This window comes from Syngnathus leptorhynchus, chromosome 9 (genome assembly GCF_054491065.1).
Source record: "Syngnathus leptorhynchus isolate UIUO chromosome 9, UIUO_Slep, whole genome shotgun sequence".
Lineage (NCBI taxonomy): Eukaryota > Metazoa > Chordata > Actinopteri > Syngnathiformes > Syngnathidae > Syngnathus > Syngnathus leptorhynchus.
The window spans coordinates 7,848,118-8,134,753 of record NC_141203.1 but is presented as its reverse complement, the minus strand read 5'-3'; the positions used below and the strand labels follow the sequence as shown (position 1 = coordinate 8,134,753).

Below are 286,636 nucleotides of genomic sequence, written 5' to 3'. Positions count from 1 at the left end.
AGTGTATACAAATTTAATAAAATACACAAGTACAGTACAGTAGCCCACATTCACGTGTAAGCCCAGCTTATTTTCACACAAACAGCAGAGAGGACGACGATCAAATTACAAATACATTCTTAAAAAATTGTTTCTTCGGAACCTCGAATGGTTTCATGAAAAGGGGCGTCCCCTGTTGCACCACCGTCACAGTTCATAAGACACTTCACTTTTGTAACGCCACTGATATGTATGCGGTCGGCCTTTAAGTTTTCAAAGTGACGTTCCTTCAAACACTTAATGGAGACAGAGAGCTTCACCGTACAAAAGCAGACAGGACTCAATAGCTTAACAGTAGCAAGTTTGTTCCAACAGCCACACAAAATTGGCGCTTGAAATGTGTAAAATACAGACATCTAATTGACAAGTACATTACACCATGGAAACACTTGAAGTCAGGTGAGCACTGATTGGCCCGCAAACCTTCACAGCAAAAAGTCAAGGACACGATTTTCACCGAAACACAACGAGTCACTTGGGATGGGCCGGTAATCAATTCATCGATTAATTGATCGTCGCGGTCTATTGAGTGCAATCGATCGATTGAAGCAGTTGCAGCAAAACTGTTTGGCGTAAACTTCCGCAAGCAGCTGTTGACTCTGGCTTGATTTCAGGTGCATCTCAATAAATTGGAATATTGTGGAAAAGTAGTTTAGGTTCATTCTAAATATGCAAATCATGTGATGTATAGACTCACTATACACAGCTTGAGATATTAGATTTCATGATAGTTTTTTTTATTATAATTTGGAGGATTATAGCTTAGAGTTAAAAATGCGACATTCAGTAAATCAAGAAATTTTCATGAAGAATAATCAGCGACAAACAGGCCCTTACTCAAAACGTGACTTGCTTCGGACTGGAGCTCATTTGGGCAGATCCTGTAACGGGTGTTTGTCCTGGAAGTTGACCAAAACTGCTTGGTCAGACCAAAGTTAGTCACTTCTTGTTCAATTTTGTGCACGAGTTCTTGAAAGCGTCCCGTTGTGAGATATAGCCACCCAATTTTGTGTCAAAACAGGTCTACCTTTTGGGTATTCATGATCAGGACCCCTAAATTATATTTATTTTCAGCAGACCTCACACAATAATACTGTATTTTAATTTCTTGAGATGTTGAGTTTTGGATTTACTTTAGCTTTCTGCTATTGCCATCCTGTGTCATTATATGAACTACAATAATGAACTTTTCAACAATATTCTGATTCCTTGAGCTGCACCTGTTAAATGCCTCAAGAAGTACCATGTAACGTTGGCTACGTCCTTGAATCGCCCAAATTCTCTCCTAGAATACTGGAATGGCAACAGTAGTCCAGAACATTCAGAAAGAGATTCTATTAAAAAAAACTATTAATCGATTAATTGATCATTATTTTTCTCCATCATCAATCAAGGGAAAGCACTCAGTTGCCCATCCCTACAAGTCATCGAGTAAAAAAAACAAAACAAAGAAAGACACAAAGCAGATGATTTTTGGTTATACAATGTTTGGACCCCAAAGAAACAAACAAGAAAAAGAACCCCAAATGGGCCCCAATCACACACTTGCGGGCGTTGGCCGGCCGCGTTAGTTCCCCGAGTCCCGCTGCTCGTACTCGGACACGCCGCACTCCTGGCTGATGACTGCGCTGTGAATGAGGCTGCTGGACAGCGCCTTGGGGCGGAGCTCGCGGGTCAGGTAGGAGGGCTCCTCCAGCGCGGTGTGCAGCGGGGAGCACTGGCCGTCTGGCGGGCCGTAGGCACTGCTGTCTGAGCCCCCCTCCCGCTCCTCCTTCACCTCTCGCTCGGTCGAGTCCAGGGCCGGCCCGCTCTTGGTGGGGCTTCCGGGCGCCGGCGGACTCTCCTGCAGGGGCAGGCAAGGCGCGCGCTGCGACTTTAAGTAGGGCTTGACGTTGGCCACGAGGACGGTGCCGTCCCGCTGCTCCTTCCCGAAGGTACTGAGGGTTTTGCGACTGCCGCGGCTGATGGTGCCATAAATCTCTGTCTCTACCATGGCATCCATTCCCACGGGGATGAAAAGGTTGGTGCGATTATCGCCGCTGTCTGCTTGGCTTCCGATCCGTAACTTTGGCATCCAGCATCTGTCAGAGTGTCCCAGTGCACGACACTCATCGGTGCAGTGGACTGATTTGTCTTGTTCTGCAAAAACAGTTTAACATTTGTTACTTGGTCCCGCCGGGTTCCATACAGGCTACCAGCACTTGGCGAGGGATGACTATCAATACTAAAAGCGTTCAGGGGGAAAAAAATCAGGACATAACAAAGTATACAGAAGAATATCTACTATATATTACTCAAAATGAGCTAAATAAAAATGTGTAGAGTGAATAAATTATGAATCTTGGTGAAATGTTTCGTCATTAAGCTACTTAAAACCTTTATATTTTTCTCCTTGTGGGTCAATGACCCCCACCCATCACAGCCTCACCCTTTCATGATGCCACATTAAAACAAAAGGGGACAAAATATAAATTCTTATATCTTTTAGTTTCACTGATTCAAAATACAACATGCAAATGGATATGGCACATTACTGGAAATGTACAAAATTAAATAGCTTTTTATGGTACAGGGACCGTATTGGAGCTTGGAAATTTTGCATTTCACAGTCTCCTGCATGATACCACATCAAAATGATGATATGCAATAAAACACATGAGCATCGTATTTATTATTTATACCCCCCCCCCCCCCCCCCCCACTGCGGGTCAATGCAACAGTTGAGTGATTCATAGTATTCATGAAGGTCTTTTTTCCCCCTCCCCATCACAACCTGCGTAGGTGTTTCCTGGAAAATGTGCTTGTGGTGCAGGGGAAGCATTTTTTTTTCTGATGCAGAAGCAGCAAAAACAAGTACGGTAACTGTGTGAGTTGCATCAGCAAAGACTCACACGCATAACCTCCTCTCAAAAATGTGTCAACATCAATTTCAGTTAATTCATTAAAACAGATTCAAGGACAGCTTGGAATTACCATTTGTGGTACAATCGTTAACCTAACCTTAGAGGTTATTGCATCATTTTTCATCTCAACCCTCTTAATCAAGCAGAGAATAAGTAATGTGTGCCTATTGATTGAACCACCGTTAATATGTAGATGGAAAACGAATAAAATATTGAGGAGAAAAATGCAACTCACATCAAAGATGTGCCTGACATGTCAGATTTTGACATAACTATCACGCAGGTGTAAAGAGAGGTTCCACCCATCAAATTTTTATGGGGTGGATGGATGGATGGATGGATGGATGGATGGATGGATGGATGGATGGATGGATGGATGGATGGATGGATGGATGGATGGATGGATGGATGGATGGATGGATGGATGGATCGATGGATGGCTCGATGGATGGATCGATGGATGGTGGATAGATGAGGGCTGGATGGATTACAGATGGCTGACATATGGATGATGGATGGATGGATGGATGGATGGATGGATGGATGGATGGATGGATGGATGGATGGATGGATGGATGGATGGATGGATGGATGCCGGATGAATGGATGGATAGATTGATCCCATTATACCATTCTCATGAGGAGCATTAAAGAAATTTGTGTCAAGTCATTTGAAATTCCTTCAAAATGAAAGTCAAGGACAAATTGGAGTTTGGCATTACCATTGGTGGCACAACCATTAGCATAACCTTTTTTTCCCCTAAAGAGTTTATTGCATCATAATCAGCTCCTTATTTGCATTTCCTGGCCATTTTTCATTTCACTCCTTATTAGACGTGTCGTAGATAATGACCCGTCCTTGCCACTAAATGACCTCATTTGCATGCATGGAAACATGAAATGCTGGGAAAAAAACAATTATTTAATTCAGTAGCCGAATAGTTACTGGTGGAAATTAGCACTAAGTGAAAAACAATTACCTTCAAAACATATCAACTTGCGGCATGAATTTCATATTTAATGGTGGATATTGCTTTTTTCCCCCCCACGTGTTGCCTCCAACAGCCTTTGAGTGTTTGCATGTATCTCTTTCCCATGGCCCGAAAAAAAACAACATGTCAGGTTAATTGCCGATTGCAGTTTGCCTGAAGGCTGAAGTGTGACTCGTTGTCTGTCCCGATATGTCAGCCTTGCGATTGACCGAAGACTCCCACAAAGATTCCGGTTGAAAAGTATCAACGCCAAGCTATAGATAATGAATGAATAATGAATGAATGCTTATGTGTCTGCAAGCAAAAAGCCCACTGATCTAATCTAACGTTGAAAATTGATGTCGTTCTTCCTTCGTATTCCTCACACGTGACTCTGCTAGTGCGGGATTGCAAACCAACTAAGCGCACGGGAATGAGCCACTTGTTATTGCAGCAATTATGCCGCAATCAACATTTATTTGACGCCGCTGCAATAAGTATTAGTGGTTTGAGGCAACGTGTTACAAATGTTTGCACAAATGTCTTGCCAAAACAAGCATTCCATAACAGTTGTGTTTGTTTGGGGTCCATAACGTAAAAATGAAGTGACTCATTCCGACTGGAAAGCACAAAGTTATTCTTCCTGCTGCTCGCCTGCCTGCTTTAATATGGCCGTAATGATCAATTAATTGCTGGAAATTATGTCGTTTACTCACAAAGGCTCTCCTCCAACTATGAATGGAGACACTTGAAGTATAATGAATGAAAACGAGACCCTGATGTGGAAGCCTCCACTTGAGTTTTTCTTATCAAAAGGAAAGTTCTAACATCCAGTTTGCCGGGATGGGAAGCGCCCACAAAACAAAAAGGATCCACACGCGTGACAGCGAGATGTGAAGTATCGAGCTCACTTTCAGGAATGCAAGCAGTTGTCGGTCCAGGGACAGCGAAACACGCGAAATTCTCAAGCCTCAGGGGCTGCTTACAAGACAGCGTCTTGACTAAAAAGTGCACTTCGAGGTTGCTTTGGATGACAACAAGTGTTGCAAACCTTTGAAATTAGGTTTCAAATTGTTAAAAAAAAAAACACGGCTATCCTCTTCCTGTTTTAATTTAGACAGTTTTAAATCCCTGCTCTTAATTGAAGGCTGATTTCAAATCTGATTGGATGTGCAGCCTACGGAGCAATACTCGGAATTATTTTGGCCCATTCTCAGAATTTGAGAAGCCCAGCTTTGGTTGTTCGCGTTGTTTTTGGCATCCCTTTTTGGTTCCTAATTGGTTTTGACTATTTTTTTAACATTTCAAATCGCAGTGTGCACACCGTGTTCCAAGTTATAATACAAATGATGTTTTGTATAGTCTACTTAGAAACTTCAAAAATGAACAAATGATTATTTTCAATATTTAAGTCAATTCTGCCCAACACAGATGTGACACAGACATAGCTTTTGTAACTAAATAAGTAATTCGGTGCAAAATATTCAAGCATTGTTTTGTTTACCCAGCAAATATTTGAGTTTGTAAACAATAACGCAAGTATTATTTTGGAACAGCTCAATAGTCTCCTTTCTTCCCTCTTTGTAAAAAAAAAAAAAAAAAAAAAAAAAACCACAATTGGTCATTTTAACTTGATGTTTTTATGCAGTGGAGAATGTGCAATGTTCCTAATGCATGTGTGTGTTGGGAAATAAAAGCTTGACTCACTCTCTAAGTATTGAGCATTTATGACCTTTATAGTCCACTTCAGTTTTTTGTCGAAACGAGGCAAACATGTCCGTGTGAATGTTGAGTCCTACATCACTTTGATTTAAATGCGGTAATCAAAAAACATCAGCCTCGAGCTTGCAATGACCAACAGATGGCGCGAACAATTGCTATAATTATCCCCTCTGTTATTTTTGTCTTCTTTTGGAAATTTTAAGCCACAAAGTGCTTCTCTATTCTTGCGTGTTCACGTGTCAAGTAGGTAATTATTGCCCTGCACAATAAAGTTGTTACTCCCGTCCTGCACTCACATCAAAAGCTGCCATGAATAAAAAAAAGTGTTATCGACAAGCCCAATATTTGTTCCTTCATGAAAGCTATGTTTTCTTTTAATTTAGTCTTAACACTTGTAATTGTTCATTTGGAACTTTTTCTTCACCACAAACAGAAATAATTTCGTGGCATGGCGTCACCCATTTTTTTTTTTTTTTTTTGCCAGACTGCCATAAATACTTAGATTTAGGAATTAGCTGCACACTAAAACCTGATAACCTATTTTTACCATGATTAACTTTGCTTCCCAGGCCACATTGTGTTCACCTGTAATTTAAACTCTTTGGTTACTAATCTCAGTTTTGAGCGACTGCTACAAATTGTAAGAGACAATTTGTAAGAGACACTTATTTTCCCCCTGTTCTGTTACAAGACTAACCCGCATCTCCATCGACACTAAAATGACCAGCCTTTGATTCCCCCTCCCCCTATCTGCCACATTACATATTATGTGACTGAGATCAAGAGAAAATACATATGTGAGTTCAAAATGCATTTTACATCAAAAGGACAGACTAAAACATGGCTTTGATTTGGCAAAGCCATACTTGTAGATATTTTGAGTGCTCGGCTTTGAAGCATCCACACTGCCTGATTATGCTTCTGTGCTATTTGTTTCTCCATTCCTCTTCCACAGAGATGGAATGATTATCTTATTTCTTTTTTTGTGTAGATACATGAGGGCAGAATGATAAGCGAGACAGGAAGATGCCGCGCTTATTTCCATAGCAGCCATCAGCACTGAAAAGAAACTCGCAGATGATACTGATGAAGAGATGTGCCTGTTTTGGAAGCTCCAGGAAATCACACGGAGGTATCGCCATTGTTCTCTTCGAATTGGACTCGTGTAACTCATTGTGTCACATAATTTTTTTATTTTTTTTTGGAACAACAAAAGCGGGGACATGTTTATTTTTTTATCCCTCCTAAATTAATTATGTTATTTTTTTATGGGCACGCAGTACATTAATAAATAATCAACTGCATTTGGACACATAAATCACAGCTCAGATTTATAACGCCTTTGATTAAAAGTAGAGGAAGGTCACGATGAAGCCAGGACGCTTTCATCTATCTTTTCTGCCATTAGCTTCTTTACTCATTCTTTAACTCATCTCTGAATAAAATACGAAAAAATTTGAACATCGAGTGGCAAAATTCACTTTCATGCTCACATAAAGTAAGCATTTCAATCTTTTAGATTTGATTGGCTAATAGCGGACAGAACGCTGTCAAACAACGAACGTGGACACCCATTAGAAAGAGACTGAGAAAACGCCTAGCAACACCCACACTGCATCTGGCATCTGCGAGAAGGAATAAATATTCTGGGCGCATGATAGCGGAAGCTTCACAGGTGCATATATTACCTGTATCAAAGCAGCCAGGAGACTGGAGGGATGGCAAAGGTAAAGATATAAAAGCAATACTACTTAACACCGCAAGCTTTTTGTGCCCGAGCAAAAAAATTAAAAGATTCCTGTCTCTGTTTTTTGGGGAATTGATTTTCCAAATCAATCCCAGTGCAAAAAAAATGACACACTTTATAAATTTCATTCACTGCCAGCCATCCCAGTTAACATGCATCTTTGACATAAAATATATAACGGTCAATGGGGGTGAATGACATCCTCAGGTGTCAACCAATCAACACATTGCAATGCGAATTTAGCAGGAAGTCGTATACGACAGTTATAATGAAGCTTTTTGTTTTGGTAACTTATTCATTTAAAAGAATATATGACAGCACGCACGATACAACGATGCATTTAGGAATTTCGATTCTGTTATCTGTATTACATATCGATTCGATTGCTAATCAATTTCACCCGATAGCATCTATTTGTAAAATACTTTTTAACACCTTTGCCGAACAGTTGTGTCAGCCAAATCTTGAATTTCCGATGGATGCAGTTGGACCTAAGAATGCGTTCTAATTTTAATTATAGGAATTCAAAACTAAGACTAATCAAGTTGTTTTGCTTTAGTTTGACCTGAAAACTACGGTAAATGCTTACACTTAGGCATCTGATAATCTGATCAATGTTCACCTTTTGAACCTGCAAAAAGGAAAAGCGGGATCAAGGGCCTCCATTAATAAACGCAACACGACGCGCCACCTCTTTGCGTCGCCCTTATCTTTCATATACAGCCGTATATATGAAATTCCTCGAGCGGTGCCGTAGTGCATGTCAATATTCCGTCGGCGCCAACGTGCGAGACATCTCTTTCAATATCTCTGTGTGTGATTGGCCTTAGAACTCGGCACTGAATCGCGTTTAAGAAATGTGCTGCAAAATTGTGATTGAATTTACACCTCCTACGGAGACAAGTGTGGTCTGCCATAATTCCCCACAGTGCGCGCACAAGGGAGGGAGGGGGACGGTGGGGGGGTTTCACAATCTCGCTGGTTCTTTTTTCTCTCCCTCTGGCAACCACCAGAGTGTTTCTGTCCGTGCCCTCCCGAGCCTGCCGGCGTACAGGCGGTTCATAGCAATGTAAATGGTGTGGAAAGTAGCACATAGGGAGCAGATGACCAGAGCCGTTCTCCTCCAAGGCTCATAGCAGCAAATGAAAGCCATCGCCTCCTCGCTCCAGCCCGCCGTTAGCCTTTATCTCACCTGCGAGGCTGGCTCTCATATTTGCTGTTTGTCTCCACTCCCGCTAAATATATCAATCCCGAGCAGGTCGGGTGGGTCGCAGCAGCTTGGCAATCATCTGCGATTGCACTCTTGGCAGTCATTTCAGTCATAATTAAACTTTAATATTCCTATTTTTAGTCGTAAAGCCCACCAATAATAACTTAGAAGCACTTTTGAGGGGCGAAAGGTGGAAGCACAGCTGCCACAAATACCTGTGAGCGTCTGTCACGCTGTCATGTTAAGTCAAGGCATGCGTGAAGCGTGTTCAAATGGAGGCCTGATCAAAAGAGACGCAGGCAGACGAACACTTTGCCATGCATATGAGTTTGTTTGATGCCAAAATCAGACGCGGGATGTTTGAACATTCCACCTTCACACATTGGACCCTTTTATCCTTTCAAAGTATCCCCTTTAAAGCTCGCTTTTACCTGGCACTCTGCGACACCAGCTCAAGGCGCCTGCCATGTAAACCCAGCATCAGCCGCAATCTCAACCCCACCCTCCCAAAAAAAAAAAAAAAAAAAAAAACATTGTAGATTTACCACCTGCATGTTAAACGTTTGTGTCTACCTCGGTGGTGCCCAACGGCAGGCGGAGCGGCGCTTAAACGAGTCTCTGTGCATAAAATATAAACAACGGTGCGCCGCAGGAGAGCGCCCAGGCATCTTGACGACGTCGAGTCCACTCACCCTGCTCGAAAGGCTGCCCATTAACTGATGTGGCTTTCATCTTGAGGGCCTCCCTGCCAGACGTGTCACACTGGGAGCCTCGATTAGTATCCTGGTCACTATCAGCCTGGTCACTATCACCATGGCCACTGTCTCGGAGGCTTGCCTGTTCTGCATCCTTAAATGTAGAACTGCGGCAGGAAAAGGACAGAGGAGGGAGGGGGGGGCATATAACTTTCCATTCTTACTGTGTGAGGACTACTGTTTGATTGCCAGGCGAGCTTGATACAGGGATGAAGGAGCGCAAAAGACGCGGTCAGGAAGTGTCTGCATGTGAGCTCTTACCTTTGAACAAACGGCTGCCTGCTGCCAGCATAATTGGGCTCGGAGGGGAAGTTTTCTGTCTGGAAATGACAATGAAAATTGTGTTTTTATTCCCCCCCAAAAAAAAAAACCAAAAGAGCTTCACACTGTTCACTGATGACATTAGACACAGGCGTGGATTGAAATGATCTGTGGAGGCTCTTTGACACAGCCTGTTCAAACTGCAATTAAGCTGCCTTTTTTTGCGGGTCGCCGTTCTGTGAAAATGCCACTAAATGGCTTTCGAGGTAGTTTCAGTCCTGCCGCTCGCTTTTGCCTCCCTGTCTGGTGTGTTTGTACATTCAAAATACACATGCACAAGTTTTGAATTGTTTCCCCAAACATCGTTTTAAAACCTCACAGACACTTTTTTTATTTTTGCTGTTATATATTTCTTGTGTAAACTCGCCCATAAACGCCACACCAGACTCTCTGGTGCTAACCTTGTTTCTCATTCCACAACGTCGTTCGTGGTAGGGACGAAATATGGATATTGTAATACTTACTTTCTCTGTGTAACAGAATTCAATATTGATTTTTGAGTTTCTTTTATTCTTGTAACCATCTTAGGTGGTCTTTGGTTCATGAATAAGTTTCGGCTTTGACAAATCCGTATATAAATTGTAATTTACCGTAGTCGACTTGTAATCTATTCGATGTAATCAACGCAATAGTAAAATCATGCTTACAGTGCACAAAAGACACTTCTTCTAGGCTTTGAATATAAAACAATCAAATAAAATCAGTAAGTAAGGCAGTAACTGAGCGTATCTTGGGCTGTCACCTTGAAACTTTCTATGTCGCGACAGGAATAAACTGATGCCCGCGTAAAACGGGCTTTCATCTGACATTTATATGAGTGATTCAAGTAATTAATTTCTTTCATTTTTGTAAGTTTTGCCTACGTCAACTACTACTGACATTTATAAGCTTCAGTTCTGGGCAACTCAATTATTCCATGTCTTTCATTCCATTCGCTAGGTAACGTCTTTGTCAATTACTGATAAATCGTAACACATTGGACATTTTCTTCCAAGATACAAATGATTGAAAAAATTCTGTGTCATGAGTTACTCACTGAAAGTTAGTTTTATTCCCATGTCAGTCACTGAAGGTTAGAACACTTTCTTTCAATAGTTGTACTAAGTTCATTCTGTTTCCTTTTTTCAATCACTTTTTGGTTCTTTTATCACAAACAGGGTATTTTTGGTTATATTACCTGACATGTTTCGGCATGAACTTCCGCCTTCATCAGAGTGAAGGCGGAAGTTCATGCCGAAACATGTCAGGTAATATAACCAAAAATACCCTGTTTGTGATAAAAGAACCAAAAAGTGACTTTCTTTCAATGTTGAAATGTGCAATATTTTTTTTTTCTCCAGAAGCATTATTCTATACAGATCAACCTTCAGCTTTACAGATGCCGTTTCTACTCTGCAAACTCTATGTTGTGGTAAAGACATCTCTAGTGACACATAGTGATATCAGTTATAAGCCAGTTATATGAAAGCCTACAACCAGAGCCATAACAGAAAATTTGACATTAAGCTGCTTTTGCTTTTTACACAGAACCCAGTGAAGCGGGATATTACAGCACTTTCACACACCGATACGGCATCCTGCCATCAAACGGTCCAATGACTGAAGTCAGCCCCGGCTTCTTCTACGAGAGCACTTGTTGGACATACACATTGTTTTCAAAAACAACATGACGGGAAGTGTGAGTGTCAGCTGTCAAACTTTACAGTTCCTGTCCTCTTGCCTTTGTTATGGGTTGGGTACTGGATACTTGCAGGATGTGATTATTTTGCATGATCTTGTTATCAAATTGGTTTTCTTTTTTATTGCATCACCTGGCAGTGACGAGGACACCATTAGAACAGGGCGCCATTGTGACCATATGTGCGTCTTTGGCAAGACATAGAAAGGAAAGCACAAGTGCTTTCATTAGTGCCCTTTTCCCATCATCTTGAGAATAATGTGTTTGTGTTGATCACACCCACATAGCACAGCGACTGGTGACAGCGCCAGGCCCTGTCATCTGTGCTACCGTCTCCAAATGTGAGACTGACCCAGATATTTACATCGTGTACGGGCACACAATTCAACAAGACCGTGCTGGCCAATTAGCATGTTAGCTGGCGAGGCTCGGAAAAAGCCTGTCATATAGGGCCGTTTCGTGCCAACTCCGGATGAGGCTTGGCGGATCTGACCCATATTTGGGATGGAAAAATGTGATTGTTGGGGTTACGCTGTGTGCATCTCACTGTCTGGCGCACACCGGTTGGGTAATGCGATCGGACAAGCTGCTCAAACACCTGTCTGCTCCAGCATCTCAGGCTGGGTTTTGTTTTCTCTCCACAGCCCAGGATCTGCTGGGGGTCACAGTGGCCTTGTTCAAGACTCCCACTGTTTGCCTATTCCCGCACGAAAAGAGCGCGTGCGCGAGAGAGCATTTCCTCATTATGTGGCCTGCAGGCGAGCACTTTGCCAGAGAAAAAAATGTGGATAAAACATTAACCTTATTAGTAAAATGCCAACTAAAACAAAGTTGTTATATCATGCTTCATTTCCAAAGTGTTTGCCTTAAGCAAGCAAGCTGAAGTGATAATGGTTTTGCAGCTAAGCAGAGAGCACAGATCAGCAGCGTCTTACCTGTATCACTGACATCCTGTTTGCCGGCGTGTCTGTGCTTAGCCCGGCAAAGCTGGAGTGGCAACCTGCTCTCGGTACCGTCAGGCTGTTCGGTGTTGTCTTCAGATACATGACCTCGGATCTGGGCAGCGTGAGCGGCAGGGGGCTCTGGTAGTCGAAGCATATAGGCGAAGTTATGAGCGAGGGGCTGCTCACCACATTCATGCGGCTTGCCGAATCTCTCTCCTCCATCTCGCTTTGCACCAGCATGATGTCACTCTTGTTGATCCGCTTCTTCTTACCCTTCCCCACCGGAGGATTGGAGTACTCGGGCATGCGGCAGTTATAATTCCCGCTCTCTTTATCTTGATGTTTGGACTTGACGGCAATGGCCGTCATGACGGCTAAGAGCATGACAGAGATAATGCAGAGGGTAACGATGAGGGGCAGGGATACATCCCAGTGCTGCTGCTCGCCGCTCACTCCAGAGCCGCCGCCGCCACCTGATGCCGCTTCCGTATTGGCCTTGATGACCAGCTTAGCCACGGCGGATAAGGGCGGCTTGCCGTGGTCGGTTACCTTAACCACCAGCTCAACCGTGGGAGAGACCTCTTCCCATAGGGCGTGGGTGGTCCTGACTTCGCCTCTTATAGGATCCATGTCAAACAGGTGGTCGTCATTCCCCTCTGTGATCTCGTACGTCAAGTGTCCACTGTCTCCGTGATCGTGGTCCACCGCTTTCACCGTAGCCACGATGTAGCCGATACCCACGTTCCGAGGCACTGGGATTTCCGCCGTGTCATTTTGAAGGAGTGGTAAAATGATCACTGGGAGATTGTCGTTGACGTCAAGGATGTTGACCCTGACGGTGGCGGTGCTCTCCATGTGAGGGGAGCCTCCGTCTTTAGCCTGAACTTTGAACTCAAATGATTTCGTTTGCTCATAGTTAAAAGAGCGTGATGCGTATATGGCTCCATTTGTGGGGTTAACGGAAACGTACGTATAAACGGACACCTCGCCGATATGGGAGGGCATGATGGAGTAGGTTACAGTGCCGTTGCGGCCTACGTCCGGGTCATGGGCCAGCACAGAGCCCAGATACTCGCCCGGAATGTTGTTCTCGGGCACCTGTAGCACATAAACGACTTTTGTGAAGCGAGGCGCATTGTCGTTCTCGTCCAAGATTTTCACAGTGAATGACTTGGTGTAGTTCAAAGAGGGGATTCCGTTGTCTCTGGCCATGATCGTGACGTTATATTCGTCCTTGCTCTCTCGGTCCAAAGGTCTGTCTGTGAGCAGTGTGTAAAAATTGTCATTGTTCTCCTGTAGTCGGAAAGGAACGTTCCCCAGCACGCGGCACTGGAGCTGACCATTTCGGCCGGAATCTTTATCTGTCACTCTGACAAGCGCGATGACAGATTCAGAGGGTGCCGCCTCACTGATGGCACCCTGCCTCACGGAAACAAAACTGATTATTGGTGAGTTGTCATTTTTGTCAAGCACTTTGACAGTAATTTTCGCATGGCCCGGTATGGGGTTTGGCCCAAGATCCTTGGCTTGCACATCAAATTCTATGATGGGATTCTCCTCAAAATCAATTTCCCCCTGGACTTTTATCACTCCGCTATTGGGATCTATCGAGAACAAATCTTGTATTCGCTCAGATGCATATCCTGTGAAGGAGTAAACCACCTGTCCGTTGCTTCCCTCATCATGGTCGGTGGCGTTCAAATCTATAAGTACTTTACCAGGCGGGGAATTCTCCGGCAGTTCCAACACATAGGAGGATTTCTCAAAAATGGGGCTATTGTCATTCGAATCAGTCACCCTGACATTGATTTGCATGGAGCCTGATCTCGGATACTCCCCCCCATCGATGGCGGTGAGGAGGAGGGTGTGATGGCTCTGGTCTTCCCGATCCAGAGGTCGCTGAACCACCAGCTCTGGATAAATAGTCCCGTCCCCTCTTACTTTTAAATCCAGCGAGAATGTATTGTAATCATCTCTGGTGACCTGATAAGTCTTGATCCCGTTCTCCCCGGTATCCAAGTCATGTGCAATAGTCAGAGGGAAGCGTGTTCCCGCCGCTGCGTTCTCCGAGATGTCGATGTTAATGTGATCTGAGGGGAAACTGGGCAAGTTGTCATTGATGTCCTGTATGTCGATCTTGATCATGCATATTTCCTTATCATTGGCGAACACCTCCATGGAGAGCTGGCACTTTGGGTTCCGCCTGCATAACGTCTCCCTGTCAATCCTTTGTTTGGTGAAAATAAGTCCACTCTCCGGGTCGACGTCCACCAGGTGTGGTGCGGAATTTTCCAGCACTCTGAAGTTGGATTTCTTCCCTCTCTCCAGGGTCCCATATCCGCCGTCTTTCGCGATATTACCTATGACAGTGCCGGGTCCTTGCTCCTCTGGGACGGAATAACTAAGGTTTTTCAATGTCAGGGCTTTAACCCACAGCAGAAGGAAGATGGGAACAGAGAGACGCATCCCTTCTGTTGGATATGCGGTACTGGCACACAGGAGGAAGAAAAAAAAAAAAACCTTGACTTTCAACCTGTTGATTATTCCACCAAACCTTTAGTGGACTATATCCAAAGCTGGCATGTTGCTGCCGGGCTAATTGGATATCAAATCGATTTGTGAACCCCTTTTAATGGGCATTAGCTCTCTCACATGCCGCTCCACGATGATGAACTCTTTCTGTAAACAAAGATGACCGACCGACGACACCCGGTGCATGAATTAAAGATCAAATTCAACATTGGAATGCTTTGTTTCCCCTCTCAGCGGGGGGCTCCCACAATGAATAATCGATGAGAATAAAGTATTAATATTCCCCTCTGCGTCCAAGGTTAAAGCATGGTGAAGGTTAGAGCTTCTCTTTCAATAGGAAGAAGAAAAAAGGAGAAGAAGAAGAAAAAAAGACAAAAAGGCGCATTGCCCTCATGCGACATCTGCTCTCTGCAAAGCTCCAAAATGCACCATCGCTCCGCGTTACCACCGCCGGTGCATTGTGACTTTAGTCTCCGGTGCGGCACACTGTTGCATAGGGGGGCTGCCTGCCTGACTGTGTGTGCCTCCTCCAGTAAAGTGCACGGAGCAAAAGAGCGGGGCTGCAGCCGCTCGCTTCGCCCTCCCCTTCCTCCGGCGCAACCTTTTGTGTGCTCCTTTTGCAAAAGGAACACTATCAACGGCCACTTTTTCTTTCCCCCCTTTCCCCCCCCTTTTTTTTGTGGTCCACTAATCAGTCCGCTAATCCCGTAATCCAGTCTGATTCGAAGACGCTCCTGTTTGCATCCATCAACCGCCACGCTTATCTGTTGCACGGCGGAGGAAGACGAGTGAGAGTCAGAAAGCGAGAGAGAGGAAAATAAGGTGCGATATGATTGAAGATAATCAGAATGAGTCGCGTCTCCTCCTCAACTGTTGAAAGCTGCTCCCCTCCTCCTCTTGCGTCTTTCTTTCTGCCTCCCTCCTCCTTGCCGCACACTCACGCGCCTTCCGTGCGCGCACTTTAGTGCTCCCTTCGCAGCTCCGGTGAGTGAGCGGTGACAGATCTCGCCGTCTAAGGTGGAGCACATGGATGGCTTGAAGAAAAGGCTGTACTAGTGCTACGTGATTCATTTACTGATGTGCGCGCAGTATCGGTGGGGATGGAATACCAAAAAAAAAAAAAAAGGGGGGGGGGTGCCCGTGATCGTGAATGTTACTCCAAACACACACAGATGTGAACTAGGGGAGGATTAAGAGTGGATCAATGAACGCTACATGCGGTCACTTCAGTGAAGAGCCAGGATAAAATGTGAAATTAAAATGGATCACGTTAAATACACCCACCCTTTTCAATGCACATGTCTGGATGACAGGATGCAATGCAGTCAACTAAATCTACAAGTAGACTGATTGACAGAGTTTGGTCTGGATTTCTGATATGTGATCAATAGGTGTACCGATTATTCTGGGCATGAAGTTTCACCTGTTGGTATTGACTTGATGTTGGCCAAGGGTGATAAAAGTACTCACATCCGGTCCTGAAGTAGAATTTCAATAACATCCTCGTAAAAGTAGTTTGACCGATCGATAGTTTTATGATAGCAATTAGGTTTTGGCGAGATGGCTCTTAGTTTACTGGCTTATGTTGAGCTGCACTTGAGCAAGGCATCATCCCCTCTACCCCAGCTCAGATGATGCACATCTTTGCACACTTCTTTCATTTTGTATCTCTCCTGAGTGATCTGGTTTGGCTTTATGAATGAAATATACACCAGAGAGAAAAAAAAAATCTAAAGTAAACTAACCTTATTTCACCATTTATGCTCTCAAAGGTTCTGAATGTTTATTTGTCGGATGTACATTAAAAACACAAGCGCTGCACTTAGCAATTATAACTTTACTGTTGAATCTGTCAAACAATGTTGTGAACTGACTGACATAAAACGACTGAAAAATAAACCATCTATATTTTCTCAGACGAGATGGAGAATTTCTGAAAGCCAGCAGCTGGTTGTTGTTAGGCTGATGCAAGAGACAACGCATCCGCCTCAAATCATTCTTATAGCTGACTCCATCAAACACTTCTCTTAAATAAGGCCACTGGATGGGGAACACCTTGCCTCTCCAAATGTGTTGCAATGCGTCATGGTCATTAACATGTCGCTGCTGCCCCTAAGTCCCCAAGCTCTCAATCAATCAAACACAGTCTCACCTCTATCTATTTACATCTTTTTTTTCTTTTTTTTTACTGTGTCATCATGCGTGGACACTGAAAAAGACCATTTCCACCTATTTTCGAGCAAACTCGGCAAAGGCCAGTTTTTCAGATGATAAAACAAACAAAATAAAATGATTTCCCAACCCAAGGACACAATTTGCATTACAATCTCAAGGCACACAACCAAACAAAAATGTCACAAAATATAAACAGTAGAGTCCAATCATGATGATCTTGTCTCTAGTTTCTTACAGATTTACCTTCTGTGTGGGACACCTATAATTGAACACAAAGCTATTATTGTGTTGCTTGAATGGCAACAGGTGGATACACAGATTCATTGTAACTACTTCTGCCATCTAATAAAAGAACAATAATTATTCTGCCTCTCAATATGTCTCGACGGCATAGATACATCGACACTCTGATGAAGGCGGAAGTACAAGCCGAAACATGGCGGGTAATGCAACCTAAAATATCTTGTTTGAGATAAAAGAACCAGTGAAGTGATGTATAAATAACGATCTGTCGTAAATAATAATTATAATGATTTAATTTTTTGTGCCATACCTGATGTGGCAATGCACATTGGTTGAGGGGTGCAAACATTTATGTGATTATCATGTGGTGTGGAGAGTGATGTTTTCCAAACTGATCTGCTCAGAAAATGCTTTTCGACGACAGTTGTAAATGTTGACCTTGCTCAATATTTTAATTATTCAATCTGTGTGTGGTCAACCATGATGGTGTGGTGACTTAAAAGGGAAATTAGAAAATGACCTGAAATTTGCATTTTCCGGACACAGAGAAGAAACCTGTTAGGTGTTTTTATATGTCTGAAGTCATTCTTTCTTCTTTGATTGTTCCCCAAGATGTCCTCTGGCCCTGTGCTCCCTCTCACAGACTGGTGTTGGTACTACAATTAAAATTGGGGAGATAACTCACAATTGGTTGAGCGGATCATTGTGATCATCATTGCTGTACACCACACACTACAAGACTGGTAAGTGCACGCACTTGTGCCTTTTGCTTTTCATTCAGGACATGTTTTGCCCCTCACCTTTTAGATATCAGTTACAGTATGATGTTAAACATTATTATGTGTTTAAATTGCTCAAGACACAACTACAATCTAGATTTTCTTTTCAATATAAATACACATGTGATCCAATATAAGCGCTGCATTAAAATATTCAGACGTATACACATACAGCTTGTGATCATGTCAAATTGGATTTTCCGCAGTATATTGAAGTCGCTGCCAGAATGTGCAACGTGGATGGCAGCCAGATGACTCTTGGTTGACCTTACGTGTACACATACTGCTACGGCGGAGTATTGGACCACATAAAAAAGGACAAATAGTATACTGTCGGAATATTACAAGAATAAAAGTGTTACATGTAAAAATTGTAGTAATTGCATGAAAAAGGTCAGTAGTTTAAGTCAAAATACATGGAGTAAAAAATGGGTTTTAATAAGTCATGTAAAATTTTAAAAAGATACATGGCTCTAAACTAACTAAACAATAATATAATATACTAATATTATAATAAACAATATAATGATCATAACTAAACAACTAAAATAATCTTAAAAGAAAATTACTCATTTTGTGAGAAGAAGGTAAAATATTACCACAAATGAGAATGAATTCAGAAAATCAAGGAAGAAGTTGCAGTTATGCCATAATCAAGTTGCATTTTTTTTTAAAAATGCTGTTAAAAAGTTATTTTTAGAAGTGACCTTCTCCAATTTCCTCTCGGGAATTATGTCAGACTATCATTTGAAAATTGTTTTAATTTTACGAGTATAAAGCCACTCAGAAAGCTTTCAAAGAATAAAGTAAATGCCAGTTTGCCATAGTTATCCACACATTCTTTGCAGTGACAGTAAAGTGCAGAAAAATAAAGTAATCACAACGGCTGTGGACAGCAACACATTTGAAAAAAAAATGAGGGCTGAATTTTCAAGAACTGAAAAAAGCTCTAAAAAGCCCCTCTAAAACAAATATTCACACGTCAGCTAGAGTTACTGCCCAAAATGTGAAATGGATGACATCAGAACAATCTGTCGGGACCTTTGCTTTTAGTAAAACTGATGACACTACTGTTTTCCACTCATGATGTCACCTTTAAATCTTTGCGATATTTTGTGAGTGTTAGCAGTGAAGAGCGCAATAGCTCATTTGAGACACATTTTTTTCCCCCAATCCTCAAGTGATAGTGCTGCTTTGCTCACAAAAACAAAAACAAAAATCTGAGGCAGAATAACTAATGTGCTTGACTCATCATTTTTGTAAAGACAAGACTTTCTCTTATATTTGATTTGATCAAGCGGGTGTTCCTAATGGAGTGTCCGGACAGTGTATTCATTATGCGCGTGTCCTTTTAAACGCTACAGTAAAAGGTTTGCAAGGAAGGATGCTCTCAGCTGGAGGACATTTCCAAATGCTTCATTCTCTGCTCAAATATCATACATGTTAGCATAACCTGCCTTTTGCCTCTATCAAACATCAATACTACCGCCCTCTCACATGCACATATCAAGATCATATCCAACATTGAAAATATGGACTGACATTTAGCTCTCAGCGTTTCAACAATATGACATTTGCATTTCTTTTTTTTTCATCCTCCTCCCTTCCACCCGTCCATCGGATGTGGCGCTAGGCGCTCCCCGCGAGTATCATTGCGAGCCGAGCCCGAGGTCCGCCGTCTGCGGGGCCAAAGAGCGAGCCCCGTCTGGCCCGGATCTTCATTTAATTCTGTGTTGGCCGCCATCTAAATCAACCCACTGCTTTGTCTCCGAGTTCATTTCCATTGTCTGCAACATGGCTACGGCGCTCCTCTTGGGAGCATCAACTTTGCCTGGCTGGGTTGCAGACTGCATAAAATGTCCATTTCTGCAGGTAAGAGATAAGGGCAGAAAGAGAAGCTAATTATCATTGGGTGTATGTTAAAATCCCAGCAAAGGGCGGCTATCAACAGTGGTGTCTGCTCTGACACAGGCTAACTATTTAATAGGATCTGAACTCTAAACTCAGCTTCATATTCATAATAAATAGCCCATGTCTCAATGCCAGGCTTTGGCTGTTGTGCTCGTCTTAAAGCGAACTCTCTAATGAGGCCGCCGCCCTCAAATGAATTGCAGGCTGTTGCCGGTAAAACACTGGGACGCTCCGCTTGTTTCACAACAAATTGAATTTCACAGAAAAAGACATTATTCCCGCTGTGTGTAACGTCATACTTGTTGTAATGGACTCCGTTGTAGTGGAGTTGACTAACATCTCGGCTCATCTTTCCCTTGATTCACTTTGCGCTCGGCCGGGGCCTGATTGCAGGTGAGATTAACTTGTTTGTCATTCGGGATTTGCTCCCACCACTGGTCGCGCAGTCAACAGTGGAATACTGATGGCTGTCGACAGGAAGGAGGAGCGACGACGCAGCCCAGTAAACCTATGTATCAAGTAACGAGTGTTGTTCTCAACAGATTTAATAATAACAAAAACAATAACAACAATAATAATAATAATAATAATAATAGCAGCAATAATAATAATAATAATACATGGCATTTGACATCAGTCAAAGACTATTGGATCTCACCAACAGGATTAAAACATTCAGACCAATACAGTCAAGCTCTGATCATGTCAAATGGGATTTTCTGTTAAATTGAGATCAACTGCCAGAATGAGCAAGCAGGATTAGCTCCAGTTGACAATATAGCGCCACACTGAAGACAAATACCACAATATCAGGTCAGACAAACAAAACTGAACGATTCCAAGAACAACATAATTGTGAGTGAGATGAAATGTGAAAAAATGTAATGTGAGGATTTGTGAGGCTGAAGACTTTGCAACTTATTCTCATTATAGGGAGATGACTTTGGGTGAGAGTTGGGGGTGTACATTCTGAATTGGCGGCCAGTCAATTGCAAGCCACGTATTTGCACTCGACCTTCACTCCTCCGGACCATTTAGAGTCCTAAATTAACCTACCATGCATGTTTTTGGAATGTGAGAGGAAGCCAGAGAAAATCCCTCCAAGCACGCGGAAAACATGCAAACGCCACACAGGAAAGCATTACCTGACGTTTGAACACAGAACCTCTTGGTGATGAATCAAACAATTTCAGAAGCTTGGATTTTTTTCTGCACAATGGAGCCATGGCATTGCCTGAAAGCGTATACAAAATGTCCACTGAAATTGCTCTGATGCTCCATCGCAGCCTCTCATGGGCATTTTTGCATGGTGACTGGCCGATTTCTGTCAAGTATTACGCCAGTAGTCTTTTTGTATTTTAAACTCTTCCAAATTTAAACCTAATGGAACGCAAAGCAAGACAAAACAGATTTAAAAACTAACAATAGGAAAGGCAAGGCAAGTGTGTTTATGTCGCACATTTCAGAGATGAGGCAACTTGAATGTGTTTCACACAATACCTAAAAGCATTCGCAAACACAACAGCTGAATACAGCCTCGATCTGTTTGCGTTTTTCGTCTATGGAAAATGTCGGCCCACATCACTGTACAGTGTCGCATCTATCTTGTCTGTTTGATTCATTGGCAATTTGAACTCCGTAGTGCTGCTGCAACATCACACTATTTCCATGTCTTGTCCACATCCTGCAGCCAGAACCACAGTGAAAAGTAGAAACATGTCTTAGGATATGCAAGGTATGATGTATGAGATTGTTCCCGAATCATTTCTCCTTCTCATCCGGGTGACAGCATTCCTCTCTCTGAGGCAATTGCATGCATTGAGATTCGGAACAGGAGTTTCAATGTTGCGATTTGACTGGCAAAAGGAGAAAGTGAACGATTGTACTCCCTCTCCCAGCCCAGTTGTAGCTATCTATCCTTGAGAGGTCAGATGGGTCGAGCAGAAAGAGGCTATGTAATCTTGCAGATCCATCTTGGCCAACTTCAAACTGTACACAACCGGTCAGAGTTCTTTAAAGAGATTAAAGTGATCGAAAGCCTACTTGAAATGGGCCCAAAAGCAGAATTGATTGCTTGCAAACAACGGGAGCCCTCCCGAAAGAGCGTCGCGGGACGATGTTTGCCACAACGGCAGTTTTGACAGAATTTCACTCGTCCATCCATCCATTTTCCATAGCGCTTGTCCTCATTAGCGTAGCCGAGGAGCTAGAGCCTGTCGCGGCTGAATTTGGCTCCCTCCCACTCTCGAATAAACACGCAGGAAAGATTCATGAAGATTCTAAATAGTAAAGTGAACGTGAGTTTGGATATTGTTTATTTATATTATTCATTTATTATCTTATATGATTGATTTACTATTATCATTATATATTTTTGTCATGCATTTGGCTGGCTTCTGTAGTTTTGTTTGTTTTACTTCCCATCTGGAAACTATTTAATGGATAGATCGATAAGAGCCGAGCATTTTAAAATTAATATCCCGCAACCTTGAACAACCTTGAAATCATCCACCTCCAATTTTTTGTTATGAGGATTCTATTCATAGACTTTAAAGACTAATGAGCCGGATTGCCTTTTTTTTGGTCTATTTAAATATTTCGCTGCTTGTCGGAAGAAGGATATTGCATATTGGACCAAGATGTACTTTCTCCTGACATTTCTCGTGACACCCTCCGGACCAGATTTTGGCGTTTCACCAGCAGCCGTTGCTCGGTGCATTCTCGGAGGTGAACACTTGTCATGTCGCTCGAGCACATCCACAGACAGAGCTGCGGGCCCGACGGTGCATCTAACAAAAGAGGCCTCATGCATCTCATAAGCCTTGTTATCAGGAGACGTGTAGAATAAATTATTTTTGTTAGCGACCAGCTGTGGATTTGCATGCAAATTCCAATCCTCAAGGGTCAAAACGCCATTTTTCAAACGTTTCAATTCCGAGTCCAAATTTCACACTCGCAACAATACAAGCGGAAGAGATTTGATTTTTCTCTGTATGATTGTTTTAAGAGGAACATCTCAGTGTTGTTGTTGTTTTTGGAGAAAATTGAACAATGCGCATCTGCCTAATTTACATTTTTGAGTACATAACTAGTGTCACTCTCTGTTAAGGAGGTGCCCTATAAATGAGTTATGCAAATTCACACCAAGGTACATGCTCAACAGTCTGCTTGCATCATCTCTACTGTTCACATGCTATTCACATCACATCACATCAAACACTGCTGGTGAGAGGCAATCTTGGGAATGTTGCATGCAATCTGATGTTCAAGGTTAGCAAAAGAAATTTTTGAATTTGCTATGTTTAACTGAAGAATGGAACAAAAGTATCGTGGCGTATTGTGTGTCGCCAAGGCGCCGAGGAAAATATGCTGAAAATTGCAGGGGGGGGGGTTGTACTTGAAAACACAAAGAAAAAAAGAAAAGCAATGCGATTCTTGGCCTGCCATCAAATGATAATAGCACAATGTTTTAGGAAGATTGGTTGGAAAACTGTGGCGGGTGGTTGAGCACTGACGAGAACACGGGTGGTCATGTGACATTTAAAACCAATAGGGTGCACTAAGACATGAGTTTTCTAAGGAGAATCTATCCTGATAATCCCATCACCAAAACCGGCTTGACTTTCAATCTCATCTACTTCAGACATCTTGTGTCTGATACCAATCAAAATCAAAAGGCTTGTTCTTTTTTAATACTGAGCTATATGATCAGTTAAGAAAATCTATGTAAATTGTAACATCTAAAAAGGGACACCGAACAGAATTTTGAAGGTCAATCTTATCAAACATACCGAGATTTGAATGTAGCCTCAATTCACTATAATCCCTCCACCACTGACTCTCTGACAAAGCCACGCCCCTCACTAGCATGAATATCAAACGTGGCCATTCCTGATGGCAGATTATGAAAGTGTATAGTCAGTTGAGAATGCAGACCCAATGCAGCAATTTAAATTTAGAAGACGTGATACCTGTCAATCAAACATTTGGATAATCCAACATTGTTTCTGAATCATCTCAACTGCCTGAGCTGCCTTAGTTCTACCTCTGCTTGCAAGACTTATGCCCAATTAGTGGTGTCCCGATTCAATATTGATATCGGATATATATGCCCAATTGAGGGCAGATGAGGGATGAGCATTTTTGTTATTTTTAGCAACCATACCAAACCACTCTTAGGTCATACATGTCGTTTGAACAGAAACGACAAAGTGATTTTGGGAGGGAAAAACTGAATCTCCCACTTCTAACACAATTTGTCAAACAATTTTCGAGAATTAACTCCAACAACACAGATTTGAACATGTTTGAAGGTTTGAATAAGGTCAGTGTCAAACTGGCGCTAATAGATACTGAAAAGGGCAACTGCAGATATCTTGGGTAAAAGTCTATTAGGTTATTTTTATATATATATATATATATATATATATATATATATATATATATATATATATATATATATATAGGACTGCCAGCTCGCTCTGAGGGCGAGTGCCCTCAACCCATTTTTGTGCTGTTAAATCGAAATATGTGTACAGTGGCCTCATTGGTTTAAAGAAAAAAAAACCTGACAAGACAGATGCCCCATTCCGACGATCATAGCACGTCACCCATCTTGGGTTTCTACCACCCAGCTATCACCTGTCCCAAGGGTCCTACCCCACCCCAGATGGCATCCCATCACACCATCCCATTCCTGCCGCTAATTGATCACAAAATTCCGAGAAAGGCATTGCACAACCTGCATTTGAGCCACGATCTGTTGTCTTCAAAACTGCACACCGAGCATGACCAAGCTTCTTTTGCATCCTAGCTGGATTGCATACACAGCCGAGGTGACAACACACTCCGTCCTACCAACGAGCCAAACTCTCAATCACGCTAGTCTTATTGCGTATACAGTCATAGAGTCGCTACACTCTAAACGACAAAACATTTCTGTTTGGGCTTGATTGGTCTAATGAAATGAAAGAGGCAATCTTTACACTGACCTCAACACATTACTGCACTTTGGTTGTTAACAGAAACGAGACAGATTGACACACATTACAAGCAAGCGAACTCAACTATCGGTGTTTTTTTTTTGTCAGAGAAGTTACAAATGAGAGTTGTTGTCGGAGGAACCAGGCCCGCACAGCTATAGATCCATACTATTTACCAACAGAGTGGGTTTTATTAAAGAAGCTGGGGCCTCTATTGCAAATTAGTCATATAATTGTAAATGGCCTGAGCTGGAAACACCGCGTTTCTGCAGCCGTAAGGAAGACTCACCCTCCGAGAGTTTCATTGATTATTCATCTCGGTAATGACCTCATGTCTCGGCCTGTTAGACTCTAGTGCTCATCAGCCTGTCACCTAGCTTGGCCAACAGACTGCCGCTAACATTCCACACCCACTTTTTGCAACACATGTTTATAAATAATGACAATCTCATTCAGATGAGCTTTTGATTCATATTTCCCACAGAGGCTTGTCACTTTCAGAGGTGGGCATGTGCATCAGCTGTGTGTGAGGAGCTGCGAGGATGTGTGTGTCGTGGGAGGGGGGGGGGGGGTGCATTGATGAGATGGCAGGGACACAAAACAGGAGACAAAAGCAATCATGGCATCGACTTGGAAGTTGTCAAAGTCATTGACCCGAAGTCGGTGAACGGCTGGAGGAGAAAAGGAAAAAAAAAAGTGAAGGATGCAATTTAGTGGGCAACTCCCATGGACAAAGTCAAGCTGCACACAAAGTTGCATTCTTCTGCTTCACAACGACAAGCGGCAAATGTCCATCTCATAAGGATGACCCACTCTGAGAACTTCTATTGGGGAAGTAAGATTGTTTCACAGCCATGAGTTCTCCCGGCTATATGAGGAAAAAGCTGATGCTCCGCTTTAGTGCCTGTGTGGGCGTTTAATACATCTTGACAGCCTTATGTCTGCTCTCAAGAGGATTTTGGAGCATTTGATACAAAAAGGAGCAGTATAATTAGTTCCCAAATCTAAAATTGTTCTGAAACTGTTTTTTTAATAGCTTTGATATAGGGCAGGATAGTGAACTGGTGGTTAGCATGTCTGCCTCAAAGTCGAGATGATTTTTATTTTATTTTTCTGGATCCTACCACATTTTAAAAACATGCATGTCAGGTTCACTGAAGATTAAATAAGTGTGATTGTTATCGTAAATGGTGGTGAGCTACAAATTTGAATAGAAGTGGTTTTTCTTGTAAAATTGCTGCGGTGTGGTTTGAACCCTCAGGTCATTTTAAACTTTTCATATCATTCCAAACTGCCGAAATACATTGTGTCATTCTGTGAGTATAATTCATGTGTACTAATGAAATTTATTGGACATTATATCATAATTTGTTTTTACATTTTATCATCAGAAAACACACAATGGTCACCGACACAAAATAAGCCATCTAACTGTAAATTGACTCTGCATCACATTGAAAGCAACATCTCCTGCTAAATAACCAGAATATTAGGGATGGCAATAATAAATAATATTATTATTATAAAAGAAAAACATCTCTGACAATATCAATCAAAACAGTGTAATGATAAGGCAAATTATTTTGCTTGTGATCTCATTAGATTGTGTAGGTGTACTTAGAGTTGTAGGAGGCTAATGGTTTTCCACATCCAAACCAAAAAGGTAATTCTCCAATTTCTTGAATAAGTACATGCATACAAAGGAACAATAGCAAGCTCACAAATTTAGCTTCAAACTCCACATAGCTACATAAACGTTTAAAGCCTTTCATATAAACTGTTTATCGAGGAGAAAATAAAGAAATATATATATAATGTAAATATTATGTGGGCCATTTTGTTTCACGCAGGGGTGCTTTTCTTGTCCCACATAGAGTTGGAGAGTCACACGACTGATAGTGAAGAGATGGAGGGGAAAAAAAATAAAATAAAAGCTCCTCCCAGGAGAAATGAATGCAGGCGGGGGAGAGCAAAGTGAATGCAATTTCAAAGGTGGAAATAATGGAGGTCATGTTGTCTGATGCTCCTGTGCTAGCCACCAAAACACCCGGGAATCAATCACATTTGCGCATGTTACTTTCTGAATGTTAATGACGACACGCTTAAGTCCGTTTTTTAATAACGGTGCTCATATCACGACGGGGCCATCCATTATTCCCCAGACTCAATGAAGTGCAGTGCAGTTATCGGCGAGGTGTTATCAGCTGACTGGAGCAATAATATTTGAAATGCATTTTTTTCTTCTCTCTTACCCTCTGTTTTGTTCAAGCTCTTCCCCCCGCCCTGTTTTTGTTGTGACGCAAGGTCAAAATGGAGTTTATCCTCCGATATCAGCTGCCAGTCTAGACGAGAGCAGCGCTCACTCAAGGTGACATCGCTCCGCCGTCTGCTCTCAGCACGCCGCCACACCTTTCATTTCCTGCAAGCTCAAATTTACAACTTCATCCCCTGACAGAAGGAGTCAACATGTCTAATGTGACCCCCAGCCTCTGATCCTCTGCCAGTCAACAAAGCTTTTGTGGCCCCTGACCACACCAAGAAAACAACAAACGAAGCACTTTGGGAGTGTGGGTGGGGTGGGGGGGGACTGCTCAGTACAGTCATAGCATTGTGAGAGACTGTTAGGGTTGCTGCGGTAAAATCATTCAATTTCACCTCATTTGATTTTGAATTCGATTTCACTTACTTTATTTCTCTATTCCAACGAGGCCAACAAGCAGAGCCGTGAAATACTTTTTCATGAGACGGCCGAAGGTACAATAAACCTGTTGCCATTCATACATTACAATTAGTTATGAATCCTGTGAGCACATCATCTTTGTGTTCAATTAAAGAGGCCCACATTTCACAATATACGTACTTTATACATTTGTGAGTGGATTGATAAAAGAATATCTTTATTTCAACATTCATACTTTTTGTGACTGAAATTTGAAAACAGGTATCATCCATCGTAATGATGGAAAGTCCACCCTAAACTTTTGATTCAAACTAAAAGTTTTAATTTGGAATTAAAATGCCCAATTATTATAAGGAAAATGTATAAAGAGTTTTAAAATTGAGATTTTAATAACAAGAACATCAGAAAATTTTGTATATTTAGATCTTTCTAGTCAGTTTCACACAAAAAACTTACTACAAAATACAATATAAGATCAAATGACAATAAAATAATACTGTTATTTTACAAGAAATGTGCTTTTTAAAAATGACACAATTTTACTAGACAAAAAATATCATGAAATCATACAAACGTTTTATTTTAAAAGACAAAAGCGTAAATGATTTCTTTAGCTTGCCTTGATACACCCCTGTTGTCCATTCATGTGTGTTGGATTACTCAAAGGTTAGATACTGAGATGGCAGAAGTGACATTAAAGCTCAGAACATTTTTCACTTCTTTCCTTATCCTTTCTTATCTCTGCCTGAAAACGTGATTCAGTAGGCAACGCTCCAATCATCCGTCTGAAAATTCATTTAAATGAACTTCTCCGCGAGATATTTATCCAGCAAAGTGGCAAACAGACGACGGACTATCAGAAAATTAAAGAGCACGTAACAGTTTTTAGGGAGGCGTGTGAAATTAAAATGGGACAAAACGGTGTGAGGCGTTGCGGAAAAGCAAACACTCCAAGATGTTCCCCGAACAGATTGGGCTTTTATTTTTATTTCATTTATTTTTTTATTCAGCTTTTCTGTTCATTAAATCAATGAATAGACAGCCTTCTTTCTACAGGGAGCTTTTGTCACTGAAACTCTTTTGAATCCTGCATGCACTGTGATGACTGCAACATAAGGGACTTTTCATATAGCATTGCATGCCTTAATTGTTAAAAGTTAATTTCAGTGAATGCCGCGGGCCGCAAAAAATGAGCGTTGGGGCGTAAATGTCCCTCAAGCCATAGTTTGGACACCCCTTTTTGACCTTATCGGTGACCTCTGAGGCAGTAATAGTTAAACCCCAATAATTCTGCGTAGTAACGATTCCCCCACCCCCAACACACACACACATCAAAAATATGAGCTACTTTGCTCCCTTTTTATTCATTATTTGAATTTCACAATACAAAGCGGTGCAAACGATTGACAGAATAAAAACATTAAAAATGTCACCAAAATCTCGTTTTCTGTTAAGTAAGACGAAGTGTGGTTTAATCATGGAAAATTGCCCTAATTTTGACTTGCAAGGCTTTGAGAGCGACTCCTGTGCGTATCTATGAATAGAAGTGTGTCAGAGTGAAAGCTGGACTAAATAAAACCAAACGAATGCAAATGCACAGCATGTGTAATTGCACATGATTCATGAACTCCAAAACGCCAGTCGCGGCTGCGATACCCGCGATAATGCCATTTCCATCAAGGGCGTCATTCGTGCACCCTCCCTCCCCGCGTTACCACGGCAACAGCGTGTTATTAGCTTTGACAATCCTCAGTCATGTTAATGCCAGGGAGGAAGGAAGCAAGGACGACGGGATGCCACCTAGTGGGATGTGACTAACCCACATATCTCAGCAGCAATTAGCATTAGGCTGTACAGTAAAGTGACAGGAACTAATTCCTAAATACTGTAGCGACATGAAAGAGGAGGGAAGTCACCCACAGAAGAGGAATGGCGTGTCAGTGGCAAACGGATCGGCGCGGGCCCACATCGGCGCAGGCCTCTCCAATTACTTCAAGGTTAACTGTGATCCACTAATAACTTCGGGGAACTGGAGAAACAAAACATTGTTAGCTAATTACATAAGCAAGCCATTTAGACTGATTGATGCAACTTATTATCCCGCGCTCGCCTTCTCGCTGGCCTCGCCGTCTCGCCCTCCCTTTCTAATTTGCTCTTTCCATATATAGGATAAGGACGCGGCTTCATTTGGCAGACGCCTTCGCCAAGGAGATCGGTAGACAACGGGATTCTTCCCTCCGCCCCGATTGATCATCATCTGGAGCCAAACGCTCCCGCGTGAAGTCACAGACGAGGTAGGGGTCAAACGATGCAGACCACCCTGATGAACTTAATTCATTAGTAAAGCATCCATTGCTTCACACAGCCCGCAAATAACAAAGAACTCTTAAAGCAGAGGACGGGCCGGGGTCATTTATATTTATCATGGTTTTTTATTCCATGTCTCCCTTGCCCCTGCTGATGTAATGCTCAAAAGCGACACGCCCGCTCGCCCATGCAGACGTCCTGCGTTGTTGTTGATGTCGTAATAACAGATCATCTTGAATTATCTCTTTTTTTTTTCTTTTTTTTTTTTTCTTTTGCTGGCCACCATTGTAAATAAGCTCAATAGAATGTGTATTAGGCGGCGGCAGTGTCTCACGCCTCATGAATATGATTAATTGCAACAGCAACAGAGAAAAAATGGGAAGAGAAAATATTAATTTGCTTCGGCCATGAGCTTGGGTTAGCTTGTCGGTGATAACGAAGGAATGCAAGGGTACATGCGGCCAATTATTGTACGTTAATGTCGATTAATAAATCACGTAAGAAAAGGGGGTTAAGATAAATAACGCATTTAATCTCACTTTTCTATTTGTGCACTGCAAGCGACAAAGAACTTCTCCGAGTGCCCATCATTTGTGGTACAAAGCTTTTGCTTATCGCCGGAGCACTTCAAGCCTACGATATCACCTTCAGGCATAACAAGCGAGAAGACCATTGCTAGCTTGAGTGCAACGGTTCAACAGTTCAAGTGGACTTAGCCTCACTTTTAGCATCAATATTTCTATTTCACAAATGAAGAATATTGTTGTCTTTTTCATTTGTTTTGAATATCAGCAACAGTTTGAAAGCACCTGCATGATTTCACTTAAACAACAAAGTCAACTTCAGTTCATCGATGTCATTCTGTCTTTGAATTAAGACAAGAATTTTTTTTGACTAAATAAGTATAGTAATCGGCGATAAGTGCCTGCAAGTATTATAGTACTTATCTACATTTCCAAACTGAACAGAACTAAAAAGAAATTCACAAAATTATACACCCATACTCTAGATTAGACTCATTTTTATTGTCTTTGCACAAAGTACAAATACTGAGACGACGAAACCTTAGTGTCCATTAACACTCAATGGGTTCCACATTTGGCACTCAGCATGCTATACTGCTACTTCTCTTCAGCAATGGGTCAAATGTGAAAAAAAAATGTCTGTGATTATTGTCCGTGTGACAAATTGAAGTTTTAGTTTGGCAGCTGCTCCACTCAGCTCCCCTCTTCGTGCCACTACTGGTTTAGGAGTCCCTTTTGGTCACGGCCAGCAATGAGGCCTTTGCAATTTGGGCTGGGGTAATATTTCTTCCTTCTCAGACATTTTTTCATTAAAAAAAAGAAGAAAAAAAAGATCCACTGCAGAAGTCTGCGTAATTTGTTGATGTTGCACCCCAAAAGGCGTCATCTGTCGTCAAACAACAACAACATATTATGGGAAAGGTCATGCGGTGGACAACAAATGGAAGAGTGTGGATGTTTTCTGACATCAAAACATTATTTCTGTGTGCTATACTTCCTAGAAAGAAAAACAACTAGCAATCATGTGGTTTCAGCCATTGTGCCACTAAGCTGAACGAGAGTTTTCACTGGGCACTTGAGTACACTTGAGAGACAAGCAAACGTAGAGTCTGACAGCAAAATATTTGATTTGTGGGCTCCCAAGTTTGACAATCGTAGAAAAAATGAACACAAAAGTGATGCACAATACCGTAAAGAAATGCCGATTATCAACATTGCTGTTACATTGCGCAAGGACAAAAAAAGACAAATAAGAAAAACAATCACACAACACTAACAAACCATCTGTTGTGTACACAAAATGTCTCACCAAGAAAATTGAAAAGAAAGGAGCCATGCGCTCTTAGCGTTCACATGCGGCAGGCGTGAACCCAGATTTTGACAATCACTTGTGTAAATATGGACCAAAGCCACCCCGTTCTGGTCCCTACTGGGAGTTGGCCCAACTTTGATGCTTAACCGCGGAAGCAGCATGTGCCTAATTTTTTTTGTGGGTAGTGTAAAGATTTATGCTCCATTTTGTAAACCCAACTACACAAATGACGGTGGCCCAGAAGGTGAGTTTCCCCAGAATAAAAAAAAATTGCAAACCCTAAAAGTTTTAATTGTGTACCGTTAATTATTTTGCCAGTCATTCTAGGTTACCGGCATGGATAATCAAATAAGGATATTAATTGTAAGTCAACAAACTATTTTTCGACTAATTAAGTAAAATTGGATTTGCCTGACAATCTCTCATGGCACACTAGTATCCCCTTAAGGCAATCAATTTTGTAACGCGCCTCTCACCCATATTCATCTGGGATAGGCTCCACTTCAACCGCAACCCTAATGAGGACAAGCACTATAGAACAAGGATGGACAGATGAATGCAAGGCATCCAAGGAGTGCCACAGATCCCAAACGCTTTCCGAAATCGAAACCTAGTTTCTACGATCCAGCCGCTTTTAGCACTTAGGATGTGGCTGGTCATGTGGAGAACTTGCAGCACAATAGCAAGCCTCGTTTGAAATAGCAAGCACGTAGCAACGCGGGGGGGGCGTTTAATAGAACTCCATTAAAAAAAAAGTGACCCTGCGTAATAGCAAGAGCTCATGAAATGACTCTTCTCTACAGGAGAGAGAGAAATGTCCTCTTTCTAATGAACTATAATGAAATGCTCTATAAATTGCTATTTAGTTTCTTTGATCACATTCTTCAAATTGCATTCAGAAGTGTGAGTTGAGGTGCTTTCTGTGTGTGTGTGTGGGGGGGGGGAGGTGAAAGAGGAAGGGGAGTCACAACAAAACGTTGCCCCCTAGCGGTAAAATAGCTGATGCTTTCTCACCGGTGATAAAAGTCTTTGTTCCGTATACAGCATTTCTATTCTGCAGCCAAGTCTAAACAGTTCATGAATGTAGATTGATTTTTCAAAGGGCATATTTGCACAATTTGTATTTTATTTATTTATTTTGCGTACAGCTTCCCTTTAAATCACCTGGAGAATTCATAATTAATGAATGCTGACATTTTCACTTCTGTGGCCCAGTTTGAGTCATTTATAAAATCCACTAATGCTCCTAGTAATTATTTAAAAATAGCTGTGTGTGATGGCTGCAAACGTGCGTTGTGTAAGCTTTAATTAAGACAGTTTCATGATCCAAAGTAATTTGTTTTTTTATTCTTTCTACTTGAAATGTTAGCAAGCTATCTGGATCAATAGCTAATGGTAAATGGATGGATGGACGGATACTGAACAGGATTTTAGTAGAAGCATATAAAATATTATTTTCTCAAGTGACATTTGAGAAATCCCAATATTTGCTCTGTCACTGCAAATTTAGCTCAGACTTATTTTTCTCAGTGAAAATGAACTACGCAATACAAGCAGACAATCAAGTCACTGTGACACAAGTCACCGCTTGGCAAATTTGTTATCAAAAGTGAGGAGCACAAATGTCACCGTGTGCCGTTAAGAGAGGTGATGCCACACGAGTGTCTCTTGACCAGTGGTATCTGTGTGCCGGTTGCCCGGCAACGCCGCCGTGGAGAGCCCAGATTCCCTCTCACTTGGCAGTCTGTGTACGAGGCTTAGCAAAGCTGCTGAGCCACACAACACTAAATAATGACTTGCTGTTTCATTTAGGACGTTTGCTCTGCCTTGGAAGGATGATTGCCTCAGGTCAGGTGATCGAGAGTGTGCGTGTTTAAGCACTGCGGAGGTTGTGCACGCTCCTTAACTCCTACCAAGCGTGCATACAGTACTGTGGAAAAGTTTGAACTTTTTTGTTTTAATGACTTTTTTTTCCACTGCAGTCTTTGATGTAAAACAGTAAACAGTGGGATGTATACAGTTAGCGGCTGATTAGTACTAAACAGTTTCTGAGAAACTTTGTCGAGAGGTGGTGCATGGGTCGAGGAAAGTCATTACATACAATGAGCCTCATTTACTAATACATGCGTAGGAACGTTTGTACTTTGCGCACAAATTGAGCAGATTCGCAAAATCACCATTAGACTTAGGACAGCTGCGTTACCCTAACCCATTTTGTTCACACAACTGTGCCATATGTTGATCTGATTTTTTTCTAAATGACAACATTTCTACAAATGTGTTTTGTCGAGTAGAAAAAAATGAGTAAATCAGACAAAGAATCATTTTTATATTCACTTACACTAAAGAAGTCGCATTGGAACAAATGGTGTCTTTTTTAATTTTCAACAGCTCTCAATCTGGGCATAAAAACCTTGGCGTTCCATACAAAGATAAAGACTCCAAGTTTTTAAGTGGCTACATCTGTTGTGACAAGAAAATGGCGACAATTAGTTATAAATGGAGTCTTATCGACGTGAAACGGCAACTCATACCCAAACTGTCTCATGCGAGGTGCACTTGGTTACACACACAAAAAAAACACACACATTTTATCGCAAAAGTGTTGATGAACGCAGCCCCGTGGCTCAATTTGACAGGTCAGTGCGCTACTATTTGACCTACAAGGAGTGTATAATGAAAGCTAGCGCATTGTATTGATTGATAAATGCATTTTTCCCTCTGTGTTAAATCGGCTATCTGTCAGATGACCGCACGTCACCGAGGGCACAAATTTGACCTCCTTTCTTATTGCCTGCCATTTTTTTTTTCATATATATGTGCCCTGAATACACCTTCAAAGCCTGGATGAGTTAATAACTGAGCAACTTTACATGCTGGAAGTGCAGAAGGAGATGTAAAATATATACGCTGAAGATATATTTCCATAAAGCATATTGCCTTGATGCGTGGGAGCTTTGTTTAGAGCCTCATGCACACACAAAAAAAGGCAACTAATCCTCTCCATCCGAGCTTTTATCACTGCTATCAAAAGATAGAAGAGCAGCTTCTTCTTGCTTATTTATGGTTATACCAATGAAAGGCAACTCACTGCCCATTTCAGTCCCTACCCACTCCTTGCCACCTTCCCCCACCTACTCATACTAAAGAAGCAAAATGGTTGAATGTGTCGTCAGTTTTAGGTCCTTGGCAGCACTTTTGGGGATGATTATCTCCTCTGGAGTGGCCCTCAGATAGCTATCATGTCATTTGTGACGATGGTTGTCTGATGCTCGTTATCCTTGCAGGCGGCTTTTGGAAGTGACCTTTAAAGATAATGAGGACAGTACACGCTCACACACTCTGTGGGTTTTCAAAGCCATCTTTAAATCGCCTATACGTGAGCTCACCAGACGTAACATTAGGTACACCTGAGCAGTCTAATGACATCCGACAGATGAGTACAAAAAGTGATTCCTACATGAGTAACAGTTGTAGTTATACAAGAAAAAAAAATTCTGCGGATTATTGCACAAAAAAATTATTTTTTTTTTCAATGGCAGATTTGAAGACTGTCTTAAACTGACACAAAAATGTTTGTTCGAGAAGTCCCACTTTTGATAGGAGTTGACCTTAAATGAACCATGTTGTGATTTAATTTACAAAAAAAATGAGAAAAATGTGAAAACATTAACGTGTCAATGTCGTATAGTTCGGATTATTGTTAAAGTCAAAATAAAATCTATAAAATAAATAAAGTGGGAAATTAAGATTGAGGATTCCTTACGATTAAAGTCTGCCACTTTTTACACGCGTTATATGTTGTTATTCTTGGCTGCTCACTTGCGTAAATGAAAGAGCCACGTCAACACACCCACAGCTCTGCGTTACACTTTTGCCCTCTGTGGCGGCGTCAGCCTCCTAGTTGTATACACAAATGTAAATGACATAAAAGATGGCAAGCAAGAGTGACAGCAGCCTGCAGCTTTTTTCTTTTTCTTTTTTTTTTCTTTTTACCTCTGCCATATAATGGCTCCTTCTTGCGCTTCCCCGCCCTCGTTTGCATGCAAGACACTCAGCCGAGTAACCTGGGAGTCTTCAAAGGCCGTCTCCCGGGTAATGGAGCAGCATGAGATTTTCCATCTGATCATCACTGACTGCCGTCTTGATCGTGTCGATTCCAACTGGGACAAGAGTTCTGCATGTTAGCAAACTCCAGCAGGAGTTTCATCTGAAAAAAGGAATTTGCTCGGGTTTGACAAATGAAACGTAATTGACGTTCCTTGATTCAATTCCACTCTTTTCTTAATGATTCGGTGAACGGAGCAGGACATTGTGCAGGCGGGACAGACAAACATAAACCATCATTATCTCTGATGAAGCAAGGAACCATATTTGGTACCTTAAGTCGGAATTTAAATTGGACCCTAAGTACCTACTTTATTATGAGGCAGAAGAAGCACATTTTGTAGCCAATCAGGAAAGAAAAATTATGAAAAATTCCAGAGATGCAAATGCGTTGACCCCCAATTGCCCCAAATTATAAATTTCACAAGTTAGTTTTGGTTTGGAGCAAAAGCTGCCACAAAACAGATATTGTGAACCTTTTAACAATTTAACACAAATGGTGCAGCAACACAAGTGTTTTTTTTGTTGTTGAGGCAAATGGACTATATAATTTTTTTTAAAGCCAAAATGAAATGACTTGCTTCCAGTCCGTGCTAAATGAGAATGCAAATTCATCCCTCTATTATATTGATATTATATATATTGTTATATTTATATATTAGATGTATGTGTTTACGGTAAAATGAGCAGTTACCAGACTATTGGTTCTGTGGAGTGATCTCAGCCCACTTGATTTTTATCTTTTGGAACCTTTGAAGGTGATAGTGGATCAGGATAGGAACTCCAGCTGTGCTGCTGGGGAGGACACGCATTGAAATGTGTTGTCCAAACATTGGTGGTCATGTCAATAATAAATGTTTTTTGTAGAGCATATAATAGAATTTAAAATGATTTGGAAATTCATGAAACACCCTGTATCCATGTTCAGAAGCTATTTTTTCAATATAGTATTTATTTTTGGCTTGCAGTTTTAGGAGGCAAGATTCAGAGGAACATGTCTCAGCATATTAAACAAGGACAGCTACTGGATCTATGTGACATATAGTAAAAGCACATCATTAAACATATATTGATTCTGATGTAACTCTTAATGAGAATTTACAAGTACATGAATGAAGTTCCAAGAGTTTTTTTTACAATCACACATTTATTGGGAAAGCCGCACTAAAAAATATATACAAATACACATCAGCAAATGCTAATAAACACTGAGCAAATTTTTACAAGTATTCACAGTTCACATGAGGTTAAAACTCAAAACATAGTCGCGACCTCTGATTCCGTTGCCACGGTTACAATATTTGGCTTGTGGAGCTTAGGGTCATTCTGCACCTGAGACAGGTAAGGAGGAAGGGTTCCTGTTCTACCCGTGTAGTTCTGCATGTCGCCACTGTGAGGTTTCTTGGGATTGGTCGCATAGCCAGACTCCTTCCAGGAGTGGGTGTAGCCGTTCAGATCATTGAAGAGGATTTCAGGGGAGAAGCCGACGGCGTACGCCAAGTCTCTGGGGTTCCTGAAGCACTGCGGCGGTATCGCACAGTAGGTGCCTTGGCAATCTCCCGCTAAGCTGTTAGTGGTGCTGGACGAACCTAAAAACGAGTGAGATAAATAAGGATTCGATTGGCTCTTACATGCGTGTGTTTCACAATAACCCAACGGTTCATTGGGGACACTTACTCGAATGAGATCCAATAATCTTTTGAAGAGATAATAATGATTACTTTTAAGGACTATTAATTGTACTGTATTTCCCAGTAAGTGTCTATATTTGGCCCATATTAATTACACCAGTATAAAATTGCAAGGATGAATTCATTTTACAATTGCACTTTGTAGTATTGTAATGACTTGCGTCTCTGTTATTGCTGTTAAAGAGTGATTAGATAGTTGTCTCACTTGGCTTTAAAATGTTAGATACGTAAGAGGGTTGAAATTTTAGAAACAGTTCTCACTGTGATGCAGTAATGTTCTACTCTGATGCAGACTACAAAACTCGCTCATACAATTTTGACTTACTTCTTAGATATTTGTACATTATAATAACTTGATTGAGTGGTTCGTGAGGCTAGAATTTTTTTTCTTGTCGTATATATAAATACGTAGCTTTCCTGTCAACTATTACTTAGTGGTAAAAAAAAAAAGACTTACTTTTAAGTCTTGGGTGAAAGGTGCTGAAGCTCCTCTTGCCAGCGTCTCCGCTGACGTCCGAGTCCGAGTCATTGAAGTCGCTGTCCCCTTTGCCGCTGTCCTTCACGCTCAGCTGGTCAGTGTTGGTCGTGCCACTGCAAATCAGTACAGGGCCACCAGTGCAACACATTAGCTTGATTATTGATGCCTCCCTAATATAACCTCTGATAACCCAATTGCACACATGGAGAAGGAGTTTTGGGTTAGTGCGTCTGAGCCAAAAGAAAATCCTTCTAGCAGGATGGTTTGTTTGAGAGATCCATGTACCAAGAACAAAGTGGTTCCTGCAACTGTGGGTGACACTTACCTCACTTGTAAACAATACTTGTCAGCTTGCCATATAGATGATGGCTGGAAGTGCTTTGAGGGAATGAATACCTAAAAAAACCCAAATAAAGTTGAGTTATACTTTTAGATACAAGAAAAGTACAGATTGTGTTAAAGAAGTGAAAAAGACACCTTTGATTCTGAGTCGTTGCTTCTTTCCTCATACGAGCAGGAGTCATCCAAACTCGAGGAGGTCCTTTCCAGGAAGAAACCTCTCGAGCCAGTGTATATGTTACCATGGGTGGACCCGGGGGGCGGCCTGCTGTCAAACAAATTGAGCCGGCCTTCCCTTTTAGGTGGCCCTGCGCGGCCACGGCCTACTTTACACGTGACCACCACGGCCACGATGGCCACCAGCAGCAGAGCGCACCCGCCGCTTAGCAGGATGATGACTACCAGCGAGCCATCCAAGCCCGCTACGATGCCTTCTTCATCGCTTGAACGCAAGACCACCACGGCTCGGTCCTCGTCGGGGTCCGTGTCAGTGACCACGAAGCGCACGGTGGCGCTGCTGGAGAGTGGTGAGCGGCCGCGGTCGCTTACAACAACGACCAGTTCCAGGATGTCCCCGATTTGGGCCTTCAGCCATTGTTTGAGGGTGATCTCCCCGGTGTCCTTGTCCACACTGAATAATTTGCGGTCGCCTTGTAACATGTGGTAGGACAACTCTGCGTTCACGCCGTCATCTGTGTCTTCGGCAGAGAGGCGCAGAGCCAGATAGGAAGCGGGGGCATTCAAGGGCAGCGGGATATCGGCGGAGTCGTTAAACAACATGGGGAAGGTGAAATACGGGTAGTTGTCATTCTGGTCCACCACTCGGATTTTAATTGTCGACGTGCTTGACAGTGAGGGGGACCCTTTGTCTTCCGCTTGGATGACCAGCTCGACTTCATGGATGCTCTCATAGTCGAAGGACCTGGCTGTGTACAAAGAGCCCGTTTGGGAATCCACAGACACGAAGGTGGAAACCAACGACCCTTGCACGTCAGACTCCAGAAGCTTGTAGGAGACTTTTGCATTCTTGCCCAGGTCAAGATCGCGGGCCACTACGGTGGTGACGTAAGAACCTGGAATGTTGTTTTCTATGATTGAGACTTCATACGCCGACTTACTGAACAGAGGTTCATTGTCGTTCTCATCGGTGACCCGGATGGTGTACTGACGCACTGTTTTAAAAGGTGGGCTGCCCAAATCTTCAGCAACGATAGTCAGGTTATACTCAGGGATCCTCTCCCGGTCTAGAGCGGCGGTGGTGACTATCATGAAGGTCTCCCCGTAGGCTTGCTGCAAGGTAAAGTCTTCGTGGCCGAGAAGGCTGACTCGCACGTAGCCGTTGGAGCCAGAGTCCAGGTCTGAGGTGCTGATGAGGGCCACAAAACTCTCTGCGGCCGCAGCCTCTGTGATGTACGCCACATCGTCTGCACTGGCGGTCATGGGCTTGATGTTGATCTCAGGCGCGTTGTCGTTCACGTCCACTACGTCAACTGACACCTTGCAACTGGAGGACGCAGGCTCTGCGCCCAGGTCGGAGGCCTTGACATGCAGCTCGTAGGATCGACGCCTCTCAAAGTCCACACGGGCCCTCAGTGTCACGTCGCCGGTGTGCGGGTCGATGTGGAAGACGCGGGCGCCTTCTGCCGAGATACCGTCAAAGGCGTACATCACCTCGCCGTTGACGCCCTCGTCAAGGTCGAAGGCGCGCACCCGTACCACCCGATGGCCCACCGGAGCGTCCTCGTTAAGCTCCACCTTCAGCGAGCCATGCTCAAAAATAGGCCCGTTGTCGTTGAAGTCCAGAACCTTGATGCGAACCGTCGTGGAACCTGACCTGCTGGGCACGCCTCCATCAGTTGCAGTTACCTCCACCAGGTAGGAGTCCTCCATCTCCCGGTCCAGCTCCCTCACCAGAACCAGCTCGGCAAACTTGACACCATCCTCCCGCTCATGCGCCTCCACGGCAAAGTGGCTGCTAGGGGAGATGTTGTAGCTCTGGATGTAGTTTTCACCCACATCCGGGTCCACAGCAATAGGCAACGGGAAACGAGAGTCCAGGGGCAAATTCTCCAAGATTTCCAGAGTGCTCTCATTGCGAGCAAATGCAGGGGCATGGTCGTTTATGTCCCGCACTTCAATCTCAACGTGGATCAGCTGAAACTTTTCATTGGAGAGAGCCACCACGTCAAAGGTGACAAAGCACCGCGGGGTCCGAGGACACAGCAGCTCGCGGTCGATGAGCTCAGCCACGCACAAGAGCCCGTCGGCCTCCCGCATGTACACCACCGAGAAGTTGTTTTCCTGCATGAAGCGAAAGGACGTGTCAGGGCCTTCGGCGGGGTCGATTTTCAAGTCTCGGGATAAGTTGCCTATTTCTGTCCCAGGTGCATCCTCCTCATAGGTGAAGTATCTTGTTGTCGTGGACTGGACCTTGTAAATAATTAAAGTCAACACAAAACAGCAGCGAGCAAGTGTTGCCATATTGTTAAAAAAAAAAGTTTTACTCATGTAAATCACAAATGACCTGAGCAGACCTCAGCTTGTGAATAAGTGCATGCTTCACACTTGCAGGCAGGCTATAAACTGGGCCGTATGTAAATGAGCTGACCCATCCACCAATGGCCTGACACCACACGCCGCCAAAAGGGGGCACTTTTGGCTTATGACGAACTGCTGCTTACCATTTGAGAGGCAAATGTTTGACTTTTGGCGCCTTATCATTCCAAAAGTTGTCATGTAATTGTTTACTATTTTTCATGATTACCATTCCTACTCAGTTTTGTTCTACTGATATAAAAAGTATTAATTTAAAAAGAAGTATCAGTATTAGTGCAGCAACCTGTAGCCATAAGTCATACTTCCTAATAATCTGACCTTCTCATCTACCTTATTAAGGGAAGTGAAATATAAACATCTCTGTGTAATGCAGTGCAATTCCACATCACAACACAATAATACACATGTTGTCAAATGAGTCGCTTTCATGAATGCAAAATTATTGATTACTGCTTTCCATTATATCTGCAGGTGTCCAGCAAATGTAGAGATTCCAGATACACTGAAATTCTATTATGCTGTTGAACATGAACAGAAAACATGCTCTCACCGTTATTGTTTTGTGTTTGCACGTGTGTGTGTGCGTGCGTGCGTGCGTGCGTGCGTGCGTGCGTGCGTGCGTGTGTGTGTGTGTGTGTGTGTGTGTGTGTGTGTGTGTATAAATGTGTGTGTTTTCATAGGCTGCCATGCAAATGTGCACTGACCCATCCATTGATGGCCTGGCAGCGGTCCACCCAAAGGGAGCGGAGGCTGCCAAAGAAGCTTTCAGGTCAAATCAACAATTATCTGATGTAAAAGTACAACTGCATGACAGCTTTTTGACTGCTATAAACCTTTGTTGAGCCAGATAGCATATTGGGTGGGTGGTCAAATGGACCCAGCATCTCTGTATGAAGCATTATAACCACAATCTGACACAAGAAATTGAGTAGAACCTTCAAAGTTAACCACAAGTTGTATGTATATGGATGGCTGTTAGCACATCTATCCATCTTTTCCCTTGTCTATTAAAAGCTCTTTATAAAGTACATCCAATAAGTATAGTTCTTGCAATTCTCATCATATCTCATGCAAATATTAATTAGTCATTGAATTATTGATTGAATCTTCTGTAATCATTTAGCAGAAGATGATTTGGCTTCATGTTTACTACTAAGCTGACAGACAGTATTTGGCACTGTTCTGCTGTGTTCCATTATTTAAAACTAATAATTCACCACCTCTCCTGCATATCATCAAGCAATGCAGTGCGTGCTCACCACTAAAAACCAGCGACGGCCTCAGCAGTAATCAATAGACTTCAATAATCCAACGCGTACTCATGAATCAAAAGCAAAGTGGCTTTAAAAAGCTTAGTTAGGCGATTAACTAAAGAGGAAAGTTAAGGTTTCCACATTAAAATGCAGCTTTGTATCATCGCCGAGGCTCACGAGAAGAAATCCACTTCTTGACATTCATAGAGTTCAGCCTCTCTGCGACTCATATCATTCTGTGCAAACAGAGTGTGAGGGTAATATAAAGGATGAGCAAGAATGTGCCTTTGTCTTTCTCTTTCAAATAGCAGGGGAGGAATATTAATGCAGCTCTTCAGACCTCAAAAGTGTCGTTTGCGCCGTGTTGTTGCGGGGATACGCATCACGCTAATTGGCCTGTAATTAATCTACTATTTAATAAATCAAATTTAATTCAAACAATAGTTCTAAAAAACAAGTTGGGGTGGATTTTTTTTTTTTTTTTTTGAAGGGTGATAAGAGAATAAAAAGCCAACACACACACACACGTCAATGTGCAAAAAAAACATGAGTCAAGCAGACTTTTGTCAAGCATATGGGTGATTAGCCCACGCTGATTAAAAAGCATCCTCGGCCCTTCAAAGGGCCCTTGACGCCTTTGCAAATGTTTGCGTTAAATCTGTCTGAGCCGCCCCCGATGGGGTAGCAAGGTGTTAAAAAGCACACAATAAAGAGAGGGGGAGAAACAGACGGCACAGGAATGGTTGTGATAGTGAGGTGAGAGGTGCTAAGAGAGGGTGAAGATGCAGGTGATGGGTACTATGCAAGCTGATTGTGAAAATCTAATTTACTTCCTTCAGATAATGTGCAAAAAGGACACACTTCTTGCTCGTTTTTTTAAAAACGATGCTGATCTGATGTGGATGTATTGACTATAAACTGCTTTTATTGTTATTTCGATGTCATTTCAACAGAAAACAGCTGTTGAATGGTAGAATGAAAGGTACTAAATACAACAATCAATGGTGGATGGAAGTCAGCATGCTTCAAGTAAATCATTTTTACTATGATAAGGCATGAATTCACTGCAACAAATTAGATTTTTTTTTGCTCCATAACAAAATCCACCAATGAACAAAAGAACATTTAGAAGCTTTTTGTTTAGCTCCAACAATATTACACCATGAATGATGTGTATTGCTAACAACTAAAACTGCAAAGAATTTTTATGTATTTATTTATTGATGTAATTTATTTATTTATTTCTCAAAACAAACAAAAATGTTCAGCCCAGTGTTATCGTACGTTAGGAAAATTAGCACCACGTCATACAAGATGTCTAAAAAAAAGTGATTATACTGAAATAATAATGATTAAGTGTGGTGGTGTACTTTGAAATTGTTTTGCCTGCCACTATACGTCGTGTCATCAATACTGGATATAGATACTTATGGAACATTTCAGTGAAATTGGATGATTGGTTTATCATTCATTAGCACTAAAACACCACCTCTACATTAGCACTGAGGCCTCCACATGAATGAGGTTTGTATTCATCATAACATAATGTATTGAATAAAAAAATAATCATAACAATTGGTGTTTGATGACAAGGCAAAGAGAGCAACACAAAACGTGTCCGGGCTGATCCACTGATATTTTACACTCAAATTAGGTTGTGCCATTCTCCTTATTACAAAGCAGCATAAAGCAGAAGGTCATATTACTGCACATTGTTGTTTTAAATCAAGCAAAGTTGCATGATTATGTTGGTGACTCGACATGGTAATGGCATTATTAAGCGCCCCACTCAAGACTTTGCGCGTACACATCACAGGAAATGACATGATCCCTAATGCCTACTCATTTTCTTCCATCTCAGTTATTTTTACATTAGCCTCCCTTTTTCTCTAAATGAGGTCTGAATGAATGTATGAACCCGGAGCCACAGCTGTAAAAACGCATGTAAGTTACTCCTGTGCCTCTCTACCAGACACGTGGAGCTTTTCTGCGCAACACCTCCACGTTGACTGATTCTTGGAAATCCAGGATTTGATGGCTATGATGAGTCTGTGGTTAATACAGAATTATTAGCCAAATTAGTTGTTTGCCAGTAAGAGGATTCACATTTTAATCTGATCATACGTCTCACGTGCAAATCAATGTGGCAAAGGTGCCAAAACAACAGCAGCTGTACAGTAGATTAAAAACAATCAGAAGACCCCCCCTGAATTGTAATTCTTTATTTTTGTTAATCCTATAAACGGAAGTTTGTGTAGTGTCTTCAGTGCTAAGACATTTGAAGATAACATTGGCATGTGGGTCTATTTTTTTTGGCATTTTGAATTTCATTAAATAGGATACTGGGGGCGGCATGAAAATGGACCACAACATCCCTTTGGAGCCTGGGTGAAAATACTGAACAAAATCAAAACAGCATGGGAAGTCAACATTAGCATTTGTGTTTTGGTTTATTGTTTCAGATTTTATTCAAGGAGGGTAAGTCAATGTTTACCTTTTTTTGTGTGTGTGTCTCACCTCTGTTGTGCTTCAAAACTGAGCCCAGCAAGGAAAACAGGCCATTGCAGCAAAATGGAGACTGTGGAGTTCAATTCAGTACTGCAGTGTCCAGAGGTGATTCATATTTTAAAAACGTGGAGGAAGCCAGAAAATACTGGACCTTCTGTGGAGGAAAGCATTGCATCATCCAAAGCTGAGACACAACCGGGTAAGTTACCATTTTTGTGTCTTTTGTCATTTTTTGCAGTGTGCCATGGCAATGTTGAATCTAGTCAACAAAAAAAAAAGAGACAAGTAGTGGTTTACCTGTAGTACATATTTTGGACAAAGATATCGTGCAGTATAAAAGGTTAATTTGTGCAATGTGCAATTACATGTTATGTGTTAAATTAACAGTTTCATTTGGGCAACGGTATCCCGATTAAAACCAGCAGCTTACATCGAGAGTGTTTATTCCTCAAGCAGTGCATCACAACAAGGTCAACAGAGGTCTGACGGCAAACAAAGCCAGGCTAACAAAGGAGTGATACCTGTTTGCCACTTTAAGTCATGTGATTAATGCAGATCACGGCTCCATTAAGATGCATGTGTGGTGACAGTAAGAACATTATGGCGGATGAAGAGCTTGGCCCATCTGTTCTTTTGCAGGGATGATTTTAATTAATGAAAAAAAAAATGCTGCTTTGACAGTCATAATAATTGGGATGGGTGGGTTATGATTTAGCCTGTCAGTTTATTCTTTTTTTTGAAGGCCAATAGTGCGACCTTCACATCCGGCTCAGCCACCCACTCACTCACCAAGCAAGCAGACAACGAGGGAGGGAAAGCATTTGTTGACAGTGGAAGCAGTAATCCTGGCATATGCCACAGGGAGCAAATGTCTCAAAAGCCCACCTTTTGGAGTGTGTCCCACATGTCGCACCTACTGCTGACATATTGTCACCCTAGTTTTGTTTTCCTGCCCAGATTCCGGGATAATTTTAGATAAAATATGTGTAATTTTCCATGATGGTGGCTTCTCCTCACATTTAAACTGTTCCAGTATTCAGCATGCAAGCTGGGAACGTTTGACATATTTGGGTTTATGGTTGCATTGAAAAACTCATTAAATATACGAAATAGGATTTAAAAAAAAGTCAATGTTCCCTGAGAAAACTTGGACTCTCTTCTCCTTTATGAAGCAATGTGAAATGTAATAATCTGTGTTTTATTTACTTTTATTAGGCTTGAATACATTTGTCATATGCACAACAGAAACACTTTGTTCTACAATTAATTAACAGAACAAGTTTTGTGTGAAGTAGCAGTTTCACTTCCCCAACTGTGATCAAGTACTTTAATTAAGTTTTAAATGAAGGCTTATTACGAAGGTGTTTTTACATCTGACTTTTCACATGTTTAATTGGTTCACAAAGGTTCAAAGTTAAGCACTCTCAATAATAATAATTATATAAAGAATAAAATCAACAGAATAATCTATCTTCATTTTGATAAGTGACAATATTTTTAATTAAATCTGTGTTTTGCTCGCTTGGTATCTGATTGATAGCAAACTTGTTGCCTTTATTTTTCATATTAATACTTTGTGTATTTTTCCAATTTTGGTACACAGCTTTCTACTAAATTCAAGCACTGACTCACTCAACTTAAATGCAAAAACAATATAAGAAAAAGCATAAAGTATTATCGCTGATCTTGAAGACAATATCAAAGTGCTGTGTAGCATCATTTACATACGCATAAAGAGAGTGAACACGCTGCTCTTACGGATGTAGATGAAGCCATTTCCACCCATAAGATGTTTTTACATTTACTCACAAAGGCATCATCGCTGCATGATGTCACAAGCTGTTGATTCAACTTCCTACTGATGCTGCAGTATTCAAATATTTGCGCATGAACATTCCATCTTGATTGTGAGCTCGTAGGACCACCTCACCTTTTTAATCAAATATTCTGGCATTGAAACATTCAGCCTGCAGCTGAATATCTAACAACGGCATCGCAGCAACCTTGAAGACAGCTCGGTGTGCACACGCACACACTGCCCAGCGTTTATTCAATTTAGATTTTGTTCTCTGCAGAGGCAGCAAACTTGCAGCGGTCCTTTCGGGTCACCCCCTTATCAATTTCAGCGTCTCACTTTGACCCGGAATGCTCGACTAAACTGGGGGTGTACATGTCACTGCCGGGGTCATGCGGAGCGTTTAATCTCAGCGGTTTGGGGTGTCTGAAAGGCAGATAAAACGAGATTATCCCGCGCTTGCTGCCGGTCCTGGGTGAGGTGAGACGAGAGGTTGGAAGAAGCAAGGGAGGGGGCAGCAGCTGCCGAGGTGCAAAACGCTCAGACGAGCTAGTGGTCCCTGTTGCGTTTGGCACCTCCTGCGGTGCTACAGGACCAGATAAGACCCCCGACACCTCCACCCCCACCCAGCCCCGAGCTCATCCACGCAGCCAAATGTTTAACATACTGGTCCTAATCACACTTAACATTGTGTCACAATATGCTCTTAAATGGCTTTTAGGGGCAAATAAATCACATTGCAGTCTTGATGTTATTAGGCCTAATTGTTTTGGCTTCCTGTTGAATTACAACACCCCCCCCCACACACACACACACACCTCAACCACACCCCACCTCTTCAAATACTTCCTCTCTTTACCTCAACCCTTGAAGTGATGCTTTTGAACATTTATTGAACGCACGCGGGACAATTTAGGGTCCATTTCCAAATGAAAAGTAACAACCATGAGTACATCCCCCCAAACGTGTTGATAATTCTTCAAAAGTAAAAAAAACGAGACAACTGATTAGTACATGAAAGTCATTTTATTTTGCCTCTTAGTTTGAACAATTAATTTTCAGCTATTGTATTGATGTCGCCTTGAATAAAATATTTAAAAAAATACTCAACATTTACTACAAACATTGAGCTCTTTTTTAATAAGTCCCTTTTGAACGAGTATTCAAACTTGAAATATTAACTTTCTTTGCATCAGTCATCTGAAATTTAATGAGACATTTGAGTTGACACACAACTGTTGTAATTTTGCCGCAACTGCGCCACACGTTATTGTCTCCCTGGTGAAAGAAGTTGTAATGTGCGTTTAGCATTTTACTGACAAGACACAATATTTACTCATCATTTTGAAAATGTATCAAATGTTTTGCCTAGTTGGAAAACACTCAAAATACAGGGCTGCTTGCACAGGTCTAGTGCAAAGAATAATTGAATTTTTAAACAATAATGGCTGGCGTCCTCGTATTTCCAAAACCATCACTTTTCAGGTGAAGGCCAAAAAAAGTTACAGTTGTTCAACCATCATCAGGGAAAGGAAGCTATTTCCAACACCTTAGATTGGTCAGTATTTGGAAAAAGAACAGCCATGAGTGTGGATTCATCAATAGTAAAAAATATTGAAAATGGACCAAACACAAGGTTTCGGCCAGAAGGCAGCATTATGTCATCTGGGTTTGAGATTGTGTACTATCCATGCTCGAAGCAAGACGTTGATGCTTCATGATCCTCCCTTTTTAAAATATTTTGCTGCCATATTGTGGCATTCATATGCAATTCATTTGATGGAGTGAGTTAATTATTGAAGTATTTTTGCTGTCCTCACAAATATTGGGGATTCACTGTATTGTTTCCTTACAAAGTGACATCACCAACTACTGGCCTGGCATGCGCATTACAGCTTTTTTCTTTCGAAAAGCGCACAAAAAAACCTTAACCATTTTCGCTCACTTATTGCCGTGTACACCTTTATAAGGTATATTTGTGTAGCATTGATCAGCTATGCAAATAATTGCGTGACATACGTATGAATAACCATAATGTTTTTTGAATGATAAATTAATTAGTCTATTAGGACTAAGCATGAATAATACAGGCTTCCCGTGTAATTAGATCTCCGTGGACCCCATGCACATGTTTTAACAAATCCAGAACATTAATATGGATGGCGTGTAAACATGTTTCTTAGCCTTCCTAATATGATTCCGGCACAGGCGCTGGTCTATTAAGACATTTAGGAAGACCTATTTTGTTGTTTGACTCTCACAAAGGCTGAGGCGGATGAAAAACGGCATTAGTATTCACAGACAAATCACGTTTGGCTCAGGTTCCTCTCCTCACTTTCCACTCTCAGCAACAATCCCCACTGTGCAAATAACGCTGGGAGCCCGGGAACAACGCTTGCTTGCCGCACTCACTCATGTTTACACATTCCTGAACAAGCTTTGACCGCAAATGAAGAATACGTTCACCCGAGCTAAATGTACGCTTCAGAGGGGTAAACGACAAAATTATTCCGACAGGTTTAGTAAGTGAGAGCGTGTTTATTCTAAATGTGGAGTTACCGCCTGGAGGTTGGGGGATCAAAAGCAGGGATGAGAGTGCCATCTTCAGGTTGAAGCTTTGTCATGTCAATTGATGCACACACACACAGCATCTTTTTATATTCCCTTCCAAAATACATTTCACAATTGCACAGCGTTCCCGCTTTACGTTACGCCCAAGCAGATGTAAACAAGCAAATTTAGAGCCCAAATTGGAAAGACTGTGCACTTAAATGATTGCATCCGTCTCCCCTGCTTTGTACTTCCTGCCGCTCCAGCTTGCCTTTCAATACAATTAGGATGACTACTTCCCATTTCATGCCTCATATTGAATTTCCCTGCCTCCGGCGTGCATGAGTGAGGGCCCCAAAAGATCAGCTGGCCCCGTGCATTAACCTCTCCACTGAGATTCGGCCTGTGTGATGATTGCATGCACATATTTGACTTGACAGATCCCTAACCAACTTTCACTTTGATTTCCGTTCTCCAAGTCAACGCTGAACTGTGGGTGCCTGCGAATATCAAAGATGCCCTGGGTGGCTGCAGCTCGGGTGTGAGTGCCTACACCATGCACACTTTAGTGCACCGTGCCGGCAGTTATTATATCAGGTGAGGCTTTGCCCTCTACTCCGGAATGGCAATAATTGCATTCTCACTCGGACAGTTATATTATTCAAAGCAGGGAAGATGCAGTATGGACTCTTTTGCGCATGAATCTGTGTGTGTGTGTGTGTGTGTGTGTGTGTGTGCGCTCATAAAAATGTCCTCGTGGATATGTGTGTGTACGTGTCACCGTTAATTTGTGCCTTTTCAAGCACCAGGCTGCTCTCCTACTCTATTTTGAATATATTTCACATCTTCATATTGCCATTCCAGAATGTCACTGTCGTTGAAGCAATTTCCCCTCAGCCGTTATCTGATGGCTGAGCACGCTTCCCCATTGGCATGGCCCAAAAAAGGCGCCGACTACAAAATGAAATAAATAAAAAGGAGAGGACTGGCTCCCCTCTCTGGGAGACATTCTGCCCGGTCAAAGCGATCCAAAGCGGGCTGGCTGCCGAAAGAGGATGCCGGGGCCAAGCGAGGAGTGCAATTGCTGCTCATTTGGCTTGAAGCTGTGCATGGAAGGCCTGTGCGAGCATGTTGTCTAATCCTGTTAGGCCAGGAGATGGCAACATTGAGGTGGGGGAGAGAGAGAGCCCGAGACACTCTTCCTCATTTGGCTCAGAGCACAGACAGCAAGTGAGGATCTGTTTGAGTCATGACAATTTGTAGGACAGCAAAATGATTTTACATTCCAAGTTGATGGTCCTTCAGACTACAAAAGATGTTTCACCTAGGCGACCAATGCAAACCAATTGGCCTAAATTGTGTAAAGTAAGTGTCAGTAAAGTTGACAAGTTTAAAGCATGATGTCCAAATAGGATGGCTTTGGAGATAGGATGACAGATTTAATAAAAATGTGAGCAACACCCAATCTGCTACACGGTTGACGTCCCCCCCCCCCCCCTTAACTGTTCCTTGTTTGTGGAGCAAAATATAACAAGGTATAAAGAGAATCAATAAAGTATATTAAATAAATAAAAGCTACCTTATCGTCGTTGTCCGGTAATAACCGCCACCTTTCAGTTTTTCTCCCCAAGGAGCTATATACCTATAAAATGCTTTACAGCAAAGTATTTCATAAAAATCACACCACAAAGGACTTTTACTAGACAGGTTTAGCACCTGTAACGTAAATCTATCAATTCACAGCCATTCCTGAATGTCGGCCATTTAATGTTTTCAAATGTTTTTAAGCTGAACAAGGACATATGCGCACATATAATGCTATTTAATCCGGACACTCACAATCTTAAAATTCTACCCTTAATGTTCCTCAAAGCCAAGAATAAATTATGTTTAAGAGCTCACAATGTCATCAAAAAGCGTCTCTTTGACATTGAAATCAGCACATCTCTCACTGTAGCTCAATGGCTCATTTTGTTACCCATCAATCTGACATGGTTGAGTGAAATACTTTCATCTGCTCAATGCATCACGCTTATTATCCAAGGCTGGCGACGTGTTTTAATAAAACAAAGTTTTTGCATTTGGGTTTGGATGATGGATGGATGGATGGATGGATGGATGGATGGATGGATGGATGGATGGATGGATGGATGGATGGATGGATGGATGGATGGATGGATGGATGGATGGTGAACTGTTGCACACGATAGTGGTAACATCCATTCTGATTCATCGTTGTTACTTTCACAGATTCCCATTTTCAGCATTCAAATGTTAATAGACGGCCATTTACATTGCACTGTTTTTGAGAGTAAACAGATAAAAACAGTAAACAGACAAAAACAGCGTTGTTTGAACGCCCCCCCTAATGAGCACACATTCATAGATAATTCCAATTCCGTTTTAAGGAGATGCTGTCTTATTGTGGTAACTTAACGCACAAGCATATCCAATTAGGAGTAAAAAGTTGCAAAACGACACGCCGAAGAGGGCGCCCGGGGTGCGTGCGCTAGTTCATGATGGAGCTTGGAGATAGATTCATGCCGGGTGGGTGGGGGATGTTCGCTGGGAGGCTGCTTTGTTTTCTTCAGTGTGTCGAGTGTAGGGGGAGATGGGGTGGGGGGGGTGGAGAAGGGGCTCGGGGTGGCGCTCGGGTTAAGGGATTCAAATCTGGTCGTCGAGTCCTGCGGTGCGCAAAATGTTTTTGGAGTGTGCTTTGTGATAGTGGACTCCATTAGACGGCGAGTCTCAGGGTAGGCCGCCATTGTAGCAGCATGCGATGAGGTTAATCAGATGCCAGCTCCATTATGAACGCTGCTAAAAGGGTCTCTATGAATAGAATAGTTTCATTTTAATGAAAGGAAAATCAGCTCTATGCTGTTACAGAACAGGGCCAGAGTAAAAGAACAACGTTGACGTGAATTTGAAAAGATTTCCTTTGCAACATAAAAAAAAAAAAAATAATAATGTTTTACGCCGCCCTAGTTATTAATTATCCGTGATTAAGAAATTCTCTTTTCTGGCACTGCGGCAATGCTTTCCCGTGTCTGCTTTGTTTGTTTTAAATGGCAGATTAGCTTAATTGATTTTTTAAAATCCATATTCATGTGGTGAGCCAATGACATCTGTTTGCTGAGATGCTATCAGTTGCTTCCCATTACAGCACAACAATCAAACTAACATACTCAGGGCTACTCAGTTAATGTTGCTTTTAATTAGTTTGTGTAAAGATTTCTGCCAGTATCAGAGCAGGTGCAGCGGATTTGAACGTAAAAAAAACGATTAGGATTATTGATACAGGTAACTGGAAAAAAAAAGCACACTTCAAAATGAGCTGGTTAAAGAAGTCTACACTCAACATGACCCAATTAATTTACTGTAAGGGAAATTCATCCTAACAGGTTACCAACATGCAATCGGATAAACATTTCTTTGTCTTTAGCTGTGGAGAAACAGCATGTGACTCATAAGCTAATGCTATTCTCATGCACGTTCCATCTGTAAAAATTATCTCATCAGCATTTGTACCAGTGAGACAGGAATGAAAGTGTTTGTCGGAAAACCTTGCCTACTCCCAGCTTGTCTCAACAACCTCTTCAGAAAAGAGCTAAAGAGAGCTCTTTATTACATCTTTCAGTATAGAACAGTTCTCCACAACAGTACTATTTCACAAATGGATGATAATCATACAACAAAGACTTCAACACAGAAAGCAGACTCACTAGGAGCTGCTGTTACTCAAATCTCATGCCCAGAGACTCACACACAGGGCGAATCTCATTTATCTTTTAATTGCTACCTTAGTAACTCCTTGATGCTTCGACCGTGACCCGAAAGTAAATACGCACACATCGGTGGGGCTCGGCGTCTGCCTCCTCGCGCCTCAATCAAATCCATCAAATTCACATTTGACCACCTTCGCCAAAATGTAGACCTGCTTTTAGATAGTCTAAAATGGGCTCTGTCTTTTTTTCAGGTGAAACTATTTGTTTGCTGATGTATGCTTTGGGGAATAACTTTACTGGGTTTTGAAAGCATTTTTTGACAGATTAATGGCACTCATTTTTTTCCAGTAATTTTTACTTACACTGTAAATAATGTGATGTGTTGCATGCCACACTGCAAGTCTGTTGATGTTTGGCGTGTTAAACTCAACAAAATATTAGTAAAGGAATGCACAAGCTTACCAATACAACCTGCTGTAAATCTTTTAGATGAGGGGACTGGCAAAGGCTGCAAGTTGATTTAAAGGCAGCGTACTTGCATGTAAACCATTTGAGGAATCCAATCAGTCACTATCCCGAATGGAAGATTGCCTCGGGCCCATTTCTATTAGCCTATGTTTTATTTCTACGTTCTAACTTTTATGGCTCACTTTTGAGATTTTTTTTCCTTTTTTTTTTTTTTCCTCTGCCATCCTCCGCCATTGAGGCACTTTAAATTACAATTTGAAAAGGGGAATGATAAATACAAGGGCATTACTATGAAGGCTGCAAAACATAATGCGCTAGCATGTGTGAGTGAATGGCGCGGATGATAAGATGTGACTGCGAGGATTAAAAAGGATATGCGGCCGTCAAAACAACAAACACTAACTTTGATTTAGGGAGCAATAAACACAGGCCTAATAGGACAGTACACATTTCACACAATCTGCAGAAAATCTAATTTCTGGATGAAGGCGGACGAGCTTAAATTCGACCAAGCTGTGTCGAACAACAAAGCCCCTCTACGGGAGGAAATGTGTTAACACACTAGACAGTCCAATTCGCTGCAAAGAGGTTTTTAAGTACTGAAGATGAAGTGAGATGGAAAATCTCATTTCCATAAGAGAACACAGGAAACAGTCTGGCAGAAGGTGGTTTTTCTTTTTTTTTTTTTTCCCGTTGAATTATCAGAGCAATCATAGCTGAGATGCAGCCAGGGGGGCAGACTAAAGGGGAGTATGAAGGTTTGGGTGTGTGTGAGGGGGGGAGGGGGCGTCAACACCCATTTACCTCAAACACATACAAATGAACTCGAACGCACGTACACACAGATAAACACATAGATGCACAAACAGGGTTCAGTCTCCGAGGAGCGGACCGCGAGCACATTATGCAAACAGAGGCTTCTCGCATATGCCGCCGAACGTGCCTGCGTGCTGGCGAGAGAAATTAGGCTGATTAAAACTCAGGAAGGGAAAAGGAGGGCAGAGGGGGGGGGGGACACAACAAACTCTTAGTCGAATCTCCTAGGGGCTAATTAGTATGTTGAATCTGGAGCCAAAAACACTGTGTTTAACAAATCTACAAATGGCGTCATGTTTTGTTTTGGGTTTCTTGTTAAAAAAGAAGCGGCGGACACCGGCAAGGCTTGATATGCAAAACGACAAGTGCAAATAGACAAGCGAAAGAGGCGGAAATGTGTTATGCATGTCGCCGCCATGACATTTTGTTCCCTGCACGCAATCAAGTTTATTTGCCGTACTCTGTCTGAATGTGTAATGTGACACAGTTACAAGAGTGACAACAATACGTAGCAAAGCCAAAGTCACTTAAGGAATGACAACATTCATAATGAAAAACAAGCACACCGTCGGGAAAGAGGTTACAATAAAATGCGGGAGTGCAGTACACTAATTCTTACATTCTCCCTCAAAGCAGTACTTTTCATTTTTTGACACCAAGTCTCCAAATACCACCGTAATGACCAAAATTAAATTACAGGTGTGTAGTAGGCCCAAGCGTTTATGTACAATATGACCCTAAATGTATAATCTGGTACGAGAGAATCACTGTGAAAGTTTGCCTTTCTATCCAACAACAAAAAAGTTCCGCGATTAACTTTTCTGCACAACTTTGTCATGAGTACAATTGAAGCGAGCCTCTTCACATCTTATGATAAAATTTTAATTCAAACGTGCATATGGGGGGGGAAACAAAAACACCATGGAAAGCATTGCTGTTGTCCATGAGCCAAACCCCGAAGGTATGACTTCAATAAGCTACTCACGGTTCTTTCATGGTGCCATTTTATGACTCGCAACAATTTTTCTGGAAAAAATAAAGAACTGGACTGACTGATTAAAGGAGGCCAGCCCTGCCCTTGTATAAAAGCTGGACTCCTTACAGGAAGCGAGGGAGAGAAGAATTGACGTCTCGCAAAGCACTCAACAGTGACAAAGTCATCCACCCCATGTCGGATGGAAAGGTACTGCAGGTACTTTTTCCCCCCCTTCTACTCTATGCCACTATTTATAAATTATTCACTCATCTCCAGTTGCCATCCGAGTGCTGCTATTCAATATGCTGGGTTCATCCCAATTACATATGGATTACATTGATTTTTCTTCATGGAAAGAAATTAGCATTAATTGTGACCATGTTGCGACATGACTACAAGCAATCATGTTGATTTATTCCCGTACATTATGTTTTGTCAGGATCATGTAGACATCACATTCAATGCTGCTACTTTCAATTAGCTGCTCCAAAACCTGAATGTTCTCAACATGAGACCAATAAAGGCCAATTCCATCCCATAGAGGAGGCAAATTCAGAACAGCCTGCTGCTTGAGAATATATCATTTATACACTTTTGATTTTTTCATGCACCTGCTATCAGAGCAGTCAAGACAGCTCCAATGAATATATTCAACAACACGGCAAGACGGAGAACAGTGGGAAATCGGTTTTAAGTTTTCAGCAACAGAAACCGAGGTTTGGTTTATTATTTAAATCACCTTTCTACTCCTCAGAGTAATCTATCAATCATGACTAATCAATAGAACAGCCGAAGGACATGGAGATGAGAAAGGGGCGAGCGGAACATCCACGCGTAACAATTTACAACGCATGGTTTGATCTCACTGCGACATACACGCTGCGGTATGATGATTGTGGCGATGCCTCTAGATTTAAGGGACAACTGTGAGCTAGCGTACAATTTCTTCCTTTTTTTTCCTGTGTCCTACTCTAGTGCTGCACTGCAAGACTTTGTTTTGTATTTCTTCTTAACATCTGATGTTTGTTTTGAATGATTTCATTGGCTACCCTTGTGTTTTCCGCGAGCTGAAACCCAGCCAAAGCATCGTCGCTGGCAGGACACAAGCCGAGTTTCAGAAGATGCTCCAAGCCATCCGAGCAGGTCATTGAAGTACACCTGTGGGAGGGAGTGGGTGTGAAGAGATGCTCGGGGACTAAGCGCACATGTCTACTATTGTTAAATATTACATTTGCAGTCGCCATAAGGTTGTGGTGGGAAATAACAAAGTACACATACTTTATTAATGTACTTAAGTAGAGTTTTCCAGCTATATATACTTGACTTGTTTATTTTTTCTAATGACTTTTACGCCATACTAAGCTTGTTAGTTTTTGTAACAGTCTGCAGATGACCACACAACTGAAAGAAGGATGGAAATAGTAAAGGGATAAATTCAACCGTGTCTGAGAGTGACTTGCAAGGTGGGGGGAAAAAACAGAGGTAGAAGCAACATGGGTGAATGTTAACCGAGGAACGTTAAGGATGATAATACAAGAGCAAAATATTCCCCAATCCACAAGTGAAATCATTTAAGATGAAATGCATGATGTTGGCAGTGCCAAGAATGTTTTGTGGCAAATACAGTATGTGTTGTTTTGTGCCAGCCTAAAAAACACATTCCGCTCTGGTGTGATTTTCATCTATTATTCTGTAATTTTGTGTTTTTTGTTGTCGTTGTTGTTACGTTGTCAGTTCAGAACATAAGCAAAGCAGAGGGAGCACGTTTTGATTGCGTGCCTAGTGATTTATTTTCTTCACAGTACGAGCACTATGAAACTCAATAAAAGAGCAAAACTATTTTGTGAGCAGACAACTTTTTTTTCTGTTTTGCCAACTTATTAAAAATAGATATTGTCTATAATTGACAGTGACGATTTATTTTTACTTTTGTACAAAAAGAAGCTGATTTTGATTTTTTTTTAAACTAGTTTGTGAGCAGACAACTTGTTTTTTTCTGTTTTGCCATCTTATTAAAAATAGATATTGTCTATAATTAACAGTGACAATTCATTTTTACTTTTGTACAGAAAGGAGCTGATTTACATTTTTCTAAAACTATTTTGTGAGCAGACAACTTTTTTTGCCAGCTTATTATTGTGACAACCTATTATTGACAGTGACAATTCATTTTTACTTTTGTATAAAAAGGCGCTGATTTAGATTTTTTTTCAACTATTTTGTAAGCAGTCAACTTGTTTTTTTTCTGTTTTGCCAACTTGTTAAAAATAAATATTGTCTAAAATTGACAGTGACAAATCATTTTTACTTTTATACAAAAAGGGAGCTGATTTACATTTTTTAAAATCATTTTTGTGAGTTCTGTCAGTGACGTGGCCAAAGTAGCCATATGATACTAACAATCCGAGAAAAAAAAAAAAAATCAGCTGTCGCTGACTCCATTTTGCCCATCAAATTTGATAAACAAACTTTATGCCTAAGGAAAAACAAGTGTGACTTCCAAGGTGCCATGGACAGCAGCAATATGTACTTGCGCTTGTATGCATTGTATAATGTCATCTGACCTTAAAGGAACTTCTCTCCATCCTTCCCAACAGGGAAGAAGATTTTGTCAAAGGCCAGAGACTAAAAAAAGAGACAGAGGTCAAACAATTGGTGCAGATAACCAGCTCACGCACGTACGCGCAAACACACACATACCTCTCAAGTCAATATCGTGTGCTAGCCCTAAATGGAAAGTGTCCCCAGTGAACTTGCAGTATGCCACCAGGAAACCCCACAGAGGAGCGAGCTTTAAAATATTAAAAAGCCCGGCACCGTACTTAAAAACTATTTAGAAGATTATAATATGCGGCGGAGTGGAATTAAGAGACAGTGACAGTTAGACAGGAGTACAGCATGAAAGTAAATTATTTCACATGCCCCCTGGCTTGTACATACTGTCACTTTCACAGATTTTCATCCAGGCCAGGCAGCCACAGGTCTGCGTGGCCTTGAGGCGCTACTGCAGTCTGAAAAATCAACGCAAAATCTTACAGACTGATAATTTGAAACGCACATTTGAGCAGGATATGGATTCATAGTGAGCTTTTAGTGCACTCTGAAATTTCTTTTGTTTCAATCTAGCACTGTTGTTGTTTCCTCAAATAGTGGCTGTCTCCACAATCCAAACCACTTAAGACAAATCACACCTATGGACAATTTACAGTCTTCAATAAAGCGAGCATGCATAGTTTCAAAACCTTGAAACAGACTCGGTAACCACTATCCACCTCGCCTCTTCCTTTTTTCCCTCCTCAAAAATACATTCCTATCTGTATCGATCTTATTTCTTCACACATACACATGGAGTTGACTTCTGAATTTATTGGAACTTAGTTGCTAAGCTAAACGGTAGCGCAAAAACACATGAGATTTGCGGTATGTCATGAATAATTTCCCCTTAAATGAGAAAGATCTTATGTGGAAATGGGATCGCCAGTATAAAAGGTGATTCTTGACTTCAATGGTATGTTTGTTAGACTTTGATGTCTTGCGGATATGCTCTTTCATCCAGGTCATTTCATTCTCAGGGAATTAAATCGATCTTAACTGGACTGTTCTGTTTGCCTTAAAAGACGTTTCACCTCTCATCTGAGTGGGCTTCATCTGTCAATAATGTTGCTGCTTGGCCAGCAGCCAGCTCATCTTCATGCTCTTGTATGAGCTTTATGTAACATTAACCGGCTAAATCTGCATCTTAAATCTTTGTATGCAGAGGTAATAATCTTAGAAGGCAATCGGCGCTTCCTTTCTTGAACGCTGCAGGCATGGTTTTGTCCGCCATGAGACGAGCCTTCCCTTCTCTGCTTACTGCTCACGCCACTTGATTGGCGTCTGGCAGACCGCTGGCGTCTTACGGCTTAATTTTGGGGCTCGGAGAGAGTATCGAGTCTACCGAGGCTAAAGTGCAAGTGAAGTCATCAGTCGATAGTGTTCAAGTCCGTTTGCAAAGCTTTAATGAAGTTGTCACGACTGAAGTTAATTCGTGACTCGGTGTACAGTCAGCCTTTAATAATGATTTCACAGGCAAAGCACTAAAGTGAGGTCGTATAATTCAAAATTGAAGAGGAATCTCGTCTGGTCGCCATGCGTGATGGCACGCGAGATGTTATCGAATCTTGAGACATTTGTCCTCTGCTCCCCTTCAGGGCAGCTGAAGAAAAATAAATACAATTTCAAATCAAAAAGCCCTTATGTTAATAGAAAAATCCGTTTTTTTTGGTTAGGTTCTGATGTTTTGTTATTTGCTTTCTAAAGTTACGAGTTCAACCAAGCGATAAGTTCAAACTAAACTGATTATCAGACAGATCAACATGAATTAGCTGATATTGTGCAGTCAAACCAGGAAGGCTCGCCTCAATTTCTATTTTTTGCCCCCTCTGCCATCCCCCCTACAGCTTTCTTTTTTTTTTTTTTGAAGGGACATGCAAATCTTTCAACACCACAGGACATCTCAATAAATTCTTCAGTGGCCTGTCAAAGTGACTTTCCACTCCCCTCACCACCAGCAAGACTCTACCGTGATCTACTATGAAATGGCCTCATTGTGCAGGGCATCAAGGATTTCGACATCTCCATCTCCGGCTGAGCTCTCAAGCGTGACTTTCCGATTCCGACAGCTAGGGGCCCAAGGCCATGAGCCGCTGGCGCTGCTGCAGCACTCTGTTGCTTCACACGTCTCAAAGTGGCTGACTTGTTTAAGGCGGCCGCACCTTTGCTCAATCTCTACGCGATTGCTCTCCGAGGACGAGGTAAAGCCGAGCGACTCAAGACCTACATGTGTCAGAGCGATGAAGCACCCCTTCTCCAAATTTAGACTGCGTTTCTACAACTGCCACGTACACGCATTTTGATGAGAATTACAGTCTGTATACACAGGGGTCGGTCTGACACATCAGCATGTAACGTGATAATCTCAAAGAGGATGTTTGACAGATCATTTGGGCTCAGCAACTCATAGTGGTGTAATCCTTTAATATCTTCCCAATAACTATTAAGGATTTAGTGTCAATCCGGCTCTGTCGGCATCCGTCTCCGTTTACTTGAACCCAAGCTACCGCAGAGACTAACTGAGCCATTAAAAATCCTTAAACTCTCCAATCATGGGTCTTTAAGTTAACACATGAGGAGTTAGTGTGACCAGAGGTTGTACAGAACAGGATTTAAGGATGTTGTTTTTTTTTTTTCCCAAGACAGAGATTTCCAAACACAGGGCTACGGGCACAGTTGTGTGCCATGAGGGATCATTGTGCTGTGGAAAACCAGTAATTTTCATTTAATTGGCCAATTTTATATTTATAACCTATTCATGCCAGCTAAATCAATTTTTGTCAAAATCAAAATGCAACACTGCGTCAGCACAGCAACTCAATTTGACCTGTCCTGTTGCCTTAAGTCAAGTCAATTCTATTGATTTAGGGCCAGTTTACAGCAGAAGTGTTCTCAAGGCAATTTCCACAAGAAATAATAAGAAAAAGATCTCAAGGGCTTTCCTAGCAATAAGAGGCTATGCTAGTGTTTGGTATTTGCAATGTGGCTCGCCAGTTGTGGCCAATCATGGCCAAGAGGATTGTAATCATACGATGAATGGAGAAGGTTTGTTTTGACCCCCACTGAACTCTTAAAACTGACTCACTGAAATCCCGTGGGGCTTTGGGTTAGCTTAATAACCACTGAGCCAAATATTAAAAGTAAACAAATAACTGTGGATTCTGTAAGGTCCACTGTTGGCCTGGCGAGTAAAAATAGAGATAAAAAATATGATATTGACCTCATGATAAACTACATCATTATGATACAGTATTGATAAATATTGGTCAGATTACTTTTTTACTTTTGCAGAAGTGGGCGGTGTAGTGGCATTGAATCTGTTGTTGATCTCTTGATTCATATTGGCTCCCTACTTTGCTACAGTTGCTATTGAAAGAGGACTTTGCTGTCCAAACTGTTTGTCAAGAAGCCTAAACTCAAGTGAATCATGGCGTAAACAAAAACTGGCTCATGCCAACTAAGACAATACAACGCAGTTCTGCAAGATCTCCCGCCCGTTCATTTCTTATGGCTTTACCTTTTTAGAGAAGTGTCAGTTTGATTTATCGTCAGGCTGATGGTTATTGGTTTTGGTTGTTTACCTCTTATCACTTCAAAAAAAATAAAAAATAGAGAGGCCCTGGATACACGTAGAGAGACATCAAAAATTAAGATCTTGACACCCTAGAAACACCATAAAAGCTTTCTATTATACCGCCCGGGGTATAATTGGCTATGCTGTCTGTATGTGAAGAGGGCAAAGGTACGGCGGACATTTTATAATTCATGGCTATTTTCTCCTATTCAGTATCAGGATTCACTCACCCAGTTTGTGTTTGATGGATGGAAGTGCACTACACATTTTGTTTTTGCCTGTGATTATTGAAGGCCAAGGTTCATTTAAAAATCATCACGAAGGCCAACCAACAATTGTGGGTAATAGTTTCCACTCACCAATTCAGGCGGGTAGAAATTCCTTGGAGTCAACACATTTTTAAAATTTTACGATTGAATAGTACAAAAATGTCTTCCCAACCGACTCAGTGATGATGATCGAGTGATTCAGACTATTAAAATAACTTGTGTATATAGGCAGCATGGATTTAATTTTCCTCAGTGACAGAAAACCATTCAGACTCATACAGTCGCAATGCGGCCTGTGATGAGAGGTGGGTAGAGTAGCCAAATATTGCACTCAGGTAAAAGTCCTCCCAATAATTAAAGTATCCAGTGAGAAAACTACTCTGCTACTGTAACTGGTCATTTTAGATTTATGTTTGCTTGACGCGGCTCGGTGGCGCACTGGGTATCACGTCCCACTCACAGTAGGGAGGGTGTGGGTTTGATTCCACCTCCGGTCCTCCCTGTGTGGAGTTTGCATGTTCTCCCCGTGTCCACGTGGGTTTTCTCCGGGCACTCCGGTTTCCTCCCGCATCCCAAAAACATGCTTGTTTAGGCCGATTGAAGACTCTAAATTGTCCCTAGGTATGAGTGAGAGTGCGGATGGTTGTTTGTCTCTGTGTGCCCTACGATTGGCTGGCAATTGGTTCAGGGTGTCTCCCGCCTACTGCCCGATGACGGCTGGGATAGGCTCCAGCACGCCCGCAACCCCGTGGGGACAAAGCGGTTCAGAAAATGGATGGATGGATAATTGTTTGAACGTCAACCACACAAAAAACATAAAACAGGAATGTGCGGATTAAGATTTTGGAATAATAATTTATTATTAATAATAATTCCAACTGCAATAAAATATTTTTTTGCATCAATCTTGGTTTAACCTTCTTTGTTTACAATTGCAAAGGGAATGTACACAATAATACAGGAGTGTCCGCCATTGTGGTTTTGTGAGACTTACTCCCAGATACCTAAACTGAACACTTTTCTTTTTTCAGTTTGAGTTTAGCGGCTGGGAACAGTAACAGCGGAGATTGTTTTATAACCTGAGACTTGTGGGAGCCAGAACATTTTGACCATGAGTAAAAGACACCCACAGATGAATAAATTGACTTTTTTTATGGAAGCTCAGCTTTGCTTTGGATCTCGTTGACCCTCACGTAGCAAGTCAAAACCTGCCTAACGCTGTCACTTTCCAGCAGAGACAAGTTGTAAAGGTGTTTATCCCAAAACAATATCATTAAATATATGTCAAAACAACTATTCTTAGTCTTGTAGAAAATGTCCTTAAATGTTGCAGTTGTTGTTGCTGTCAATAACAATTCCTGTGTCATCTGATGAAATGAAACAAATTTACACATTTGTCCTGTGTTCTTTTTTTTTTTTTTTTTTTTTTTTTTTACTCTCACGGATATGGATGATTTTAAAGAAAATCATGACAGTTAAGGCAACAGTGGTGCTATTTTGAACATCCATCCGTCCATCATCCCTTCCTTTTATAGTGCACCCTTAAAAGTTTGACTGTGTCAAATTGGACTTTTGGCACAATAAACACATGCGCTGCAGCGATGGACGCACGCTCGCTGGCACTTTTGATAAAGCAAATCTTTAAAATGGAGGCTTACTGTGAAGAAAATGTCTCCAGTGGTTCCAAGGATTTGAAGTGGAAGACGTGGGGATTGATATTTGTGCGCCGAGGCCCGACGTTAAAGTTGCCCAAGGTCTAATCAGAGACTGACAACATACCTCGCCTGAGCCAGCCCCCCCCCCCCTCGACCCCCCCTACGCACACACACAGACAGAGGATTTTCTCACTATTCAAGGGGCTGATAGATGAGCCCCTCTTTGTATTTCAGCCGCAGACTTACTTAAATCTTAAAAGCCAATTCATCTTGGGCAAACATAAGGAGGTGGGGGGAAAGAAAACTTCTAAACTCATTTTTTTTATTGCTTGCCAGCGCCCGAGTGTCATTCACCGACCCCGCAAGCACTCATCTCTCCTTCATTAATTGTGTCTCACGACTGAAATTCAACCCCAGCTGGGGAAAACGGAACTCAAAGCCACCCCCACCCCCCCCATCCTCTCGGCTCAGTTTGTTCACTGCATGTTTAAGTTGACAATAGCATGGGAATGTTCTGCTCCGCCTGGCTGAGTGGGGGAAAAGATAGCTCACAGAATAGGCCAAATTGTGTTTCTGTTGTTTCCTGATGGACTCGATTAATCTTTACTTTGCAGGTACGGCGCTTTTCATGCGTTGGGCCGGAGTACTTTATCTACTTGGGCTGTCAGAGGGAATTCGAGCATTTAGAGAGGCAGACAAATAACCGGCGTAATAAATCATTCTTCTTTGTTCAGCGGTGCATCGGCGAGGCGGCCGTGCAGACAAGTTGTTTGAAGTTGAGGCACTTTCATTACACACGTGTCAACAATATGTGCAAAGCATTACGCTCTTGTTGTCAAGCGTTCTCGGGGCAAAGTGAAATCCTCCATTTCCCCAAAAGATTATCTTCCAGTGGGAATGTGATATTTGCCGCAGTGCATCCTGCAACATCTCAGTGAGATGTTCTTGTGGAGAGAGAAAATGTGTCAGCTTTAATTAGCAAATTGTCAACTGTCTACACAGACACCTTGTTGACGCGTCCATTCCACGTGAGCTACTTTCGCAATTCTTTGAATCCAATTTGTGTAATTATATCTCATCCCGTTTTGTGAAGCATGCGCTTTTAACAGCGTGATGTGCAGCGAGGCCTATTAACATTAGTGACCGCTCACAATGCTCAAGTTTTTTCCTCTATGGTATGACTACAATGAGTTCTGCTGACTGAGCAACTCCGACAAAATCTGTCTACTTTCAATCTAAATGGAAAAAAAAGCTGATGTAAAGGCACTTTCTCTATATCGCACATAACATCCCAACAATCAGTGATTTGGTCTGAGGAACGCTGATAATAGAGCGGCGATCAACCCTCAATCTGAGCGTGACGCCCACCACCCTATTCTCCATAACGTTGTCGCTGTTGTATACATCACACCGGACAATTTAGCAGAAACTGTATGAAAGGGGAACAACCACCTGGAGAGAAAAAAAGGAACATCCTTGCTTTAACTGACTGTGTAATGGGACTTTTTATTTCTTTTTTTTTTCTTGGCCCATTCCCCATGCCTCCGGGGCCTCACTGTTATCTTCTTGGTGGAGGTAGTCATTGTGGATTATAATAATCGTGGGTCTGGACAGATAATAATGTGGACTTGCATTACTGAGTCAAGTCATGTTAAATATTGGAAAATGCTTTGCAAATGTGAAACTCTAGATGTACAGAGCAAACTTGGATGTGGGACACTGTTGTAAATTCTGAATTAAAGTAAGTACACTCCAAAATTTCCCAACTTAAAATATACTAAAACTCTTGCAGGTTAACCTAATGTGATCTTCTTTTAACTTGTGAATGGACGTCTCACTGTCTAATGTCTAATTTTTCCATTTTTATTTTTTTTGTACAACTGCTGAACAGCAAAATTTAAAGACAAGTTCTACAAAGCTACAAATAAAATTCCTGATTTAAAAAAATAATAAATAAAAGTCCTGTTCATCATGCTGTGCGTTTTTTGACATCATATGACTAGCGCTGACATTATCGAATATTTTTAGAATCGATTATTCTATTGATTATTCCATCAATTAATTGGATAATCTGTTACAGGTTTTTTTGCATTAAAGTGTATTAAAAACATTTTCCCTGATTACAGTTTATTGACCAATTATTTTCTGCTTATTTGGTATTATTTAGTGATTAAAAAAACAAGCACTTGAAAGTTCCACATTTGAAGGATTGATGGTCATTGTTTTCGAAAGTGAAAGCAGATGTTTGCAAATGCCTTATTTTGATTCAACACAAAGGATCAATCAGTCCGCTTTCTTGAAGGACGAGAGAATTCTGAGAATTATTACTTTTGAGAGCCTGAAATTAGAAGATTTGGATAAGCTTTTCTTAAAACATAATTGCCTCTAAACAATTACTCGATTAAAACACGAGGCTATTAATTCGATTATTTGTTTGTTGTTGATTAATTGACTAATTTTAACACTTCCACATATGACCAATACAACAATTGATAAGCAGTACCGCACCACTGCGAGGTACCTCACCACTGCAACAGAACCTAAGAGGGTGGTGGCCACTGGGTTTAGAGTGCTACAGAGTGTCATCGGCAGGTTTACTGACTGGAAGAGTCTCAGAAAGGCATAGAAGGCGACGTCCTTGGAATGTGAAATGGCTCAAAGACCTGTTGTGAATATTGCTATTCAGCTCCATGTTAGAGAAGAGCAAGTTGGGCAAAAAAAAAAAACACTGAGCAATTCAATGGATGACTATGTGCGTTCAAAGGTTTAGTGGAGGTCAAATAAGATTCAAGCCAAATATCCAACATTTTGTCGTGTATGTGATCATAAGTATTAAAAATTAAATATAAAACAATCAAATGATTCTGGGTGCCTTGATGTGCTTGTCTTTACACTTCGCTCTGCTCGTATCATCGAACCGTATGTCAGATCAGTCAAATTGTAAAACCCACGTAATGTGCTGTTTGACTTATCCATCATCCCAGTCTCTTGGGTCGACTTTCACGCTGTGTCACTATATAGCCGCAAGATTCATGAGTTTTTCTTAGGTAATTGCTACAACCGTTACAGAGCATCTGTTGTTCACAGCTAGCAAAGGGCCCCGCTAGCTGTAATACAAGCTAGTCTTGTTGTGTTCCTTCCACTAAGATTGTTTATGGCAGCTACGGGACACGTCTGGAGAGACACCTTGAACACCTCAACACGGCTCTCCGTGCTAACATAGAAAAACTATCCTCCATCTTTATTGTTTCCAAACTCCTGGAGAGGAATCAATAAAACATAACGCTGGCTCCTTTCTGAGTTTAAGACTTCCGATGGGGTTTGAATTCCCCGTGTGACGTTGGAGGCTTTACTCCAAAAAGAAAAAAAACCTGCACAGTTTTGTTTTGATGTGTGAATTAATCAGCCGAGAGTATCTTCAGAACAAAAAGATCTGATGTTGCCTCTGGGATGCGAAGCCATCTGAGATTTCACGGTCCATATTTAAACGCATGTTTTGAAGAGAGTACTTCAACAGCTCATAATAAGCTACGGCAGTCTGGCGGCGTATCGTGTTTGCTTTAACTCGGCAAAACCTTCTTTCGCCCCCGCCCTTATACAGACCGTTGAGTGTTAATGTCCCAATCCATGCCCTTGGTATGTAAGAGGTACACTGAATGTTCATGAAAAAAACAAAACGTGTTGACTTAAGTAAAGACACAAAAAAGGTTTTTAACCTTTAAAGAGCTGTCAAAGAATGCTACAATTATTTTAATAGTCTCAGCATAGTTTTTTGTTAGGGATCGATCACCAAGTTTGACATTCGTCCCTACTATATTTAAGTCGTGTTAATTAGTCTTCTTTTGGGATTCTGATGCAATCGACCACAGATTTAAAAAAGCTGTTAATTAGGAGTGTTTGGGTGTGGGGGGTGGGGGAGATGACAACACCTGTGCTGTAAGATCCGCCATGTCTTGATTTAAATTCAGAACTCCCGCTGGGAAAACTCAAGTAAAAATTATTTGTTGTCTTTCCAGATGCTGTGGTTAAGTTCCACATATTCTTTTGTTTGTTTGTTGAAATGGAGGCTTATCAGGAGCAGTCGTGGTCACCATTATGATGTTTTGCAAAACCAAATGACTAACAACAATGGCTCCTGTGTTTTTAAACACACCAAATGTGTTGAGGCTTGGAAATGGAATAAACACTTTAAAGGTCAACCTGTTAACATTATGAAACTAATTTGCAGGTGTTAAGTGCAATTTTACATTCCAAACCATTGTTAGTATAAAGCTACAAAACACTCAAGTTAGCTACAATGAAGGAATCAATTGTTGTAAAGAAAAACAAATGTCTCCACTCACTCCATTAAGCACCAGTTTTATGTGGTTTTTTTTTTTTAGATTTGGTCTATTAAACTCTTTGGCAAAGATACGTATCGTTGATGTTTGAAGACTGAGAAAGAGGGCAAGGCAGAGGACCCAGAATTGGAACCAGTTGGGAAAAAAAATACCAAAATTAATAAATAATTTAAATGAACCTTGACAACTCATGTATGGACTTATTTGGCAGAGACAAAAATGAAGGACATTTTTGCTGTAATTATAGTTAGTTTCAGTGAAAATATTAGTTATTTCTTTAAAACCGCTGTTATTTTGTTTCATTATAGAAAATACCTTTTTTTGCTTGAGTTATTTTGTTAGTTTTTGTTGGATGAAGCTGTGCATGGCAACTCGCCACAATGTTGGGAGTAGAAGCTATCTCTTTGCATTGATTCCATTTCAACCTTAAAAAGTATCAACACAAAACGACCTATTTACACAACCTCAGGCTATCACACAATTAACAACCGAGGTTATTTTTCAGTCAGGTAACGTAGACAGTGTTCTGTAACATATTGACAACGGAGCAATCTGACCTTTCCACCGGAAATTCTTAACACATTGCCAAGGATAAGGTCCATCGCAGGCAAAGATTGAAAAACAAGACCGTCTTTTTTTTTGCGGTGGGGGGGGGGCGGCAATCGATTTAGAAGAACTAATATCAGTCCATCTGATCAACAGAGTTCTCAAGTCAAACAGCATCATGAAACAGACTGGTCAATTTTGGACGTCCCACTGTACTAGAGTAGAAAGCTTTTGATATTTAAAACGGTAGCTCTGAGATGTTCAAACTGTAGAAAAACAGAATTTGCACGTAAACAAACCAGCTGCTTATGAATTCAGTTATTCTGTATGTTATTTGCTGCCAGGGCGGCATGGCCTCAAGTCCCGGCTCCTTTAGAGACCATGTTGCCGTTTCCTCAAGCAAAAAAAAATAAAATAAAAAAGAATCCCTCTAATTGCTCTCAAATGAGCACAGCGACATATATGAAGTGCAACGCATCGCATATAGGTGCAATATTCTTTCGTGATGTGTACTGTACATCCATATTCAGGTACATTTTTATTGGAACTGTATTATATAAAGAAATAAAAGAACTGCTTTCAACATCTACCAAACAATAAACTTTCCAAAGCTAACCCTGAACACTCGAGAATTATAAAAGCTATAGAAAAGAAACAGTATTGAAGGCCAATGCAGAGGCACATAAGTAGGAGACGTGCAAAAAAGGAAGAATTATAGTGCCTTATAGAGCCCGAATATTGAGTCCTTTAAAGCGAGCGCGCTCCCAGTGGAGCGATATTCAATTGAGCTCCTGCACTGTAATATGCTGCCGAGTTCTAATCGCAGTGAGGGAGCGTGAGGCGGAGTGCCCTCCACAAGCGCAGACTATCATGGCATTTCTGCAGGCATATTACGGACCGCTGTGATTAGACAACTTGAAATGCAAAGGCGAGCTCTTGAAACGGAATGCATTTACAATCCCATTAAACGTGGAATTGTGTCTGTGGGCCAACTGTAAATTTGAGAGAATTTTTTTTTTTTAATTCGCCTATATTTTCCATTTAACCGCTTAGCTTCCTACTTAGCTCGGCGATGCGTTGTAATATGACAAAGTTTCAAAGAAAGAGCCACGAATAGTGCAATTAAATAAAAACAATCATTGCAAGTCCTGGCAGATTTTTTTTTCTTCATTTGTGTGACGTTTTAATTTGATGATGGATCGCTCTACCGGGAACCATTTCAACATTTAGATAAATGCTTCAATGGTCATAATGAAGTACAATGTAGAACGCGGCATACAGAAAGTAAGAAAAAAGTCATTCACTTGATGAATGATTTATGTAAAGTGTTTGCTCCCCACACTGTAATGATCGCTTCTGTCAGACTGAGTCACAATTCATCTTGAACATCACGCAGAAAATACTCTACATCTGCATTTGAGATGGCAAGACAAGAGAGCCCAAAACTAAAATATGCAAATGAGGCTCAGGCCAAAGACAGCATTTTTTTTACCCCACCATCTGCTAAATAGCTTCTTCCCATTCTACAACAATGATGCAGTTAGCATACACTCACAACTACAGAAAATAATGCTCTATTGTTGTGTGATAATCCATCGAGAGGCGGTGCCGTTTGACCCGGTTCCATGTAATCCAAAGAAAAAGATCGCCTACGCCAAAACTATAATCACCTCTGTTCTCATTAAAGTAAAAATCAGCCTACGTAACGTACGCATATAAATGCTGGTGAAACAAGCAGTGAGTGTTTATCGGCCTGTTTAATGAAGCAGCCACGATGCACTCTGCTCTTTTATTTACTTCATTAAAAGTACATTACATTGAAAGCTTGCTAGCACAGGTTGCTTACACAGGAATTGTTTTTAATGTATGGAATAACAGGTGGCGGCACCGCGGGATAGTGGTTAGCTCGGCTGCCTTGGATTTCTGGTTCAGGGTTTGAAACTTTGTGCTTGTCTTTCTATATGTTGTTCTTATGTTGCTTCGCATTCTAACAAATTTGCATGTTCGCTTAAAGGGGATGGAGGGACACCCAGATGGACGGACAGATGGATGGACGGATGGATGGAATGCTAGGTAGGGATCGAGATTTTTTTTGGTAAGGGAGTAGCTCAATTGTTAACAATTTGAAAGTAGTAATATTCATACAGAGAGCCAAATTCAGATTTCAGATTAAATGGTTTGCTCGCCTAGCTTCTTCAAATTTGTTTTCTACGATACTACTTTAATTTTTTTTGGGTGTGTTTTGCAACAGTCTGGATGCTCTCTGGCATTGGCAGAAATTTGGCTTGCAACCCCCCCCCCACACACACAACTAACAAAAGAAATTAACACAGGCTAACACAAGACTGAAAGAAATACTTCTACCCCGCAGTATGTGCTTTAAATGTATTATTTCTTGAAAAATAAATGTATTGTATTTCTTTTACCTTACAGCAGTTGAGCCTGTGGGCTGCAGTCTTTATTGTATGTTCCAAGAGAATGAAGCAAGGACAGTCCACCTTCCGGAAGAAGGACATCTGAGATGGTCAAACAACAAAACAAAACAAAATGAGTTGATTTAATAGCCACTTATCAAAACATGACAATGATGTCAAAGGATGTGTTGTCGGGTTTTAACAGATTCACTCACCCTCTGGACCTGTCTTGTTCAATCAGACAAAGAGTAATTCATTTGAGGATCAACTGCTGTGGAAGAAATGTGTTTGAGGGTGAGAATTTGAAGCTTGTGCAACACAGTTCCTCAATTAGTGCGACCGAGGAAATACGCTCAGTATGAAACATGACAGCATCTCTTCACGTTCGCCCAATGATAAACTTCATGTGAAACCTTTGACCAATTTGGAATTCAACCCATGCCACATGATTAAATCCTGTTTTTATCTTGAGTAGGAGCATGTTGTCTATGGCTGAAATTTATTCTTGTATTCCAATTGTAAATAGCTGTTTGTTATAGGCGAGTCTGCTTTTCAGGTGTTGTACAAGTCAGGAGACCTTGTGCACCTGACCTCTGTGCAAGCTCTCCTTTTTCTTGCAAGAGAAGAACAAAAAACATGACTTGGTTTTTCTATTGTGTTACAGAAAGTTTTTCCCACGCAACATATTTTTCTTGCTTTGTTACAGCTACGGTTGTTGCAAAAGCGATTTACAAATAAAGATGTATTGTATTGTAAGCGTAGTCTTATTCAAAGCAGCGAAAATAAATGTACAAATCATAATTTTACATTTGTGTGACAGTTGAGACTGTTTTAATGCGTATTGGTATTAATTTTGACTTAATTTTACACTTGTATGACGGTTATAAAAGTTACTTAACACACTGCCTGTACTGTTAATAAAGGTTTTCTGATGGCGACATTTTCATATTATCTGAGCACAGGGGGTAACACGTTCTGGGAAATTTCTAATTGAGTCAAGTAAAACCTTTGGCTTTTATTGGCACAAAAAAGCGAGCAATTAATTTAGGGAAATTAAAAGCCAAATGTACAAAGTGTTAAAATGTGACTAGTGGTTATATGTGTAATTCGTTGATAGTTCAGAACTGTTTGTCTGCAGTTGATTGTTAATTAACGGTGCAAATGAGCCAAAATAGAGCACATTACTGAGATGCAGCCAGCAGAGGCACTGTTGATTTGTTTGCTGTCCAAGAATAACAGTTTTAAGAAAAAATAATCTTAACATCACAAGCCTCTGTAGCTCAGGCTGCTGTGAAATTTCTGGGTAGTACTGTGCTACTGTGAATTGCCATTTCAAAACATTTTATTCCCAGTGTGATATTTTCTTTGAGGAACATGAAGATTGCGAGGGTAACGCGGCTCCAACACCGCTGTCAGCTGCATCCTCTTCCACTTCACTGTGCCTCTGTGGGCTTTTCCCGACGTTTCACTTCATTATTGTCAAAGTCTTTGTCTTACGTGGTGAGTGTGCACACGCCGTGACTGATGGCAGATCACTCGCAGCCAAATGGACACAATCTGTCATCTTCAACATCTTTTCATTAAGATGTATAGCAGACAAAGATTTTTGACATGGGGAAAATAAAGATGCTTGAATAGAAATGGGCGGCAAATAGGCAAAGGGAAAAAATGATTAAGCTTTGCATTTGTCACTTTTTTCAACTCATCTCTCTGTCAAAAAGTAAAGAATAAAGCAAAAAAAACAAAATACGGAGGAGGTAGAGTGAAAAAATATTCCCCAATTATGATGGTGTATACTGGCAAACATGAGCTTGTGTGTCCAATTTATGACCACTTCTTATGTAAGTAAAAGGCTAAACTATTTGTTCCTATTTGCATTGCCCTATGGACAAGGTAACCTTAACTAATTACACAATGTGTATTAAGACGCACCACACATATTTAAGACAGCCTGTTTAGCTTAATGCTAATGAACAATACAAAATGCCATCGACGGGCAAACTAAGAGCACTGGTGTCACAGTGTCCTAATTACACTATAATTCTTAAGCAAAAGAGATTTCAACACAAACGATGGAGCAACACTTGTCGACAGACAAAATCAGTATTACGGGCATATATTCTTTGTGCTTTGTGAAAAATTACTAATATTGGTCCACCTTGTTGAAACTCTTTTTCACGTGTGTGTATGTCTCTGGTGGGCAAGATGTATGCACCAGAAGGTACACCACATGTCCATTAAATTGAAGTTTTTAAATCTTACTTATTATGGTTGGTGTCATTAAACCAGATACTAGAAAGAGTACCTGGGTGGATGTTTTTTTGTGCTACATTATTATTTGGGTGTCCGACAAAAATGACAGAAATGCAAACACCATTCCGCTGTGGCTTTGCATAAGGTCTCAATGCTCCGGTATTATAGTCCACAGTCTCCACTTGGCTGCAGCACTCAGTTTTCCTGCTGCCCACTCCTTTGGAAAAATCTGAAAAGAAAAAGAAACATACAATGATTTTTAGATCGCTCATCAGTCACATATTTACATCACAAATGTCCAACCTTGCCCACTATGCTGTTTCCATGACAACCAAGTGACAGTGAACTCCACTGCTCGATGTAGCATATAAAGTTAGAGTTCGAGGTCAGGCAAACTCACTGAGCAAACTACTCACTAAAACAGAACTATAAGAAAATAGAAGTGAAGTTTAGCATACAAATCGTGTTGACTTTGCAATCAACCCACAACAAGCGTTTTCAATTTCAATTTTCTCCGCTGAAATAAATTGACATGCCATTAATTCTTCCCAGCCACACCACAATTTCTTTGTTGCATATTTTTTTAATAAAGAAAAATAGCACTCTATTGTAAAATCTAAAAACATAATGAAAGAGAATGTTAATAAATTGCTTTTATGAAGTCAAAAGTCTTTCATACATTAAATTGTTCCTTCAATAAATGGCCGAATGTGCATTTGCGAATGTATTTCTCCTTTTTCCCATTTCCCCCTCCTTTTTTTAAATCTGGGATGGTTGATGATACGCTGCAATGTATTGACCAGCACAATAGCTCTCCATTGATTTCTTCTCCTTTGTCATTTTAGTCAAATCTGCAGATAACGTTTTAATTTGAGAGAGCCGTGCAATTGTTGTGTGTTTTTAAAGAAAAAAGGCAACACCAGCTAAATTAATGATTTTTGCGCGCACCCCCACATACACGCGCTTACACTGACGGGTGAAAAATACAATAAGTGCACATCAAAAGAGAGAAGAAATGTGCTTTTCCTCCAGTAAATAAAAGCTGCAACTAGGCGATAAACAGCGCTCGAAACTATCACAAAGCGGTGCATTATTATTATGCACGTCTTCAAATTGCCTTCATGCGCCCCAACAACAGGCTCGCATGTGTGCGTTTCTTCAATATAAATATATAATTCTAAAGACGCGGATTGGCCACACTTGGTCTTATTAGCGCGACAAGCGCTCGAAACCCCGCCAGTGCAGAATCTGGAGGTGTCAGGGACGCGTCGACACGCGTGTCCGTGACTGGCTGCTGCGTGTGCGTAAAGGCGCAAAGTAACTTTCTCCCTGCAGCCCGCTCGCAGCTCTCAGTGTCGGTGCGCGGCGAGTTCGCTCCAGAACTGAACGGATTTCTCACTCTGCTGTCCCGGTGGATACTATCAACATGCAATTTATTAGGTCTATTCATTACCACTGGTGGATATTTGTGCTCTCCTTTCATCAGTTTTTCTGCGCCTCTCTGGCTCGGACCGAGGGGAATACGATCCGCTACCAGTGCAATGAGGAGGAGGCGGCGGGCACCGTGATCGGAAACCTGGCCAAGGACATGTCCTTGAACCCGCCCCACTCCTCCAGGACCAATTTTCGAATGATGAGGCAGTTTAATGACTCGTTCATCCGGGTGAGGGAGAGTGACGGGCAACTGAGCGTCGGCGAACGGATGGACCGCGAAAGAATGTGCCGACACACTCCACAGTGTCTCGTTACTTTTGATGTGGTGAATTTTTCCAAAGAGCGCTACAGATTGATCCACGTCGAGGTGGAGGTAAAAGACATCAATGACAACTCTCCGGAGTTTCCCAGCGCCGAGTCTGTGGTGGAGATTTCTGAAAACGCAGCCGTGGGCTCTCATATTCCTTTGGACCCGGCCGTGGATGCGGACGTGGGCTCCAACTACATCCAAAGCTATCAGATTTCTGTCAACAGTCACTTCACCATCGATGTGCTCCTGAGAGCAGATGGGGTTAAATATGCAGAATTGGTATTAATGAAGGAGCTTGACAGGGAGACACAGGCATCGCTCCCTTTGGATCTGACCGCCACAGACGGCGGGAACCCATCCAGGTCCGGTTCGACCAAGATAACCGTCCGAGTGACGGACTTTAACGACAACAGTCCGGTTTTTGATCAAAATAGTTTCTCGGTGAGTTTGCCAGAGGACGCACCGGTCGGCAGCGTGATTCTGGACCTGAACGCGGTGGACGCTGACGAAGGTCCGAACGGCGAGGTTGTCTACGGTTTCGGAAAACAGGTTTCTCACGAGATCCGGGATCTTTTCCACGTGGATAGCAAATCGGGCCGCCTGACCCTCAGGAGCCCGGTGGACTTTGAGGACAAGCGTACGTACGAGCTGGACGTGCAAGCCACCGACCTGGGGCCCAACCCGATACCCTCGGTTTGCAAAATCGTCATTCACGTGAGCGACGTCAATGATAACCCACCAGGCATCAGCATCACCCCCATGACCTCCATCACCACGGGCACAGCACACATAAGTGAGGCAGCGGAAAAGGACAGCCTGGTGGCCTTGGTCACAACCTCGGACCGAGACTCTGGGGTCAACAGCCAGGTTCACTGCACCCTCTACGGTCACGACCATTTCAAACTACGGCAAGCCTATGAGGACAGCTACATGATAGTGACAGCGGCCCCCTTAGACCGCGAAAGGATCAGCGAGTACAACCTCACAGTCATGGCCGAGGATTTCGGGTCACCCCCTCTCAGAAAGATCACCCAGTACACCATCAGAATCAGCGACGAGAACGACAATGCGCCCCACTTCACCAAGCCCGTGTACGAGGTGTCGGTGGCGGAAAACAACGCCCCCGGAGCCTACCTCGCCACCGTGGAGGCCACAGATGCCGATTTGGCTTACAACGGCAAAATTACCTACAGGCTCGTGGACAGTCTGATTATGGGGTCCCCCGTGAACACATTTGTCTCGCTCAATTCCGTGTCAGGGTCCATCTACGCCCTGCGAAGTTTCAACTACGAGGTCATGAGGCAGTTGGACGTGCACGTCCAAGCCAGCGACGGCGGCTCCCCGCAGCTGCAGAGCACGGCCGTCATCCGTTTGAAAATAGTCGATCAGAACGACAACGAGCCTTCTATTATCGAACCGCCTCTTTACAAAGGCTCTGCGGATGTTTTTCTGCCTAAAGACGCCCCTGCGGGTTACATGGTTACGCAGATAAAGGCCACGGACGCAGACGAGGGCCTGAACGCGCAGCTGTCCTACAAAATCACAGAAGGGGGTCTGCTTGGTTTCTCAGTGGACAAAGACACAGGGAAGGTGCACGTGAGCCGACAGCTGACGTACGACCTCACAGACAATGTCAAAGTGGTGGTGTCAGTCAGCGACAACGGCTCTCCTTCTCTGACCTCCAGTGCGATCATACACTTCAATTTCATCGAGGGTACCGTCCCCAGCGTGCCCTCGTCCGCTCAGGACGGCGACGAGTATCTATTTGAGTGGGACACGTCGGTGGCCGTCATTATCATCCTGGCGGGGAGCTGCTCCCTCCTCCTGCTGGCTATCATTCTCATCACAACCATTTGCAGCCGCCGCAGGAAAGAGACGAGGGAGGGCTACGATGACAGGGAGGAGGCGCCCAAAAAGGCCGAGAGTGTGGAGAGCGGACGCGTGGACAAGCTGATCGCCGGTCACATGGGCACAGCCTTTGAGCCGCACACCTTCCCCGAGCAGCCGCCCGTGGCCGCCAGCAATGTGGCCGAGATGACCTGCGAGGACGGGCACCAGGCGGCGGGCGTCTTTGAGCCCAACAACAGGGTCATGGAGGGCAAATTGAAGGTAAGTCAGTCATAGGCTGCGAATAGTGTGTTGGCATATTTGGATAACTTTAGTGCAGGGAGGGAGCGTTACCACTCTAACGGTTTGAATGCGTGTCGGCTGCGATACAAGCCCTGTGACTGACTGGCGACCAGTCAAGGGTGGAGGCCGCTTTTCGCCTGGGGTGAAGTGTTGTGCCTACTCTGCTCGACCCTGAACGCGAAAGGCTGTGTAGAAAATGCATTCATGGATCACTGATAATTTGAGTGTCTGCCTCCATGTGTGATTGTGATTGGCTGGGGACCAGTCAAAGGCGCACCCAGCCGAGATAGACCACCTCAACAGCGTAGAGGTCAACACTGGTTGAATCATTGAATTGTGGACATAATGAAAGTGTGTCTTGCCTTTTACCTCGGCTCATTTCCTCTCTTCTGTGACTTTCAGGGCTATTCCACTCTGCCCGGCTACGGCAAGGAAGCCGTCAGACCAATAACAATATGGAAGGGTAATTCGTTCACAACAATCTCAGCGAGGGACCCTCACATCAGCGGCAAGGACAGCGGCAAAGGGGACAGCGACTTTAACGACAGCGATTCCGACATAAGCGGGGACGTGCACAAAAAAGACTCGCCCCCTACAAACGGTGAGCATCACGGCGTCGTGGCAATTATCTCGCATCGAGGTCAAACGATGAATGTCGTTCTCCTCCGCAGCTCTGTGGGCATGCACGAGCGAGTGCAAAGTGCTGGGCCACTCGGACAGATGCTGGAGCCCGTCGGCCACCAGACCCAATACCAGCGTGGCCTCCGGGTCCAACCTGACGACTTTCTCCAAGACGGCTTCGCTTCCTCGGGACAGCAGGAGGGAACACTACTACCCATCGCACGTGCCCAAAGGCAACGGCCTGCAAAGCGTGTACGAAAAAGTCCAACACCAGGAGTTTGATTATATTCTCGTCGGCCCGCCCACACCTGCCAGAATACAGGAAACCGACGAGATCTCCATTCCAGAGTACACAAACTCTTAAAAAACATTCCCTTGTACACTGCATTGTAACTGACTCAACTGTGTGTTGTGATTGGTTGTATGTCATTTGTCTGTTGGCCTATCTTAACGTGTAAGATCATGTGGAATATGCAAAATTTTGTACATTAATAATATATTTTTCATAAGGCTTCAGTGTAAATGATAAGGACTTTTATTATGACTTTTCAAGAGCATGTGTTATTTAAAAGGGGACATGGGGCATCAAGGGGCTCTTCTGCTGTGAAAAACAATCAATATGAACATTGTTAGTGGTGTTTTTTTTTCTTGGTCACGTTGTTGCACAAATAAAAAAAAAGAAAAATGAATGTTTTTGTTACTAGTCAATACAGTCATCTTTTCTGAAATTGCACGATCCAATCAATACTTAAAAAATCATATATATAGTTGATAATTTAATTTGGTCCAAAATGGCCGCCCCACTTCAGTAAAAGTAATCACATTTAAATTGAAAATATGTATTTCTTCTGTTATTATTGCCATAGATTCTCACACATATATATATATATATATAAATCCTACTAACTGCTCATCTGAAAAGATGGGCATTATTTATATTGCCATGGATGTAAACATTTTTATACCCATGTGAAACTATTCACTGACAAAAAAACAACCCCTTTAAAATCCAATCACTGCACTTTCTATACAAAAGGCAACCAAATGATCTTGAAAATGGATGCCTCTGAATAATCTCATCAATATTCAGACCTCCTGTGCCCAAAATGTCGACTGAAATGACTAAAAACTTTTGCAAACTGCTAAAAGATGTGAGTGTTTATACATTCATTCATTTCATTTTGACATTGTGTAACAACAGAAACCCAAACACTTAGAATATGCTAATTTCACAATCAATACAGCTCCCCAAAATATGATTCACTGCAAAACTGCTATAATTCGCCCAAACTTTAATGCAGATTAAAAACAGAAGAAAATTAAATAGTTCTACTGAACATATATTTCTTGCCCAAGTCCAACTAAATTCTCAAGTGATGAATAATGACAAATGCCATAATGTGTTATTCTTGTCATTATTCATTCATTTATTTATTTTCAATATGCCCATTTCCCAACCATTACAATTCATTACTTTTTGCATGGAAGCCCATAAAATGAATGTGAGAATGGGCTAAATAACCTCATCTGCCTCCTAAATGTGGTCTTGTGCTAAACTGATAACGTGCATAAGACAGTGTCGTAGTCATTTCGTGTGCTGCCTTCAATTTGCATGCAAATACTGCGTTGTTGATCAAATGCGCTTCACAATTGCATATTTTTTTTTCAAAGGTCAAATAACTCCATCACCTTTCTGATTGCCTTCCAGCATACCAATTATCCAGAAAATGAGGTTCAATCTGTTTCCAAGCAACAGCAGCACTGCATATTTGACTCTCTTACCCTGTTTGTCCCCCCCCCCCCCACCCTCGTTCCTTTCCATTTGTAGCGTGAGTGAGATCATGTGACTGGCCCCGACCGCCGAGCTGGCTTTCCAAGCGCAACCTTAATGAATTAAGCCCTGCGCTCGTGTTTGATTGTGCGTGCTGACGCTACGACGCAGTGCTGCGGATCACAGAGCTCATTAAACTATTAAGAGGATAAAGGCGGCATTAATCACACTGGAGCACACAAACTGAAACAAGCTTTCCGCCTCTGCAGTTGATGACACTTATCACTCAGTTCAGACTTTTGAAAAAAAGGAATAAATAAAAGTGGTTTTAGTTTGGCACTACTGCACGACACGCCTACAGGTAACATCAAGAGGGAAAAAATTCCTCTGCACGTCATTCACACTGACCTGTGAAAATGAACCTCGGGCACAATAGGAGTCTCAGTGGGAGAGTTTTCAGGGAAGACGAGAGGCAGGGCGACAATGGAAGGACACCCAAAAACTCAACAAAGTTGTGCTTTTGAGCCTTTGGCGCATCGGGTAAGACAAAGTGTAGCCTTTCAATTTATATGACACCGCAGATGTAAGGCTCTGACTGATGCGTCTTACTTGGGTATTTTGAAATCCGCAAAGGTCAAAACTCCCTCTGGGACCGCTGGGCTGCTGAGATATGGCGCTGTGGCTCTCTCCGTCGGAGCCGTGTTGATGCTCTGCGCCTCCATGGCCGCTCTCCTTCTGAGGAAGGAAAACGAAAGGAATGTAAGTGTCCGCTATGTGATTTTAATCATGACAAATCTCAGCAAAGACCCAAAACTCAACGACTCACCATGGAAGGTGCTTTGAAGGCATTGCTAATTTCCAGTTTCACTAAATCGGTTCACCAATTACTTATTCATAAATACTCTTTGCTCTATCTTTGCCAACCATGTACAGTGACAGGCAAAGCAATTAAATAGAAAACAAGAAAGCAATTAATCTGTGTAACCGCATTTTGAACAATTCAAATGTACTGTGAGAGATGGATGCCTTGGTTCAATCAAAACAAAGCTTTAAAGTATGCCGAAAGCAGAAAACGTCCAAGCATAGTCTATGCGTAGCTACAAATTGTATTCAAGTAGTAAGTAATCATTTGAGTAAAAATAAGTAGGCATGTGGTGATAAAAACTACTCACGTATTTCGTGAGTGCTGAGTAACCTGATTTTTTAAATCAAAGCATGATTGTCAACTAGGCCAAAATATAAAATGAGGACATGCAAATTCAGATATTGCTCAAGGTCATTTTAACGGAAGATATTAGGAATTAAATATTTATTTGACAAAATAAAATTAAACTAAATTCCACCACTATTTTTTGAATTAAACTCTATTTACTTAGGAGAAATAAGAAATATTTATCTTAAAAAACATTTGCCCTCGCTTAGAGTATTTGGTCAAGAGTCATGGCAGAATCCAACGCCGCATATTTTTCCATCTGAGATGCCATTGGCGTTATGTAAGTATATGAATGGACAAAGCAGTGCACAGGCCAAATAGGTTTTGACTCACTTCAACTATGCTAAAAACAAGATGAAGTACAGTGTCACAAAAATCTGGGTCCTTTTGTTAGGGGGGCCAAGTTCTTGATTTGCCTCAAGTGGTGGCAACCCACTCTTTGCCACTACATTGATGCAAGTTGTAAGGTATGATGACAGGATGAGTTTGTAAGGCTTTTTAGGGATCCAAACATTTAGATTGCTTGTGTTTAAAACGAAATCACACATAGATCAAAATCAAAACTAGATCAAACATAGATCATTTCAAGTAGTCCGAAAATGAACGAGAGGTCTGCCATTTTGGTTTAAAGCAGCCATTTTAGCCAAGTTCCAAAACTCAAACTTTGCCCAAATTCCACATTCCAAATTAATTGGGTAATTCACAGATAGATGAATTTCCATAGTGACAGGCGGTGCTAGAAAGATGCTACAACACGTTTGTAGGCATCTGAAGCTATTTTAGTAGTGAAGTGCGTGTCCCAGGATAACAATGTAAAACAATTGAATTTTTCTCAATGCAACGTTGTTTTATATAGAAAAAAAATAATGAGTACCATCTGTCAATCATCTTAATGCAAATGTAAACCGTGCATTTTGAAATATGTTTGTCAAAGCACATCAAATGCTTGTGAGCCCACCACATGTTTCTATGTTCACTCACATCGTAATGAGCTCACCTGTAAAGCAAAGATCAGCAGAGGGCTACCCATCGCCCTTCTTGCCACCCCCCCTCACAGCACCCCCTGGCTCGGCTCCTGCTGAGCACAAAACACACAGGACTTCTCAAATGCGAGCCAACGCGGCGAAAGCAAAACCAGCATCACACTTTTTTCCCCGAGCCCCGTTGCACTTGCAGCGCTTACCACTCCACTCATGACTCGTTTAATGTCCCGCGTTGAACGCTTGCAGGTGTACAGCGCTCATTACAGCATGAACATCAACGGGGAGGTGAGGGAGGGCTCCGTGGAAATCGATTCCGACGACAACGTGGAAATGTTCAAAACGGGCAGCGGAGACGAGGAAGCCGTGGAGATCCGGGACTTTCAAAGCGTGAGTGACTTTGCCCCCGTCGCAAAAAAGGTCAAGCCGACGTTCAGTCTGTGTGTTTTCGCAGAGCTGTGAGTGTAAACATGGCATGTCTGTGATTTGGCGCAGGGAATAACTGCAATCCGATTCTTCGGGGGAGACAAGTGTTATATAAAATCCCAAATCAAAGGCAACCTGCCTCGCCTGGGAGCTTACAACAAAGACTCACTGATGTCTGACCCGGTATATGCACACTGGCCTCTCTTGAATGTCACAATTTCCACTTTTTCTGAGTTCTTCTGCTTGTCCTGCCAGACTGATGAAGACATGCCTGTGAGGTTTGATGACGAGTTCCTCATCTGGGTTTCTTCCGAGCAGCCGCTCAAGGACATCGCTTTCTTGAGCCCCAAGATTCTGGCTCTGTGTGGAGAGCTACCTATTTACTGGCTCCAACCACTTATCCCCAAAGGTTTGCTTTTCATAAAGTGACTCACAGCATTCCAAAGTCTGGGGAAGAACTGAGTTGATATTGGCCAGCTTTGGTCTATTTCAAAAGTCTTTCATAGTTCATCCCAGTGGAAGCCCGTGTGAAGGAAGTGCCCCACTAGATCGTCATTTTATTTGGCATTGAAGTTAGACCACACTCCAGTTTGCGATATTTGTTGGATCGTGCAAGAAGCTAACACAGAAATCTATATAGTCACTCAATACTTGACAAAAAACAATTGATGCAGAAGAACAATTACACAAGATTCAATTTAAATTCCTTTCATCAAGTTGTTTAGGATCCGCTGAGTCAAGCCAATCAACAAAACATAATAGGTAAACCCAGATAATAAAATCAAGAATGGAGCTCACCGGGCAAACAGACTGGCAAAGTCTTTACTGTTGAGAAATCAAGTCTACAAAAAAATAACTTTTCATCTTTTTCACCAAAATAGGACAAATTTCAGCGGAACATCTAGGGGCCAATGTAATTAAATTTGGCTCTTCATTCCTTTCTATAATCCTTACAGAATGTTTTTAGTAGTCATTTGCACTCCCTATTCCTGATCACCTCTAGTTAATGTCAACCAGGAATAATTATAATGTATTTGAATTTATGTTGTCTGAACTGTCGTTTTGCCTGACCTGAGTAGTTGACGGTTTGCTATTGAAAACTGCCTACGGTTTGCCGACACACTTGTGCCAGTTAGAGAAGTGAGTGAAACACATGTGAAGACACACCGACAAAGGTGGATGTATTGTGTAGGAAAAAAAAAGGATTCTCATAAAATATGCAAGGCCACTTCATATCACTGCTGCTAATTGAATAATTCACCACGTCTGAGGAGGTTGGGGCCCATGTAGGATTGCACTTGGGAGGACACGGTGGGCATCTCGCAAACGCTGACCCAATACTCTCGCCTCTTGTGGCTGCCCTGACAGATGGGGTAAGGGGGAAGAGGAGGAGGAGGGACTCACAACGGGCCAAGCGGCAGTCCCGTGTGGAGGTGTTGGAGGTGACGGCAAAGGAGGACTCCTCCAGGTTGGGAAAAGATGGAGGGGAGGAGGAGCTTCAGTCAGATGTGGGCTCGGGATTCAACCCAGAGAATCCCTATCATGTGAGTAGAGCGTGTCGTACTCGAAACAAGGCTTCAAAGCTGCTGAATTTTACATGAGCCATCAAGAGGCGTTTACGGAGCTCTGCAGAAACCCTTGAAAGCATCAACAACCAGTGAAACTTTGCTGTTTTGTCAACAATTTTACACACGACTGCTTTGCATGCGTCTGGCCCTGTTACAATGAATGTTGGACTAGAAACAGTGTACATATAAAATTGGAGATGAAATTGGATGGATGGATGGATGGATGGATGGATGGATGGATGGATGGATGGATGGATGGATGGATGGATGGATGGATGGATGGATGGATGGATGGATGGATAGGACACAATGATGGTCAAACAGATACTATCGATCACAAGTGTCAAGCTCCGGACCTCAAGGGCCACAATCCTGCATGTTTGAGATGTTTCCCTTCTCTAAAATGACAAAGCAAATAAGTGTTTCGTATGTCACACTGAGTGGGTAGCGGCCCAAACTCCAGGTCACCCGGGCAACAGCTGCCACCACAAGTTGTTGAACTTATAAAAGTGATGCGAAAACTCCCCTTGCTTATAAAAATTCATATTGCCTAAGAGAACCCCAGTCACATGTTTGGCCGGATGAGAGCTTTGGACTTTTTTTTCCTATTTTCAGACCATCTAAATTGCAAATGAGCATGAATTTTAAAAAAGATCGCTCATCAAAAGTAACACTGCTTAAAAAACTTGCAGCGCAGCGGAGGCACAGGGACCGTCGCTGGCGCCGACGAGGGAGGCACCATGACCTTTGACTCCATGCTGGACCACCAGGGGATCTGCTGCGCCGAATGCCAGCGCAGCTACACGCACTGTCAGAGAATATGCGAGCCTCTGCGCGGCCACTGGCCCTGGCCGTACAACTACAGAGGATGCCAAGTAGCTTGCAGAGTCATTATGCCGTGTCGCTGGTGGGTGGCACGCATCTTGGGCATAGTGTAGGCAATGCACCCAAGACCCTAAAAGTCTCTCAACTTTCTGCTTGTGCACCGCTACACTTTCTTTTTAAGTTAGACTAGCAGAGAACTACTCGCAAGCGGGACTTTTCAAGAATGACAGCACATTAACTCGGAAGCATAACATGACAATAATTGTGGGAATGCTGAGAAAGAATCTTGTATAAAAGTACATAAAGACATTTTTACAAGCATGTCTTTTTCAATCACTAGCGCTGATATGGGCCAATAAATATCTCGGCTAAACCTATGAAACAACTGACTCACGGATTCCTTTTTGTTCAGCTCAGTAAAATTTTCAGCAAATAATGGAAACAAAAAAAGCACAGATGTTAAAGCATCACCAGATCATTGCATTGACCAAATGTCTACATTACAGTGATGTCATCTCCTGGTGTAACCAATCATAACATAAGACTTCTCAAATAAATTTTAAAAGTGATTTCTGCCTACATGTAGTAACTTTTATTTAGCTTGGCTGTGATATGCCATGATATACAAACTAGCCTCATTTATTTATTCTTTAGCATTTTAGCTTAACGGGTGTGTCTCTCAGCATTCATGAGCACCGTCAGAGTTAAACACAAGTATTGGTCGTTTCAGTTTTAAAAGCAGTAGTTCTTTTTTCTTTCACTCAAACAAACACAGTGTCCACAATTAGCAAGCCTATGTAAGTATTGTGGCGCCTTAATGTGTTTTGCAGCACGCTAAAAGGTATCCCCCTGACATCGTGTTGCTTTTGTGAGTGCAGCATTTGCAATAAATTGTCGTTTAAGTATTGGCTGGCCTTCATGTGTTTTTATTTGTCACATGTTGTTTCCATGGTTCCACTCCGTATTTCTCTGATAAAACTGAAGTGACAGCGAGGTCTGCCGCATCTTCCATTCACAGCTCCCAATGTGTTTGAAGGCAATGCAATTTGCCCATGCTGACATCTGTATTGATGTGAACTAATGTGAGATGAGTGTCGTGGCGATGATGGAAAATGTTTCTATAAAAGTGACATTTTGATTAAACCTTTTTCTTTGCTTCACCCTGGTGAAAGGAGAAAGAGGGTGCGGAAGCTGAGCGGCCCGATAATGTGATCACAGCCTTTTATTTCACCGCTGTTATTTGAGGTTTTGGTCTACTCTGAATAGCTGTGACCAAAAAAAAGGAACAAGGATAAAAAAAATCAAAAGAAATCTGATTACTATCTCCAAAGCCATATGCCACCTCTCTAAATAATTGAGAGGAGCCGTGTTGCGATCAGGATGATTTCACACAGTGTGATCCAGGCACATCAAACTACAACAGATGTGAAATTGCATCATATCTGCCAACACGTACAACCGCATTGAAACTCAGCAGTGTGAGGAAACGACACAAAGAGATGCTTGTCTCTTCTGCGGGAGATTTGTGCGGGTTTTCATGGGGGTAGAGGTGCTTATCACATCTGCTCCGCTGATAAGGCGTCCTGTGTGCTTCCGTAGGCTATATAATATTAATCCTTCTCCCACGTCTGCACATGCACTTAAAGGAAGGTGACAAGCGTGACATATCCAGGACCTCCTGACGGCTCGCGCTCTGCATGGCAGCCGCCAAAAGAGCCCCCCGAAGTAGCCTCCAGTGATGTAAATTTGCAGGGGGAGTCCAATTTCCATCACGGCACTGTCAGCGCCATGGTCATTAAACTAAATCATCCCGCTGTGTGTCACATCTCTCCCTTCAATCATTGACTTATGTGTGGACTGCAGATTGCCGTCGCCCACAACAACAGTGCCGTTCGGACTTGAGTGATGTGAGGGTATCATTCTCAAGGTGTTCAAGGAGCTGAAAATATGCCATGACCAAACGGATTTTAGGGGCGCTCCATTGTAGTGTCCAACAAGACGGTGGTACCGTAATCCAAGAGATACAAAACATTTTGATCAGCGAGCGACTTGGGCAAGAAGCTAAGATAGCCGTCGACATCCTTACGGCTCATTCTTGTCAAACAGCGCAAACGGATGAAACATTTCAGGGTGACTGGGGGATCCAGAAATTCTTTTTCTATACTGCTGTGCTCATTAATTTTCCATCCCAGTTGATTTTGGGTGAGAATGCACCTTGGACAATTTAAAGTATTCTATGAAACCAGCAAGATAGTTCTGAGTGTGACTGGCTGGATTTATACAAAAAAGAAAAATAAATTATACAAAATTTTGGTAAAAAGTTGACAGGTGGTGGCAACCTAGCTACTAGCATCAGAAGCCAATCTCAGCGATGTAAAATTTGCATGTTCTCCTGATGCACCCAAGTCAGTTCAATTCAACTGAGCTTTGGTGCGTTTTGCTGTCAGCTATTTCTTCATTTAAGCACTATCTCCCACCTTCTCGGAATATGTTGATACAGCTGCACGAGACAAAAGCGTGTGTCTGCGCAAGACAAAGAAGATGAAAAGCACAAAGAAAGACAGAACAAAACCAACAACAACACACAAAAAGCCCACCATTTCACCACAAGCAAGCGCTGAAAGATGGCATTCCAACAAAAGAGGGAGCAACAACAGTGGAATATGTTATCCCGAGGCCCTGTTTGCAGAAAGTCTTGTTTTCCCTTCTTCGTCTCATAAGAGGAGACGTATAAACCCCTATTGAGGAGAGGAGATGAATGCGTCAGAGAGCGTGCTCAGCGTGTGAGACGGTGCATCCCACTGGAGCCGAGCTTACCCAGGCAGCCCTGCAGGCCCACGAAACAAACAGAGCTTTGTGAGCACTGACCCACTGTGCCCAGCGGCCACACTGCAAACCTCCACTAGTGTGCGAAGAGAGGAAAAAAAAAAAAAAAAAGTCTGTGGCGGTGGCAGGCGGAATTCGCTCAACCCTCCACCTGTGTTTTCATCACTGCGAAACAAGAAAACGCAGGCGGGGGACGCCGCCGCTGTGACAACTGAATTAAAAAGCCACTCGGAATGCCTCTTGTCCGGGATTTATTTTGTGGCACGCTCTAATCAAGGCCCCCCTACGCTCCCTCGAGGTCCGTATAAAAACGTCAATAGCTGCCCATAAATATGCCTGCTGTTGACCAGGAGGCATTAGAAGTGTGAAGTGAAGCACTCTGCTAGTCGCGCCGGCCTACATTTGATTGCATGTTTTCCATTACATCCAAACATGAATGAAATAAACAGTAGTGACAGACCATTTTGCACCTTAACCACAACACAGAAACCCTTTTAGGCTTTGCTCATTATGCTTCCTTTTTTTTTTGCAAGAAAGCACTGTGGTATATTCACAGATGCTGGCAAACACAAACACACACACATGCACACACACACACGCACGCACGCGCACATATACACACACACACACACACACACACACGCGCACACACACACACGCACACACACACACACACACACACACACACACACACACAAGCAATAAACACCCAAACACCAGTGATTGTTCCATTTCCTTCCCTGCTGAATGGTCCGAAATAAAAAAAAAGGAGATGGGGGTGATACAAGGCTTAAATGCTTTTAATCCCATGGTTGGGTGACCACTTGCAGCCCAGCCAATGAGTCTGACATTTGCAGCTCTTTGTATTTCTTGAACATCTGCAGGAGAGCCCACTTGAGACTCCTATTAGCCTCTCCCTCCCTCCCACCTTCAATTTTCTCTCATGCTCTACATTTAGAATGCAAGCTTTTTGGCATGATGGAACTAAGTGTCAATGTCATCTTCAAGCAATAAAGGCAATATAGCTCAGCCATGAAATACAAGTGTTGCCTTGAGGTACTTTATATATCTGTACTTCGTAAATGGCATATACATTGGTACAAGATATATATTAGGGGTTGAAATGATGAATTGGCATGTCAACTTCGTTTCACAGCTCGAAGTCAAAGAATTGCCAACAGCGTGGAGGCCTCACAGAAATCAACAGGTGTTAACTTTGCACGGACAACTAACTGCAGTGCCTGTGTGGGAATATTTACCTAAAATGAAACCAGTAGTAAAATATTCAAGTCTATCCTCTGATACAACAAACGGTATCCACGAACGCTAACTGACCAGCAGCCTTAAATCCCTGTGTCAGCCGCCAGCAAATTCACCAAACACCCTTATGTGACAGCAAAAAGACAGGCACTAAACTGCAACGATCGATCAATAACCACTTAATGGTAAAAATGAACGGGTAATGTCAATAAAGAAAACTTCCATGCAGCATTTGTCTCATCTATCAGCTTTTTACCTGCAGACACCTGCAGACAATCCTCTTACTTCTTCTGCTTGCCATCCACCCATCCAATCACAAATCAAAGACACCTTCGGGCTCTCACAAATAGTGGGATTTTATAAAAGTCATGCAATCTTTCACGTAACATGACTGTGGGTTTTCTGCCATGATAACCGCAAAGTATTTTAAAATACAATGTTTTTAGTTTTACCCTTGCGAGAAAGTCGCATGGAGCGCATCATACAAAGTCTTCTAACTAACATGACAGCAACTGTCACAATTCGTGCTAAACACTGAGCCGCCTCGTGATAACAAACATACAATTGCTGACAGTTACTTAGAACAGGGTGTTCAAAAATAAAAGGCAATCAGGAGCCATCTGCTGATTCTTTGTGAATGCCATGAATAATTTCTAAAATTTTACCAAATATTACAAAAAATATTCTGAATATGACTTTGTTCTACTATCTGTACCAGCAACATATACAGACAGACAGACAGACAGACAAATGGAATTTTCCTCCATTAGATGGCAAAATTTACAGTAAACAAGTGTTCACATTTTTCTGTCTAGTATCTCGACGTTTGATATTGTTTTTCTTATAAAAACATGAAAACAAAATTGCTTATTCTTAGCACACTGCATTTGTCTACTGTTTTGACTTAGATCAAAATCAGATCACATTTTCTGAAGCAATTCCTTTGCATGCCACAAAATACAAATACTGCATAGATGGGAATGTATCCAGCATGACTGAAATCAAATCGTAATTTAAAATGCAGATTTGGATTGATAGTTATTTGCATGTATTACATTTCATCTTGTATTTTACAGCCGTGTAAATGTCAGCTAAACTGCTGGTGTAGTATATTTGTTTGAGGGCAAAGACGAAGAGAAAGAAAGGTTGCCTTCCAAAAATAACGGCCTGAGAGGTCGCGCGGTACGAGTATGCGCGCCAACAATCATCAAGCACGTTGGCAGCGTGCAAAGCAACACAAAGCACTCTCCAATTATACTGTGGCATTAGCGGTAGCCGAAGTAGCAGTAGTGGGATTACACTGCCTGTGTAATGAAACATTATAGCAATTCTGTGTGCAGCAGCCACAGCAGGATTGTTTTGCTCCATGTGCCGCAATCGGCAGCACACAAATAGAAAATGTGGAGAGAGCTGTTGATCTAAATTGAACACACAAAGGGATTTTTGAATTGTTTTATTTTATTAATCACGAGCTGTTCATGATGGCGGTTTTGGGCGAACAGCCGCAGATGTCAACGTATGAGCTTTCACTTCATTTTTCCAAAGCACTTGTTTTCATTAGGATAGCGGGTGAGTTTATGTCTATCCCAGTTGTCTTGAGCAAGCGGCAGACAAATAAACAAACAATCAGTCATACTCACATTCTCACCTACGGATAATTTAGAATCTTCAGTGAGCCTATGGCCCATCGCGCACTGACGAATGTGGCCCAACTCGACTGAAATGGACCATTGCAGAATGTATTACAGTGAGCAACTCTTCACTGGATGCCAAGCAATTGAGTCCCTGAGAACTTGGAACAGGTTTTGAGGCTCCACATACAAAATACTCTATTGTAGTATTACTCCGTTTTTTTTTTTTTTTTTATTACTGAACCACAAAAACACAACGTGATCGTCAACAAAAAGCATGCAAATTTTACAGAGGGAGGCCAGTTTCAAGATTCAAATTCAATCACTTATTTCTTGCAATACAATTCTTTTTTCATTTTTGTCTTTTGTAACTGACTCAAAATGTGACCAGGGTATGATTCATTTAGGATTTTAGTTCAACGATAATTTTTTTTGTAGACTATTAACAGAGCACCAAAGGATCATCGGTATGAAATGATAAAAGAGAGTGACAAACCTCCCTCTGTGCATTCCCATTAATTTCTGTTCCAAAGACCTTGGCGCCGCTACAGGAAATGCAACCCAGGTTCGCCATCAAATTCGTTGTCAGAACCCAACATCATATGATCCTCCGGTGGGGTGCATGGAAGAGGCTATAAATAGCTCAAAGTCAAGCCGCCTTGAGACGACACAACTGCAAAAGTTAGGGGAGAAAAAAAGAGCAGTTAAGAGGTTTTGTCGCTTGAAAGCAAAAGTGATAAACTTTATGAAGGCAATGCATTTTTTTTTTTTTTCTTTTTAGGAGTGAGCAAGCTCGGGCGCTCAGATGGGTCGCCCCAGGGGCCTGGCTCCATACTTAAGGCTTACAACAGCCTCATTATCTCACGTCACATCCCTGCAACAGTTTTGTCACAGCAAGACGGCCTCCTCTAACGCCACGAGGCATCGTACCAATCTCCCTGCACAAAACTATACTGTACACCGTTGCCATATGGACACCATTTTGAACCGGAGTGAAGACAAAAAAGCCCGCGGGCTGATTCCCTTGATAACAAAATGAATATTTTATCTCATCTCCATCTCATTTGCACCACATTATTAAATACAACTCCCCGTTTTTTAATTAATTGATAGAACAGATCAAACACAGGTTTACACTTTGATTTTTATAGAGAACCATTTTTCCCCCAACAACCATTTTAATCTTACTATAGGAAAACTATAATACGACGCGTGGCGCAAATTAATAACTGTCAGAACACGTTTCAGTGAAGAGTTCTTTTACCTGACACCCCACTGATTAATTAATTTCACACTGTTTAATTAAATCCACAGTCTGGGCAGCACCGTGGGGGACCCTCCAGATTACCAAAGGGGGTCTGAGACGGCTGCACCCTCCCTGCGGCGGTGTGCTGAAGTCATCATGCGCCATCATAGTGTCACTGTCACTTGGACCTCATCTGTCTGCATTTACATTAGCAGATGCAATGTTTGACACCACTTGACATTGTTTAGCATATGACACAAGGGCTGCTGTTGTGGTGTATCAATAATCTTGATGTTAGCTCCAAGCGCAACCTGCTGACATTATCCGCTACGGTATGTGTGAGATTGATGCATATGACTGGCTAGTTTATCATTACCGTATTTTCATATGTCACACTGGAGTATAAGTCGCATTTTTGGGTGAAATTTATTCGATAAAATTCAACACAAAGAACAGACGTCATCTTGAAAGGCAATTTAAGATGAAAATACAATAGGCATCAACAGGCTGAAGGTACAATATGTTAACGTTACATAAACACAGTAAACAGGCCTAGTGTGAAAATAACATGTGAAATGATATGATGTGTTAATAATGTCACACATAAGTCGCTCCTGAGTATAAGTCGGACTCCCGGCCAAACAATGAAAAAAACTGCGACTTATAGTTAGGAAAATCTGGTGTTTTTAATGCCAATGATACAGTTAGCGGCTCACAATTGCCAAAGGTAAATAGTGGGCTTTGTTAATATCAGACGTTATCTGTTCCTATGTATTTCGTTATTAAAAACTCATCAGTTATTAGGAATGTTCATATTCATCTTAGTAAACAACCATCAGTTGAGATTGTGTGACCCCATGGCCTGGGCCTGAATTCAACAGTCAATAACCCTTTCGAAACCTGAACATTGTCAGTATTTGGCTGTTACAAAGTTATGTAAATGAGCAAAAACCACAAAAAGACCCCTGGGTTAACCCCTTTCCAAAACGAATATGCGGTCATACAAAAGTGTATCGGAATACTTATTAGCTGATGTTTTACTCTCGGAAAACAAAAATCTCTGTTGTTTGATATGTGTTTTGCTATCTGTTTCCCAATCCGTGATTGACAGATAAGCTTGTAAAACAATCCATCATTGTTCGGGGGAGCAGACTGACATCAGAGTAAACGAAGCAATAGAAGTTGCTATTGTGCCCGCCATTGTTGTTGAGTCAAAAGCTCAAAGTCCCACTGATGTCGCATGTTTTGTAGAAAGCAACCAAGGTTGCGCCTTTTTGCGGCACAGCGGGAAAATCGTGTGTGGGGGTTTCAATGCGCGACGTACTCTCTGTTCTCTTGAAACATATTTTTGGAACATATTTTTGGATCTCTAATCATAAACAATAACAGAAGATGCTTTCATTTGGCACCGACGGGGGACGGTTTGGAAGGCTCAATTACACATTTATATGGTGCGCAACCATTCTCGTTTCTTGATTCATCATATTAATGAGAATCAAACGTGATTCATGCAGCAAAGATAATCAAGTTTTATTAATTGTTAATGATTGGTTAAACACGGGTAGCATGGTGCACACCTGGTTACCTTGTCTGCCTCACAGTTTGAGAAACAAATTGGTCCATTTGCTATAAAGTTAGACAGTAAAAGTGAATTGGCATATTGATGTTTGAAACCCAATCAGTCTGGGAGTACATTTAAATACCAATTTGGTCACGGATCAAATTCAAATCTCAAGTCACTATTCCGCCGTATATAGAAGTGATAAACGTGAAATGGTAAAAGCAGCTTCCTGCCTCTTGTAGTTATTAGCGATCACACATTAGTCCTGCTAGCAACGCAACCTTGAAACACTCCCAGCCCCCATGCACAATAACAATGTCAAATGGCCATTTTTTTATTTATTTTTTGTGCAAGGCAACATGTGCTTTGGCGTGAGTACCCTGGAGTCTGTTTTCACACCACTTGCCCTGGGCAAGGCCCGTGACTCACTCCCAGCCATTATATCGGATCGGCGCAAGTGTCAATCGCGTATCATACGCCGCCCGCTCTCTAATCACTCCTTTGGCCGTCACGTTAACATGGCAGCCATCATCGTGAATCTCATCACACCTTCCTGACACGTGAATATTGTAAGGGGCCTTCGGGGACATCATTCAGGGTTACCTCTCTCACACACACACAACAAAATTACGGCAACACAGTGCAGGTTTTTTTTTCTCCCACTCATACGAACCTAAAACACTCATACAATCCCTCCACAAAGACACACACTAGAGTTTTTTGCGCTTATATTCACTACTGAAACATTCACACACACACTACAGAGATTGTTTTTTTTCCGATTGAGAGCATTTCAGTAGTGTGTGAGGAAAGGTAATCCTGAATTAAGTCCCCGACGGCCCCTAATACGTTGTTGTGCTGCATGAGTCGTCGGCGTCTCCGCCCGCCTCGTGATGACTGATTGATGGCGTCTTATTTTTAATGCATTGTTAAATGTGTAATGCTGGGAGACATTTTATGAAAGACCTGCGAGTGGAAAGGGGAAGGAAGAGCGCAGATGACAGAATGAGGTCAGGAGTAGAGATGGATGTGTGCAGGGGGGGGGGGGGGGGGGGGGGTGAGGACGGGGCGGTGGGAGGCTAGACGCCAGCACCTGATAGGTCTCGCTGTCACAGGACGAGGTGAGCGCAAATAAGAGCGTTAATGCTGTGTCAGTCAGTCACCACACCAATTAAAAGTTGAGCCGGTTGAAAAAGATTCTCGCATTCCGCCGGCGTGCTCGCCAGGCGTCCACAAAGGGGAAGGAGAATTAAATTGCTGATTCTAATCGCGCTGTGTTTTCTGTTATTGTTTGGCCTTTATTGTATCAACACTGCAAAATGCTCTCATTTATCCTCCCTGGCGCAGCTGACACTTTTCCTGAATGCTCGGTCTTTGCATTTAGAGCGGTATTGGCAAACTCTCAGGGAGGAAAGCAAGTAAATGATTGACTTTGGATGGTGTCTGAAAAGAGGAAAACCTAAGAACCTGAGGACAAATGATGAGTTCGCATATTTTTTTTTTTTCTGCAAAAAGAAAAAACTAGTTTCTTGTGATATTCTAACATCATTTTTTTCTTGAATGATGACTCTGCAGAATACAATGATTGTGCTGTAAAATAAGACGAGAAAAAAACGCCGACTAGAACTCTTGAACTTTATCTGTAGTTAATTAGAGGCGCTTTAAATGCCGACAGGTGAGTGGTGACTTGAGTGTGTAATTGGATATTTCTGAATGCAGCCACATCATTATTTCTACGAGGGTGTTCACACTTGTGCAACCACATTATTTCTGTCATTTTATTTTTCTCCCCTCATTAAAAGATTTCTTTTTTTTTTTTTTTTTCAAATGAGTTGTACAGTATGGTTTACATTCATGGTGAGGAAAAACTTGAAATGAGTTACCTCGGTCTTATGTTTTTAATCACAAAAACAAAATTATATATAGTAAAATTAAAAAATTAGAACCATTCTTTCTTCATAACAATTTGATTCTTGTCAAATCACAATTTATTTATCTTACATTATTATTATTATGACCGATACCATTATTACAATCATTGTTTCTATTTTTCTCTAAATGTAATACATTTTTCACATATTATGACATTTCTAATTTAGCAGTTGCAAACATTTACAAATGTTTTTACATAGTTCACTTCTATTCTTACAATAAATGTTGACTTTATTGTCCAACTTGGACCTTCACAATTTTTAATGGTCTCTGATGGTATCAAGATGGCCCAGACAGTGACCGATAACGTTGCAACCACACAGTAAAGAATTATTTAATTACTATTTGTTTTCTTGAAGGAGTATGAGAGTAAATACAGTGTTTACTTGGAGTGTCTTATGTGAGTTGTTGGCCTAGGTAGTTGTCCTCTCAGCCAGGCAAGCAGCCTCTCTGCTTCCAGGTTTGATCTGACAGTCTATTGCGCCGGTCGTCACAAGGAACTTTGTCCAGAGGCGGACGCTGACTGCAAAGGCGCACCTGGAGGACCACACACAAATCAACAATGAGGGCTTTAAAACTGCACAAACGCTACTATGGAGGAACATTTAGATCCCGAGGCGTTCCCAGGGCAACTGGGAGACATGATCTCTCCAGCGTTGTCACCAGGGCCTCCTTTAGGGGGGACAAGCCTTAATAACCTCACCAGGGAGGAAGCATCCTAACCAAATGCCCGAGCCACCCCAATTGGCTCTTCTCACTCGGATGACCAATCACCCTAGGAGACAGCATGGACACATCAATTATTCCACACAAGCTAATAAACGTGTCCACTTTTTTAATTGGAAACGCCTTGTTGAGATACGACTTCATCTCCCCCCCAAAAAATCAAGTACTATAGAAAATGACATCCACACTCAGACACACATTTTGAATAGCAAACATCCAATGTAAAAAGTAGCTCCCGCATAAGTGGTCTGCTCTTTTGATAGAATCTTCTCGCATGTCTTATCCTTCCCTGACAGGCTTCCGCATCAATTGCCAGACAACCTGTATTCAGTGCATCCAGCAGGGACATCTCCCAGTAAGCCGGTGATCAAACACCTTCCATGTCAACAGCGCTGTCATAATGGGACCACGCTGCTAACCATTCATTTACAAGGTAGAAGAAGAAGAAATTGTTCCAAATGATGACATAACAAGTCATGCCAGGCCCCAACACCCTCATCATTGCAGGTGGAAATTGGCCTATGCTGCAGTGAATGGAGCAAGGTTGATGAGGTGTTCCGTATTGAAGGGACCAATGTTAGGGATGCAGCAAAGGACTCCATTGTTGGAGATGGCAGCACACGTGGTGATATTTGGCAGCCTCCCCCTCCCCCCCAATGTTAACATATGGTTGATTACACAGCCAACAATTGTGGTGCAAATGTCATCGGAAATCTGTGGTCTGGGATGTCTGCCTACGCCTTTTGATTCACCTCACGTTCACCATGCTCTTCCTCTCAAAAGTTGTCTTTTTGGTATCGATGTGTGCAATCTACCTTCGTTTCATGTGTTCAGTGTGAAAACAGTGACACTGAATGTGTGTCATTTCAATTGTACAGTTTATGGAAATGGACAAAATGTTGCATATATTGGATATAAGCGTTAAATTAGAAGATGTGCAATGCAAATCTAGCTTGTAATTTGCAATTTGCACTTCTCGCTGAGATGTATTTCTGATGTACACCTAATGTTGAGTGTATATCAAATTTAGTAAGACCCTATATGGAAATTGTAGGCTGTTAATGGTCACAAGTAGGAAGAGAAAATCTTTAGCCGCCAAAGTGTATCACAACGTGTGAATTTGTTCTTTTTCCTTTTTTTCTTTAAACTATATAAAATAAAAGCTTTTAAAATACGTCCCTTGAAAATTGCTGTGAGGCTATCTGCTGATGTGTTTTTTTTTCTCATCTTTCCTCTCACAATGCTTTTCCGGACCATTTTCACTTATTGCACCCTTGGGTGCTTGCTCACTGCAGTCTGCAGTCCATTTTATGGACATGACTCGATGTGTACAAACTGAGAGGAGGAATGTACACTCACCGGCCACTACTTCAGGCACGTCTCTAACGAGAGTCAGTACAACACCAAGGATGTATGAAGCTCATGCACAAGTGTAGGGCTGCACCACAAATGTGTTTGTGTTATTCCTCCCCCCACACACACACACCTTATTCGGGGCAAAATTTTAGATCTGGCTCTCGGGTGTGATGCAGTGCAGTCCAACACCGCTGCAAAACCGCAATCGTAAACATCCATAAATCAAATATCAAATAAAGGCAAAAGGCAACGAGAGTTCACACTGGATTTATGATCCAAAGTGTTGCCTTTACATTTTCAATGCACATTTAATGCTTGCCGGACTTCTTTGTGCAAAAAGGAGGATAAATCAAAAGCAGCGTTATATCACGGCGCAGTAAAAAAGACCTTATAAATCCGATCTAACCAAAGATTCAAACAATAAAGCACACAGTTTAACAAAAACAGGGCTGACACTGAATGACAGCAAAAAAAAAAAAAAAGAGAATTTATGTTCCCTAGCAACAAATGTTTTTCTTTCAAGTTGCTGACGAACACTGAATGTTTCTTTCAAATGCTCAGATAAGTCTTGGCTCCATTAAAAAAAATGTTTAATTAGTGCCAAAATGGTTGCAAGTTGCAAGGATAGTACATTTTCCAAAATAATGTGTGTAAAGTTGTTATACAAGCGGGATAAATCTGTCATTTGTTAATGATCAAAATCATAATATTCTATAATCGAGAAAAATAAAGTTGCAGTTAAAAATATTAACTCTATGAAAATTATGTTACTGATAAAAACATTGCTTTAGAAGCCTCATAATATGAAAATAAAGTTGTAATTTCAATCTAAAAAGGGTACGACACAAATACCTTTATGAGCATAGATTTGTTATATTACAGAAATAATATAATTATATGATCAATGATGATTTACATCAGTTCACAAGAATGACGTCCCATTAAAAAAAAGTATTGGTACTATGAACATAAAATACAGATAAAAGGGAGAAGATCATATTTTTACAAAGATGAAACACACAAGGATGACCTTGTAGTAGGCGGTGTGATCATAATACCGTATTATTTAGATGAATCCATACTCGGAAAATAAGGCTGCAAGAAAAGAGCAGCAAGTTACTGAAATGAATTTAAGCATATGTGCTACACCACATTTTCTACTATTTTTCTCTACTGTAGAAAAAGTGAGTTGAGTTCTCCTACAAAGAAAGAATTCCATTGAGTCACATCATTTGGAGGAATCAGAAAATATCTCACCTTGAAACAGGTTTTAAATATTTCGCTTCCTACGTACAAGGCCACGGGGTTGATGCATGAGTTGAGGGACGCCAGATTGATGCCAACGTAATCCAGCACAAGAAAGACACTAGACGAGTGGAAATTCGGAGTCGAGTACTGCCAAACATTTCTACAGAAGATGTTGCCTCACATAATCTAATTTACCTTAGGAGCCGGCACCTGTTTGGATCGTTTACATCATACACGGTTGCCATCAAGATTTTGCTGAGGTAGAGCGGACACCAACAGACAGCAAACACAAGCACCAAGCAGAATAGACTCCTTGATTCTCCTTGCTTCTGAAAATACAACACTGTTATCAATAATGGTCAGGTTGAAAATCAGAAAAGAAGAGTAGGCCTGCTTGGTGTCGCCATGTATTACCGTGTTGTCTTTGTTCTTCAGCACGGTTAGCACATAGAAGATGACAGTCCAACCCAGGGGCATGCAGAAGTAGAAGCTGAAGAGCCACCAGTGCTTAACAACTTTATACGACTGCTCAGCAAAGAAGACACAAGCAGGAAATTAACGTGTATTGTCACAGGGACCATAAATCATATATATTTGTTGTATATGTAATGCATTTATAATATTGCTAACATACCGTAATGGCCTGAATATAAGACAACCCTGATTATAAGACGACCCCCTCTTTTTCAAGACTCAAGTTTGAAAAAAGACTTTTATAACAAATTTAATTTTTAGACAGAAAATAATTACAGCACATCTGAAACAAATGCTAACAATATATTCGAGAGAAGCATGTTATTTTGCCTCACTCAAATCACATCTTAATATCTGAACATTTAAATATTTAAACTAAAGTGCAATCACATTTGTAAATGAATGGCTTCTGGTTTTCCATTTTCTGTTATCCCTTCTCTTATTTTCTTCTCTTTTCTTTCTTACCACTAATTTTTGTTTTTCTTCTTCGTGCTACCACTATTTTTATTTTTCTTCTTTGTGACAGGGGTTCGCTTTGGCCTGGGGAGTTAAGTTCAGCATTCGCTTTAAAGATATCTGGCACCTTCTAGCATTATGAATGGGTATAATGTCTAGACCCCGAATGTAAGACGACCCCCACTTTTTCTGTCTTTATTGTCTTATTTCAATGCAAAAAACACTGTCTTATATTCGGACCAATACGGTAATACAAGCTAAGACACATAGAATAGAATTTGTGCTAATGTTGCTGCTCAGATTCGAATGTGTTGTTTGATGGAGTAAATGTATTTATGAAAAAACATCTAAAACTAATAAACTAATACAAAACTGATACACCCGCTCCAATTAAATCAAACTGAATGTAAATAACACATGCGGACTACTAATACTATTTACAATATACCTGCTGTGAAAGCAGTCATTAAAACAACAAAGTAGGTTGTTTTGCACCTTACTGTATGACATCAATGGCTTAGGAAGTCACATCAAAGGCAAGTTGTTACTGGCGGATTGCATCAGGTCACCTGCATAAATGCTGTGGTCTGCACCGGATGGAGCAGACAAATCCTCAGATCTCGCTCTTTGTAGTCGGCATTTATCACGCTGAAGCCAACAAGTTCAGGTATGGCCAGCGTAATGGAGACGAGCCATATGAGAGAAGTCCAAACGCACATTTGGGTTCCTTTGAGGCGTTGCCGAGATACAATGGCGAGGTACCTACAACACGCCGTTTTTTTTTTTTTAAGAGTTTTCGAAGGGCAAACATGATAACACATTTGGTGACACCTCGAAAATTGTTCAAATCCCCAAAAATTGCACAATTTGGAGTTCAACCAACATTCTTATAAAGAATATGCACCTTAGTAGACCTTGTTACATTCTTGCTGGTCATTGTTAAGCTTGCATGTAAATTTTGTGTGAGAGGTGGAGTACATCACATTGGGAAAATTTCTTTTGAAAACCAGCGTCACTAAATGAATGAGCATAATTTAATTCGTTTAAAATGCAATGCAATTCCAATTCAATCTCAAGACACAATAGTACATGAATACTAAAAAGAATATGACTATTAATGGCCGGCAGCACTCACAAATGTCAATTTTTTTTCTCTCTGTTATTTGCTGAAAGATTCACTTTTTTTTTTTTTCTCAGGCTAATATAAAAATATTGCTTTGGCCCAATTTGGTGGCGTCTTGAGGCCAAGAAACTTACCTTGAACTGAGGGGAAGGAGCTTCATTTCTCTCTAAGAAAAAAAGAGTGCTTTGTTGCTATGTTGTGGCAGCTACAATACAGGCAATTAGGAAACCTTTGTAAGTGGGCATCAATTATTCACAGATATTTTACTATTTACAGCGGGCTTGCTCCCTATCCCCCACTAATAATAAAATGGAGTTTACTGTGTTGAAACAGGAAGTAAAATTGAATATGTGAACAAAAAAGAACTAAATTATTTGATTTGAGAATCATACCAAACCACGTATTGGGGGGTTTTTCGCAAATGATACCTCCTCCTTTGCTATAAAACAATCCAACTAATTATTTTCCATCCCTTTTTTCCTAAGCTGCAAGAAATTATTTTTCTGTGCTTCTTAAAACCAGTTTGGCGAGTCGTTTTTTTGACATTGAAGGCCTGAGATATGTTTTATTAGTTTCGGTGTTGAAAATGACCTTTCACAACTTGCCACTGAAAAGAAATTAAATGCGGTTTATCCGTCTGCAACAGTGCTTGCTGTCGACTCACCTCATATGTTCTATGCACCCCACTTGTCGAAACAGGGCATTCTGATTAAAATTGTGTTGTGTGGAATATGAATTAAGTAGTTGTTTTCATCCATCTCAGGAGGTGGCCATCACCATCACAGTGCCCCACGCCAAATTTGGATGACCCTCCACTCATGCAGTCCACTGCTTGTATTACTATACTTACTTGTACATATGAATTGGAACAACCGAATAAGAAGTCTATTTTAAAATATGCTTTAATGAAAATAAACTTAATATTTTTTTCTAAATTAAGTGACAAAATAAACTTTAAATAAAACTTTTTTTAAATCCAAATTTCTATCAACCCTGACAATTGTCATCTATTTACCTGTCAAATGAAATTGGATTTAAATTGGTTTTTTTTTTAATTAAGCGACAAACTTAAAATGAAAATTTGTTTTGTTTTTAAATCAGAATTTGTCTGATTACAATTGTCATCTCCTTACCTGTCAACACTCAGAGAACACAGACTCAACACGATAACGCCAACGGAAGTTTTCTGCATGAAGGGTACGAGCTTGCACAGCACAGAACCAAAGGGCCAATCATTCGCCGTGAGCTACATGTGAGAGAAAGAAAACAACACAAAATGCGTTCGCTGTAATAACAATCAATTTAAGATAAGCCTGAAATGAACAGAACGTGTGTGTGAAGAGGGCCGATAAGGCCTCGCATTACGTTGGCCTTGTAATTACATGTCGTGAGGCAAATAACTCACCCTGTAGGTGTTGACTGGGACATCTACCACAATGTGTAGGAGGTCCCCTAAAGCCAGACTTGCAATCAGGACGCCAGCCCCGCTCCTCATGCATTTGTTGCTATGAATGATCCTCAGGAGTATGGAATTTCCCACAAGTCCCAGCACAAAAAACACTACTGCAATTGCTGTCAAGAGATACTTGAAGCTATCTGGGATTTCTGCCGAGCGGGCGCACATAGGCAGGGGCCTCGCAGAAATGTTGGATCTGTACTTGTCCATCTCAGAGAGTTGTGCACCAGCGGCTGGCTGGGAATCCTGATCGTCGGCCTCGCTGCTAATGAGAACATTTCCAAGACAAAGAAGCAGAGCGACGGCCCACTTTGTCTGCGGTCTCTTCAAATACGGCCCTCGGATGCGTTTGCCAGCACTGAGTTAGGAACGAGAGTAATTAGCATCAGAGCTGCCTCAGAGTTTGGCAGTAAAGTCACTCGATACAGTGATCAAAAGGCAAATTGTAAAATGAATCGTTACAGCTTACCTTTTGATCAGAAATGCCGCGCAGTTCGACTACTAGCAAAGTCGCCTTGTGTGCGCCTGCAGTAAATACCCCAGCTCGGCCATCGGAAGGTTTTATAGACGAAGAAGCCGTCGTGGCCGTTATTCATCGGTGCTGTCAGCGGTGACTGTAATTACCACCTATGATGCATCACCTTCAATAAAAAGACGCCGTTGAAGTGTCTGTTGTTAAGAGTGAGATCATGTTATGGCTTTCTGCAGGTGTGCTGTGCTATAGCGGTAAAATGACTCAATCTTAAAATAAAATAAAAAAGAGCAGCATCTCTCATGGCAACAACATCATGGCATCTTACGAAAACACAGTCATCTGCCAAACACATCTCCCGCAAGGATTCGGAAATACAAAATCTGTGAACAAAGGGTGTGTTCACACTTCGTGGGCTCATTTTCTTTGTTTTCTTCCAAGTGTAATTTAGACTTTCTTTCATCGCGTAGCATTCTATAAGGGGTTCTTGGTTACCCAACATATATTATGCAATCTCAAGGTCACATATAGTACATAATGAAATAGTCACGTGTAAGAATACGTGGTTGAGCCGCACAGGAGCTGTTGTTTTTATCGGATTGTTCAATATTTGTAGTGTAAACGTGTATTTAGTACAAATAAACTCAAGGTAAGTCCAAATCAGCTGAGACATCATAAAAACCTTGTAAAATGTCTGTCTTTGAGGTGAATGAAACCAATTTAACACAGAAGGCCTAGATAAGATTAACTAGAACTTCTTTGATTGGAGGCGGTAATTAAAATGTCAATTAAGATTGTTTTGAGTTCAACACAAAGATCCATGTTAGACACAATGTTGATGTGTTGAAGACTTAAATGCATCATTTTATTCACTGCTTAAGCAACTTGAAATTAGCGTCACTTAATTCAGTGGAAATGCTCCAACTATGCAAGCCATATGAAAAGTAAAAATCCTATACACCAGGGTTATAAAGCTATTCTGTACATTTTGTGGCAGTATTTGCCAAGGTATTATTTCATTAGTTTGTGATGATTTAACTAATAATTCAGCCAGTCTGCTACACTGCGAACCTCTATTGTGATGTGTATCCTATTTTTTTAAAGACAGTTGCTACAGCTTTTGTAATGGATGCCATTGGATGCTGCAGATGTCGCTAATGTTTTGGCTGATCCTTCTACAGTAGCTATAAAATGTTGGTGACAAAATCATCGGTCTGTGGAGTGATGTTAAAATGTACATTACCAACACACCCAGCCCGCCCCGGTCGACTACCGCTTACTGGTTGAATTGTTGTAGCGGAGTATATTTTGGGTTGGCAAATGCCGCGGTCATATATCAGCACCCGCAAACCCTCATGATGTTTTGTTTAGTTTTTTTTTTTTTTACACAACTTTTGTATGGGCTGTCATTGGATTGCAGCTATGTCGCTAATGTTGTGGTGGGCAAGTGCACAGAAGGTTGCTGCCTGTGCCATGGCAGACCAGCTACAGCGCCCGGAGGTACAATAGACACGCAGTGAACAGAAACATTCCATTGTTAATTGCATCCCGTCTCCCTTTTGCAAACTCCTACTTGTACTCGACTGGCGAAAAATGACCTTGGCAAGGAAGGTATTGGCGCAGTTCCACAAAAACAAGCGATTAAGGCAGAAGAATTGCTTGAGATGAGTGCGCGAGCATATGACGAGTGTTCTCGGTTAAGCGGCTGACATACAATGTTATTGCGAGTGTTTCTCTATATAGGTCATTGGAGAGTGCCAAGACACTTCACGGCCTATAAAAAAAAAGTGAAAAGAAACAAAGCTGCGAGGAACATTTTCCTGTCCGTAAGAGTAATAAAGAAGAATAAAGCAATCCCCCGTGATTCCACATTAAGCCTTTAAAGTGTTTTTATCATTGACCTGAATAGTTCCGTTTAAATGTCTTGTTTGTGTTTTAAGCACATTTATGATGTGGGCTGGCCCTAAAGAGCTTGTTTGCCATTTAAAATGAGTAGAAGGGAACATGTCCATGCACTTGTCGTTTGACTCTCATTAATGTCGCCAGTTCAAGTTGTCACGCTCAGTCGACTACAAAAACGTCCGCCGTTTACTGGGTCAGCGGTTCGGTTGATTGACGACATGATTTGTTTGCGTTGTTTAACATGTTCAAACGAGAAACAAACACGCTGGCTGTCCCCGCCCATACATAACAGCATCGAGGGAAGGAGAAAGAAGACGCACTTATCAGATGCATTAAGCGTGACTGATTGAGTTAGAAAATTACACAATTTTTTGGGGGTTTTTTTTTTTCATCGACGCAAAATTGGGTGGACATGTCAATCATAACACGGCGCATGGAAATAGTATCAAGGACTCTTGCCTGAAATTGAAGAGGAAAATGGATATTTTTGTTTGAAGCAGCAATCTTGAGCCAATTTCAGCGCTCGAAGTTTGATCCAAATGTGCCACATTTGGAGATGTGTATCTGAGACAGATGTGTCATTGTAAAGATTTTTTTTGGCCTTCCTAATCTAACATGGATGGAGCATGGGGGTCAACATTTAATCAGCATTTGTCTGTATCTACATAAAACATGAGTCCCTTCCTTCATAGTTTTTTTTTCTTCCAAGAATAAAGCAAGAACATAGCCAAAGGATAAAACAAAAAATAAAACACATGCAGTTGATCTTTTGATGCTGTCTGAAATGAGGTCTACAGAGTGGCACTGAAAACTTGTGTTGTGATGTCAAACTCCAAAAGGGGGTAACTTTTGGAATCCTCATCCCTTCTGTCAGTTCCAGTTCCACGACCTTAATACATGTTTAACTATCACAACGCCCCCCTGAAGAATATATCACATTCAGTCGCATAAATTAATGCCCCCACCCCACAATGTTTACCGCACATGCAAACACTGACAAGCAACAGAAGCAGCTGGCAGTCATTCATTTTCAATGAAAGCCTCAGCAAGCGTCCCGCAGCAACCACAGCAGAAGATGTGGGAAGAGATCGTCGTCGCATACATCAGTGTTACTTTCTGTGTTGACAGTGCAAAGCAACGTGATCACGGCACTCCTCGCTTTCTCCCTGATCTCTACAACTTATACCCTGTTTGTCAAGAGACATAAACCAAAATATCTCTGGAATAGTGTCAAAGGCAGAAAGGATGCCTGGAAAGTGATTGGACTGACACCTGAGCTGCTATCCCATTCAATACAATACGCAAATGAAAAAAAATACAATCCCCTTCAAAAGTATTGGAAAGTCAAGGTCATTTTTTTTGTGTATGGAACAGATGTGAAAAGTCATCAAAAGATGGGAAACCATCTGTCCAGGATACACAACTTTCAAGATAGTCCCACTTGTAATGAAAAATTTTTAGATCAGCAAAAGCATTGAAACAGATTTATGGTTTTTAATCTTCGAAACAGACTTAAAATAGATGAAAGTGAATACGACTTCATATTTTGTTGCAAATCCTTTGCTTGCAATAACTGCACCAAGGCTGTGTGAATCGGCCAACTTTTGCATTCCTCTTTTGTCATGTCTTTACAGGCCTTTCATTATTTTGTTATCGCATTCCTGTCTCTCTTCGGCCATGAAAGTACATGCTCTATCGGGTTTAATTCTGCACATTAGCTTGTGTTGTCTAAACATATCGGCGTGTTTTTTCTGCTGAACTGCTTTATTGTTTTGTCTCTGTGGAATAGGTACTATAGGCTCTGTAAGTCTAAACTGTTTCACGTCTTCCCGGGGTACGGTCGATAAAATGAATGCTCCATTGGGTTTAAATCTGGGGATTGACGGCAATTCTTACTTAGGCTTTAATTTGAATTATGGGTCATTATCTTATGGTGTCATTTGCAAATCACTTTTGCTGCATCTTCCGTTTCACCTCGAGTAGCCTTTCAGAGTACATTTTGCTGCTTCTGTCATGTGTTACATCACTGAAGATTAGGGAGGAAGTCTGAGAAGAAGGCGTGCAAGCCCACATTATCCCCACTAAGGTCCACAGATGAGCTTGTAAATTTGGGATAATGCACAGAGTCTTTTGCCAGACTTGAAACTTTTCATCACTTTGCTAAAGGTTAGCCTCAAAAGACCATAAAACCTTCTTTTAAAAAAATTTGGGGCAAATTCCACCCTGTCTGTCCTATTCTTCTTCCAAATATGTGATCTGCTTCACAGCATTTTTGTGCATGAACATAAACTTTCACATTCTGGAAGTTTTTACTGATGTCACTAATGATTTCTTTTAGGGTCTTTCTTTACAGCTCTCCAATAAATGTCTGTTGTCAACGGCTGTTATTTTGCTTCTACAAATGTCTTTGAGCTATGTTGTTCACGTCCACACGTTTGCCACGTATGATTGAACTTTTCATTTAAACACACATTAAAAAATAAACAGCAATTGGTAACTTTTTCCTACAGTGTAAATCCAGCCACTAATTCCAAATGTTGAAGTGCATTTATTTAGCTGCAGGAGGTGGCTGCAATGGTTTGATAGGTAAGAGCAATGCAGAGGAAGTCCACTGTGGGCTTTTGCACCTGTCAGATAAAGACCTGCGGCTATTTTGACACGAGACTCAAATCATGTATCGACTTTAAATTTGTCAACACTCTCAATAAAATCTCATCGCTACGTTCCTCTTCTCCACGAGGCATCGATACGTGAACGTGGAGCTAGCAAAGCGGGGAGGGGAATATTGCTGCTCATGTTTGATTGTGGTCTCGGCAGATTTAATGGACATGCTGGATGGGAGATGTATTACCCCTCTGATTTGTCCGAACCGAACAGATTGGGAGTAGGTGGCGTAGCAGACCCCCCTATCTCAGCTGTCGCACTTTGCCGTGTCATCACATTTCAGTGTGTGGGGGGCAACACTTGCCTGCCCCCCTTTTGCCTCTCAGGACAAGCACATCTGCCACCTGCTTAATTATTTCTCTCTGTGGCCCAAAAAAAAGGCAAGGCAGATCAAAAGGGGAAACGACGCACGCGGCCAGCGTTCCCTGATTGCGTCTACAATGTCACGTCTCATTTCTACAGCCCAATATGCCCGCGTCGTCTGGAAATGGCAGCAAAGGCCTTTCTCATCTCACTGACTGTAAAAGCCCAAGTGTGTGCATGTCTGCGTGGGCTGCGGCGGTGATCGGGGACTCTCATTTCACAGAGTTGCAACCCAAATAAGAATCTCGCCTGCAGCTTTCTGTCAGCCGCCTCAAAGACAGCAATCTATCAGGAAATAACAGCCAACTCAAATGTAAAAATCAATTCATGAGAAAATGAGGAGGCCTGTGGTTGAGGGAAAGTTCATGGGCACGTGTGATCATGTTTCCCTGCATTCAGCCGCTCTGGCGGTGAATGAGCCAGACAAATGATAGGGGTTACTCTGGCAGGAGAAGAGAGACGGAGCTTGATAGAAAAGCTGATGTGAAGCCTCGCGCATCGACAACATGCACCAGAGACGCAAGCTGCCTGCTGCACTTGAGATGACAGAAATGTAGATTCCATTTATGAGGAGAAAAGATATTTATTGATTGTGCTATCTTGCAGGGAAGTTTACACTTGTCCTATACGCAGGCAACCACATGAACCCCTCGCATTTTTGAAATTCACTCTTCAGTCAGTTATTTTGGGTTTTGTTTCTCTTTTTTGGAACCTGTCCTCTATCACTTGCTATAAAACTCACACAGTGTGCCGTAAAACGGTGCCAAAGCCCTGTCTTCGAAATGATATCGAATTGTTCGGAATCACAATAGGAAAGGCAAAAGGCGACATCAACAGACAGAGTGCAGCTAAGTACGTGTTTCCAAATCATGCTACTGTCTTGCTTTAAGCAAACGTTATAGTAGACTAGAACAGGGTGTAAAAGAAAAAAAAATAAAAGAAAAACATTCCCATGTGGCAGCCATGTTGGCTGGGGTAATTGTCCCGTCAAAGGTAATACAAATCTCGACTCTAACAAACAACCCCTTCTGCAATTAGTTAAATTTTGGTTCAATGTACTTTGCGATGGGACTTAAACATGTCAATTTCAATTCATTAATTGTAGGAAAAAAGCCTTAGCATTGAATTTCTAATTCTGCAGTCCTGAGCTTTTCTCACTGTGATAATTAATGCACACCGCTAAATAACAGATATATTGAGTGAGCATGAAGACGAGCACAGTGCAACACTTGGCATATCACCAAAGCTCTATACACTCACATTTTAAAGGTGTGAACTATGGAAAAATGGCTTTCTAATAGCTTTTACATAAATAGTACATGTCTGTAGTGTCTGCCTATTCATAAACACCCAAGTAAATCTCTCATTAGATTCCTATTTGGGAAAACATAGTTGGCTTGTGATGTCACAAATCAGCTAATTTAAACTATATCTGCCCCCCTAAACCAAGATTATCCATTTTCCATGTTCTTCAACTTCTACTCAGCGAATAAACAATAGATAATAGCAAATTAGTGCGGTGAATTATTAATGAATGCAGTACCAATATGCAAGACAACGAGCTGTGCCTTCTGTTGGGGTGTTTTTACACAAGAAACTACATTGGGCCCAATTGGTCTCGAAGCATCTGTAACCAATGCATGTTTAGCAAAATGAAGCGCAAATGATATGTAAATGCCACAACTGTAGAAGGAGGGCAGGAAAGGGGGGGGGGAACAAACAAACAAACAAAGCCTCAGTTACGCTATGTTGTTTTTTTCTTAAGGTCGTGCAGCCTCTCCTAGACAAACCATCAATAAGAGGACACTTTCATCTGTCTGTGTGGGTCAAATTGTGATCAAAATGAAAATCCTCCCTCGAGCTGTGGTGACGGGACTCGCTGGTCTCAGATCAATATCAAAAGTATGACTGGAATGTTTCATGAAGAGTCCGACTGGGAAGCTGAGGAGCTTCAGGCTGGTGATTTATGGTTGTATTTACCAGATATTTGAGGAAAACATTCCTCCCCTCTGCGTTGAAAAGTTCAAGATGAAGGGCGGCCATGTTTCCCGCCCCAAATTGTGTGTGCGGAGGGTTTCTTTTTAAAGCCCGCTATCAAGGACAAGGTCGGGCTGTTTAATGGGGGTAAACGTTTGTTCCCCTTTCAAAGGTTTGTACAATGTTAATGATCTTAATAGATGATGTTATCCCTCCGGTGAAAGTGGCCATCATATTATCCTCAGCAAAGGCGTCCTGCAGGACAAGGACGGAGTGCTTAGCACCAAAGGCATTGCCACAAATCACAGCCACTTCACATGTGACACTGGGATGGGCTCACTAATAAGTGGTCGCACATCAAACCGGCTTGTTCGTTAATTCAATGTACATTACATGGCAAACAAAGATTTCCCGAATGACCTTTTCAGTTCTCGCGTCTGCGGGGGAGTCAATGAGCTCGCATGGACTTTTTACCTTTAAGATAGGTAAGCGAGGGTGAGGTCATGGACGACATGAGTGTACACACTTCGGGGTCAGGAGATAGGCACAAGGACAAGTGTGCTGCAAGTCGTGTGTATGCACACACTAGCACAAGCTGAGAGGATCCAATACACCAGTGGTAATAAAAAGGATGACTACAAGTTAATGAGAAAAGCATCAACTACACTACAGAAGTTTACCAGGGTTATTCAGATTGTTTTCCAAAATGTAATTCAAATGCAAATGCACTCTATTCACGTCATTGCCAGTGAATGAAGGTTCTTGTTGAATTATTATACCAACTGTCAAATATAACAAAACAAAAAAAATTTGAAAATATGCTCTATCTTTGAGCAAAATCTAGATGAAATCTTCTGTGTGCACGTTTACAATTACTTGACAACTAATATGATGATGATGTTGATGATTATTATTAATATATATATTTATTATATATTACTACTGCAATGTAAAGCAATGACTTGCATGGAACAAGACACACATTTATGTGGTTAGTAAGAGATTGGTATCACATATAACTGCATTTTTGCATTTGGGTCATGGGAGCTATCTGATTCTACTGGTTCAGAAGTAAGGCAACTAACTGAATTCCCCTGATGCATGTGAATTGTGTGTGAAGTCCATTGACTGGTCAGAACACACGGAAAAGACAAGCGGGATCTGTCATGTCTCGTCAACGTGAGGCTCTATCGACTATTTCCACAGAACGGGAGAGCAGACGTCAAGGCTCAGAAACACAGTACATGTGTTCAAAATGACAAATTAAAAAGCAATTTAAGCATGCATTGTGGTAAAGACGGGTTTAATGATTTCACAACACAAAAAAAATTTTTTTATTAAAAGCAAAAGTTTGTTGAGTTTGTTTTTCTCAGAGCATTTACAGATGTACGAGTATATAGTATAGTATAGTCTTCTATAATGAGGTGCTGGATTCTCAGCGTCTCTCAAGAAGAAACGTATAATAAAAAAGGTAGTGTTGAAACAGCTCTTGTTCAAAGTTTTCATGTCAAACCTAAAGAGAGAAAAATAATGTTCACCTTTGATTGACACCCTCAGAGAGGTTTTCATTTCACTAGTCATTATTCTGCTTGTAGTTTGTATTGGCGTACAAATGAGAACAACTTCAAATATGATTAGAATGAAGCTGAAAATGAATTAAAATCAAGTAATGTTCACATTTCGCAAGAATGTCATATTATCAGAAATGAAAAACTCAATGGGGAGGGCTAATTAGTTTGTAATTCCTTGACTTCTACCATTAGGAGAGAAAAAACATTCTCTAAAAATATCCCTTTATTCTCCGTTTAAATTTTTTTCTTTTCAACGTAGCCCTCATACCTCCTCGTCATGTACTCATCTACCGGAATGGATGTACTAGTCGTCTAATTGAACAATAAGAATCGATTGCTGATGAAGAAATGGCGGAAAAGGAAAATGCCCAAGATCAACATGAGCGCATATACATCCACAGTCCTCGACTATGGACTACATAATTAGAACGCTGGCATCGAAACAGAAGATCAGAGCATTCATCGAGATTTCCCTGATTAATTAATTCAAAATTAATTGGCCAGTTATTTTCCCACCGTCGTACAAGGACGTTTAGTCAGAAGCACATCCTTAGAAGCTACATCCGACTTGCACTGGGAGTCACAAACTCAGCTATTGTGTGCGTATAAGTGTGCACGTCTTATCTCAGGGCCATGCCTTAATTAGCTATGATAAGGAGCTAATCAAGCGTGAGAAAGATGTATATCTTGAGCCACAAATGAATGAATTTTTTTTTCAATATGATGGGGTGAAGGCTACAGTTTAAAAATATAATAAAGAACCTAATAGTAGGCTGGCTACGTTATCTTACTATAAAAAGAATTTTGTGGAGATTGTCATCGATAAAAATGACTATTAAAGGGCTTTAGTAGTGCTTTTAAAATAAATGTGCTAATGAGACAACTGTCACTTGATGATTGTTTACATTTGAAGCATAGAGCTTGTCATCTTGGATTAGCTGTGTTATGGATGATTTTACTCTTATGACTAACACTGTGCTTCTTATTTTTAGACCCCAATTAAGCAGGCATAAAAGGGTTATAGCGACAAGCGTGCGGTCTTTGTTACTTTGTAATTTTATTGGAAACCAAAATAGTGCAGTGTAGGCGCATTATCTTGTCTTGGCTGTAATTTACCACTCATCCTGGTCAATAAGGATGCTACAAACAACAAATTGTTTGTCGTAGCTGTTTTAATGGGCCGTTTTGAAGGATGATTGCCGACTGGTAACATCATGCCGTTCGACTTCTATCTTGAATTAATTTAATGAACGCTCGTTTGGCTACTGCATGCTTGCTAATTGGTGAGACATTGTCCTCTTTTATTAGTATTCCCAAAGTGATTCTTTGCTTGAGAATTAAAAGAATGATTAGAGAGTTTTCCTTCCCGACATCTCGATTCTCTTTTACTTGGTCGTGCTATTCATCAGTTCATCATAATTTAAAACGTGAGATTAATTGAAGGCTTGGCAGCTTTGAAGCTATTCTGAGAATAGCAAATTGACAATTTCCACCTGACAAGACAAAACATGTTTTCTTAATTAGTGGGCTGCATTTCTTCTGGCCATCTTGTACTATGAGTGTTATTATGAAGGAGCAAAGAGGCCCTGTGCTAACAAATGAGTTTCAAATAAAAGACAAATATGTCCATCTCCCAGGCAACAATGGCAGTGTTCAAAAATTGGAAACCCTACATTAATTCACGGCCAACATCCTATCCGAGAATCTTCTCATTTGAGGGTGATTGACAGAACACGCAAGCGGCGCTTTAATAGCGATTGCAAATTCCCCCAGAAATTGAATGCATGCCGAGAATGAACTAAAATAAAAATAAAAACGTCTTAATACATCAAAGCACATCAAAGCAATACCTCGATATGATGTAAATGTGCCCCAGAGGAGTTGTTATGCAGAATAAGGGATGACATGAGAGCAACGTGGTTGGAAGCTTCAGAAGATCATCTTATCACGTTTCCAATCATTACCAATTGTCCATATTCTTTTGATTGGACTGACTATGTGGAAAAGTCAATCATTTTTTCTAAAATTAGTTTAATGAGATGGGAAACATCTGCAGCATGGTGAACTAGTGGTGGGTAACATGTCTGCCTCACAACTCTTGCGCTCATGCCATGTCAAAATATCACTGAATGTTTAAAAATCCATAACATGATTATTTCCATTTCTTGAATATGTTGAAACAAGATAGGAAGCAAATATGGTGCCTTGTGCAAGTGTCCAGTGTCAGGGACATCAGATCAAGCAAAGTGGATTTTAAGACAATGCTATGAGCCTTGTCGTGCCATTACAATGAACCTGAATGACAAAACGGAATGAAAACGTTCTATATAAACGCCTCAATCGTGTCATGCAGCTCGAAAAGGACTGTTCTGATGCGTAAAGGCTCTTTAGTCAGAAGGATTTGAAATGGAAAGACAACAAAAAAAGTCTCCACGAAAAGCCAGTTATTGAGAAATAATCACTTTTCGGTAGCTGCTCTCATCTTTGAAGTGAGACGTTCAAGGAGGCTAGCACATTTGTTTGGCATTTGATCAAGTCTGAATGAATGAATAATACATTTAGCATTTTCTTGTCGTGAGATGGAATGCGTGCGAGGTCAGTGGAGAGATTTGAAATGTGAACATTACCGCTATAGGCAGACTAGTTCACCACGCTGCTTGTCAATGTTACGTTGAGTACTAATTGAGCCTAATGTATACATTACACCATCAATATTATTTGTAAAGAAGAAACAAGAATGAATACCTGAGCTTTACACTTCTTAGCTACTGCTGTAGGTTTTCAATGGATGCAAATAATTGCCACGTTATATCATTGATATGTCAGCAAAATCAAAAGTGTCACCCAGCAAAAAAAATGACAGACTTCAGTTGGGGGTCTGGGAAACAGACCGTGCAAAGATCAACATACCGCTCTGGACCATTCAGTCCCTTCGCACGGATTCCAGACTGTCAGTCCACAGAAGGTCAGGTCACAGGTGCAAAGACGGTAACAGTGTGTTTGACAAGTAAACTCCCTAAAGGGCAGAGTCTCATTAGCCACATGATGGTAACAGAATTACATTCAAGTCACATAAGTCAAAACAAATCAATAGTTTTAATCAGAAGGTCCATAAATAGTACAAGTGTGCACATCATTGTAACGCCATACATTATATTCCCCCCCCCCCCCCCCCATCAACTAGTTTTAGTTTGAAATTAGGTATAAAAGAAAATCAGGTAAAAAAAAAACATAGCATCTGTCCTTTTTACATCCTTGCAACAGATCTGTATGTACTGTGAGTCTTATCACAAACCTGAGCAGTTGGTAGCGCAGGCAGAAAAGTTTCTTTTATACATTAGAAGCACCGTGCTAAAATATGCAAATAAAAGGTTTTGCGGCATTTTTCTTGTTATCCTTCCAATGGCCATCGAGGGAATCGGAAGGCGAGCTGCCTTACTGGCCGCTAGCTAAATGACTGATCAACAGCCCTCCAGCTCCCCTATTCACACACCCAAAGAGTCCTCGGCTGAACACTCCAATATATTCATCTTGCTGGCCATGAACCATCACTGTGTGCAAGTACGCTTTTATCCTTTACCATTTGCTGTTAAGTGAGATGCGGCTCAGTTCTTTTACACCTCTGTTTAAAACAAAACAGAAAAAAAGCGGAGATCTTGACTTGTGGCGCATGGCTCAGCACATCTTTGGCTCTATTGGGCTGGATCAGCTCTGAGCGCGGCTCTTGTCGCCCCCTCACAGTCCCGCGGCTCAAAGTGCGACATCACAAGCAGAAGACTTCTGATCATTACTTATTCACAGACAGCAGCAGGTTAATCTGGGAAAAGAGAGAAGACTTGTTTGTGTAGCCTATTTAAGGCGGCTGTGAGTCAATCTGCTCTCAGCACAAATGAGACTCGCAGCTGCATTATTTAAAACATGTCGGGTTTGGGTTCTCTTTGCTTCATGGTTGTGCGTACCTGCTCCATTGACGGACATGCAATGATTTGGAGGTCCTCCCCGCTGTATTCCTCCTGTAGCAAAGTGTGCAACCTTTGGAATACCTGCTGAATATTATTCTGTACAGAAAAAAAAAAACAACATCACATCACAAGAGCTGAAATATTTATACAGACAAAGGATGCATGGCTACAATGCCAATGACCTGATTTAACCTCAGCCACTTTGACAACCTGGTCACTGATATACACAAATTAAAAAAAGTATGTATGATGGGGACAGACTGCGACCCTTAAAGCGCTTCAGACAATGGATGCATGGCTGCCACTGTATGGATTGAAAAAATGTCTATAACCCAGGTTCAAAAGCAAATGAAGAAACACGTTCATATCACACTGACCTTTAAACGTAGTTACCTAGGCTACATCGGGTCATGTCTAATTATAAAACAATATCCCCCATTAATCATATTATGACTCCGCCTGTGAACTATAGACCTGAAGAGCAGTGCTCCATCTTTGCCAAACTCATTAGCAGCCCCTTTCACTACAGTATTTACAGCAGTGCGACTAATGTGATTAACTGAAATATGCTAATGTTCCGCTACGGATGAGTTCAGGCTGACTCTATCGCTGAATATAGCATTCTTTTAAACGGCTGATGATTAAAGTTGGGGGGGAAAAAAAAAGAAGCTCCTGCTGTTTTGAGGAACGCACCCGCACAGGCTTGAAAAGGATGAACTCGGTGTCCCTGTTGGCCAAGTACAAGGACATGCTCTGCAGCGTGCTCGGCAGCTTGTTCTTCATCACCCGGTAGGTTGCCATCACGAGATCGTTGATCTTTGCTGAAAGGAGAGGGAAAATAAATTCAGGAGGAAAATACAGACATAGCCTGGAGGGTGCTCGGTACACATTGAGACGAACCGCGGCGAGATGCCAGTGGCCTTTCCCCGAGCCCCCAAAACCTACCGGGCTGAGCCCACGGCTGTTTAGATAGCGTGTATGCGGGGCCGCCTTGGATGGCCATGTTTTTCAGCTCTGCAACCTGTGTCCATAAAAAAAAACAGAGTTAGTGATGACCTTGGAAATTAGCAACATAACTCAACCGTCTTCAAAAATTCAATTAACTCCAAAACAGAGACTATTTTGTAAGCTCGCCAACAACTGGTGTTGCTTGAAAAAATAGGACAATGGAAATGAGTTGGGTGGGTGGGAAAGGAGAGGGAAATAAAAGGTGGACCGCAAATGATCTGAAGGGTATTGTGTTGAAAGAAAACAATAGGGGAACATCATAAGCGCACATCCCAGCTGAAGGGAAGAAATTTGTCTGCAGGTGTCAGTCCAAATGGATTGCAATAAAGTTAAAAGCTGAGAGCTGAAGGTCAGGACGCGCCGTTTCCGCCTGAGGCCACGTCTGGTGGTTGGTTACCTTGGTGAGGAACTCCTCAAGGTTCGCCGTGAAGATCTGAGTCTGCTGCTGAATGAACTGCTCACAGCTGAACTTCAGGTGTCGGTCCACATCCTTCTTGGAGTCAATGTAGTGCTCCTTTATCTCGGGGGTTCCCTGCAGAGCAGAGAAAATGATGCTTTCATGTGCCGGCTCCCTTGGCACACAGTGAATGGCATGTTGAATTAAAGGAAGGACAAAAGGGGGGGGAAATAAATAAAAACCTCCAACAGGAATTCGAGAATGGCGTTGTGACTGTTAAGCCGGAAGAATTTGGGAACAGCCTTCGGGTTCAGGATTTTGAAGGCAGCATCTTGACAAAAAGCACATAGATGACAAAATCAGGGTGCAGCATCGGAGTGCCCTCTAGTGGCGCAAATTAAACATGACCTTGAATGAAGGTGGTGGGAGGGGCAAATGTGCCCCAGAGAGGCAGCAGTTAGCGTAGATTAAGGTGTTGGATGACACTGTAATTTTCAAATTAATTGTTGCCACCGGTGCATGTGATAGGCACAAGTTGCTTAACGAGCATGGGAATGTAATGACGGGCTTTATGGAGCTGAACACCAACGTTTAATTATCTTACCTCGCGTTTTCTTCAGGTCCAGCGAGATCTCCTTGATGGCAAAATCGGTGTGAAATGGAGCAATCTGTTCACGCATGATCAGCAGGTGCTTGATCAGGAAAAGCTGCCCGTCTATTTGTGTCTGCAAACGATGAGAGACAGAAAGAGTGCAGCGCCGCTCAAAATCCACAAACAGCTTCAAAAAGCTCCGTCTGTCTTTCCAGGCAGTCGAGAACGTGGAGAGCGCAAGCAGGCTCGGAGATGATAAGGAAATTCGGCTAATTAATAACTTCTGCACAGCCAGAGCTGGAAAGCAAAAAGATTCTGTGTGGGAGGGGTAAGCCCCTCACCCCCCACCCCCTTCCCAAGCCATTTATTGCTCTAGCTCGTTATTAAAGATTGTCGGATGAAAAAAGAGGCACGGGGAGGACACTCGTCATCCGAAATTGATGTTGCCGCATTAATTCCAAATGGTAGGTTGAAACGGGCCAGTCAGCGTAGATATTAACAGCAAATTTGAAGGTGAGAGCGGCCCATAAATAAGAGGACGCTTGGCTGAACAGTCTGCGGAGCATAATAAGGCCGCCATTACAATAAACTTTAAATGACATCCCAGCTGCTTTAGTTAAGTACCCTATTGCCGCAGGAAGTTCCAACGAAACTGAATTAGGGAGAGTACAGCGTCCAAAAGACAGGCGCCGTTTCCAGCTGTTTTTATAATAATGCAAAAAAATAGGGGGGGGGGGGGGGGGGGGGTTAACAAAACTTCTCTTGAGCGAGTGAATGTGCCAAACCTTGTTCTTAAGGATGCTATCAGAGGCACTCAGCAGGGACTGGATGCAGGCAGATAAGGCTTCTTGAGATAAACCCTGGAAGACGGCTCTCTGGAAAAAGCAATATAATAGGGATGGGAATTAGGAAGACGAAAAAAAAGATATGGGGATATCCTAGCCACAGATGCCCAAACCTCAGCATTTCCCAGACAGACCCTGGAGGCAGAAAGGAGTACAACTAACATTATAAATGTCTCCTAGATCCTTCTGATTGGAAAAAAAAAGAGGCCTTGATTCATTTGTGTGTTATGGTTCTCTCAATCCACTGCGGGTGCATTCTAATGTAAATTGTGAATCAACGGGTGCACACGGCACCTCGCATTCCGCAAACAGGTGTCGGAGCACTCATGACCACTCACTTTTGGACATGGGCAGACTACAGAGTACAGCATTCACACCTATGGAAAATATAGTCCAATGAATTGCACATGCATGTTTTTAAAATGTGGGATGAAGTTCTTGCATAAAGCCAACTGAAGGATGGGGAGATAAAAAAAGACATTTGATAATGAAGGCAGTGTTATTTTAGAAGTGCAAGGATCTATTGAGACATCTGCCAGGCCTTCCAGAAAATCCAGATCAACTCTTCTATTGTGTCCACGGGGTACTCACATCTATACATCTGTACAGCTTGGAGAGGCAAACCAGCGTCCGTCTGACCGTAGGGTACCACATGCCGTGCAAATCGGCGGGGGAAACGGAAAGCTGCTGACGGGACGCCTCTGGTTTCTCCGCAAGTCCTTATGTAAACATAGACGAAGGTCAATACGACGCCCTCCGTGTTTAGTAATGCATCAAAACGCACCGGCGCTACTGTTTCTTCTCCCGTCGGAATCCTCGAGGTGAACGTCGGAAAAGACCGCTTGGGACGTTTGCTTCATCTGCTCTTCCTTCAAACTCTGAGCGATTCTCTGGCGAGAAGGACACGCAGGATTGACAAGATGCTAAATACTTTAGAGGCATGGAGTGTTAGGAGAAGAATTTACAAGCAGAGAATGATGGCTTCCTGTCTGGCCTCACCTCCATCATCTCCAGTTTTTCTGGATAGGCCAGATCCCCGAGGGCAGGCTTGTAGCCCGTGATGTCGGTCTGGATGTAAATGTGCGTCCTGTAGACGAGTCTCTCCTGCACGTCCTCCAGCATCTGCTTGACCACTGCATCAAAGGCTCCCAGCTGGCCAGCTATTTCAAACCACACAAGCAGGTGCTTCTAAAATTAGAATACTGTACAAATCCTCATTTATTTGAGTGATTAAATTGAAAAAAACCAAACAAATCCTGTGCGAGATCACCACAGACAAAGTGGAATGCTTTGATTTAATTTGTGATCACTTTGATTATGAAAGTTCGAGAAAGGTCTGAAATTCAATTTGAGACGTTGAAATATTTCTTAATATTACAACAACAACAACAAAAAAGAAACTGCCTTTCCAAATAATAACATTCCTCGGTTTGACCGATATTGTTTTTATTATAATACGCTCTGAGGGGAACAGAAGCTTTAACCCACCATTGTGGTGAACGTGGTCTTCCAGCATCTCGGTCTTGAGAATGCCACAGAGCTCCGACAGAGTTTCCAGGTGGATGACGTGGATGATCAGAGGGCGCAGAACGTCGTACAGGGACAGACACAGCTTCTCCAGTAACTCGCTGTCAAACAGTAAAACAAGTCTGAATTTCCATTCTGTGAACTAATAATCGCTTCTCTCTAATTCCAGTGCATTTCAAAACACAGCAAAAATATGTAGTGGCATTACTCACTCCAGTTTGGGTGTGGGCTTGGAGAAGAACTCATTGTAAAGCTGATGCTCATCCTGGCACACATGAACCATGAAGGCACAGCCACTGCGGACCTGCACAAAAAACAGAAAAGTCCTTTTGAACCACCCAACAACATTTGCGACGGCCCAAATGTCAGCAAGTTGAAGCCATTCATCATGTGCACCGATTCCTCGAGACGCCGGGAAATACGCTTGGGTCTAAGCCTGGGTGCTTTCTCGTTCGATGTGAAAAGTCATGCGAGAGCTTTTAAGAAGGGCAGCTGTGCTTTGAGCTTGATCGTGCCTCACCAGGGCGCAGTGGTCTTTGCTGTTCTGCTGGGTCAGATCTGTGATGGTGGAAGTAATGCTGGGTGTGAGGAGCTGCTCTCTCTGGTCCAGGTAACACTGATGGATTTCGTCCAACAGGTGATGGTATCTACAGGAAGACGCAGAGATTTGATGCAGATGCCATCGTGTGGAAATGTACTTTTAAAAATGGAGAGCACTCACTCTGGAATCTTAGTCGCCCGCTGTTCGATCTGTTCTATCAACGACTAGAAGAAAATAAAGGACACTTCTGCACAGTTCTAATATTTATTTGAAAAAATAATAAAATAAAAACTTACTCGAACTTTGGGTGCAGCTGCTCTAAATCGAACATAGTAGAGAGTAAAGGCATTGTCGGAGTTGGCCAAATTCATTGGATCCTGGAAAACAAGCAGAAAATTGTTCCATTACAAAACAAACTGACTTTAATTATATCAACAAGATACAACTATGGCTGTGTCTTACCCTTTTTGTTAAAGAGCTTGAGAGGTTCTGCATGGTGTTTACAATGTGGACTTTCATGAAGTGCATGGCTTTGGACAGACACTGTTTAAACTTGCCCATGTAAGCAGGATAGTCTTTGAAATTAGGCTTTAAAAAAAAAAACAGACACACCCACAAGTCATTAGCAAGTCGGTCAATTTCAGTACAGACGCATACACTAATAGGGAAGATGCCTTCTTTTTTTTCCAGCTTTTAATAATGATGTGAAAAGTACAAAAGACACAAAGTACTTACATGTGAAGAAACATACTCAATGCAGTCATCCAGTTTAGAGAGCATTGGTATAAAGCCTTCATTATTTACGGACAAGGTGGATGAGTTCAACTTCTGAAAACGCAGACAAAGAAAAACTTGTTTGTGGCTTCACTGATACAAACGACACATAATCTACATTGACTAAAATCAGGTTTCTTGAAAGAAAAAGAAACAAAAGCCAACCGTGTTTATGTGCTCGAGCTCATTAAAGTACGAGAGTTTCTGTTGTATGTTCTCAGCAAGGTCAACAAGCTCTGCCTGCAAAGGTGAAATAATGGAAAAAATATTTGAATATCATTCCTAAACATTTATTTTAAATAACTCCTTATTGCTTACTTGTTCTTTCAAAAGTTGCTCACAAGCCTCATGTAAAGTGCCGGTCTTGTTAGACACAAACAAGTATTGTTTTTGCAAGGAATCCAGTTGCTCCAAAGCAGCACTGACATCTTTCAGGATGGCATCACATTGCTCCTGGTAGCAGTTCAGATCATCTCGCGTTCGCCTGCAATTCAAAAAGAAATGTAGAATATATTGCTTGCTTTCGATGAGGTGCTAGTGCATTTTAGCTTGCAGGCAAAAATCTATGTAATTTGTCATCGGTGATAAAATCCTGACAGATTGGACAGACGTTTGGAATAAACAATTATCTGAGGAGAACCACTATGTCTGTGAAAAAACAACAGCATAGGGGAAAAAAAACACAAAACTAACTAATAATTTGATTCTTGCTGAACTGAGTTCTCCAACCAGAACAGGAAACGTCTGTACTGTTTGAATACAACTCCAAACTTTATTACCAAAGGATCGTAGCAGTGGACATGCCCAATAGTTTAACCAAGCAGTGTGCATAGTATAAAAGCATTAAATATTGACACACCTGTACTTTGCACTCTCATCCTGATCCATGTTGGCTTGTAACTTGGCAAACCAGGCAAAAAACTGCAACACACAACATGTTGTGATGCTGACAGCACATAGTACGTGTCTAGTGACATGTAGAACGTTTAAAATGGGTATTAAGCAACCTGTTGTGCAGTTTCTATCTGATCATTGTCCATTTGGAGCATCTGGAAGCCTTTGAGGAGGATGTCCTCTGTTGATTGGGGCACAGTGGCGGTGAAAGTAGATTGAAGAGAGCGAGATGACAGGTTGCCCAGATCCTCAATTGGTAACTACACAGCAACACAGTCTCAGTAAATCCTCAATTGAGTATCATTTTTAAAGGTTGTAAAATGGTGAAAAACGGAACGATCATATTACCCTTGATATATTATTATATGAGTGAGTTTAGTGTACCTGACAGTCATGAGAAAGTCAGTTAGCATCAATGCTAGCGAGCAAGCTCCGGAGCTCACCTCGGAGGGGATAGCGATCGTTTCGGCGGCGGTTCGGATGTCCAGCACGGAGTCCGTCTGCTTGCCCGTGAGGGGAGCCATGGCATCCGGGCGCCCGTCCCACAGCGATAGCTTCTCCCGGGTCTCCTTATCTGTCAAGTCGAGTAAGGACTGCTGCTCAGTGGTCGCCATCGTCACTCGTCGGTAGGGAGGAGCTACGGAGGCAGCTTAAACGTCAGCAGGACACGAATCCTACTTCCTGTTCCGGGATACTAGTAGGCGGGGCTTAGCGAATGAATGAGGGTGAGCCAATCACGTAGCGGTTTACGTTTCGTCACGGTAATGGTCATAAATGATTTTTTTTAGATTAGATTTGTATGAATATAGAAAAATAATTATATTTGAAAGTGACAAACATATATTATTTAAAACTAGGATTATTATTATTATTATTATTATTATTATTATTATTATTATTATTATTATTATTTTAAAGTGCCCAATTTATAAATACACTCACACAACAGCCTTAGCATGTGTTGGGAATAATTTGTGCATTCCCTACTCAATAGTACATTTTAATATGCTCATTCCATACACCAGACTCACATTAAAGACATACTCATATTCACAGGGACTGAGACAGTCATATTTACTACAATTTAGAATGTGTGGATGATGACCCCTAAGTGGACAAAAATAATACTTGCAACTCATATGCATATACTATATTTGTTGGAAATGTATGCATAATGCTTGAAAATATATGCAGATGTTATGGTTACTTTAATTTGCTGGATTTTAACAACCTCGGAATAAACGAGGGATTACTGGATTAAATACTTGATTTCTTATATGGGGTAGCGCGTAGCCAAGTGGTTAGTATGTTTGCTTCACAATTCTGAGGTTCAAATCTCAGCTCAGGCTTTTCTGTGTTGAGTTTGTAGGGTCTCCCCATATTTGCATGGGGTTTTCACTGAGTACATTGGCTTCCTGCCCACATCCCAAATACATGTTAGACAGGTTCATTGGTGACTCTAAACTCCATAGTAGTGAATGGTTGCTTATGTGTCATGTGGCTGGCATCCCATATGATGAGCAGTATAGAAGATGAATAGAGGTCAGATTGAGGTCAGTGTTGCATGTTTTGCTTGCGATATTTGGGTGGAACTTGGATGAACTATTCGGAAATCTGAAAATTCTTTGGAGGAAGTCCAAATATTTTTGTAATTGGGTGGGGTCGCACTGTACAAATAGTGTAGAGGATATGACATGAATGAAATATGAAAAGGCACATGCAAAACCTCTAACTTTTTTTTGCTGTACATAACATTTAACCATGTGAGTTTACAAACTCAAAATTGATTTACATGAAAGTCTGCCATTGTGTTGTCTTTCTTTTCAAATTCCATTTCACTTGTTCCAAACCCATTTCTATTCCGTCTATGTATATTTTATCTCTACAACAACAAAACCGGGGACCAAAAATGCATTGGAAAAACTCTTACATAAATACAAATGAATAAGTGGAGCCTGGAGGCATATTTTTAAGGACTATTTTCTGTTTTTCTGTGTGTGTGAATGTGCAGTTTTCATTTCGAGGCGCAGTTTAGCAATATCACACATTCCGTACAAGATGAGATGAGAAAGAAAACAATATTAGTAGAAACATTGTCTTATTTTAAATTGCAAAAACCTTTTGATGCTGTGTAATAATGGGTAATTTGGTTTCATTTATATGTGTATGCTTTTATACTAATTGACTCATTTGGGGCAGAAATTATGAGGGCGGTGAACATACGCGTACGTATTTTTTCATAATTGTTCGATAATGGCCTGCAGCATTTGTTGAAGGGTCTCAAAGCATGCGGGTGGCAACCTTGTAAAAGCCGGCCGGGGGTCTCGTGGGGAGGTCATGTGGAGTTCAGTGTGCTTATCCGCTTTGCTGGAAAGGAGCCACTGCAGAGTTCAAGCTGTGTTACACCAGCACAAAGATACACGTCAGAGCACATCACGTCAAATTACACGTGCACACACGCACGCGCGCACACATTGCTGTTTTTATTCCCTACCCACTTTTTGACTGCAATTTGATGAATGCTTGTCCAAGCTTTAATCAGAGATTGCTGGGGTAGACTCCAATGGGCCCGCCTCCCTCATGAGGATAAAGCGGTTCAGAAAATGGATGGATGGATGGATGGATGGATGGATGGATGGATGGATGGATGGATGGATGGATGGATGGATGGATGGATGGATGGATGGATGGATGGATGGATGGATGGATGGATGGATGGATGATCATGTTAAGTAGCCTATCTCACTAGTGCTCAGCTAAACAAATACCAGCAAATTCACATGATTGACAACAATAAACATGATTAAAATTGCTCTTACCATAAGGTGCCAGCCACTGGCAGAGTCGTTGCTGTACACGTCATACCAAGTTATCTTGCATCTGAACACCAAAAGTTGCTCGGCTGGTTTTCATCCATTCAGGAGACATGCCTACAGAATTTGACACCCATACTTTACAATTTTGTTAATTATTTAAATATAATTGAAACTAGAAAATAAAAATGAAAACATTTTGACTTTGAAAGTGACTTAAAAATACATTTTATTGTGACAGTCATTTTTTTCTCCTCAAAGTGCTGAAAAATAGAGATTTATCACACAGCCCTCAACTTTCAAGCTATGATGATTCCTCACAAAACATTTTATCATCACATGGATACAAATGGGCAAATTAAGATTAAGTAAAAAAAAAAAAATTTGCAGCCTATTAAAAATATTTTAGTCATTTAAAACAGTAGGTATCCCCCTTTAAAACGCTCCAGCAGAATAATGTACATACATGTGCAAAGTAAAATGCCTGACAATAATTTCCGAAACGCAAATTGTTAAACTTATTAAAAAGATTGCATGAGAAACAAACTGTTTATTGTGCCTATCAAAAAGTCCACAAAAAACATCCAGCGAGTCAGTTGCTCGACTCGCTTCCCTCTAGATGGTCTGGGATGGGCAGTCCAGTGAGGATAGTGAGACATCGGTTCCACACGTTGAACACGGGGCAGACGGGCTGTGCAAAGGGGATGTCAAACGTGTGCAAGTGCTGAGAGCCCACGGCGTCGTAGAACGACAAGAATCCCGAGTCGTAGTCGAGCAGGATGCCGAGTCGGCGAAGGTGGGGCGAGGGCTCCAAGGGGCTCTCCTTGTTGTTGTGACGGGCCACCCACGAGTTGTTACAGCGGGACAGTACCCAGGAGGCCGAGTTCTTGCCCACCCACTCGTGTTTTGGTGCCGACTTGTAGGCGATACCCACTGCGAACCTCCATGACGGAAAAGAAGAAAAGAAAAAAATGACTATAATAGCAGTTTTGTTTTCCACTGCACATTGTATAGCATATACTACATCCAGAGCGTAGTGTTTGGCATGTGCCTATTTTTTGCTTGTCCTCCAAACAAAAACATTGTCATGAAAAATATTCCATTTTAATTAGTTGCTATCTTAAAGGTTGAATTAAAAATGACAGATTTTGATTTTAAAACGGGCTGCGAGCATTCACCATGTGCTTCCTCCTATGAGAGCCTCCCAGTAATGGCGGCCACTGTCAATGTAAACGTTGCCGGTGACGCCGTAGCTGCTGTTGCTGCTGAAGCGATCCTGGCTGTGACTCTTTTTGGACGACGTCTCATCTCTCTCCACAGTCAGGTTGTCGTGGGACACCCGCAATTTTCGGTGAGCGGACTTTGGATCCAGTTTGAACGGTTGACCTTGGACAAATCGAGACAAAGGGCTTTGACGGCGGGGAATTTTGGCCGGAAAAATATTTGAAAAGTGACCTACTGTTGGTCTTGAGCTTGCCCGGTTCGCTGCTGCGGTTTCCGGCCTGGTTGATGGCTTTGACGATGAAGATGTACTTGGTGCCACATTGGAGCCCGTGCACTGTGTAGTGATTTTGCTTAATGTTTGGGACAATCATCCAGCTGTCAGCGGAATTGCACAAACCTGCAGAACATAAGAAAGGCAGAAGGCAATCTAGTAACAATCTAATTCCCATTCACATTCTCCTCACATTTTCCCGCTGCTAAACTCAGAAGGGAGGCATTGAATGACTAGAACACAATTTGTCATCAAACTTTTAGAAGTGATCAAGAGAACACTGACAGCAACAACACAAAATGAGGACAAACACAATCAACAAGCAAAAAAAAGAAATAAAAATTGACTTACTGACAACATTGGTGTGGCTGGTGAAGATGGCGTACTGCAGTTCGTAGGACACCACAGTGAATTCGTCATCTGACGTCCAGTGAACCGTGATGGTGTCGTACGAAGCCGTGCATAATTCTTCACGGATTACTGGCGGATTTGGCGCTGCAACAAGGAAGAAAACAAAAAAAGAACAACAACGACAAATGTTGTTTGGAGATTATCATCAAAGGCTTCGCTCTACGCGGGGTAAAAATAGCAAACAAAAAGCAATTTGTCGCAGGGATTAGACAGCACTTATTAGCATCAGGTCTTTGTGATTTGTTTAATGCCTAACAAGTGTAATTCAGATGAAGTCACTATCCCAGCAGCGAAATTCACAGACACAAACATTTGTTGTTTTGAGCATATGCCCTTTTTGTGTTGTTTTTAGTAGCCGGCAAAGTTTGATTACGGAGTTTGAGATGAGGTTTTGTTTCACAAAATTATTGTCAGTTTATTATTTTTTTTATTTGGTAAAACTGTAATTCAGCAACCTCTCCACTAGATTGCGCAATTATATTTTTGGAATGAGGTAAGAAGATGAACAATTTAAGGAAAACCCAACTACCGGGAAAACCGGCAACCTCGATTGTTTTTAATCAAACTAAGCAAAACGAACGCGGCTCCACATAAAAGCACGCTAAAGTAAAAACACTCACCTGTGAGATAATCCAAACTCTCTAACATTTTTTTCTCTCTTGTGAAGTCAAGAGCAAAAGTATCAAATGTGTCGTTCAGGTTTATTTCCGGGAGCAAGATCTGGGAGGATGCTGTTGCCATGGAGACTCTAGAGCATGTCAAAGAAGGAAAATCAGGCTCTGCAATTTTCATCAACTTTTTTACTCTCATTGTCCGCTGACCTCTCGCAGACACTTTTGGCTGACTGAAGGAAGCGAGAGGGGTCCGTCTCTTTCAAGGTGTGGTCGGCCTGAGCGATGAGCGAAGCGGACCTCTCGACGCATTGCTTGCAGCTGCTGATTTGCTGGGCCAGCTTCCTCAGGCGCACCGTCTGGAAATCGATTGGTGAAAAATGCACCAAAATGAGGCTTACTCAGGAACAATGAATAGAAAATAGCATTGGAAAAAAACTGCCATGTATGGCAGATCAATTTTCTACCTTTGAGCTTCCATCACACCAAATGTGTTCAACCTTGGTGCTTCTTTTCGTATTTATTTGGCCATTTGTAGCCATTAGTTTTTCATCTTTTACAACAGCAGTGTTTCGACAGCGTTCCAACAACAATGGCCGCCAATGTTGAATTCCAGCATCTCAGCGGCTAGGGTTATCGAGGTTATCGCGATATAAAATGTGACAAAACGTACCTTTCCCTCTTTTATCTTGGTACCGATGATTTGCCTTCTCTGCTGTATGATATTGATCAGGAGGTCGCACTCCTCCAGCAGCTTGTTTTCTTGCCTGGATGCATTTATCTGGACACGGGAGACAAGTCCAGATAATCACCAGTCAGTAATGGAGTGTCGTCAAGTAAAGTGTACTTTAAGCCTATACAAATCCCACACAAGAGAGTTGACTCACTTAAACTACAAATAAGCAATTTGATTTCACGGTGCAGCGAAACAAAGCTCAGGTGAACACAAGGGAGATGAATATAAACAAAACTGCTTGTTTACGCACTCGTGTGGAATTTATTGTAAATTAATACTGTCTTCAGGTATCTGGGGCAAACTGGAGTGCGCTACTTTTCAACCAGCAGAGGCATTGTTTCAACTGGTTTGCTTTCTGAAGAAGCACAAGTTGAGCTACAGCAGGGGCGTCAAACTCATTTTTTATAGCAGGCCAAATTGTAGTCATAGTTTGGGGACCATTATGACTGTCAACGCCTACAGTATATGCTACACAACAAATTGATGAATAACTAGTTTTGAAATCAGGCACTAGTGAAAACTGTTAAAATATTTTAAAAATATTAATGGTGATAAAAATTGCCAGCAATATCTTTTTTTTATGAGAGGACAATTTGTATTTTTAGTATTGACACAAGTTGATGCACAATTTGTCTTTGTGGGCCACATGAAATGATGTGGCGGGCCGTATCTGACCCCCGAGTTTTAAGTTTGATACCTATGAGCTACAGTATAGTGCAAGCAAGTTGAGCTCCACTTTGGCCCAAGTGGGCAGCAATATTCTTCTCAATAGAACGATGACATGGAAAGTCTATTAAAAAATCTTACTTGTTGTTTTTCTCCTCTAATTTTTTTTTTTTTTGACCAATTCAAACTTTTAATTGTTCCCAATCAATGCCAATAACTAGGTAAATTTTTCCGAAGTATGCACAAAAAAAATCAAAAACTATGATCTCTTTTGTTTTTCTTCTCTAATGTCTCTTCTTATGACTGATTAAAACCATTTGACTGACTCACTGACTGACAGACTAATTATCTGTAACTGAAAAAAAAACGCTCACCTCAAGCATCGAGCCCTTGTAGGCGATAATTATAGATTTACAGGCTAATGAGCGTTTGATGATGATGTAAAGCCACCATTTCCTGACCGCTAATAGCCTCACCTCCACATGTTGGCACGTCTGGATGAGTTTGCCCATCAGAGTTTCCAACTCACTGGTCCTCTTGATGAGATTGCTAAGGTTGGTGTCCAAGGCATGCTGGGGGGAAAAAAACCACAGAAACCAACAGCATTAAAAAGAATATTTAATTACACTCTGGCCCCACGCTACGCTTTGAATGCAATAAATGCTGGAGCAGAGTTAAGCGAGAGAGAGAACAGGAATGGCCGCTGATTGGTACGACGGCCTCCAACCGTCACGACGTGCCAAAGAACCCATCACGCCGCCTGCTGAGGCCGTGAAGCTTATCCGAGCATCTGTCTAACTAAACCCCGGCCCTTTTAATCACCGCCTGCGATCAAAGGCTTATGTCTCCAACTTCATATCTTGGCTTTAATTGGCTGCCATAACGACTCTCCCATTATGATACATTATCGCCGCTGAATTAAAGATTGATGATGTGTCATTACATAAAATTAAATGGAGCGATATATTGTACAGTAAGATTCAAATCGTAATAAGGTGTGACTTGCAGACGGCGTGATAAGTGTTTAAATAGACACCTGAGGATTAAGATGAAACTAGACTGAGAAGCATTGCGTAAGAATTGGATGGAAGATCGTGGTGACGTAAAACTAAGAGGGGTTGCATTCATCCGTCCTTACTGCTCAGTATCAACGAGAAATGAATGCACACCTCAAAATCATGTTAATTTTTTAGAAGCGACTCACCTCTCAGGCATAGACAGTAATCTCAATGTTTGTCATCCGTGACATAGTTTTATTCTAGGGCGCTTAATTTATGTGCTCCGAAATGGCAACCAGTCCACCGCCTCTCACCCATGTGACCCTAATGAGAACAAGCACTTTAGGAAATGGATGGCGCCAGACGTACAACTAAGTCACTTTGACATTGTCAGTCAAAATAATTTTTCCATTGGCTACCGTCAGCTAGTGCAGGTGTGCTCATGTTGTTTAAAAGCATACGGCAGAAAATGAATAAGTGGAGAAAAAGCAACCCTGAAATGCACATTATGTCTTCAGCGCAGGAGAGAGTGAGTTGAAATGGGCTTTATATTCAATACATGTGATTTATTCATGCATAAGAGGGAAAGGATTCGAAAAGCCATTCAAGATGCTGAGCTGCAGCGAGAAAAGGTGAATATGGCAAAATAGCAATATCCATCAAAGTGATGCTGATTGTTTCCAACATCTGAGCCGAAATGTCAAGTGGAAGTATCTTGCAATTCAAATAAACAGAGAGAAGGGCAGCCAATAGAAAACCACGGCAGGGAGCGTGAGCTGGAGCATATCCTCTTCCTAGTGAGCGGGCAATACGTCCTCTCCGGTAAATGCGATTCCTTCATTTTGTTTGAACAGCCGTCCGATATGGACATCTCTTTTCCTAAAATCATTTTGTTCTGATGAGCGGAAAAAATATTTTGCTTTTTTGTCTACACTTTGTGGTCCACACCTTCACTGCGGCTGGTCTTCCTTCCTATGTGGCCTGATGTGTGCCTGTCCTGCCCTGGAATTTTATCTCATATCAACATGTGGAATATTTTGCCATTGTCTTCATTAAATGATGGATTTGAACACAGTGGGCCGCATTTGTACACCGGACACAACATTAGGTACACCAGAAAAATCTGATAAGCTGTACTCCATAAAATCTTTGCTGCCAGGGTCAATCAAAAGTTAGCATGGTAAAGACAAAAATGCTTTTGAAGATCTTGGCGTGGATCTCATTACTTGTATGCGTACCACGTGTCTGGTGAGTGCATGAAGGTTTGACATTTAAAAAAAAAAAGACTATTCTCCAACAGGGTTGGGGAGTGCATCAGCTCTTACAGCTGAACCCCCGCAGCGTCAAAGTGTCAGTTTCTAAAAACAATGGCAAGTACGGCAACAACAAACATGGCGGAAATGCTGCAGAGAGACACTCTGGCTGTAGTCTTTTATTTATTTATTTAGATCATAAAAATGATCCTGTTTTTTTTCAATGCAAACTTGATATTGTATCATGAAAATACTCCATATGCAAAAAAATACTGTATTTTGTGTTGAAATATACTGTAACATTTTGTTACGGAAACAATAGTTTGCCATGAAAATATGCCATTTAGTTATTTTTGAAAACAATATTTGCAAAAAGAAAATATTTTAAAATTTAATGTGACAAGCAAATGCATTAATGCATTTTATCAAAAAAAACACGGTAAATTACATAGAGTACATTTGACTCCAAACCGAATCTATTTCTTCCCACTATGAGCGAAGAGAAATAAATAAATAAACACTTTGAAGAGAATAAAATATTTTGAGTAAAATTTACACTGAAACCAATTTATAATGATATTTACTTAAGAAATGGTAACTTATTTTGCTAAGATTGTTAACTACGTCTATTGTGTGAATTTTTTTATATGAAAAATAACTCAAAAAGCGTTTTCCATTAAACACTGCTTAGCAATGAGCGTGATGTATTATGTTTTAAAAATATACGGCGCCATTAAGATGATAGTTTGTCATAACAACATACTACCGTGAGAATATTCATTTGCCGTGAACAAAAATATTTACCCGTGAAATGTTGTATTTGGAAAAAAATACTTTGCACGGCAAATAAATAAAGCGGGAAAATCTACTTCCTGTGTGTCAAATGTATTTTTTAGGGATTAAAAGGCGCCTCACCTTGAGTTTGTCGTATCGGTCTCCCAGACCGGCGACTTGGTGGTCCCTATGTCGTCCGACCAGCTTGCACAAGGCGCAAATCAACTGCTCGTCCGTCAAACAGTACATGTTGACCTTTTCGTCCTCGTGCTCCGCGCACATGACCCCTCGCATGTGGGTGTCCAGCAGGGGCTCCACGAGGCGGTGGCCCGTGAAAGGCTTCTTGTTAGGGTGGGTGGCCTTGAGGCAGTCGTCGCAGTAGGACACCTCGCAGGTAACGCAGGTCTTCACGGCTTCATGGGGCGGTTCCTGCTCGCAGAACTGACACTGCACCCGATCTCCGGGCTGCGTCATGGCGCCGCCTTCTGGGGTTGCTCGCTCCCGCCGGGGCTGGCTGGGCGAGTTGGGTCCGCTGAGAGAAGCCTTCTGGTAGCGGTCGATGATGTTCTGCAGGGTGACGTTGCGCTTGAGTCCCTCTAGGCCTCGCTGGTTGAGGTTGATGACATAGCGGCAGGTGGGGCACTGAAAGGCGCGTATGGACTGGACGGGCTCGCTGGGGGTGCAGTGCGACACCAGGATACGGTGGGCGCAGTTGGAACAAAGGCTGTGAGCGCAAGGCAGGAGAAGCGGGTCCTCAAAGAGCTCCAGACAAATTGGGCATGTCAGCTCAGACTCCAATGTTTCCATCTTCAAGCCAAACTAAGAGGAGAGGGCAGCGAAATCCAGGGAAGCCGCTCAGCTATCTGCACACATACAGGAACGCACATATTTTGACATTACAATGACTTCAAACTTCGGACATGATGGTTTACATGTGTCATGTTGTCATTGTGACAAACAAGTAACCTAAAGTAAACTACTAGGGTAACCCAAATATAAAAACCTTATTGAGGAAAGGCGGTTTAGAAAATGGATCATTTTGTACTTTTTTATTGTTTGCGTTATATTGCACTTTAAAATACATCACTACTGACAAGCGTGCATCGTTCTCATTTTAAAGGCGTAATTTTGCCGCCGGTGTCTAACACGGCAACACATCTGCCTTCCCGCCATTTAACTGGATCATCGGCCTTTTTAATTTGGCTCGGCTAAAGTACTTTCACCCCTCTCATCCTTCACCATATGCTGTGGCGGGGACTGACAGCTCAGTCAAGCAGAAGCGGATTGGCACGTTTTGCTGATGGCTCGGGCCTCCGTGAGCTCCACACTATCACACACACTCCTTTGTTCCCGGGCCGGGTCAGACACCCCAGCTGTGAGTGGACATAGCGCACCCTCTGACCTTCCACTATTCACACCCCCCCACCCCTATTTCCACGGGCGGGAGGTGAATGCTTGACATACCCACTCATTATGTGTGAAGAACTCAAAAGCTTGTGTTAGTGGGGAAGTAGACAGCAATTACCTCGGAGCATGTTGCTTCCTTTAACGCACACACACGAGTGGACAAGTGTAGGGTTGTTAAACTGGTGATGTCACTTTCATGGGTATAGCGGAAGCTGAAGCTCAGGTGACATGCCATCCAATCAATAACTTCAACTTAGGTCTTACAGAATAAAAAGTGGAGTAACGAAGTCTCACCAAAGAGTTTTTTGCTGCCCAAATACAGAAAATATAACAACTCTATTTCAAACACATGCCGGATTACAAATGTCCCCCAAAACATCACAAATCTGTGCAACACTTTGCCATTGACCCACCGATGGATTCCGCCCCGTTTCGCACCGCCGATTCATTTCTGCAGAAGGAAGAAGACCTTTGACCACAACGGGTAGAAAAAAAAATCACATCCACCAGAGCGGAGGAGGCATCGTCGGCAGGCTGGGAAGCACGGCTGTGACTCCCGAGACCGACATTCCCCTGAATCCCACCGCAGAGCTGATTGAGCGAGACCGGAGCCAGCACAACAGGAAAAGTTGCCCGACAATTCCAGGAAAGCTCCAGCTCCACCTACAGCCGGAGGGATGGCCGATACTGGAAGAGGAGCGTGTGCGTCTGTGTTATTGTGTGCGTGCGTGCGTGTATGTGTATGAGCGAAAGTAAGCGAGAGTGAGAAAGAGAGGGGCTCAGCCCATAAGCTAAAAAGGTTACTTTTATGTGATAGCAGCTCATATCAGTGTCATGCTTTCCTTTGTGTAGGTCGGTTGGTGTAACTTTGACCTTTGCATAACAATGCAATGCTGTGTCAAACGGAGATGAGGACAACAATTCTTCAAGGAATTCTGCAGTTAATATAGAGAGAATCCAATCACAAAGAAGAACAGGAAGAAGGCAAAGAAGAAGAAAAGGAACAAGAACAGGAACAAGAAGAGGAACAAGAAGAAAAGGAGCAAAAAGAGGAACAAGAAGAAGAAGCGGAAGAAGGAGAAAAGATTGAGATGAAGAAAACTGAGAAGAGGAAAAGGTACAAGAAGAGGAACAAAAAGAAGAGGAACAAGAAGAAGAAGAGGAAGAAGAAGAGGAACAAGAAGAAGAACAGGAAGAAGAAGAAGAACAAGAAGAACAAGAGGAAGAAGAAGAACATCAAGAATTTCATTCATTTGGACTCAGAGAAGAAACTAAGGCAAACTTCAACAAAATAAATACTGTGTACTACAATTACAAACGTTTTCATACAGTCAGAGGACTGGGTTTGTCTTGCATCATAACTGCTCCACATCAAACTCCATGCAATGTTGTGCTATTCACCAGGGAGGTGTAGACAAGCACATGAGTCACTTCGACAAAAAGTCAGACAAAACTCCCCCGTGATCCGCCCGGCAAACACTCCAATGTCCAACAAATCCGAAGGACAATCCGGAGCGGCGTAACAAGCGAAACAAATGGCTTGGAAACACAATGCCGGTGACTTGCAACATCTAAACTCTCCCCCGGTGATCGACACCGAGCCAAAGCTGACATGACATGACATCATCTGCCACATCCCAGTCGGCCTTCAAGTGGAGCTTGCCGTCAGCTTTCCGTGCACCGCGGCCTCCGTCACTCATCGACTGTCCCCTGAGTGACTCTTCTTCCGGCTTCAAAACACACGCACACTCTCTCACAGCCACAGTTGATATTAAAAGCTACGCTAAATTCAAACAAAACCTAAGTAGTTCTGGGAGACCGACATGGGAATCTTAGTGACATTCCCTGGGAATGACGAATGGGCCTTTGACTTAATCTCTTTGATCCACGGTCTACAGTTGAGAGTTTGTGGGTTCGAATTTCGGTTAGGATTTCTCCCGGAACTGCGGCTTCCCACCACATTTAAAAAAAACATACGAAAATGGTTGTTTGTGTCTATCCAGTATGCCCTGTGATTGGTTGGTAACAAGTTCAGGGCAGGCATACCTTATACCTGTCTCGTTCTGTCGCCCAATCAGAAGGCAGTGACATCACAACCTCATTCGGACCCGGTCGGCCTACGAACCAGAACTACCTCAGAGGAGGTTCTGACAAGCAGTTTGATTGTAACCAGATGACAGAAAAAGTGTAACCGTAAAGCAAGGAGTCAAGGTCAAGCAAGGCCATTCCGGTGTCAAACCGGTACAATTAAAAAAAAGGCTTAAGTTTGAGTCTGCTTTTTTAAGGTGAAATAATTTTTTCCTTAAATGATAATGCTAACACGTTTTGACATACAATTAAGCGTGTCTGCCATCGCAGCAGTTACGCTTTGTCAAGAAACGAACTTATCACCAGCACGTTGATTTGATGAGCAAGTAATAGCTCGTTTAGAGATCAAACGACGACAATGTCAAAAGATAGGGAGACAATTTCTCGCTCAAGCACTTTCTAATCCGTTTGGACGCGGCCTTTTATCAGCCATTAATGACGGCCGCAAAGCATAGAGCTTCGCAGCCACTTTTTTTTTTTTTTTTCCGGGGAAGACACCTAACGCCATTACAGGTAATGAGCGTGGCCGTGACCAACTCGCGGTCCTGCCGGTGCGCCACGAAGCCGCCACGCTCCGCCGCGGCCCGCTCAGGCCTATAATGTGATTTACGGCTTTAGCCTGGCAAAGCGCTTCATTAGAGCGACAAATGTACCCTGATCAGCTCCCCGACGCAATGCTGAGATTAGACGCACACTTCCTGCTTCCTGACCGGTCTGCCTCATTGTTGCCACCATTGGATATTACTCCAAATCTGCAAAATCTATTCAACCAGAATTTACAATTGAGGTTCAAGCACTAGCATGAAACGTTGCCATGGAAACCATCGGTGTGGATAAAAGTGCCGACGCATTGACAAGCAAACTACAAAAGCATATTGCCTGTATCAGTTTCTTCGTTGAAAGCAAACTACTCTTAACTTTTTGTGGTGGTTCTGGTAAGAGAAAATTGGTGCAAAAACAACTTGAAAGTCAGCACACATGCATACTAGGAATTTGTATCTCCAACAATCTCAAAACAAGACACGAAAGGTCATGTTTTCAAATTGCAAGCGAAACTTAAAGAACACTTGAATGCTTTCCACTTAATGTCCATGGAAGTTATGATATGTAAAGATAGGTTTAAAAAAAAAGTTACATTACAAGCATAGTTCTAACTAAAAACAGCAACACACATTCCATTCCAGTGCAAATAGTGCTAAAGCGAAAATAAATACACCATAATGTCTTTAAAGTCATTATCCAGTTATTTTTGGATGCCTTGTTCCAAGTAACTGCAAACAACGTATAAACAAAATTACAAATATGATATCGGAAAAATACCACCACATTGGTTCTATTTTTAATTTTATATCCAAACAATCTTTGTCTACATTCCTTGTTGAGGTCAACTGCACAAATTTCCTGAGTGTGACTTGGCACGTGCCAGCAGTGAGGAAAACACACCACGTGTGCACCAGACCATAAGGAACATTTTTTTTCAAACAATGAGACTTCCAACCTGTTGTTTTTGTTACAGCAACACACTTCAAATTAGAGAAGGCAAACATCACCAAGGGTTACCATGCGGAAAATAGTCACAGTGCACCACTGTGTGGCTCATTTAATAACTACAACTATTGTAGACCCTGCAGTGTAGGATTTGACATTTGGCTGTGAATTGTTTAGATCCAACTTCAATTGGCTGGCGACCCTGGGCCAAAAGTCAGACAAGAACGGAGAAGTACTACCACAGGGGATCCGTTTGCGCGATATTTGTCGATTGCTCTAATACGCGGGGATTTATTAAACCACATTGCAGTCTTCGAGTCATTCATTTCTTTGGCATGTTGAGTTGATGGCTCTGAGCATTTACACAGATATGGCAATATTGTTCAAATGTAAAGTACTGTAATAAACACAGGAGCCAGCAAGAGTCATCCATCTTTTGAATCAATTCCTTTTGGACTAATAGAAAGTGGCAAAATAACCATACTCAGATTTTTCGGCTAAATTCCAATTTCCAGATTCCACTTCAAACCAGCTGTTTTGTTGGCAAAATTGTTTCTGGGTCAATCTGACTTGGGTGAACGTCTATGTATCCAAAAAATGTCAAAACCAAAATATTTTTCCGTAATACTGTCTCACAGAGCTAACCCTTCTTTTAAGACTCTTCAATGAACCAAACCTACAACTCAAAGATTCAAACCAAGAATCTCAAAACTGTGACCAGACGTGCTAACCAACCGCTACTTCTCCGTTGCACCCGTGGTGGTCCGCAATCTTGCAGATTTCACAAATGATGACCTTAATATCCACTCCTTAAAGAACACCCACATGCGTTTCCACGGCAACGCCTGTCCAAGAGGCCATCAAAGGGAACAACACACTCCCGTGGGAAGATGTCAAACATTCCTCCTCACACAAACAAGATAAGTAAGCAATTAGCAGGACAAAGCTTGCGTACCAAATTGCGTTCATGTCAAGCATGTAAGTTGTACGATGCATGCATGGAATAATTTAAGCAACCCTCATTGTGTCAATCAAAAGTATCTTTTCAGTGAGCGACATTTAGCAGGTAATGCATGAAAGGTTCTTGTAATAAAAGCCATAAAGGAACTTTTATGGTGGTCAACAGAGGGGGAAGTCTTCCCATATTTACAAGCTCCAGTTCCGTATGCATGTGCTCTTTTTAACAAGCATGCTGCTCCACAAATAGATGCTTTGACTGTGTGGAAAAGTTCCGACGTGCTTTGATGCTGCAAAATTCCCCCATCAGCCTTCCCGATTAGTCATCCGCGTCCCTTTGGGAAACATTCCGATCAAAAACACACCGAGGAATCAGTCAAGGCGAGCCGGCCCAAACCTGTTTGAGCTGATGATGACTCAATGTTTACATGCATGCACACAAACAACTTACCCAAGTCATGATGGCATCCATCAATAAGCAAGGAAGAGAGCTACAAGGGAGTCTCACACGCATATAGAGCAGAGACGGAGTGAATGGCTGCGTGAACTTTGTCCACTCCTCTTCCGTGACTATCCGGCCTCCGCTGACAAGCGGGCGGATCGAAAGTTTCCAGCCAGCCTCTCGATGTGTCAGCCCGCTTTTAGGCATGCAGGCCTGAGAATCGCAGCGCCGGCCAATAGTAGAGAGGAGGGGGCAGAGCGTGGAAAGAAGCCATAACTCTCCACAAGCATGTTTATGTCATATTCAAATAAAGCAAATCGACATCAGCTTTGAGTGCAGGGGGTGGGGGACATTTGTCTCTACATGTACTGTGACACTGATGATAGACTTGAAATTGCAAAGTATTTATCGCCTTGATCGTTGCACTCGGAAATTATAGGGTACTTGAGTCACTGAGCCTGATCGGCAGACAGCTGACACTAGTATTTTATCATTTGAAATAATGGGACTTGATGTGTTGGAACAGCGAATGTAATTTATCACTGTAAAGTTGTTTATATATTCACATTTTGTGTTCCAGTAAAAATAAGACACATTTTCACTAGGACACAGACACTTGGAAAAAAATGGTAAAAATTTCAGGCACACTGAGGCCTTGTGAGGGATTATTTCATTTGAAGAATAATCCATTAAAACATTTCGGGTAGGCGCTGACATTTGTGTGACTGTGACAGCAATGATAGGCCCGATAGGCATCTCATTTGAATTCGAGTACAGTCTGATCTATAAAAGCCAGCGGATGTCGTTGATGTTGATTAACTTATTATTGATTGAAAGCAGGGTGGCTCTGCAATTGATTGGCGTCCAGGATGAGCCACGCCTCTCCACCAATTGTCAACTGACCTGAGCGCTCTGTGACCTTGTACGGGGCAATCTGTATTCATGAGTGACGCATGAGGGAGCCATATGGGAGCGTCTATGTTGCTGTTGTGTTAACATTAGTGATGAAAAAATGTAAAAAAACACCAATATAACATAAAAAATAAGCAGCAGTCTGATTAAATCAGTGGTCTGTGGAAATAGTATTGAAAAGTTTGAAAATGGTGAAATGTGACGACCACATTAAATAATATCACGTGCCACATCTGCCCCCCGGGCCTCGGGTTTGACACCTATGATTTATGAGTCAGTTTACACACACTTACAAGTGCTTGGTTAAAAATTAAAACTAAACCAAATGGGGTGAAATAGATAACCCAGCACTGGGTCTATCTGTCTCTTCCTTGGTCAGGAATATCAATCATTACATGCAGATTTAGTTATTGATCATCACATCCTTCTCTTTGTTGGCCATGTCAGTTTTGCCAGATAGCACACAGTTACTTTACGTCAGGCATTCTTTTTGGAGGGAGTAGGTCTGTCAGACATAATAGACCAGTGATCGATCGTTTCCACCATTTAATCTTTGTCGGTCAGTCTACATGTGATACAAAGCACAAATGATTTAGAAGATGGATTTTATCCATCAGCCGGCCCGTGTATGTTTCCCACTGTAATCAGAGCACGCAGGGATCCATTACAGCAGAGACACACTGTCTGAAACTTGTCTCCAGTTGTTGGCAGCCGATTGCCATGTCTTGGCGGCATGCAATTAAAATACCCAAGTCAAACAAGACTGGCAGGGAGATGGTGTTTGGAGAAGTTTTCAACTCTGGCTTGGAGCCTGTGCACGATTCCCCCCTCCCCACCCCTTCTGTAACTTTTTGGAATTAGGACGGAACAACTCAGAACGACCTTGTCACGGCGGCCGACGGCATCCGCGTACCGAGAGTGTCGTGTAATAAAAGCCGAACGCAGCCCTCGGGGTCGATGGAAGTATGAAAACATATGCGAGTGCACTCAAAACAAGTGCGATTTTTGAGCAATGTTATGGCATTGCGTCAGTTTCGTAAATTAACCACTAGCATGACGATGACGGCGGCGGAGTGCAAAAGGTCAACGTGACAGATGAAAACTGGGACACTCACTGGAAAAACGAGACGGTCCCTTACCTGACTGTGAGTTGGCCAGGCCACAGATGAGCACAGAAAAGTGATTCCCTCTCATAAAACACCAGCTTGCCTCTCGAGACTTCCTCTATGCGCAAACTGCCTCCTCAGTCTCAGCTCTATCTTCCCCCCCCCAAAAAAGCCTCCTCACACTGCCTCTAATCCTCTCTCAACAAAGTCAGGGCCGCTCCAAATGCTTCAACCAGACTTCTCAGGCTTTTTTCCTGTTTTTTTTTTTTGGCCGATTATTTTGTTGGCCGGGATCATTAACTTTGTCCCATGAGAACACGTTAAAGGGACCTCCTTCCCGTGGGAGGCTGTCAATCACACGTGGAGATGAGGAACAAGAATTGGCCATTGGGGGGCTCAACATGATAGATGGGATAGGTGGGCAAGGGGTTGTGTGTGTGTGTGGGGGGGGGGGGGGGGTGCAGCTGAACCTCCTGCGCCAACATTTATAATAGACTTGTATGCGCTAAACAAGGACTAGTGAGTAAAAATGTCAAATGTGGCTTTTAAAACAATTCGTCTTTTAGTGGTTTCTTAGCACAGTCTCTACACTCAGCAGGGGCAGCGAGAGCAGAGAACATAAAGCTCCCGTTGCCATGGCGTTGAAGCAAGAGCGACGACGCATCCTGGAGCCGAAGCCAAACGCCACTCTGAGCTTTTCATCGGCGGACATTTGCGCTCTGTCGCGGCGGCCTATTTGTTTCTCGCCGCAGACTCCCGCTGTCTGTCACTGGCAGCATCCCTGCAGCATCTCGGGCCAATTTGAACTGGCTAAAACATGTTTGTAAAGACACTTTTAGGGAGTAGCACAATACCTGAAGAGGGGTCGCTCGGCTCCCAGTGACCGCAATGAAACTCCGCTACCCCCCTGTCCCGCCCCCCCGCAGAAACAATGAATGAATTAAGGGCCTCTGGTGATGTGACTCCTTAAGTGTCCTAGCACGTTTGTGGATTTTAAAGCAGCAGGGGTAGCAAAAACACAAACAAATGGTGCAATGCAACTCCAGATCCAGCACATGACACTGTGATGGAAAAAGTTTTTTTTGTAAAATTAGCAATTTTGTATTTCCTCAAATAGTGCCATCGACTACAAGTACAACATTTAAAACCACGAGGGGAGGAACATTTGAGACTGTAAACAGTAAAATGTGCGATAGCGTCATAGTTCATTCATCGGGAAGGTTCGCCCGAATTTTGAGAGGATTTTCTTGTCGCAAAGGCGTTTTTTAACATGACCATGATCGAAAATCCATCGTAAATAGAGGATTGATCGGTTTGGATGGTTAAAGTTGTTCTCCGATAGAAATGCCAAAAACACATGGCTACCATACCTAACTTAACCGAGAAGCTTGGCGGAAAGAATGCTGTCGTTTTTCTTCCCTAAGTGGTTGATGCCCTCTTAATTTGGCAATATATAAAACAACCCCGCATGCTTTACGTCACTTCTCCTTCATGTCACCCCCACCAATAATTTACAGGCAGAAAATTGACTTGAAAGTGTCACCGTTGCTGCCCCGCAGCCATAAAAATCCATAAATTGTCTGTGAAGAAACGACTGGCAAGAAAATCTCATAGGCAGATTCATCTCGGTGCAATAAAGTGCAATAAGAGCGCTGACATTTACATTTGGAGCACGGAGGCCAGAGGGGAATCCGAGGAGGTCAAATTACCTCGCTACGTCCGAGGTCAACCCAAAGTCCGTTATGGATTCAAATAATAAATGTTTGCTTCTGCTGGTATTTTGCGGTTTTGGGAGCTGTCCCCATTTCACCCGCTGTGGTCCAACGCCAGGTTCGTATGGCTGGAGAACTTTTATTCTTGTGCATTCCTGCGTCCAAGCAGCAATTACGTGTCCAAACCAAAACAAATATGATCTGCCCTACGCAACCAAACATTTAACATTGACTGTGTCACATTTGATCAAGTCTCCGCAGTCAAAATCAATTTTTTCTTTCTTAGACTCACTGTGGGCGAGCTCAGAGCCTCATATTTTCACTCATAATCAAATCCAGAGGTTGCGAAGCTGACAAAAACAATTCCGTCTTCTGCAATCAGAGCGCTGACACGCTTGTTATTATAAGCCCTATAAAGACGGAGAAACAGTCATAAGAATACTCCCTAATCAATAAATAACATGGCTGTCAAAGTGTTGAAAACAAATGAATATTCATAGATCTTAAATAAGGCCACTCGCAGCCTGAAGCAAAATGCTGCGCTTGCCAGTTGGCACAAGAAGAGTGGAAGGAGGCCAGAAAACCAGATCAGAAAGAAACTGAAGAAAGATAAGATTTTAAAAGAGCAAATACGAAGCTACGTGAACTTTGATCTATGTGGGTTAAGTAGAAATGAAGTTCTCAGACGGGGCTCTGATAACTACAAGATACATGCTCACACATAATGCAAAGCAAACGCAATATGTTTTGCACTTTTCCAAATGTACAAAGGTTGCCTTCAAAAATGCAAATGTAAACACTAAAAACATTCAAGAGCAGAAATCAATCTAAAATGAAATAAACTAGATTAGAATTTTGGGGAGGAAAAAGTGCCACAGCATGTGGCAATCGTAGCAGAGGCCATATTTTGGCAAGGGCATCATGGCTGTTTGTGCAAGTCCATTCATCCATTCATTATCTACACCACTCATCCTGTTTAGGCTTGCGGGGATCTGGAGCCAATCCCAGCTGACTTACATACCCAATCTCAGGGCAATTCTAGACAAACAACTATTCACACTCTTCTTGCTAACCAAAACAGCAGCACCTAAGAGGGATTTGACTATTTGCAAATATTTTGGAGAACAATAGTTAGTCCTTTGCTTTTTTTGTGCTAAGACCACAAACAAAGTATTAACAACCATTCAGCTGTACGCTCTTATTCACCGACACCCACGTCACTCACCAGGCCAGGCCCCGCCTTTTAAAGCCATACACATCAAGAGTCACAAACCTATTACACATCACATGAACATTATCACGTTTAATCATGAAAACGTTTTATCTGATGACTCGATTAATCAATGTTTTGGAGAACATTCAGTCAATGCAAGTAGCAACAATGGTAGCTCCACAATGTCGGGCATCCCTCTCGTCCAGTCCGTCTCATATCATCAGAAATTCTGCATCGAAGTCAATTATATTTGACATACATTTGTCAGATACCACTAACATCCTTTAATATTATTCCCAACAATGCAAATGAAGGCCTCCAGCCTTCTACAGTGAAACAACCTAACTTGACTTTTGCACCATACATACGGAGCACATTACATCAAGCGGGCCGAGTCGCGTTGAATTGAGCACAACCGCGCAGCCACACACTAAATAACAACATTGCTGAGCCAAAAAGCAAGCCTGACTTACTGTACTGTGATGTGCGTGATCCACAGAGGAAGTGATGCGCGGCCTCAGCTTCAGCACCGACTCCAAGAGCACATGGACATCAGACTCAACAAAACACGCACACGCCCTCCACGCCCCACCCTGAACCTGCCTCGGGCCACAGCCGGAGGCTCATGCAAGCGGAAAATGCGGCCTTGGAACCGTCACTTCCGCAGGGCTTGGCCCCGTGGATTCTGTCCCCCTAAACCCCACCCCCACCCTTCCCCCGCCCTTCCCCAAGGGTAAGACAAAGGGGTAGCAAATGGGAACATAAAGCTATTGCAGGGAGGAGGGGGAAGCGGGGGGGATGCATAAACCTGGTAAACAGATGGGATCGGTCTCCAGGGCTGGGCCTGCGCTGTCGCATGTGTGCATCATATGGGGAACTCCATCATCATTAGAGGGTGGGGGATGGACGGGAGTGGAGGAAAGAGGCGATCTCGCACATGCTCAGACGCCTAATTGACTTTTAGCTATCAAGGGTGTCTTTTCAAGCCAAGATGCCGGGCGTTTAACTGGAGCCGCCCCCCTCGTCTTGACAATAAATAATGAGACTGAGACGCGCCCTCCTCCTCGGCGACGCAGGTTCAACATTTTAATTGCTTTCCTCCCTCTGGAGGGAAGGTGGGGCTCGGCATCCACAAGACGCAATCAAAGCAAACAATCCGAAATAAATGAGGACGATCAAAGCCGAGCCAATTTACACACGCACTGTAATTGACTTTTCCCCGCCAGCGAGCGACATGCGGCGGCAACCAGGCGCTTTGATGGCATTAAAGCTGCCTTCAGCTAGCGAGAGAGGAGACGTGCGCCGCTGTGGGTGATACAGTGCAACCTCCAAAGTAAAGGGCCCAAATGTAACACAATTTGGAGTGAAACCAAAATGTTACGGAAAAATAGGCCTCAGAAGACAACTTATAAAGAATGTATAAAAATTAATATGTGAGCCGTCACATTTGAAGGACGGTGGGAAAACGATTGTTCTCAAGGTTCACTTTGCCTTTAAAGTCATTATTTTATTTTTTTAAGTCAATCAAGTTGAAGCCTGTGAGGCACATTAATTCACTTTACATGAGTCCCTATAGGAAATTTGTTTTGAAATTTGAACAACTTAGCTGTCATCCAGCAGTAAGTGATAGTCCTCCACCACTCATGCCTAAAGCATATTATTTTGTCTTGAGTAATTCAACATAAATGTGAGACCAAAAACAATTAAATCTGCTCTAAAATAAAATGGGTTGCTCCCGTTCATGCATCACAAATTTACATGTCTCACAGTTAAGTCGTCTTTGTGTCATCCTACTCAGTACATTAGTTTTTATGAACTCCTGGCACGAAGAAAACCCAGGTATAAATCTAGTAATCGGGCCCGGGCAGTGTTGATAAATCTAATTATGTGGAGGATTTTCCTGAAAAAGGGGTCTGCGGCAAATGTACTAGTTTTATTATAGGTCATCAAGGTCAGATTGAATTGCATTTACAAGATTGTCACAGAGAGCAAAGGGAGACACAAACAAGGTCAAAGCACACATTTTGTTTGGACGAGCAAGGAAAAGCAGTTGTACGCTTAATTAGAGTGAAAGTGACTTGGGTGTATTATTCCACTGCTTGACAACTCAGCTTTTGGAACCGCAATGGGGAAAAGAAAAAAAAAACGAAGGGGGATTCTTTTTGAAAGGCGCCTGCCGCATTCTTTGCTGCTGGGAGAACTTTCTAATTGGTTCCAGCAGTTTCTCAGGGGTGTTTAAAAGAGATCAAGAAGAAGAGTGATGCCTTTATCGTGACTGCAACCGCAGGAGAGATGAAGTCATCGCATAAGTCGATAGGGAAGGCCAGGCAGTGAGAGAGAAATGCATCCACAATTACTTGTGATTATCGCAAATGACTCTACACTTTAAATCCAAATTTAAATGCAGAAGTAGATTTAGAAATTAAAAACACAACATAAGACTTAGTTTTTTATGATTGTTATATTCTATAATTATAGGCATATAATATAATAATATATAGGCAAATAAATATAAAATAATTAATTAAATTAAAATAATTAACAAAATAATTTTATTTAGGATTATACATTATTAAACATGAATAACATATTTCTAAATTCCAAACTAATCTTTCAGGTCTTTTGAAACAATTTAATTTTTTTTATATTGTTTTCATATTTTTAAGACAATTTACTGTATTTGTCATATTTAAACATATATAGTATAATTTGTCCCACTTGAAAAAAAAAATCTGAATTGGGAGAGGTCAACCTAATCTGAGACATTTAGGAAAAATGAACAAAAAGTTCTATTAATATTACTATTTGTAAAAATCCCACAAACATTTGTGGAGTGCTCAATGAAAGGCTAAAATATTTTTGCAATGTATTATCAAATTTCAACGTTACATCACTATATTCATATCTTGTTGTATATGGCGTCAATTATGGTTAACTTATGAGAGCTGCTATTGCGTGTGACTGATGTTGTTTGTGGGAGAGGAAGTGAGGCTGTCCTCCAAAACCTTCAACTGAAAGAGAGGGGCGCGAACATCTGGTGTGTTCCGCCGTCGTCAGGCATAAACGCATAAAAACAGAGCAGTGATGTCCGAAGGCACAACTCCAGATGTTGCCAATTGAGGCGGCAAAATCGGAGTTTGGGAAAAAGCAGTATGTGCTATTTGGTGGAGTCTTAAAGGTGGCATGATGTGTTGTGAATTATCCCTGTACGTACAAACATAAACCGTCTCCACGGCGGCAAACTATTCCTTCTAGGCCGTTCGGGACACCTTGGCCTTGGCCTGTGAGAAATTATCTGGCATTTCAAATGGATCAAACATGAGCTCTTGCAGCAGCGGTGTCATTGATAAAAGAATGTTCTGGAGCCGGACAGCTGGCGCTTCGGCTATCACGCACACGGACGCTTCGTTTCCATCCCCACTTATTGGCTCGGACAATGCCCTCATTGAGCATCCCCTCCCGCCCTTGTCAAAACAAGCAGCCAAGAGAGCCGACAGCTGCTGATGGAGACGTTTTTTGTCCTTTAATTGGAATTTAGGAACGTGAGATAGAAACATTAGATTAAAAATGGCAAAGTCATGCAAATGATTGTGTATTCAAATGAACCGTCTTCGCTTCACTACACCCACAATGGAGTGGAATATTGGAAGACTCTATTTCGACATCCAATGTATACTAATGGTGTAACTTTAGTTTTATGCTTATTTCATATTCTTACCTGAAACTCGGAAAGATATTCTGAGTTGATGTGCAAACCGAAATCTTTCCACCTTTAGTGGAGGTCTACGCTTGATTGTGCAGGTGTACCCAATGGAGTAAGTAGTGAGTGTATATAGCGTATCTTATGAATATAATTCCAGAGCTCACGAGGATTTTGCCAAGAATCAAGAAAAGTTATAAAAACAGAGGTAGGGGAGGTGGAGCCGAAGCAGCAAAAGCAGATGCTGAATAAAAAAAAAATAAAAAAGAGAGACGTAAAATAGTTCATGGTTATTTTGCATAATATTGAATTTCTGACACATGAGGACACGAGAACAAAAACAAAGCTTCTTGACAATTCATAAGATCTAAAATCCATTTCAATTGGCTTTGTGGTTGTATGTTAGCATACGGATGAAATGCATGTTCGCGTTTTAAACTTTCTCAATCGAAAGAGTAGTTGACATTCTTCAGTTTTTATCAGGATTTGTATGTATATAACTTATCTTCTTTGTATCTTCCACAACTCATTGAAGCCATTCAAAATCACATCCATTCCAACAAGTCATAATCAGTTGAAATCACATTATAATTCACTTTTGCACCCAACACGATTTTGCATGAATCAGATCAAACCAAAACTTCTATGAACTAATGCTGTAGTTTGGCGTACATGCCAATGCCAGAAATCAACAAAAGTACAAACAAGCCTGAGCTTGTTTTTTGTTTTTTTTTAACTTGACACATCCGACTTCCACGTCCTCCAAATCGTCCCACCACCCCCACACACCTCTAACGATAAATACTTTGCCGCACCTTTTCAAACCACAGCGGCGCCACCAGAGTGGCTGTGCATCAATGCATCTAAAGTGTTTATGTGGGCTGTCATCATTTCCATAAATTAGCATCCAAGTATTAGAGGATATAAAAAGACTTGAAGTGGGGCTGCAGCTGTATTTGGGTTTATGCATGAGGATTTATGCCCTCACAGTCACCTCAGCCTCACTAGCTTGGCTAGTCTGTAAAGTGGAGATAAAAGACCTGCTCTTAATTTGTATAAACTTGCTGCCAGTGGGTATTTCACTCTCTCTCTCACTGCCCCCCCTTCCTCTCTCTCTCACACACACAATCAGATCTTACCTGCTTCCCCATGGCTGCGGTGCTACAGTAAGTGTTCCTCCCTGGTGGATTGAGAGCTGAGAGAGTGCAGGCGAGTTAGGCGGCAGCTCCTGTGATTCCCGGAGGTAAACAAGGCAGGAGGCAAGAGGTGGAAGGTGTTCTGCCTCTGCTCTTGTACACTCCCATTATTGGTGTGTGTGTGTGTGTGTGTGTGTGTGTGTGTGTGTGTGTGTGTGTGTGTGTGTGTGTGTGTGTGTGTGTGTGTGTGTGTGTGTGTGTGTGTGTGTGTGTGTGTGTGTGTGTGTGTGTGTGTGCTCATACATACTTGGCTGTCATCTCTGCTGCAGGTTTACACAGGAGCACAAAGAGCCTCCGGGGAGGAGAGTGTTTTAACTCTTTGGTGGAGTGCGAGAACAGCAGGCCATCACAACCTAAACATGACCAAGTACACGTGTTATAAAGTGAGGTTTATAAAAAGGAGATGGAGACAGGGAAAAATGAGAAGAGCTCAAGCTGAGATGCTGCCAGTAGCCAGCAGGCCGGAAACTACAGTATTTCAAGCTTTTGGTGTCCTCCACCCCTTAATGATCATTCATTCTGCGACATTCTGACTCACTCACACACACATGCACACAAATCCCACGCGTGCAATAATGACATCACATATGAGGAATCCGCTGTTCATCCCTCAAGATTGGAAAGTCTAAGCGAGAGTTCCAACGGTCACAGACCATAATTGTGCACTTGCAAACGAGGCACTCACTAATTATGCATGTGATCGTTTTTTTTTTCTTTCTTTTTTGTAACGGCGGTGGAATTTGGTTAAAAATTAGTAGGGGACTGAAAGAAAATAGTACAGACAAATACTATATTTATCCCTAAAGAAAAGACATATTTATAACAGAAGCACACAGAATAAAAAAAAAAAAAAGTCTGTTGATTGTCATATTTTCCAATGGGAATAAAATGTTTTGAAATTGACAGCGGTCTGTCCACTCGATTATATTTGAGATCCTCATCTCGTGAAAATATTATGGTCTATGTGGTTACTAAAGTCCCCTCCTACGGATTCGTCTGGATCCATGTTAGTTTTGGACACGGCTGTGTAACGCATTGCGCAGCCATGAAAGTGAAGAAGCACACATTTAGCCTCACATGTTTTTTCTGTAGTGTTCTTGCCTGCCACTTGAGGGGTACTCTCATCTGAACTTTTTTTCTTCCTCCACTTATCCCATTGCGAAATGGGAATACAGCACAGCACACCCACTCGGTAATCTCAACAGCACCGAAGTTTTTAGTTATTATCAATCAGGGTGGAGGATTTTGGATCTCTGCATGGTCAGCTCAATGATGCTGCACAGGAACAGCGTCAGCATTTTTGATGGAATTTAGGGTCTCCGCTGAGCGGGAGCCTCTCCCCGGTCGGCTTTGGGCAAAAGGTGAAGAACATCCTGGTCTGGTCGCTGGTCAATTGCAGGGCACATATATTGAGAAATAAACATTCGTACCAATGGAAATTTAAAGAAAGGGTCACCAACATTTTTTGAAGGTCAAATTATGTTTCATCATCGATCAAGTTATGCTTCTTCTTAATAAATTATGGTCATCAAATTAGTTTTGGTTGTACTGATAAACTATTTCACAATAGCATGAAACATGAAAAGACAAGAGATTCAAATCAGGATCTTGTGATCAATTAGCCGACGTGTTAGGGCCAACTGTGCTAATGCTCCGAATATCAGAAGTGTGAGGCAGACATGCTAATCACTAGTCGACTGTTCTGCCTGCTAAGGACCTCATCAAAAGGAATGTTTTCACAAACAAAGCCAAGAGTGAGGAAGCCAAAATTTGAAAGTATTCTTTTGAATCACCTATGCATCGTGATTAAATCCGTCCATCTTTTTTAATCTAAATACCTCGATTGTTGTGCGGACACATTGCCCCAAGGAGAGTACTGAGGCATATCTTTCACTCTCAGCCATCTATCAGGTAGCATAATGACTGCCCGGAGATACGGAGATTGGAGCGCGTACGCTCGTGCTGGCTGGGGGTGAGCTATGCTGACTCAGGGCTTTTGGCACAGCGTGGGCGGGCGGAGCGAGACGATTGGCGCCGGAGATGACCTGCCGCAGGTCACGGTAGAAGGCGGACCATTACGACTCGTGGAGAAATGTTTTTACGTGACCCGCTGAATGAGGTGGATGGAGAATTTGGAAAGATATTATTAAGCAGTACAAAAGTATTGACTTCATTTTGTTTATTTATTTTTTGCTTATATTTTTAATAGGCAGTACTTGACATTTGCGATATCACTAAAAACCCATAACCTCGAGTAAGTGCTGCCAAGTCTGTCAAGCTTTCAGAATTAACAAAAGGGTTCACCGTCTGAAATCCCTGGTTCAAAAATATTACGCAATCTTTGTGAAAACACAATAATACATTTCGGATAGACGCCGTCAGAAGATGGTTCAATATGCTTTTGAAGGTTAAATCCACCGTGAGGAAGATAAAGCACAGAGATTGCAGAGTAAAAGCGAAACAGAGGACAGGAGAGGGCAATCGTGTTCTTGCAAAGCGGACTCATTTTTATTTATTTTTTAAATCGTTACCATCACTCAAAAATAGAAACGAAATGGGTCTCATTGGAATAGCTGGATACGGTTACGAAGAAAGCATAGCTGCTGCTGTATGTACAGCTATGTAGCATAAAGTTAGCATGTTGAGCTAGCAACTGCATTTAAAGACAGACTGGATAAGCAAAGGGTCGACAGAACCTTGCATTTCTCCTCCCTCTTATAAAAACAGTTCTTTCAAGCCAAGAGAATGTTTACGGAGGTCTGCGGCTTGGCAAGCCACCAGTGAAGTTGTAGTGAACTGATATGCTCAAAGACGCAATATTTTTTTTGTCTTCCAGAAACAACATCTGAGCATTCCAGTGATAACAATCAATAGAGAACGCTTATTCGGAACGATCAGTACGGTCCCGTTCCAACTTCGTGAGAACAATGGGTTGTTCTTTTTGCGAAAGATCCGAGGGAGGAAAGTCGTTATGGAGATCGGAGGGACCTTTCCACAGTTTTGTCTTGGTGTTCCTCCAAGCATTAAGAAAGATGATGAATGAGCAGTTTCTTTGCCTTCACTGCAGGATTCCGTCATGAAATCAACACGTATTAATGTTAGTTCATTCAGATGGGAGTTTGAGCTGAGCTTCTTACTTGGCCCACTCGGGCTTTGATGCATATACAGACACACACAACATATGTTCACTCAATCTGCCCGAACTTGTGCTCACTTTAAAATGCGCAGGTGGCTTTGTCGGGGTTTTTTGCTGATTCACTAAATTCCTTAATGCCGGGAGGAATAGAAGAGGCGGGAGTGTAATTTAAGTTCATCCGTCATCTTGTCCTAAACAACAACCGGAGCAGCTTTTGCTTTTTTTTTTTCTCCTTTCTTTCCACGGGAAAGCACTCATCTGTAATCATTTCCAAAGGAGGCCTCATTATTAACTGCAGGCACTTTGGTTCACAACTTTCATCCTATTGGGGCTTGAGCCCCAGGAGCAGCAAAGACTTTTTTCCGTCTTTATATTAAAAGCATTATGATTAGCATAATCTTACATTAGTGGAGTGGTGAGGACTATTACCCCACAATTCCGAGGTTCTGGGTTAGAATCCTCGGCATCGTCTTCGCATGCTTGTGTGGGTTTTAAAATGAAAGAAGTTGGATGATGTGGCAAAAACAAAATTCAATATGAATTAAACATGTTGCCTGACTCGGAGGAAACTAACTAAGGAAACTCAACATTAATAATACAACATACTGTTATAGTAACAGAGGGAGAATTTGAGCTACATTTTATAATAGAGACATACCCAATTATATGCTACATGCAAATTGTCCACAACATGACAAAAATACGGATACGAATCTGGAAAGCTGTCTTATAAAGTCACATGTTATGATATATGGGACAAATAAGTCAAAGTAACACATTCAGTTTTTTTGAGTGTGCTGCTAATACAATTTCAAGAAGTGAATCATTCACTATGCAGCCTGCCAAAGAAGTGACACATTGCAATCGAGCCACATTGATCTGCTGCCTGCCCCTCGACGCATCCCCTGAATCCACATTGCACATCTGCACGCGTTTATATGCGCGTCGAGGGAAAAAAAAAAAAAAGCCTCATAACACAAAGCTGACAAAAAGCTGTTGTGTGTTTGTAACAACAAAACCATGTGTGCACCTTGCACATTAACGTGACGATGATGGCATTCAATGAGGTCAGCGTAAACGATCGGGATCAAAAGGGTCTTCGGTTAGACATGAATAAAGCCGACGTGGCAATCATGAAATATAAAACCAAATTGAACTTAATAAAAAGTTACACTCGGCTGTTTGGAATGTGCCGTTCACACTGTAATAAATAAGAATCAGAGGCTCGCTATACAATGCTGTATTATTGCAAATTTGTCACGGCTATCATGAATGATAGAGGAGCAATCCTCTCGTATTGATTATAATGCACTTTGGAATTTTTATTTTGTGACTTCTTTCTACACTGTGCGGGCTAAGCAGTTTACAAATGAATGGATGGCTGAAATTTAATATTTCTCCAGGACAGCTTGGCCTCGCTCTGCTTCGGCCTCGCTTGGTCTGTCCTGGCCTTTGTTGCTTCTCCATTACAACAGGCACCAATCAATTGGGGCGGGATTAATTCAACCGTGCAAGCCTCCACTTACACAAAAATTTCACGAGTGGCGGGTCTTGGCAACCGGTTTTGCAATGATTCAAAAATGTGAATCGCAGTTGCATGATGTTGCAAAGGACAGCCCGTGAAATGCGCAGAAGAATTTTTGATATTTACAAGGTCATTTTGTACTTGACAGAAGAATGGAGCGATTAAGACCAAAGTATTCATCAATGAAAGGGCGATGAGTCATGAGGTTCTAAAACTTAGGATACATACCATGGCTCAAGTGGAACTCTGAAGACATTTTTGTCACGCTTGACCTTCAGACAACATTGCGGGGTGAGTCTCCTTATTGGACAGTCAGCCACCCGCCTTCATTCTCAGTTTGCTGGGGAGGTGACCTTGGACTTCTCGCATTCCAGCTGCTCCCGATGCCAGCCGGCCAGCCAGAGGATGGCACGCCTGCTGGGAACAGTGGCAGCTCTCGGGCCAAAAGGATCATCTTCTTGATGTCCATCAAGGTGCTGCCACCAGATACATTTTGCGAAATGAAACATCACATCTTAGGAGGAGGTCGCCTCAGCCTATTAGATCAGCGAGTGGCATCAAAGCGAGCCGCAAGAGCTTGGAAAAAGCCTTGAGCCACAGTAATAACCCAAACAAACAGTCTTCCATGTCTCTTCTTTTTCCCAGTCAAAATAGACTAATAAAGATCAATAAAATGTCTTTTCTCATAACTTGCGCTCATAACATTGAGTGCACTGTAGCACCTTTTCACTTTGTGTGAAGCTTTCTTTTGGAGATGTCAAACATTACCAGGCTGCAAAAGTAGTTATTGGCTTAGCAGTATCAAAGTGCAGTAGATTTGAAATGCCATGAAGCAACAATTGCTTGGTGCTTTTTTTCTCTGGTCTAAAGCTGCCACCATGAGGTCTGTAAGGGAACTGTGACTGTGACGCCTAGAAGAAAAAAAAAAAAAGAAATTAATCAAATGCATCATTTCTATTCACGCGGCTTCTTAATATAATGAGCAAAAAGTGTATCTATTCAAATGAATCCTCTTATTTCTCGTATAAAGTCATTTACGCTGCGCCACTATGATGATGTCAAACAAAGCATTTGAAAATGTGTAGGCTTTACCTGTCACAGCAACTCATCAGGGAGATTAAAAGGATGGAGCTAAACAATACACACTTGGAGAATGTGGTGGATTGAGGATATGTTGTTTAATGCATGTAAAGTAAAATGTGTGATTAAAAACATTAGATTTAGCACATTTACAGTAGTTCCAGAAAAATTGCAGTGCAATTATTAATATATATATATATAGATATATCTATATATATAAAAAGGCTTTTAGTAGGCGTTCGACAAAATTCTTTGCAGTATCTTATGCGGTTGAATATCATGCCAAATAATGAACATATCTACGACTGTGTTTATATTCAGCATTTGAATCTGGCTGAAATTTAAGTTATTAAATAGAAAATACATTTATACATGTTTTAAAGGCTGAAATACATTTGATTGTCAAGACTATTTAGAAAAGAAAACACGTGTCATATATAAATTGACGATTAATGCATGGCCATTTATATATCTCATATATACATAGTATATAGAACAATCAGTGAAACGATTTGAACTACCAGTGAGAATTTGCTTCTAGCATCATCTCAGCGGCTGATTATGATGGGCCACAAAAAAAAAAAAGTCTTCATGATTTTGTCACACCAGCGTTTCAGGCAGCGTATCTCCATTGTTTGTCGATAGGATCTGCCAAATATGGCCGTTTGCTTTACCGGAGGCCCGTTCAGGTGCAGTTCTAGTGCTTCCGCTCTGGTGTTGGTGAGGCAGACTGATGGAGGGCGCGGAATGAGAAACACGCATCTCATCGAGAGGTTGAAACAAATCTCCTCGATCGGCAAGGATGGCATCGACGGGGCGTCTCGCCCTGTCTGCCAGGTCGTCCGAGCCGATGGCTCCGGATTGGCTGATGGGTGCTTGGTGTAATGATTGCTTGGATCCCGTCTGGTCGCGAGGGCCGTCGCCGCTGCTGCCGCGAGCCACAGGGAGGTGTGGCCTGACTCCCGAAGCGTCCAATGAGGTTGTCGTCGGGCTGACGGGCAGCTTGTTGTTACCTTGGCGACCGCTCAGTCCCTCTGACGATCCAAATGACTTCCATTCAGACATGTCTCCGAGGGAGCCTGAGAGAAAACAGACGGACATTTGAAGGTTGCGTCTTTCTTGCACTTTGTTGATTAACAAATGCAATGCGAGTTATTTTCGTGTCGTGCAACGTGAGAAAAGTAAAGCTTTGCGCAACGTCATTATTTTTTGACTGTACACATATTTCGAGTTCCCGCTGTGTTTGTAAAATTAGCTGCGGTGCACTGCTCCGATGAAAACGTATTACCATTGATGTCAAGGTCAATAACGTTCTTGCTGAAAAGTGGATGCCAGGTGTCCCAGAAGTGATCCTCCAAGGCCTCTTCTAAGCACATAGACAAAAAACAGAGTGGGACTAATCACTGTGCCTAAGTGTAAAATAAATACTTTGAGTGGCCCTTTAATGATTCTACACGAGAGTATAATTATAGTTTACTTAACAGCATGTTGTCATTTTCGATGATGCAATACCATTCATCTAAGTTATAAAAACGCTATCAGAGCCTCATGGGAGCTGCTTTTACAGTGTGGAAAGCGGCACACCTGAATTCGACTTTACCTGTGGTAAAGGTAGCTGGCGAGTTCCTAGACGCGCGCTCGTTGCCGCTTTCCGTCTGGTCGTCCTCCAGGAGCAGAAGTCGATCGGATAGAACGGGGGAGCTGTTGTCGTAAGGGGACGCCTCGCCGCTGGATAGAGACTCATTAGAGGAGCACCTTTCCATCAGGGAGGATTTGTGCGCTGCCCTCAGGATTGAATCGCTAAACAAACAGACATTATATGTGATTGATTAGCTCATCACGAGAGACAATCTGAGCCTAGTCGATACCCACGAGTATCGAGTATCCTTCCGCCGCAGCAAGTAGTCCACAACATCAGGATCGGTTTCTAGGAGACTCAGCAGCACCTCATTCTGTAGCTCAGCAGGAACCTGAAGGTGAGGGCAATATCGTTGTTGTCATGTCATATAAATTGTTCACTTCAATGAGCAATTCATCAGTCGAGCAGACAACAGTTGAGATAGCAGGTTATTGGTTTTAGACTGATAAAAAGTCTCAACTAGCACAAAATTTAACTTGACACCACCGAAGAACTTCCGAGTCTTCACTGAAGTTCTACTTTGTTTACCAGTGACCATAAAAGTACACTTGTAAAAAGTTATAAAGTTAATGTTTACATTTTATTAGGCGCCTCCGCTCCATTAAAAAATTCCACTGGCTTGATGGTAAACAGTTTATAGTGAGTGTGCCTTACCAGAAATAGAGAGTCACACGAATTGATCATGGTTTGGAGCACGCTGATGATAGCGTTGCTTTCCTCGGCACGGGCTAAACTCTGGACAGCAAACTCCTTGTCGGAGTTTTTTTGCTTGTGCAAGAGGTTGGGCCCCAGGATGGTGGCTAAATTTAACGAGGTCATCTTGTTTCCCGGTTTCTGAAGATATCAACGACAGAATGGATACATCGTTATTAAGATTATGATTAGGGCACTTTGAAACATAAACAAGCGTCATGAATAATAGTGCCTAATTGCTGGTTAACAATGACAAGGCAACTTCGACCTACTCTCTTAATACAAAACGTTTTCTCCATCCAGAAAGATTAATTAACCACAATTCTTAATTCACGCGCACATCTCTCTTTGACATTTGACGCAGAGGTTAATTACAAACAATGTAACAACTCGGCACCGCTCCGCCACTATTCATTTCCTTGTAATCAGTAGATGTGACGTTGACCTTCATTTCGCCAAACAAGCAGAAGCACAGATTTAAAGTAACATGATGATTAAAGGCGCACACGCCTTCCCACAAGGTTCAGCAGGGCAATCAATTCAAAAAGGCATATGCCTTCATTAAGTGAAAAAGAAATGTTATATTTGGAATGGGCGGATCTTTTTTTTTTTTTTTTCGAAGACTCTGTTTCTTCACATAAGTGAAAGAAGGAGCATCTTGTGTACCTTGTGTCCCTCCTCGTCCAGCATGTCATCAGCATGCGCAGCCACGGCGGACAGCAAGCAGAGGAGGCGATGCAGTGTGTCACAGTTACAAGGAGGAAGCAAGAACATCAAGAGCTGGATGGCCTTCTCTTGCTCGGCCCGCTCCAACACTGCATTGTCGGTAGAGGAGAAGACGTCATTGACTGACATCTGCTTTTGTTTGTGCCTTTTTTGTGTTTGCGCCTCACACGTTGTGTTGATGAACGCCGTGTAGAGCTCCCGAGTCAATAGCGGGTCAGGCATGTCGCGGAGAAATTCTTTAAGCAAGGCCGCCACGTCGTGAACGCCGTGTTGCTCGTCCAAATGGAGCTCCCATCCCTGATCCAGCTCTTCGCGCATCTGGAGGAAAAAGAAAAGCAACAATGTATACATTGACGCTGCTGATGCAGTGGTAGCTAATTTGACTTGATGCTACTACTGACTTCTTACCTGCCTCACCCTTTTCTTGGAACTTCCCACACGGAAAATTCCCACAGTCTGTAAACCTACGTGGAGATGATAGTAATCTCAGACATGAATCATGAGAATGAATTTGTGAAATTCAACTTGAAGTAATGACCCCATGATTCGTGGGAACTTGTTTCACAATGTGAGTACCGTGGTTTTCCAGGTGCTGGCAGCAGAGTTCCACCACTTTGGGCACTTGGGGGTACAAGGGGTTTAGGCTCAGTTTTTTGTCGTGCCTCTTCTTCCTGTTTTTGCTCGCCGTCTCCACTGGCAGAGACAACTGGAGGGCCTCCAAAAGCTGCGACTGGTTATCGTCCAGGTCGGTGATGCAGTCCACTGACACGCCGCCCTTTAAAAGTGGGATGAGTGACAAACACATTTTTTGTTCGAATAAATAATACGAGACTAGAGGCTGCTATTTGAGGTCATACTGGATGACCGCGAGCTTTAAGCGTACCCTCCTGCACGTCCTCGGAGCCGGGTCGGCCGCTCGAGCAAACGGCGACTTATTGGGACTTTCTGAATTGGAGCTGAGGGATGAGTTGCTGCTCGACAGCTCCTTGTTGGCCCTCTTGAAGGTGGAGGTGAAGTGGAGGAAGGACAGCACTAATTCGGTGGGGTCGCAGTGCTGCTCCTGCGGCGCGTCGTGGCGCTGCTTTTGCGTGCGGTCGTTGCAGATGACCTGCGCCAACGGGATGCTGAAGGCTTGCGGCGTCGCCTCTGCGGAACAGACAGGAACTTAGCTTTTCATTGGATAATTCGTATTATTTCTCAATTAAATATATATTTAAAAAAAAAAATAGCACTGATGTGTACCAATTCAATTAATTTATTTTAGTTTAAGGAAAATCTTGATCCAGGAATGTAAAAATAAAAAATAAAATAAAAAATAAATAAATAAATAAAATGAAAATGAAAATAAATAAATGATGTTCCTTAGTGCAACCTTTTTGTTCATTTCCAAGTGAGTGGGGCTAATTCTTTAGATTGTATTATGTCGCATATTTGACATTACAAAGTGTATCAAACAAGGCTGGACCGAGGTTGGCACACATTCAATATTCAGTTTGAGAGCACTTAGGGCTTTTGTAAACAAAGGGTAAAAAAGGAAGGGGTAGGCGTGGCTTTGTACTGCAACCAATGAGCCGCCATTTCAGACTGTTTTTGTTTATCTTTCATGAACTTGAGTACATTTGGTGAGATTCTTTTCAAGTGTCATAGGCTGAGTATGGTTAAGTGGAAGGGTGGAGGAGGGGCTTCAGTAGATGACATTCCTCGGTGGGGAACATGCTTCAACGTCATGATGTAATCTTAAAAAAACACTAAAAATAACTACTGTAGTTGGGATATAACTGCACTTTGACTCAGCAAACTTTCAGACCTATGGAAATTTGTGAAAAAAACGATGGAAACCTAACTTATTCACTGCCATTGACGGCTATAGACGTCTAAGATCCATTAAGTGCCCAATTGGGTATCTTAACCTTGTGACAAAGAGCTTCACAAATGCCTGAGAGAGAGAGGTGAATAATCTTATAGCAGATCAGTGGCGAGATGTTGCGCAACACATAAGCCTTTAGCCAATTGGCACCGACTCAAGAGCGTGGAGGAATCAAGTGTCAAGGGTACAAAAGTGGTACCTGTGAAGGTACCAAGAAAAGCACTTAACACGTTACCTCTGTCTTTACTCTTCTCCTTGGAAAGTGAATCCAGTTTACGCCTGAGCGACTTTTTGGATTTGTGGCCATCTAAAAAAGAAAACAACTTTTAGTCTGTATGTTGCTTTAACATACAAAACAACAAGTGTAACAGTAATAGAAATGTACATTTAGGAATGGTGACTTGGCAGCCCAAATTCCGATCGCAAAGGAGTCGCCTGAAGGCAACGTCCTGCAGACGAACTCTCTCCAGCTCGGAGAGGCTTTGCAGCGGGACGGGCTTCAGACCCACGGAGCGTCCCGACACGCTGTTCCATGTGAAGTTTCCCTGAGGACACATGTGCACAGAAATTAAAAGACACTAAAAGGAACTGAAATTAATTTCCCCAAGACTCAATTATACCATTTGTACGGGGATGATTTTAGCTTAACTGGATGCCGGCATAGTAGAGTGGCGTGACAGCACTTTGTTCTCCAAGAGACGATGTGTAGCTGGGGGCCGAGCCTTTACTAATGATGTTAATTAATCCACTGGAGCAATACGATAGTTGAATATGGCTCTAAGTATTGGGACACCAAGCAATTACATGTCAGTGGCCCTAATTCAGTCAGTAAAGCGGAAACTGAAGGATAGCACTTGTAAATATGAAATGGCGGGAAATGCTAAATGCCACATAACTCATTCACTACCACTGACGGCTATAGACGTCAAAAATCCATATTAACTGGGTCTGCAGTGGATGAGTTCAAGAACCAAGTAAACATGATCGTCCTTTTTCTGAAAATCCTTTAAAGAAAATACCACCTCAATATTTCATTTGGTGTATGCAAGGTAAAATCATAACACATTTGTCATTGACATTTTTTTTATCGCAATCAGCACTTGCTTAACCTTCAAGAATTCTTCACACGCTAAATTCACACACTATGAAAAGCTTGAAAAGGATGTGACTGACCATGAACGTGACGACGGTATTAATCATTTCCCTGTGTCACACACCAAAGACTGACATCTTATGCAAACTGAGACGTGTTCATGGGAGCACACACGTCTCTTACAAATACACATTCAAAGTCATGATCACAATTGTCAACCCCCACGCTTAGAAAGGCAAACGTTGTGATTCGATGCTCACGACAACTCCAATAATCTGATGCGCAATCCAGAAACTTGTCGAGCATCACCATGCGCCGCAGATTACTGACGCCTCGATCCATCCGGCGCGAGTCAAGATAATCATATGAGCCGTGTTCCAAAGAGGCTTAGCCACTCATTATCAGGATAAGGCTTACATTAAAGTGGCTGGCTTCCATTAAATGAGAATTAGGTTCACGCTACAGTAGCGGGGGATCGACAACATAACCTGCTGGGAATACGATTATGACACAGTTGCTAAAGATTCTACGACAAGCGCAATAACACGCATGGATTCAACCAAGAATTTATTTATTTTTTACACATTTATTTGTGTTGCTACATATGAGGGTATGACAGCGGGTGTACAGTAAAAACTAGGACCCAATCAATTTTTCCCCCAAACAATGCTGGTTCCGATATCGACAGAATAAAATTCCAATAACTGATTAATTGTTAAATGAACACTTCCCCCAATCAAATACTATTGGATCTCAGACTGTGCACGTCTGTCCAATGTTTTGGCAGATGAGTGTTGCACAAATCCCTTCTGTGACTCAATTTGACATCAGAGTTCCCGCATGGAAGTACCTGTGATGCAAGAGCAAGAAAGTTTCCCACAGGTGCTCATCTACTTTTTTTTTTTTTATTCAAGCTCAATAACATCTTGAAGTTACAGATTCAACTTCCCGATGAACTCCTACTTTGAAACATTGAAATCGACCTCTACATCTTAATTACACAAAACGTACGTGTAATTATTTTAGGAGCAGAAAACATGTGATTAATGTGACAGGGAAGCCTATTTTTCTGCCCGCAAACAAAATTATTTTACCATCACTGAGGCACAATTGAACCCGCACTGCCTGGAGTCAGGCACAAATTCAGGCAAGTGACACACATTAAAAAAACAAAATGACATGGCTGTCCTGTTATCAGTCAGTTAACTCCTGGTGCTACCTCAAATCTTGTCATAAAAACACAACATAAATCATCAATCAAAAGGGCTAACTCGATATACAATATGGAGGAAGAAGTCAGATGACTTGACCGTATCATTTTGGGGGGGGGTATGGGGATGGGACGCCATCAATCCATTGAAACAACAATAAGTAGATCTCTTTGTTTGCCTGTTCATGTTGAAAAACATCCGTTTAAGGCTACAAACTGTGCACAATGGACTACTTTGTGCAGCAACGTAAGATGTCAACACGTGGCACAAGAAGGCATGCTAAGCACTTACGTTTTGGACTATTTTATTTTTATGGCCTAAAAACATTTCTCACGCATGTATGATGCTTGACTTTCATCATTTGGGGTTGTAGTTTTTGATTGGCAGTCGAGTGGGGCATGTTCTCAGCGGGATGGCTACAGCATTTGAGAGCAGGGAATACGGCTTGATTTTTCATGAGGCCTCATTTTATGTACTTACTATAGATAATTTTAATCTCTCTTTTCTCTGTGGTGTGTAAAGTTTAGAATATATATTTGTTTTTTTTTTAAAGGGGTGTTAAGGATAGTTGGATTTTTCTCTTTGGACATTTGCTTTGCAAGCCAAAATAAAACACTCATGACAGCTTGACTCCTTCCAACTCCCATCACTGATGAGTTTAAACATTTATCTGTGTTTTAGTATTCACTGAGACAATGTCGTGACAGCGACAGTGTTTGTATTCCAGTTGATCACTAAGCTGCTGCACCTTTCCTTACCTAGAAGGCAGCACTTGAACCCAATTAAAAGGCTTTGTTGAGATGCAAAGCTTGTGTTGGCCTTTTCTTGGAACACAATGACAGGAAAGCTTGGAGGTAGTTCATACAATATGGAAAGATCGAAACATGCGATAATACACAAGAAATGCGCTTGGGCCCATTCAGAATGGTGGTGAGTGGTCTCCTGTGCTCAGGAAGCCATTCAATGGAGCTTGACTTGATTTCCTTTTCCCCGCATAAAAATATAAAAATTTGCAGTTGTTTTAATTATTTCGCCAAAATAATATTAGGATTAAATAAGTGATTTTTTATTTTTATTTTTTTAAATAGAAAAGCAACAATTTGCTAGAATAATATTTTTCCCTAGGGAGCTCAGTAACACAATGTAGTACATCTCATTATCATCTGAAATAAATTAAACATGTACACACTCACATCACATATTGAAAAGTGCATGGAGGACAAAAAGTTTGCAAGCGCAAATTTGATGAAACAATGGAATCACTTACGTGAAAGGTAACGCTTCGCTTCAAACGAGGTTCACCCATTTTCAACACTCAAACGTGCAACGATTGCAAGAAACATTCCGAAGTTGCTTGATCCTCAACTAAATTGCCCGACAGAAGAAGTAAAAGAGTCGTCATGCTCGCAGACATGGTCCAAACTCTTGACAGGAGAGGAAAGTGTGGCGCGTTCACTGACCAATTTGAGAGCTCCATCGCGGAAGTACTTTATCAAAAGACCGATAATAATCATCTAAATGGAGACGAAGGCGTTATACATCTCGTTATTTTATTCCATAAGAGAAGTTTACGCCACCATTAAATTTTATCTTGTGAACGTATTTATGATTTTACGTCGTTCGGGAGAACTTTACGCTGTGTACTTTGAACTTTACGCCAGATTGACAGGGACCCAAACGCATCAATTCCTATGCGCCTCCACAACCGTTGCTATGGTGAAGTACACAGCGTTAACATAATATTAATTAAATAAATATTAATAAATAAAATAAATATTAATAAATACAATTAAATGCAAAAAATACATCAACAAATATTGCTATGTTTTAAAGAAACATCATATTCTATATAAAAAAAGTGTATGATCTTCCCCCCCCTCCACATTCACTACAACAATACATCCCTACTACATTTACAATAACTGTGTAATGGGAACCATTTGATCTCAGTCAGAGAACAAACTCCAAGAGTACAGTGAAATCCTAATAAATCCATGACAGGTGAGGTAATACACCTCACCTACTGTCAGGTTAACCCTGTTATGCCCTTACTTTCCAAGCAGACACTTTGATCAGGATATGGTTCCCCACTGTCACTTTAATGGCCTGTGACTTGACACGCCGCAGATAATAAGATCTCGGGAACAAACGTGAGATTTGAATGAACTGATAATGACCTCTGTGCTTACATGCATCCGTCCAGCCGGCAGCTCTTCTGACTGAAGAGTAGTTGCCATAGCAATACAGAGGCTTAATTCCATGCCATGCAAAAAAAGGGCACAGTGTTGTGGGAAGAAATATGGGCCCGTAGGAAAGCAAAGCCACGGATCAAGACGTGCCGGCTCACTATTTGACGGTATTTATGTAAACCAGATGACTCGTCTTTGTTCTAACGTTCGCTCAGGCTACTGAACCCCCCACAACCACCATCACCACCACCACCTAGTGAGCACAAGACCGTTTAGTATTAACATGCGTGCAATGTTCTGTTTTTAGTTCAAGAAAAGGAGTTGTTTGAAAAATCTTCCCATGAAATGTAAATGATTCAGTTCCGGAGTCAGTTATCCTAATCATCATCTTTCAGAAGGGTACCGGCCATCTTTTAAGTAACATAACTTCATTTTCCATAGCGCTCGTCCTTACTAACGGTCACGGGAGTGAGCTGAAGTGTTTCCAAGCTGGCTTTAGGACAGAGGCGGGTAACACCCTGGACTGGTCGCCAGACATTCATAGGGACAAACGAGCATTTACATCCACATTCACACCGATTTTAGAGTTTAAAATGAAGCTTGCGTTCTAGGTCTATTTTATTCTATTCTCGTTCTGAGGCGTGTGTTTCTTTTTGAGAATACATATGGCAAAAAGCCCTCCAAAAAAAAAAAATGCAGAGTTGATCTTTTGCTCTTTTGCTGGGCTCTCATGAGGTATGCTGAGATCTCACGCCTTGTCTCCGTTTCAGAATGAGCATTGTGGGAAAGTCACCAAAAAGCTAACAAGTAGTCGTTTGACATGCTAAGTCAGCTGCGCTATTTTTTATTTTATTTTAAACTTTGTGCGCTGTATGGTGTGCTCGTGGTTAGCGTGTCTGCCTCAAAGTTCTGAAATTCAAATCCCTGCTCTAGCCTTCCTGTGTGGAGTGTGCATGTTCTGCCTGTGCTTGCGTGGGTTTTCTAGGTACTAGGTATTCTAAAAATGTGCATCTTGATTAATTGAAGACTCTAAATTGTGTGTGTGTGAACGCTTGTTTGTCTTGGAATTGTCTGGCAACGAGTCAGTCTGGCGTGTCTTGCCCATGGATAGGCTCCAACTTGACCCTTATGAAGCGATATAGAAAACAAGGTGAAAAGCAAAGTGTCATTGAAAACATCAAAGTTATTTTCTGTAGTATTAATCCATTTGATCAGAATTACATAAGCGCTCCGATGCTCTTGCTGACGATTATAAGATGGTCCAGATATCTGGTTTTCATTACAAGCCTATTTATAATGTCAAGGTTCCATTGCACAAAATAAACAGTGTTACCATGAGGACTGGCCGTGCAGAACAAACAGTCTTAAATTATACGCGCGTTACTGCCACAGCAGATTTAGCACTAATGAAAAGAGGCGCTTGCGGCCATCGCCCTGGATCGTAAATCAAAGTATGTATTTTTTTCATTTTGTTTCGGAAAAAAAAAATTACAGGGTAAGAAAAAGGCGACGGATTTTTCTGATACTATAACATCATTGGACTTAACTTTGAACATAAGTTGTTTGTTGCTAATAAATGTGGAGAACTCCTTTCCTTTTTATGTGTGTGTGTGTAAACATAAAGTCCCATCAAAGGGTTAACTTTTTTTTTTGGGGTCCCAAATTATTCCGACATGAGAAGGCCATTTTGAGTCGCATCCAGCGAAATAGTTGCAAAATGTGTCAGCCTGTTTCCATGCTGTCACACCCCTTTTTGACAAACACTCACACACATGGTTTGAATCCGCGTTTGCTGACGTAAGCGAGGTCTGCTCGATTGTGAAAATGCAGCAATGTCGCAATGCCTGCAAATTCCAATTTTTGTTTTCATGGAACGTGCATAGCTTCATTCACTAATGTGAGTTATTACTATCTGCATATATTGATTATTCTTGTATTTCTTTTTAATGATCACAATATTTATTGATATATGATGACTGTTTTTGCTGCTGTTCATATTCACTCCTGCATAGTCTCCATTAATTCGAGTTGACACCACTGCTGAGTTCAAATTGATGGCATTAATTTTATATATTGTCGAACAAAGTTTTAGAAAATAAGGGGGGAAAAAAGTATAAAAAATTAAATACCATTGGTATTTTTTTATCAATATTGCAATAAATATTTTCAAGTAAGCTAGAGGAATAATAAAATAAAAATACCTATGCATATTCTAAAAAAAAAATGCTTTTTTTCTTGTGAAAATAAAGAAATATGACTCAGGTGAAATGTTTGTTTTCACTCCACTGCTGATAGTTAGTATTGTTGCTGTTTCTCTAATTCTCAAGCGCTTTTATAGAGATTATTCATCAATACATGTTTGGATTTGTCTAAAAATATTTGTATTCTTGATGCTGCTCACTTCAATAAGTGTATCAAACTTTTTATTCCTTTCCATGAATTTGCATGTAAAGCTGCCCCATACACTGCTGCTCTCATTCTCCTTGACTAGTGTCAACACATAAGTATAGAAATTATCTTGGGCTATTATCTACTCTGCTGCTGTAATACCCCAATTTAACTCATGCTTAATTATCCAATAAAACCCCGATTGTTTTTTACTCCTCCTCTCTTAAGATTACAAAAAGCTGTGCTCCCTGGGGGACTTTCCATCACTTGTGGAATTTGCAATCAGTCATTCTTTTTCAACCTGTTTTTCATAAGCGCAACATGAACACAAACAAAATTCCATCAGTATATATAAAAAAAAAAAAAAGTGAAATGTTATTCCTTGAGTGAGGTGTCTGACCTGATAGGACGTGCTCTCAGTTCCATAGCGCCTCATCAATGCCGGGTCCAAGCTCCTGGTCTGCCTCAGTCCACGTTTGGAGATGGTCCTGGGACTGAGGGAGCAGGAGAAAACGCTGCTTAGGAGTCCCTGAGCGGCCATGTTGGTCTTAAACAATCACCAGGGTAGCAAGAGTACACAAGACGTGGGCTTCATCCCGCGGCCACAAGTCCAAACGGAGCCCGAAGAGTGGATCTACAACTCATCACCCTGCATGGGATTATGAAAGAGTCCCCCTCCTCTTCACATGCACTCACACACACACACCCAGAGTCTGACTCAGGACCTGAGGCGGAACTTTCCCCCCCCTCCTTAAAGATTTGCAGATAAACAAAACTCATCCATCATTTCGTCCCAGTTACTTCCCCTGACAAAATGCAATGACAAATTGCAAAGGCTGGCACCAGCGACTAAACAAGTATTCCAAATGTTTTCTTGCTGTGTGTGTACTATTGATCAGTTGTCCTTATACAGTAGTCCAGTGGTTTTCAAAGTTTTAACGCCAAGTGCCACCTTAGAAAAAAACTTTGCTCTACAAGTTACCAGCATCGTGAATAATAGGAAACTACAGTGGCATAGTAGGCCTAAGTGTTCATCAAACATGAGACGGAGGTTTTTAAAGATAAAATGCAAATGTTTTGAATTTTAAAGTGAGTTGTACAAAGTACTTTGGCAGTGAAAATTTTGAAGCTCAACTATTGGTGAATTTTGCACATATTTTGGGGGAGCAATACGCAGGAAACGAAGAATTCAAAACGTCAGTTCAACAAGCATAAAATGATTCGCATCTTAGCATGAGTTAGGTCTTCTCCTGTTTTTTATTTGCTTTAATGGATTTTCACAAAGAATGTGCGAAAATAAAGACAGTATGCTCCTTTCCTTGTTATCCAAAGAATGTGCGAAAATAAAAACAGTATGCTCTTTTCCTTGTTATCAACAGATGAGATGTTGATTGTTTTGAGTTTTTCACAGGTTAACTTCTTATTACATTAAAGTAAAGTATTATTAAGCGAAGAATAAAAAGCTTTTTCTGGCTGATGGTGCACAAAGAAAATTTAGGGGTTGACATTCGCGATATCAATACCTGGTATCGGGACTTTCTAATCTCAAATTTTTCCATCTAGGAAAGTTGTTTCCAAATACAAGGCCCAGATTGGGGTCTTTATGTTTATTTAAATTATAAACAACTTTCATGAAAGGAACCCGATGGATTTTCTAAGTGGCCCACTTCATCAGCAGTACTGTATGTGGATTTCTCGGGTTGACTTTCTCCTAATTAGGCCTCGACTTGCCTTGAGTGTTATTAGCCACTCAGCGTGACAGGAATGTTAGACAGACTTCCACTAGTATACATTCCCACTCCTCTTTGGGCTGCGCTGCATTTTTTTTTTCCTCCTCTCCCCCCACAGTCCCTGTAGTTTGTAGGGCACTCCAGATCCCTGGCATGCGGTGCCCAGGGAACACGGTCTTCCTGTGGGAGCCTCGGGGAAAGGACCTGTGTGATAACGTGACATGTGAACCGGCGCTGTACGGCCTCGATAAGCGTCCATCAGATACGCGGGTCCACCAAACAGACAGGGGAAGTGGCGATAAGAGGTCGGCGGCTTTTGTGTTTGATCCACTTATTTGGCGGTGGCCATGTTGAGGACGATTCTCACTGCACTTCCTACTGTGTCACTTATCAAGTGGGATAAGTGCAGATTTGACTGCTGCTATTAGAAATGCAAAAGAAAGGACATTTTTTACAAAACAAAACCATCCAGTTAATGACCAGATTAATATAATGCCATTTTCTGCTTTTAATTATAGTTGGACCGCAATATTATGAAGGATAATGTGGCATTTTTGGCAGCCAGCTTTTTCTGTACGTAGGAGGCTGTCTCCTTCCTCTCGTTTTTTTTTTAACTTGGCAACTACATATGCCAAAGATTAAGCAGTAGAAGAAAAATGAAAACAACGTGACTATGTTTTTAGAGTTGCTCATAATAAGGTTGTTTTGTCTGGGTGATTGTGTTTGACATGGTCTTGAGAATTCTTGTTCTTTTTTTTATGAGTCATGGCCTTTCTTTTAAAACTGGTTTAAAGAGTTACAACCACAAGATGGCGCTAATACACTATCTTGAAAGTCAATACAGTCAGTACATTAATTGGGTAGGCTCTTCAAAAAGAGGATATTCATGCACTTTTGAAAGTTATTTAAGGGGGAAATTACTTCTATTAAAATAGGTCGTTGGAAAATATGAGACCAGTTGAGGAACACTTATGCAGTTCCAATATGTAAAAGCAGAAAATTGATAACAGAAATTATAAAGTTAACCAGTTGTTCTTTCAAGAAAATCTCTCTAAAAATAGATATCCAATCTTTGTTAAAATTGGTTGTAGGTGACCACATTTGAGCTTGCAGTGTTAGCTGTTGGCCACTTGTGTGCGCTCAGGAGCTAAACACAGATTTGAGGGGTGCAGCCAAGCATGGCATCAAAGTGCTGTGAACCACTACTAACAAGCAAAATGTCCTCACAAAGCATAGACGCAAACGACTGGAGAAATATTGCATTTGCATCCTCAAAAATATTCACACAACCCAATGCGTCATCACTGACATTGACGTCGTATTTCCAGCAGATGGAACTGTTTGGGCTCCAGAAAGAATCGTGATGTCCTTGAGCAGCTCTAACTAAAAACGATGCATTAGCGTATTCCGTTGAGTGCATCTATTTGACATCATTTCTTCTCCTGCCATCCCTTCCAATTGCTATCACATCACATGTCCAGTAATGGGTCTGAGTAATGGAGGGAGGAAAATGCAATCTCGTTGTCAGACAAACACTTGATTAAACCTCTTTTGCAGCAGCAGCAGCAGCGTACGCATCGGTGCCGTGCCGTCTTGCGTTTCTCGCAGCTTCAAACGCGAGCTGCCGCAAAGTATTGATTTCTCGTTTTTCCTCCATATCCCCTTGCTGTTGATAGAATTTACTCCGGGCTATCAATGTTTCAAGGAGGCCTCTACCTTCTACCCCTCCCTGTGCACACTTAGAAACACAACAGAAAGTGGTTTGCCTTCCTGTGCAATAGCCGCAGTTGTTTGTATCTGGAAGAGCGAGGAGACATGGATGTTAATGGGGATGCAAATGAGCAAAGTGGCATAGTGGACGACAAACTGGAAATGCAGAGGTACGTTGGATGATTCATATTCGGGGGTCAGATTATAATCTATTTTGTAAATTATGCCAAATCAAAATAGAATGACTAAAATGGTTGATATGGTAGTTTATAACATGTCTCATCCATATGACACCAGATCTATTTGTGGGATGCCATGTCGTTATTTGAAAGTTGCCGAAATCTCCCGTTTCAATGGACTTGGTGTCAAACGCCAATAAATAATGACTCTGTTGTGCCAATTTTGTTTTAAAAAAGAGGCTAGTGTGTGGAAACTGACCTATTTTGTTGATATTCATCGACTGATTAATGACTACTTTCCTTTTTGATCAACAAAAACTTATCCTGCTCATGCATCCTGGTCATGCTAATAACGATTCGAATCGGTGACATTAGAAATGAAGCTTGACCGGCAGGCTCCGAGCCCGGCCCGAAGCGGCGTGCGGAATTTGAGCGTTGGCCCGATGACCTTCGCGAGCTTCACGCGGGCACATTGATTTTTTTCTCCCACATTTCAGCTAATGGCTGGATGCTGTGAATCCTATCTTCCTAGGGGGCAGCGGCAAGGGGGAGGGGCTTGTGCAGCCGTGTTGACACCGATTAGAGGAATGTGATATCCTGTGATCTCATTGACGAAAAATGACCGACTCCTGTGCACTTCCTGTCTACGGATTGAGCAGCGTATCCCGGGGTCGTTTTAATGCCACTCAGGCATAGTCGACGTAGAAAAAAAATTATCAAGACAGAGGAGTTTGTGAAGATTGTCCCCAAATTAATGCTAGCCTTTGATTTAAAGTGCAAACACTGTAAGTCTTTGTTCCTGGCTGTTTATTGATTACTGACTAATTAGCGATGATTAATGACCTATTTGGCATTCTTGTTTGTTTGCAAAAAAAAAGCAGAGGATATCGGTGCAGTCGCCAAACAATGCAAATCACATCCCAGCTATTCCAAACTTAACTGCAACCTTTTCGTGAGGGCCAATCGGAAACACTTTGTTTATTAGTTACAGTTTTTCTTGCAATGCGCTTTGAGACACTCTCATCATTTTATGCAAATCGGTGCATCTGCTGCTCGCTGTGCATCATAAAATAATAAGAGTGAAAAAGAAAAAGTCTCTTAGCTGTGCAAATCTGAAAGTAAATTTGTGTAGCGCTTCACCCCCCAATGACACACAATTGGAATTAATTGCGCTGTCATGCATTCTTAAACCATTTTACTAAATTTGAATAGAGGAATAGAGGAAAATTCACAACACACAAAAAGCAAATAATAACAAAAAATAAAAAAGCAAAACACACTTAAGCAGCGCTTGAATGTTCTAAAATCTCTGAAGATTACTTCCATTGAATTTCATAACGTGGCTATCCTTCAAGCCATTTGAGAATTTTGCCAAGAGGGCTTGCAGCATGACATTGTCGTGACGAGAAAAAAAAAAAAAAAGAGCCGGCGGCCACCGGTACAAAACGAGCAGCGCGGGCCTCATTATCTTCATCTTCAATTGTCGCCTTCATGACCCAGAGACAAAATGCTAAATGTGGTTCTTAGTCATTTACGATTGGCACGAGTACGAGTACGCAGCCTCTGTTCTTTCTCCAAATGCTGTGACCTGCGTGTCACAGAAAAGCAGGCCACTGATGCAGTGTGTTGTGGCCCCGGGGCGGGAGCCGGGCCCCGTGATTGGATGGATTCATGTGCTGGATTTTGCTCCCAGGAAAATCTCTGCTTTTGTCTGCTTTACACGTCGACCATATGCTCACGCAAAGCTACTGCGTAGATAGCACGGGAATTGTGAAAACGGTTGAAATGTAATCATAATTGATACAAGCTAGGTGTTTATTCTTCCAAAATTAGGAATTTATTCTCTGAACATTATGATTTTGTTATTGTGATTGCATCTTTTTTCATCACAAGATTGATATTCTACTTCCGGAAAATTAAGGATTTTTTTTGTATATTACAAAGTTTGTCATATTATTTTTTGAAATATTATGACTTTACTGTTGGAAATTAAAGGCGATTTACTCATAATATACTGACTGATTCGATTCTAATAACATGATTGTATTCTGGGAAAACCGATCTTTGTTTTCAAGACAAAATTAGGACTACATTCTGAGAACATTTAAATTGAAAAAAAAATGAATGTATTCCCATAGAATGATGATTTTTTTTCAACATTATGTCAAATTAAAATGTTTTCTGAATGATTACTATTTTCATGATATTCTGACTCAGCTCTCAAAATATGCCTAGCCTTGTTTCCCACACAAAATTAAGATTGTTCTACAATAACATCAGGTAAAATTTTAACAATGTAATATTTCGTGTTACAACTATACTGAGAAAATTACAATTCTCATAGCACACTATTTCGGCTCATTTCTTTTGGTAATGACCCCAACCCACCCCCACCACCTCCATCCCAATATTGACTACTTCCTTCCCATATTTATTTTCTGTTCAGTGTGGTCCTATTATTTCTGCACAAGCATGCAAACAGACAAAAGAAAATGTCAGCCTTCATGGAGTCCAAGTTGCGAGCTGAACTTTCAGCACTGAAAGGCTTTCTACGTGTACAGGCAGGGGCTGTGTTACGCAAGCACATCCATTTGCTTGCAGAGGCAAAGACACGTGCCTTTGTTCATAACTAATGGAAGACTGTGTACGCCAATCGTGCATGGCTGACTGCACGGAGCGTAAACAATCATGATGTTAAAAACACCATGAAGAGAATGCCTCTAAACGGAGAGTTAAAACGAACAACCACGGATGAAAAAAAAATAAAATAAAAATGATGCCACATTTAGGTTAAGATCCAGTTTGGTGGTTTATATAGGATTTAGGCTTGGCTCGTTTAAGGTTGACAGTTGGCAGGCAGATAATGATAGAGTTGGATTATGTTTTCAGCTTAATTTTAAGCTCTCCTGCCTGTAACACATGCCATCTTTAAAAGCCCCATACCGGGATCCGATTTTTATGTCAGCTATTGCAAATTGGTGTGCAGAAATAATGTAAATAACGCCTTTGCGGTGATTCCTCCACTACTGCGTCATCTGTCTGTCGGCGGCCTAGTGGAGCGTCGGTGAAATTTGCCCAAACAACGTGCTCATTGAGGCGACGCCCCATCGGAGTCCAGCTGTTCGCCATTGATCCCTCTGTTTTCTGATGCACTGGCCTGGAATGTGATGTTATTTCATTAGCCAGGCAGAAGCGACAAGCTCGCTCTCCTCCCCGGGGGCACGGGGCCAGTCACTTGGATGGGGCCGCAGTGCGCAATCACAAGGGATCGGGGCTCAGTCAGACAAGAAAGGAAAAGTCCAAATCAAAGCAAGAGGGTGGCAAACTTTGCAGAGTCGGGGGAGTGCGGCCGAGAGCGAGGAAAGGGGGGGCTCTAAATGCCTTGACGGGAAACGCTGGGAAGGAGTGCCCGCGCCGAGAACCTGTCAGCCGCAATGAACCCGGACGACAACGAGCTCGGCATCTTCACTGTCATTCAGTGAGTAGTCCCCCGGTGGCCCTTGTGTTGTCTCGTGATATAACTCTGTCGGGGATGATCACTGGCTCACGCTAGATGCTGGTGTGATGGTGATGTTTGTGTGTTTTTTATTTATATATATATATATATATATATATATATATATATATATATATATATATATATATATATATATATATATATATATATATATATATATATATATATATATATAAGAGTTGCATGATATGGATGTTGAATATAGCCATGCTGATATTTCTGTGATATTTAATATATACCGAATGAATGTCACTGAATGATTGAATGTTCTTTTACCAATTAGTAACCCTGAAAATGTTCAACTATTGAATGCACATAAAAGTTTGTGTCTGACTGGTCAAATTTAAGTTAAAGCATACAATCCAGAAGGAATTTATTGCATGTCTTTGCGATATGCATATTGCTTGGGTCAATATCTCTGTATTGACATTTCTTATATATATATTGTGGAGCCCTATTATACATATATGAAATGGATGTTTCAAGTGGGATTGTTTTCTTCACTTACAGAGATAACCTGATTGCGGAACGTTTTCTTCTAAAATATGGATTATCGCCTCGTGATTGTATCGTGACTGATGTTATCAACATCATTACTCGGTGATTAGCGTGGCATATGCAGCCTTTTTGGCTTCAGATATGTGACGGGAGAGGGAGTGGGGAGTTCAAATTCGGGGCTGTGTAGATAAAGAGGGGGAACAGACTTCTTGAGTCAAGTCGCCGCTCGCAGCCCGAGGCTACTACAACCGTGCTTTGCATACATAACATATCAAATGTTTATTGCAGTGAGTCAATTAACGGTATTGTTTGGATTCAAAATCGAAACATTAAAAAAAAAAAAAGGATCAGACTTGTCCCACCAGTGACCCACGTTCAAACAAGTATTAGGATGAATTTAATAGCAGGTGCAGAGAAAATTACTACTCATCCGGGAAACCCTTCATCACTGCCATCTCTAATCTCACTTCTAAAAGCCGTTTAATTCACTGAATACATCAGCAAAAATTATCATCGCATGAGTGAAGTGGAATACTTCTGCTGCTACGGTGGCAGATAGCTGCGGGAAAATCGCAAATTATCCTCTTTTCCGGCAATTTCGTTGGAGAAGTACGAACAGTACAACACCGTAATAAAGTAGAGATTTATTTTGGGTCACTTTCAAAACAAATTTGGCCAGGAATTGTCAATTCTGGAATTTCCCCGAATGGGACAAATATCTTATCGAGGGAGGTTTACCTCATTTTAGGAGGATACGCTCGTAAATTATGTTGGAAAAGATTCAACTAAGCACTGCAAGGCATTCAAAACAGCTGCACTCTATTTTAAGCTTATAGAGGCGCGGGGTTATCCAAAGGCAGGGTCTTGCAAAATTTAAGCACTGTTGGTTTTTTAAGTGGCCAAGTGGTCCCAAACGATTGAGTTCAGCGGATTCGAAAGTAACTCAAGAGGGGAGAGTACGGGATGAGCAGGGCAGGGGGATTGGATGTTTAAAGCTTCGGCCATATTCTCCTTAGATCACGCTGCCGTCTGACCTTAATATCTGCCGCCACTTACGATGGCTCGGGGCCGGCAAGCCCGAATGGGCAAACACAACTGTCCAGAATACGCTGAGTCTCTCAAAAGCTAGTGCCAAAGGACACTGTTGCTATATTTAAATCAAATCAGGCCTCATCTCTTCATTCACTGAGGTCAACCTCTGCTCTCGCAAATACGCTATATTGCTTTTTTGTTTGTCCCTCAACAATTCCGTCCAACAATCTGGGACATCGGATTTTTTAAAAAGTGTGCTTGGTTGACTTTTTATTAACCTTGTCTTTGTGACGCTAGCTAGAAAAAAACAAAACAAAATGTGAGATTGACCCTGAGTCATAGAGACAACATTCTTTATTGGGCGCATCAGTCGCAGCAACGACTTATAAGTTGTGGCATTTTAATAGAGGAAGGGTTGCCGCCTGACTCGAAGAAGGCAGCTACGAAATGTGGTTGAAAAATCGCCTGCTAGCATCAGCCACTCTTTGTTTGGTAGCTATTTCTGGTTAGTCATCCATTACTATGTGACATATTTATTGATTCATGCTTACTATTTTTCAAGCGCCCGACTTAGATTTGCAGTAATTACACAGCTGGAAGGACTGACTTAAGGCACTCGATTAATAAACGACATTACCACTAAAATGAGAACGGTTGTGAGCTAGTGCCGTATGAATTTTGGTTGAAAATAGAACTTTACTATGCTTATGGAAACTATGATACCTTATGAAGAGAAAGTCTATAGTTGTGATTTTTCCCAAATGTAGTGTTGTATCTATACTACATTTCTTTATACCTGTCCACAGTATGAAACTCCATTTTTATACGGCCAAATATATTGCCAACGTTAATTAGCTGTTCGCAGTGGCGCAGATGCTCTCAGTAGACAGATATTTGATGTTAGCATTTTCTGGCAGAGTGTTTCCTTTTTAGTCGACTTATTGCTTTCATCCAAACATGGTCGGAGGCACATGAAGAAATATCAGGCCCACTTAGATCACAGACGAGGCTAATTGGCTCTTGGCGGGCTTTGGCGATGCTGCCCCATCCAATGAGTTTGATTTATGAAGATGCTTTTTTTCTTCTTTGAGATAACACCTGCAGTGATTCTTCATCTGGTGTCAAGATTTTAAGAAGTTTTTTTTTCTCCTTATACTCAGTGATTTGTTTGATGGTATTTAGCATGAGCATTCCTTCTTCCTCTTTATTTGTCAGACTCTCTGCAATAGTTACAATTTTGCACCACTAACAACTCCATGGTGGAACAGCAAAAATACAAATATGTGCATGTCTGGCTTTTGCCTCAGAGCCCAATTACAAATTAGAAAGTCAAGACAACCATATCATAGAGATCCTGAAGAAATTTTAAATGAAAATGCAATAGAACCTCAGCTCTCAAACACCGAAAGCTGCGCATGGATTCAATTTCAGAAGTGGCAGTTTAAAACTCTTGAGTAAATTGCCCGTTACAAAAAAGTAAAATGCTACTGAGTGAAGTGCCCACACAAAACGGTCCGATCGAGAGCTATGACTTCATACTTGTCACAGCGTGTTTCAAACAATTGGCAACTGTCAAACGGTGGCACTTACCTCACAGCACGAAGGTTCGATTCTAGGATGGGACGTTTGTAACACCTTACTTTGGCTTGCTTGGGTTTCCTCTGTATTCAGTTGCTCCTCAGGGATCTCTTAAAGACAGAGGACAGCTTTCATTGGACATTGCACATGCTTAACCATTCAGTGAAGAAAGAGAAAACTTTCTGGCTGGCTGTTGACCCAAAATCATAACAAATGTACTTGAGGCTGAAAAAGCGAAGCGTGAAGAGTGTCTGTTGCTGAAATGCAAAAGTGCCATCAATGCAGTCATTGCTAATCAAATATCGACACTATTATCATAATATTGCTCCAGCCACCAGGGCAGTCTGCTTTTTCCTTGACAGTCACGTCTTTTGGGTATACCTCTTGTCTATTTATTTATTTATTGTTTATTTATTTTGGTCATTTGCTTATCACTTATTCATCGCTCTTATCTGTTGTTTTTACTCTTTGTGCTATTTGCTTGTATGTGTTGTGTGATGTGTCTAGTCACCGTGGGACGGTGGGAAACGTAATTTCGATCTCTTTGTGTGTCTTAACATGTGAAGAAATTGACAATAAAGCAGACTTTGACTTTTTGACTTTGAAATGCTTGAGGCACTTAATATTATCACTTCTTTGTGACCACAAAAATGATACAAAAGTATTTGGAGCCCCGTGATGACAGCGAGGAAGCTTTAACAATTTTGAAAGGTCAAAATCATAAATTCAGACTCGAGTTAGCATGTGCAGCTGTGAGCTCAGTTGGAGAAGTAGGGGGTGATTTGTTTGTTGGTTGTCTACATTAGGTCCATGCTTGCTCTCCAGCTGTTGCTTTTTCCAGCAACAATATATTGCACACTACCGTATGCTGCCCCCTCCCTCCCTTCATGGCTCCACAGCTGTTGATGACACCAGCCTTTGGGGGACTTCGGCTGCATCCTTTAGATGGAAATCTCGTGGCTCCTATGCACAGCCTTTCACATTCCTACATCTCTCAACCTCCCTCGTTCCCTCCCTGCCATCCTCGTTCTCTCTCTCTCTCTCTCTCTCTCTCTCTCTCTCTCTCTCTCTCTCTCTCTCTCTCTCTCTCTCTCTCTCTCTCTCGCTCTCCCTGCTTCCCTCCAACGCTGTTGTTCCTGCGCAGCTCCCACACATAATTCCGCCGCGATGGAAATTAAATGAAGGTGGCTTAACGCAGGCATGCTTTGAAGGATGTAACCAGCGGGGGGAAGCTCCACACACACTGCCAGATCCTTTTCCATGCGCTGTAGTGGATTTGCGAGGCGAGGACAAGGCAATCACTCAGCCATGCAGAAGCCCAGACAACACGAATAATCTCTCCACCTGACTTGTGGAAGCTCCACTTTTTTGGGGGGGGGTTCGTGAATTATTTATTCCTCAGCTGTCAAAGACGCTGTTCGGACAATGGAGCACGAGTGAAGCAGTTGGCACATTTGTTGCCTTGACATGGATGTGTTCAGCTTTGTGAAGATGCCAAAGCTGTCAGGGTGAGTCTGCTGCTGCTGATGCTGCCTGTGCCTGCGCATGTCACTAGGTGCTATGCGTGAACGCCGGCGTCATTTTAGACATTGAGCTAACACTTGGGGTGGGGGGGATTTGCAGATTATAATGGTTGTTTAGGTGGAAAAGTGATGATGTTAACGAGTAGAAAGGAGCGGATGCAAGTGATGGTGCAGTTCAGGTTGTGCAAATGCTCTGCATGCAAGTTAAGCCCAATATGATGAATGTTATTATAAGTCCTGACGTAAAATTGACTTCAAGTGTCTTAAAATTGGAAAGGAAGTGGCAAAAATATATATTGTGAGAGAAGAGGGACTTGGGATGGTTTGGCCTGGTGGCATTTGTTCTACAATGCAATTCGAAAAGGAAACAAAACATCACAGGAAAACTATTGAAATATCAAATCAAGTAGTCCCAAATTAGATAATAATAAACATTTGGTCACCTAATAAGAATCTGTTTGATCTTTTCAACTACTACTACATGTGATAACATACACTCAAAAAGTATCGACGTGGCCCATTATTAGTCCCGGAAACAAACCGCATGAACTTCCTCATATCTAAGGACTCAACGACACTTGCCTAAAAAGAAACAGGAAGGTTAAAAGCGTTTGATCAAAAGCAGAGCTTTTTGGCCTATTCCAAAGGCTTGTACTTAACGCAATGTCCAGTGTGCTGTCGCATTTGGAGTTGTTTTTATCTTGCTTCTATTGCAAATAAGAATCAGTTCTCAATTGCCTTACCTATTGATTAATTAGATATTGCTGAAATAATTCCGCCAGAGGCGTTCTATCTGGGATGCTCGTCACATGACCCACAATAAATTGGGACTGTTGTGAGTCCACGGTGTAGGATGTGGGCAGGATTTAAAAATTCTTTGCTTCAAAGTGCTTGCAAAGAGCTTATTATTATTTTTCATACTTCTTCTGTGTGATGTTTAAGCGTCAACAAAACGGATGGCAATAGGAAACAAGCAACCCTGGTAAATGAATCCACTTTAAAAAGTATACGCTTCTATAAAATGCTTTTAATCGTCCCCAATGGACTGTAGATTAATCCTCCTATGGGATTTGCCACCATTAGAAACACCACTGATTTAATTTGGTTGAAATTGTCCTACTCTTTTAGCTCAGTCTGTTGGTGATTCACGATATTAATTTGTCAGAGAAATAATTTGTACGTACTTAACATACTCTACAATACAATTTTATTTCAATAGATGTGTCCCAATACTAGTGTGAGAGACTTTTTTTCCTGGTTCTTCCTATGCTATGCTCCTTCGTGGTACGGCGTCTCCTAGTGGCGCCCTGACGTCACTGCAGACTGTTAAGTGTTCATAGGGGCCACAAAGCAAGCTCCCTGCAACAGCGACATTTTATTCGGTTTTGTTTACCCCCAACCCTGCTTGAGCTGCCAACTAGAATTTAAGTCAGCAGAAAGCTGTTTAGCTAAGGTTGATGGAGCATTTAATAGGCAATGTCTGCATTTATTCCGGACGTCTACATCGAAAACAGTTTGGATTTTCTGTTGAATGATCTTTTGTATTAATTGCTGTGGATGACATATTTTTTTGGTTGCTGAAAAAAAAAAGATGCTTTTTAAATCACTGGGACTGCTTGCTTTTCCTAACCTGATATAAATCAAGTCTGTTAGGCCACATCATTAGAAACACATTGACGTGTCTTCTCTCGTAACATGTGTGCGTGTGATCCATTCAACGCACCATTTGCATAGTGTAAATCGTTAACGTGGACACTTATTGACTCGTCTAAATGTTCGTCAGCATCCACGAGAGCTAAAGGCTCTGTCGTTCAAAGCGCAATCTCAAAGGAGGAGGAGATCAGAAACGGGGAGCCAGCTGGCTGATGGATGAGGTCTTAGGCAATCGTTTAGTCTGTTTTGTCCTTTTGAGCTCAGCGTCAAAGCCAGTGAAGAGCACACAGTGAGGCGCACTGCTGCATCCGTGACATCACGGGGGGGGGGGGCAGTAGATGAATACAGTGACGTGGCTTGGGGCTGGGTGATCATCGACGGGGTAAAATTTCCATCCATCCATTTTCACTGATAAGAATAAAACAATATAATCTTCTTGCAAATTCCCCTCAACAGCTTTGTTTTTATCTATTGTGACATTTGAGTTCTGGAAACATTAATCACCAAATTGTTACAGAAAATGTATTATTTTAAAAGTGTTATGGTAACACTCCATTTTGAATACTAAGGTGCTAATCATGAGTAACAAGAGAATACGCTAGCACAAAACAAAAGTGTGCGTTAGCAGATGCTTTTTAAGTCATCCCCTGTCGCTTATTGGTAGTTTTTCCTCTGAAGTGGTGGTTTCATATATAACAAATATGAGGTATGGGGCCAGTTACAGCTATTTTTCTTTAACAGATCACCGAGGAGTCTTTTAAGGAATATGACATTCATAACTGTCACCTGTGTTAAGAGATCACCACTGTCAAATAAAAGTGCAAAACAGAAATAATAGTCAAACTACTCACCTTTTGAAGATGCCTGATGACACATGATGAGAGAGAACAGGAAGCTGTTTGCAGAGCTACGCTGTCACCTAGAAACACATTATTTTGAAAATGCAGTTATTTTCATGCATTTTTTGCATAATAGGAAATCATGTTGACAAGTTATGTCAAGTGGAGGACCATTCGGGAGGAAACACAAGAAACACATAAAGCGCAGATGTCTTCATAAACGTTTTATTAAGTGAACAAGCAATGTTTTATGTTCCCTTTTGTTAATGTTCATTCATGATTTGTGCAACTCATTTGACATCTTTTCTCTGAAAGACTGCACTCTATTAGGTGTTGCTGTTTTGGTTAGCAATGGGATTTAACTAGGCTCTTTAGAGTCTATGTGTAAAACATTACTCCCATGGATCTAGGAAGTACTTCCCCCCGTCAACAAAAAGGGAAGGGTCAAATTGAGGGTTAAGTGGATGACACACCGGGCATTCAAATGAGGCACGGCGGCTAAAAGAGGAACAACCATTTGTTTCATTCATTCATTCATTCATTCGTTCATTCATTCATTCATTCATTCATTCATTCATTCATTCATCTTGCAGTCCACTGTCTTATGTCATATGCGGTTTGACATGCATGTCATGCTACTGGATGCATTGCTTTTATAAAAAAAAATTCCAAGACTTGAATATGAAAATTATGAATGAATATGCCGTATTACGAATGAAAGATCACATTTATTCCAATGAGAATTTAGCTCATTAGAGACTCGTTAAAACTACGCATCAATAAATTCTGTAATATAATTTACTTCTTTTGACTTTAGTGGTTTCTTAATCAATTTGTCACAGAGTACTTTATTAATTTACTCATCATTTCTTCTCTTTGCTGACTCCAGATGAGGTGGTGGGATTTGGGAAGCTCGCTTACTCACAGTTAAATATCCGGGGCTCATCGTGGGTGGGATGCTCCCTGATGCAGTTTTATTCCCACCCAGAGGAGATTAGCGAACAAAAACACACACACAACCTCTTTTGATACAGAGCTGCTGAGGATACCCTGGTTGCCCGTGGCAACAATAGCAGGGCTAATAAAAGACAAACACGATGTTCATCTGGTAAAATAGAGAAACAGCGACGGCACTCTCAAGTGAACGTTATAGAGCAGAAACACAATTTTATACCAGTGCCATCGAATGTGTTTACAAATATTGATGTGGCTTGTTGGTATGCCACAGTGGCCTCCTTCTGATGTTAGTGACCAATCTATACATTGCAAGAAATGGTCATTGTGGTCAGTTCTAAAGGAGGAACGTCGTGCAGCCTCAAATCACGTAGTGATCATTAAATTAAGCGATCATCGGATTAGAAGGTTGCATAGAAGGAGAGGGTCACTTGATTGACAGCTTGCTGATATGGAGCCTTGAGGTGAATAAAGAATCCAGTGTGAGCACGACTATACTCACCTCCTGCTAGAAATGGAAAAGAATACAGATTTAAGGCTTTTTCTTCAGCTCGAGCCAAACATTTAACACAGTCAATACCACTCAATCCCTTGGTTGGACTGGACTATATAGAAGAGCACAATGAAGCTGCTTCGAACAAGCTCTCATCCTGACCGGGGTGGATTAGCTTCAAGGTAGTGGGAGAAACAGAAAAACACAAGGGGTTTTTTTTTGTTTTTTTTAAACAAAACAAAACAAAACATGTTTTTGCGCTCTAAAACTAAAAAAAAATTGTCATAGAGGAATAAAGCCTTTAATCGGCAAGGTTCCTCTCTGTCTGAGCCACTTCTCCACGGGCCTCTTTGCGGGAGGCGCTCCGCTCATCTGCCGTCTTTCCACAGCTTTCGCAAGCGAACAGAATCGCATTAGGGGTCTGGCTCTGCATCTATTCATGTCGCTCATACGATACATGGATGTGTTCAGTCCATTTGGAGAAAAGGATCCATGGATTTTCTAGGGGGGGGGGCTTATCATGTGAGGTACTTCAAGTCCGTCCCAGCTGACTTTGTACACATTGGACACGCCGTCTGTCATGCTTACATACACAGGCAGAGCTAAAGGGGGGGCAACAGGGGCACTGCCACCCCCGAAATAGTCTCTCTTTTACGTGAGGTTGACATTATAGTGTTTTATGGCATAAACTATGGGTGACGAAAATTTATTGGATATTGTCCAATATTAATGTCGTAAATTATTTTTTTGTTGAGTAACAGTAATTTACTTGCCATTTGTTGTTCTATTTCTATCTATAAGGGATTATGGGTAAGATCCTTTCGTAAAGGTTGGTCAGGAGTTACACTTCATTCATGATTTTATCAAAAGAAGAAGGCGTGTGCTTGCAGGTGTTGCCATGATTTGATTGCATATAGTAACTAAACCTAATGGGGATAATCAACGTGAATTATTCAAAAGTCGTTTTGAGTGTGTGCGTTGGGACGTGATTCTCTTGGCATTTGGCTTTTCTATAATGCATAATCGCCATGCTCATGAACAGGATTACAGCGTTTCATAACACACTAGAAGTCTTCATGTTATTCAAAAGAGATGAAAGAGAAAGTGAACTACAGTGATAAAGCAAGGATCACGTTGGTCATGCACATTTTATGAAGGGCTGGAAAGTGATCCGCGCCCGTCTCCCACAAAGTATAACTCAAAGTAATTTCCTCCAAATTGTACTTACAGATAACTTTGGATGACATTGTAATTAAAACACGGCAAGTTAAATCTTTAATCGACCGGATTTGATGGTGATCTGCGATTCAAATTTGGAATAAATCAACTACTTCCTTTAACTTTCATATTTAGGAAGAAGTCATATTTCTACGTATTGTGGGTCAGCTTTAAGTTAATATGGTGACAATGCAAATAAAACCAAGCATTTGAAATTGTTAGTTTGACATCAAAAATATCCTTGAGGCCCACATATGTCTTAATTGCTTGGGTAACTTGTTCATGAATTGTGCAGCATGGTTCACCCACATGGCTCTCGACTACTAGTCCGATGCGACTGCACAGCCATTATTTATTCATGCGATGGGGAGGAAGATCATTTTCACCGTCTACCGGAGGGTGAACTCTATTTAGCATCTCTGCAAACCTGAGTCGTGCAACTCAAAAGCATAGCGCTCGGGAAAAGAAACGAGAAATCAAAGATCACGGGATCTATGACGCTTCGATTAATGCAAATGAAAACATGGATTTAAAGGGACGGTTTGTTATTCGGGGCAAAAATCTTGAGGTCAAATCCACTGAAACTGTGAGTACTGAATCAACTGGTTGTTTGTGTTAGCTTCAATAGCAGCATTTTTTATATAAATTATATATCTATCAATAGCCACAATCCTTCAGGGCAAAATTATTTTGTATTATATTTCAGGTATTTTACTGAGCAAATATGAACGTTACAAAAGCCCTTCACTTTTGCTACTCCAACAGCTTGCTCTCTTGTGCACACACATCATTTTGGATGCAGTAAACGTGTTCTAAATATACACCGCAAGGCCTTTTCCAAGCAAATGCTCTGTGTGTCAAATATAAATCCATGCATCTGGAAATTCACATAGCCCACTGCTGCTTTGGGGAAGCAAACACGTTGCCTCACATGAACAAGAGGAATAGTGTGCGCCAGAGGAAAAAAATATATATTTTCAATCGCTAGTCGGCTTGTTTCATTTTATGGCAAAACACTGCTGTGGTGCTGAGAAGAAGGCATGATATTCTTCACATCTCATGACGCCGGCACGTGTACACATGCGAGCAGGGCATGCTCACGGACACAGGCCACATTAACAAAGCCACCCATGCAGACGCGAGAGCGCTGCACACAACTTATTATGGCTGCTACAATAACTAGGGAAGCATTAACAAGCAGCCTTTGAATAATGGATGCAAAGAGCCCTGTTACACGGGAGACGAGCTTTTGAAGTGACATAACTTAGTGCCACTGCTCTCAATGTGCAGATACAAAGATGCAAAGAAGAGATCAAGAAGAAAATTATTCAGTTATCATCAGTATGAAGGCACAAAAGATGCGAAATGACTCAATTTCAAATCAAGTGATACAGTATGTAGTAGTAATGGCCTTAGTAGAGTGAAAATGATATTAACCATAATCTAGTTAAGGTCAAGACTTTGAAAATATCTCGTGGCACAACCCCCCTCCCAAAATATACGAGGTGCTAGGCCAGATAATATTTTTTTTTTTACAGATCTTCTGTCGGTAAATTGTGATCTTTGTTCGAGTTTTCTGAAAGATTTTTTGCATTTGTAAATAATAATAACAATGATAATTATTTGCAGACCACATGAGATATCCTTGGCCAAAATGGTGTTTACCTCACTCTTCTCCAATCACCTTATGACCCCCACCCACCCACTACCAAATGCAAATTATATTCTCGTGAATATGTATGAAGGATAAAAACAATAGAAAAAATGCTTTACCCATTTGAAACTAGCTTGTCAATGCGATGGCAGTGCACTTAAACACAGTTGTCCTAATTGAATTGAGAGAACATTTTTTCACCCTTGAATATTTCCACTCATTAAGACACGAAAGAATTCCTGGAAGTGCTTCTTCCTTTTGTATCTGCAAGTAGTCACCGAGGACAATTTCAGCCTCAGTGACACGAAGTGACGAGACAGAGACCCGCTGTCACGCGTGGCCTCGGATCGGGTCAACTATAGGGCTGATTCATTTTTGGACAAAGGCTGCTTTTATTCTCTAATAAACTTCACACAATCCATTTGAGTTTTGCATTTGCTTTTGAGTGCATCTGATTAAAAGTTATTTAGCGGGAAATTTAAGCCAGAATGTGCTGACTTTGAAGAAATAAAAGCCAATTTCATGCCTGTCACAAGTACAAGCATAAGGCATGCTTATGTAATTAATTTGGTTTGTATTTTCATACTCAACATTGACCAGTTGATCGCGCTGGGATCGCTGATCACTTTAGCCTTTTATCACCTGCCATAGCCTACAGCTCATTTATTTCCATTATAATTCAGATATTGAGAAGCAGAATATATATATATATATATATATATATATATATATATATATATATATATATATATATATATATATATATATATATAGTGCCAGTATGTGAGTGTATTTGCACAAAGGTTATTTGTGTTTACCTCACCACCAAAGAAGGGATGCTGAACTTTGTCTTTTTTTTTTGTTATATATATATATATTTATATATATTTATATATATATATTTATATTTGTATGTTTGCATTTCTATGTTGCTAATAATATCAAGCCCCCTTTGAGCCCATTTCAACTCACGCTTCAAGGGACATGCAATTCCGTCCTAGTTGAAGTATTTTACGCATATTTAATCACATATTTTGAGGCTAATGAATAAATCTGATGTTGTTTTGGTTCATAGAGAACATGAGACAGTCCGCCTCATAAAAAAAATTCTCATATTCTGCGTCGCATTTCAAAAGGTTTGTTGCGTTGCCACAACTCTTTCGTGTTTTTCCACAAACCGCATCTCGGTTGTTTGCGGAGCTGAACAAGCTCTGGCATAATGCGATGGAATAGAGTCAGACTGACTGACTGAGTGACTGACTAAGCAGCGTGCGTGATGTGCTGCTAACGCTTACGCATCACGCACCTCCCTAGGCAGAACGAAAACAGGTCCCCAACAACCCTGTGTCATTTTGCCAAAGTCTAAATAGTTATTTTTCAAGATTTAATGCATTACCTCAAATGACTGAAGTACCAACAAAGATGTGCTAATGGAGGTATTGATATTTCAGAAGTGAGCCACACATCACCAATTTTCAGTCTCCATGACACTGTTGTCATAAAAACAGACAGATTAAGTGGGGGCGCTAAGGGGTGGGTGTGTGTGTGTGTGGGGGGGGGGGGGGGGGCAGACCAGTCTTTAGGGTATTTTTCAATTTTTCCAGGAAATAGTTTTTTACATCTCCACCCATACCCTGAAGGGGGGATATAGTGACTCTTAATCAGCATTTTTTGAACATTTTGGGGATTTCTTGTTTGTTCTCCAGACCCCTTGAAATATTTCCCCCCTAAATGAAAAAAATCCTAGCTCCGTCAGTGTGTGTCCTCCCTATGCTTAGTCCAGTCTTTAACCTGTCTTTCTCCTTAAGTCCACAGGGATAGGATCCAGACTGCCTTGAATAGGATAAATGCTCTAAAAAATGTACGGATGGATAGATAAGAAATGTCATGTCTGAAAGTCTCATAGGAAAAACCATTCTTCATACCTCGTCTTGTCTGAGTCAAAATTCTCCCTTAGGGCCACGACTCTTGTTTTTGGCGCTCTCGACTTGATGCCTATCCCCTTCTATCGTCTGCAGCCACAGGACCAAGTCGTCAGGCTGGCCGCCCCCTTCGGGGACGTGGAGTACCTCGCAGGGACCCCCCAATGGCTGGGACATGGGCAGCAATAGAGAGGGGCGTGACTGCTACATCAAGTGAGTGTTTTAAAGGAGCCCCCCACCCTTCCCCAGATGTTTCAGACCACTTGGCAAAGCTATGATTATTCCAGCAGCGTCACCGCCTCCACGGCATCTCCATCTGTGCATTCGGAATACTGATTCGCTTTTCCTTACCCTGCTGTGCACTCTCTCTCTCTCTTTCTTTCTTTTTCTCTGTACCCTGCACACCACACTCTTCCTCTCACACACCCACCACACTCTGCACGCAGCCTTCCGTATGCAGGACTTCTTTTTTTTTTTAACTAAATTTACCTGTGCGGCAATTTGATTTTCAAACTGCTACTTGGCTCATTCGTCAGAGGATTCCGGCTTAATGAACTGTCACGTGAAGGTAAAGAGATGCTAAGTCTGTGTTGTATATATGTTTTAATGATGGTGAAATGTTCTATAGACTGGACTTTACAGATAAAGCGATTGACATTTTTTATCTTTAATTCTCCTCTCTGTCCTGAGTATTTACGTGATGCGCCAAAGAGGAGGTGAAGCCAAGTCACACATGGGTTGTAGCCCGGCGTGCGTGATGTGGAGAGGTGTTATATAAGAAGTGAGAGTGCTGGATGCAGTCAGAGAGTGCATCTGCATGAGGCAGATTCACGGAGGCTGTTCCGGCGTGAGACGTGGCTCGTCCAAATTTTTGGGAGACTCATGAATAATCAAACGCCCGTTTGTGTGCCCGTCACAGAGGCCGGCGGGCACAATGCAAGTCCGTAGCATTCCTTAAAGGAACGTGTCTGCATGACAGCGGCACATATAAATAAACCATTGGGCATTTAATATTAACAGTATGACACAGTCTTAAAAGGATGTGATGCAGTCCAGGGAGTGATTTTGAAAGAGTGTTGGTTTGACAAAGACATCTTGATGGAGTACTGCTGAATGTCATGTCTGCTAAGCATCAAAATATTGTGTGTGTGTTGTTTTTTTTTTTCAAATATTGACGATATAATTTGTGTAATGACCATATCAAAACTATCCAATCCTCAACCTTTCGCAGAGAGCCATCTAAGGTTTTTCTAAGACGAGGGTCACTCAAATGGATGTCTGACAAAAAATAACACTGTTGCCATTTAAGGAGACAATGTTGAAGGGAGACACAAAATGTTGAAAGACGATTTACAGTTCCGTAATAATGGCAGTAATTGGTTTTAGACATGCAAAGCGTGCCAGGACAGCGTCACCTGCCTCTACCCCCCACCTCCTCCTTTACCCTCTACCACCTCTCTACCCCTCCCTCACCTTACCTGTTTAAGAGTGCTGCTGGTGTGGACAGCTATGAGCTTGAATGGGGGGGGGGTTATGAGAAAAATCCACGATGAAAAATGTTGAGAGCACAAGACGCAAAAACAAATCTGAAAAAGAAAAAAGTGACAATTGTGGAAGTAGTAATTAGTAAAATTATTAGAATTTATTGTTGAATCATGCTGTTCTTTTTAAGCAACTGATGTAAAATGAAATATTGATATTGTTTGTTCAGTTTCTGGTTTGCTAGCATATTAAAGCTAACTATTGTGTGGGACCATAGGATGTATTATTGTAAAGATTTCTGGGATGCGGATTTACTCTAAAGATGCACAAGTGAGCTGCATTTGAATTCTGTGTGTAAATGAGCAGAGTGATGCAAAATGTCACACACATAATTGTGTTGCCACTCGTGACTAACAACAACGCCGTATTTTGTTTTTAAATGTTGACAAATGAAGGATGAAATTTCAAACAAAAAGCAAAAGAACATGAGTCATGGTTTAAAAAAAAATAAGAAGCAGGTGTGAACAGAGAACAAAAGAGAAACACTGCTCTGTCCTTTCCAAAATGTAAATTGTGCCTGTTGGAACAACAACTGTTGTCGGCATGATGCCGCGGTTTTCTTGAATTTTGGGGCACGCTGCATGATACAATATGAAATCCAAATGCACAAAAACAACAAATGTTGTCTGTGCATCTTTTTCTAGGTGTCTTTCCAAAAATCCTCAATGTTTATAACTAGCTACATAATGGGAATGAAGCCATGTTAAGCAGGTGGCCGGTGCCGGGGAAGGGACTATACAGGTCCATATGCTTTTGACAATCTGTTGAGCTCCTCACTTGAGGAGGATTAAAAAAAACAATGACTGATGTCAAGCTCTTTTAGCAAGTGAAGAATATTAAAAAATTACAGGGATGAGCAGGCCTTCACAGCCTCAAGCCCATCACGGACAAGTGAAAATGAAATGGCACGCTGGATGGACTCGATGCACGGAGGTAGAAGTTAATCACAACGTCAGAGTAGAGTTATTGCGTCTATACATTTCTGCCAGTCGAGCGAAGGCTGTGAATTATTTCACGACGGGACTTTCATCACATAAACAGTATGAGGTGATTGATCTTGCTCTGACCTTGTGCATCGAGATTTTTGTGGTGCACCAGCCATCAAGTTTCAAGTGTCGTCACAATGAGACAAAATGTTTGTTTTTGGAAGTGGCCAAAATGACCCTCAAATAACCCCATCAAACCCGAATGGGAGACTTTACTCGTCTTCAGGAAAGTTGTTTTGTGGGTCTACGCTTGGTAAAAATGTCAAACGTGAAAAAAGCCCTAAAATCTGTGATTTATTTAGCCAATAAATAATATTTACCAAGAGGGAAAAGGACATTTCAAGAAGCCCTCTATAACACATGTTGGGGCTCAAATAAAAGCTGTGCTCTGTTTCATGGCCACACTGTGCTACTGGAAGATAATAAGGTTCTAATTAAAAAAAAAATTGTAAACATTTCCGAGAAGCGTGATACCAGAAAGCTACATTTTAGCCCCAGACCATCACATAAAACAAAATGTCCCCTCCTGAATGGAGATTACATTGTAAATGGTGTTGAATGGGTCTGACTTGCTATTAAAAGCAGACAGTAAATGATACACTTCTGAACCTTCTGACTTTGATATCAATACTTGGATAACAGAGTAGCATCCACACACAAAAAATTCCTTTGTCTGTCCAAAAGCTTCAAAAGTTATATTTTCAAGACATACATAAGAATGAATTGACTCATCAACATTCTGCAGCACTTTTCCCTCTTTTCTTGAATTTGGCAACTGACAGATTTTGCTGTGTCTTTCTTTTGTCACCAGTTAATTGTTAGTCATTATTGTTGAATAGCACACGTGTCAAGAATAAATGCGAATTACACACTGTCTGCCTCAGCCCAAGGCTTTAATTAACCAACATTGCTAGCAAGATGGGATTAAGCCGTTCAGAAAATGGATGGACGGATCCTAGCAAGATTCTGCTTTTGATTCTGTGCTGAGAAAGCCTTCGGAGGGTGAAGGACGGAAAATAGAAAATGCTTTGCACTGTGTTGATGCTGAGATTGTCGACTCCCACTAGAGATGACATGACATGAGAACCTGGTGTTGTCGCTTTCATTTTAAATGAATCCATTCTCACGGGAACATAACTAGTTCACAGTAAAACAAACGAACATAATGCCTTGAATCCTTGTCTTATTTTCACAGCCAATTCAGCCAGAGCAGCTCCCTGGAAGAGGTTCGCCTAGATGGAGACAAATTTGTGCCACCAGCACCTCGGAAAGTGGAGATGAGACGCGACCCGGTGCTTGGCTTTGGTTTTGTGGCAGGCAGTGAGAAACCCGTGGTGGTCCGTTCAGTCACCCCAGGTGAAATGACTCAGCTTTTACTATGATGATGACTCATCCAATTATCGGCACCTTAGGAAATACTCCATACAAGTAGAAATGGCAAATCTAGGGCAGGCTTACTTAAATGATTCATCAATTCTAACAAGACTGTTTTCTTGAATGTGAACAGGGGGTCCGTCAGAAAGCAAGCTCATCCCAGGGGACGAGATCATCATGATCAATGATGAACCAGTCAGTTCCGCACCCAGGGAGAGGGTTATTGACCTTGTCAGGTAGGGCAACACAAAAATAAACTTTTACTCATCTGACTAACACAGTCTGGCAGTTCTCATGCATTTTCATGCTGACTATCAAAATGTTCAAACCAGCTTGCGATGCATTGCGCATGAGTAAGATGGTGGCTATTGTGCCTGTAAATAGTCTGTAAAAGCTATACATATTTATGCGATGAGATGTTTCTTCAAATGGTCTTAGAAGACCATGCAATATTTATATGTAGTTTGAATTACAGTAGAGTGAATTTTACGTCATACAATTTGGAATTTGAATGTTTCAAAAATGTGTCTTTTTTTCTTTTTAATGTTGTATAATTAATTATTATTATTATTATATTGTTTATATTTATTATATTGTTTATTTTTATTGTATTAATTAGATTTCTAATCAGGATTTTTTTTATGTATTATTTATATTCCAAATATGGTTTCAAAATACTATGAACGTCGACTGGCAATGATGATTCAAACTAAAGAATTCGGTTTTGGGAGGAACATCTTGAATTTGGCAATATTTGGTTCGATGACAGGTCCTTTTTCCACAAAGCATAAGGCTGTGATGTGCTTTATTTTACAGGAGCTGCAAGGAGTCTATTTTGTTGACTGTTGTTCAACCCTACCCGGTAAGTGTCTTCCAGTTAGATGTTCATTTGTTAGCTCCTCATATGAAAATAGGCCATCAGCCAAATGTACTGCCAATGTACTCATTGTGAGTCTTATCCATACCTCAGATGAACTCAATAACAAGTCAACTCTTCATCACCACAATGCGTCAGAATTGTAATATTATAATTCTCACCAGTAATCAGGCATTAATCAAAGATGCCTTATTGGATGAAACAATTTCTCGGATTCAATGAGCAATTAAATTTGTAGCGAGATTTGAATAGCAGAAAATAAAGGCTTTGTGTTGAGTTTCATAATACCCGAGAGAACCAAGCAGCTCTTCAATTCCGGTTTGTAATGACTTCCATTTACCAGACGCTTCTTTGCAGCCTCAATGACACACTTGATGGTGACCAAGGTTATTAGGCTTCAAAGGAGGATACATTTGTACTGTGGGTTAAGACGAGGGGGAAAAATGTATCGGATTCATTTTAGAAGGGCCTGACTGTCCTCTTTTCTTCTTTCTCTCCCAAAGTCACCCAAGTCGGCATTCATCAGCGCAGCCAAAAAGGCCAAATTAAAGACAAATCCCGTTAAAGTCCGCTTTGCGGAAGAAGTCATCATCAACGGCCAGGTTCCCGTAAGTCTCACGTGCGCTCAACATTTTTGTGTTGTTAAAGCTTAGAGCAGATAAGCCAATATTTCCTTTCATCACTCGGGAATAGAAAGCGTGTAGGCGTGAGTGACAGATGGAGGCACATGCTACCCCACACAGCACTTGACTGGTTTGTAAAATCTGTCACAAAGAGAGAGCAACTATAGTGTGGGAACGGATTTGGGAAAAAAGGCTGATACATTGTTGTAATGAACCCGTGGGCCTCAGACAGCTAAGACAACAAGCTGTGACTCTGTAGTGCCGAATCAGAAAGTGTATCAAAGAACAAAAATGAGATGCTCAACTGACCTTTAATGTTACATTTTATGGAAACAAATTGTTTGACTATCATTACGAACTGAGAGAAACCCAGACTTGCATCTCCTAATGACCTGCTAAGGACTACAAATATTTTGTAAGATTTTATGTGGAAATAAGCATCTTTTTCACAAAGAAAAAAAACTAAAGTAATGTCTCTATTCCTCTGTGGGTTTTTTTTGTTTACATTCCTTTCTCAGGAAACTGTGAAGGACAACTCACTTCTTTTTATGCCAAATGTTCTCAAGGTCTACCTGGAGAATGGCCAGACTAAATCATTTAAATTTGACAGCAACACATCTATTAAGGTAAGGTGGCCACTCTGGAATATAATTATATGATCTGAACCGACTTCATATTGCTTCAACAGAACCGTTCACTGTGGCCTTTCGGGTTATATCTGTCGTCAGATTCTCCGTTTAAATTGGACGAACCCTCGTTACCTGCTTTCCTTTGAAATTGCTTTTGCGTTCATGCTTGAACAGGATGTCATCTTGACACTACAAGAGAAGCTGTCCATTAAAAGCATCGAACACTTCTCTCTGATCCTGGAGCATCGAGCCGAAGGATCGGCCAGCAAACTGATGCTCCTTCATGAGCAAGAAATGCTAACTCAGGTGACGAAGAGGCCAGGGGCACACAAGATGAAGTGTTTTTTCCGCATCACTTTTGTCCCAAAGGATCCTTTAGAGCTGCTTAGGAGAGATGCAATAGCGTTTGAATACCTCTATGTCCAGGTGAGGAATAAATGAGAGATTAGATGCATGTTTATTGAACTAGTTGTGAGTGAGTTGTAAGCAGTCAGTCAGTAATGTAACCTCTTGTCCTCTCTCTCTCTCTGTTACATCTCAAGAGCTGTAATGATGTGGTACTGGAGCGATTTGGGTCAGAGCTGAAATATGACACCGCCCTTCGTCTGGCTGCCCTGCAAATGTATATTCTAACCATCAATACCAAGCAGTCCCAGAAAGTCTCCCTAAAGTATATTGAGTAAGTAGAAAATATTTCAAATAGCTTGACATGGTAATGGAGAGTCAGAGCCGTTGAATTATTTACTTTCTGTTTCAAATCCATGCGTATATTTTCAGTAGAACATGACAATTCTTCCCACAATTCTTCTCACAATTGATTGACCTTTTGTAATGCTTATGAATCGTACATCCACAGGAAGGAGTGGGGGCTGGCCTTGTTCCTGCCTCCCGCGGTGCTGTCCAGCATGAAAGAGAAAAACATCAAAAAAGCACTCACTCACATCCTCAAAACCAACCAGAATCTAGTTCCACCTGGTAAAAAGGTAAAGGCAAAAGACTCACATTCATAGTACTTCTTTCATCTCCATTTTTCCCTTTACTCTCTGGACCTAAAAGAAATCCTTAACCTGCTGGAGTTTTACAAAAAACCTCTCATGTGGTTGTTTTAGTCAGACTAAGATACACAAGAAGTTGCTGAGAAATTCTGCCATGAATCATTTCTGACCGTATCTAATATTGCATATTGCAGCTGACCGCCTTGCAGGCTAAGGTCCATTATCTGAAGTATCTCAGTGACTTGAGGCTCTACGGAGGTCGGGTGTTTAAGTCGACACTTATTGTAAGTGAAACCCTTCTTTAAGTCAAACTCCTTTTAACCATAGTATGTGGCATGAACTACATGGGGAAGTGATAGTTGTGCTGATTCTATTCACAGCAAGGCGAGAAGCACACTGAAGTGACCTTACTGGTTGGGCCCAGATATGGCATCAGCCATGTGATTAACACCAAAACAAACCTGGTGGCACTTCTGGCTGATTTCAGCCACGTCAATCGCATCGAGATGTACGCAGAAGATGAAAATAAAGTTCGAGTGGACCTACATGTTCTGGATGTTAAGGTAGGAATCAGTTTAGATGTTAAAAAATATTCAAAAGGATCTCTATGATGAATTTACTTTTCTGCCTCTTTCACAGCCGATCACTCTCTTAATGGAGTCTGTTGATGCGATGAATTTGGCCTGTCTGACTGCTGGATACTATCGGTTACTGGTGGATTCTCGCCGTTCTATTTTCAATGTAGCCAAGAACACAGACAGTTTGGATAGAAGTATGTCCACAAAGGCCGTTTCAGTCAGTGTCAAATCCAGGTCCGGAAAGTTGACTCACTACCACAGTTTAGCTTTAGCCACAGTTGATTTAAGCTAGCTCCTGGCGCAAGCCAAACTGTGGCAGGGTTTTTACTTTCTGGACCCAGATTTGACAATTCTGATATCAGTCTGTGTCATAGATTTGTTTTCATTTGTGCTTCTTTATGCTGGCCACGCAGGAAGGATCAAGCAGAACTACCAGGCCATCGAGTGTACATATAGCACACCCCAAAAGGGATACGAAGATAGAAACAACCAGAGGTGCAGCCAGGACTTCTCAGACCAGGAGTGTGAATATCTGGACCGCAGCAGATGTGAAGGGCAACCCTCCTACATGGCTGAGATCCACCAGGCGCAGCATTCCACACATATGGTTGAAAGGGCGGAGTTCTGCAGGGTACCACCCACCCAAACATACCTTAATGTCCCAAGAACCAAAGGCCAAGAACCCTGTAGGAATGCAAAGGTGTCTTTCATTTTTGGAGATTCTCCCCTAGACACTATAAACCCCCAAAATCTGGGCTACCAGAGACTGATGGATGACACTTTTGAGATGATGGACAATCACAGCCCGATGTACAGGCGACTTGAGGAGGACTACAAGATGATGGATGCCCTAGAAGATGGCGATGGATATCAGTATTCCACCAAAATGTTTGAGGAGCCGCTGCTGCACGATATTTGCTACGCAGAAACAACAGATGACGCGGAAGACGAGGATGACATCAGCTGCGAAGAGGACTTGGTGATGAGTGACATTGACAAGCCTACATTGCTCTCCCTCTCAGGGTCCAGTGATGACATCATTGACTTGACCTCGCTCCCGCCGCCACCGGAGGGTAACGACGAGGAGGATAACGATGTACTGCTGCACTCGCTCAACCTGGCCATTGCTGCTCCTCCTCCTGGCTTTAGGGACAGCTCAGATGAGGAGGAGCAGCAGGAGGCTGGGAGTCAAGCCCAGGGGGGTCGAAATGACGTCCCAGTGTCCCTCATAGATTCAGTGCCCGGCCACAGAGCCCAGAACCAGGGGGAGCCACTGGACGAAGCAGTTGTGTCCACCTTGCAAGCACTGGCAGCCCTTGCTGCATCTGAGGAACCCGCGCAGTCTGAGAGCAGCACAGGTTCCCCTTTTACTATTGTAACATTCATTCATTAACATCACAAATACTCCAGCCATTCACTTTTCATTTGTTGCTGTTCATTTTTTTCCAATAAAGCTCATTTTGTTCTATATTTCCATTTGTGTGAGTTTCTTCAGTCATTTGTGCATCATATTCATTTTCATTACCTAAATATTCATGTTATTTGTTTATATTTGGCAACCGTTTTATCTACACATTAGATGTTTGTTAGTACTGTACCAAAATAATGGTAAATAAACATCTGGTAAGCTTTTTAGCTACTTTGGTTAGTCTTTTGTAAGATGTATCATTCAAAGTAAATTGTCAGGGCACTGAAACAAAAAAAAATCTGAAAATCCACTTCAGATGACACTAGCAGTTTTACAAATGAACTTTTCATCCATTCTCTCAATTACCATCTTTGCATTTCACTCATTCGCTTTTCCGAGATGTCTACAAAGAATGTTCTAATAATGTTTTTGTCTTTGTGTGGCATACAGGTGTAGAAATATCACGAGCGTTTAGTCCAGAGTCATCAGATTCTGGGAATGAGACAAACTCATCCGAGATGACGGAAAGTTCGGAACTAGCCACCGCCCAGAGACACTCGGACCACCACTTGAGGATGCATGTAGCAGTGACGGATGGTTACCACGCCACCAATGATGAAAAGACAGAGGGACTTGGTGAAGGTGGTGCCGGGACCGTACAGGAGCATCAGGGTGAGGAACTGAAATCCGCGGCCAATGCCTCCTCACAGCTTTTCCACTCTGACGGTGGTGAGATGGAGCCAGAAACAATGGAAATTAAATCAGTCAGTGAATACTTCACGAAGATACACATCGACTCGCTTATGAGCAGGCACAGAGGAAAGCAAACGGATTTGGAGAACCGAACCCACCGAGACACCTGTGATCCCTTGGAGAGATCCCACGTAACTTCCCAAGAGCTAGCTAAGGAAGAGCCGCTGCATCTTGTTGGGAAGTATAACACCTTCACAGTGAGGGATTCCTATTATGTCAATCAGCTTGATCTGGGGCGAACTCCCCTCAAAGAGCGCCATCAAAAATGGCTGCACAGAGCGCCGGGAAACAAAATGGACGATGCTCTCTCTCCAGAATATGTGAATGAGTCACAGGCCTCCCACACAGAGAGGTTGACAGTAAAGGGAGGAAAACAGGACTCAGATGAAAGAAGCCAACCGTTAAACAGCCAGCTCCGCTCTCCCTCCAAAGGACCAGAGGGCGTTGATACTTCACGGGACGGTGAGCAGCAAATGAAGAAGACGTCATCGGAGCAAGACGTCACACGGCTCTACGAATACCATTTGAGCAAGCGCATGTCGTCTTTGCAGAGTGAGGGGGCTCATAGTCTCCAAAGTTCACAATGCTCCTCTATAGATGCCGGATGTAGCACGGGGAGCAGCAGCTGTGTCACTCCAATGGATTCTCCCCTTTGTGTCACCGACAACACGCATGTGCTGTCCGACCCCTCGCTGAAGGGGTTGAGTTATGCAACTTCTGCTGAAGAAAAGGCCTATGCTTCGCCGGGACCAAATAAAGAACCCACGCAACTAAGGAAGACCCAGGCAACGACCAGTGCCGACTCTGGGTTTGGAAACAGCCGGGACAGTGGTCACAGATTATCAAAGATAAAAGAAACCACAGGTAAAACTACGTAATGTCCTGCCACTGACACACTCACGCACGTTCAAGAAATCAAATGTTGAAATTGTCATTTGGTGTCAGGAGGATGCTTAACTGTTCTCTGTTTTCCTCCTCCCCCTAGTGTAGCCTGCGCACAGCAGAGAACGCTTGGAGAAGAGACATCTTTAGCGCTCTGTCATGAGACCAGTAACACCACCACAGTCATGTCACCATCGTTATTAGCAAGCTGCACGGAGCCCCCTGGGCTAAACTGGGACAGACCTGAGTCTAGCTCATGTGCCCTGCCTTCTCCCTCTAGCGGATCCTCATGTGACCTTCTCAAGGACAGCCTCAGGAAGCCACGCAGGGTTCCCATGCGTAGGAGAAGCTGGAGCACCATAATGCCGGGCTCCAGGAGCTTTGAGGCATTGTTAGAGAGGACCAAAGCCACATTCACGGGGAAGAGCGCCGGTCAGAAATTGGAGTCACACCGCTCGAAAGCTCAGCGCATACTGTACGCCAAAACTGTCACCAAAAGCTTGTCACATGGTTCGGTCACCCTAAATTCAGCATGTGGACGACTGCCACAGTCAGCAGCAGCAGCAGCGAGGCTGGACGCAGGTGCATTGAGATGTCGTAGGCCGGTCAGTTGCTGCTTCACCTGGAAACAGAAGAACGCCGATAACAGGGAGCCCTCCCAGCTCAGGTTCTCTGTCGCCTCGATCGACCAGAAGAAGGCTGAGCAGAGTAGTGTGGTAAAAATGAGCCTGGAGGAGAGGTTGGCTCATGTCAATTCAATGAAGGGGAAAACCTACAGCCTTCGAACGGGGTTTGCTCTTGCGCGGACGGACGCTTTAGAGATGCTTAGCCTGCTGCGTTCCAGCCGCGTGACTAAAGGTAAGAACGCAGAGCCCGGCCAGACGGACACGGAGACCTTCTCTCAGCTGCTCATCACGCAAGCTAAAGTGCTGAGCGGCGCCTGCGCTCAGATGGCCGCAGAGTACGGCAGCCCAGAGGAGTTGCTGCTCACGCTGACGCACAGTTTCCACACACTCTGCTGCCTCACGCAGGCCTGCATGTCCCTCGAGGAAGGCCTGCGCAGCGACACCGAGCGGCGCCGCTTGGCGGCCAAGGTGGACGAGGTGCTCATCAACTACGTGTGTCTGCTGAAAGCTGCCGAGGCGTCTTTGGTCAGCTCCCCCGAAGACCCGAGCGTGAAAGCGCTGATGCATCACTCTGCCAACATGGCTGCCATCATAGACGCACTAATCCACTTAATGACAACACTGTGCTACAAATAACGTACCCCAATTATTGATTTGAAAGCCATAACGTAACGAGACGTGGGTATAACTACAAATGTGAACTGTGAGAGAAAATACTAAATGCCTTGTGTACACTATATTTTATTAAACAATGTAGAAATATTTGAAACACAAAATTTTAAAAAGATTTAAGCCTTCTAAGATGATGCATACAGACCTCCACTTGAGTATTTAATAGTATATTATAAGAAAAATTCTAAATTCTATAATGGTTGTATTAAAGACTTCTCATAGTATGTTGTTTTGTAAAAAAAGTCAAAAAAATATAAATATATATATAAATAAATATATATCTACTATGGTGGGGAAATATTACGTACAGCTGTGGACAAATCATTGCACATGAAGCGATTAAATTAAAATAATGCACTTTTTCATTTGCTGGGTGATTACTGTACATGTACACTGTGTACACTTTCCCTGTCATGTTTTGGTCAACTTCATTAAAACTTTAAAATACCTCAAACAAGTCTACAATGTTTACTTTTATGTATGACCAAAGCACAATTTTCATTTTCTTAATTCTGCATTATTTTGCACATGCACATTTCTACTGTGTTCTTGTCTCTGAGCCGTCAAACCAGAACAACACAAGCTGAGACAAAGATGAGTTTGTTGATTTGCATTACTCACACACACACACACACACACACACACACACACACACACACACACACACACACACACACACGCGGTCGCATGTGTCATTGCATAACTATGCAAAATAATTCATGCTTTTAGCATTTACTCTAGCTTGAATGCTGGTGGTGCCTTTTGAATTAGTGATGATGATGGTGGGCTACTTCAGCATGAGTTTTCAGAGTTAAGTGTCAGAGCAGACAACGCATTGCATAATGTTAACATGTCTGTGAGAGGAAGGGGAGGGGCATTTTGAATATTTTACAATTTTAATTATAAACATATATTTAGTTGTCAACTATGATATATGTCTGTCATTTAAGTCATGTTAAAGGTTCAATGTGAAAGATTTGTGCATGTGATCATATAAGGAAGTGATTCCTGCATACAGTTGGTGTTTAAGCACCTGCTACTTTCATCTCTCAGTCACTATTGCATTGGAATCTCTTGAGTGCATCATGTTTTTTCAGCTGGTAAGTAGCGTTTATTCTTAATTTTGCGATGTGAAATATTTGGATTTAGAAGTCGGGGCAAGGTCAGGTAAATTGTTGTTAAAGGTTAGATACTGAAAAGTCAGCAAAGTAAAGTTCTGCCTTCATAAAATAATAATGTTTGGTTTTGGCTGACACTAAGTTAACAATGTTTCGTCTTCGATTGTAGTCATAACAAAAGCTGTTTATAATGTTTTGGTTACTCACAGTATTCAGCTAAATATTGGTGATGAACAATGACAACATTATGGCCACCATTACGATACCTTTATTTACTCTACAGCAATTCCAAATTGTATGACTATTTAGGCATAAGACATGTATCTAAAGAAAAATGCTAATGCTAATTATTCAAATAAATTTAAAAATGTACTTTCTTAGTATGTGTTTATTAATATGCTATCATATAATTCTTAATGCATTCAAAAGAAAATCTTAATATGCTGATGGACGGATGGACAGACAGACACACAGATAGACAGACAAAGAACCATATGTATGAATCTATTCTTGATGTTCTCTCTCTCTCTCTCTCTCTCTCTGAGGTATATGAATTCTACTCATTGCTACCAATATTATTTATTCTACCCATCTAAAAATACATACAGATAATTTTATTTGTCCATTTTGAACCTTTGAAAGGTGACTAAGCAGCGATGGGCGCCTATGGACCAGCTACCACTGCTATTAGGCCTCATCAGATTTTGTACATAGGCCTGTCATACGACCCTTCCTCTGGCACACATTTCTCTGAGGACATTGTGTGCTTCCTTACAGATGTGCATGGCACTGCTCGGACTTTTCTGCTGTCCTTCCAAACGGGCAGCTATGACCTACTACCCCAAAACTCTGAAATGCGATGTGAGTGAGTTGGACAACGGGAGCGTGGTGCTGGTGGATTGCGGCGCAAGAAACTTCAAACACATCCCGCCGGGCATTCCAAGCGACACCACCAATCTGACGCTCACCATCAACCACATACCTGAGTTGAACTCTACCTCCTTTCGCAGCTTGGACAACCTGACGGAGCTTGACATGAGGTGCAACTGCATGCCCATTAAAATCGGATCCAAAGACAACATCTGCACCAAGAGTTTGATGATAAAGGAAAATACGTTCACCAGCCTACGGAAACTACGAGCGCTATATCTAGATGGAAACCAACTTGGAAGTATTCCTGAAGGACTGCCTCCTGATCTTGTCCTGTTGAGCTTAGAAGTCAATCACATCTATCAGATTTTTAAAGCAAATTTCTCCACCATCAAAAACGTTGAGACACTTTATCTGGGTCAAAACTGCTACTATCGAAATCCGTGCAATGTTTCCTATTATATTGAAGATGGCACCTTTTTACAGCTTCACAATTTAACTCTGTTGTCTCTGAAATCAAACAACTTATCTTTTATTCCGCATCATCTGCCGACAAGTCTGAAGAAGTTGTATCTCTACAACAATAAAATCGAAGCGGTCGCAGAAGAGGATTTCCAAAACCTAACAAACTTAGAGCTCCTTGACTTAAGCGGAAACTGCCCACGATGTTACAATGTTCCCTTCCCGTGTACCCCTTGCCCAAATGAGTCCCCGCTTCAAATAAGCAAGTCAGCTTTTAAAATGCTGACAAAACTCCAGGTTCTCAAAATGCACAGTAACTCTTTGAGATTCGTGATGGCTGAATGGTTCAACGCCACAAGACACCTGAGAGTCCTTGATCTATCATCAAACCTTTTAGCGGGAGATATAGAAAATACAGACTTCCCACATTTTCTAGGCAGACTGGAGGAATTGGACCTTTCTTTTAACTTTGAACTCCAGCGATATGCCCAAACTCTAACTTTGAGTCAGCATTTTTCCCAACTAAAGTCCCTTAGAATCCTTCGTATAAAAGGCTTTGTGTTCCAGCAGCTGAAACCGGAGAGCATTGCTCCATTAAAGCCTCTGCGCCATTTAGAAGTCGTAGACCTCGGTACAAACTTCATTAAAAATACAAACTTTAGTATCCTAATGGGCTTGCCCAGCTATAAAATGGTCAGCCTCTCCGACAACAAGATATCGGCCTCATCCGAAGAGCAAAATTCCGTCGGAAGAAAGGTGAGGCCATTACTCTGGCCTCAAATGCTAGCCTACCAAAAAAAGGAAGTGCAAGAAATGCAGTACTTCCGATATGATGAAGAAGCACGCAGCTGCAGACATAAAGATAAAGAATTTGGAGCTCCTAAGTCATTTGCCAAAAAGGAATGCATTAAGTACGGAAAAGTGTTGGATATAAGCAGGAATAACATTTTTTTCTTGCATGCGGGCTTTTTAAATCTGTCCGAGCTGCGGTGCCTTAATCTCTCTGGAAATGCAATGAGCCAAAGTCTGAATGGTTCGGAATTTACCTACCTGACTCATCTAAGATATTTAGACTTCACGTATAATCGTCTGGACCTGCGCTACTCCACCGCCTTTCAAGAGCTGAAAAATCTCCAAGTCCTTGATATTAGCTACAACAACCATTATTTTGAATCTGAGGGCATCACTCACATGCTGAACTTCACAAAGAATCTCAAAAAACTGACAAAGTTGCACATGAACCACAACAAGATTTCGACTTCGACAAACACTGAGATGGAGAGTGATTCTTTGGAAATTCTCGAGTTCAGAGATAACCGACTCGATATGTTATGGAGAGACGGAGACACCAGATATGTCAATTACTTCAAGAAACTGCTTAACCTGAGGGTGCTGGACATTTCTCAAAACAATCTCAATTTTATCCCGTATCAAGTGTTCAGCGGTCTGCCGGATAAGCTTTCGGAGCTCTACATCAAAAACAACCGACTGAAATCGTTTCTTTGGGCAAAATTACAACTTATACAAGAGCTGAAAGTTTTAGATCTCAGCGGAAACAGTTTATCGACTGTTCCGAACATGCTCTCAAACTGTACCAGATCTCTCCAAAGGCTGATCTTAGGGAAAAACCAAATCTTGACCCTCACCCCAAATTTCCTCAAGGACGCTCATAACCTGAAATATTTAGACATTAGCTTTAACAACATTCGACACATCGAACAATCGAGTTTTCCGGATGACGTCGTCAATCAGATGGATAAGCTATTTTTGCACAACAATGATTTTGTGTGCACTTGCAATGTCACTTCTTTTGTCACGTGGCTCAACAACACCAAAGTGCCCATCCCTAAACTGGCCACGGACGTGACCTGCGCCGCTCCGGAGAAACAACGAGGTCAGCCCGTGATCTCGTTTGACCCGCTGGCCTGCCAACACAATGACTTGGCGATCCTTCTCTACATGCTCAATGCTTCCCTGGTACTGAGCTTCCTCATCCTGTGCATCTCCAGTCATCTCTTCCTGTGGGACGTCTGGTACATCTACCATTTCTGCCGGGCTAAGCTCAAGGGCTACAGCCGCATTTACTCTCAGAATGCTCTCTTTGATGCCTTTGTGTGTTACGACAAAGAAGATCCTGCTGTGTTTGAATGGCTTACAAATGAAATGTGTGTCCATCTGGAGAAGCGAGGCGATCGCAGGTTTACTTTGTGTCTAGAGGAGAGAGACTGGATTCCTGGCTACCCTCTGATTGACAACCTCTCGCAGAGCATCCAAAAAAGCAAGAGGACCGTTTTTATTCTCACCAATAAATACATCAAAAGCGGGAACTTCAAAATTGCTTTTTACATGGCCCAGCAAAGGTTGATGGATGAAAAAAATGATGTTATTGTCTTGATCCTCTTGGAGAAAGTGCCTTGCAATTCCAAGTACCTCAGATTACGTAAACGGTTGTACAAACGATCCGTTCTCGAGTGGCCAACAAACCCTCAGGCTGAGCCGTACTTCTGGTTCAGCGTGAGGAGCGTTTTGGCCACCGAAGGCCACAAGCAATACAACAATCTCTTCAAAGAGACGCTCTAAAACAGACCAGTATGACCAGTATTAGCTTCCTGTTATTTCTTGTCAAAGTCAAACTATTTACTCTTCAGTGGTTGACTTCTCTTAAAACTACACTTCAAAATGTTCAAATGTTGCTTACAACTTCTGTTTATTTAATAAAGATTATGATTATGACAGTTTGAGCGTGGAATAAATTATTTCACCTTACAATTACCATTGGTATGTGAATGAGTGAATCGGAGGTATTGTAAAGCACTTTGGGCACCATGTGGTGTAGATAAAGGGCCATATATAACTGCATTTACCATTTACAATTATTTCTTACACTGATAAATGTTTTGGCACATGTAGCATTCTTAAGTACTCCTATGTAGCAGCCAAGGATGCATACTTTACTGTAACCATTGTATGAACATTGAAATCCATATAAAGCCATATGAATGCTTCTTTGCAGGCATAAATTACTTCTCATTTATTTAACATTTTATGAAACAGGGAAGTGAGAAACAAATGCACTTCTGCAATTCTTTTTCTGTGCTCAATGCAGGAAACCGTCTGAAGCTTGACATCTATGCGGGTTACTCAATAAATACCAAAAATAGTTGGAGCATTTTTTTTTTCTATGCGACTCCAGATTTTACACCACTTTCAAGGATTTGGGAATTCAAAGAGATCAGTGAAGCATTTGCAATGGTGAGTGTAACTAATCTAAATGTATTTGATTAGATTTTCAAGTTTTAAATGTCTCCTCCAAGCTATACACGGGCAGAAATATGAATTGCCTTTGTTCTTCTAGCAATCTTGGACCTTTGTGCAATAAAGCTCATTTTGGGGGGGGCACATGCATCAGTTTCTATGATGACTAAAATACAGTGGGATACTACTTTGTTCATATAGAGCATAAAATCTTGAATAAAATCTCATGGAGAAAAATATTTATATTTTCTCATAGGATTGCGTATGGTTTTGAAAGTTCAACTCTGTGTGTTTTATTTATGCCACACTTGTTATATGCCACTGTAGTTCAAGGGGAAGTACTGTTCTTAAACGTTGAAACGTGTATAACTGCAATTTGAAAGGTTGGACATACATATTTTTAGATTTCATTTGTAATTTGAACTTTACAACTCTTCCATTTTTTTCATTTAACTATGTGATAAGCCCTGGCGAAGGATAGTAAAGGCAAAATGCAACAAAATGGCAAACACTGCTGACGTCTGCTGGGTAAATTTGGTACTACTCAAACAGGTATTCATTATACGGTGAAATCTCAGGTCAGGAAGTCGTTCAAGCTCTTTTTGTTGACTTCATTTTGTTGTTCATCTACAGACTGCCCCAACTTGGATGCAGTTGCTGCTGCTCTGTGCTTGCTTTTGCCCTGTGGCGAGCAAACCAGAATGGATGTTACCCCAGTTCCCTTGTGACGTCACGGCTCTGAATACCTCAGAAGTCATATTTAACTGCAAAGGGCGGAGACTGGAAAAAATACCAACTGGCATAACAAGTAACGCAACAGCGCTGAACTTAGCGGATAATCTAATCAAGCATGTTTATTCTTCTTCCTTTTCCACTCTGACGAATCTCACTTACATCAACCTGAGCAAGGCAAACAAGAAGCAATTTGTGAGGATCGATGACAAAACGTTCAGAAATTTGAGCAACCTGCGTGTGCTACAGCTGAATGGCAACCGCCTGAGGGCAGTGCCCGTCACATTACCTCTTGGTTTGGATGATCTGGAGCTCAACAGTAACAAGATTTTGTCTTTGGACAACAGCAGCCTTATTGGACTGACAAATGTGACCAGGCTATCACTAGCTAAGAATTGCTACTACTGGAACAGCTGCGGGACCAATTTGAACATCACGGAAGGCACTTTTGCGGCAATGACCAAACTGCAGAATTTGGACCTGTCCTTCGACAACCTAACGGAAGTTCCCAAAGGACTGCCCTCATCACTGCGCATGCTTGCGCTGTCATCCAATCAAATCCAGCGCATATCGCAATATGACTTCCGCGGTTTGCATCAATTAAAACTCCTCAGGTTGGCAGGGAACTGTCCAAGATGTCAAAATGCTCCTTATCCCTGTGTTCCCTGTCAAAACGAGTCCCTCTACATCCACGCGGACGCTTTTAAAGACCTCACACAACTAGAGATTTTGAGTCTGGCGGGAAACTCACTGACCATCATGAACCCATGCTGGTTCAAGACTCTGTCAGAACTTAAACAACTGTTCATTTCATTTAATTTCTTGCAAAGAGTAATCACCGGCGAGGCTACGTTCTTCAACTACCTCCCCAAACTCGAAAAAATAGATATCTCTTTCAACTTTGCACTGCAGAAATATCCCCAGACAATACATCTTTCCAAGTATTTCTCGAGTTTAGTGTCACTCCGAATTTTGCATTTAGAAGGTTTAGTATTCCAGGAACTCAAACCGGACTCACTTAAACCTCTGTACGAGCTGAAAAACCTGTCTGCTCTGAACCTACAGACCAACTTTATCATTCAGTCCAATTCCAGTATATTTCGAAATTTCTCAAAACTAAAAATGATAAACCTTGCAGAAAACCGATTATATCCGACAAAGGTAAGAAGTACGGAGCATTCAAGTATGGGACTCCATTCCGTTTCAATGTTCAGGGAGCGCGAACCGTTAGTCTTTGAGATAACGCACGGGCTCATCAAACAACAATGCTACGATTCCGGCCGAGTGCTGAGCCTCAGCTCAAATAATTTGTTCTTCATCTCCCCACGGCAATTTGAAGGCTACGGCAACATCTCGTGTCTCAACCTTTCAGCCAACGGATTCTCGGCGGCGCTTAACGGCACGGAGTTCTCCTCCATCCCGACGCTGAAATATCTGGACTTGTCGTTCAACAAGATCGATCTGGCTTACGACTATGCCTTCAACGAACTGAAAAACTTAGAAGTACTGGACTTAAGTTTCAATAGTCACTACTTTCTAGCCTTCGGTATAACACATAATCTCAACTTTCTACAAAATCTGCCAGTCCTGAGAGTGTTGAATATGAGTAATAATTACATTTCCACATTGACGACAAAAAACATGTATAGTAAATCGCTGTCGGAACTACAGTTTCAGAGCAACCGTCTCGGGCATCTATGGAAAGAAGGGGATTACTCGTACATTACACTTTTCAGAAATCTAACCAATTTGACCATATTGGACATATCCGATAATCACATCACCCAACTTCCCGACAATGTTTATGAATTTTTACCACAAAACCTGACCACGTTACGTATAAGTCACAATTTGTTGACAGGCTTCAGATGGGACAAGCTAAGTCATTTCGTTCAGCTTCAAAGTCTGGACCTGAGCTTCAATGCCATATCGGACGTTACAGGTATCGACTGCAGTGCTCAGTTCACGTTGATCAGCCTGGACCTGAGTCACAATAACATTTTCCAGTTGAATGATGGCTTTCTGAAAGGCGCCAAAAGCCTCATGACTCTCTCTCTGAGATCCAACAAACTAAGCCTCATTAATCAATCGACCTTCCAAAGGGGCCCCGACTCGCCGATACTAAACTTATACTTGGGCGATAACCCGTTTCAGTGCACCTGTGGCATGTTAGACTTCATACTGTGGATCGAAACCAGTGGTGTGCGCATCCCCCGACTAACAACCGATGTGAGATGCGAAGCGCCGGAAAACCAGAAGGGTCACGCGCTCATTTATTTTGACATCAACCAGTGCGTGAATGGCAGTCATGCTTTTTTTCTCTGGTTGCTTTCAAGTTCTTTCATCATTGGATTCATGTTTGTAGTGACGAGTGCTCACTTATTTTACTGGGACGCTTCCTACATTATAGACTACGCCAAAGCTAAACTGATGGGCTACCACTCCCTGAAATCGGGCCACAATCTTTATGACGCTTTTGTGACTTACGACACAAAAGATCCACAAGTCTCCGAGTGGGTGATGACAAACTTAAGAGTGAAGCTGGAAGAGGAAAGCGAAAACCATCTTCCTCTATGTCTGGAGCAAAGGGACTGGATTCCTGGAGTGCCCCTGATGGATAATCTCCTTCAGAGCATCCGACAAAGCCGCAAAACCATGTTTGTCCTGACGGAGGGTTACGTTAAGACCGGGGTCTTCCGGCTGGCCATGTACCTGGCCCATCAACGGCTGCTAGACGAGAACGTGGACGTGATCGTGCTGCTGATGCTGGAGCCCGTGCTGCAGCATTCCTACTTTTTGCGGCTCCGTAGGAGATTGTGTGGCAAAAGTGTGGTGGAGTGGCCGAAAACAGCAGCCGCCGAGCCGTGGTTTTGGCAAAACTTGCGGAATGTCATCAGGGTGGACAATCAGGTCATGTACAACAAGACCTACTCCATGTACTTTACCAATAGGTGATGCGCTCCTTCTCGGGTGCCATTTTGTTTCCAATGACAGCGAGGAAATGGTATATGACTTGTTGGCAGCTTTGTGAAGACACTATTGATACCTTGCAATTATCTTGATAATGTTCTAATTGTTCTTCCTTTTTTTTAACCCTTTCAAACCAGAATTATAGCCACAAAATAAATAAAAATACCTGCAACTCAAGCCCGTCTCCTTTACTTGATACCTACATAAGAACTGGGTGAAAAAAAGGATAACTGATTAGATGGGAAATTATAAGTAGGGAGGTAAAAAAAATAAAAAAAAAGATTTTGGAGTGGAATATATATAACCCATTGAATTCATGTAAAATGTACCTGATTATTTTAGAAAGAAAAATAATTATAAAAGTATGGGTAACCTATACCCTAACTACCTATTTTATATCAAAAACAAGCGTTTAAAAAATGTAAAATAATCCTACTTTTAAAAAATATATTATAGAATCTACTCAATAAATGTGCACTGTAAATACCAACCTATACAAATCACCTAGTAGTAAGGAGTACCTAATTAAAATCTACTAATAATACGCCATCATTACTCCATTCGACCACACAGCGTCGCTAATGTTACGCTTTTCATTTGGATAATGTCTGGCAACGTCAAAAGCTATTCGCTTGAATATTTAGATATGAAATAACATCATTTCCTTGCATGCAAATGCAGAGAACACAAACTTTGATTCAATTCCGACAAAGGGAGGATAGAAATGCACAGCTCAGAAATTAAAAAAATATATTTTTGAGTGCTGCTGTCAAATAAATAATAAATACATAAATAAACGTAGAAAGTAGATTTGGGTTTAGAGAGTTATGACTCCAGAATTAAATCATAACTGCGATTTTTTAAGAAGAACCGTGTCGTGACGTCATGGTTCATTTACATACTGCATAGTATTTAAACGATACTAGCGGAAGTAAAGGGCACTTCTCCTATCACTAGTTGACGTGTTGTCTGCTGCATCGCGCTACAGCTGGTGAGTTCGCACCTTTTTTCTATAACCTTAAGCGGGTCCGTTTAACTTCAATTCTGTGATTTACGTTGTCGCTCATTTTGGGTGTATGGCGTTGCATCCGATTTCTTAGTTGTGTGCATCAATTTCATAAATGCGTCTTTGATCTAATATTGTTCAGCTTGCTCGAAGTCTCCGTTAGTTATGCACAAGATGAAGCATATGCGTCTTTTGGAGATGTGCGTGCGTCCGTATAGTTTGGAGGGGCTTTGTAGCTGCCATAAAGGGCGTTGGTTGCATCTGTACGTTTAAACTCTAGGTCTTTAAGTCACATGATTTGCTTCCTTAGATTGTCCAGATCTTGATTAATAGATCATGAAAACTCTCTTTCTCTCCCCTCCAAGTAAACGCCACCATGTGTGACAAACCAAATATCGAGGAAGTCACAACCTTTGACAAGACCAAACTGAAAAAGACCGAGACCGTAGAGAAGAACCCGCTGCCGACTAAAGAGGGTGCGTGACCTTTTTTTTTTCCCCCCCTTAAACTAAAATTTTATTGACACATCAATGTTGAGCAAATGTTTGGAGTTTTATTTGTTGTGTTTTTTTTTTGTTTTGTTTTTTGCAGACCTCGCGCAGGAGAAATCGGCGTAAAGAGCAACCCAATGTGCTGTACATTCCACAAGCCCTTCGGCTGAACTCTATCTGCAATGACTGGCCCAACGCCATCATGTCACTTGGCTGTAATCACCTTTAGGCACAGCGAAGGAATGGCTTGTTCACACAGGTCCACATTGTCTTTTTTTTGTTTTTCTGTGGGAGCATCTCCTTGAGGAGAGGAGAACCACACCTTATGATAATGGGTTTACACATCACCATTCTGCAATGCCTGGAAATGCTCCCACAGAAATCAGTATTTTGTAAATCTGGAATACCTGTTTGTTAAATATGCAGATTAAAAAAATATATAAAGGCTGTGTCTGGATTTGATTTGAATTTTTGTTTGTTTATGCTTCAAAGGCAAATAAGATTAGCAGATGTGATACAAGGTAATGGGCTCATAATGTCATGAAATGCTTTGAAGTAAATTTCAAACTAATCTGCAATGGGGGTTTTTTTGGGGGGGGGGTTACATTTGTTCAAGGCAAAGTTACAGCTGCATCATGTGCATGCTTCTGATGATGTAACTTTAACAGGCCTCTTAACAGCTGTGCCTTGAGCTGTGCTGTGGGAATAACACAGATTTCCATTCTTTGCTCCCGTGAGAACTGCATCTAAAGTCAGAATTGTGACTGGTATGAGCGCAAGTGAATTTTAGCATTTCAAGCTAAAAATGTCTCCATTCCTGTCCTGTAGTCACGGCTGCAATCTCTGGCTGCAAACATCCTGTAAACTAGACTCTTAATCAAAAATATGCTGGCACATAATTTTATCAGAAGATCAAAGTTGTCAACATTTTTAGTTAGCAAAGCTTTTCCTTTTAGGCCAAAGCTTAATGGCAATGTATTAAAATGGACTGACAAATTGGACAGCAGTGTTCACCAAACTGACTACTCAGCTAATTTGCATAAGACAGCAAGTCGACTCGAAGCTGGAGCTCCTCAAGCACAAGGACAAGTGCCAACAAGGCTACCGGGTCTGCATCATGTACCACCATCATAAAAATAGGAATAAAAGCTCTATGAAGACTCAACACATTGGCGTGGTTTGCAGGGCAGCTGATTGCAAGAAACTTTCCCTCCGGTCGCTCTGAGTTTTGCGCAAGTACAGCTAAAGTATGTTGTTCGAGTTAAGGCATGTTGGGGTCCAAATCATCAAACATAGAATAGTTTTATACCACCAATTAATAGTAGTTTAATAAACTGTTTCCTAAAAAAAATTATGAGGCAATTTTCTAAACCGCACAGACAACAAAATTCCCCTATTCAATTTTACTCATGGAATAAAAGTAGAACAAGCAAGCGGGAGCAACAACAGAGCTCATCAAGATTGTTTTGTACTTTTGAAGGCGAGGGGCTGGCAGCCAGAACGGAACAGGAAGTCAGACAAACACATACAAAGGAAATGACTCCAAAAAAACAACACAATAAGGACACCAAGATGAGATATATATATATATATATATATATATATATATATATATATATATATATATATATATATAGATATAGATATAGATATATATAGATCTATCTATATATATAGATAGATATATATATATCACATTCTACCCAGAAAAAGTTTGAACTCCATCCAATTTGACATATCCAATTCATTTATGCACGAATCAGATTTGTGGCATATTGCGAAGGTGTGATTGATATCCAAAACTGAGCTATTCTGTCGCTTTTCAACACTGCGCCACGAAAAGAACAATTCATCTTTGTCTTCATTATCAAACCCCTGGTGGGAAAAATCTGCCGCTATTGTGTCATCGGCGGACACAAAAGTTGAGGGTGTGAAGCGCTCCAATCCACTCACTCCAATGGCTTTGCGTGACCAAAATATTCCTTGTGCTTTATATCAGGTTTAATTCAAGATTTTTGTTCCTATCTGTTTAACATAATGGACAAAAAAAAACTCCTACTTGCCTTGGTGGCTTTGTAGTAACAAAGTGCATAGCAAGGACATCAGCCAAGGGACTTTCAGAGTTATGTGAAACATTAGAACTAGCTAAGTAAGGGAGGAAAAAAAACTGAAGAGCCGGGACATTCCGAAGCCCTGAATCATTCCAACTTGTAAAAAAAAAAAAATAACCCCAAAAAAGTCTTTAAATGGCTTAGAAGCTGCTTTTCTTAAAAGTAAATGCAATCCAAACACACTCTGAGTGAGCCCAGCAAAACATTGGCTTTGTATATAGTACAAATGGAGGCTGGGATCGTTTTTCCATAGGCCTCTCTCCACTTAAGTCAAATACTGGCAATTACTTGCTGCATTACTGGATTATCTTCAGTTATTATCTTTATTATGTTTATTTCTTTTTCCATTTATTTGCAGAAAATATCTCACGAGTTCGAAAAGAAAATTCTAAAAAAAATGTACAAATTCTTTACATACTATGTGAACACTGGATCTTTATGTCTCCGGCTAAGCCGCGCCCCCAAAATTATGCCACATTCTTTGCAAATTCTAAAGGGGTCCATTTGAGACAGCATTGACCAAAACGGGTCTGACCACATGGCAACATTGCCAAAATCATTCTTGTTCCCACGAACCACCAAGCAAGCACTCTAATATTCTTTTTATCAAATGTTGTCAGGCTCCCAATTAACATTATATACATAGATGAATAAAATAATGAATAAATAATCATATATTTCCCCCCAAAAAGCTGCAAACAGACTTAGAGAGTTGCTTTATAAAATCTAACACTCTACACTACACAACAAAGGATTGGAACTAAAACAATGAAGATGATACCCGCTATATGCGTCAGATCATGTGACCAAAGGCGAAAAACAAACAAGTTAGTCGGCTTCCTGTGTATGCCACTTTAACAAGGATATCTTCAGAGTACAATGACAATGCTTTTTTGAGAAGCATAAGTGCAATTGGACATTTTTGACAAGCAGCTATTAGGTGAAGCATGGTGGTACAAAAAAAAAAAAAGGAAGCTCAAAGAAAGTCGTAAAAAAAAAAAACTGAAAGCGAATATGGTAAAAGAGGAACAAACCAAAGCGGAATGCAATCACCAGGGCCACACATTATTTAAGAAATGATACACTGGTAAATGATACAGTAAAAACATTTTTAACAACCCAACCCTGCATCACATGAGAGCTCCGTAGACCCCATTTGCAGGGATCAGTCTCGTAAGCGTCTACACATGTGTTTTATTTTTTTCCTGGCTTTATTGCTATTTAGCCTCCGGCAGACTAGCTGCCAGCGTCGTTTGACAAGGGGCCCAGAATTATTCCACCATAAACCTGTTTGCCTTTGTTGTCAAATGTGTCACATTTTATTTACTCAATACTTCAACGTATTATTTATTTAATTGATTCACATTTCGTGTGGGTAAACGTATTCAGAAGACTTTGGGTGAGGGGTCAATCCTGGATGCTTGCCAGCCAATCACAGGTCATGTTCAGAATAGGAAAAATAATCATTCACACTCATGTCAACAGTTAACCAACATGAATGTTGTTGGAATGTGGGAGGAAGCTGAAGTAAAGCGGCACCAAAAGAACATGCAAATCACCACGGAGGAAAGTCGAAGCCAAGATTCAAACCCCCGAAACTATGAGGATAAATTATTTTACATAACTGGTGAGAGGCTAACAAGCTCAGCTTCTTTGACTTGCTCTTGCAGGTTCTTTTTTTTTTTTTTTGCAATCCGAGAACGAATTAGGCAGATGTGTCCTGGCGGCAATTTAGTGTAGTGTGATTCAAAGTGACATGTGCATGCAACCTCTCAGCACAGAGAGGGAGAGAGAGGCATCAGCCTGGTGTGCAGAGTAGCTCTCCAGCTGTGAACGTGGCAAGCAAACCCCCCACTAATGTCTCCATGCACATCTAGTATGCACAGTGCACAGTCAGACTCCAGCAAATGTTTCAAACTCAAGCTTGAGCATGAAACAATGGCACTGAAAGCGCCAGAAAGACAAGAGGAAGTGAGCTGAGTGTGTGCAAAAAGGCGGAAGACAAAGATTGCAAGACTGATTTAATCATGTGATTCCTCCTAAGGGAAGAAAGGCTTTTGTAAAAAATGGTGATAGACTGCTTGCTGGACGTGTGTGACCTTAATGATTTTATTGCACCTGAAAGCAGTCTTGAAGTGATTTATGAAAAGTAGGAATGAAAACATTCTAGTTATGATGCACAAATATCGTAATAGAACCGCAATTTCATTCTGGAAATCTGTTTGAGAACCATAATGTATAAGAACCAAGTCATTTGTTTCCATTAAAATGAAAAGAAATCAAATTAATCTGTTTCAGTCTCAGCTACAAAATGTCACATATAATCAAACGGAAGATTTTTTTGTTTTTTTTTGTTTCTGTCTTTCACCTTTCTATAAGTACAACCCTGTCATGGTGCAAGCTTGTTTTGGAAATCGAGACAACTCAGTCATTCACCCTGTTGCGAAACAGGAAGTGACTTTTAAAGCGGTAAATGAAATGTCAAGTACAGCTGCTGAATTAAGAGTGGTGGTGATGAGCTTGAATTTCAGTTAAAGGGATTTTTACTTTGCAAATGATGTCATAATGCACATCTATTTCTCAGTTAATCTCAGTTAAGGCAAGATTTTCTTTTCTGACGTGTGCAAGCAGACCTGGTAAAGAATGTCTGCTTTCTACATATCTGCATTCTACATGTCTTAACGAGAAGGGCGCAGTGCATGGCAAATACTTGAAGAAATATTTCCTTTTTTTTTTTTTTTTCTTGCGTGCACGCGTGGGGGTGGTGCAAAGCCAGCGGCACAATATAGTTGGCTTCAAAGTTTCTTGACTGCGACTACTGTCTGCATGGCCCTCTATGTAACGATAAATACGCTGCAAAATTAGTGGCATTAGTGCACTGGAATGGAATGGAGGTATATTATGAGATCTTTATTAAAAATTTGAACTTTTAAAAAGATAATACTGTCCAGTTTAGCAATAACAACAAACTCAGCCCCAGCTAGAAACAGGAAATGATTTTTTTTCTTTTCATTTTCAGGAGGCTTAAGTTGAAGTTAAAAGTTAAAACCAAACAATGTAGCCACATTGATTCCAACATTACGTGAACGGGTTAAATGCTGCTTCCGAGACACTTTGATTGTCACAGTGAATCTATCCTTGTTTGCGCAATCCCAGTCGACAAGTATTTTGGTCTAGATGCACATGCAAGAGTGAATTGTTTTCTATTGCTGAAATAAACTCAACTATGGTTTCATGAAATTTGATTAAATGATTGTTTCTATGCAACTTGTGAGGCATATTTTTGGTCGACCGTCGGGGTGTTTGGATTTTGAATTTCCAATGTGCCGTGCGTGATGCGGCAGGAAGCACAAAAAGGGAAGTGAATGTTTCATGCTGTTCTGTAGTGAGGTGATAGGTCAGCATTACGCTTGACACCAACATCACTAGAACAAGTAAAAAAAAAAAAAAAAAGTGAAGTCATGTTATCGCTTAGCATTGTCTGAGACAGAAATAATAAACCGCTATCATGTTTTGAACCAGGAAATCCCATGAAAAAAATAAAAAAATAACAGGGTGTCTGTCTGGCTTCTTTATGAATGCCCCCCCCACCCCCCCCCAACACACAAAACGAAAACCCACACACGCACAAGAAAAACATGCAATCTTCACATCAAAATTCCACAAGATTCAAACCCAGATAGGAATTTTTAGAGATTCATCAAATTTTATCCCTTATCATTTGACAGTCCTTTGGAGATGCATACATCATAGTAGAGCCAAATTCACGATTGCGCAACTTCACATAAACAAGAAAGGCACTCAGTACAGCAAATACCTCTTTTCGGCTGGAACAATTCTAAACCTGCCCCTTATATTAAAAAAATGCTAACACGTAGAATATCCTTTTCACAATTTGCTGGCTCAGGTAGGCCCACTTGGCCCCACTTGGTGGACTTTGCAATTAGAAATACCTATAATTGTACTGTTTCCAAATAGCCAGCTAACAACCTAACAAATGAATCAAAATGTAACTTTTCCCACTTTGAAGGAAATAAAAACGATTGTACGCCTTCGGCTTCCATTAAGCTGAAAGTACATAAACTCCAAAGTGTATCTTATTAACACACTTATTTCAGTCCGTCTTGCAGACTGTGCGTGTCATCTCCCGCTGAGGGCAGGATGTGGTTGCGTATGCGTATTACAGAGTCACCCATCAACTGTCATGCGTCTCCTTTTATAGTAAAAGCTTTGCTCCTGATGACTCTGAGTGGATGAGCGTGTCTCCACGTCGACTGGGGAATCCGATATCGCCTTTCACTCACTGTGTTATCAAATTAGAACTTATTGTTTGAAAGCTTGGCATCTATTTAACTTACTGCGGTTGTCAGAATGAGATCTTGCAGAGTGCCCACGAAGCAATGTTTGGGTTAACAAGGCCTTCATTATTATTCACAACATGCAATTTTAAATCCACAAAGTTGTATTATATAGCAGATGCATTAGAGGTTTACCCTACTGAACACTTTTGAAATAGTGACGGGAAACAACACAATCAATGGCCGCCTATCTTTGCAATAAAGCAAATTATCTGAAGCAAATCGATGGCGTCTATTGAAAAAGCATCACCACTTTGTTGTTATTACGGAAAGACTTGTTTTTCACTGGACAGTTATGATACACAAAGAACTGTTCTGAATGTGACAATCTTTCTGTCAAAAAAAAATACAACTGTATAAATGATGAAATATATCACCGCAGCATATCAACTGATTATCACAGCCTTATACAATATTAACAAAGAAACATTTCTGCACAGCAGAATCAGTACAAAAGCTATAACAGATCAATTAAGCCACAGTCAACTCATTCAATTTCATATTTGCCAACGATTGCCACAGATGCCACAAAAAGCTGCAACCTTTTGTTTAGCCAACGACTTTCTTGCATATTGGGGCAGGGCTCCCCCTACTGGTTAACAGTTAACTGTGCAATAAACGTACTCAAAGCAACAATATAATAACAGGCTGGATACGCAGAAATGGGAACCTTTTTGCTTCATTAGCTAAGTTTCCAAACTGGTCACTTCTGAAACTATACTAAAGAAAGAATCTACAGAATTGCATTAAAATGAACACGTGGTGCACATTGTCAAACTATCAAGTCCCCTTTTAATGTTTCCCATTAAAACTAAGTGAAATATCAGCGGTCACAGATAGTACGTTTTTGATGGTTTTGACAGCTGCACCACACCAAACTATACTCGAAGTGAACTTTGGCAACATTAAATTAGGGGTCCAGATGTCTTTTAATGCGTTAGTAATCACCAATACCAGTTTGGAGCGCCCTCTTGTGGTCAATTTATGGTCAAGGCTGACAGAAGCCCATGGAGACGTACGACTTTTTGTGTTCTTTTTTTACTAGGACTTCAATGCAAGTCTAATAGATGTTGATGGCTCTGAATCCATTTCAGTGCCCTCGTTTACATGATTATGTGGTTTACAACAACTATGATCACTGAAGCTGCATGGTTACCAAATTACCATTAAATCATAAAGCCATTCATCACTGAGGTTTGAGGGGAACAGATGTTGACGTACCAGAGCTTATGATTTATGAGAGGCCTAAGTGGGAGGTGGGAGGGGATGACAATTAATTGATTATCACGTGACGTGTATACAGGCGAGGCTAATGCATGTTAAAGTTCTCACAGGTAAGACAAAAACTGGATCAATTTGAGTTGTTTTCATTCTCTTTGCAGACCTGCAGTAGGAATTCCATGTGGTATGTGTATTGGGTTTCAGTGAGCAGACATAATCCCCACCCCACTTACCCACCCACCCCTACTTCACAACCACCCTAGCGCTCCTCACTTCTATATTTCCAGAGAGGAAAGAGCAAATAATGGGACACTAAGTAGTGCTGCAGCTTTGAAGAGAAATATTTTTCCCCCCCTTCCCTGGAGGTGCCTTTGTTGTGGAAGTAAATGCAACACAGCGTAGATTGTGCAAATAGAAAAGCGTGAGATCTGCTCTTGCACAGGAGCTATAGAGAGAACCGCAACACAAAAGCCAGTCCGGAGGAAGAGAACTTCCAGCGATGACTCCAATCACTCTCGTCAGTGCACTTTTGCTCCTGCTCCACATCTCATCTCGAGATGCAGAAGCACGAAGGTGAGTTGTAGGCATTATGAGCGTTTGAGAGTGAAATGTTTTTTTTTTAACAGCATATATTTGATTTAACAATACCATGTTGGGCCACATTAAAAAAACAGCCTATGTTTTAATTCTTTACACCCACTTTACTTTTTTTTTTTTTATTATAATAGCATGTTTGCACTCCAACAGTTGGTTAAATGGGGCAAAGGAAGTTAAAGGGCACCTGTCACTCTCCCTTGGGCTATTTTGGTTAATTTAACTCCTGTCTCGGATTCCTCAAGTCCCACCGGAGTCGAGACCACTTTCAAGGGGTTTGCTGCTTGCCACTGCCAAACCGAGTCTATTTGGTGTCAAAACTTCCCAGTGATTCATCCTACTATGCATTCCTGAGATGTTTTATCTCTGTGTAAAAGGACTTTATTTACTACAGGGTATAAATACACAAGTGTAATGCAATCTCGTTATTCTAAATGTGATGCCTGACATGCTGATGCCAGCACAAAAGTGGAGGAAGGAGTACACTAGAATATCACTGAACGGAACGTAGACTTCCGCCAAGACCATTAAATCCGTGGCACACTTTACTCGGGTTTGTTTGTCTATCTGTTTGAAATGTAAGTGCCAACTTCTTAAATCATGGAGGATGTCACAAAAGGATAGCCAGGACATTTTGCATCTGAAATGTGATCCAAGGTTTTGCAATAATGCAGGGTCAGCGCTTAACTGTTCCTAGGATAAGTTCCTGGGAAAATATGACTGGATAAAGAACCAGTAAGTGGCTCTAAATTAAAAAAGTAAAAAAATAAAAATAAATAAAAACTCTATAGAGATGTTCAACGCCACTCTTTTTTCAAACCAATACCAGTACAAAATTCAACTATTGCAATATCACCGGTACCGATACCAAGTACCGAGACTTTGGCTGAATAAAATGACATTTGAGGAAAACCCCAAATCTAGTTTTGTCCGTCATGTACGAACATACGAACCATGACTGTAAGCTTTGTGCTTGGCACAGGAAATGAGATGTTAAGTTAAAGTTAAAGTCCCAATGATCATCGTCATTGGGACTTTAACACATCTGGGTGTGGAGAAATTTGTCCTCTGCATAAAGCGTCAAGGTGCAGGAAGCAGGAAGAGTCTGATTAGGGTGATTTACACCTTTTATAACCAACATCCTGTCAACCGATTGTTGCTCCATAGGGAATCCTACTTTTATCACCATAGGGAACATGTAAGCAGATGCTTTGGTTTGACTGTGTTTTCACATCACTGCTATAATTAACCTAAAAAATGGCAACTTTGTTTGACTGCGGATGTGTTGGTATTCTTTGCCTTACCTGGACTACCAAGCTACACATGTTCCAATGTCAAGAGAACATTTATCTCCACGCAAGAAAAGCAAAGTGTCCATAATTTATGTTTTTGACAATAAGATTACACATCTTACCTTGAACCTCTCTTTGTTCCTCCATAAAGGCAGCTGAGACAAGTTTCCACTGGAAGCCAACCAGGTGTGTGTCGCTATGGCAGGAGGCTGGAGTGTTGCTATGGATGGAAAAAAAATCGCAGAGGCCAGTGTGAGGGTAAGAAAGGTTAAGTCACACCCTTCTAATCATAATCAATCAGGGATTGGTTTTAGAATGAAATGATGTGTTTTATCGATGAAATTTCAACAATTGTATGCTTTCAACTTTGTGGGACTGTCTGGGTAAAGACTATTCTATGAACACCGTGCCTCAGTGAACAAGCAAAGTCCCAAAAAGGATTTGGAATTTGGTGTGGAAGAAATAAACCTCAACCACATCAAACCACCAACATCTTTTTTTGGGACAACCTGTAAAAGGCATCACTTTTTTTTTTTCTCCGAGTCACTGTTCGAGCTGAATGCCACCGAAACAGAATGGGGGAAGTGGAGCCATCTGTTTTCAAGTACTTTATACGCACTCCAGATGCTACCACTGACATTGTCAAGCAGCTAATTATCTAACCATGGGAAGCCTCGTCATTGTGTGATTACACAAAACTCCTGCAAAATTTCGCCTGGCTAGCCTGTGTAGTCTGTATTAAGAATATTCCATGCTCCTTAAAGTCCATTGTTGTCCTAGAAAAAATGTGAAGTGGAGTTTCTTAAACCACAATGGAAGCCTATTCTCTGTGGTTTGACAATAATCCATCTTTATTTCACCTTCCAACGACTAATATTTGTCTGCTTCTTCACGCTAAACGTTTTTCCAGCCCAGTGCGAGCCGGGCTGCAAGTACGGTGACTGCGTCGGGCCCAACAAATGCAAGTGCTACCCGGGATACACGGGAAAAACATGCAATCAGGGTGAATATGCATTCCGGCTACAATGATTGGATTGTAAAGCACTGCTTCTAGTTGGAGGCATTAAAAATCTGATTTCCTCCTCTTTTAAAGATTTGAACGAATGTGGCTTGATCCCTCGTCCGTGTGAACATCGTTGCATGAACACCCACGGCAGTTACAAGTGTTACTGCCTCAACGGGTACACTTTATTGCCCGATGGATCTTGCGGAAGTGAGTCCCCCCAGGTCTTTGCACATCATGGTGTGTTAGATTTTTACGAATTTTTTTTTTTTTTTTGCTGACTGTGCACGTTAGATTCCAGGACCTGCTCGCTCGCTCATTGTCAGTATGGCTGTGAGGAAGTTGATGGGGAGATTCGCTGCCTCTGCCCCTCTGTGGGACTGCGATTGGCACCAGATGAGAGGACTTGCGTAGGTGAGGAGAAAAAAAGAAACTGGTGTTTAAAAAAAAAAAAAAATCTCAAACATATGGTGCAATCAAAGACAGATCAAAGTAGGATGTAAGACAAGAAGAGGAAACTCGGGATACAAAGGGGGGAAGGAATTGGCTTTGGCTTGATTCCAATGTATTGGGGGGGTTTTATGCGTAGGGGACAACTCTATAAAATTTGTCATTTGTGGCTATTGCGTGCTTGGCTGGTAAATCAGAGGGAGGAAATTAAGGTTTGTAGTTCCCCAACGCTTCCTGAGTTAAAATAGAGCCAACTTGGCTTGGGCACTACTAAAACAGATAAAGTAGTTGGAGACATTTCAAAGCCTACTTAGAGCCAAGAAAAACTGGGGACAAAAATGTTGTACATGTTTTAATTTTAGCCAAGTTACCATTCCTGACATTTATAAGGCATAAACTCTTGACGCACTCATAAAATAGAAATAGAGCCTCACCTGAAGGCAAAATAGTGCATCCACATGAACATCAAAAGAATTAAACAACTTTTAACCAGTTGATACTTTGATTGGTCGAGTGATTCGGCATTTTGTGTTTGATTTCCCTTCAGATCTCGATGAATGCGCTACCGGAAGCAACCTTTGTCCATATAACAGGCAATGCGTGAACACATTCGGCAGCTACTTCTGCAAGTGCCGGGATGGATTCGATTTGAAATATGTCGATGGCAAATACGATTGTGTCGGTAAGGAAAAGCAAAGATAATATTTAGGAAAAAGATCTGCGGTCGGAAAGATACAAATTCTTGTGATTTCCAGATTTGGATGAGTGTGCATCCAGCACCAACAAGTGCAGCCATCAAGCTGTCTGTCTGAACACTCAAGGATCCTACAAGTGTCGGTGCAAGTCAGGCTTCCGAGGCAATGGCTTCGAATGCTCCGGTGAGATCCCGGATACGATACGCGATACCGAATTACAAACCGACTCGTCTCGGAGGTTCCATTTGAGATGTCCTAAATCTTCACCCGGTGTCCAACAACAGATGCTTTTCTTTCCCTGACAACTCCGCAGAACCGACAGGCATTTTTACGGCTGCATATTTTTAGTTTGAGTATTAATACATCAGCGGTCTGTTCCAGTCTGATTTCCTACACTTCAGAGCCAGTAAAGTTATACAGATGGTAGACGAAGAAAGCCAGAGATTGTTTGCCGTGAATGAAGGTGCTTTCATTTTTTTATAGTCAAGCCATTTTATCAGAGGTCATGGAATGGAAAGAGAGGCAGCGCAGATCATGTCCTTAACGGTGAGACTGTGCGGAATCCGAGACGCTGCTTTCATTGCAACCTCCCTGCCCGGCAACTCCATTAATGAATTAATTGCCTGCTTTTCCGCGACTCCTTCCGAGAAGTCATCTTCTTGACTTTGCTCCTGGTTGGTTACTTTATCTCACAGCAGGTCCTGTTTTGCATCAGGCTTGTAAACTGCTGCATGACATTCGTTCAAATATTGCCGTGATTGAATGCTTTTGTAACCAGGTCATGAATAATAATTACTTTCATAATCTGAAGTATGAACTGCATGTTCATGATTGTTAATGTATGCAGTCTTGACTTTTTGTTGTCATTTGTAGTGCTCAAGGTATTCCGATGCATACCATCTGGTGAAATACTGAAAGCCCTCCCACATGTTTGAAATCCCACATGGCTAATTTAGTTCTTCTTGCCTATAGCTATACCAGACTACGAAGAACGAACCGGAAATCTGGGAGGTAAACTTGAGAACGAGGATATCAAAAACATCATCCCTGAACCAGTTGTGACCCCACCTGAGATCCACCAGAAGCCTTTTGACTATGATGGAGAGCTACACACTGGTGAATCAACTGTGGGCAAATTTTCTGAAGAAGAGGAAGAAGAAGAGGAAGACAACCAGCTCAATCCAAGAGGAGATGTTTTTAGTAAGTGGTGTCAGTTCTGTGTAAATGCTAACTGGATGTCTGCTTGTTTTCTGCTTATATTTTGTCACGTGGGCCAGCCGGCCAATCATTGTTGCATTTCTTGTGATGTCATGGGGTCACGTGGGCTACGATGCCAATTGGGTGCATGATTATTAAATGCGGAAGTTGTTTATCTTGAGGTGGCACCTAAAGCAACAAGCTAAAGGGGATTTAAAAAATGAGTTCAGAAATTCAATTTAACACCCCAATATCGTAATAATCGTTAAGTAATTGAATCTTACTGCCCTGAATCGAATTGAAAGGTGCCTTAAATGGCCCACCCCTAATCATTCAGATTATTAGAAATGCTCAGACTAAGGTTCAAGAAATTTGGGCCGGATGTATTTAGGTCGCATTTCACCCGTCATCTTTGGGGAAACGCCAGAATCTGTGAAAGACGTTAGCTAGCGAGAGACGGGCCTCAAGGCATCCATCACCTACCGGAGATTTTTTGTTTTTTACTCTTGGCAAGTAAGACCTGAGAGATACAACACAAGTCATCCTGGATCAACTTCCCCTACCCTGGGAGAAGGTTAAGAAGCCTTTTATTATGCTTTCCCCAAAACAGCTGTTGTGCAAACAGACTGACTCCTCGCAGGAAGGTCTGTCATCAGCACTGGAGATCTTTCACTGCACTAGACCACTTAACGGTGTTCGGGTTCAATAAGTCCAGCTGTCACTTGACTGAATGTCGAAAGCCGCCTGCTCTTAAACGCTTGGGGGGCTACATTCAAAAATCTGAGTTCCTCCCCACTCAAGACATGAATGACTCCAGGGCAAGTCCAAACTTGCTGGTTGAAATACAATGTATGGCTTTTGGAAATGTTCAAGTCACATCAAAAAAGTTGTTGATCAATTTTGTATGTTGACCACAATACACAGTTGTTATTTATCTCTCGATGTAGCAGCAGAGGACTTTGAATCAGTTTTTGGTCCAGCCAAAGAGGTCCAACCGTTTGAAACAGCGCCACTTCAGGAAGGTATGAGAAATGACACTTCTACTGCATAATGAGTTTTTATCTGATAACTGGGATCATAATCAAGCTTTTCTTTCTTTCTACTAGAGTTTATCATGGACTGCAATTTTGACCAGGGAGCATGTGAGTGGGTCCAAGACAAGACTGATGACATGGACTGGAGCGTAGCTTACCATGGCAGAGGTAATGAATTTTCAAAAATAGTAGCCTATTCGATGGATGTTTTAACATATTACAGAATATAATTGGTGCTGGTTAATACAGTTTATGTGAAAAAATAAAATAAAAACAGCAACTATGGCAATTTTGTTCATTAGCAAATCACAATCACAAATTTTCTTCAGGTGCTGAGTACTACATGTCGATGAGCAGTCTGCTAGGCAAGCAGGAGAACGTGGCCAAGCTCAAGTTGCTGCTCAGTGATCGCACCACGCAAGGCAGCTTCTGCCTGACATTCAACTACCGTGTCGTGGGTCACAACGTGGGCACGCTCAAAGTGCTGTTGGATAACAACGCTTACCCGGTTTGGGAGCAGAGCCACAGCAGGAATCAGGAATGGCAGATGGAGCTCCTCACTGTGGCCTGGAAAGAAGAAGCGCCACAATCAGTGAGTCATTTGGCGATGTTGCGTAATAATATGGATCAGAGGGTAACACTGCTGATGTCACCAATGAATGTCTTACAGATCATCTTTGAAGCTCAGCGCGGAAGAGGCGTTGGAGGGGAGATTGGGCTCGACAATGTAGTCTTGACCTCAGGGCCGTGTCAAGAAGATGAATCTCAGATCTTTTAAGAATCACCTGTGTCAAAGTCAAATCAACAATGTTTCAAAACGTTAAGCCGTTCTTAGAATCAGTGATTGCATATTAGCTGAAATGTCGTGGCTTGATTTTTATAAACATCTCAAAACACTGAAAAGCCAACACTTGGTCATGTTCAGTCATTATGTATAATAGATTGCTTTAAATGGGGAAAAAAAATGTCATTTGAAACGCGATGTTACAAATAGATTTTTGAAGACAGGCTAGTTTCTATGATTAAAAAAAAATTGTGCATTACTGCTGTAAATTCTGCTTACACATTTCTCTGTAGTTTTACATTAAATTTCTTGTTTTCTATCTCTGTCTCTTCTTGTGGCTGCACCGTAACAATACATTACAGTGGACCCCTCCAGTTTAAGACCGTATGCATCTACTCAATCATCTGCTATAAAAGCTGTCATTATTTTGGTCCAGGATAAGCTGAAGGCGATCCGAGTTGACTTTAGGTAAGAGACGACATACAACCTTGAGTTTTCACAAGATAGTTGCAAACAACTGTTTAAATTGTGCAAATTTGCACTCCAGTCAGGTAAAGGTGGTTTTGCACATGATCTACGTCATAATTACTTTTTTTTTTTCGCGTGTTAATCAGCCGAGCTCGCTGATTGGTTTATTCCGTCACGTGACCGGGGCTGTCCATTGCTTGCAGGAGCGCTATCGTTAGCATCCCAATAGGCTAGCGGCGGTAGCATCGAGCCTTCGGAGTGACCAGGAAACGACCTGACGTTGATTATCTCAAGCCACGAAAAAAAAAAAGGCAAGATGGAATAAACATACATTGCACATGTTTCTTTATTTTTACGTTCAGACGGGCACGGAAGCTAAATCAATCGAACTGCAATGTAGCGTTTTTGCAATGAAGTCAACTTGTCTGTCTACTTAAACCCCAGCTGTGCGGATATCTTGCGGTATTATTTGTTGTTTATTATTTGTCAACCATATAGCTTGTGGATGATTATCCTCTACCGCAGTATGTCATTGACATACGACATTACACATCACGTCACAGCTATGGCATTGCATGAGGCAATTACATATTGAGAGCATTTCTACCTAGCAGGTTTTTAAAAGGTCCATTGCGAACTGCCCAGCTGAAGTTGCTGTCTCCTGCCAACCATTTACCAGTCAACCACTATGTTGCAGGCTAGCGCAAGTGGAACTTAAATGGCCGTCCATACCGAGACTGAACAAACGAGCATGTGACTGAGTTGCAGGGTCTGCACCACATGATCTTGGACCAGTGGAGGAAGCTTAAATCAATCAGTGGTGAGTCTGCAACCGGCCATCACAGCTCGTGATTGTATTTTACTTAAGATACTTTTGATTATATCAAAATGATTTTGTGTATTTAGTAGCCAGTGATATTTATTGTATTGACTCAGCCACAGAAAGAACCAGACCCTCGTGGATACCAATAAAAATCTAGTTTCCAGCAATGTAGTTTATAGAACACCTCTCATAAATGGCAGATTTAGCATCGGATAGGTGTGGTATCCATTTTTTTTTTTTGAATGTGAGTCACTACTTGTGTACTATTACTCACCCAACATAGGTGTAGACAGCATGGGTGGTTGTCTGTATGTGATCGACTGGCGACCCGAATGTAGTTTGCCTGAAGTCAGCGGAGAAATACTATAGCATTATGTTTGTTCATTAAAGCAGTGACATGTTGCATCTTCTAAGCAGGTCATCCCTTTCATCGCAGCGATTTGCCACGAGCAGCCATGTCAACCAAAACGTCTCTCCTGAAAGTTATCCTCTTGGGTGACGGCGGCGTGGGAAAGAGCTCCATCATGAACCGCTATGTCACCAACAAGTTTGACGCGCACCTTTTCCACACTATCGGCGTGGAGTTCCTCAACAAGGACCTGGAGGTGGATGGCCACCAGGTCACCTTGCAGATCTGGGACACCGCCGGCCAGGAGCGCTTTCGTAGCCTGAGGACTCCTTTCTACAGAGGCTCCGACTGCTGCTTGCTCACCTTCAGCGTCGATGACAACCAGAGCTTCCTCAATCTGGGCAACTGGAAGAAGGAGTTCATCTACTACGCCGACGTCAAGGAGCCGGAGAATTTCCCTTTCGTGGTGCTGGGCAATAAACTGGACGTGAGCGAGAGACAAGTGTCCACCGAGGAGGCCCGGCGGTGGTGCCAGGAGAATGGTGACCACCCCTATTATGAGACCAGCGCCAAGGATGCCACGAACGTAGCGGTGGCCTTCGAGGAGGCGGTGCGTAGGGTTTTGGCCATGGACGAGCGAGCGGACCACCTCATCCCAACGGACACGGTCAAGCTCCACAGAAAACCTCGCTCTGCCACCACCTGCTGCTCATAACATCTAAGTTGCTCACCGTAACCTTCGTAAATAATCAGGATTTGCTTACAGATGTGGTCAGTGGAAAATGGGAAGCACTAAGTGTATCTTACTACATATAAATACGGAAGCACTGAGTTCAAAGGTCACGTTTTAAGAATTAATTAACTGCATTTCATATTAGCTTTGTGTGGGTACCTAAAAACATGCCGATCTGTAGATGAGTGCAATTATGTGAAGATCGTGTTAATATTTAGATTTGCATTATTTCTTATTCTTCACATATTACTAACAAATCAATTGATTTTTGACACATTTGCACGTTTTTGCCTTGTGAATTGATTATGACTAAGTTCTCAGAGTACAAATGCTCCCTAATAAGCATTAAAAGTGGAAACTTGCATTTTATTTTATTTTTTCACTCGTACAAGAAATTAAGAGGAAAGTAGTGATGCAATTGTGGCTATTGCTGAAGAGCACCTTTGATTTTTGGTTTGGGGACATGGAGTCTGTTGATATTTTATACTTTACAGTTGAAGGTCTTTTTTTTTTTTTCAAAACTGAAATAAAATGCTCATGCTTGCATTTGTTGTTCATTATTCATATGCCAACCAACAAATAAAGCATATGGGAAGAACTGAATTCTTCGACTCTTAAATTGCAGAAATATGTGAATTGAATTTAAAGGTGATGTTATTCTACAAATTAACAAAGATTTGAGAGGAAGCAAAGCTACCAAGAACCTATTCCCCTCCATGGATTTCATATTCAACTTAGTCCTTGAGGCATGACCAAGATATGAAAGGCTTGACTTAAGGTGCACTGTGATGATGGGGGTTGGAAATATCTAAAGGCAGATTTTCTTCAAAGGTTTTATCGACTCACAAGATAACAATGACTATTGATGGACTCATCAGTGACAGGGCACAGGGCTCTCCACTTTGGGCTGATAGCAAAGATTAAACAGTTGGACTTTTCTGTTTTAAAAATTAACAAAATTAACTCTTTAAACTACTGCCAGTTTTGAAGAAACTTTCTACAAGACTGCGTTCCAGATTAGTTTTTTTTTTTTTATTAAACATTTACTTGCGAGTTAGGCATTGGCTTGCAACACTGGGAAATCAGTTTAGGGTGGAGTGGCCTCTCAGTTAAGAACAAAAATAGTTAATCAAATAATTACCATCAGGCAATAATAATAAAAAAAGAGAAGCAAATTAAAGGGAACTGGTTCTCAAAAGAACCGGTTTTTGATTCCTGTTTATAGGACTACAAGATTACTTTCAACAAAACAAAGAGGAAGAAATGAGTTACAGGTGTCACACCGGTGTGTTCCGCCTTTAATGGCACTCCTTTACACACAGGCTGCTTCCTGCTTTTGATATTATACGGGCCAACTTTCACCCAGTTTGTAAAAGTACAATTAATGCAGAACAGCTATGTACATAATGTTACAAAAATTCTTTATAGATGAAATGTGTGTACAGTCCATGTGACTATTCACAAGACACAACCTGGACAGCAAAATTACACCATTAATTAAGAAGATGTTTCTTTCCAAGAAATTGTACTTTCCTCTCAAAAGCTGTAGAGCGGATAGGTGCGTTGGTCTCATAGAAAGGATTCATTGCAAACTGAAATACAGAAAAAATCCACATTAGTAACTCACAAACTCTATTGAGAACCATTTGATAACAATTGACTAACCTTAATGTATAAATCGTACACATCATTAAAAAAGTTCTTGATTCCATCTTCCTGTCTCACATCGTGAAGCATGATGAATCTTATATGTATGGCAAAAGTAATTAAAGAAAATTAGACCACAATCAATGAACAATCTGCATGCAATGGAGAGGAAAAACACATCAACATAATAAAGGATATGTCCTGCAGTGACAAAGGCGGACACAAACCACTCGTTGAACTTGTCTACAGTTTTTAAATACATGTTGTTAGATTGCCACATGTTTTCATCCACCAAATCCAGGGCTGCATGTGCAATAAACTGGTTTAAGTGACGGTGGTCATCCTACGGTCAAAGAAATAAACCCACTGAAATTGTACGCATCGTGCAAGAGTGCTGACATATACTATTAGGAACACCTTACCTTGCAGTCAGGTTTCCCTGATGGTAAGAACTCCATCTCAAACACCGGGTTGTCATGATGACCAACCATGACAAAGTAAAAACTGCCAGACATTATTTGGACGGCTTGTCCCTTGCAGTGGAATCACACCAAGCGAAACAGCAATGAAACAGTCCAAGATGAGCGTCTTTTCTAGCACATTAACGACAGACATATACAAATGATTGCTGGTTAATGAATACGTATACGAAAGGCAGTACCAATATAGTATGTGTAGGTTAAAATCGAAAGATATTATCATAATAATTAAAAACTCACCGTTTGTTTACCTTCTCTTGACACTTCCGGTAAGCAGCAACGACTGTCGCATGTAGATGACGTCACGTCTCATGGTCCGTTTGCAAGAATTATACCTATGTATATTTTTTTGATCAATTATTATAGTGGTGGTTGAAAACAACACTAACCATGCAATTATAACTCAAAATATGTAGTTGCCATAAATCATTTTGCAACAAATGTATTACTGTGTTATAATTGTTGAACAATGCAGGATGTCCGTTGGCGGATTTAAATCTCAGGGCACGCCTCCTGCGTCATGAGGACGCGCTTCAGTTTCCAAGCGCAACCGAAACCACTCAAAAACAACAACACATTTTATATGATTTCTTACAATGTAATATGATCGTTGACATTGGCTGACATTATTTAGGAATGCACTAAGAGTTACAAGAGGTCGTCGATCTTCTTTTGATTCCTTGAATTTCAGGACCTCGTATCACACAAAAAAATGTCAGCAAAGGAAGATGCTTTATCCCCAGACGAGCTGAGGAAGAGGCTTTACAAAACGCTTAGGGATAGGGGAATGCTGGATACACTTAAGGTAAGTCATCAGTATTTTAGTTCGTAGCCAAATAAACGATTTCCTTTCAATTGCCTAATTCTTATTTCTACGGTGTGTGTATAAGACTCAGTTGCGCAACCAACTCATCCACGAGTTAAAACCAGCACCGTTAAGTGGAGCAGAACCATCACTGCGATCAGATTCACTTTTGGTCTCAGCTTGCAACAACGTGGTGGCTGACTATCTTCACAGCTCAGGCTATGAGTACTCCTTATCTGTATTTTGCCCTGAGAGTGGCCTGTCCAAAGAGAAGGTAACACTGAAGTGTTTACATCCCGAAAAGGGAATCCAATTTATTTATGTATTTTTGTATAATAATAATCATCATTTTTGTTGAATTGTTTTAGGTGCTCAGGAAAGGAGATCTCCTTCAGCATCTTAAAATCAGCCCTGACTCACCACTTTACAAATCCTTGGTAATAAACAGTAAAAGCTGAAATTGTTGATATGTTACACATCAGTTTTACTGTGTCTTCTTTTCTTACAGTCTTCGACCATCGATAATACAGGTAAGCTATGTATATAAAATAATATGTTTCCTCTTATAGTTGTCATAGTCATCTTCAATATGGCAGGAAATGTCATATTTTCTTTTCGTAAATGTGACACGTTTCCAATTTTCCTAACAGGCTTTTTAATCAACCTTGTGTCTCACATCACCGACCATCAGACTACGAGCCTTCGCCGCGATGCCGACACTCAGACAACAAGCTCAGCAAGTTATGAACAGTCTCTGGGTATGATTATTTCATTTTTCAATTTCCAATACACATGCATGATGTGCTCTTACATTACGTTCCAGTTGAGAAGATGAAAATGATCGACAAGGAATATGAAAATGTCAACTACAGCGGCGAAAAGTGGTTTTCATTTCAGTCTAAGCTGGCTTCCTATAAGAGAGAGTTAGAATCCCAGTTGGAGACTGAAATGACAACAAAGGTAACTGGGAAACAAATCTCTCGATTCTTCTTCAAATCTCTTGTCCAACCGATGCGGCTTTAATGCTGTCGGTATTCTCTTTAGTTGCAACATTTTAAAGAGGTTGAACTCGCCAAGGTCAAGATGGAGGAAAAAGTGCAGTTCCAGAAAGAGTTTGACAAGCTCAAACAAGAACTGGAGAGAACCTACGAGATGAAGACGAAAGCGTTGAGCACCAGGGAGAAACATGCCATTGAGCGCCTTCAAAAACAACAGGAGGTGAATAACGAGCGCTGCTGTGTTTTGTTTGTGTGATTGACTTTAACCGATGCCATCGCGGAAACATTTTGTCGTCTCAGATCGAGGAAAAAAATGTATACATGCAGAGGCAAATGGTGCTGAAGGAAATCGACACGCTGCGTAACAGGGAAAATGAGCTGAAAATGCGAATGGAGTCTTTTGAGGAGTAGGTTTCAAAATCATGAAATTAAACAGATGTATTGTTGACGATGATATTGACAAAAATTCTGAATGCAGGACTTGTCAAATACACCAAGAGAAGGTTAAGGCCGGCGAAGAGCTGCTAAGGAGGCGAGAACTCGCAGTGAAGACCATGGAAGACATGTATGACCAAAAACTGAAGAATGAACTTTCCAGGTATCTGAAGTTGTCTTTTAGGTCATCCCACTTGTTTCAAGTGTGCTTATTCGAACTCCAGAACTTTCCATTCGACATTGTATTGTGCATGTGACCTTAGTTATAAGCTGGAGCTAAAGGAGGATTACAACAAGAGAACAGAGCAACTAACAACCAGTGAAAAGCGAAACAAAGGTGAATCTTGAAATCAACCCAATGTTGTTCTTCAGCATGAAGCTCATGTTTAATGTCCCTTTTTTTTCTTAGAGGAAAGCATCCGCATTGAACGAGATACGGCTGCAATCAAAGCCAAATTAGAGGAGTACAATCAAGCCTGCTCGGAGATGAAACGGTTGCAGGTGATAAAAACGTCGGAATTACCGAATGAGTCGCGTGACGTCTGTTGAAAAAGCAAAACTTTGGTCCTCAAGGGGGAGCTCGACACTGCGCAGCAGAAAACTCATTTGCTCCATCAGCAGAACGAACTGCTGAGAGAAAGGTTGGAGAGTATGAATGACTTCCCCAGTTTGAAAGATGACAACGCACACTTGCAGGGGCAAGTGAAGCTACTAAAAAAACAACTGGAGGAGGCCCAGGAGGAGAACCGACATCTCCATGCAGGTGAGCATCAGAATATTTCAATAGTGTCCTCATTTATGTTGAGCACCGGATGTTCATCCCGCTCTCAGATTTGGGCAAGCCCTCCGACGAGGAGTTGGCCTTGCAGGTGGAGCTGCGCAATCTTCAGAGCGCTCGCAAACTGAATGAGGAGGATTTTGCCAACCAGAAGCACGTGCTCCAGAAACAGCTCCAATTGGAGGTGACTCACCTTCTCGCCTCACGGTGCGCTGAGTATCGATGTACGGAGTAACCCCCCTGCTGGATTGCGGTAGGTGGAGCGATGCGGTCAGCTGAAGGTGCAGTTGATGGAATGTGAGGAGAAGCTGCAGTGGACGACCGCTCATGTTGACGACCTCAAAATGCAGCTTCGCCAAACCCAACAAGGTATCCGGTAGCTGGGGAAGCTTACTTTGGCTCAAAATACAAAACTGGGTCAAATACCTTTTTCCGCAGCTCTTGAAAACGAAGTGCTGCTCAACCCCAAGCCTTCCCTGGTGGACCACTCTGTGATGGACAAGCTGGCCCTCCCCGACGTCAGCGTGGACCGAGCGGCGCCGTGGTCCCGAACGGCTTACGTCGGCAACGTTGGCCAGCTCGCACACGCCGACTCCAACTCCGACTTAGAGATGCTGGTCGAATGCAACGCTCGCATGCGAGAGCTGGAGAAGGAGGCTGAAAGCTTGGAGGCAAAATGCCGAAAGTACCAGCAGAGGGCAGCACGTTCCAGCGTCTCACGAAGGCGGCCCTCAACGCCTTCGAGTCGGACTGACTCGCCTCAGCTGACACAAAATTCTGACCTCTCCCACCCTTACACCTCTCACCTGTCAAAAAGCTTCATTCGACCACGTTCCCCCAAAAAAGCTCGAACCCCCTCCCCAGCAGCCTCTGATGCCGGAAACGCCTTCCCAGGTGCTCAACACCGAGTGACCTTCTATCAAGACCAGCTTAACAAGTCTTATGGCATAAGCAGCCTTTCGTCAGCTGAATTTCAGTCCCCGAGACGTGATGACCCCCCTAAGGAGCAACGCTCATTCTCACATGTGTCCTTCATCACCAGGAAGACGCTTCCTTCAGATGCAGCAGGTACACAAAGTTGATAGTCATATTCAACACAGCAACAAATTGAAATTCCCAAACGTTTTTAAAAAGCTGAAATTTAAAAGAATACATACTGTGCCAATGAATACACGGCTTACCCATAAGGTTTTCAGTATTTGATTCTTCGCTCTTGCCAGAAGTCGCTTCGGCGGCGTTGCTCCAGGACCCACAGGACAGCCGCCTCCCCTCGGCCCCCCAAGACGAAGCGTCCAGCTCAGGTGAATTCTCCCCCTCACTGAGCCCCCCTCGCAGCCCTCAGCTCCAGAGCACAGTCCGAAATCATCACAGGTACCGTCTGGCGCTACTTGCTGTTATTTTATTTCCCCAATAACATGCATGCATCTGACATTGAATTACTTTCCTTTCAGTGTTCCAAATCAACATGTCTCCTCCAGCTCACATTCCTCCCCGCAGCCTGAGATGATAAACATTGAGGATCTCACTGGCACTTCACCAGGTAGCCTTAAGTGGTGCTTCTTCTTACCACTCCGAATTTTGTTGACATTTTACGCACACAGCATAAAAGAACTCTGACTAGTCTGCTGCTGGCAGTTTGGTGTTGGATTTTGGAAATCTTGTTTCATTTTACAGTATATCCACTAAATTAATTATTTTAAAGAAATCCACACTTTTCCTTGCTTTAATAAATTAAATATGTTGTATATTAACTTTTTTTTTACAATTATTTTATTCAGTGATTTGCAATAAAAATATTTGCAATGTAGATTTTCTGTGACTTTCCTCAATAGGCGACATGTCTTGTCTGGAGGTTTTGGCTCATGTGCAGACTATTTTAATGAGTTTCTGTGTGTGAGACCAGAACCTCACACAGTGGCCAAGATGAAGGGCCTCCGATTATGTATTCTTCGCTGCTTCTGTGGCCCTGTTTAGGAGGGGCGGTGGGCAAAGCATAAAAGATCCCTTTGTCCGTGTCTCCCTCTAGAACCCGGCTACATTCCAGAGCTTCTCTTGGACACTGCCGTCCCTCTCTCTTCCTCCGAGGCCCCTGGTGGCCCCACCGTCCCCCGCCCACAGTCCCCGAGGGACCTCCCGGTAGCCGCAACTGACTCGCGGGGCCGAGTGGGTGAGTGACAAGAACAGTTGACAAGTCCTGTAAGGTATTATAATACCTTTTCTTTTTTTTTTCCCCAGAATCTTCCCAAATCTCAACAGCCCCTGAGATTGAGGATAAAGAGGAGAAGGAACAGCGATGGGAACGAGAGAGAAAAGAAAGGCAAGAAGTGAGGCAACGGGAGCAAGAGGAGGCCAGAGAGAGAGAACAGCAGGAAGTGGAAAGACTAGAGAAAGAAACTGTAACTAACTGACTAGTCCTTTACTTTTGTTTGTTTTTGTCTAAACCACTCATCCCTTTCGTTGGCTACTTGTGTGCTTGCTTAGCTCGTACAACAACAACAACAACAACAACAAGAGGTGGTGGAGGAGGAGAAGGAAATCAAGGGAGATGGGGACAAGAGGCAGGAAGCAGAAGTCCCAAATGAAAACCCCTTGGAGAAATACATGAAGATGGTTTTGGAAGCTAGAGAAAAAAAACAAGACAAGGTAAATCCCACCCATGCAGTGGTAACACGATTAGATGACAGCAATTAAACCATTTGTGCATAATGATTTCAATGATTCAATGTCCATTGACATTTGTACCACTCCTTATGGTGTGTGTGCCTTTGCCACCAGGGCGCAGTATAGAGACAGTGTAGAAACAAAGCATACATAAAGAAGAGTTTCACAACTAAGTGACTCAGTAAGCAGACGTAATATTGGTCATTTTTCGTAGATGATATAAGAAATATTGTTATATTGCAATTTGTATTGTGCTTTAGATTTAACGTGGAAGTAAAAATAAATCTTTTTGGGAATAGGGTCTATTATTATTTTAAAAGAAAAAAAATCCACTGGACTCATCTTGACTTTTAATGATTTTTTTTTTTTTTGTCAGAGCTCTGGAGGTGAAGAACATGTGACCCCAGAGGTCAAGAGTTTGTCTGAGGAGAAAGATAATAGGTAAGGCTTTACTGATCCATTTTAATAATACATATATAAGCCTCCACAATCCATCCCCAAATGACATTTCATTTATTTTCTGCTTTCTCATCTCCTATTTTACTTTTTACATCCCCGCTCAAGTAGAGTCCCACTTAATGAGCTCGTCTTTGTTTCCATAGTATTGCAGCCTACTCGCACAAGGATGAAGATGATGATTTTTGGTGAACTGCTAAATTGCTTGTGAATGTTTTTATACAGTGTGGATGAAGAAATGCATGAACACCAACACATTCCATGTATTTGTTGTAAAGGAAAGTGAAAGATTAAAAGAGATTTTGCTTTCACTTTTTTTATTTTCATTAAAAAAAATAACATGCCAATTGTGTGTGGGTTGTATCACTTCAGCAAAATATGATGTTGATTTGTTTGTCCTCCAAATGATTGATAGGTAGCTCTTTTTTTTCTTCTTCACGTTTTTGGTTGATTCAAAAGGAGACACTTGCAATTCACACTTTGGCTAATAGCCATTGCAAAAATGTCGAAGCTTGTTTAAAAGTTACAATTCACTGGGGGTAAGCCCTTCAACATTCATAGAAAAGATTTGTAGAAAATGTTTACGAATAAGATTTACATACAGTCAGCTAAAGTAACCTAAAAGCATCTACGATTACTGAGCTAATCATTTGTATTAAACAAAACAAAAACAGGCAAACACTGCCTACTTTCACAAAGTAAGCAAACCTCATCGTGTCTCAACTCTGCATTCAATCTTCATGCAACAAAAAAAAAGTTAGCGCAGCAACTAATAGAAAAAAAAGATTACACAACAGTAATTATAACACATCAAATTCCGATGCAATTATAGAAAAATGATGAAAAAAAATGCTTTTAAAAATTTTACACAGTTCACACCTTCAAGTTCTTTAGATAATCCAAATTTGTTCCACCCAAGCACACTTTCGGTTTGATCACACTGTTGAGTCACTACACATCAAAATAATGAGCTAAAACAGTAAGTTTGAGGGCTCAAATACTTATTTGCAATTAATGGCTGCAGTCAGTCATTGTTGTTATGGCTTATAGTGGCATGCTATAATGCAGAGTGTGATTTAGGCTATGAAATTCTACTCACTGTCCACAATATTAGGTACAGGCGCACTATGTAATATGAACCAATACAAGAACTGTATGGAACATTCTATTCAAACATAATATGATTCCTGTATTATTATAAAATATGAAAAATACTTAATACACAAGTACTCACAATTTGTCAAATTTAAACTACCTCACTGGTGTTCCTCCAATCAACTAAGCTACGAGCATTTCGAAAAGGCACAACCTTTTATTTTATTGTAAAAAGTAATATATACAGTTAACAAAGGGCTACTTCCATTTATGGCTAGCAAAGTGGTGGACTCACTATTTGGCAAGCATTAGGTCAAGCTAAAAGTTTTATTAAGTCTTGCGAAAGCGACGGTGAAACCCTTTACAAGGATACGCTTACTGTAAAGTGACACAAAAGATGAAAAAAAGTTCTCAGCTTGACAATAATAGAAACACGCAGTACTGTTACACAAAAATGTAACTATGTCCTTCAAACATTATTATAATGGCTATTTTATAATACAGTTTTTAAATTGGATCACATGAATGCTTTTCAAACTGAGAGTTTTGGAGGAAACACAACAGCATGAGAGAAATAATGAAAAACTGTTGTTGTTTTTTCTATGATGAAAAGACCCTGTAAGGAATTGTTCAAGTGAGCTCATTTTAGGATGCATATTTTTGGTTTGAGTCAGCGTCAATGTTCTAAAAGTGTGATTTTGAAGCCCTTTTCATGCCAACGTGGACAACATTGTGAAGTCATACAAACCTTAACAGTAATGGAGGCTACAATATGATAAATTAAAAAACTGTTATACAAATTTATTAAAAATGTAAAAAATACTTTTCAGGGGGTTTTCCAATTTCTTGACATGTTCATTGGGGAGGGGGCGGGGTCATTAGCTATAAACTATCATTCAAATGATATCATTCAATCATGAAATATTTCACTGTGTATGTAGTAAATTAATTTCTACGATATTCTTATTTATTGCAATGCACCATTAAATAGTCTGGAGTATAGTAAAGGTCTCCCATTGAATTAGATTTAACAGGTATACTTAATGTTGTGGCTTAGTGAGCATTCACATATACAAAACTATAGTTGTACAGTACATGCTTTACATTTTTTGCATTGTTCATCCAGCTCCAGCAGACCCCTGAGGTAGAGTTAATATAGGCCAGGAAGTTAATACATTTGCACATGAGACTGCCTCCATGCACGTTTTTTATCGTGTATCCAATTTTTTAATCTGTTGAAATCAATTCACAGTCATGTTTTTGTGCGTGTCATGAGTAGATTTTGCAGCCTTAATAAACTTGGGAATAATTCAATACTTGTCATTGTATTGCCTCTTGTCACACATAATAATCATGTGGATTCACCTTGCAAAATAGTGGTTAAAAAAAAAAAGACACCCAAAGGCGATCAAGACAAACAGACCGGCATGTAAAAGAAGCAAAATACTGCATGTGGAGTTAGTGCAGAAGCTGCAGCGTGTTAGTCTGTTAGTACAGCACAGGTGGTTTATTGGAGCCCGACGGGTTCAGATTGGCCTTGTGTGCCCTTTGCGTGAACGTGTGTGCAATGGCCTTATGTGTAGGAATGAAGGCATTCCTTGGAGCGTGACGTGATGTCCTGCAGCTCCTGCTCCTCTTTCATTTTGATGTCTTGGTAGGCATGCATTTGACTGGCGTCCTTAAGGTAGGCCCAGTTTGCCGAGAGAATCATGAGGAAGTGGATCTGGAACAGAAGGGTGAGGTGGGTGGCCGGTGAGCAGGGCAAAGAGAAGAGGCAAAGCAAAAAAGCTTGTCAAAAGGAGTCTTAAACTACAGTGCAGTGGACACCCGCTATTTGTGAGGGGAAGAGACAGCTAATAGCGAAAAGTCATGAATTATTGACAGTCATTATAACTGCAAATGAAAGAAAAAAACAACACTAACACCCAGCATGTTGGCCCTAATGTTTTGGGGGAGGATTATAAAAAGAACCACGAGTATGTGGGGGTCCACATACATTACACAAACAACGTAGGGAAGGCAATAGACCCTTTGTAGTTGTGGCGTCAAATCACTTCTGAGCATTTTGATTCTTATATTTGCCATTGTGATGAGACGTAAACTAATTTGAAAGCTAAAGTGAGATATACCTTTTTTTTTATGATTATTATTGGTAACTGGGTGAAAGATTAAAGTTACAAGCGAATTTTCTGAGGATTCCGAAAGGTTTTCAGAACTTAATTTGCAGCTAAATTCTACTGATGGCCTGATGATGAGCGATACCTCAAATGAAAGATTTTGAGCACTTTTCTGATCTGTATTTTTTTTTCATAGGTTGACACAATGAGCAAAAAAATGTGGAAATATCACCGATTTTCATCACTTAATCTCACTTTACTTTTTCTTAATTATGTCCACCTCATGAATAATTGTGAAGTTTCAAATTGGTCTGACGTCAAAAGGGTCTATTATTGTCAGATGGTGATTCGTATTAATTATTAAAATACTACAGAAATGACACCTTAATAGCATGTGGGTGAGTAGAAAAAGAAAGCCAGAGGATGCAAGCTTTTGGAGGTTAGTACAGAGTGTGCGCAATTTATCTAAATTTATGTCATTTCAACACATTTTCATCAGGACTTAAAAAATAAACGAGGTAATTTTTTTTTAAACAAAATGTGTTTATTTTATAAAGAATGTAAAGGCTACAGTCTTCAAAGGAAAAAACAAGATATAATTAAATATATGAAAATTGTAAGTGACTATAAACAGACTTTTAAGATCAGTGTTAAGATTAAAAAAAAAAAGGCTCTTCAATGGCACTTTTGAGAGGAAATGAAGGACAACATTTTATAGAGGAGGCAAAACCAGCATCTGCTCTAATGTAAAAAAAAAAAAAAAGAAACAAAAAAAATGTATGTTTTTTTTTAATTATTATTATAATCACACTATTGAGAAGTAGTTTTAGAGCCACGCTGAAACTAACAAAAGACTTTGAGAATTAAGTTGAAAGGTTAAGAGAAGTGTGATTTTTTTTTAAATTTAGAAAAAAATGTCAAACTTTACAGACTATTTTGTGCAAGGAAAATAAACGTTTTGAAAAAAAATTGATACAATGTTACAAGAATAGTCATGTTTATAAGAACAGAAGCTGTGAAAAAAGAGAATAAGAGTAAAAAGTAAAAGAACAAGAAAAAAGTTATAACATGAGCAAAAAATTAAAAAATAAAAGTCATTTACAAGAAAAAAGAACAAATTAATGAAAATAAAGTTGTAATATTACAATGTTAAATGATTAAAAATTCTTTCCTCATATGTTCAATAATTATTTTATTTTCAGTGTGGCTCTAACACATCATGAAAACGTAATTTAAACGAGATATGAGCCTTCGTTATATGCTTGACGTAAAATATGAAAGACGCATAGGTCATGAGTGGTTTATGACCAATAAAAGTGGCCTCTAAATTTCTTCAAATGTAAACTTGACAATTATTTGCATTTGTCTTCTGTGATGCATTTAAGCAGATCCAATGACGTCAAGTGAATACTGATGACTAAATGCTGTCTTCTCTGTGAGCATGTGAATTGAAGAATATAAATAACACTGGTGTGGTTCTTTTTTTTAGGCGTGCATAGTGCGAGAAAGTCAGGCGACATCATCTAGAAGTGCGTGAGACAAACTAGTCTAAACACTCCAAGTGTCATTAAGCGTCCTCGCTAAAAACAAACAAAAAAAAAAAAGCGCACAGTCAGCCATTTACACTTTGTTCTACGAGAAGTTTTCTGTCTATTGTTTTTAGTTGGTTTTGCGGCGAGCGCCGTGTCGCACTGTTGTTAAAAACAACAACAAGAAAAATGAAATTAAAACTTAGTGCAGCAGTCTTCTCGACTCTTAAACTTCAAAACGGCATAGTTATAAGTGGTAGCCATCATGTAGATCAGCTGGTGGAAGAGAACAAGAAAAGGTTGTGAGAGAACATGCGGGCGTACTCGGACCGCTTTGTTAAAAAAAAAAAAGTCAGCTCGCAATGCAAAAAGATCACACTTGTGTCTAGACACACAAACGCTTTGGATGTGATGCGTGTACATATACATCCTTTCAGACATTGCGAAGTTAAGTCAGACCTCATGAGAATTTAGTAAGAATACAAACAAGACAGAATCACTGCCCAGTTCAGTTGTGTTTAATTTCTTGACACAATTTCATTTCATCTTTAAAAAGGTCCAAATTGTACTCGTGTTTTATGTGCAATGCAGTTTTATGGAATAATGAAGTCACATTGACTTTAATATTGATTGGCAATGCGTGTGAAGACTAAATCCTTATTTTACGTATCTTCTCTTAATGCACCTCGTGACCGCTCCTCAATTTGAAGTAAGATGAAAAAAAATGCAACTTCAGAGGTTACACTATTCGAATGTAAAACGTGAATTCAGTTTTGGGGTGAGGGGTGATACCCAATAGAGCTTTTGTATTTTTTTTTTAACATACACTAACCCTATAATTCTATTGGCACTCTAAAAGCGTATGTTTAGGTTCATAGTCATTGCATTTTTGTACACTTTTCAACTAAATTCTCATGAGAACACAGTGCTAGCATCTTTGCAGATGGATTTCTAAAATGGAATGCGAGAGAATCACAACATTGACATATTTTGTGTTCAGGCTTTCTTACCAGAGCGATCACAGTGGCTCCAGCTCCAGCACAGGCTACGATGTACAAGTGATATGACAGGTAGAACTGGAAAAGAAGAAAAAAAATGGTATCACATCTGTTTTCTCTACATTAGGGCCACGGCACATACGTGGAGGATTGTGTCTCACCTCGCTGGTGTTGCAGATGTCACCTAGCGTGGATCCACAGGCCTTCCCTGGTGTTGCACTCCATGGGATGATTCCTGAAAGCTCATGGGTTACTTTGAAACTTTGACAAAAGTCTGCTCGCATAGCTGCCAAGATGTTCGCCATATCTTACCGTACTGACGGACATCCACGCAGATGGAGTCGATGTCGGTGAGGTTGGATGCGGACGATTTCATGGTGGCGCACGTGGACCACATGTTGTAAAAGAGGAAGACGGGCACGGCGGAGAAGCCGAATACGCCCAGCCAGGCCACGCCCAGAATGTAGGTGATGAACACAAACTGAGGACACACAGACAGCATCAGAAATGTATCCATCACATCCATCTATTTATTTACTTATTTACAATTTCTATATGTGCAGCACTTTGTTGAGTTCTTAAAATGTATTAAAAGTAAATTAACCATTTAAACATATTTTTCATGATTTTTGAAGAAAAGTCAGAATTCCATCTTTCTGACAAAATAAAATTAATTCAAATTCATTGAATTAATTATTATTATTATTATTATTATTATAAGAACTAGAATAAATGGTTGTATTTCCATTATTCTATTATTATTCTTTTTCTGGAAATTATTATTATTATTATTATTATTATTATTATTACAAAAACAAATTGACGTTTTCACAAGTGTGTCTATTAATACCAAAACATGAATGTAAAATAAATCATACATACATAAATAAATGTGTAAGGTCGTAACGCTTCATTTTGTTTTATTGCATCTTCAAAAATACACGAGGAAGCTCCTCCATTGGGAGTGACTGTGGTGTGCTTGACTTTCTCACAATTCATCTTTCCTCCGCGCACTTAATAACTTCCAACAATCAACTGTGACATGCCGATGGGCTGTTTACAAAAATACCATTCCGCTGATGCATCGCCCGCAGAGGGTGGTCTTGAACTCGCTGTGCAGTTCCTTGACGGCGCCGGTGGTGTAGAAGCCCTCAGCAAGCAGGATGATGCCGTACAAGAAGAAGAAAGAGGCGATGCCGTAGATGACGTACTGCATCAGCTGTATTCTGAAACAAGACCAAAACGCAGAGCGGCTGCTCACTCTCGATCCAAGTGTAGAGAGAGACTTGATGACGATGTCTCCGGAGGAACTTTGAAAGTCAACAGAGGCTTCTAAATCGACGCATACACCAAACATGCTCAGCTCCTGTCATTCCTCCTTTATTACCGAGGCTAATGGATGCTTTTCTAACAAGGTCCATATTAGGACAGCTCTGGCCCAGCATTTGGAAAACACAGTGGACTAAAAATAGCCAGAATGAAGTCAATAAAAAGGGGTTTGCTTATCATACATTTGGCCTCCTGTGATACCACTAGAGAAAGATGACATCACAAACATAATCACATTTTCTCCAAAATTCCATCTTATCAAGATGCCACGCAGATTTTGCTTACACGTCGGTGAGCATGGCGTGATCACTGGCCACCGTGGAGAAGTGACTTTCCAGGATGCTGACGGTTCCCGTAAGTGCCACGTGACCGCAGCCGCAGAAGAGGGCCACGCCGGAGAAGCACAAGATGGTCGCCACCAGCGACGCGTACGGCACACCGCCTAAACATTTGATGCAGCACTCGAAGCAACCTGAACACAAATAAGATTGAAACACGGGATTTAAAACTAATTCATTCATTCGTGCAGATCGTCATAGAAACACACGTGTAGTGAAAATTGATAGCAGATGATGAAGTGACCTTCCTCTCGGGTGGTCGCACGAAACCGCAATCAACCGACCGCACAAAACTTGTTTTCCTTCTCCCGTGAGTGTGTGTGCGTGACAGGATGTTGTCGTCTAGGACGTCCTGCTTATGTTTGAAAGCGTGTGTGCATCCAAATGCGGTAAAGATGCTTCAAGATGACATGGTTGATGTGCAGCACAACAATGTTTGCTCCTTCTGACCACAATTTTAGAATCGGAGCATGAATGTTTCTGCTTCCTTCTGCTATTAATTCCCAGATTTTATTTTTGCTTTTTCCATCAGGCTTTGCTGCTCGGGAGCTCACTGGCTGAGTAGGTTTAAACAGATCTACAACCACTGGCACTTTAACTCGACCGCTCATCCGGACTGTTTGTGTAGTTCGGGGTGATGCTAAAATATTTGTCTCGGGCTGGGAATCGCAAGCGTCTGCGAAGGTCTGAATAGATGTGGGACAAAATGTTCCGGGCTTTTCTGTTTTGCTGGAGCAAACTATCCGACAGGAAATACAAGCAGGGCTAAACATTTGCTTTCTTTGGTCAAGAGCTCAAGGTGGAGGATTTTCTTTGGAAGAAAGAGCCAGAACTTTAAATCTGAGAAGAAATTCAAATTCATTCAACGTGCCGGTTAGTAATTAAGTCTTATTAGGAAATATGAACATATGTGGAGTCATCTCCTGATGCAACTATCCAGGGTAGCCACTTTAGCACACTTCCTGACTTTGATATCTCTGATGGACACATATAGGTGCTGGGTCTCCGCACAGGATATTGAGTCCAGTTGCAAAGTGATTCCAGTCCTTTTAAAGGGAGAAGCGATGCGTCAAACAGAATGACGCTGACTCAATCATTGTCTATACGTATTTATATATTTATATAATGAATTTCTGCTGATTGTCCCAAACAGACTCACATGACTCCTGGTCACAAAATTAGTGCTCATTAGTGGGTGGTGAAATAAGATTAAATGTGTCTTTCCACATGTTGGCTGCTCGACGATGGCTGTGTGACACATGTTTAAAACATCAGCCGGTCAGGCCCCTGACTGCGCTTCTCTTCTCTGTTTAGAACATCTAAGAAGAAGCAGGTTTACAAGCAGTCAGTAAGCAAATACCCCAGAGTCAACTGCAGATGGCTTATGCAGCTGGGTGGATTTGACAAAGTTATATTTTAATAATATGGATGTATGGAAAAAAAGGCACGAAGCAGCTTTTGGCTGGACAAAATGGGTCCTGTAAGTTCAGACAAACTTGAAGGTTTCTTACAGTTGCGGTTAAAAGATTCTCTCAACTAGTATTCTATGCAATAGAACAACTAGAATCTCGGAGTTAATAAAGTTTTGTTTTGTTATTTATACCCTGGATGTAATTATATTTACTTAGAGAAAAATTCCTAAAAATTGTCAACACGATAGGTTGAATGTCCAGAACGTCACATGCTGCCTATGCGTTATATGTTTTGACATAAAATTTCTGATCGAGTTTGACAGCTAACAAATCCCATCGGCCATAATAAAAATCACGTTGGCAACTTTATTCCCTTTGATGACTTTCGCATGGTTTGGATCTCACCGCCTCACAGCTCTCCTGCTCCGGTTAGGATTGTGAAGGCGACGGGAGGATGAGGGGGAGGGCCAGACAACTTGTTTGTGTTAAGCTCTCATTTGTCACGCTGGCATCACAAGGAGAGAGATACTTGTGAGTGTCATTGTGTGAGAGAAAAGGGGAAAAAAAAAAAACAGACGCAGAGGCCAAGAAGTTTGAAAACAAAGACGTGTCTGTGTGCGTCTCTCCGCTCTCCATCACATCCAGTTCATTCAGAGCTCCAATGAGAACCGCGGCAAGGCTTTTTCCGGCCAACCGCTGGGTTCCAACCAGAATAAAAAATGCAGCGCTTGGCCTCGAGGGTCATCTAGACCACTTAAAAAAAAAAAAAAAGTGTCTCCTGGGATGAAGAAGGATGGCCAGAAGGGCATCTTTGCTTTATATATCATCACCGAGACATCGCACATTAACAATCCTGCAGCTGGCGCCACCCCCACCCCCTGTACCCCCCCTCCTCTACATTCATCCATCTATCACCACCAACCACAACATGACCAGGGCCTGTCATCACCACAAAGCTGAAAACCTTCCAACAGCTGGAAAGCGTAAATACAGGGCACCCTCGGAACACAATCTAGTCATCCATTTTCTATAGTGATTGCCTTCATTAGGGTGTGTATGTATCTCCAACCTGACTTAATGATTGGTGGAGTACACCTTGGACTGGTCACCAGTCAATCATAATTATGGTCCTGCTGATGCACAATGTGGAGTCAGTCATTCATTTAATTTCTTAACAGAGAGGAGAAAACCCATACAAGATTGAGCTTCGAACACAGAACCCAGGAACTGCGGAACAAACACGCTAACCATTATTTCACATTGAAAACAGCAGGGGGCCCAAAATTGAACCCTGTGGAACACCATAAGTGTGACTCAGAGCAACCGAGGCCGACACAAAGTTCTGACTGCCAAAGGATATCCTAACACTTAAAAAAAAAAAACATGATGTCAGCTACGAAAAGTGGATCTCCACCCATTTAGCCATTATTAAAGCTGAAAACAATTTGAATTTAACATCTGAGATAACATTCAAGGACCACGGTACAAGTTTGTAGAGAACAACGTTCTTATGTACTACATCACTAACCACAAGCAAAGATGCATTACTCGCTCAAAACCTACAGTATTGTATATGATTTTTTTTTCCGTTTCATTAGACTGTCATGTGAAACATATTTGAATTCACACGTCGTATATCATCCTCGAGCCCCCGCAGGCTGGTATCACTGTAAAAAAGGCACCGTCCGCCTTTTATCTGATGTGTAAGCCTCATTGCTAACAGATGTGTCTGTTTACAGCTAACCATTGTTTGCTGGCACTCTGAAGGCAGCGCTGCCAAAACACGAACATATCTATGAGTCTTATTTTCCACCCTCGCTCTACTTAAAAGAGTCATGATGCCGCTAATGGGCCTCCCTCCTGAGACAAGGCCGATCGGAGTGAGGGGAAATTTATCAAAAGTGGCCTCTGTGTTTACTTTGCTGAGACGGCAAGCAGCAGTTGTCCGATGATAGCCGCCGACTGCTCCTCATCCATCCACAGCTGAACCGTCACAATAAAAACAGATAAATCTACAAATAAACCGATGGTAGCAATGATCTGTCGGAGAATTTAATGTTACATGTGTTTATTATTGTGGTTGCAGTTCATTGCGCTGCAGCATAGCCAACGTTGTTTCTAATATTTGGAATATAAATATTTGATTATAAAACATATTTGCGTGCCGAATAAACTGGCCAGTTGTCATATTGTCTGACATCCGTCCGTCCGTCGATCCATCGGAATACAACTTATTCTATTCTGGGTTGGAAGAATTGGAACCTATCCCAGCTGACTTTGGGTGAAAGGCAGTCTTCGCCCTAGCTCGGTCTCGCCAGACAACCATTTATACTCAGATTCACACCATGGTGGGAATTCAACTCGAAAGTCAATCGACTAAACCTCAATGCCATCCTACAATGTTCGTCCAAATACTGTTCTGGCCCTAACTTGCCGATCACTTAATTGTTCAACGTGTGAAGCAAGTGTGCTGTTCCCAGACTCTTTCAGAGACCAAAGTAGCACCATGAATATCAATGCCAATAGATTCCTGATGGATGAGGGTGAACCCCAAGTAGGACCTCAACTTTGAGTTGTCAAGAAGCTTTGCGTTTCCCATGTGAGGTCAAAGAGGTGTGTGTCTGCTGGAATCTTTCATTTCATATTTTGGGTAAAACAGCAAAGAAGTTGAAGAGGAGCACAAAGAAGTGGCGGTGTTTAGACGGCCCGCGCACACAAGGCAGCTTGTTAAAAATACAGACGGGCGAGGGCCGATGGCGAGGGATGACCGGGGCGACGGGGGGAAAGAGGATCTTGGCAACGACGCGTAGAGCGGCCCCCGGGGGCATGCTAATGAGAGAAAGGCCTTTCAGTGGGGAGTGGGGTGAAGGGGGGGGGCTGGATTGGGGTCTTCTCACGGATACTAGACTTGGGAGAAAAAGGGGGAGCCTCAGGGGTCAGGGAAGCGAACTTAGCAGGGATCCCACAACACGACAACAAATGGCCGCACTAATCTTGAGACTTTTTTTTTTTTCATGGGCGGCTCTGTTGAACACCAGGAGAGCTGACATCATGCTTGTAAAGACGAGATGCTTCGTTGGAACTCTTTTTATGATCACATTAGGACGTTTATGGGATCTTTATTTTGTAATAGCCAATCTAATTGCACCACAAGTTAAAAACAAACTGAAACGAAATATTAGGAGCGGTATTAATCAGCCCCATCCCCTGCAAACATGGAAAAAACATTTCAAATGGGATTATTTAAGGTATTTACACGACGTCCTCAGTTTACATGGATACCATACATACATTTTTATGGTTACGAACACAATGAATTACTCAGCGGCAATTGAATTTGGGGTCACGCGGCGCAAGCAACACTCAATTACCGTCGTGTTCAATGGGTTTCTATTGAATTGTTTTATATTTATGGGCTAGAGTTGTTTTCTGTAAACAAATATTTGCTGTTGTGCGTTAGCATACCATTTGGGGGCAAAAAATAACAATGCTCAGTGAGCATCTTATGGCTGCACTTATTTATTATTATTTTTATTTTATTTAATTAATTTATTTATTTATTTAACAGTGAATAAAGTTAATAAAGGTTTTATGCTCTAGAACTAGATTTCAATTTCCATTGGTTTCTTTAGAAAAAAACAATTGTAACTTTTGAAAGTTTAGAATGTAATGAGACACACCCAAAAAAAGTTTGATAGAAGTAATCCTAGCCAAGTGTGAGAGTTGCACACTCTGGACCTCATCTGAATGAGGGTGATGACCAAACTGTGAAACCAAGACACGGCCCTCATTGTGGGCTTTCACACAGCGAGCTCGACGACAGTGAATGTTCCACAGTCGGTCCACAAAAGATCACTTCTCAGGCAGCCGATTTGGTGGCATTCGGCAAGTCGTTACAAAAGCGTAGAAACTATGAAGCACGGAGGGTGTGGCCCACTGGTAAATACGGTGTGGTGAAGTGACACAGTTCTAAACAACTCTCACTGTCTGCCTCCAGTCAAACTCATTGATTGCATAAACAAAAAGCACAGGCCACAAATTCATTACAGCGATTTTACTGACCCACTTCTGGCAGACAAGTTCGATATGTGAAAAACAGAAACAAAAACAGAGGGTTATCCATCCAGTAGATCCGGATTACATGGAGCAACAAACCGATGTCGATTGAGTTGAAGGGGTTCGCTTGCTGTCTCAAAAAAGTGACATTTTATCAGACTGAGGGAGGAAATAAGAATAAAAAGGAGAAAACCACAAGGAGTTGATTTATATGAAGCCTCGTACCTCTTTGGGGCTCGATGGAAAAAAAAAAGCATCTTTTTCCGCTCGAATGCCTTCAAAGGCCCTTTTGCACCGCATTTTACGCTTACAGCGCATGACAGTAAATCATCAGTGGACTCGTGTTGTTTCGGAAGCTCACATAGCACAGAGGCTAGAAATCTAGTTACTTCACTGTAGACATGGCAGGGTTGTCATAATTTTACTTTTTAAAACAAAAATGGCTAATTTTAGTCAAGCTTTTTTTAAACTCAACGATTGAGTGATGTATGAAGAAACAAATCTTTAAATTCACTTTAGCTGATCAGGTTTCCACACGCGTTGGCGCATATGTGTTTGAGGTACCAAAGTACTCGTGAAGAGGAATATCAACCCATAAGAGGAACATTTTGCAGCACTTAAGTAGCGGTTTCCTCCTCAAATTTCAAGCCTTTTCCTGCTGTTATAACGAGCCTTTGACCAAACAATGGCCGACAACAGCGCCTGACTCTGCACTATTCTAATTGCATGTTTGTGTTAGCTTCTTATTAGGTCTGGGAACGCTCTCATGTTTTCCTTCAGTCGTTCTTCCAAGAAAGAGAAAAAAAAATGAATATGTGGCTCATCCACAGGCGCTGTGGTTTTGGCTGGCGGCACGTGGCAAGAAAAGTGTGAGACAGATGCTTCGTATTACTGTAGGCACGCTTGGGAAGATGTCGCAGCGACTCAAACTGACAATTTAAGGATGTTCTTTGTCTCATTTAAAAGAAAAACATTGCATGTTTCTTGAATAGTTGTCTTTTTTAAATGTGTAAACATGAAATTATGTTTCCAGTCTACAGAGAGCTCATCTTTCAAAAGCTGACAAAAAAAGTTACTGTGAAAATATAGCATACCTCCATTTTCCACTTAGGATAATGGAGGATAATAAGCTTGCTTCGTTTCCAGTTCATATTGATCTTACATTACAGAAAAATGTGATGCCAGAAACTCGCACGCACGCACACCACTAAAAAGTAGCATAATGGGAAAACAGGTTTCTCATAAACACATTTGTTTTGGGCTCTTTTTGTGTATATATATTTTTTTACTCTAATTATTTAAGACAATCATTAAAACAATAAAAACAATTTTTTACATATTTTATTGATCTCTATTAACCTGACATACTTTTTATTTCATTTAAGTTGAAAGCAAGATTTCATTATTTTTTTTAGATATTTTTGTGTACATATTAATTAAAAATCCAATAATACATTCATTTTAAATTACATTTAAAAACAATAAAACCTTTTTGTATCATGACGCGATATCCAACATGTTTACCCGCCTGTAAATCCAATTCTGCGCGGTTAATCCCTTGCATGCACCGACGCCATTGCCATAAGCATCTTTATATTTAGCTCGCAGCAGCCAATCAGCAGCCTTGAGTGATTCATCTTGTCCGATCAGCTCAGTTCTAAAGTCCGCCATTGTGAGAAAAGTCATGCAAGCAACAAAATATATTTTTCCCCCTTCATGGTTGAACAATGTGTTGACATAACGGGCTGATATCTGTTATGCCTTACATGGTTGTGCTCCGTGAACCGTCATTCAACCCTAACTGATTATGACCACAAACACGTGCAATACCTTGCCAAACTCTACAAGATACATGCTGAGTGCACGCTCACAGATGACAGTTAAATCTGATGCGGGCCTCTTTTGGAGCAGACGTATGAAAATTGGACCGCACTTGTAATGTCAATATGCTTGTCCATGCCAAAACTGTTAGCAAGAGTGGGAAAAGAATTGTGGGGTGCGGTATTTGTGTTTGGTGCATGGCTACATCCCGGTGTGACGGACGTGACTAATTCCTGCTTCAACGACAAGGTTTAAGTAGGATGATGGGCGAAAACTATTAACTGGAAATAAAAAATAAATAAAAAATTCTTATGAGGAGAGAACAATACGTGCAGCTTCCCATTTTTTTGTCCAATAATATAACACATTACGAATAGAATGACTGGACTTGACCATTTTCATTCTGGGATGGGGGAATTTGATGTCACAAGAGGAAATTGTTCTTTGTGGACTATTGAAAGAATATTTTGTCGCTTTAAAACACAAGCTGGGACAAAGGTTTTGATTGTTGTTGCCATAGGAAACCAGGCCACATCTTTCACTCCATATGAGCATTTCCTCAACTCATTTTCACAGTCCAGCTGCTTGTCCTGACACACACACACACACTCAAATACACACACACACTCGACATAATGGAAATGGCGGTGGGTGTGGGGTGTCAAGAGGTGTTTCCCATGAATGGAGGGAGCCCTCCCTCTTGGGATCTCTTTCCGCTATTGTCCTCAGCCTCACGCCGCCAACCTCTCACCCCTGACCCAACACTTGGCCCTGTTTCAAACTCTCCTGGACAACCCCCTGCCCCCACAAGCCTCCACTGCCCACAACCTGTCACAGCAAAGTGGCTCAGCAGACCTATTTAATTCAATTAATTGGCCTTCAGGTGCACAAAGCCGGCATCCTGGTTCTGGATCAGAGAAGGAAAAAAAACCCAGAACCTGAAAATGATGCTAACATATGGAGCCGGACTCAGACGAGGGCAAAGGGAATCCTAACAAGTGGCCAGCTGACGCTTCTGGCTGTGTACACTTCACTGACCTCCTGTGAGAGTGGGTCAATCCATGGCCTTTTTGCTTTAAGCGCTGACAAGCAGCCATCTATCCAAAAGCATCCTGTGTGCAAAGCGAAAGCCATTTGGGACTCCATCCACTCGTGTAATGCTGACTTTTAACACTCACTGTGCGTACAATCCACCAAAGTGCACGAGCAATCTAAACAGTGACAGCTGCACTTTAAATTACAATACTGCAATGAGTTTCTTTAAATTATGTCTTCGCATTATGAGCAATGTTCAATGTTATCATTTGGTGGCACCGATACCGAGCCCCGATACCACTAGTACTTTTGATACATTCACTTTTTTCCCTAAATTGATCATTTTAAACAAAGCACTACATGTCCCCAAATAGCATTTTTCCATTTCTTTTAGTAGTATCACGAAATCAATTCTGAGCCAAAAACTAAGCAGTCCGATAGATTGATTGAGTGGCATGTCCTTCACGTTTGGTCCATATCGTGTTCAATCACTCGCACATATTCTCCACGTTAAGAACAGTCATAAAAAGTGGCTCTACACTTTCCAGATGTTGCCGATTTATTTTCCCATACAATGAGAGTCAAACGATTCAAATGACTTTGGAGACATTGAGGACTTTGGAGACATTCATAACGTGCACACATATCCCGCTATGGGTCTGTGTGTGGTTTAGGAGGTCACAAATTTGAGACCACCCCTTCCAAAAAAGCTGTTGTTTACTGCTATTCCTCTTCGTCAGCTAAACCAGATGGGAGCACTGCCAAATGTTCCCTTTTTGCATAACTCCAGTGTCATATTTAAAAATACAGTATTAAAAAAAAAAAAAATGCAACTGTTCATGCAATCAGCTTTTACTCCCTCCTCCGCATCTGTCACTGCACAAAAGCTCAACTTTTGCAGACTTTGGACAGCTTGGCAGAGACGCTTCCTGTGGGCCTATCGCGCTTTCCTCCGGAGGATTGTAAGCAGACAATGAGAGCTCTCGCATGGAAACAAGTGAGAGAGAAAGCAGGTGTGTGCAGTGGCCTTTAACTTGGCAGCCTTGGGAGCACAACATCAGGATGAGTCATCAAACTTTGGCGCCATGCTCCGCCCACACGCAAACTGGATTGGAGAATTGAATTGTTAGACTAGGCTAAATTCATTTTTTTAATGACTGTCAAATGACAGAATTACAATGTGTTTTTAGACATGGATTTTTTTATTTTTGTGGGTCTACTCATGATTGATATGCCTACCAAATATTGTGTTTCTAAGGACATTTGAATAAAACAAAATTAAAACAAAATCTGAGTGAGTTGTTCGGGCGAATTTTCACCAGGAAGCCTACAAAATATGCTGAGTAAGTAATCGGCCTTATTTGTACCGCATCCTAAATTTGACAAAGCGTCGCACCATTGCAACATCTCGATATGCAAAACCAACCAGAGCTTTAATTTGACATTCACGCCAGCTAAAATCTGCCGCCGGGCTTTCCTTCAAAGCTCTGAGCAATTTTCATTGGGTGCACCCGGGGAGGGGGGGAGGAACACCCCCAACATGCTTTTGTCTTACGGTTGTTTAGCAGCGGCGGTGAGCACAAAGGCCGATCTGTGGCGACTTGAATACACTCGAGCGGGCACTCGGCCAACAGCTCGATCCTTGCAGAGTCCCACCGTGGAGGAGCGCACTAATGAATTCTGCTCTCTCTCACACACAAACGCAAATGAACTTGCAGGAGAATTAGCTGGAAGGGATTCTTCTTCAACACAACTCATTTCTACTGGTGGTGCTGAAAGGAAGATTCACATGCAGCTGTTCGAGGCTCACTTGCACATTTTATGTGTACAGGGTGAACAAAATTTATGAGTGACCCCAACTAAAGATTATTTAAGGTATCAGCTTTTGCTTGGCTGATTTTTTTGTTTTGAATACCAAAATTTGGGGGAGTTGGAACGGATTTATGACATTTCAACTCATTTCAATGTGTAAAGACGATTTGAGATACACACGTTTTGAGTTACGAGCGTGGTCACTGAATGAATTAAGATCGTAAGGTCAAGGCGTCACTATGTGTCAAGGTTTGGATAACACAAACTCTGCATTAGATTATACAAGAGTGCCTAATATAATGACTTTTGCTAAGATTGCAACTGTGCCAATCAAGAATAAATGTGGTGATATAATAGAGAAGAATGTTTTATATAATGTTTCGCTTTGTTTCGACCACAGTGCATCATATGATTGAGAGCACAGTTGCAATTACACGGCTCAGCCACTATGTCAAATTAGCAAATTCCTCTTGACTTGTCACAGCCACGCCATGGATTTAAGCACTGTTTGCATCACATCAATCTTATGCCAATAAAAAAATTCACTTCATGAGACTGTATTCTATCATTGATCACTTTTATCCTGCTTTTCTAAAAGACTTAAGGTATCAGCTTTAGTCTTCAACCCCCACTGGGTAACCCCCCCCCCCCCCCCCAAACACCCCTGCAGCTTTAATCCTCTGGCCCAGATCCTGACCGACCTCTCTCGACTTAAAGTGTCTAGGCGACCACTTGACTCTCCTCAACACTTCAGGATACCAGCAAAAAAATTACATCATTATTTCTGTATTAATGTTTCCTTGCATACTTAAAAAAAGTTGAGCTTGCACGCTTGTTGAATGAATGCTCACTGGCTGCAGGCTTCCATTGTGTCCCCATGGGCCTTCCAGAACAATCATCTGACTATGAACAAAAACACCAATGCAGACCTCTATGCCACTGGCAAACAGCAGACGTGCAAGCTGCCAACATATGGCGGATGTGTCGAAAAAAGACCTAATTAAAAGTCTTATCGTGCAGGAGGTTACATTTATTTGGCAAAATAAAGGTTAGATTGAGTTTTATGCTGCTGTAAATCAATGGAGTACATTCTCAATTATGGAATATTGAAAGTCAAACAATCAAAATTCTTAATGATCAGAATATGCCAGATGGACAAAGCTAGAGCGATCAATTTTTATTTTTAAGGCAAAAGTGTGAAGTTATGTAATGGGTAAGTCAATCAGCATGCATTTCACTTGCTGAAGGCACAAGTGGAAGCAAAAGGCCCTCAAGAGCAAGCAGGAAGTGAAGACAGCTGCAGTAGAGGCCTGAAATTAAAAAGCACATTTTGTTCGTTTCACTTTAAATCCATTGCGCTGGTATTTCGAGCCAAAAAGATGAGAATTGTGTCACTGGCCCAATATAGGACCGTGAAACGCACAGTGAACAGGCTTCCAAGTTGGGGTCAAGGTCACTCACTGCACATGCTTGAGCACAGGCATCCCCAGTCTGGACCTTCTACTCTGATCACTTCACAAGTCACAATAGTCAATGGGCTTGCTTTGTCTTTAACAGGTCAGAACTTTCCACAACATTAACATGCAAGCAGCGCGGCACACTTGCTGCAAGAAAGAACACAAAGTCAAAACTTTGGAGTTGAAAACGTCATCATGTGTCGAAACTTCAGCTAGTCATTGAAGATGTTAATGAAGTCTTTTTGTGTTATTTTTGGAGGTTAGTTGTTTTTGTTGCTGATATTGGTAATTTGTTCTCATTTCTCATGGGAGGTCACAATGGTGAGACAGAAAGCAAAAAAAAAAAAAAAAAGATTACGTATGAAAATTGAATGCGGTCAACTGTATTTTGGTTGGCAAATGGAAATAAGCCCAGAAATGATGCAAGTGTGATGGCTACCTCATTACTGAGCATCATTAATGACAACAAACGGAAGACGTAATGTTGTTTAGGGTTGATTGATGGGTCATCGGAGGTTAACGCATTTGAGGCGTCATTTGGCTGCCGCATCTCAAGGGGGACGTTAGGGGAGATAAACAGCTTTTCATACTCACATTTATGCCCAAGGTATTCAAGACCCTAACAAGCCAAAGTCCCAAGTCTTAAGTGCTAACCACTAGTCCACCTTGCTGCCTTTGTTGATGCTAACCGTGCAGCAAAAAAAAAACGTTCCTCTGCTCCGATTCAGGATGCTGGGTCACGGCACACACAATCCACCACCGCGTGTGTGCTGATGTGACACTTTCCAGACATACCCAGAGAGATGAGACAAGAATGTGGAAATCTGAGACAGGAGACTCATCTTCGAAGACACAAAATCATAACAAAGTGCTTGTGCGTGTGTGAGTTATCTCAAAGTGAACTTTGTAACATCTGACACCACGTTCATGCCTCTGCGCTGTCAAGAGGCATCTGGAAAACATCTGTCATCACCCAGGCATTACCGAACGTCAGCCGAGAAGCACTCACTTTATATTTAATGTCGTGTCCTAAAACCTGGACACGATTTAGACAACCTTCACCGAAAGGGAAAGGTTTCCGTAAAGGATGAAAAGTGTGAATTTTTCGATGAGAGTCCGGCTCCAATTGGTGTCTTCTGTTTGATTAGTCTTAAATGTGACAAAATGGAATCTTCACAAAACAATCAACTTTATAAAACTAAATATGATATATATAAAAATACAAACATGACATTATGATGACTCACTTGATTTGTCAACAAGAACCAAAAATAGACACCGTGCTCAAATAGGCACCTCGGTTTTCCTTATTGGAAAAAACAAACCCAGACTGTTGCAGTAATTAACTTGATTGATAGATGCTAGATGTCGCCTGACCCGGATTTGAACCCTGACCCTGAGTCCAAAGCCAATGTTGCCCACTTACTCATCAAGCCACCACTATTTGCTTCAACTTCAGTACACAAAACTGTCCAAAATGGCGACCAGCTTCAGCCCGCCAAAATAATGAACCCAAATTTGTGTAAAAGTAACGGTCTTTTCAAAATTCACAGCTATTCAACAAGTGGATTTAAAAAAAAAAAAAAAAAAAAAAAAAAAAGTCAATCCCATACAAACAAATAACAAAAGATGCTTGCAATGGGTCGGACTTGCATGTTTAGTGGGCGTGTGAGAAAGTCGTAATACGTACGTGACAAAATGGTGGCAACATATGATCACACGAGGAAATGCCCTTACGGTTTGCGGTTGAAAACTTGGTCGGATGAAAGCGAGGAATAAGCGAGGAATAACATCCTCACATCCCAACTCCAAGCAACCAAGTCTTGCATTTATGGTTTTAAACTCATGATGTTCTCTCGCTGTGTTAACCACAAAAAAAGATGGTGGTTACCGTATGAGAAGGGGTTAGAGGATTCCGTTCAAAGGCCATGTTGCTGCGAGACTCTCGGGCGATTCAACAAACTTGGGTGTTCGTGAACGGAGGCGCCGTACAAAGGAGCGCCTCCAAATTAGGAGCACAAAGACGCCACTGTGGGAGCCTCCCAGCGAATTAATGAGCACTGATACATATTCTCAAAAACGCCTCAGAACAAATACTGGGGTGGGGTCATGAGATTGCATGCCCGCAGCCATTTTGTGGTAAAATGTCCTGAAACTGAGACAGCTTGTTATTATTAAAAAATAACAATAATATTGTGGGGAAAACAAAATGTCTTGATTCTTTGTTTCAGTTCCTTGGTCATTGTGCTGTTCTTTCTGGTGTGTGCACCTTGAACCCCCAGTAAAAAAAACAGACCATACAGAATGTATGCCGGTGAGTATGGTCGTATTAACTGTCTACATGTGTTGCTCCACCGTTATTGCATCATAGATGCTATTGGTGAGCTCATCTATGGTGTTTCCCATTATGTGCACGCTTTCAAAGTTATGTGCTTGTTTTATGACTGGAACATGTATCATTATTTTGTCATTTTCCTTTTAACTTTTTTTTTTTTACACTTGAATGGCAGCTAAGAAGAAAAAGAGCAGTTTATGACAGCAGCAGTGGAATTGATTTCCATTGTTTTTCCAGGAAAATTTGACACAAAAAAAGAATTACACTCAAGAAGATCTTGAGATTTTTTAGGGTTATAAAAAATATGTTTTTGTGGTTATCACTTATTAGGATTACACAACATCAACTCCTCAACTGATTTCTACTTAACTGTGCTAAGGGGCGGGGGCCAAGCAAATTCTATTCCTTTGGGGCTGACAGAATTTTTTGGGAGTATATCCAGCATAATGTCAATGCATTGTGGAGAAATTATTCATTATTGTAAAAAAAAATAAAAAAAAAATAAACACCAACAACATTGAACAGTGTTATCCCATTATTGTTTTGAGTAAACTAGACATAAATATTGAGTGGACAGCAAAGTGCTGATGTGTTGGGTGGGAGTGTGTTGCGGGGGGGGCCTCTGTTAAACCCATTCAAAACATGTGACAGTGTTCTGGAGGCATCAATTTCCAGTGATTGTTTGATTTACTTCCAGCTATTTTACTAGAACAATGCAAGACTATCAAGCACTGAGTGATTGAATCCGATTGCTGATCAATCACTGATCAGCAAAGGCGTGCATCTATTGTGAGACAATAACGCGAGTGGAAGAGAGTGAGTGAAGGCACATACAGGCGCGATCAGGCAACACTTAATCTCTCTAATCGCTTTCCTCGACTCAATCCCACTTTGGACGCAACACATGTTCCAAAACACGCCGCGACTACATTTTTTTTTATTTGGTTCAAAGTTTGAACGAACTATTACGCACGGGAAAAAAAGTTTGCACAACTACATAATGCAAAGCCTGCCCGTTATTTTTAGTGGATGAATAAAAAGTGAAATGCACTCACCCATGTTTAAAGGTCTTCCCCGTGAGTCCCGAGGGCGTAACCGTCAGATGCAAGCCGTCGAGCTGGTTTGGGTGCACCGCTTCTCGCGAATCCTGAGATGCGCCCTAACTGGACGCTCGCAAACACTTTGGAGACAGCCCCGGTGACGTCGTCAACAAGGGTGGGAGGGGTCTGGGATGAGGACAGAGAGAAGAAATAGGCTTCCATGAAAAAGCCTTTGAAATCTTCTTCAAGATTCAGTCACAGATGCCATAAAATGCCTAAGTCATTTCATACCCACACGCAAAAAAGTTTTTTTTTAACTTCATATTAGTAGACACTGTCAGAAAATAAATCTTAACTCCTACAAGCATACAAAGAACAGTGCAATAGAATATATGAGTTTGCTTATAGGGTGCATGGACAATGAGGAGGGGGGGGGGCATTTTGACAACATCCAAAAACACATCCATCATTCCATTTTCCAGAGAGCAACTTCAGCAGGGAAGCCCAAACTTCTCTCTACCCAGCTACTTCGAATGACCCGATTATTATAGACTAGCTCATCAACTCCACATATTTACTCCAATTGATAAGAACATTTTAATATACTTTACTATCTAACACAGATTATTCACACATTTTACAGTTTAATCATGAAAAGCTGCATGGCAAGTACGTCTGACTTTTGCATCATTAAAAAAAAAGCTTAAAAGTGACTTTGGTGTTTTTCTTATTCTCCCCTCCATAAGAGTAAAGACAGAGTAGCTTTGATGTAAGACTAAAGAATAAAGACTTGCTTTCAATCAAAGAAAACTAATAAAATGCTTGGAGGCCTTAGCAATTGTCTGTTTGCCGAATGCTAAATCTGCCCTTGAGGGTGGTGGCTGAAGTTCTACAGAAGGTCTTAAGATGATGAGTCATTATTAACTGCATCCCCTAAGCCTTGTGAAGTCAAAGGACAGCTTGTTGTCCCTGTGATCACAATAACGTGACATCTAAGCGCAGTTGAGAATTTGTTTCCAGTTGGCTTCTTCATCAGTGGAAATCACTAAACATGTAAACTGCATTAAAGGACTACAACAGCAATCACAACCATTGACACTGGAAAAAATGTTGGGTGAACTCAAAATTACAAACCAACTAATCAAATTTTAAGTTGGGGGAGTTCAAGTAAATATTTTAAATTCTGCTGTTGGGAATATTTGCTTTCCCACATTTCACAACAGAGAAATATCAGTTTACACAACCGCAGTGCCTTGTACTTATAATCTAAAGATAGAGGGGGGAAGCTCAGCAAATTGTTTTGGAGCAAACAACTTGTTTGCTCTATTGACTAAAATTGTTGCCAAAAAATGTCAATAATTTGTATTTGAAAGTTGTTCCAACTTAAAGTCCTCTTCTCGTACCAACAATGCAACATGGCACTTAACAAGCAAAGAAAGCGAGCAAAGCAAAACAACAACTGCTAGATTGTGGGTTTGAAAAGGGCAAAATCAGCAGGAACAACTTCCAATATTCCATTTGAGAGGGAACATAGAGAAGTGAGAGAACAAATAGCAATTTAAAAAAAAAAAAAAAAAAAAAAAAAGGAAACTACACCTGCTAATATGTAGACAGGTCAACAAGTAAAGTAATGGACTATAACAGCAACCACATTACAATGAAATATAAAACAAGAAAGTAACTATCCTCAAGTGACCTCTTTTCTCCACTATTGACTCACAAGAATATTTGTCATGTTGGACATGAGCTTGGAGCAGACTGAACAATTGTTTGCCTCACAGAAAGCGTCCCCATCACTCCAGTGCGCCGGCATCCGGTAACCAAGGAGGACCCGGCGGCCCCCGAGCCGATCCGGCCCTTTCACTGGGGGCCAAGTGGGCAACGCTCCACGGGATGTTTCATCACGATGTGATCGGCCAAGCAACACTTGTTTTTAGTGGCTGCTTGAACCTCCGAAGTGGAACATGAGTTCAAGAAAAATGTTTTCCAGAAATATTTCAACCACCATTCTAAACGTTTGTGGGACTTTAGATCGATACGCATGAATTGAGTTTGTGCGTTAGAATGTTGTCATAAAATTGACTCAACACAGGCCTGTGTGTCCCCGTGGCGGTCAAAGAGAGAGAGTTTTTGGGAGGGGTCACATTTGGACGAGTCATCACAAAAACAAAGGAGCAAGTATGCGCGTCCTCGTGAGGCCAGCGCACAAGTGGGTCACCACACGGGGATGCATCATGAGCGGCGTGAGCAATGTTTTCCACTGTTAAAAAACACAGCAAGCCAGCAGCCATGAAACTTGAGATGGAAAACACTTATTCTTTGATGGCATGAGGGGAAAATTTGCCTCGTCTAGCTTTCTTTTCTTTTTTTTAAAAATCTCCTGTCTGAATTAGATACGACCTGATGGAGTGACTTTTCCTTCAAATGACCCTCATAAAACCAACATAACATTGGGAAGGAGTGTAGCGCCAATGCTCTGTATTATGCTGCTGCCTAGTGGCTTCATGCGGCACCAACTGAACTGAAGTTATCTAATGCTTGAGCGCAAACTGAGCATTTAATCAAGCAAACAAAGTGAATAATTGTAGTTTATTTGTATATCAAATAATTATATCTAGTTGAATAGCAGTGGATTTATAGACTATTCACTGTATTTATTTTTTTGTGTTGTAAAAACATCTATTGAGCATACCATTGAAAATACATTTAAATAACGACAATTACATTATTGAATATTCCTTGCTCGATGTATAATAATAATTTTTATATTTTTACTATTCTATTTTGTCACTGAAAATTTGCATTTTACATGCAAAATAAGTTGAAAGAATAATAAATAACTCTGGGATTCCAATGAGATGGTGCTATCAAGTTGTACATGATGAAAGTAATATTTAAAGTATGATTTCGGTGTAATATGAACAGCAACAATATGTTCGACTTTCACCCCTTGTAATTTTCCATGTTTCCAAGACTCAAGTAGAGATGGTGCACACACAAACTCACGCATGTCGACATAAATCAACATTTTCAATTAACAAGCACCATTGAGATGTTTTTTTTTTTTCCCTGCTGCGTGAAAGAAAATTTCTCCAGAGGACTCCTATTACGTATGTTCCCTGACAGATTAAAGGAGTAGTGCACTTGAGTTTACCTGAGGGAAATTATCAAGTCATTGGCTGACAGGCGACTCATGTTATTTGAATGGTATCGCCCACCAGCAGATGTTGGCTCCTGTGACTTAAGAAAAGATGGCGTGTGCTCGGTGTGCAATACATCTTTGTGCTTTTTGGGGGCCTTTTTGACTTTCTATGCATGCGGCTGATTGTTGGGCGGTGGAGAATTGTCTGAAAAGAAGCGCCAACGTCATTGCTTTAATTTTTCTTAGAATGTGTTGACAGCCCACAAAACTTTATTTCTAAAGGACAATAGTTAATGAAAAGTCACTGATATAAGGAAGGCAAAATATATATATATATATATATTTTTTGTTTTTTTGTTTTTGTTTTTTTACACAAAGTGCATTAACTGCATTGTCTATATAGTTCTCAATCTATGGATTAGTCAGTGGTTCTCAAAGTTTTTACATGAAGCACCACCATCACGACCAATATTCATATACAGTAGCGTAGTAGGTCTAAGTGCTCCTGAAAGTCAAAACAGAGGTTTCATTGTAAAAACAAAAATCTTATTTGTCCATTCATCAAAATATCAAATGGGCAAATTTAATACAGCTTCTAATTAGTTTTTTAAAAAAGGTTCTATGCCTCAATTCTTGATGACTCCCCGACGACACGATGTCACCGCTGTGTCTGCCTAACGCGCACTGTTGATACTAATTAGAGACCATCTCATACTTTATTCATTTAAAGCTTTGCTGACCCGCCAATGGGGTTGTAAGAAACACGACTTGTAAATCACATTAGCTGGGGTCATCCATGAAGACTGCACATGGGATATAAATTCAAAACATGAACACATTTTAAGAGTAAATAAGATACATTACATTCTCTTTTTTGGTCTATTACATAAAATAAATGTCACAGAATAAGCCTTATTCTCTCCTCTTGCAACAATATCCTTTTTTTATGTCGCCGTCACTATTTCTGCTCTCCGCCTGAAGCCGCTCGGCCTCGCGGGAAATTGCACTGTTATATTGTGACATAATGGCCGTTTGTCCTACCGCTGGCTCGGTAATAGCTCCATTCATTACTACATGCAATTGTTTAAGCAATAGCCCGATGACGCTTTTATGGGCTCATTTGGGATCCGTCACAATGGACTATTTTGGCCCAAATTTCTCCCCCTGCATCTCGTTACTGCCCTGTAGAACATTACTGGATGTCTGATGTATTATTAAGTCGTGGTGTATTTGGCTGTGTGTTATTAAATAGTGCTCTATTTAATACTCAGTGTGCTTTTTCTTCCCCTCCAAAGGCTTCATCGAAAAGATATCAGCCATGGGACACTTCATCACACACATTGATTCGCAAATTAGATGATCGAAGTTGTCAGCCGGGACATAATACAGGCAGCTTGGATGTGGACATTCAAATCTGGTTACTTTGCTTTTTTGGTCCGAAATGATTTTTATATTGAATAGAGAATACATTTGCGAAATCAATTCAGGGCATGCGGGGCTGTTTCTCCCCAGATTGAACAAATGTGCTGTTTTCAGACTAACTTCGGAATAAATGAAATTCGCAATATAGAAATCACTTAGTGAAATATTCCTGACACTAAACGAGACCATTATTTCTTCCTTGATTCAGTTTAACAACCACAGACTAAATTGGGTGCCACCATCTAGTGGTCAAACATGGAATTACACTCCTCTACTACCTCCACCCGCATGTGCTGATTGGAACAGCAACCAGAAGATCAATACATCCAATTGGAAAGTCAAAATTAGAAATGGTTACCCACATTTTGCCGACGCAGAGGAAGCTGGCAGCAGGCGGTAAAAGAGAGACGGGCGCTTTGGCAAGAGCCAGATAAGAGTCATTTGTTATCTGATCAGTTAATGAGAAATCAAACTGATTCCTATTGGCGGCGTTTAATTGTGCTTGGCAGCCGAAGCCCCTCACTGCTTTTTGCGCTTTCATTAGTCATCGGAGAAATACAGCTGCTCCAATCCGCTTATCAATGTGTCTGGGCCGCGTTTCCATAGCAACTGTGTGTACTGCCCCACAGCTTTCTAAAAATGGTTCCATGGTGATAACGGCGCAGGGGGAAGCGGTGCTCCGGTGCTGGCGGGAATGATTGGCACTTTAGCAACAAAAAGTAAAAATTTGCCTGTGTATATGTGTGTGTGTGTGTGTGTGTGTGTGTGTGTGTGTGTGTGTGTGTGTGTGTGTTCTTCTCATTAAGAAAAAGATTTCAGTTTTGGTTTTCGGATGCCAGTATGCGCTCAATCGAGGGTCCCTCACTCTGCACGCGTGTTGGAAGCAGCTCTGGAATGGTTGTGCATCTGTTGAGGGCAATTTGCAAATGAGATTTTGATTCCAAATTTGAAGCAAGAAATTCTTGGAATGCAGTTTAAATAGATCTTATATACAAACCCCAATAATGAAACCACAATGTTGCGTAAACTGATCATCAAAAACAGCATACAATAATTTGCTAAATCTTTTTGACCGATATTCAAATGACTACACTAAACATCCTAACCAGGGCTGTCAATAATATTGTAGGGCACTAGTTTAAGAAGTTTACCCATGGCAGACTTATGACAGAAGGCGAATTTAATGGCCTCTCCAACCAAGAGTCCTTCCAAATACAAGATCTCAGATTACTCATCCTCCACATGTAGGTGGTAACTATCTTTGAAAGCACCTCAGCATAAAACCAGAATAGTCTGCTTTCTATAGAAGATGATGCTTTATATGAGCGTGACAGGCCGTCCTCTTCATGTCCTCTTTTGCTATTTGACAGCCTGCGTGCTAATCACTTTTTGTGAAGCCATGTTTGTGCAAGCGCAACACATCTTTCTTCTTCTTCGCCATGTGATGGGAAGATAAATCCATGCCTGATAACAACACTCCCCGGTTGTCACATTTTCACACATTCATATTCAACACGCCTGTGTGCAAAGGAGATTAAGGTCCCCATACATATGTAAAGTCAAAAGGAGAATAAGCTTCTCCTCTGTGTAAATAGTGGATTCCCATACTTCCTGTAAGCGCCTCTCAAAAGACCATCTGATGTAATTTTGCCAGGAAACACAAATAAGCCATTTTTGCATCATTCTGACGGCCGTGGAACACCGGAGATGAGCACACGTGCCGGAAATAGAAAAACAGCGAGCCGGAGTAAACATGGATTGGAGATGAGGGAGGAACACGGGGGATGACTCATTGTTACAGCAGGGTTCAACTTTTTTTTAGACAGATTCTACTTCCAACACAGAGAAGTCTTTGTGAAATAAATGGATGGGAACTGTAAATAAAGAGACTTTTTTTTATTTTTTATTAGTGTGTCTTTTTGACTTGTTCCTATACTGGCCAGCATGTGTTAATTTGTAATCGGGATGGATGGACGGATGATCAATTGAAATTGATTCCAGACGCATGTCGAGGGTTGTAGTCTGGGCATCAGTTCAACATGGCAGTCAGGATAACGCCCCTGGGGTTGTGACTGACAGGTGAGTTTGAGCTCAGAGCTTCAGGCTGGGGATGAGCAAAGTGGAGAAGCATGCCGTCAAGCATTTAGAGCGTGCTTGGCTCCAAATTGATGCGCTCAATGTCGAGAGCACGTGCCCAAACATACGAGCAAACCGAAGAGCTCGGTTTTACCGCGACGGAGGGATTATGATAATTGTGTTGTGGCACAAGAGAATTACAGAGAGAGAAAAAAAAAAAAAAAATCCTCCCTTCTCTTCAAGAATCCACTCATTAAAGCTTTGGCATTCTTCTAGCGGGCATGTTGGCAGCCAATCGAAAGAGCTCCAAGTTATTCTTCTGTATCCATGCGAGGCCGGAGATCAGCCTCTTGTGAGTGGAATTAGTGTGGGTAGGGCGGAATAAAGACATAAGGAATCGATGGACTGCACCGCCAACGTCAGATGCATCGGATGTACGTTAGCTTCCAGGTGAGCTCTTCCGGCACAAACCAGTGAAGGAGATCAATGACAGCCGCTAAGCCGAGCACCTTCACAAAGCAAGGCTGTGTTTTCTTTGGAATTTGTTGGATGATGTAAATTATTTGGAGGCATCATTTTGAAGTTATCAATTGAGCGGAACATCCATTTTCCACAACAATACACTCGTAATCCCCCCTCCGCAGAATAGCAACACTAATTTTGTGTGTACGCGTGGGCAGCTTCAAAATTGCTTTGCTTGTTAAGAGGCTGTAATTTTAATGGCTATGTGGATAAATGACACTTTTAGGCTCCCAGACAGAGACATTATTCCTCCTCTTAATGATGCGCGGATTTGACTTTTCCTCCTTTAATTGCATGACCCACCTGGCCCAAAGTTCCCCCCTTATTAAACTAATGGCCATTGGTGCCATTAAAATGACACCAGAAGCTCCGCTTGGGTGTCATTATGGAGCTGCTGGAGCTGGGAGACAATGTGAAAAGTAGAGAAGATACGGTGGTTATTTTTGCCACACATCAGTCGCATAAATCAGGACACATTAAGCAAGCCTAGTTTGCTTCGCTTCCCATCAAAACCAAATGTGGGGACGTACATGTTTTGCATTTTGCAAAAGTCTGAGCCCCCCCTACACAAACACACACACACATATAGAAAGGCTTGTTCCTACTATTATTGTTTTGATAACGCATAGTTGGTCGTTATCATTGTCGTCAGTCCGCACAATCGTCCGGTCGTCAATACGTCTGTTTATAGAAAGTCAATTTGGTTTTCATTCATTCGGGCATGGGCTAATAGATTTTGACCGTATGATAACCATGATCAAAAATATTATTAATATCACAGTTCTAAGATGAACTTTTGAAAAAATGTTCGATAAATAGGAACTGCATTTTTTCCTACTGATTTCTACTTATTTAATAATTAATGTACTTAATAATTTTAATCGTATTAATTTTATTAATTTAATCTTAATAACTTTCTTCTTCCGTTTAAATTATTCCATCACTGGTTAGCTATTTCCAGAACAGACCCACAGTTCCACAACAGAGCAGGTTAACTTATACCCACTGGCACAAATTTTATTTTGAACCGTACACATTACCAGAGCTAAAAGCCAACTGTGTTTACAGCGTCTCTTTCGTCCGGGCATAACCGTTCACGCCTCGCTCTCTGCTCACCGAGAAGTTAAATGGAGGCAATTAACTTCAAAGAAATGGCTTGTTTACTCAACTCTGCTAGCTGCCAATCATATTGTGACCTGCTTAGAGTCCCCTCAAAAAAAGAAAAGCCAAGTTTATTACTGGTGACAGCCAGCATTAGTGGTTATTGAGACAAAATACCATCGGCCTATGCTTACATTCAGTCCACTTGTTTGCAATCTGTTTATATCGTCTGATTAATCCATTTGTTAGTTTGCTATGACAAAACAAAAACCTCATCTACAACTTTACTGTATTACCGCTAAAATAAAATACAAAAGTAAATAAATGATGATCAAATCAGTCATTTCCACGATGGACTTTTTCACAGTACTATAGAAATGAATATTCCATAGCAGGCATTCCGTGTTGAAAGAGTTAAACATGCTTTAGGCTTCTGATGACACCCAAAAAATATATGAGCCGACACACAAAGAAAACCTATAAGCATGGCGCATATCCGCCACCACGTGATGCGATGTGACACTGGTGACCTCAGCATTAAAAGAGGAGGCTTTTCCGCGGGCTTCTAAAGGCCATGTTGATCAGGAAGCCAGGTCAGTAACCGAGCACCACGCCAATATGGCCTTGAGCATGTCACAGTGTATAGCACCGTGACTCCACATGCATTACAGACATGAGAGTGAGCACTTTGGAAGTAACCACGACACTTTCCAACTCTCTATCCTTCCATATGGGTCACTTCACAGTACACTCCCACATTGTCAGGCACAAGTCACAGCATTTATTATACTGTGGTATATGGAGTGTGACCAATTATGGGGGGGAGGGGGACATAAATTCATCCTCAAGCGGCTTCTGTAGCCCACTACTCACGAGCAGACGCTCACGCGCAGACTAACCCAATCTTACTGTATGCAAACTTACAATTTATTTTGCTCCATTATAAATAGAGCTTTTCTTTTGTTTGAGAAATAAAAAAACCTCCTGAAGGGATCATTGGAGACATGAATCGGCATTGTTTTCACACTTATTCCTGAAATGCTCTCATACACAGTCGCTATTGTATTTGTTTTTCCAGTTTGACACACTTTAGTAAGGTGCTAGCTGATTAGGAAAACAACAAAGCACCTCATATGTGGTTGTGATTAATAACTGTCAGTTATACTAAAATGTTACACTTAAAACAACAATACAGGTTTTATGACAGCCACTCTGGTAACAGGTTATTAAAATCATAATTGATCTCAATGGGAAATGTTAATCCAGGGGTGGCGACACGAGACACCTCTGGCTCACGCAGCCTCGCATTGGATCTCCTCCTCCCTGTCTGTCACTCACATCTCATCTTGTCTCGCTCGGAGAGGCCAACCTTTGCAGCGTCTCCAATCATATGCCTGCGAGTCTGTTTCCAGGGTAACCGGGCCACCAAATTCTCGCCATCCAGCCTCTCACTGACTGGCGTGCATCCTTTGTTTGCACTATGTGTGGACTGTGGCGAGGATACAGGTGCTCCACAAACATGCACTCGCATAGATTGTTTTGCAAAATGAGTAAGTCTCCAAATATGCATGATAGTCAATATGCATCAGAGTGCATTCTTTGAAAATATATTGTTACATCATTTGACAGAATACTGTACAATGTCCGCGCGTGATAGATTGGAACCCAACACACGTCTGCCACTTGTGCGCGTGCGCATTAAAAAAAAAAGCCCTCCAAAGGAGAGAAAGGCGTTCCTCATCCATTCCTCCACTTTCAGTGCGCCTCCAACGTGTCTGCTGCATCTTCGGGGGAGAAACATGATTTTTAGTTTTCTTTTCAGCCCATTCCTTAATGATTCTTCGCGATCTTCTTTGTCCATCTTTTTTTTTTCTTTAAGAGTTGACTGCAACTAAAGTATGCTGTGGAATGCGCCACACGAGAGCTTGGCCATGCGGGAGGAACATGCTTTTTGGGTGAGCATTGACAGATGGAAGAAGTAAAAAAGACAGCACCCGGAATGAGTCCCTCCTTGCTTATAATTTGGGGAGCTTTACTCTTCAACTTCAGGTACGCTGCTGCGCGAATTGACGCAAGTTTTACGCACGTGTAACCTTCTTTCTACCTTAGATCTGACACTAATTTAAATTACAATGCAAAGCGTGGCATGTCACGCGCACATTCCCACCAAACGCAAAGAAATCACACAGCGCGTAATGCGCTTTAACGCACGGTCCCACCCACCTGGCAATACATCACACCCGAGCCGTGTGTTTGACAGCTGCTCCGGTGCGTGTTTTCCAGGCTCATGGACGCCAAGGAGTACGATCCCCGTTCCTCGTCCAACATGTCGCCGTCAGACTTTCTGGACTCGCTCATGGGTCGAACATCTGGCTACGACGCGCGAATACGACCCAATTTTAAAGGTTTGTATTCATTTTTGGGATGCACTTGTAATTACTTGCACACTCCTAAAAAAAAAAAAAAGTAAGCACAGCTTGATCATTAATTGATCCAGAGAAAGCCAGTAAGTACATTTGATTCAATTAATGTGGACGCTCACTGGCTACTTCATTAGGTACACCCACATACTCTTTCCATGCTCAATTTTCATCGACACTGACGGATAACAATTACTGTAACCTTTTGTTTATATGTATAAATGTGCTTGTGTCGTTTGCAGCGAAGTATAACTTATAATATATATGACACTTAAGGAAACCCAAATATTAGAAATACATTTAAAGTTACAATATGAAAGGTTCAAATGCAAAAGCAGACACAATTATGTGAAGTGAGTAAAATGATATCATTTTTGTTTTTACTTCTGGTTTCAAACTCAAACTGTATTAGATTATGATATTCTGGTATTATGATATATGCCATTTTATATAGTTCAATAAGAGGGTACAAACCCAGCCGCAATAATAACAGTGAGTGTGTCAATCAAAAGTCAGGATCTAGGGATGTACCAGTATGATACCGGTACCGGTACAGAGTACTCATACCACTGGTATTTTTGACATGTGAAATGTCCCCCAAAAAACAATGACTAAATGGCAATTGTATATTCTTTGAAAATGTAATAGTTCTTGAAAAACACCCTCAAGAGTATCAGTGGACAATGCAAGTACCAATACCTTAAAATAAGGCTGGTATTGGGAATCAGGTAACTGATAAATGACTCTCGCCCATAGCTAATTTACTGTTTCTAACTTCAAATCTAGATATCCTAATGAAGTGGCTAAAACCTCTCACCCCAACGCTGCATGTTTTTTTCTCCAAACATCCCATCATCACATGTGTACAAATGCATTCCAAACAAATGAGGGAAGGTGTGTAAATACCACAGTCCGTAGGGAGGTCTGGATGAGCACTCGCAGTAGGCAGGCAGGGTTGTGGGGGGTGTCACCCTGACAGGTCCAAGTGATGGATGGTGCCCCCATGGCAAGGCTGCAGGCTTTCCGTCTTGTGGAGACACAAACAGCATCTGTCTGTGGAAACGTAAGGGGGGGACCCGGCTCGCTACGAGCCGCCTCCGGTGGGCAGGGATGAGTCCAGCTGTTTTTGGGGAGGGTCTTCCTCGAGTTTTTAATTGGAATCAAATAGGGCAGCAACTGATTTTTTTTTTTGCTAATTATAATCAGTCACTGATATGAATGTGCAAAGGGTGTTGTGGAATTAGTTGCATAAAGTTAAACATTAAAGTCAATAAAGTCATAATGTTACAAGAATGGCAACATTGGCCTACTATAAATAAAAGATTCAATATTACGGGTAAAATATTGTAATGGAATAAAGATGTAACATTATGTAGAGAATCGTTCTATCTTGCTATCAAAATTTGCTCTGTTCTTAATTATTTTTCTCATACTATATTATTCTAGAATTCACTTTGTATTTTCCTACTGAATGTCTCAAATCCCATAACACAGGCTTTTTGACTTTTGTTAGGATTTTGTTCCCTCACTTTGTGACTCTTCCAATATTGCAAATTCTTTTGCTCATAATTTTTTTCTCCCAATGTGCAAATTGACTTGCAAAAGGAAAAAACAAACTGCAAACACTCACAAGGAGCCACAGTTGGCCAGAGAAGCTCCTCCCACCAATCACTAGGCCACACCCCTCAAAGGCACGCATGCACCACTATTTTCTTGCATTCTTGGTCACATTGTATCCTAAAATAATAATTAGGAACTTGTTTTTCCCTCAGTGTGCGGCCCTTATACTATTTTGATATCGCAGCCGAATCATAAACACACCTTTTTCATACGAAGCAATTTCCGCCCCGTGCTTGTCACACCTTGACGAGTGCATTACAATGCTGAAGGATGACCTAGATTTCCTTTTGCTGACATTGTTGTGAGCTGCTTTTATTTTCCTGCTCGCCCCGTTAAATCTTAGTCAGCTGACAACAAAGCGAGGCAAATATTAATACAGCGTCCGATGCAATATTGATGAGGAACGCGCGGGGAAAAGGCCAGCGGCAAAGGCTGACAACTTCACTTTGCGCCTTTCGCAAGGTTTGCTGGGATTTGAAATGGCAAAAGCGGGCATGCCTGGCAAGGAGATTTTTAATTTGACGCTCATAAAAACCATGTTGGAAAGTGATCTGATTGGAGACTGAAAGGAAAGCTTTTTGGCTCTCAGACAAGATTGAAGGGAAAGTCACTTAATTTGGGAGTTATGAAAGAAAATGAGGACATTCAGAGTCTTTGCATTTTTCATAAGCACTTTTCCACATTAAAAAATGTCCATCAAAGCATGTGCAGTCCCTGGCCACACCATTAGGTACACTGGGACACAATCCAATGAGATCAATTATAAGAACGGTTTTGATTGGGTTTGATTGTGATTGGTCTGGGTTATTGAAGAAAGTAAACATGTTAACAACCCGACATAAAATTAGGCTTAAAAATGGTTAGAAAAACAAGTCATTGTCCCTGCTCTCAAATGCTGGGGTCGTGTCCCCTGAATGTGTGAAACCACACACAATGGCAGACGAAAAGGTGATTCTTTGTCCAGTATCGCTCTTAAGTTGACGCTAAATGTTTGTGCCACAAAATTCTATTTAAATATATACAGTATCTATACATTTACTATTAAATCACGGATGGCAGAAAGGCGCTCTGAAGCAGCCAAACCAGCTGTCTTGTCAAAACGCTGGCTGCCAAGTCTGACATTAAAAAAAAAAAAAGTCTGTGCCTGACAACGAGGCACTCTAACGGGAGATGCATTTCCATAATTGCATGTCACAATTGTGCCAGATAAGTCCTGATGCAAACAAAGATGTTCAAGTTCTTATAGAGTGGCCGAAGGGGCAACTCATGCTAAATTGTGTTACTAGGGGGTTGTTTTAGGTCAGCTGGAAAAAAAATAAACTAAAATCGCGAAAAACTGATTAGTAGTCACGGTGAATGCTTAATAGACCGCAAGTCATAAGTAAGTTGACAACTGTGGCCGAAAAATAAATCAAATAATTAATTCATTTGCCTTTATTTTAGCATAAGGCTAATTTATGAAACCAAAACACGTATGTATAATATAACCAAAGATCATACAGCTCTCATTGAACTCCATTGGATGGTGTCCCTAATAAAAAGTCCAGGAGGTTGAACCCAAGCACGATCATCCCTCATCACCCCTGCCCAATCAATGGGTTTACGGCGTATCATTGTCATTCCATTCCACAGGTGCCCCCGTAAACGTTTCATGCAATATTTTTATCAACAGCTTCGGCTCGGTCACGGAGACGACCATGGTGAGTTCTCCGACATTGCGGCTGCTCTACTGTGCACATGTGTGAGTGAATGTGTTATCTGTCCCTCAACCTGCAGGTCCACCTGTTAACGTTACCTGCAACATATTTATCAACAGCTTCGGTTCTATAGCTGAAACTACCATGGTGAGTTGAGGGGTCGGAAACACTGAGTCAATTCATTTCATCACCTATTTTTTTTTTATCATCCTCTCACAAAATACAATACCTTGAAATACGAGTTTAATCTATTCCGTGGCCACGCTCGTAACTCAAAACAACACCAACCATTAAGAATTAATAGAGACGACATGAATCCGTTTCAGTCCCACCCTCCCCAAAAAAGAACAAGAAATTCTAATTGTAAAGTTTGTAAAGTTTTGCAAAGAAAGCAGTTACGTTCAACTTCAACTTCTACAAAGTTTTTAACATGATAACAGAATACCGTAAAGCAATTTTATCAAATTGGATTCATGTATGACAATGACTCTAATGGCGGATCATGCGGCGAATATAAATGACACATTTTGCTTCCAGCTTTCATGATTCCCCTGCTTTTTTTCCTCATTAATCTAAGTTAATAATTCATACGGTAAACCCCAGCTGGTAAATCTCCATAAGTCCAGCCAATAACAGCGGGTGGCGGCTGGAGCTTCCATAAGCGCTGATATGTTAAAACATCCCCGCTGCTAACAGGGATAAAAATACAAAAACCTGCGAGGCCACATGGCAACACACCACCAGCAAAGGCTTCATAATGGCCGCTAATCACCACTTAGATCGTGAACGGAGGATGTTAATTTGCACACGGGCTGACAATTACATGGATTCCGACACGGGCGCAAACGCTTGCGAGGCGCCAACACGCTGATGAAATGTCAAACAACATAAGAGCATGTCATTGGGGTGACACATGCTTCCCATTGCTCCGAGCTTTGCTCACTGTAGCTAATAAACACATCGTTTGCTTTCTATTATGGCTCAGACATGATTGCACTTAATGAGAAAAGTTGTTGCAAATTGGAACGCCACCACTTTATAATCAGCAACATATGAAAATATTTGTCAGGCAACCAGATTATGCAGATTCATTTTCATTCATTCATTTTAAAGCGTGTCTTATGTTGTTCTTTAATTTTTGCATTGCAACTTTTTGTATTGGTGTTGTTAGCATGTGAGGTTTTGTCTTGTTGTTTACTTGTCATTTGATTTCAACAAATTGTTGTAGCCTCCCGCGAAGTGACTCATACTACAGGAGACATTTCTCTGATGTTTATTTCTGTCAGATCGAAATTGATTTTGAATGACTTGAGACAAGAGGTGTCATAATCAATCGATTAATCAAAAACAAATCAATTATCAGATTAATCGTATTTTCATAATCGAGTCATCGTTTCGAAAAAAAAATTAATGACAGATTGTCCAAATCTTCTATTTTCAAGCTCTCAAAAGTGAAAATTCTTTGATTTCTGAATTATCTTTTGTGTTTAACCCAATAAGAAATTTGCAAACATCTGCTTTTACTTTGGGAAATATTGTCCATCAGTCCAGTGCATAGAATTTTTGACTTACCACAGTTCTTTTCCGAGGGTAGCGACGTACCACAATTTTGCGGGAATGCGCGGTAGTCCATCACCCACCTAGCGAAACACAGCAAAGTCAGAATTATAGTTTTTACTTTCACGAGGAAAACAAAACCTTCTTGTCCAAGAATAGGAATTCCCACTGTGGCAAAATAAAAACAACTATTGATTTTGAAGGACACATGAACCAAGACGACAGAGGTACTTTGAGTTTGATCTGATCAAAAGCTACACAATGTGGTTTTCTCTGCTCTACTGGGCAGAATTTAAACTGAACTTTCACCGTTCAATAAATGTTAAAGGATATAAACGGTACGACATAATACGGTGGTGGAAGCTAATATCAAATGTCAGATTAAATGACTTTTTCTGCAGGGCACAGGTAATGCTGACTTTGAAAACATTTCATGTGCTAACTTTTTCTTTCATGTCAAAACAAGAACGCTCGAGATTTCCAGACCACAAGGGTAGCCCTCCAATGTCAAAATTTAAATTAATCTTTAAATTACATCAAAGAAAGAACCCTATGGATTAGCAAGGGATACCTTTAGATCTATAGGATTCATGCTACTTTCTCTACTCAGTCAGCTCAAAATATTCAAGCCTCGTTGGCTCACTTACAAAACACAAATCCTATTGACTTTTAGAATCTGAAATGCTGAGGGTAGGTTAAGGTTAGGTCAGAAGGTTCCTTGTTCAAGGACCTTATTGGGCTCCTAATCAATTTAAAATGATCATCCAAATTGATGGGGTAATTCATTTTTATCCACACAATAATCCGATTGATTTTAAAGTATGCCTGATACAAGATGTTACAAGATAAGCAATGTCAATTCAGGGCCAACTTTCCTCACCAATGATCACTTCGCGGGGACTACCGTTGTCTGTGATATTTCCCAGCAATGTTTTTGATTGCAATTTCCCAACACACACAAGAAAAGGCAATATTGTATTAAAAAAACAATGCAGATGACTGACTTTGTGTCACCAGCGTGCTCCCTCTCCCCTAAGCTGCACCACAAAAATATGCAAAGCTGCTTGTCATGTCTGCAGGATTACAGAGTGAATATCTTCCTGCGGCAGAAGTGGAACGACCCCCGGTTGGCGTACAGCAAATACCCAGACTCCTCTCTGGACCTGGACCCGTCCATGTTGGACTCTATTTGGAAGCCCGATCTCTTCTTCGCCAATGAGAAGGGCGCCAATTTCCACGATGTCACCACGGACAACAAGCTGCTGAGAATCTTCAAAAATGGGAATGTCCTCTACAGTATCAGGTGAAAGATGACGGGAAACAACAATTCCTCCAAATAATAAATAAGTCGCATTGACTGTTGTGTGGTTGACGAAAGATGAACTGAAAGTAAATTATTAGCAAGAGTAGTGTAGTTTAATTTGTATTTAGTAAGTAAAGTAGCCTTGAAGGGGTTGGTACCTGCCCCTTTTTTTTCCATAAAACTAATTAAAAGTACAGTTAGCGGGATTATGCGTCAAACTATAAAAAGTGAATATTAGCTCATTTCTTCAACATCAAAAGGTTGTAGAGACATAGTTTAAATTAGATTTGATCCCATTGTGATTGCCCCCTTTGACATTGCATAAGTCACTGCTTGTAGATTTTTAATAAAAAGATTTCTGATGGAAAGAGCGCACGGTAATCTCGGAGGGGGTTTGTTAAGGATCAAAAGATTAAAGGAAAAAAAAAGTCGGGACTTCATGGCTGGTTCGCATGGATCTAGGAGGAATTCAAAGCCAAATTGGGGACTTTCATTAAGGCTAAATAGTCGAGCGAAAACCAGCACATGTATGAAAATATTTAATTCCATTTCAATAGAAGGTCCAACATGAGCCGAATTCAATCTTTTCGAGAGACACAACTGAAAGTGTTTCAGTCTATTACGGAGGCTGCTCGGGGCTGAGTGGTGCTCAGGTGTACAGGCAGGGCGGGAAAGCTGGTTAGTCTCCATCGCTGTTCGCAATGGGGGAAAGATGGCGGGGGGCCCGGTGGGCCCCCGAATGCATCAGCGAGACAATAAGTTGCAGTAATGAAAGTGTGATTGGAAGCCGCTGGAGTGAATCCTTGCCAATGTATCCCAGAGGAGTGCACGGGAGACACAAGAACACGACTATTGCTCCACCTTCTGTTTTCTATCGTTAGTATCATTTTTGTCATGTCTCCCATTGACATCAAAGGTTGACTCTCATCCTGTCCTGCCCGATGGATCTGAAGAACTTCCCCATGGATGTCCAGACGTGTACGATGCAGCTGGAGAGTTGTAAGCATCAACTATGGTCCTGCAACTAGTTTGCAACGAGTGGTTGACCGTCACGTAGTGGTTCAAAATTTGGTGCATTTGATGTATTTTGTTTTGAATCCCTGCAGTCGGTTATACCATGAACGATCTGATCTTCGAGTGGCTGGAGAATGGCGCCGTGCAGGTGTCAGATGGTCTGACGCTGCCTCAATTTATCATGAGGGAGGAAAAAGAGCTGGGCTATTGCACCAAGCACTACAACACGGGTCAGTGGATGTGACCGTGCTGTATATGAAACACAAGCCCAACCCAGTGATGTGGTTTCAGAACCGGATTTGATCTTCTTGTCAACAGGCAAATTCACCTGCATTGAGGTGAAATTCCATCTGGAGCGTCAGATGGGCTACTACCTGATCCAGATGTACATCCCCTCCCTCCTCATTGTCATCCTCTCATGGGTGTCCTTCTGGATCAACATGGATGCCGCACCTGCCCGAGTAGCACTTGGTATTACCACTGTGCTCACCATGACCACACAAAGCTCCGGCTCCAGAGCGTCTCTTCCAAAGGTAAGAGCGTCAGAACGTGTTGGTTTTTTTGAGTGATCCTCCCCGATGGAGCTTCCGAACATGCTGATTGGGGGGGGGACTGCCTTATCCAGATCTGATTGGGATCATTTCCAGGACGTAACGAGTTCTCCGGAGGCTCATGCTCCACTTCCTCATCAAATTGGATGAAAGTTGACATGAGGATGTCATGTTTTTAACGACTGTAAAAAAAAAATCCCATTGCCTTCAATTAAAATTTTGTGGATTATCATGACCTGGATTAATGGGGATTTACTCAGACAAATTATATTATTGGAATGGCCTTCCAATAAATGTTGGGCAAGCAATAAGAGTACAGATCATGGGCATGTAAAGTGCAGAGGTGGATTCACCATTAAGCAAGCACAGGCAATTGACCCTGAGATTTTCAGACCCCTTCAAAATATATATATATATATATATATATATATATATATATATATATATATATATATATATATATTGTGGTTTTTGTCCTAATCTAAATGCTTCATCGATCATGATCGTTTCAAGTGCTCCCCTTTATTTGTCATGTGATGGACTTTTACACTTTTAACAGGGCATGTGCAGAATGGATTTGGGAAAATGTGTTGAGGTAAATAGAGCAAAAAGAGAAGACAAGAGGATATTTACCAAAGCGACAAAGCCCAGTTTGATAAAACGTACTCCAAATTTTTGTGATACGGGAGTCCGGGTTTTTCCTTGGACCCCCAACTGACTGAATACGGTCCTTGTAAAGTGGATTTGGCTTAATGAGGCTTTTAGGCTGGCGTCGCAGTTATCATCAATCTAAGCCAGCATGAGTTGAGCACCGTCTCACATCCATCCCAAACGCACAAAGGAAGTTACTGCAACTTCAGAAAAAAGGAAAGCTAATGAGAAAGTCACCTTAATCGTCGATGCACTCGCAGTTACCTGTGCAGTTTCTATCAACTGTCTCCCAACGCACTTTGTACTTTTTCAAGCTAAGTGTATAACGCACGGCGCTGAGAGATCACAGTATTTTCAAACTTGACTAAAGACGGCGTACCGCCGGTGACTAATGTCTATCTCTCTTGTATGAACGCCTGCAAACTTGCTCACAGTGAGTATTGAGGATACGTGAAGTGATTAGTCTGTTTGTATGAACAGGGACAGCACATCAAACACATCACGGTCTCAAACATGAAAGACACTTGCGGTGATAAATATTGAAAATGAGCCGCCACTCGTGAAAACAGAGAGTCGGCCCACTCGAATGGCCTCATAAAACTAAGCTGTTACGTTTCACATGCTAATCGAAAGAAGCGGGGTGACGCTGACGTACGGCTTTCATCTTCCACACGATGATGACAAGATGGTATCAATATCCAGCGATTGTTTGGAGCCGAGGCGGTTTCTCATCGCCTCGGCGCGTTTATTGTCAGACAAACATCAATGCCACTGAGACGCATCTCTCGTTAGTTGCATATGAGAAGGAAAATGTCAAGACTATCATCTGGTGTTGATTTATTCAGGGAAAGCATGGCTGGTAGGATTATTTTTATGCCAAAACTCAATCAAAGTGCAATTGATCCGCAGGCTGACTGGAGAAGATCTAATAGAAAAAAAAATGTTCCCCCCTGCCTGCAGGTCTCCTATGTGAAAGCCATTGATATCTGGATGGCGGTGTGTCTGCTCTTTGTATTTGCGGCATTGCTCGAATACGCTGGGGTTAATTTCGTCTCCAGGCAACAGAAGGAGTTTCTCCGCTTGAGGCGAAGACAAAGAAAGAATCACAAGGTAGACTTTTCCCATCCTCGCTGTTTACCTGAAGTTTGTGGAGACACATTGAAACGAACCTCAGGCTGAGTGAATTACTTTATTCATAGCGCGCTGCGGGAAGGTTTGATTTAAAGCATGTTTCATTTTGACCTGCTTTTGAACGAGTTTAATTTTGGGTTCTTATGTCACACACCTGGACCATAGTTTCTGAGAACGACCCATTCGTGCAGAGAAGCTATATATATTTTGAAATGATATCTAACCTCCCTCTTTTATTAGTTTAAGCTTGTTCTATGTGTCCACATGTGTGTTTTTTCAGGATGAAGACATGCGTGACGGACGTTTTAATTTTGCTGGCTACAATATAAACCAGTGTCTGCCAAGCAAGGACGGCTCAGCTGTTAAGAATGCCGCCCCGGCCGCCGCAAACCCTCAGCCCTCTGTCCCCAAAGACACGGAAAACATGAAAAAGAAGTTTGTGGACCGAGCCAAGCGGATAGACACCATCTCTCGAGCTGCTTTTCCTCTGGCCTTCCTCATATTCAACGTCTTTTACTGGATCACCTACAAGATAATCAGGCACGAGGACATCGACACAAAGTAGAGACTCGCTATCTGGTTTGTTTCGCAGACTTGAGATAAGATTGTTGAGGAGCAATGCCAAGTGATGTTCTTTCAGGGATGTTTGTGAATCTAACGGGAATGTTCAGGTTGTAGTATGGAGGGGCACTGAAGATTTAGTAGCATTCCGGTTACGGTGGACCAAATCTTTTTCTAACCCATCTTTGCCTTGAGGTCTGTACAATTACGGAAACAAAGATGCTATTTGTAATCGTGCGGTAGCTTAGTTTGAGCCTCCGAGACTTCTCCGGGTTGCCACGTGAGGAACTTCTTATCAAAAGGATTTGTTTTATATTAGTATCTTGTCCTTTAAAGACAATATACTTTAAAGTGATCAAGGTAGAAGAAGAATATGGAAGAAGCAAAAGCACTTGCTGGCATCTCCTGAATAAAAAGAGTCTTAGCAGGAAATAAAAATACCAAGAACTGAGTTCTTCTTTGGGATGTGACAATTTTCTTTTGACCAATTAGCCGACTGCAAAGTACCACCACTGAACCAAAGTGTTGAGTTTAAAAATTACGATAGTGTTTGGTGATAATGGGATTTTTGTCCTTTACTTTTGTTAGCCAGTTACGAAGCGCAGTAAGTTTTATGAGGTCCTTATAATCAGTAAAACATTTTCAGTATAGTCTACAGGACCCGGTCACCACAAAAGTCACTTGACACTTCATTTCTCATTTGTGTCATCAATTGAAGTGAAGCAGCCTAATCGGCATTGGTTTTCCTCTACTCAACTGCAATTAAGTAGAAAAAAAACCAAAGCGTATAGGATCATCTGTATAGAGCAGGGTTTTCCAAATTTGGGTCCCTGGGATTTCTTTTTTTTTTTTTTTTTAATTGTGCCCTTGACAGTGAGTGTAAAATACTCATCGGCTGATCATAGCAGGGACACAATTTCTATTTGGTCCATGTAAATTTGTGTGTGTCAACATCGGGGCACTGATGTACAGTGTATTTTTGTAAGTTTGGATCCGAGGGAGGAACCGAGTTTCTACTTTGAATCCTGAACTGAAACTTTGGCAAACTATTTTACAGTTTCAAAGACATTTTGAGTGTATAGTAATGTAGTCCAAGTAAATGCACCAGAAATCTTTTTTTTTTTTTTTTTGTAGCGTTAGTCCAATAAAGTATAACTGAGGGAGCGCTTGGGTAAATTGAAAAATAAATAACCTTTCTGTATACTTGTCTCGCCACGGGCTGTGTACCTTTAGACATGTTGGATGGAGATATGCACTGCAGACAGCGGCGGCAGTGGGCGGAAGGACGAAGCTGTAACTGCCTAGCGCGTATTCTATAGAACTAATGGACCTGGAGAACTTTTTTTTGAATGCTACTATTGAAAACGTTTATTTATCAGCCTGAACATCAATAAACATAACCGCACCACATTTGCTTCATTTTCTCTCGCCTCATGGAAGGCCGGCTCAACCATAAGCATTTATTGAAAAATAAAAAAATAAAACATTTATATTGCTTTTCTGTCATATGAGATCTACTTTCCTCTATCACGAAAACAACAGACAAATGCTTCTTTGGCCCGATTGCAGGTCAGATAAGAAGTCTCATCTCACTGAGGTGATGACACTGGCCATGGGTGACTGCTTGGCCTGGGGTAGTGTGGATATTATCTGACAGTGGGTTTCCTCCAATGCATGATAATGGACCTTTACCGTTGTGCTGGCTCGAGTACTAACTGAAAGGGAAAAAGAGCCCATTTGACGTAAAAAGCCTCATGATGATGTACTTGGCCAAAAGCCATCGCAGAATGAGACAGCAGCTATTTAGACGCAGATTAACTTCCTATAACCACACTAGCTTATGTATTCATACATTATGAGGAAATATGAGCGGTCCCGCCCATATCACAAGAATTGCACACTGATCAATAACACTAACCCGTCACAGAAATCCAATCAATTCCGAGCCTACATAACAGCCCATTAATATTATTTGAATTATGTAAAGGTGGGAGTCATTAGGCCACACGTCAGGGCGTGAAAGAAAGATTAGTTGCAGTTTCGTTCAGGATCGAACCAACTTGGCTCGTTTATTGAGGTGTGGGGAAGAGGGCTTTGTGAGAACTGAGAGGTGAGAAATGAGTTGCCATGGCAACTGCACCCAATCAGGAAGGCCAAGGAGTGAGTGAGAGCAAATTGTTTATAGTGCTGGTACGTTATTTAGGCTGAACGGTATAATGGGTCGACGTGACATAAAGAAAACCATAGAAAAATTATTATATCGAGTATGGAGGTTTTTTTTCTATGAGGTATGGAGTAGTAAAGATATTGAAATGTTAGGGCTTACAATAGGACACAATCATTTTGAAATGTGACACTGTTTAGGTCTGCACAGTAGGGATAATACGCTGCTATTATTATCACATCAGTCTAGGTACTGAAGGTCAAGCATTGACCCATTATAAATTTTAAATGTGCTCTGATGCATATATTGGTTGGGTCATTTTTCTTGACTTCTAACTCTTTTTATGTGTATGAGTGGTTCGCATTTCATTGTGTCATATCGAAATCTGTTTCTAATGTTTTGGTTAATTCATTTAACAACGAGCAAATTATTCATTTTCAGGATGGGAATTCATTTATCATTGTGCTAGTTCTGTTCAGGGTTGCAGAGAGCCTGCCTATCGTGACAAAATACAAATACAGTCATTTCTTGTTCTACTTCTTCAAGTCACCAACTAGTTGAAAATGAAGTAGCATCTGTACGGGCTGCTGCCATGCAGCACTTCATCCGAGGGGGGGAAAAAATAGTGTGATGAGGCTTGGGTGGAGAAAATACAGACATATACAGTATGAGTCCCCTCAGGTCAGTTTATGACTTCTGGTCAGGTCGATCTGTCAGACATGTTGTGCAATTGTGACATTTTCACAGAAGCATAATATGAGAAATTGCATCATGTCCCGGGAAGGAAACAAGTGAACCGTGAGGTGGAAGAACCAGTAAAAGCTTTCTTTTGTGCGATCCCACCTCTCTCCCTCGACATTTCTCACTTTGGGGTGAAACTTGAGAGCATCAACAAATAGTGTGAGGACACAAAGTCTGGAGGATTAAGACGAGCACAGCGCAGCAGAGTGAAGCGATGCCACCTCGGAGGTGATCAAGTGGAAATATGCTCAAGTGCGACAAAAGAATGCAAGCAAGTCAGCATCACTTTGCTCTTGGAGTCCAAATTAGATTTTTTTTTTTTCCCCAGGAGTAATCACATTATTTCATCTGAGTCTCCACGAGGGCTGCTAAATCCCCATCAAGCTGGGCAACAGTCAACTCTTGAATAAAGTCGCGATACCTACTCGCATCCAATTGTCTGTTTAAATCCCGCATATGCCTCTGCACGTCCTGTTGCCAGGCGAGTCGACACTTCTGGAGGCCTTCCGGCGTGCCTGGCTCGGGTGTCTCTTTAGAGTCCGACATACTCTCCTCCTCTTCTTGCTCCCCACACAGCAGCGGTGACACAAACTCCCGTAGTGATGCCACTTCCTTCTCCAAAGCCAAAGCCAGCATCTCAGATGACCCCTCCCCTCTTGAGCCACGGATGGGCTGGATGGAGGAGGATGCTGGGAGATAACCTAGCAGGACGTCCAGATGCTGCAACATCTGCAAGTGACTAGCAAAGAGCAACCAAGCCCATTATAAGCCATTGACTCATTTCATTGTCTGTCTACATGTGTTGCTGCACTGCTTGTTTTATGAACCAAATAGGGAGAAGACACAAGTGTTCCTAAGATGCCTGAGTGTTCTGCTTTTGGCAGTGCAAATGCATCCTTCTCACCTCGAGTGGACTGCCAGTTCCCCCTGGAAAGGACTGATGTGACGCCAGCACAGCAGAGAAGCAGAAGAGAGTCCTTGAGAAGCGAACAGTCGATGCTGAGGGCTCACTTCTACCTTCTTACAGCCCACTCTTCGCTGCAGCCAGCCGTCAACATCGCCCAAGCTATGATTGGGAGAGTTTATGCGGAAGACCCAGTGATCGAGCACTGCCAACAAACACAGAAAGTCCTCCTGAGCCTCGTCTGGGGAAATATAAAAAGGTCAGGGTCAACACGCAATTCTATGTGGAATTATAAAAAAATAGTCACAGTATAATAAGTCATGATTCCATGAGCATAGTCATAATATAAACAGTCATTTAACAAGAATAAAGCCAAAGTATCTATTTGGAAAAATAATAATTTGATGAAAATAAAGTCGTACGACTACCAGAAAGGCTTGTAATTGAACTAGAAACTGAAAGTCAAGGTGTCACTGCTACTTTTCACATAGCACCTAAACCTTACTCTCTAAATAAGTGTGAAATAAATGACTCTATAAAAGTGCGGTTTGTGTGCAATTCACCGGTTTTACGCTCAGGATTGCTCAACAGCTGTAATTTGAAGTCTGCGTGGATGTCTAGAGTGACTTGACCACAATGCAGGACAGTCAGTGCCGGTACGCCGGCGAGGACTGAAGCTTCTTGTCTCGGAGCGTAATGGAGCATGACATTGCACTTGACATGGGCAGAGTTCAGCAGAGGCGCCAGCCTGGTCACGGCAGTCACGGCGAGTCTGGCCGTGTTGAGATCATTCGGGCCGACCGCGTCGTGCCGCTTGCTTCTTTTGGCTGCTGGCTCTGGGAAGGTGGCGGCCGAGGAGGAGGAGGAGGAAGCGGCGGAGGGTGAAGGGCCGAGCGCAGGGAGCCGCGACGCTCGACTTTGGGTTTGGATGACTGCGGGCGTGGAGCCGTGGCCCGCCTCTGTCAAGATGGATAAGCTCGCACCGACCGCTGATCTGCAACAAAAATAGCACAGCGCTAAGGAGGCCTGACATCACAGGGACAGTAGCACAGATGTGTGTGTAGAAACACAAGTTGGTGATTAATAACAATATTCCAGATGGTGAGAATACATCAGAAATTGCAATGACTCCTGAGGCAATAGTTTTTCTCTACATGTGCTGGAACAGGTGGTGGGAGATAGCAGATTGCTCCCACAAAAGTCAGGTTATTGCAGACGAGGAAAAAAAAAAAAAAAGTGTTGCCATGGCAACCACCTGCATTTGGCTCAAATTCACCTAAGACTGCAGGTAATCAACAAGTAAGAATGACACTTCATCTAACTACACTCTGCTTGTTAACAGATGTGTTTGTCATTCAACAAAAATGAAGTCTTAATAATCAATACATTCAGATCAACAGCCCTCCAACAACGAAATCAAATTACACTGAGCTGTCGGCGGCAAGTATCACTCCCACGACCATTCGTCCGTCGACGACGCGATGCCACAGCTTGTCAACTTGAGGTCTGCGGGGCACCGCCGGCATGACTTGGGTCTTGTCATCGGCGACCTCTTCCTTTGACTCGTCATCACTTTCCAAAAGACAGACGAGGCCTTCCTGGAAAGAAAGACGATAATGACTAATGGCAAGTGTGTGACAGCCCTGACAAGCAATGGCGGTTTGGAGTTTGGATGTCAACAGAAGACAAATACGGTTCAGAAATGGTGACCCTTGCGTTTAGGCAAGAAATGTTGCTCAAGTGGTGCTCTACAGAACTTGGTGGCATTTTGTTTTTGTTTTGACTTCTGGGTCTGTGGTGGCATCACAAACACTGCACTTTGTGCAACTTATCAGTGACAAGTTGAGTGACAAGTGTCACTGGGAATTTTCGTGAGGAGAGGTTGAAAGGGATTCCAACCTCACTGATTAAAGATAAATATTTGCTTGTACCTGCTCGGGCCGTGTGAGATTTGGTTCTTGATTTTGGACTGCATCAGTGAGCGCGCGCACCGACTGCTGCACGACTCTCTCCTTCACTTTCACTTCTGCTTGAAGCTCTTGTAGCTCGCTCAGTCCACTCTGAGAGAAGGATGACAGTCACATGACAGAGGAAGTCAAAAGACATGGGTCAGGATTGAGAAAATGTGATGTGGTCATGCAACTTCTGCAGTGATTTTAGATGTCACCTGCAGTCTGGACTCCAAAGCTTGAATTGTGAGGATTTGGTTCTCCGGGAGAGGGGAGGTCTTTGCTGTTTGCCCACTGTGCTCTCCTCTCTAAAATTGCAACATTTTGCTTTTGTTTAAAAATCTGGTTATGTGACATCACGAGGTACATTACTATAATCATGTTTTGAAGAAAAATGCAAATCTAATCAAAATCACAATATCTGCCATAAAAATCGCTATTATTTTTTTTTTTAATCATTCAACCCTACTGGACTGAAAAAAGGACATTTTATCAATTAAGTATCACTGATTGAGTTGGTTTTCCTTACAGAAAAGGAGATCCCGCAGAGGTCGGTAAGGATGAAATGTTCTAGCGGCTGCCCCGATACACAGTCATCCTTAAAAAGTATTAATATTTGCTCGGTACCGCATCCAAGATAGTCATCCACGTGCACGGAGATAACATCTGACCATTGGGCGGCTACCTGCAAAAGAAAAGTCAAACCGTGTGGAAATGCTGAGAGCTGGGCAATGTGATTAACCGTGAGTCTTTTTTTTTTTAAAGCACTTGTCCTCATTAGGGCCGCGAGTGAGCTGGAATCTAGTCTTCCATGAATATCAGGGATGTTTTTGGAAAATTGGAAGAATCCATCTTCACTGGCCACCCTAATTAGGATAAGGTCACATGCTGCTCATACGTACTTCAAATGTATCCTTCCACACTGCACACACGTGGCCCTGATTGAAAGATACAACAAAGATGACTCCATTTCTTCCAGTGTCGACCACTTGTATATCTTCAGGTCTTTGGAACGGGAGTGCGCAAGTGTCTTCCACCACGCCGTTCTCCAAATAAACCAGTTGCTGATTGGCAGTGGCTGCAACCACAGTGCACCGCAGCACGTCGCCTGTTTGCTGGGCTGACAGCACAGAGATGCACCTAGTGATGCCGATATAAAGGGGAGGTAAAATCACAGCGCCGTCCAAGGTGCGACCGCTCCCAAGAAAATAGGCCACAGTCTGCTGAGAGGAGCACTGTTGTTGTCCCAGTATGAACACTTGTTTCTTATGCAGTGGGAGCTCACCGATAAGACAGTGGGACAGTTGGAGGGGCACCCGTATGACCCCTCCTGAATCACTTGGTGCATGAAACACAGCATCGGCATGCATCCACAGCACAGTAGGCCCCTGGAGGATGTAAAAGTCCCCATTGGGCTTATAAGGGAGTGAGAACTCAACGCAGGGCTCCAGTTGGTTTGTGCCACTCACAGTGAAAAGTTTATAAAGAAAAAAGTCCGCCTTCTTATTCTTTTTTGCAACAAGAACGCACGGCGCGGTGGTCCTCCTCTGAAAACGCAGGACGCTTTTAGATCTTATAATGTCGTCCACGCTTGCTGCGCTTTTGTGGCTAATGACAGCCGCTCCTTGCGATGTCTGCAGGAACGCTTCTTGCTCCGGTTGGAATGAAAAGCTACGGAATGTCAACTCGCTTGTCACTCGGTTGTCACTTAAGGCGTGATCAAATGTGATGATCTTACCGCAGAACGAGAGTTGGTTCGAAGTGACGCCCTTCATTGTGCCTTTAAACGACTAGATGCATTTGTGATGCAATCAGTGAATTTACAATCTACTTAAGAGTGTTTACACTTGTAAAGGCGTGAAACTGATTTTCGATCGGGTTCGTCTCATTCGAAATCGCCCGCCAACCCGGAAATGGACGTCATGTCAGGGAAAGCGCATTGTGGGAGTTTCGTTTTGTCAACAGCGGTACGGTCACCGGCTTAGGCTAACTGGTTTAGCCTCCGTGATCTGGTTAAAAACTCCAGATCACATCATCGATTGCTTTCACGCCTTTAAAAAATATATATATATTATCTCGAACACAACTGCATCCGCCTTCCTTCCACCCTTTGTCCTGTCGTAAAACAACAACAAAGCGGAGAGGAGTGGCCAACGATCTGAGCCAAAATGGCTTCGATCGGGCGTCAGTTTCCCACTTTACAGTGATTCACCCCAACTGCAGCAAGGTAGCGAACGCGCTAACGAGCAACTGTCAGTGGGAAGGAAACGCGCCGGTGACAGTTGGACATGGCTGAAACAGAACAAAACCTCGCGGATCAGGTATTCCAACATCGAAATGTGAATCTGGATCGCATTATTCAATGTTGTTTTTCTTTTTAAACGCGTGTGTAAACTTCCATAAACTCTCATGTGGCAGGACATTGAGGAGAAAATTGAGCTGACGAGAGAGAGATTTAAGAATGAATTCCTCAAAGGTAACCGAGTGATGATGTTTCACTTTTGGTTATACTTGCATACAAACCGGTTATTACATGTTAATTATTATAACTTCAGTGCCTACTGTGTAAACATGACACAACGCCATGATGATATCATCGCGAAGGGTCCAGATAAGCTTTAGAGAACCAGCTAAACCATCCACACACAACTTTATTTCATCCATATTTATACTAGCTGTGATGTAATTCTGAACACAAATAAAGTCTTAGATCTTAAAATCGTTTAACCACAACACGATCATAATACACTTTATTAAAACTCAAAGGTCCCCTTTGATCGGAAGATTTCACTGTGCTTTAGACTTGCCTTTCACTATATGTATTAATGTGTTATACACTAGGTACATCATTTTCCGATCTCCTTATAGTACAATGTCACTACATTCATGTATGCTACATATTTGATGTTTGTTCACTCTCAACCAGATCATTAGAGTGTGTAGTTTTTTTTGTTTTTTTTTTAATTTCCATTTAAATGTCAGATTCATCAGACAAATATGACCAAAGAGATGTGGACAGACTACAGAAGGACAACTCCCTGGTGGAGGGCTACCTGATGTGGCGACTTTACGTGGTGGACGACGCCTTGAAAATGATTGATGAGAGTTTCCACTGGAGGAAAGAGTACGGCGTCAACGGTGAGGGGACCGGGTGGTGGTTGGGGTCGGGTGGGTTTCAACTCTTCCTGTCAATGGAGCTGTTGACGTCGGTTGTCAGATCAGTGCCTTTCCTGCTTCTTCTCGGACACCCATTCACAAGAGTTCCATTGTGTGCTAAACGTCCTGAATAGTCCGCCTCTAACAACAAACCTCACTGTCCAAATACCCTGAGGGGTTTCTTTGCTCTGGGGTAGTCTTTAATCCAGCAAATGAAATTTGTCAGACCGTTGTTTTAGGGGAATGTGATTATAAATCCATGTCAGAGGTCAGATATCATTCCTTCTTTTCTTGTCCTTAAATGTGTGTTATTTTCTCTTGAAATCCAATCATAGTTCTTTGTGATTGTAATGAAGGGAACTTGCCAGACTTGTTTTAGTTCTTACCCTATACACAGTTTGAGGTTCAGGTGACGTGTTGCGCTTCCCAAATACGAGCCACATTTGTGAAGTCATCGTCTTAACAGGCTTGTTTTTCTCCCTCAGATCTCACGGAGAGTTCCATTCCCAGGTGGATGTTTGAGACCGGAGCGGTGTTCCTCCATGGATACGACAGAGAGGGCAACAAGCTTTGTATGTAGAACACTTGAGCTGTTTTCCTTTCACCCTTTTGTTGGGATAACAAAAAGATATTCTATTACATGCAAATCATTGAGAATGTCTGCTTACATCTCCCCAGTGTGGTTTAAGGTAAAGCTGCATGTGAAGGATACAAAAACAATCATTGACAAGAAAAAGTACGTGGCTTTCTGGCTGGAGCGAAATGTCAAGAAAGAACCTGGGATGCCCATGACAGTTGTTTTTGACATGTCAGATTCTGGCCTGGCCAATATAGTAAGTTTTTTTTGGTCATCTAGATTTTATTCAGAATGTGAAGGGGGGGGGGGGGGGGGGGGTTCAAGCCATTAAGATGCTGTGAAGTCCTCATCATCTCCGCTCGCAGGGACTGACACTCTTCAGTGGTTTTACTCTTTGGAGATTAAAATAACCTTTAAATCCCGTTGGTCAATTCAAAGGGGCTTTCTAATCCTGGAACGCGCCGTGTCACAGACGTGAGCACCCTCACACAGCTCTCCAGCGTACAAACGAGTTTCGGGCCTAAACCAGCGAGATGCATAGAAAGAGAAAGAGAGGGGGAAAAAAACGGCTATAGAGCGTGCATACAAAATGAAGAGTTTCAAAAATCTGGTCGGGAAGCCGAGCCTCAGCGGGAGCCGGAGTACCGCTGTTCAGTATGATCTTGTTAAGGCCGAGGAGCGTGCGAGCGTCCACTGCATAGCAATGAGGACGACTGCCAATTATTTGAGCCCCTTCAGGTCGCGGGGCTCGCCTCTATTGATGAATCTCTTGTCGTGATGATTGCGGTCAACGTGAAACGCTACGCTGAACATCCATCACAGACTCCTTGGGGCTCGCAGCCAAGTCTATTATTCCGGCAATTATTTTTGTAATTAATCGATAAAATGCGCATCCTCCTTATGGTGTCAGAAGATGAAAAGAAAATGTCCACCAAAATAGGGGGTGTATGTTATCCCAACTACAGAGTGCCAATCTTTTTTTTTTTTAAATAAAGAGTAGACCTACAGTAGTTATATTTTATACCCATTCTGAAAACAGAAAAAAAAGTCTCACAT

At 41.6% G+C, this 286,636-nt stretch overlaps 18 protein-coding genes and 2 long non-coding RNA genes across 34 annotated transcripts in view; 9 read left to right on the top strand and 11 right to left on the bottom strand.

Moving 5' to 3' along the window:
• Positions 1 to 1,606: 1,606 nt before the first annotated feature.
• Positions 1,607 to 14,756, bottom strand: LOC147050975 (protocadherin-17-like). Its single transcript, XM_085920759.1, has 4 exons — positions 12,282 to 14,756; positions 9,609 to 9,667; positions 9,285 to 9,454; positions 1,607 to 2,178 (listed from the first exon to the last, which is right to left on the bottom strand). Exons 1-4 carry the CDS (start codon positions 14,754 to 14,756, stop codon positions 1,607 to 1,609), a joined length of 3,276 nt encoding a protein of 1,091 aa, XP_085776885.1.
• Positions 14,757 to 37,096: 22,340 nt separating this feature from the next.
• On the bottom strand, positions 37,097 to 40,831 carry pcdh8.1 (protocadherin 8, tandem duplication 1). Its single transcript, XM_085920757.1, has 4 exons — positions 38,489 to 40,831; positions 38,337 to 38,407; positions 37,991 to 38,124; positions 37,097 to 37,431 (listed from the first exon to the last, which is right to left on the bottom strand). Exons 1-4 carry the CDS (start codon positions 40,829 to 40,831, stop codon positions 37,097 to 37,099), a joined length of 2,883 nt encoding a protein of 960 aa, XP_085776883.1.
• A 30,892-nt stretch (positions 40,832 to 71,723) lies between these two features.
• Positions 71,724 to 88,325, bottom strand: LOC147050972 (uncharacterized). The gene is made up of 3 exons (XR_015067278.1): positions 88,261 to 88,325; positions 79,516 to 79,641; positions 71,724 to 72,869 (listed from the first exon to the last, which is right to left on the bottom strand). It is a non-coding gene; the product is annotated as an uncharacterized LOC147050972 (long non-coding RNA).
• cnmd (chondromodulin) lies at positions 79,390 to 84,031 on the top strand. The gene is made up of 7 exons (XM_085920691.1): positions 79,390 to 79,446; positions 79,540 to 79,665; positions 81,349 to 81,489; positions 81,595 to 81,708; positions 81,781 to 81,934; positions 82,894 to 83,069; positions 83,786 to 84,031. Exons 1-7 carry the CDS (start codon positions 79,390 to 79,392, stop codon positions 84,029 to 84,031), a joined length of 1,014 nt encoding a protein of 337 aa, XP_085776817.1.
• A 6,462-nt stretch (positions 88,326 to 94,787) lies between the features above and the next one.
• On the bottom strand, positions 94,788 to 101,809 carry ednrbb (endothelin receptor type Bb). Its single transcript, XM_085920754.1, is given in 13 exon segments — positions 94,788 to 94,911; positions 95,133 to 95,149; positions 97,714 to 97,822; positions 97,900 to 98,033; positions 98,095 to 98,229; positions 99,204 to 99,396; positions 100,891 to 101,003; positions 101,163 to 101,548; positions 101,551 to 101,611; positions 101,613 to 101,654; positions 101,656 to 101,715; positions 101,718 to 101,764; positions 101,767 to 101,809. Coding segments are annotated over 13 exon segments (1,464 nt in total).
• Positions 101,810 to 113,338: 11,529 nt separating this feature from the next.
• cog3 (component of oligomeric golgi complex 3) lies at positions 113,339 to 121,338 on the bottom strand. Its single transcript, XM_085921082.1, has 23 exons — positions 121,146 to 121,338; positions 120,816 to 120,962; positions 120,668 to 120,729; positions 120,127 to 120,292; positions 119,974 to 120,048; positions 119,770 to 119,862; positions 119,497 to 119,622; positions 119,331 to 119,411; positions 119,215 to 119,258; positions 119,014 to 119,140; positions 118,706 to 118,797; positions 118,455 to 118,594; positions 117,966 to 118,126; positions 117,751 to 117,856; positions 117,558 to 117,685; positions 116,907 to 116,996; positions 116,134 to 116,254; positions 115,772 to 115,860; positions 115,530 to 115,664; positions 115,070 to 115,145; positions 114,818 to 114,945; positions 114,122 to 114,220; positions 113,339 to 113,979 (listed from the first exon to the last, which is right to left on the bottom strand). Exons 1-23 carry the CDS (start codon positions 121,314 to 121,316, stop codon positions 113,950 to 113,952), a joined length of 2,487 nt encoding a protein of 828 aa, XP_085777208.1. The 5' UTR covers positions 121,317 to 121,338; the 3' UTR covers positions 113,339 to 113,949.
• Positions 121,339 to 123,737: 2,399 nt separating this feature from the next.
• Positions 123,738 to 136,922, bottom strand: mid1 (midline 1). The gene is made up of 10 exons (XM_085921032.1): positions 136,851 to 136,922; positions 130,601 to 131,322; positions 127,911 to 128,006; positions 126,706 to 126,813; positions 126,243 to 126,391; positions 126,042 to 126,169; positions 125,362 to 125,505; positions 124,975 to 125,136; positions 124,694 to 124,901; positions 123,738 to 124,456 (listed from the first exon to the last, which is right to left on the bottom strand). Exons 2-10 carry the CDS (start codon positions 131,264 to 131,266, stop codon positions 124,108 to 124,110), a joined length of 2,010 nt encoding a protein of 669 aa, XP_085777158.1. The 5' UTR covers positions 131,267 to 131,322; positions 136,851 to 136,922; the 3' UTR covers positions 123,738 to 124,107.
• Positions 136,923 to 152,512: 15,590 nt separating this feature from the next.
• LOC147050968 (rho GTPase-activating protein 6) lies at positions 152,513 to 174,512 on the bottom strand. Of its 3 annotated transcripts, XM_085920600.1 has the most exons (14): positions 174,484 to 174,512; positions 164,628 to 164,721; positions 157,732 to 157,891; positions 157,582 to 157,653; positions 156,363 to 156,625; positions 156,056 to 156,254; positions 155,888 to 155,943; positions 155,647 to 155,797; positions 155,420 to 155,568; positions 154,715 to 154,894; positions 154,294 to 154,391; positions 154,022 to 154,221; positions 153,710 to 153,787; positions 152,513 to 153,500 (listed from the first exon to the last, which is right to left on the bottom strand). In XM_085920600.1, the coding sequence occupies exons 2-14, from the start codon at positions 164,661 to 164,663 to the stop codon at positions 153,022 to 153,024; spliced, it is 2,121 nt and encodes a 706-aa protein (XP_085776726.1). In that variant the 5' UTR covers positions 164,664 to 164,721; positions 174,484 to 174,512; the 3' UTR covers positions 152,513 to 153,021. The 3 variants fall into 3 exon arrangements, with proteins under 3 accessions (XP_085776726.1, XP_085776723.1, XP_085776725.1); XM_085920597.1 differs by lacking the exon at positions 174,484 to 174,512 and having other exon boundaries at positions 164,628 to 164,862; XM_085920599.1 differs by lacking the exons at positions 164,628 to 164,721; positions 174,484 to 174,512 and adding an exon at positions 160,918 to 161,125.
• A 1,133-nt stretch (positions 174,513 to 175,645) lies between these two features.
• Positions 175,646 to 197,116, top strand: LOC147050967 (FERM and PDZ domain-containing protein 4-like). Of its 3 annotated transcripts, XM_085920594.1 has the most exons (16): positions 175,646 to 175,979; positions 184,824 to 184,940; positions 188,451 to 188,611; positions 188,763 to 188,865; positions 189,446 to 189,491; positions 190,010 to 190,114; positions 190,648 to 190,755; positions 190,933 to 191,184; positions 191,301 to 191,437; positions 191,615 to 191,741; positions 191,948 to 192,037; positions 192,134 to 192,316; positions 192,393 to 192,525; positions 192,745 to 193,689; positions 194,190 to 195,356; positions 195,483 to 197,116. In XM_085920594.1, exons 1-16 carry the CDS (start codon positions 175,939 to 175,941, stop codon positions 196,634 to 196,636), a joined length of 4,869 nt encoding a protein of 1,622 aa, XP_085776720.1. In that variant the 5' UTR covers positions 175,646 to 175,938; the 3' UTR covers positions 196,637 to 197,116. The 3 variants fall into 3 exon arrangements, with proteins under 3 accessions (XP_085776720.1, XP_085776721.1, XP_085776722.1); XM_085920595.1 differs by lacking the exon at positions 184,824 to 184,940; XM_085920596.1 differs by lacking the exons at positions 175,646 to 175,979; positions 184,824 to 184,940 and adding an exon at positions 185,138 to 185,295.
• A 641-nt stretch (positions 197,117 to 197,757) lies between these two features.
• On the top strand, positions 197,758 to 201,714 carry LOC147050966 (toll-like receptor 7). Its single transcript, XM_085920218.1, has 2 exons — positions 197,758 to 197,772; positions 198,568 to 201,714. The coding sequence occupies exons 1-2, from the start codon at positions 197,758 to 197,760 to the stop codon at positions 201,700 to 201,702; spliced, it is 3,150 nt and encodes a 1,049-aa protein (XP_085776344.1). The 3' UTR covers positions 201,703 to 201,714.
• Positions 201,715 to 202,248: 534 nt separating this feature from the next.
• Positions 202,249 to 206,218, top strand: tlr8a (toll-like receptor 8a). The gene is made up of 2 exons (XM_085920566.1): positions 202,249 to 202,374; positions 203,011 to 206,218. Exons 1-2 carry the CDS (start codon positions 202,372 to 202,374, stop codon positions 206,062 to 206,064), a joined length of 3,057 nt encoding a protein of 1,018 aa, XP_085776692.1. The 5' UTR covers positions 202,249 to 202,371; the 3' UTR covers positions 206,065 to 206,218.
• Positions 206,219 to 215,750: 9,532 nt separating this feature from the next.
• Positions 215,751 to 222,615, top strand: egfl6 (EGF-like-domain, multiple 6). Of its 2 annotated transcripts, none has more exons than XM_085920567.1 (13): positions 215,751 to 215,839; positions 217,304 to 217,410; positions 218,063 to 218,155; positions 218,246 to 218,365; positions 218,450 to 218,569; positions 219,153 to 219,287; positions 219,361 to 219,483; positions 219,784 to 219,846; positions 220,273 to 220,500; positions 221,445 to 221,519; positions 221,604 to 221,699; positions 221,861 to 222,123; positions 222,202 to 222,615. In XM_085920567.1, exons 1-13 carry the CDS (start codon positions 215,766 to 215,768, stop codon positions 222,307 to 222,309), a joined length of 1,605 nt encoding a protein of 534 aa, XP_085776693.1. In that variant the 5' UTR covers positions 215,751 to 215,765; the 3' UTR covers positions 222,310 to 222,615. The 2 variants fall into 2 exon arrangements, with proteins under 2 accessions (XP_085776693.1, XP_085776694.1); XM_085920568.1 differs by having other exon boundaries at positions 215,766 to 215,839; positions 221,448 to 221,519.
• Positions 218,256 to 222,883, bottom strand: LOC147050963 (uncharacterized). The gene is made up of 4 exons (XR_015067265.1): positions 222,595 to 222,883; positions 222,200 to 222,316; positions 222,037 to 222,098; positions 218,256 to 218,560 (listed from the first exon to the last, which is right to left on the bottom strand). It is a non-coding gene; the product is annotated as an uncharacterized LOC147050963 (long non-coding RNA).
• Positions 222,884 to 222,942: 59 nt separating this feature from the next.
• rab9a (RAB9A, member RAS oncogene family) lies at positions 222,943 to 225,066 on the top strand. Of its 5 annotated transcripts, none has more exons than XM_085920843.1 (3): positions 222,943 to 223,094; positions 223,481 to 223,603; positions 224,024 to 225,066. In XM_085920843.1, exons 2-3 carry the CDS (start codon positions 223,564 to 223,566, stop codon positions 224,668 to 224,670), a joined length of 687 nt encoding a protein of 228 aa, XP_085776969.1. In that variant the 5' UTR covers positions 222,943 to 223,094; positions 223,481 to 223,563; the 3' UTR covers positions 224,671 to 225,066. The 5 variants fall into 5 exon arrangements, with proteins under 5 accessions (XP_085776969.1, XP_085776967.1, XP_085776971.1 ...); XM_085920841.1 differs by having other exon boundaries at positions 224,021 to 225,066; XM_085920845.1 differs by having other exon boundaries at positions 222,950 to 223,094; positions 224,043 to 225,066.
• Positions 225,067 to 225,687: 621 nt separating this feature from the next.
• Positions 225,688 to 227,116, bottom strand: trappc2 (trafficking protein particle complex subunit 2). 3 transcript variants are annotated; one of them, XM_085920848.1, is made up of 5 exons: positions 227,055 to 227,115; positions 226,758 to 226,923; positions 226,536 to 226,678; positions 226,354 to 226,441; positions 225,688 to 226,280 (listed from the first exon to the last, which is right to left on the bottom strand). In XM_085920848.1, the coding sequence occupies exons 2-5, from the start codon at positions 226,848 to 226,850 to the stop codon at positions 226,182 to 226,184; spliced, it is 423 nt and encodes a 140-aa protein (XP_085776974.1). In that variant the 5' UTR covers positions 226,851 to 226,923; positions 227,055 to 227,115; the 3' UTR covers positions 225,688 to 226,181. The 3 variants fall into 3 exon arrangements, with proteins under 3 accessions (XP_085776974.1, XP_085776975.1, XP_085776972.1); XM_085920849.1 differs by having other exon boundaries at positions 226,758 to 226,928; positions 227,066 to 227,096; XM_085920846.1 differs by having other exon boundaries at positions 225,689 to 226,280; positions 226,758 to 226,928; positions 227,055 to 227,116.
• A 233-nt stretch (positions 227,117 to 227,349) lies between these two features.
• On the top strand, positions 227,350 to 233,312 carry ofd1 (OFD1 centriole and centriolar satellite protein). 2 transcript variants are annotated; one of them, XM_085920605.1, is made up of 22 exons: positions 227,350 to 227,619; positions 227,705 to 227,893; positions 227,988 to 228,056; positions 228,128 to 228,149; positions 228,270 to 228,377; positions 228,443 to 228,579; positions 228,664 to 228,837; positions 228,918 to 229,024; positions 229,096 to 229,215; positions 229,316 to 229,389; positions 229,462 to 229,553; positions 229,626 to 229,815; positions 229,884 to 230,014; positions 230,088 to 230,199; positions 230,269 to 230,898; positions 231,054 to 231,201; positions 231,282 to 231,370; positions 231,857 to 231,997; positions 232,066 to 232,226; positions 232,312 to 232,473; positions 232,868 to 232,932; positions 233,094 to 233,312. In XM_085920605.1, the coding sequence occupies exons 1-22, from the start codon at positions 227,527 to 227,529 to the stop codon at positions 233,137 to 233,139; spliced, it is 3,060 nt and encodes a 1,019-aa protein (XP_085776731.1). In that variant the 5' UTR covers positions 227,350 to 227,526; the 3' UTR covers positions 233,140 to 233,312. The 2 variants fall into 2 exon arrangements, with proteins under 2 accessions (XP_085776731.1, XP_085776730.1); XM_085920604.1 differs by having other exon boundaries at positions 231,051 to 231,201.
• Positions 233,313 to 234,818: 1,506 nt separating this feature from the next.
• On the bottom strand, positions 234,819 to 255,543 carry gpm6bb (glycoprotein M6Bb). Of its 2 annotated transcripts, none has more exons than XM_085920606.1 (7): positions 255,337 to 255,543; positions 240,301 to 240,487; positions 239,756 to 239,912; positions 238,999 to 239,167; positions 238,848 to 238,921; positions 238,699 to 238,764; positions 234,819 to 235,765 (listed from the first exon to the last, which is right to left on the bottom strand). In XM_085920606.1, exons 1-7 carry the CDS (start codon positions 255,338 to 255,340, stop codon positions 235,616 to 235,618), a joined length of 807 nt encoding a protein of 268 aa, XP_085776732.1. In that variant the 5' UTR covers positions 255,341 to 255,543; the 3' UTR covers positions 234,819 to 235,615. The 2 variants fall into 2 exon arrangements, with proteins under 2 accessions (XP_085776732.1, XP_085776733.1); XM_085920607.1 differs by lacking the exon at positions 234,819 to 235,765 and adding an exon at positions 236,708 to 237,964 and having other exon boundaries at positions 255,337 to 255,540.
• Positions 255,544 to 265,553: 10,010 nt separating this feature from the next.
• Positions 265,554 to 276,093, top strand: glra2 (glycine receptor, alpha 2). The gene is made up of 9 exons (XM_085920221.1): positions 265,554 to 265,633; positions 265,868 to 265,989; positions 269,401 to 269,468; positions 271,958 to 272,181; positions 273,098 to 273,180; positions 273,288 to 273,425; positions 273,514 to 273,728; positions 275,358 to 275,507; positions 275,809 to 276,093. Exons 1-9 carry the CDS (start codon positions 265,554 to 265,556, stop codon positions 276,091 to 276,093), a joined length of 1,365 nt encoding a protein of 454 aa, XP_085776347.1.
• Positions 276,094 to 278,518: 2,425 nt separating this feature from the next.
• Positions 278,519 to 284,025, bottom strand: fancb (FA complementation group B). The gene is made up of 8 exons (XM_085920587.1): positions 282,750 to 284,025; positions 282,377 to 282,532; positions 282,066 to 282,155; positions 281,830 to 281,958; positions 281,324 to 281,496; positions 280,462 to 280,892; positions 279,899 to 280,139; positions 278,519 to 279,733 (listed from the first exon to the last, which is right to left on the bottom strand). The coding sequence occupies exons 1-8, from the start codon at positions 283,620 to 283,622 to the stop codon at positions 279,334 to 279,336; spliced, it is 2,493 nt and encodes an 830-aa protein (XP_085776713.1). The 5' UTR covers positions 283,623 to 284,025; the 3' UTR covers positions 278,519 to 279,333.
• Positions 283,735 to 286,636, top strand: part of mospd2 (motile sperm domain containing 2) — a 10,945-nt gene continuing 8,043 nt past the window's right edge. Inside the window, exons 1-5 of one of the 2 annotated variants that reach the window (XM_085920590.1) lie at positions 283,735 to 284,168; positions 284,266 to 284,323; positions 284,830 to 284,985; positions 285,489 to 285,575; positions 285,682 to 285,836. In XM_085920590.1, the coding sequence (XP_085776716.1) occupies positions 284,136 to 284,168; positions 284,266 to 284,323; positions 284,830 to 284,985; positions 285,489 to 285,575; positions 285,682 to 285,836 (489 nt within the window). In that variant the 5' untranslated portion in view covers positions 283,735 to 284,135. The remainder of the gene's footprint in view (positions 284,169 to 284,265; positions 284,324 to 284,829; positions 284,986 to 285,488; positions 285,576 to 285,681; positions 285,837 to 286,636) is intronic. The other variant, XM_085920591.1, reaches the window with a different exon arrangement.

Bases quoted from the DNA above. Each gene is read 5' to 3' on its own strand.
- pcdh8.1 (XM_085920757.1), bottom strand. From the start codon at position 40,831: ATGGCAACACTTGCTCGCTGCTGTTTTGTGTTGACTTTAATTATTTAC. The intron at 38,125-38,336 runs GTAAGTGTCACC...ACTGATTTGCAG, and splicing joins AAGTATTGTTTACAAGTGAG to TGGCACGACCAACACTGACC. The intron at 37,432-37,990 runs GTAAGTCTTTTT...ACTCGTTTTTAG, and splicing joins CTTTCACCCAAGACTTAAAA to GTTCGTCCAGCACCACTAAC.
- LOC147050975 (XM_085920759.1), bottom strand. From the start codon at position 14,756: ATGCGTCTCTCTGTTCCCATCTTCCTTCTGCTGTGGGTTAAAGCCCTG. The intron at 9,668-12,281 runs GTAAGACGCTGC...TGTCATTTCCAG, and splicing joins ACAGGATGTCAGTGATACAG to ACAGAAAACTTCCCCTCCGA. The intron at 2,179-9,284 runs GTGAGTGGACTC...CTGTTTTTGCAG, and splicing joins TGGGCAGCCTTTCGAGCAGG to AACAAGACAAATCAGTCCAC.
- ofd1 (XM_085920604.1), top strand. From the start codon at position 227,527: ATGTCAGCAAAGGAAGATGCTTTATCCCCAGACGAGCTGAGGAAGAGG. The intron at 229,025-229,095 runs GTAGGTTTCAAA...TTCTGAATGCAG, and splicing joins CGAATGGAGTCTTTTGAGGA to GACTTGTCAAATACACCAAG. The intron at 229,390-229,461 runs GTGAATCTTGAA...TTTTTTTCTTAG, and splicing joins CAGTGAAAAGCGAAACAAAG to AGGAAAGCATCCGCATTGAA.
- gpm6bb (XM_085920606.1), bottom strand. The intron at 238,922-238,998 runs GTAAGATATGGC...ATGAGCTTTCAG, and splicing joins CGTGGATGTCCGTCAGTACG to GAATCATCCCATGGAGTGCA. The intron at 235,766-238,698 runs GTAAGAAAGCCT...CTTCTGTTCCAG, and splicing joins GAGCCACTGTGATCGCTCTG to ATCCACTTCCTCATGATTCT.
- egfl6 (XM_085920567.1), top strand. From the start codon at position 215,766: ATGACTCCAATCACTCTCGTCAGTGCACTTTTGCTCCTGCTCCACATC. The intron at 218,156-218,245 runs GTGAATATGCAT...CCTCTTTTAAAG, and splicing joins GGGAAAAACATGCAATCAGG to ATTTGAACGAATGTGGCTTG. The intron at 218,570-219,152 runs GTGAGGAGAAAA...ATTTCCCTTCAG, and splicing joins AGATGAGAGGACTTGCGTAG to ATCTCGATGAATGCGCTACC.
- trappc2 (XM_085920846.1), bottom strand. From the start codon at position 226,850: ATGTCTGGCAGTTTTTACTTTGTCATGGTTGGTCATCATGACAACCCG. The intron at 226,679-226,757 runs GTAAGGTGTTCC...CTTTGACCGTAG, and splicing joins CAGGGAAACCTGACTGCAAG to GATGACCACCGTCACTTAAA. The intron at 226,442-226,535 runs ACATATCCTTTA...TACTTTTGCCAT, and splicing joins TCCGCCTTTGTCACTGCAGG to ACATATAAGATTCATCATGC.
- LOC147050968 (XM_085920597.1), bottom strand. From the start codon at position 164,768: ATGGCCGCTCAGGGACTCCTAAGCAGCGTTTTCTCCTGCTCCCTCAGT. The intron at 155,798-155,887 runs GTAAGAAGTCAG...TTTTTCCTCCAG, and splicing joins CCAAGAAAAGGGTGAGGCAG to ATGCGCGAAGAGCTGGATCA. The intron at 154,392-154,714 runs GTAAGGCACACT...CCTCACCTTCAG, and splicing joins CGTGTGACTCTCTATTTCTG to GTTCCTGCTGAGCTACAGAA.
- cnmd (XM_085920691.1), top strand. From the start codon at position 79,390: ATGGAAGGACACCCAAAAACTCAACAAAGTTGTGCTTTTGAGCCTTTG. The intron at 79,666-81,348 runs GTAAGTGTCCGC...GAACGCTTGCAG, and splicing joins GGAAGGAAAACGAAAGGAAT to GTGTACAGCGCTCATTACAG. The intron at 81,935-82,893 runs GTTTGCTTTTCA...CTGCCCTGACAG, and splicing joins CCAACCACTTATCCCCAAAG to ATGGGGTAAGGGGGAAGAGG.
- rab9a (XM_085920841.1), top strand. From the start codon at position 223,564: ATGATCTTGGACCAGTGGAGGAAGCTTAAATCAATCAGTG. The intron at 223,604-224,020 runs GTGAGTCTGCAA...GCATCTTCTAAG, and splicing joins GAAGCTTAAATCAATCAGTG to CAGGTCATCCCTTTCATCGC.
- fancb (XM_085920587.1), bottom strand. From the start codon at position 283,622: ATGAAGGGCGTCACTTCGAACCAACTCTCGTTCTGCGGTAAGATCATC. The intron at 281,497-281,829 runs GTACAAGCAAAT...CTTTCTTTCCAG, and splicing joins ATCTCACACGGCCCGAGCAG to GAAGGCCTCGTCTGTCTTTT. The intron at 280,140-280,461 runs GTGAATTGCACA...ATATTTCCCCAG, and splicing joins CAATCCTGAGCGTAAAACCG to ACGAGGCTCAGGAGGACTTT.
- cog3 (XM_085921082.1), bottom strand. From the start codon at position 121,316: ATGGCGACCACTGAGCAGCAGTCCTTACTCGACTTGACAGATAAGGAG. The intron at 120,730-120,815 runs GTTGCTTAATAC...TGTGTGTTGCAG, and splicing joins AGATAGAAACTGCACAACAG to TTTTTTGCCTGGTTTGCCAA. The intron at 118,127-118,454 runs GTGGGTTAAAGC...GGTTTGAAATAG, and splicing joins AGACCACGTTCACCACAATG to CTGGCCAGCTGGGAGCCTTT.
- LOC147050967 (XM_085920594.1), top strand. From the start codon at position 175,939: ATGGATGTGTTCAGCTTTGTGAAGATGCCAAAGCTGTCAGG. The intron at 188,866-189,445 runs GTAGGGCAACAC...TTTATTTTACAG, and splicing joins AGGGTTATTGACCTTGTCAG to GAGCTGCAAGGAGTCTATTT. The intron at 191,742-191,947 runs GTAAAGGCAAAA...TGCATATTGCAG, and splicing joins TAGTTCCACCTGGTAAAAAG to CTGACCGCCTTGCAGGCTAA.
- glra2 (XM_085920221.1), top strand. From the start codon at position 265,554: ATGGAAGAAGTAAAAAAGACAGCACCCGGAATGAGTCCCTCCTTGCTT. The intron at 265,990-269,400 runs GTTTGTATTCAT...CTCAACCTGCAG, and splicing joins AATACGACCCAATTTTAAAG to GTCCACCTGTTAACGTTACC. The intron at 275,508-275,808 runs GTAGACTTTTCC...GTGTTTTTTCAG, and splicing joins GACAAAGAAAGAATCACAAG to GATGAAGACATGCGTGACGG.
- mid1 (XM_085921032.1), bottom strand. From the start codon at position 131,266: ATGGAAACATTGGAGTCTGAGCTGACATGCCCAATTTGTCTGGAGCTC. The intron at 128,007-130,600 runs GTGAGGCGCCTT...TTTTCCCCCCAG, and splicing joins ACCGATACGACAAACTCAAG to CATGCCTTGGACACCAACCT. The intron at 124,457-124,693 runs GTGAATGCTCGC...TCCGTCATGGAG, and splicing joins CTCATAGGAGGAAGCACATG to GTTCGCAGTGGGTATCGCCT.